Source organism: Leuresthes tenuis, unplaced genomic scaffold (genome assembly GCF_036924035.1).
Source record: "Leuresthes tenuis unplaced genomic scaffold, fLeuTen1.0.hap1 SCAF_2, whole genome shotgun sequence".
Taxonomy (NCBI): Eukaryota; Metazoa; Chordata; class Actinopteri; order Atheriniformes; family Atherinopsidae; genus Leuresthes; species Leuresthes tenuis.
Genome location: NW_027325356.1, coordinates 8,001,459 through 8,278,428, shown reverse-complemented (window position 1 = coordinate 8,278,428; position 276,970 = coordinate 8,001,459). Strand labels below are relative to the sequence as shown.

General features: G+C 37.6%; 8 protein-coding genes across 20 annotated transcripts; 3 read left to right on the top strand and 5 right to left on the bottom strand.

Annotated features, from left to right (window-relative positions):
- Positions 1-3,425: 3,425 nt before the first annotated feature.
- Positions 3,426-14,184, bottom strand: LOC140301552 (RNA-binding protein, mRNA-processing factor 2a). Of its 4 annotated transcripts, none has more exons than XM_072380060.1 (8): positions 13,702-14,184; positions 11,681-11,758; positions 10,231-10,269; positions 9,957-10,019; positions 8,816-8,966; positions 7,659-7,822; positions 5,931-6,017; positions 3,426-4,473 (listed from the first exon to the last, which is right to left on the bottom strand). In XM_072380060.1, exons 1-7 carry the CDS (start codon positions 13,957-13,959, stop codon positions 5,952-5,954), a joined length of 819 nt encoding a protein of 272 aa, XP_072236161.1. In that variant the 5' UTR covers positions 13,960-14,184; the 3' UTR covers positions 3,426-4,473; positions 5,931-5,951. The 4 variants fall into 4 exon arrangements, with proteins under 4 accessions (XP_072236161.1, XP_072236162.1, XP_072236163.1 ...); XM_072380061.1 differs by having other exon boundaries at positions 5,945-6,017; XM_072380062.1 differs by having other exon boundaries at positions 7,674-7,822; positions 13,702-14,183.
- Positions 14,185-43,554: 29,370 nt separating this feature from the next.
- On the bottom strand, positions 43,555-47,646 carry LOC140301550 (proteasome subunit alpha type-4). Its single transcript, XM_072380059.1, has 9 exons — positions 47,568-47,646; positions 47,097-47,122; positions 46,950-46,992; positions 45,748-45,910; positions 44,901-44,978; positions 44,629-44,717; positions 44,329-44,459; positions 43,947-44,070; positions 43,555-43,784 (listed from the first exon to the last, which is right to left on the bottom strand). The coding sequence occupies exons 2-9, from the start codon at positions 47,097-47,099 to the stop codon at positions 43,630-43,632; spliced, it is 786 nt and encodes a 261-aa protein (XP_072236160.1). The 5' UTR covers positions 47,100-47,122; positions 47,568-47,646; the 3' UTR covers positions 43,555-43,629.
- Positions 47,647-49,389: 1,743 nt separating this feature from the next.
- On the top strand, positions 49,390-53,923 carry slc25a44b (solute carrier family 25 member 44b). Of its 4 annotated transcripts, none has more exons than XM_072380056.1 (4): positions 49,390-49,568; positions 50,572-51,236; positions 51,496-51,623; positions 52,099-53,923. In XM_072380056.1, exons 2-4 carry the CDS (start codon positions 50,609-50,611, stop codon positions 52,288-52,290), a joined length of 948 nt encoding a protein of 315 aa, XP_072236157.1. In that variant the 5' UTR covers positions 49,390-49,568; positions 50,572-50,608; the 3' UTR covers positions 52,291-53,923. The 4 variants fall into 4 exon arrangements, with proteins under 4 accessions (XP_072236157.1, XP_072236156.1, XP_072236159.1 ...); XM_072380055.1 differs by having other exon boundaries at positions 50,568-51,236; XM_072380058.1 differs by lacking the exon at positions 49,390-49,568 and adding an exon at positions 49,772-49,830.
- Positions 53,924-57,177: 3,254 nt separating this feature from the next.
- On the top strand, positions 57,178-64,900 carry LOC140301548 (cellular retinoic acid-binding protein 1). Its single transcript, XM_072380054.1, has 4 exons — positions 57,178-57,344; positions 58,281-58,459; positions 59,868-59,981; positions 64,368-64,900. Exons 1-4 carry the CDS (start codon positions 57,275-57,277, stop codon positions 64,416-64,418), a joined length of 414 nt encoding a protein of 137 aa, XP_072236155.1. The 5' UTR covers positions 57,178-57,274; the 3' UTR covers positions 64,419-64,900.
- A 196-nt stretch (positions 64,901-65,096) lies between these two features.
- On the bottom strand, positions 65,097-81,337 carry LOC140301547 (paired amphipathic helix protein Sin3a-like). 2 transcript variants are annotated; one of them, XM_072380052.1, is made up of 21 exons: positions 81,144-81,337; positions 78,054-78,270; positions 77,637-77,819; positions 77,338-77,444; positions 76,863-77,178; positions 76,523-76,774; positions 76,213-76,365; positions 75,529-75,684; positions 74,910-74,996; positions 74,631-74,749; positions 74,112-74,337; positions 73,728-73,844; positions 73,366-73,604; positions 73,069-73,252; positions 72,185-72,770; positions 71,771-71,940; positions 71,373-71,546; positions 71,201-71,293; positions 70,834-70,928; positions 68,488-68,695; positions 65,097-66,860 (listed from the first exon to the last, which is right to left on the bottom strand). In XM_072380052.1, exons 2-21 carry the CDS (start codon positions 78,246-78,248, stop codon positions 66,642-66,644), a joined length of 3,879 nt encoding a protein of 1,292 aa, XP_072236153.1. In that variant the 5' UTR covers positions 78,249-78,270; positions 81,144-81,337; the 3' UTR covers positions 65,097-66,641. The 2 variants fall into 2 exon arrangements, with proteins under 2 accessions (XP_072236153.1, XP_072236154.1); XM_072380053.1 differs by having other exon boundaries at positions 74,910-74,993.
- A 3,469-nt stretch (positions 81,338-84,806) lies between these two features.
- On the bottom strand, positions 84,807-94,237 carry LOC140301545 (uncharacterized). 4 transcript variants are annotated; one of them, XM_072380051.1, is made up of 16 exons: positions 94,093-94,237; positions 93,072-93,262; positions 92,323-92,427; positions 91,859-91,997; positions 90,604-90,754; positions 90,225-90,357; positions 88,413-88,565; positions 88,162-88,199; positions 87,993-88,022; positions 87,717-87,883; positions 86,346-86,833; positions 86,092-86,191; positions 85,533-85,735; positions 85,391-85,442; positions 85,300-85,351; positions 84,807-85,028 (listed from the first exon to the last, which is right to left on the bottom strand). In XM_072380051.1, exons 1-16 carry the CDS (start codon positions 94,222-94,224, stop codon positions 84,946-84,948), a joined length of 2,217 nt encoding a protein of 738 aa, XP_072236152.1. In that variant the 5' UTR covers positions 94,225-94,237; the 3' UTR covers positions 84,807-84,945. The 4 variants fall into 4 exon arrangements, with proteins under 4 accessions (XP_072236152.1, XP_072236151.1, XP_072236150.1 ...); XM_072380050.1 differs by having other exon boundaries at positions 85,300-85,368; positions 85,408-85,442; XM_072380049.1 differs by lacking the exon at positions 85,391-85,442 and having other exon boundaries at positions 85,457-85,735.
- A 2,514-nt stretch (positions 94,238-96,751) lies between these two features.
- taldo1 (transaldolase 1) lies at positions 96,752-107,122 on the bottom strand. The gene is made up of 8 exons (XM_072380047.1): positions 106,923-107,122; positions 103,617-103,740; positions 103,208-103,315; positions 101,963-102,094; positions 99,742-99,917; positions 98,416-98,613; positions 97,321-97,466; positions 96,752-97,236 (listed from the first exon to the last, which is right to left on the bottom strand). Exons 1-8 carry the CDS (start codon positions 107,020-107,022, stop codon positions 97,204-97,206), a joined length of 1,017 nt encoding a protein of 338 aa, XP_072236148.1. The 5' UTR covers positions 107,023-107,122; the 3' UTR covers positions 96,752-97,203.
- A 4,640-nt stretch (positions 107,123-111,762) lies between these two features.
- tspan4a (tetraspanin 4a) lies at positions 111,763-258,081 on the top strand. Of its 3 annotated transcripts, none has more exons than XM_072380046.1 (8): positions 111,763-111,839; positions 149,069-149,148; positions 205,274-205,465; positions 218,369-218,443; positions 238,614-238,715; positions 240,443-240,574; positions 254,315-254,398; positions 257,576-258,081. In XM_072380046.1, the coding sequence occupies exons 2-8, from the start codon at positions 149,086-149,088 to the stop codon at positions 257,642-257,644; spliced, it is 717 nt and encodes a 238-aa protein (XP_072236147.1). In that variant the 5' UTR covers positions 111,763-111,839; positions 149,069-149,085; the 3' UTR covers positions 257,645-258,081. The 3 variants fall into 3 exon arrangements, with proteins under 3 accessions (XP_072236147.1, XP_072236146.1, XP_072236145.1); XM_072380045.1 differs by having other exon boundaries at positions 111,767-111,846; XM_072380044.1 differs by lacking the exon at positions 111,763-111,839 and having other exon boundaries at positions 147,478-149,148.
- The last annotated feature ends 18,889 nt before the right edge of the window (positions 258,082-276,970 follow it).

The following is a 276,970-nucleotide window of genomic DNA, read 5'->3' as shown; positions in this document are numbered from 1 at the left end:
CCTCTTTAACTTTCATAACGCATATACAGGAATCATAGTAGTCCTTTTGTCCTTTTACTATGTTAAATCACTTCAGTAAATATAGACATACGTGGCCTTGTGGGATCTTGTGTTTGCAGAAAAAGTTTTCAAAAGCTCATCATCATCAGAGATCATCTGAACTCGTCATGTGAAGAAATCCGAAAGGAAATTATGATTCTCAATGAAAATACAGTTTGTCTATCGTGCGTTCATTTTGAGATTTAATGTTGTTTTTTTAACTGAAAGCTACGTCCTTAAAAGAAAGTATAGTAATGATGAAAGCATAGATTTTTGAAAATATTGTGTAACAACTAGTAAAATTTTAGGCTGTCATTTGTTGTTTTGTCTTCTTTTGTTTAGACAAAACCAGAGACATATTTCTCCTTTATTCTGACACTTGTCTGTGTATAAAGGTTCTCCTATTTTATTTTGCTTCAAAATAGGGGTGGGATGTCTGGAAAGAAGTTAAATTAGGGTAAATAATCCCATATGTTGACAACTGGATTATACCAAGCAGTTATGACTTCAGTTGTGACAGTGATGGAGGCAAGCACAGGCAAGAAATCAAACACGTTGAACTCATCTAGAAGCAACATGGGTGCTTTCATACATGGTTAAGACTCACCTGGAGCTGAAAGATAGAACATTTCTGCTGCATTATGAAGTGAAGACAAGTGACCTGCCCTATGTTTAGGGTGAGCAAGTTAGAAAAAAAAACTCCATCTATGTTCCTTTGAGTCCACTGTGTGAGATTTGAGTGGGGTAACTCTTTGAAACTCTCCCCACTAGGTACACCTCCCTGGAGGATGCAGATTGAGTCACAGGAAGCCGAGCTGCTCAGTGAATGTGGATCTGGATCTTCCTCACAGGAACACTGCTGCTGCTTAAAACTATTAGATCAATAATACTTCACATTGGATCACAGATATAAAAAAATGAGATATGGTACATGTTTTAAAAATGATTTAAATACTAACAATTCCATTGTCGGTGACAGTGGGATTTTCTTTCACAGGAAAAGGATGTTTGGATTCAAAGTACCTGAAAATCCAAGCCTGATAGAGGATATGCTGAGATCACAGATCAAGGAAATGTGGCTTTTTTCAAAGTTAAAGAAAATTATACTGAGGGAGTACATATAGATATTCAGAATAGGTGAACAGCAGGGGGAAGAGGAACTGACCGTTTTGATCTTCAGCTTCAAGAATTGACTAAAAGCTGTGTGAGAATGTAATAAGAGGTTGCAGCAGTCACATATTTGAATTTAGAGACTGAATCAGATGGAAATTAACTGCTTTATGAGGGTAAATTAGGTCAGCTGAATTTGTTCACGTAGACAAGGAATAATAGAACAAGACCATTTGCATGAAATATATCAAATTACTGCAGCAATAAAAGTTTTGGTCCCATTGTATACAGACAATGCATATCATGATGGAAATTGATGGTAAACTAGAACGTTTACAATCGTGTGCAACAAAACTATGAAGGAGAACATTTTTTTTTGTATGTACAAGGCGGGGAAAATAAAATAGCTCATCTGAAATGGATTCGTGCTGTTTTTGAGAGCACAGCTGAATAAAAGACAACTTGTATTTGTAGAATACAAGCTTCTTCGTAAGTTATTGTCGTGTAGATGTTTGGCCAGTAGAGGGCAGCAAAGTCCTGCATTGATAAAAAAAATGATCACTTCTCCATGAACATTGCTGTTTTATTCCCAGCCGTTTTTCAACACTTCCATCAAAGTGGAATAATTAAAAGACTGTTGGTGAGGGGGACAAAAAAGAAAAAAATTACAGAAATAATTTTATGGTTTACAATCTCTCTACATTTGGTATGCTATGAACACTTGAAATATGAGAAATAGTGAAACAAATTTCACTATTTTTCTCTGAAATATATAGTAATCCAATGATAATTACAAACATATACAGGATGTTTCTGTTATTTATTTTCACATATTAAATCTTTCTCTGACTATTAGGATCACGAGCCCTTTTTTATTACATAAAAACAGCTGTCATGACATCAGACTTTGCTTTAATTTAGAAAAAAAGGTTGAATTTAAACTAAATTACCCGTACAATCGTGTTAAAATGTTGATCACTGCCATCTGGAGAGCGCTCTTTTCTGCTAAACCATTCTGAGGTTTATGTGGGAGGGGCAAAAAAAAAACACTTCATATATGGAGCAGTTTGTGTTCAGCTTTTATCAGATTGGCATGCTGCAAGTTTCTGCAGATGAAAAAAAGAAAAAAAAAAAAGAGGAAAGTCACTGCCTTCCAATCGGCAGCATCCTTATCTTAGTGCTTTGTATTGATTTCATGTCAATCCAAATATTCTGTGTGAGAGTGATGTTATATGACTTTTCCATGAAGGGCAAAGGGCTGATTCTTGAGAGACCATTTGCTTCTACAGAGCCATCAGCTTGGGTTCTCAGCTTGTTTTCATTGGATTTCTTTCTTACAAAAATATCCCTTTTTTTTTTTTTTTAAAGTTTCGCTGTCCAGTTTCTTTCCAGAGGGAAACCTGTGCTACCGATCAATTATAAGTTTGAGATGTTGAAGAATTTTTCTAGTTTACAATATCTATAAGTACCTGAATTCCAAAGAGCCTTTGAAATGAAGAGTACTGTGCTAAAGCTCTTGATCCACCCCTCATTTAATCACATTTTTGCTTCAGTGGAATCAGAATTTCCTGGAATCTTTTTAAAGTGATTTTGAGGAATAATTCTCCAGGTTTTCAATTGGACAGTCATTTTTTATTTTGATTTATCCAACAAAATATTTTTAACAAAAACACTTTAGAATAGCAAATCCTTCATTTTGAGAAACAGGACAAACAGGAGTTTGTCATGCAAATATTACCAGTGTCTTTTCCTCCCCAAATCTTTGTCCTCTGTGGTCAAAGAAGAAATTACAGATCTCAAACTAACATGATTTTTATGCTTCATCTTTATTGCAGATTACCTCTAAAGTCAGAGGCCAATTATGAAGAAGGGGGAAGAGGGAAAACTACCATCATGAATACTGCAGCAACTGATACAACACAATCCAGTTTATACCATAATCTAATTATTGTTTGCAGTCGACCACCAGTATTGTCACCACTTCAGTTAAGCAGCTGGTTACATTGAGAACAGTCTCTTACGAGCCCCTGGAGGATAAGTCATGGTTGGTTGAGCAGAGCCTCTTACCAGCTCAAGAGGGCAGAGTGTGGAGGTCAGCTGCACATGATGCAAACAGACACTAATGCAGTGGTGCATTACAAATGAAAAGTTGGTATGAATTATTGATGCCAACATCTGATGTTCAGACTTTAATTCTTTGAGTTAAAAGACAAACTGAGCATTCAAATTTGACTGGCTGCCGATTTGCTGGAGCAATAAATGACAGATGCCCAACAGAAGGATGCATTCACTTCTTTTATTCATAAGATGGGATTATTTTTTTAACATCTTATGCACAGCAGATACAAAGACAAACATGTTCTAAACCACAAACTAAATTCCTCCATCAGTCTAATCCTGCCTCCCATTTCAAAATGGCCCCCCAACAAAGCAACCCTTGACGTTTGTAGTCCAGTTTCACATTCTGAAAGATTGTTTTACAGCAATCTCATTTTAGCAGAATGGCACAAGCCACGTTCAGAATACTTCCACTTTTTTGACAGATACCCACTTCCCCTTTAAACAAATTGCACTTTTTCTTTAAAACTACTTCAACAGGATTATAGGATCAAAAATTAACACCAAAAACACAAGAGACGACTAAACATCCAACTTATAGAGGTTCATTATTTAGTTGCACAAAAATGCATAAATATACATTACGCAAAAAAGTACAAAAATTTGTACTTTCCTTTGCTCAAATAATGACAGACACTGATATGATCATGAGGCCTGGGATTGTCTGAACGTAGGGATGCATTCACAAGGTCCATGCAAGATAAGCCATTTACACAACAGCCTAGCTTTCACAGAGGTAAGACCAAGGTTCTACAGGAAAAAAAACAAAACATTTCGCTGTCTAGGCCAAGAGGCAACACAAACACTAAGAAAATTAGGATACACAGAAATCTGCGTTCTAAATTCATGCCAAAAAGACTTTAACATGCAATGACTTAACTCTTCTAAACCCCCCCCAGGAGCAGCGGTAACCCGTGGAAGGACTAGCTTAACAACAGTAACTTTGATGCGTCAATTTTCCTCAGCAGTTATGATCCATGGAATTTGAATAAGTTTTGCATTGTTTTTTGTTTAAGTGCTCATGGTACCGCGATTGTCGACAGCAAGATGGTTTCAACTCCGACTCCCCCCAGAGACAATCGGGAGGAGATATAAATACTGTTTGTTTATAATAAAGCACATTTGTCCATTAAATAAACCTGATTAAATTAATGAAGAGCTTGGCAAACCTCACTTCAGCTGGATAAAGGTGTGGTTTCCAGAGACCTGAAGAGAATGCGGAAAAACAAGAATTAATTTAAACATACCAGTAAATAATTCATCTTAAACTCCAGTATGAATTTAAGGATAAGGCAGGTGTCATTCTATTCATGTTAACATACAGTATGAGAGTCCAAGCCAAGAGATTAATTTCCTAAAACTGCTGGACATTTGGTTTTTAAACAAACATTACTCAAAGAGGTTAACAGTGCATTTGTTGGGGAACTATTTACTGCTGCTGAATAACACATTTGAAGCATAAGAATATTTACAGCAGTACAGGTCTGTTAAACTAAGCCGTTTCGCATAAATTATGGAAAAAATCTGGAGAATAAGCTGATTGTTTTTGTAATTTATAGACGTGTTCTCCAAACTGAAAACAAAGGAAAAAAAAGAAAGTACTAGAATGCACAGAATGAGGAATATTCATAATGTACACTAAAAATAAAGGGAGCAACTTTGTGTAGTTGATTGTGAAGGAGGCTGCTGAATTATCCATGATTATCACTTTCTGCATAGACATTAATATAACCTGCATTTTAAAACATCCCTCTAAAAAAAAATAAATAAAAAAAAATAAAAAAAAAAAAAGAGTGTAAAACAAGAAATTGACAAGTTGAAAGAAATGTGAAAACTCCTGATAATATCCAGAAATGTGATAAATGGCTTTACAGTGACCTTGTTCACGTGGCCTGGTGAAGTATTGTAGAATTATTTAATTGTTAGTCCAAAATTGGAGGTATAAGGCACAGTAGAAAGCACATCACTGCCTTGAAAGAGGAGTCTGGTGTTTTTCTGCTTCTTTCCCTTTATTCAGTAAACCCCAAGAAAATTCCAAAAACCCACAACTGAACTGACCACACTCTAAAGTTGGATAATTTTGTATGTCACATCCCTCCACTGCTGACCAAAAATGATAAAACTATTGGTATGAATCAACATGTCTATAGCATGGCTCTATATGAATGAATTAATTGGATTAGGATTACAATGAATTGAATTCCAATTGGCTTGAATTGGACTATATTACTTAAGTGCCTTGGGATGACAATTGTTGTAATCTGGCGCTATATAAATAAAATTGAATTGAATGCCCCCCCTGCTGCTGTAAATATAAATACTCTACTTTGTGCAACAAATGGGAATTCATTATGAAGAAAATGGTCAGCTGACAAATTAGTTTAAAAAATAAATAAATGTTCAGTTGTTTTAGTAAATCTTATAGTAAATATATATATTCATAGCCTTTTAAAATATTTACAGTAAGTGACAGATTATTCCCATAGACCAAATAGAATAGCCCTGTCCTAGCTTGGGCATTTCCACTCACATATTTGTCAGTTTTCAGTAAACATTGTCAAACATTTGTCACTACTGCTGCTTTCAAGTCGCATGACGTCAGGTTAGTAGAAGATTGACAAAAGTGATTTAGTAGATCTAAAAAACAAAAAATATTGTTTGACCAGAGATTACTCACTAAATATCTAACAAAACTGCCGTGACTTCCATCCTGGCTGGGAAGTCTCAGAGGGAGTAGGGTACCAGCGCATCTAAAGAAACACAAACATAGTCATATTCACCAGACCAAAACCAGGCTTTAGAACTTAAATTCTTAGTTCTGCAGATTTCAGCCAATAATACTCAGACATATGCTTTTACAGGCAGGTTTAGGAGGACTATCCTTTTAAGTTCTGGTTACTGAAGCCATGGGAATGTGGGTCACGTAGCTGCTCATTGAGGACAATTGTCTGAAAGTAATTAACAGTCATGGAAACATGGAGAGTTGAACCTCTGCGCGTTAAACATTTCCACAGAGTCATGGCTGGTTTCCTTGTACCTTTCCATACCTGGGACTCACTGACAAGCTGCAACTGCACAGTTAAACTGTTTCATATATCCATGCTGTTATCAGTTGTTTGAGATATTTGGAGCCCTTATATTTGCTGTGTCACAGAAGGCTGAGAGACAGTGGATGAGCAGTTAGGGAGCTTTCATCAGTATGCAATTAAACCCCCCCCCCCCCCCCCCCCCCCCCCCCCCCTCCTTATGTGGCTACCCACTCAGCTTATGTTCCAACAGGAAGGTGGACAGCAAGTTGGCACCTCGAGAAAAGGCCATCAGGTCTGACAATTTCGCCAAGCAAATACTTTACATTCCTTAGCCTCTTGTGTCGGGCAAAATGGCCAATGGAGTAACTGCCCACTTTGTAGTACAGCACTCCCCTGCACTCTTACATTGCAGGAGGAAGTTAGCCGACAATGAACTTTAAATGACCCAACAAGAGAAATATTTTCCATTGTTACTAAAAGTCCTGCCCACTGCCTTGCATTTAGCTGCACTATTGCTGCAGTATTTAAGCTGCAGTTAGCTCATAATGCAAACCATGAGCAACCATTTCTCCCACATATTTTTTAAATGATGAAATTATCAGCCATAATGACATTTAGCAAACTGGATATAAAAGTGGAAAGGTGCGTAACATCTCAGAAGAGTTCCACCACAATCTACAGCAAATTGAAATCTTGTATCTTAAGGCTCAAGTTTAAGTTTTGATTTAAAAAATAAATAAATAACTGTAGTTCATGTTTCAGATCAAATCACAGCCAATCAAACACCAAGTACATACTGGTTTTACCCTCCTGCACAACAGCAAGCTCCATTAGTGAAAACATTGCCTACCTCTCTGTGCCTGAACAGCCGGACAAAAACCACAGAAGAATTTAAGTGCATGGCATTTTTACTCCAATCTATATCCACAAACAAATCTCCCTGCTGATGGCAGAGAGCGAGTCAAGGCATTTTCCATTTCTAAATGACAGATTACTACAGCATAACTCATGGTTTTAACTTCCACTCTGCTATCTGGTTTAAATTAAGACTGGGCACAAGCTGAGCAGCGAACAACAACTCATGGACTTGATACCTGGGTTTAGTAACATCTTTAAACTGTTACTGTAATACCTCAGAGGACCACTGGGGTTGGTTTAAGAATCAGAACCTCTAGTTAACACTGCAGTGCTGCATGTTAATTGGTTAAGTTTCAGGGTCACACAGTCTTAAACTATTCTTAGCTGTGATGGACAAACTCAGTAAATTTGTTACTCATACCAAAGTGTAGGTTCATCTTTGTGTCTATAAAGGCTGCCTGTAGTGTCAGGATACATTAAAGAAAAAAAAAAAGTAACACACACCGGTTGGTCCCTCACCTGGGCGTGGAGGGCTGCAGCAGCGGCAGCGGCCGCCGGGTAGGTGAAGGCTGCGTGAGGGAGGCCTGGGGTCAGTTCTGTGGTATACAGAGGATAAGGAGTCCAGGCATCTGGTGATGCTGGAATCAGTGCTGCCCCTGTCAGATCATCTGTAGAAGTACAGGGTTGGGGATAAACGAAAAGCTGACCGTTCCTTCTTTGTCCATACTACACAGGCTTGCATCATGTAAACTATCAATGCAGAGGATAATTATTTTTTCTAAAGTGTGTACTAAAAAAATATACAGCAAAAAGGTTTGATGTCCTTTCATTTTTAAAAAACCAGATTGACTACAGATGTGCGAGTTTCATTGGAATTATAGATTGTACTGCAACTAAAAACAAAAAGGCACAGTCAGACCAGATTTGGCTTTGAATTAATCTGTGCGAGATGAGCCAAGACAGTCAACCATTACTGTAATTGACCCTCATCGCATTTCATGGATGTCAACTGACTGTACTGTCAAGGCTAAAATGTGAGGACCTCCTGTATGCAGTCCATTTGAAAGCTGGTGGAATTGACCTTTCAACCTGAAAAACTTCATTGTTCTTTTGCTATAAAATTAGAAGCAGCATGGAACATCTAAACAGCATCTTCAAAGTCCACAAACTGTAAGTAAGAGAAAAAAAAATATGAAATATGGCATCATTTCTAGTTTCTTCAACTGCACTTTCTAAGCCAGCTACAGTGGTTCCATCTTAAGGCTTTCTGCCACACCATGCTAGTAAATTAACCAGGCAAAAATCTGGTCTGAATGAAGCTCACCATTGCCATCAAACAACAACTATTTAAACCCAATAAATCAAACAGATGTTCAGGCAAAGAAAGCAGAGACCCCACCACTGACTAAATCTTGCAAAAGTGGAATTTCCCAGCTGGATAGAAGCAAAGTGGCTGCCTAAAGAATCAAGATGACACATGCATGTGGAGGTGAGTTAGTTCTTAATTTGTTAGAAACAGTTTCAAATCCTTGTCGGTTTGTCTTAAATACCACAATATCTTAAGATTTCAGAAACAGAAAGGGCAACAAGGGCCACTGAGCACTGGCATTGCCAAGGTGAGAGTGGATGAGAGCCTAGAGTGGTGCAGCCGTACAACTTACATGGGTCCCGTGCAATGAAGTGTGCTCCTAGAGCAGGGTGGATATTTGTGGGGTTCGGTGTGGCCATCAGCTTACTCTTTGCCATCTTCGTGTTGGCTTTAGCAAACTCTAAGCGCAGGGTCTGGGGACTTTCGGGGTCAAAACGGATACCCTGGGGGGAGAGATGGAGGGGGGGGACATAGTATTGTAAGGGAGGTGAGCTGAGTTTGAGGGGCTGTAGCTTAGTAGTCTCACATAGCCCCCTTTCCTAAAGCAGTGCCTTAATACTCAGGATGCATCCTTCAGGTTTTCCTTGGGCTTAACACCAGTGGGATGGTACAACACACCATCCCCACCTGACAGCCATCACTTAACTAGACATGGCAGACTGAAGGATACACTTCTGAAATATTTCAACATGCTTGCATCTCTTTTTCCTCATGACAAAAATCAAGAGCACAGGCGACTTTCTGGAGAACAAGTTCAGCCTTTGCATGAGCCAGGAGGAGAGGGAGACTAGGAAAAGGGCCGATGGCGAGGCTTAGTGTCATTTCTTTTAGGTGGTTTAACCCTGCTTGTGTTCTTGTGCCCTAAGCGTTGTGCCCACATGCAGGTGAGTAGTATTTTGGTGTATGTGTGTGTTTCTGTGTGTGACTGCTGGTGTGTCTAAGGTGATGCTCATAAGGAAGGCTAGGCTATGAGAGAGAAGTGTTAGATACTGCCAACGTGGGCTACTGGGTGACAAAAATAAGAGGTTATACTACTGAAGATGTGTCCAAATAACACTACAAATGTGGCTATAGAACAAGTATTACAGTAAAGCAGTGATATGCAAAATGAAGAAAGCTATATCAGACTAAGAAGGATGTGTATCAAGGTCAAAGTAAACTACCGTAAGGCTATGGGATTCTGGCCTCTTTCCAAAAATGGCCCTGCCATTGAATTGTAAGAGACAAAATGGGTTGGCTTTGAGAATTATAATGGGAAAGACTTTTTTTAAATAAAGACCCAATCATTTTTTGTGGGTTTAAACAAAGGTTAGAACAAATCTAACAATTAAATGATTTATTTATTAATAAAAAAAAAAGGGGGGGGGCAGGGAAATGGGGGATGTAAAGTGGTGGCAGAAGAATTAAATTCATAAAATTAAGTTAATGCTTACATTTAGTGCATTTTTTGCAGCTTCAGCTCCAGAGCGACTATCAAAGGTTACAAACCCGACAGGCTGGAAAACAAAAGGGAAGAAATGCATAGTGAAAAACAGATGAGGCTTCAACTTATCACAAAAAATAAAACTGCAGTTGTTAAATCCCGGGCTATAGAAAAATTAATAAATAAAAAAGTAGTTAAAAAAATAAGACAATTCAGCAACAAAAATAACCAACATTGCCTGGAGACTTAATATAGCTTTAAAGCACTGATGGAAGTCACCTCACCTGTTTTGATGTTAACTTAATCAGTGACCCTTCATAACCCTGCAGGGAAGAAAGATAGCCAATTATCCACCCTGGAGTCACATGCAGGAAGTCAGGCATGAACGCCTCACTATATAAAAGAGAAATCTGCTTGCATGCACCTTCACTTTGAGCTCAGTTGCAGGCCATCTTAGACCCGTCCGACAGTGTTGTGCTTAACATTCGTTACTGAAATACGCAGCATGCATGTTTCCAACAAATGCAACCTTCTCCAACTACAGATGAGACGGTCAAATCTATTCACAAAGCTAAATAATAAGATCATGTTTAGTTTAATGGGGCAAACGCACGTTATCAGGTGTGAAAGAGCTTTGCTAGTTCAAGTATAGATTAAGCATGACTTTCAGATAAAGTCACTAGGTTTAAATAAAGTTTAAAAGGGCACTAAGGATGGTTAAAGCATGAATCAACTCTTGAGAAATGGGGGGGGATTTTGCCCGACCAGGCAACTGAAAGAGGGGATCTCTCTTGATCCTGATTTACAGTCATGGAAAATTAAACAACTTTCACTGCCTATAATAAATCCTTGGCTACAATTCAAACCAGATTTAGCTTCAGTAATTTAGAGTAGGAAAACTAGAAAGAATAGAGTCAATATTGCAATATTTCTTTTTACAAGATTTGATAAAGGACAAAAGTCTTTATTTAGATGTGGATGAATAAAAATCCAGTGGATCAGATTAAAGTTATCTGGCAAACTAGGCTGTGTTTGTCTATTCTATAACCAGAAAGATAAGCATAAAAGATACTAACAATTCACTTTAAATACATCAGCCGTTTCACAATGTACAAATGTGAGGAGAGGAAATAAAATTTCCCTACATGGTGGGTTAGCTGGGTCATGGAGAGGATTGGTTGGCCAATTGCAAGAGCTACTCATTTACACATTCCACAAGACCATCCATGTGCGAGGGATACCACTTCCAATTTGGTTAGTTAGGACAAGGGTGGGAGGGGTGTTTATGGAACTTAAGTCCAGGAAAGAAAACAGCAATGGATGAACAATGATGTGGCCTCATTTCCTTATACGCAAATGTGTGGACTTCCATTAATAGTGGGCTTAAACTTTGTCAAAAAAGGAATACAGAGACCTTCTGGAAGCAAAGCATTAGATGTTATATGCATCATAAAAAATAAGAATCTAAGAATTACCAGAAAATTTGGTTGATAGCATCTTTTAGTACTTGAATAAAGTTTAAACTCTAAAAAGGTCTACATATATGCTCAGATAATCCTTTTAGAAGCAGTTTCCATGCCTCTTTTCCAGCACCTGGCACAGCAGCTACCCTTGATTTTCAAGAAGAGGGACAAATCAACTTTATTCCATTTACACACCCAAAAAAAGACTCACTGAGCTGTACCACCACACTACATTTCCAAAACGGCCTCAGAAAGACATGCCGTTACTTGCCTTGAAAGGTCTAAAGAGCAGGTAAAGTTCCCGTGGTTTGATATCAACTGGCAGGCCACTGACGAACAGTGTTCGTACCTGCAAATTAAGAAAAACTGCCTTTAGTCACGGTGTTGGTACCCATTGGTGCTCAAACACAGATGTGTACATGCAACATGATGCATTCAGTGTATCAACTTAAAAAAAATACATTTAAAAAAAGGAAAATAAATTGAAGACGTTTCTGAAAGTTTAAAGAAAAAAAGAGAACCAAAAAAAACAGCATGATATGCATCTGCTGGACGTATGAGTCGACCTTCAAACATCGTTGATTCCAAACATTATCAATGAAAAAAGGCTGGGAAAAAATAGAGGTAAAGCTGGTCAACATAACAGCAAGTGTTATTGAGGACTTCATCAGCCCTGACCTCCAAATTAGCCAGGAATTTTAAACAATTCCTTCATACCCCCCCCCAAAAAAAATTAATAAACAGATTTAAAAAAAGAACTCAAATGGTTTTCCTGTTATCTTTTGCAAACCCTCATACCCATCGAGTGACCTCATCTGGGTCCAGACTCCTAGATTGGAATCAAATGCTTGAAACAGACAAATTTAATAGAATAGAACAATTCAACATTTGCTCGATTGAGAGATCATAGATTTACCTGTGAAACCCGATTAAAAACATTAGGTTACATTTGTTTAATGCTGCCATTTCTTTAACATCGTATGTGCTAAACTGTAGACAGGAGACGGTCATCTTCAGGGAAATTCCTGAATCATCAAGGATCTGGGGACCAGTGTGGCAGAGGGAATAAACGATGTAGTGCGAGGCCCATTAGTTCCCAGCTGGTGGGGAGGCCCTCAGTACAATGGAACTGCTAGAGGAACAGCACTGGACAACAGTGCTCAGCGTGACACCATTTCCTTCCTCTGACCCATGGCCCCAACCCCGTCGGCTCTCCGGCATTTTTCAGGTGCTGCACAGCAGCAATTCAACCCTTTGCAAGTCAACATATACAGTAACCGAGAGCCAACCCAGCTGGATACGAACTAAGTGGAGATGCTCAAATGTATTGTTTGTTTTCTCGTCGACTGAGCCGTGTAGAATTTAAGAAAAAAATTAATTCGTCTGACATACACATCTAGGTTATTTTTTTGGAAACCATTTGAAATAAAATTACTGACATCCTGACATTTTAACAGATGCTAAGGGGAATTTCCTCTTAATTAGAGGAATGAGGGGGAAATATTTAAAGCAAATTAAGCAAAGAGAAGTCAAGTGGCCAGAGAAGGCTTTGTCATAAGACAATGGGAACAAAAGAGGACCAGCAAAAAGGCCCAGTGCCTCTCCATAAGGAGTCATTACAGAGGAAATGTAGCTGGCCACACAGGAGTGGCTACTCTAAAGGCTTTGTCATCAATTCAGGTGGATTTAAGGCCTTTGTTTAGTTTCATTAAAAACAACAAACATTCTAATATACAATTTAGAAAAAAAAAGAAGAAAAACAAATCATGTAACAAATGTTAACATTTTTAGGTTAAGCTTTAGGGTGAGAGATGCAACAATCTGCAGATTATTATTTCAGATTATTATTCATATTATTTCTAAACCTGCCGAATTTCTCCTAAAGCTGCTTAATTCAAATGCGATTTAAAAGTTGGCGTTTTAATTCAGCAATTGATCCTAAAATTAATAAACCGGTCAACAGGCTTCTTAAAAACTAGACACTTCTGCAAGGTTCAGGAATACAAAAAACAAAAACAAAAAACGTTGAAGTAAACCTTTAGGGGACATTCCTACAATAGCCTCCTGCCTGCGTAAAAACGTTGACTTTGCGCGACTCCACAGGAGGTGCCAGAATGTCCACGTTTCACCTTAAAGTTAACACTCCTGGCTCACGACCGCAGAAAGGAATGAAAGCAGACATTAAAAAACTTTTGTGTCTGAAAGTGCGGCCGGAAGCACAGTTTCTTGAACAAGAACAGGACCGGGTCAGAGTCCTGCGCAGCACGGAATTACAACTTTGGCCAAACTCACCTCTTCCTCGATAGAGACGTTGTTATTCGGCTCTGCGTCAGCTTTGAGACTCATGTTGACGGTCGCTTCGGCTGCTGCTGCGCAAAGTATTAGGTTTTTCCTCGTCGAGTGGTATTTCCCCCAAGTGCGTCTGAAGCTGCAGTGAAAGTCCTGGTGGCGTTTGAACTTGAGGAGAGAAGATGTGCCGAGGTGAGGTCGTGTAGGCGAGGTATCCGAGGATAGTTTCTTAGTCGAAGTATTACAACGAGAGAGAATCATTCATAAAAGGGAGGAAAATCAAAGAAAAGAAATACAGACACGCGCTAAACTAAAGGTGAGAAGGTGGATTTGTGCTCCGTGTGTGAGGGTGAGAGATGGGGGGAAAGAAGTGCGCGTAAAAAACAGAAAGCCTCTGCGCTCACATCAATGCCCTCAGCTGTGGGACTGTGCGGAGGAAGAACAAGTAAACTTTTTCTCATTGGAGCGCGTCTCTCCCTCTCCTCCAGTCCGTGAGTGCCCCCCCACCCGTTCTCATCCACCTCCTCCTCCTCCCGCTTTTCAATTAGGTCATCAATTATGTTGGAGTCTGCTGTGAGCCGTAATCAAGCAGCAGATCCGCCTCAGCTGTTGCAGGAGGACCCGGCCCCTCCGCCGCTACATCACCGTTTCTATGGAACCCGCACAGCCAATGGTGACTGACCACACAACCCTCAACTTTATATGACAATCTGATCGTTTTAAACATTGTTGTTGTAATTAAAATGTTTTGGGGTTTTTTGTACCTCGGCCTGTAACATGCACCACATCAAAACGACAGAAAGAAAATATACTCATTCAGGCTTACAGTGATTTTTTTTAGCAACAAGTTTGATTTTATGCTGGATTTTAGATAATTGCTGCTAAGTCAGCTCATGCTCCAACCCTTTTTTAAGCTTGTCCATTATTTCTTATCTTTTACGCCTGATTTAATCCCCGCGATCACGTATAATTCTGAGGTACTTGTACTTTATATCATAATTCCACTTTTTCTGCTTCTCCACATTTCAGAGGAAATGATCTGCAGTAACTACTCCTTTAATTTGCAAATACAGATTTTATAATCCATAATAAACATAAATTAGTACAGAAATTAAGCAAAATAGCTCTATGTCAGCCTTAATTCTTTAGGCTTATTTTATTAAATCCTTGGATATTTTTGCTAAAGGCTTTTTTCATTTAAACATGCCTCATTTTACTCAAGAAAACCTTTGCAAGACTAATTTGGCCATGACTCCTGATGACAGAATTATTGACAACATGAATTTAAATCTAACACATTGACATTAAGGTTGATTATTCTAGTATATATATATATATGAGAAAAATGATATAGGGAAAAGTTGAGAAATTGACAAATGCATTGTTTGGTAGCATAAAATGTTCTCATATAACATCATTGTGACACATCAAAAATGAAGGCATAACAGTGTACAATCTTAAAAACGTTTGTGCAAAAACAACAGCAGAAATGGGCAAAATTGATGTAGATATTTGGCATGTCATAAAAGGGCAGGCCTTGTTTATAAAGCCATGTTCACGTCACATATAATATATTACAATATTATATTTAATATATTATTTCAAATAGAGCCTGGGTTTTGTAATTATTAGGACTGAGGCTGATGTAAGGGGGTTGTGGGTGGAGAAACGGCCTGTGCTGCGTGCTGAGGCTCGGCCCTGGATGCGAGCCCAACATGCAGCGTGTTTCCTCACTGGAAGGCAGCTCTAAGAGGCCAGACAGCTTCCTGACTTTGTATAGGAACACAATCAGGCCCTCAGGGCGAGGAGGAGGAGAATGAGGAGGGGGCGAGTGGACGGACGTGTTCCCACTGTACTTCTTGAGCGATTTGATCTAAAAATAACGGCGCTGTTCTGTGTTTTCACATGTGTTTCTGAACACACTGAACCCAAATGATATACATAGTGAGAGACGACGAGAGGCACAGTAAGTTTATCAGATGAGATGTTTCTAAGCAAACATGAACAAACAGATTTTTGGGGGAAATGTGTTGGTGGCTGTTTAATTGACATAATGACAAACGTTCAGTGGTTTCACTTTCCTCTTGAGTGTACATGATTGCTATTTCTTTGTTTTATTTGACTGTGTGCTAGTGTACTGATTGAATATGTTTGGGTTTGAACTGCTGGTTGGACAAAATAAATGCATTTCTTTGCTTTTAAAGCGCATTCACCACAACATTCACATTTTATAGAATAAATAATAAATCAATATTCAGTAGCTCTATAAAAACAATCCTGAGTTGCAAAATCATGAACTGATATAACGCTAAATTTAGAAGCATACATAATCCGAATTGATTCTAAAACACCTGAAACAGCATGTTATTGGGTGTGAATTTAAAAATGTGTTTAGAAACATCTGATATGACCTCCTGCTGATCAGTAAAGATATCTCTGAATCAGGGTTGAATTAAGTTCTATGACATATTTCATCAGCTGACCTAAAGGTGAAGCCAGTGACGATGAGTATTCATGGCTGGATTTACACCTGTTTAGCGTTTCTTTATTTGAGTGTTTTGAGTTGGAAGTTTAAAGTAAGGAACAGATCAGCAGTAAGAATAAAACAGAGCACCTCTACCTTCAGTCAGCAGCTGTATTTTACCTTGAAGATGTGAAAGAACAGCATAAATTAGACTCCCGGTATGTTTGTCATTTTACTAACACTCGCTGTATATAAAATATTGACTGTGCTGCTGGCTGATCTTTTCATTTATTCAACTCATACAGCTTCAACATCATGTGCCAGGAGGTTTTAATGCATGGGAGGTCACTGTCTTTATGCACCTCACCAGTGGATTCCAGACTCATTACGTTATTATCAAGCCTCAACACTGTTTTATAGTTACTCGGTTATGCCAAATATATTCATATGATTATTAAAAAGCTACATAACACTCAGTTTGAGAGATGAGCAATATTAAAGTGTTGTCTTTACTGTCTTCAGATTATGAGACTTTTTTTTATCACACTTTCATAAAACTTGTTTTTTGTGCGGTAGAGAACCGTGTGACTCTTAAACTTTATTCCCTGCCTAAAATTCCTTAAAAGTTATCCTTGCTTGGAAAAACAAGAACCCTTCAGTTACAAGGGGTAAAAACCAAAAATGAGTCACTGAAGCTCTAAACCTCTAATGCTCAGAAATGTCACAGCCAAAAAGTTTGAGTAGATGCATGCAGCTAAATTTGCCTTATTTATACATCTCTTCAGTTGAATTTAAAATAAGATGAAGTTGTTTGGAGCTAAACTCACTGGCCTCTTTCTTCTAAGTGCTGGCAAAGAGGCTTCACATAATTGAGAGCAGAGATGTTCACGGCAGAAAAAACTAGGAGATGTTTATTTTTATTTTAGGATTACTTTAGTACATTAAAGACTGCTGTCCCTGTCTCTGATTATTTATTTATTTATTTAGACATATGTAATAAATCTGCTTGAAGGATGCGTCGGATGACAGTTCTCTGCTTTTAATGTCATTACCACACTTCAAAATTACTTGTCAACAAAATGATCAGTATTACATATAGTTGCAGAGTAGTATGTGTCAGACTAGTTACCTCTTAACACAAAGCCACTTACAAATCACTTTGACCTGTTGTCACTAACTGCAAATATGCATAATCCGAATCAATTGTGAGCACAAATTGGTTGATTTTATTCATTTAAGATTCACATGGTGAATAGACTGATTTTTCTTGATTCTGTACTTGCTTTACCCTTTAGATTCATGTACAACATTTCTGACATATCAGATAAAAATGTGATATACTTTTGACCACTTTTAATGGTCTATCGGAAGGCTTACTTTATATAGGAAGAAGTGTATAAAACTGCATGCCTATGTGATTCTGCTAATATTATTTAAACATACTACAGTCATAAAAAGTATAGACATAACCACCATGTTAGGAAGCAGTTTAAATGCCTAAGATAATAAAGCGTCTGTGGTTATCCCACAAGTAACCCGTGTGGTGATTGATATTAGCTTGTTGTCGTTTGCCGTTATTACCAGCTGAGTTTTTATTCTTGTTGGAAAGAAACTCAAAGTACAACACTATAATTAGTATGAAAAAGAAAGAGTTGGATAGTTTGAGAAGTCTTCTAATCCAAACGACCACATCAGTCATGCATCCCTTTGAATGATCTGAAACATTTGAGAACTTTTACAGTTTGAGAAAGAAAGACAAAGTCAATGTTTAGAGATTATATTGGAGAGGTAGATGAGGAATAACTCAGTTATTTCATCAAGCAGACTTGTTGGAGTCCTTTTCTCACATAGTTTTGTTTTCTATTTGGACAAAACTTTTTTTTTTTTTTTTAAATCAGGGTTTTGGTTTAAATATGCCTTTTCGAAACACTGACCACATGGAAGCTTAGGGGTTATTAGTCACCAGAGAGTTTTTGTTCTCTTATTAAGTGACTGTTAGCGGTTGCTTAGATGAAAATTTAAATATAACAGTTTGAAATTGACATTATTGCTTGTCATCACTTCCATAGAAATGGTTAGGAGGTACCCTCCTCCACCTCTTAGAGGGCTCAGTAGGCTGTTATCACCTACATGTACACTGTGACAAAATCTACTTTTGGAGCTGTAAGGAGTGAGGGTTGGCATGAGAAAACAACAGGACTCAGTAGTCTTGAATATAAATGTAGTATTATCCAGTTTTTCCGTGTTGAGTTAGTTGTTGTTTTAATGTTGTTTTGCACTTTTTGTTTAAAATGAGCTAATTTGTCTTTTATCCAGGAGACTACTTTTTGTTTTGGGAATTTTGTTCCACTATCATTTTACTTGAGCTTTGCTCTTTTCATTGTTAGTTGCATTCTGCTAAGTGAAGGCAACATAACAGTGTATTTTGACAGCTCTTCTTCTGCAAAAAATGCTGAAGACTGTAGTGGAGGAGTCTGTGGTGAGAAATAGAAAATAATAGGAATATTACACCACAATATTACTAAATGTTAAAAGTCTGCACACCAGTATCAATCAAAATCTGAACAGAATAATTATGCAGAACATGATTAAATCATGTAATGTGAAAGAACTACTAGAAGGCTTTTAAAGACACAATAAAGATAGAAAACTAAATGTTAAGCGATTAATGGGATATAAAAATATAAATACATTTTAGTGAATTACCCTTCATTGTATTCACTAGATAAACCAAACTCTTCAGCACCATTAAATCTGATTTCCTCTTTTATCTTTTCACCCAAAAACACCTGACAGAAGTCGAGACTGTATAGTTCAGAGGCTCTGGATAAGCCTCATGTTTTATTTGCGAAAAGCGGCCCCATTGTCCCATAAGTCACCTCACACAGCACTCTTCTGCTTCATGCCACACTGAGCCTGTCCTACTGCGTTAGCGTCACCCGCTGCTAAAGCACTTAGCTTGTGTTCTCCATGTCCTCTGTGGTACAGCCAAACATCCATTTGGAGGACCTAGGAAACTTTGAAGCCTTTTCACCCACTCACTGAGCCATAGAGTTGCAGGAAGCTTTTGTGACGTTTCGTGAATACTTTGTCCAATAAATAGCCCTCTACACGAATACATTAAAGGTAAACAAAGATGTGCATGGAGCTATGCCTTTTGCCTGGATCCCTGATAAATAGTATTTGTCTGAAGGATTAGAGATTTTACAGAAAGAATCTTGCACCAATTATATCTGTAGGGGACTATGACCCAGGGATAGCAACATTTACCCATTTGGTTGCCACATTTTATCTGATGCCCTCTGTGCTAACACTTGTCAGACATTGTCACACCTGCTGTGTGAGCCTGAAAGGACAGAAGGAGGGTGGAGAAGCAGAAGTCTTCTGCTAGAAATCAATCAGTCAACTGCATAGCTGACACATGCATCAAACATACTGTTGTTTGATTAGCTTTACTCATATAAAGTATAAATACATTTTAAAATGTTGTATCAGGAACTTTTCATAAAGGTGAAACATTTCTCTGAAGTAACTGATATTGTGGATGGTCATTGTTTCAGCAGACAACAACAGAAAATACCAGTTTATTGCTTTGTTTTCACTGATGTTGTCCTGACATGTGCTACTAGAAGTCTTCAGTTTGACCACAGTTCTGCAGCTGGAGTTAAAGAAAACAAACTAACTAAAAAAAACAGCGTCACCAACATATTCCCCTACATCTGGACCCACTGAAACAACCTCTGCCTCCTCATCCAACAGTCTGGTGAATAAGCAGCTTGAGAGAATTAACTGGACTGAACATCACACAGTCCTGGAGGCACTGCAATTTGCTTATCATCCTGGGGTTGGGGTTGAAGATTCCATCATCCACCTGCTTCAGTGAGTCCATTCTCATCTAGACAAGACGGGCAGTACTGTGAGGATCATGTTCTTTGACATCTCCAGTGATGTTAATACAATTCAGACTGCACTGTTATGTGAGAAATAAAGGTGGATGGCGCCACAATAACTAGTCACTGACTACCTGACAGACAGATCAAAGTTTGTGAGACTGCAGGGTTGTGTGTCTGAGAAGGTGAACCAGCTGCACAGGAGCACAAATACTCAGATTATTCTGCAGTTGTTTGGTAAATGAGTGGAGTTGAGCTATGGTCAAAGTTCAACTCGGCCATTTGATTTGATCACTGTCCTTGCCCCAGTATACATTGACGGGAAAATCGAGTTATTGACTATTGTCAGATGCAGGAATGCTGTGGCTTGTGTGAGAAAACATTAATTTAATTCTGTGAGATCAATTAGTAAATGTAAACTGTCAGGGTCCTCTAGGCCCTCAGAGAGAACCTAATGTCTTGTGAAAATGAAACTTTAAAAATCTTTAATGGTAACATCATCTAGCTAATTCCTGACTTTTTTTTTTCCCTTGTCCTGTTCAGCATTATGGCAGCAGAATTGTAGTCTGAATACCTTTGATGCCAAACAGATTTGCTTTGCCAAGGGAAGTTTTATAAATGTAAAGCAAATTCCTGACTTTAAATCAACCAAATATTGTTGAGGAAATAAACTGCAATTGTTCCAATTTATGCAGGAATTTAAGTTTTAAACTCAAGAACAACTCCAAAAAAACAGAAGACTACCCGGGAAGCATATTGCTCATGATAATAGCAGACAGTTAGGAGGACATTATTGCCAATTTGATAACACTTGTCACGTTTGTGCAGCTAAGTTTGAACAGACTTTAAGGCATTCTTAGAGCACAACAAAAATTGAAGTTTCGAAAAATAAAAGTTTATTTCTACAAAGACTGTTGTTCTTCATGTCTGAGAATCCAGGGGCAGGTCAGAGGATGGGGTTAGAGTCACTGGGAGAAAAGAAAGGTGAGTTAGTCTTTGCTCAGAAAACACACCCAAAAAACAACAACCAGTGCAGACTACGACAACCCTGCAACTCTCAAGCTGAACTTTCAATGAAAAGTTGGAGTTAACCCTGAAAAGAAAACCTACAACAAGTTAAATTTGATGCTGAAAATCAAGGCCTTTGTGAAGCATTTAGACTCCACCATCTCTGCATGGTACGCCTCTATGACTTTACTGCTTGGATTGTTTGTCTTTTGAAAATATGGGGTTTAAAAAGGTTATCCAAGTCAGCCAACTGCCATTATCAAATGGTTATTTAATGGTCATGAGACTGATATTGTGATTGCTGCATCCACTGTTTTTAGCCTGTGTTGAAGTTTGTATTGAATCGTGAGTCGTTATACTTAATCTGTAATTAGATTACCAAGTTCTTCATGCACTTACATCTTAAATCAACATATTAACTGTTTTTTTTTTTTAAATAAAACATGCCATATATTTAATAATCTGGTGTTCCAGTCTAATATCAGGTATCAGTTAAGATTAACTTGCTTGTGATCACTGGTCACTGGTGTTTGGAATGTGTCTGAGCTCTCATACTGCATGAACTCAGATGTAATTGAATTTGTTTTTTGTGCTCAGCTGTTACGTATTTTGTGCCCTGCATCATTGTTGCCATTCAGCACCTGAGTGTATGTTTTTTTTTTTTTTTACCCCAAATCAGAAACAAGGGTTAGAGAGCCATGGTCTGGGAGTCACAGACCTCGTCTTTATGTTACTTTAATAGAGCCATGACACTCTGGTTATAAACTCTGGAGTTTATCAGAACCAAGTGATGGTCTGGAAATGTTTTAAGTGACTACAAGTTGACCATTAATTTTGATGGGCTGCTCTTCAGTCACAATTTCTGATGCATTTAGTCATCTGACCAAAGAAACAGAAAGATATGTAAAGCTTTGGACATTGCTTATTATCCCATACATATTATTATTCCCCAGCCTGACACTGAGGACAAGCAACCTGATCCTCACTGCAAGATGAGATTGTGTATCTTATCAAGCAAATCATAGACATTTCATGTTGGACTGCTTTACCCAAAATCTTTGAGACATTTGTTGTTATCTTTTGATAACAACAGTTTTATTGTTTACAGTGTTGAGCATGATTGAGTGGTCTCATGAGTGCGGTTTGTGTTTTCTATGTAATTTGGGCTGAACAAGGCTATTTTTAACAGACGAACAAAAGGTGAGCACAGCTTTCTCCGGCAACGTTTTTGTCAACAGTAAACATACCATGTTGAATTGTGCCTCCACACACTCCATGGGTGCGTGCTCCAGCAGAAGCCACAGACCTTGCAAAGATTTCTGCATCATTGACAGATATAAACACCGTATATACAACTAATGCAACTGCATCAGGACAATTACAGATGTGTAGTTATATACATGTGTAGAACCACACAACAACATTCTCACAGCAGACAGTAAGAAAGAAACTGACAAAAGTGGCACACTAAACCAAAAGGAAGTTTCAGAGCTTAGCTAAAAAGGAGTGAAATGAAAGGTCTGTTTTTTAAGGTGTATGAAATGTCGCTGTTGCTGGTGGGCCTCTGCTGGCGAAAACTTTTTCCTCGCTGTGCACTAAAAACATTTTGTTTTTAAATTTTTTATCACAGTTTGATTTTGAGTACCTTAATAGTTTGCAATAAATAACACAAAAGCAGAAGAACATGTATCTGCTCAGATGGCCTTGGTGTCTATGCCGCAGTATGTCATAGCACTATGTACCATACAGACAGGATAATTCAGAGGTTATTTAAAAGTTAGGGATGAGTGTGAACTGATTCATTCAACTAATTCAGTTTTAATCCACGTCGTTACCTGAACTCTAAACTATTACTTGTGAAGTGTGAACTTGCACCACACTTTACAGAACAACATGATTTTGTTTACAGAAATGGTTCAACATTTTTAAAAGAGTTTGGCGAGTGATATTACTTCTCCAATCTATCACTCCCCCTGTATTTAAAGCTAGAGTCAGACAGTTATTAGTTTAGCTTAGCATAAACACTGGCAACTAGGGGAAACGTTATAACTACAGTTACAGCATATACCTTTACCTAAAACCATAAATTCTTACTCATAAGTTATATTTAGCAATAACTGAGACAGTACAATGGACAGAAATGCAAATACAAGTTAGCTCTTTGCCTTTCATTTTAATTACAGTTTTCCTTTTTTGGTACAGTTTACCGTAACATATAATTGTTATCTATTGTGTTTCCTCCGATGAAAAGGTAACCTGCCTGTAACAAATGGGGAAAAAAAGTCGGTGTTCTACAATTACAGTAAATACAGTTATGGAAGAATGTTTGTAAGAGGTTTGTAACTCTACTAAACATAAACTGTGGTTTGTGTGTAATGTTTAGCTTTAGATATAAAAGAAACCATATTGATCCAATTTTGAGAGCCCTAACCTTGGCACAGCAGCTTTCACTTCCTGGTCCAGATGTGCAGGACTTACTACAGTGGTGACATCTCTCAAGGCTCACTCTGAGAGAAGAAATCGCTCATAACTTTACTGCAAAAGGCCTATTGGTGAGGTTTTGCAGTGATATACTATTGGTGTAAACCACTGAATGTGTTAACATATTCATATATAAAAAGAAAAAAAAATCCTGTTATTCTTTAAACAGTAACTCCAGTTCATTGACTCCATTGTTCTTGGATCTCAGAACTGTTCTGTTTTCTACACTGACAACAAAGTCAGTGCCAACAATGACTGAGTTGTTTATTGTTTCAAACACAGCAGAAAACAAAACTATGAGCTAAAAAATGTTCCGAAGGGTTTGCCAGCTACTGTGACATTGTGTGTTGCATGATGTTTGCCGCTCTGAAAAATAAAAACAATCCTTTTTATTTTCTGGCAGTCTTGTCTTTCTCACATGCATTATTTTGGATCTCAGAGAAACACGAGGACACAGATCATCCTATTTCTGATGCCATAAAGAGTTAAAACAGACTTAGTATCAAAATATTTTTTATTATGCCGAAACAACCCCACTCTGAGCTTTCTAGCAAAAGGAAATGCTGAAAAAAAATGACCCACTGGGGCCATTTGAATAGTAATTTTCTCATGAAGTCAAACTAAGTCCACTGAGATTTTCCTCAGCATGGGAAGAATCTGCAAAAAAAAAAAAAAAGTCTGAATCACATCTCGGAACAGAATCATGTGAAATTTATGATAAAGAACATAAACATTCACAAGTTAAGAGAGGTACAGCATATCAGAGAAGGTATAGTCATGAAATGCAGTAACTTGGTGGAAAATAAACACTTTCACAACATCCTCCCCCAGAAATGAGGCCTTAACTTCCTGTTTGTGTATGGAATATGCGACACAGAGGGTTATGCTATTTAAACCAAAGGGCAGCAGATTCCCAGCAAGCAGAGACTGATGGGATCTGAAAAGCCTGCTGCCAGCTTCTCATGGGGATGAGAAGTGGGTGGGAAAAGGCAGAAAGCAGGAAAAGAAGAAAACTAAGATAATGATGCTGAAGAGAAAATAAGGATAATTAAGTTAGGGAGTAGATTGCTGCATAACTGTGAGGCAAAAATACATACAACATGAAAGAGATTTTTGACAGTTTTGACAAGTTAAAGAGGTTTATGCATAGGGCTCCATTATCAGTGTAGTTGGGTGAGATATTGTTATCATCAATACTATCAATCAATTTAGATTATTATTATTACTTGAAATATTAAAGACCAATCACTGTTTTAGCACAAGGAAACATGATGTTGCATTCTAATATATGCCTGTCAGACATTTCTGTCCATGATTTTCAGCTTTTGTAGAGATGTGTTGAGTTTGCAGCTACTTTGTTGTTTCCAGGAAAAAGAAATAATGAAAATAAAAATCATAAATGAGCAAATGCCTCTTTGATAAAAGCCTGCTTACTGAAGGACTCCAACATGTTTGCTTTCTTTCAAGAGTGAGATGAAAAGATCAATATCTGTCTTGTGTCTGGGGATTTTTTAACTGCTGGTAGTGTTATGGAGCTGTTTTTGTATGAGAGGCTCCCTGTTTAGCAGCACATCAAAATGTGCAACAGCTATCTAGGTCCATGTATTAGTTTGACATGAAAGGCTGTGATGCCTACATTTTTTGGGTTGCTGCTCCAAAGCAATCTAGTAAAATAGAAATTTGAGCTCTCTAACAAGTGGGTAACATTGAGAAAGGTGCCCCTCAAGGTCTACAACAACTAAAAATGAAACTAGGGCAATGGAAAAAAATGAGAGCTAGGTTAAAAACCAACTACCTAACTGAAAAACATAACAATGCCAGACGAGGTACAAACCTCAGTCTCCTGGGTGAAAGTTCTGTACTTAAATCATCATCAGAGAATTTAGCAATTTTTTGGTCCTTGGCTCCCTACATGGCTGTGGGATGTAATGCCACTCTCGCAAAAACAAATCTGTGTCTGAGCCCTGCACATGCATAGCTACAGATGGGATTTTTTTTGTCATTCTTCAGAAGTGGCCAAAAGACACTGCCAGAAGTCACCAAAAATGTCAAGAGACAAGGTAGTTACAAGGTAACTCTTAAGGTAACTAAGGCAATAAGACTGCATGTTTTTATACATATAAGGAATAAAACATGGTACAAGTGTGAAATCAACATGAATGCAGCGTCAAGTGCGTCATATTTTGAAAGACTACAAAGATTCCAAGGTTTTGGTGGGAATTTAACTAAAACAGACCAAACATTCTTACTTGAGTTACTTATTTGCAACGATAAAGCTAACTCTGCATCCATCTCACATCCTGTTGTGTATCTGCCGTAAAATCCAATCTGATGTTTACTCTTGTCCTGTGTTTTGCTTGTACACTTTGTCTCTTCTTCCTCACTTCCTCCCATAGTTTTGTCCTGGGTCTCTTTGCTGCAATTGCCATGGTGAATTTTTTATTCAAACTTTACTTGTAATGAGGACTTTTAAGACTTTATTTATCATGGCAAACATGTGTCATTTTCTAGCTGCTTGTCAGAGTTGTAGACTGTGTGTTTCAGGTGGGGCGGAGCAAGTAATGGGAAGTGTCAGGCGGAGTCTGAGGAGCTCCTGCTGCACACCTGTTGCTCATCTACCATCATCAGTCACTGGCTTTATAAGGATCGGCTGAAGCCACAGACGATGCCAGATTGTCTTACTACCTATGTGGTAAAGCTGGTTGACGGCAAAGCCTTGTGTCAAAGCCTTGTGTCAAAGCCTTGTGTCAAAGCCTTGTGTCAAAGCCTTGTGTCAAAGATATTTGTTGCGCCTTACCTTATGTCTGCCCCTTCAGTTTATTCCCTGTTGAGATCTTCCTTCCTGGAATCCTGTTGGATTAATACTCCATTGCTGATTCACTATTCGAGACCAGATCTGCTGCCTTCACATACCTGCTCGCCCTGCCTGCTCCTCAGAACAGCTTCACAGCCATCTACAACTCCTGGTACCCCTCCTGGAAATAAGTAAGCGTCTCTGTCTATTTCACATTATGGATTCTCCTTGGAGTCAACTGACAAACACTCTTAGTGAACCTCCGGGCCAGAATCTCCCAGAATCTTACCATCTAATCACTATAAAGAAACTATTCTCCGTCTTACCCTGTCTCAATCTGCTCTTGGGATTGGGGTCAATTATCATAAAGCACACACTCTGTGGGTTTTTTATCCTATACATCCCATCACTACTTCACCATCACCGATTGCACATAATTGAAAATTCTACTTTTAAAACTAAAATACTGTCAGTTTTGCAAAGGATAATACCAGAAAAGACAAAGAATGGGGGGAAATTAACTGGAGTTTTGGAAGTCCAAATAAGTGGGTTAAGAATTAATGCAGAGGTTTGTGATTTTTGCTGAGCTCAACTTGTACAATCAGACAAATGGTGCAACTTCAGAAACACTCCCAATGAGATATGGCACCATATAGAGGAAAACAAATCCATGCTACAAATGTACACTGCATAGCCCAGACTCGCGCGTGCACACACAAAAACCCTAAGCAAATGATCTGGAGTTGCTTCAGCTGGCCAGATCTAGGTTCAGCAACATTATGTAGTGAAAAATTAGGTCAGTTGACATACCCGATTTTGTCATTAATAGATTTATTTATTTTTTTTAATTTTTCCCCTGATGGCACAGTCAAATTCCAAGATGACAATTCCAGGATTCACCAGACTCAAATTGTGAAAGACTGGTTCAGGGCGCAAGAGACATGATTTTCACACATGGATTGTTCACCACAGAGTCCAGACTTTAACCCCGCTGAGAATCTTTGGGATGTGCTAGAGAAGACTTTATGCACTAGTCCAACTCTTTCATCATCAATACAAGACCTTTGTAAAATAATAATGCAACTCTGGATGGAAAACAATGTTGCACAAGCTTATCGAAATGATTCCACAACAAATGTGTGCTGTAATCCAGCCTAAAAGTGGTCCAACAAAATGTTGTAATATGTGACAACAAAGACATCGGTCATGATGACAAAGATGTGATTTAGAGCTCTAAAACTTTAATCTCCAATTGTTTCACAGAGGCCATTATCTAAGACGCAAATAAAGGCACCCGCAAATCCCATACAAATGTAGAACATGGACTAAATGATTTAATACAGCTGAAGTGGACTTCCTGGTTTTATTGTCTGGTTAAACTCAACATGGCAGCACCGGGACTTTGGCCAGTCCTGTCAAGATGGAGCAACACACTTCAGTGGACTTGATTTCCCTGATCTACCCTAAACCATAGACCTTTGTGAAAATGCAACAGAACTAGAATAATCTTTTAGCTCCAAGATTACTTCATCCTTAAATTCTGGGTGCTGTTGTATGAAATGCAGCTTATATGAGGTCTTCAGACGTGTACTGAAAAGTGAATTAACCAGACTGCCTAACTCTGAATGAGATAAACATGTTTAAGAGATATTACAGCACAGTTTTCTAAATAACAGGAAACTAGTTCACATTTCTGCAAACTATGTATATTTAGAATTTCAATGTGTCTTAAAACTATTCAACATTGGATAGCTGAAAAATAGGACCTTTGTCCTGGACATCTAGGCTTATGGTAATTCTTTATTTAGTTTTGTCTTGGACACTGCAGTTTGAGTCTTATCTGATGCCCTTGTGACTCTGTTGTTTCCACTACCAGTTGACTTTGGATTAGTCACCAAAACTAGTCTTTGTCTTATAGTACAGTCTTTCAGAATCATTCACATTCCTGCCAAAGCTTCACACTGAGAGTTACGACCAAGACTGGGGACTTTTTGTTCATAAAGATTAGGATCATACATGGTCATCTGCATTTTATTATAATTTAATTTAATAACAAATCAGCAAATAGAACAAAAACTAAGCCTTTCTGGTGGAGATCAAAGAAATGTGAATATTAAATATATAGTGCGGAGCTCTAAGATGGGGTTTCAGACTGAGGAAATGTACTGTATATGTAACAGAACTTCCCTAAACAGAGATTACTGATCTGTAAATAAAATGGATGCCTGTTAAACTGAAGTAGTTCAGTAGTTCAAATTAAGGAGACAGAATGAATATAAAGAGAAAAACCAGCTGATTCCAGACTTTTATCAGAGTGTTTTCTGTTTGCATGCAGGTGTTATATTTGAATCCACTATCAGGATAGTGTGTAGTACCCTGTCAATATTAACCCAGGGGATTTCAAAGACAGGAAGCCTTTAGATAACAATCAGAACCCGCCCGTGACATGCTTCACCTGCAGCCACTTTCTGTGCAATCCAAACAGTGCAAACCATCTTCTCTGGCAACTTTAAGTGTGTTTGGACACTCTTTCACATGATCACGATGTATTCTGGGGTGGCGTCATTGAAATGTAAACGACTCACTACCTACTCATAAACAGAAGATCTCGTAACAACTTTGTGATGGCCTAATGAAATGGGGCGGGATCTCAGATATAAAGCTCATTGAATTTTACATCACGAAACAATAATAATTCCTGCAGGATAACATCTCCTAAGTCCTTTAAGAAATTCTGTTAATTTCAGTGTTGGTTTAATCAACACACATGCTGTGTTATAATTTCTATTCTGTCTTAACAAATTTATACAGTACACATGTTTTGTCTTTTTTTTTTTTTTTTTAGCTACATCACACAAACAACAATTACTTTTACTTACAATTAACAACCTTTTTACATTTGAAGTTAAAAACAACTTCAATTATGAAGATAGGAAAACTCAAACTTATTGCAATAACTAAAATATCAACAACCCATTCAGCTGTGTTTTCATACACTCTCAGTGACAACAGCCTATTTGCTGCATGCTGTCCTTGTTAGGTGTGTGGTGTGAGAGATGAGACAACTGTGGAAATTATATTAAAGTTTCTGAAAATCACTGGTGTGTAACCTGTGGTGTGATGGTTTATAACCCATTTTCATTTACTTAATACTAATCTTTACCTTCATCTAATATCATAGTCTAATAGACAAAGTGAAGATTAACAGAGGATAATCTTTATTTAATATTTTTGCAGAAGATGGGACATTGTCACATTTCTAAATGTTTAGTTCAGATCCAAACTAATGCAACACTGTCCTTCACAAAAAAACAATAAGTTACAAATTGAAAAAACAAGCAAACTTAATCAGTCATGGCTTCAGTAGACCAGCGACTCCTGTGCTCCAGGAGATAAAATGATTGTTTTTGTCCACAGGAGTCTGGTGCTTTGAAGAGAGTATTATTGGGTAGTATCCATGAATAGCAAAATTCAGTAACCAAAATAGTCTAACAGGAACAGAACAAATCAGTGCAGACTTGCAAACAAGCAGACGTGTTGATAATCAGAAGCCTATACTCTACCAATGACATGGGAACAACTTGTTTCTTGTTACAACACAGGACCTATAAGCATGAACCTAATTCCATCCACCATTTTCTATACCTGCTTAATCCAGTTCAGGGTCATGGGGAGGCTGGAGCCTATCCCAGAGGCAGTGTGTACCCACTCCATCAGAGGACCAACCTGATTCCTGTTCAGTTAAAATATTCAAGATACACTCTTCACCTCTGATTTAAAAAAAAAAACAAAAAAAAAAAAAAAAAAAACACTTTATCAGGTTTGTTTTAATGAACTTCTCCAGTGGATTACAGTTGTAGGATTTCACTGTTAAATAATTTTTATGGTCCAGGACTGGACAGCACATAGAGTAAGTGTGGAAGGGCCATTGAAGCCTAACATGTAACCTCTCAACACAAGAAAGAAAAAAAAAATTGGACCTACCCAACAGCCAGCTATCCTAACTGTCCACTGTCCATCCCTAAGATTTCAGTAAACGGCTATTATTTAACAAAAAAAAGGCATGTAAATATAAATCTGCTGGTGTGTCACTGCACCCTTGCTATTTGGAGACATATTCCACTCACGGATATAACTGTAAATGAGGTCCCAGCTACAATTATTGAATTTATGGTGTCTATTAAAGCAAAACATGAAGAGCTGCAAAACATTTTGGTGATCCTTTCTTTTTAAGGATTTAAGGTTATCGTAGAGTTCTTTCCGTTAGTTAAGAACAACATTAAACATTGGCTTGGAAGTTGTTCTTCTGGATTTATCAAAATAACTTATACAAATAGAGAATCTCTTCCTTCACTGACTTTCACTCCTAACCAGAGCTAAACAACTTTTGTGCGTCTTCCATGCAACAACAATCAGAGACAGGTCAAGTGTAAACTTTAAGACTGTTTTTTGGCAATAAGTATTTCTACAACCAGCAGTGAATAATGTGCAAAGATTCTTAGTAAATCAGTCTGCACGATCCATTTAAATAATGTCTTCCTGAATGTTGCGTTGTGAAAGGAAAACTCCCATAATTTCATATGCAATAGGACTAGGCACAAATACCAGGGCTATTTCCTGTATTGACTTTTTTTGTCAGATGCAATGCTGTTGTAAATTATATGGATAATATCGGGTGTTTGTTTTTTTTTTTTGTTTTTTTTTTTGTTTTTTTTAAACAGTGATTTGCAGTACATTTGATCAGCTGTTAAATCCAACCTTGAAAACCATTGGGTGTTGCATTACAACAGCATCTCAGTCCAGACCAAATGGAGATAAAAACGGAAAGCAAAACCTAGTTTAGAGATGCTCAAACATCTCATAACTTTCTGTCTCAGAAAGATCTGAGCAAGGTTGACTCTGCTTTTATCTCTGTCTTCGTTTTGATTTCTGATGAAAATCTGATGCAGGTTTCTACATCAGGGACTCGTGCTAACATGCATACTTGGCTGGACTTGCTGCCAAAACACTAAATAGAGGGGCTCAGATGAAAGAAATGGAGTTGGGGAGTGACTGATCTCTCTTTTAGGAATGCTGTTACACCGCTTCAGTAGCAAGTGGTTCTTTGCTTCTGCATTAAGTTAAAATGCATATTTATTGTATACTCTATTAAACCTATCAGTCCACAAATCTACATCTCATAACTGGAGTATTGACAGCAGGTCCTATGATTAGTGACAGTGGATTAAAAGTGCTATGCAAAGTACAAAAGTTTTTGTTTTCTCTGAAGCGTGGCCTGCAGGATGCTCTCTTTGTTAATGATTCAACACCTCAAAAAACCAATGCTATTTGATGGCTCCTGAAGCATACACCACATATGCATGGTTATGCTCTGACACAGAAAATTAGTATATTTTCAGAGTAATACAGCCAATATAGCGGTCTCAGCACAGCTAGCCTGTTTACTTACACCTCAAACATAATGGTGGGCTTGTTGCTATCCTCATTTGCTCATATTTGTTTGTAGGAGACTAATTATATCGGGTTCACCTCTTTGGTTCAGACTGAAACATCTCAACAATCAATGAATAAATGACCATTCAATCTTTTCAGACATTCTCTGTCGCAGTCTGTTATTTTCTGTGTTTAAAAAAACTGGCCAACGGGCTCATCAATGGCTTTACTTTGACAGTCATACTGAATACTGTACATTAACAAATTTAACAGTGAAAGTTGAGCTTTAGCTGATACCAAAAAAAAATGTGTGAGGGTAAAATGTTTTGTGTGTTTTGAGCCAAAGCTGTTGTCTTCATGCAAATAGTAACAATGCCAATAAGCAGATGTTAATAGCAGGTATGATTAATTATCTTGGTTAATAGAGTTAGCATGTCGAAACTTTAACATTAATTAAAAAGACAAAGTACAACCAATCCATCTAACTGCTTTAGATCTGCATTAAAGTCTGGTTTATGTCAGTGGCATTCAGCAGAACAAATATCAGAAGACCATTGATCGTCTCATAAATTAAGATATTTTAAAGCTAATTCAAAAATAAAAAAAGCTTAGATCCTGTAAACTTTGATAAAATTACCTAGAAGTCAGTGCAAATGAGCCAAAATCCTAGAAGCAACATCTCTTTTTGTGCACATATTTACATTTTGTAACAGATTAACACTTACTATGTCCTGCAGTGCAGCCCTCACTGCAGCAAGTGATGCTGGGTAGATCTCACACAGCATCAATCACTGCACTCCAATCCAAACACATGTTAAACGCACATTCTCCTGTTTCCTCTCTGCTCCACAGATCCAAGGCATGGTTCTCATCTAATGGACAATAACAAGGAAGTTAAGAGCAGCAGGACCAAGTCCAGTCCTACTCAGAGACAGTAAATCAATCTGTACCAAATAAACATCAGGCTTTTGCACCACTTCTCATCCTGAAACCTGAGTTTAGAGAGTAAGATTTCTGATTTATTACAAGCGATGAACAGATTGAGCCTTTATTTGACCAGGTTGAACAGTGCCCACTCCAATTTTAGCTCAGCATCACACATGAAATCTAAATATTTCTTTTTGGTATCTTTTTTTTATTTTTATTTTAATTTTTTTATTTTAAGGAATTCCATTTATTTATATGAAAAAAGAGAGATGTATAATCCAGACTGTTTTATCTTATTTTGAACAACTTTTTTCCCTTTTTTAAAGTCAATTAAACATTCCAATGTTATGACAATACTTGGTTAAAGTAAGGAGAAAGCTGTTGTTTTTGTACTCACTACAAAATAAAATAAAATATAAAAAATGATGTGTTACTAAAACGATGTGAACCTAAACTATTCCCATTCAGTGCTGCTAACTGGTTTTCTATTGACATTGTGATGTCATTTTGTGATGATGATGATGTAATATGTCATGACACAAAACCTATGCAGTGTCACAGACTGTCGACATAAAATGTAACTCAATCTCTGGAACATTTTCACAAAATAAAATTATATATAATATGTTATATATCATATAGTTTGGATTTGTTTCTCACATTGCCTTTTTCTCTGTAAAAGTAACATAATATAGCGTTTTAGCTCTTTTCAAGCTGTTGATGTCACCTCATGATGTTCATTTGTATTTCTTTTTTAAATAATAACCAAACAATTATGTCATAAAATCAATGTATTTAAAAGAATAAATGCCCGCTGCCGCAGTTATAGCTGCTCTTGCCTGTGGGCCATCACCACCTCTGATGTCACACAGTGCATTTTGCAGACAAGCCATGTGTTGTGGCTGTATGATCCCTTTTGTGTAATTTGTAAAAAAAAAAAAAAAAATTTCAAAGCTGGGACAGGTGTAAGTAGATGTTTATCAGTAAATTCATTGGTAGCAGATTCTTTAGTATTTTAGATAGTACTAAAATACAAACTTTTCTTTTCGAGCCAAGAGTCATCTTAGTAACTTTATAAATGAAGATTTTTGCAAATAAGATATATGAAGAGCTTAAGTGAGAAATTATGAAATAAACTACTTAAATGTTTTAAAAAAAATAGACCTGAAACAATTGTCGGTTGATCATTTGGTCAGTTGACAAAAAGAAAATTGCCAAAGAATTTGAGGATCCCCACCAATCATTGTGTGAATGTTTACATTATTGGGACGTTTGATAGAAACGATGACAATTCTACTTCTTCATTGTGAAATAGATTTTAATTAATCTTTTCAAAGTGACACAAACCCAGTATGAGAGTCGTTTCATATATTTTCACCAGAGGCAGTGGACACAAACGGTTTGCTTTATAGTATTTGTGAAACCACAAAAGGCTTTAAGCATCACTAAAGATTCTATAATTGGTTGCAGATGGATAATATCCTTTGAACTAAGTCTTTAACATACTTTTGAAAATCAGGAGTTCTTCAGATTTTATCCCTGTTTCACCATTAAGAGTCTGCACACACATAATGGGAAAAAACCCACAAATTTACCTTTTAAGATTTCAGTACATACTATAGACACACATATATATATATATATATATATATATATATATATATATATATATATATATATATATATTACAAATATTTTTACAGGATCATACAGTCTCTTTTGAGAAAACTGACAAAGTGTCATAAAGTTGATGTTGAAAATCAATGTTTTCTAATATTTTCTAAACTGAGAATTGACTTTGCAAATAGCTGTAATCAGTTACTCAGGGGTGAAATGCAGCCGGCAATCTCTGAAAAGGAAAAAAAAACATGCAGTAATTTAAAGCTGGAGGTATTCAGCAGAAATAAAGAGTGCGAGAGCATTGAGCAGAAATAATTTCATCAAATATTAAACTTGGTTAGGAGACTCGTATGAGCAGCACAGAATTTCAGAGCTGAGGGATCATGGGACATTTCAAACAGGAAGTAGACCTGTTTGGTCATCTTTTTGAAAAGTACTATGAACAAATGACATTGCTGTGGTATATGTAGGAATTTAGAATGTCACTTTTGCACCTAAGAGTGTGTCTCTTGTAATGCACTGCTACTGCAAACAGGACTCGAATGGTTGTGTATACATCAGTTTTGTGTAGATTTATATTAATGATAACAGTTTGATATCCCATGCATAGGTCTTGCATAAGACTCACAAAGTTGCTATAAGTATGATTTCTGAATGTGTGTTGCTGACATAGTTCTCTGAGTGAATACACTAAGCTTGTTTCTTGTGTATGTCGTCTTTTTTGTGCTTCTACTTCAGCAGGTTAGTGAGGAAATTACAGTGAGCTTGCCATGGGGATAATAAAGGTAAATGAAGTCCCATCTCAGCAAAATTATTATAGCAAAACTATTATAAAAAAAATGAAATGAGTAGACACTTTTAATAAGTCTGTTGTCCTTAAGCCTGTCTTTTCCATTGGTTGGTCAATATCTTCATGTTAAGCGCATGTAAAAGTGATTCTTACGCTAACTTTTCCCTCTTTTGTTTAGAAAGGTTCACATCCCATAATGACATGTTCTCTCAAAGGTTTGAGATCAACCTGAAAAATCTGAACATGTTATTACAAAGTGGTCAAAGTTTAGAGGAACAATGGAGATGATTGGGTAGAAATCAAATAAAAAGTGCATGAGAAAAAGCTATGCTCAAATCGACTCTACCTAAAATGAACAAATAATTTGAATTTGTGGACAAAGGGGTAGATTTAATCTTTTGCAATTATTGTTGCTATTCTGCTTTTTAAGTTATACTTCTTGCACAGGCTAGTTCATTGAAATACTATGTGTTTGATGGGCTTTAAGAACGCATAAATATATATTGATATATTGAGCCTTTAAACAACTAAATCATACGTCAGATTTGCAAAGAAGAGAGTGAAAGTCTCATTTTTCCAAACTCCTCCACAGTCCCGTACACTGCTGTCTGTAATATATTCGTCATCTTCTGCTCTATTCTTGCCACAAAGTGACTGTATGAATTTTATTTGAGGAAAGTGGAGATTTTGTACTTTAGTTGGACATTTTAGAGCCATGGCAGGTGCTGCTGTTGAAGGGTGGGGGCTGTAATGGGGGAACTGAATCAGAGAGAATGTTTTGGGGGGCAAAATAAAGTGCATTACCCGCGGGCGACCAATAGGTTGGCACTAGCCCATCTCCCTCCATCGCCTCCACTCAGCTCCTCAAGCTGAGGCGTACTTAGCACCATTCATAATGCATGGTTACCACCCCCCACACGCAGGCCTGTCATGGCTTGTTCCCTTTGACAACTCAGCCCAACTCTACTTTTACCCCTAAGAGGATACGAACAGTTGCATAATTTAGATGCTGCCCGCTGTTTTCAGAGCTCATCTCTTATCAAAAATGAAACAGAGTGAGTTTCTGGGGGAGTTTTATCTAAAGGGGCCAATGGAAAACGCTCCAGTTGAGACAATGGATGTAGGCGTGAGCCAAAACTTCTCTAACTTTTTCTGTGCAACTTTTGTGAAACCAAGAGAAGTCAGTGACATTTATGGCTGTCGCTGTGTATGCACTTCCTAAAACCTCGCACTGGATGTGGAACGGAGACACATCTGTCACATGTTCAGTTAAGTGTGGTTGTTTGTCTCGGTTGTCTCTGTGTGGCCCTGTGATGGACTGGCGACCTGTCCAGGGTGTTCCCCGCCTCTCGCCCGATGACTGCTGGGATAGGCTCTAGCCCCCCCGCGACACGACTGATGGATTAAGCGGGTATAGAAAATGGATGGAAGATTTACATTTTTTCTACTTAATTGTTTTCAACTACTGACATAAAATTTTGATTCAAAATGTAACATTCTCCATAAGATGTGTTTGACAGTCTAAATATTGAATTATGAGTCACAGCAGATGTGTGTATTGGGGGAACAAGCTATAACATATTTGATAAATCAGAGGACTGTTTCAGGGAAACAAAAGGGCCCATTGAAGGTAGCTCACGCAGTGGGTTTGGCCACCTGCAGCCGGCAGGTCAAGGTGACTGAGGTCACAAGGAAAATAAAGGTATTTAAGAGAGGGAGCGAACACCTGCTGAAAATATCTCACTCCACTCCATTACAGAAAGGACAAGGGGCACGATGGATGTGCTGATGTTAAGGCTGCTGGCATTGGCCTTATTATCAGATACAACATGCATCAAACCTTAGTGGTTTTCAAATAACTAAGTTGTAAACAACTTCCCTTCAAACAGTCCATCTGAGTTTCATAGAACTGCCACTCACACAATATCTGAGGAAAAAAACAGTAATTAAAGAGTATAATGTGCAGTGTTACAGGCTCTGGAGTCAATATGCAATAACATGCTTTGGTACACATAAGCAGGTATTTTTTTCATTGTTCTCGCTTGAGTCTGTGAGGTAAAATCTTGATGGATGAGGATTAACATAACAAATAGCTTATCTTGGAAATGTAGACAAGTAAAGTGTTTTATTTAACTCCTATTTATTCAGCATATTTTTTCAAGTGTTATCCTATACCCTGCAGTGGTTCCAGTGTTATATATATGTCAGTGTAGGAAATAATCTCCATACTGTGTATTTTGAGTTGTTCTGAACCGGTGATGTGGAAGAACAAAGAGTACACGTGAGGAAAGATAGTGGGAGCAGTTATACATCAAGTGTTGCCTGCTTTCTGAAGGTAAGGAAAAGATTAAATGCTGATTTAGGTGCCACAGTTCTGCTCTTTGTTGGTCTTATTCACTTGTTCAGAACACATTGGTCAGCATTTTTGTTTCAAGCAGGTGCTTTTTACATATTCTAACAAGTTAGAGCAGTAGAAACGTGACGTGAGCTTCACTTGAGCAATGCAGCATCAATATTAATGTATTATACAGTGAATGTTGTATAAGTTACTCTGATATTAAAGGTTTGTTTTTCCAGATGGGCGTCATGTGTTTTGTTCACAAAGTCTGACAGAAGACCAAAAGCAAAGAGGATGAAGAGCCTGACAATGAGTTTTCCATGCATGCTTGATATAGCTTCTCTAAACAATAAGAGTTCCTCTTAAGCACCTTATTAGGTAAGCAGAGACACATGGGCTATTGTTGGAAGTTGAAACAAAACAGCACATCAGCATTATCTAATATTACAGATGTGCTGTGGTGAAGACATCAAGCTAAAATTATGACAAAAGCTTACTAAAACAGAGGACTGTGCCAAATGAACAGCCACTTACAACAGTAAATGATGCCCATGAAATGTTTTGATTTTACACACATGACTTGTCTTTACTATGGGATTAAAATTCTGTCCCTTTTCTTTTTTTATGTCGAAGCTTCCCGTTTACCGCTTGATTATCTTGAATACATATTTGTGTAAACAAGATGGCTTGCAGCCCTCACAATTATCCTAAAACCAGCATGGGCTGGTTTTGTCTATTAACACAAATGTTATTGAAGTTAAAGTATGAGTTTCAAGCTGTTTTTTCCTTTTAACTACAACCATGTAATAATGTTCAAGGCCACATCAGTATTTTGTCCAAAGAAATTCTGACAATACGAATACTGTTCCACAACACCTGCCATTATGTGCCATCAGCAACAATAGCTTCATTTACTTCTTAGGACATATCAGCAGCATGGCTTGTAATTACTGTTTATTGCAACTTGCCCCATTTATAGTGAGCCTTCTTGATCTGTTGGAGAGCAGCAAGTCTGTAATCTCAAGGATTTCAGCCTGCTCACAAAATTACTGTCATGGATGAGAAGTTTATTTAATTCCTGATTCCCTGTAAGGTCAGAATTTTATGCACCACTGAGTGGCCTCGGCTTTAAACAGGAGTTTGATGTTAAATAGTACAGGCAATGAGAAAAGAAATGTTGAATCAAGACTCTTGGTTGCTACTTAAGCATACCCTTCTTTTGAGAATTTGAGGAGTCGGTTAATATAATTTTACAAATATATTGGTGTTTTAGTAAAGTTGATTAAATTATTAAACAAGACTTGGTACAATAAGCTTTGTTTTGGGTTATATTCCAATTTATTCACAGAGGCTCATCGTGGAAACTGTGTAGCTAATGTTTCAGAGAGCTGGGGTTCTTATTTTCTACATCAGAGGTGATAAAATACTAATTACCACTGGTTTGAATTCCAAATGAAGTAATGGCCTGATAAGTGTTCAATCACAGTAAATACATTTCGCAGTACACAGTTTCAGTACTTTACTTCATCCTGGTGCCACACTTTGTAGAAATGCTGTACATTGCATGTATTATGGATTCAGAATAAACACACCATGTGTTGTCTTCTATTGGGAGTTTCTCAGTCAAAGCAACAAAGCTGTAGTTTGATGGTATTGTGTAGTGCTGAAGGATTGTGGGGGTTGTTGGAGATGTAATTTTATCAAATGTGACACAGGGAATAATCTTTTTCAGGGACCGGATAGTTTATTAAAGTTTAAAACACATGTTTTGTCACATAAATTCCAACTCATGTCAGTTGGAGTAGCACAACACTTATGGATATATAAAATGTTACTGCATGCTAAAGAATATCATTGTGAGCACAACATTGAGTTGCAAAATAGCGTGAATTTGAAAATGCTGTCATACTTTCATTGCGGTATCCACACATATGTAGTGCCTTAGATCCTTTGATTGGTCGTACTGTGCATGTAGTTCTCACCTAATAAAGAGGGTGCAGCGTTATGGGTGTGCAAAGTAGGCCGTCTACTGTACAGGACAATCTTTATTACTTCAAACACTCAGACCAAGTATATATTTGCTTTTTAACCTCATATTCATGTATTCAACCGTCTGAATCTGTAAATTCAGACCATATAGAAACTCAGATATGTCAGATCTCACAATTCTGGTTATTTGTGAGTTCAAGTACAGATGCCCTCCCTTTTTTGTATTCAACCTTTGACCTTTGCAGCAAATCCCTCATTTCCAGTTACCTCTTTACTGCCTGCTCTCTAAAGAAGAAATCAAAAGTCAGTCACATTTTCAGCATATGCAGTTAAGTTGCAGCAGGAAGGGAGTTTTTGAAATGAATTATATCCATCAATGTTGTAATTATAAGTTAAAAATGAAGTGTGGTCAGTAAAAACAGAGCCACAGGTATGAAGGAAACAGATCAACAGAGTACCATCAATATGTTATCCATCCACAATAAAACATAGAAAGCATATGTAATGTTGAAAGTAAGGCATTTTACTAACTAATAAGTATTAATTTATTTTGTATTTGATGGCAAAAATATTTCTCAAAAAAGCTGGGACATGTTTACCACTGTGTAGCATTCCCTCTCCTTTTAGCAACAGTGTAAGCATCTGGCAACTGAAGAGGCCAGTTACTGGATGTTTTGGAGAGAAATATTGTCCCATTATTTTCTAATATAGGATTCTAGCTGCTCAAGAGTCTTCTTTCTATTCGTCCTGCTGTGAATAAAAAGTTGAGTTATGAGATTTGTGAATCATTCTATTTTGTTGCTATTTACATTTTACACAGCATCCCAGCCTTTTTTGGAATCGGAGCTGTAGATCCAGCATAGTGGACTCCAGAAGTATGAATACGGCAATGAATAACAAAGTAAATAAACACATTGAGAGACAGTTTTTGTTGATGATGATAGGTTTACTGTCAGTGATAAGCAGCTCAAACTCTCAGGATCCGTTATGGGATTGAGATCAAGGGCTTTATAAAGGCAACAAGTCTCATGTTATGTTTTGCTTCCAGTGCTAACTGGTGTGTTTTCGCTGTGGGACTGGGGGAGAGTTAGTAAGATGACTGAACTGTAGGGACCCCTTCCCTTGTTCCTGTGTGCTTCAGCTTTTTGCACTCCCCCGTTTCTCTCTGTTCACTCTTCCTTTTCTCCTCTATCTCCTCCTCCTGCTTCTCCTCCTCCAGTACTAGCAGGATAACATACCGGCTGCCTCTTGTTTGGATAAGTTAATGCTGAGATGTCAGCCTTGATTCTGATGTATACCACCTGCCTTGGCCTACGGCTGACCTCGTAGTCCAGCTCCCACTGCAGAGACATTCCAGTGCTTTTCTGGTGCTGTGTTTACTCTGCAACAGACTGCCCTGCTCTCCCTATCTGCTTCATCACAGTGGACAGTGGTGAGCCTCTGTTTGTCAGTTCAAGCTCATCCGAATATGCTTGTGCTGTCCTGAAAGACGTGTGAGCTGGAAAATGGAGATCCATCAGAGTATGTGTTGCCTTCAAAGGTGTCAACTGAAAATTTGGACATGGGAATGAAATTCTTACATCTTTTTGTCTTTTTTAATTAAAACAGAAAAGAGAGGTCAGCGGACATTTGTGTTTCTCTGTTTTAGGCTCGGCCTCTAAAGGGGAGGCCCATGAGTGGCATTCACATGCCAAAATCCTCCCACTCAACACTGTGAGAGCTCATGTGAACACCATGACCTCACAAGGTCTGTCCTTTAAATGAATTAACCCTGTTGAGTTACATTTTAAGTCCATGTGTGATCCTAACCGAAAGACTGACATAAAATGAAAAAAAAGGTTTTATTCATGAGTGTTTCTCTTGGATGTGGCCAAAATATCTCAGTCCTTAATGGGGCAGATTTTGCAAATAGAGAGAATGCTGGGAATCATATTTTATGAAAGTGTCTTTTCCGTTGTCAGTTGGTTTATATAAAGGCAGACGTGTTATTCTGCCACCAGCAGCTGGCTTAAGTTGAGCCTGCTTTTATAGCAACCTCTGCTGGTAGTGTCATAACAGCTTAGTTGCTGTTTGATACCTGACACCATCTTTTAGGCATGAAAATACTGCAAAATGGTCTACTTTATACGGTTCTCTAAACAGAAACCTTGTCCTGTCCCTAAGCTGCAGGAAAGTTTTGGTTAGTTTTGACTCTGGACAGCATGAACTGTAAAGTGAGTTTTGTTTCATTTTCAGCTGAGGAATACTGCTGCACTCAAGTATATTTGTGTACGAGGCAGAGAGGAGCTTCATGGACATGAGCTTTGATGATTATTCTTATTCAGTAATTATTTTTCTGATTAAATTAATTTATTTAACACCACTTTCACTTTTTCTTTGTCAACATTTAAACTATCATTCATTTTGAGGTATGTTTATGGCTAATATGTTGTTATGTAATCTAAATAATGATTTACTGCTAGGCTAATGGTAAAGTGTTTGATTCATTGAAACATTGAATCATTCAACCAGTCAAGTACCCAATCTGTGTCTATGAAGCCATGATGTTGCAAGTTGTGCAGAATGTTGTCTGACATTGTCCTGTTCAAATAACTACTTATACGCTGGGAAAGATGTGGCGCATGATGGTGCCATGATGGTGTCTTTTCGCACCCTTATACACTGTAGCTGTTCAAATACTAAGGTTTATTGAAATAATAAGCCTTGGATTGATGCTCCTTTTATAATCAATCCTGACAACTTCACCCGTCACCGTTAATCTCCTGAATGCAGAATCTCCCAGAATGGTTTTACTTGCATCTTCTATCAACTTTCCTTCAATTTCTTATCTGTTGGCATCAAATTTCAAATTCTTTACATTTTCTCAACAGTGAAATCTGTCAGTGAAGACACTGAAAATCATTTAGATATTTCTTGCTTGTACTAAATAAAGGTTCAAACTACTTATTAAATTACCGTTTAGATTTTTGTCAAATTTTAAAAACCTTTTTAATATTTCTTTTTATTGTTGTCACATAGCTGATGACGGTGTCACACATCAGCCAATTGGCACTTTCTGTTGCATTGATGGACAATTTAGTGTTAACAGACACAGTGGCTGGTTAAAATTAGATGAAATTATCCCCATTTGAAACACAGGTTTCCTTTCATGTGGGAAATTTTGGTCATACATAAACAATAAAATAAAAAACATGCGCACATATATATATATATATATATATATATATATATATATGTGCGCTACCTGTAATGCTATTTTGTAATGCTATATATATATATATATATATATATATATATATAGCATTACAAAATAGCATTACAGGTAGCATTACAAAATAAATCATATATATATGATTTATTTTGTAATGCTACCTGTGCTTTGTTTTGAGATAAAACATCTTGATAATAGATTAAAGCGATTATCTTAAAACTTTTTAGAATTCTTCCTTTTACTGCCAATACAGGCAAGAAGCAGAAGAAGTCAAAATCAACACATTTAAAAAGTAAACACTATCGCCACCAAGTGGTCAATAGTGCACATAACAAAGGCAACCCCATCACTGACAGGAGATAGGACTCTACTTTTAGGGAAAATCTCAGCATTTGTTATTTATACCAAAGCTAAATGTATAATTTGCTGTTTGAATTCTTTAAATACTCTGTCATGACGTTTATCCAATGCAATTTTTAGCTTTAAAACTACAATTTAAACAAGTCAAAAATATTAAAACTACTCAACAGAAAATCAGAAAAACTATGAAAAGGGTTTCAGTCTTTGAGTACGCATCTTCTCTTTGTTCCATTAAAAGAAAAAAAACCTCTATTAAAAACAGTCATTTTAAGTACAGTTGTTTTAAAATTCATAATGAAGTAAGTGTTCTACACCAGAGCTTTTAAGGCTTGAATATCTGAATTATGTAAAACTATTCAGATACACAAATGTAACGATGAAACTTGTATGAGCTTTCTTTGCGGAGGTTGTAATGTACTCACTGTCAAATTTAAAAATATTCTTTTTCTAAGAAAAAGGTCCACATTTCTTGGACCTGCAAGTTTAAAAAAAGGGATTTTAATGTTAATATGAGCCAATGCTGCTAACCTACACAGACATCAACACATCCATAACTTTCTAAAGGTTTAATGTAAAAGACAAAACGATACAGGATTCAGTGACACAAGGGGGAAAAAATATTTGTCTTATTTGTCCTTCTCCTTCTGCTCCTTCTCCTTTTTGTCCTTTTCAGCCTTGGCCTCCTCAGCCTCATGCCTCTTGATGAGTTCCTCTACTTCTTTCTGTTTCAGCACCTTGATTTTCGTTTTTCCATCTTCCCGTGTCAAGGTGGCAATCTCCACTGAAAGAGTCAGCACGGTACAGTTTTGTGTTGGTTGAAGACTGATGTGTAAACTTCAACTAAAAAAATCAGTTTGTTGGAGCATAAAACTATTTTACAGATGCTTTTGTTTCAGATGAAACAATCAGTACATGCGAGAAAAACAGTTCTTTTGAACCTCACCTTTTTCTGCTGAGAGCTTGCTGACATCCATTGTTTTGTTGAGCACTTTTACGGCCAAAGCCAGAGCAGAGGACAGGGTCATCTCTCCCTCTTTGAAGTCCTGCTTCAACATGGACACGGCAGCCTGAAGCGAAGGAGTTGACATTATCAAATATCATGCAAGGGAAGAGTACAGTAAAGACGATATGATGCTTTTATTGCTTGGACTTTAAAATTCTGACTGAACACAACAATGAATTCTAGTATTTACTTGTAAAATATGTGCATCTATTAGATTAACAGTCCAGGATTCACAGTCAGTGCTATTACAACATCACTTTAGTTTCCCACTGCCTGGTTTATCTGTTGAGATGATCTTTCATTAGAGTTATTTCCAACTTACAGCGCTATTGTTGCCAATACAGGTCGCCTTCCAGCCTCCATAGTTGCCGCTGGGGTCGCTCTGGTACAGCTGGAAGCCATAGTGTTTGTCCCAGCCCATGTACAGCAGAGAAACACCAAACGGTCTCTTACCTGTCAAAACAAAAAGAAAAACAGGGGTTACAGAATACCAGAGTCTGTTTTTAACAAACACTAGTGGCTTTTTAAATTAACAACATCGCTGAACAACACCATAAATGGTAACAGTGACAGCCTGTTGACAACAAAAGGACATCTACCCACAGACTGTTGTATATCTTACCTCCAAACTGTGTGTAAGCTTGCTTTATGTCACAAAGAGCTGTGACCAGCTGCTCACATGGTATTGGCTCCTGGTACTGTAATAAATACCTGAGGAGAAGTAAATTGGTCAGTGGTCACAACAAACATTTTGGGAGGTTCTAATAAATCTCTAAATTCAGATAACCGTCCAACAGACAGGAAGCTGGGTTTAATTTCAGTACTGGCACATATATTTTAGGAATTTTATCTATAAAAGCTTTTCTGTAAAGCTGATTTTCCTCTGAGACTCACCTCTGTGCAATTAGCCGCAGCTCATTTGTCAGTACGTTAGCATCTGATGTGATCCCAGCAACACTGCAAGCCATGTCTCTGAGATGATGAACACAAACCAATTAACTTGAAAAATAAATTAAAACATCTTTATTCAAAGAAGTGGAACTCCCTTAAAACCCCTACAATGCATCTATAAAAAGGCTGTACTCCATGGATGAGTAAACATGCACAGAATATTCTTGAAAACTTACTGACACCCTTTTCAGAACAATCTGTCACTTTTACTCTCATAAAAGAAGGAATTACCACCCTAGATTTGAATACCTCTGGCCAGGGATGAGATGTCAAGATATTTCACTCTTTAGTTTTTATTGTTATAAGTTTGCTGAAGACTCCCATATGTACAGAGTACATGAGTACAGAGTCCTGGGAAAACAGGACTTAATTTCTTCCTGAAGCACAAACACAAGCCAAATTAATCAGTGTGGAATCAGTGCGGAGTACAATTGTGGCATACAGATGCAGATACAATGCCACAGCAAGGTTTCCTCTGAAGTGGAAATAGTTGTGGCTCATCGTTTGACATTTCTTCAACTCTCCATTCAAATTTGTGCATGTAGAGCCTTTTTGCACTGCATTATTTTTCATTCAGGACCCAGCATCCTGTTGGTCTTGTTGGTCTCATTGTTCGCTAGTTAATGCCACTTTTAAGTGAATTACTCAGTTTAGATTTTTTTCCCCAGGAACTTCATTAAAATGTTCAGGTACTCATACAAGCAACCACCAACACACCTCTGAGTGATACAGCAACGTTTGATACACTGCATGCAACTCCAGGTTGGGGATCACTTTCTAATCCACTCACTCGTTAAGCTTGTAGATCTTCTCAGAGAAGAAAACTTCATCCAGTAGTTTGTGGATGTTGCGTCTCTCTGCAGCTAACAGCACTCCATCATTTGCGAGAATCCCAAGACATGTTCCAGCGTGCCCGATTGCTTCCATTGCATACTCCACCTGATACAGGCGTCCTGTAAATTACAGACACAATGTTTAGATTCTTTGCAATCAATAAATACATAAAACTGAAAAATAGACTATTTGGAGAAGTAAAATTTAGTCAAAAATGTTTCACTGGTGAGACCTAGAGCAAGAAGTTGACTAACACCCAAACAAGGCAAGCAAAGGCTTAATTCAAACTCCTGTATTATGATCTTATGAAAGTGAATTACATTATAGTGTGGATCTGACCCTTTTTCGCTCGCCATTAGACTACAAAAAAGTTAGTTAGTCACACAGTTTCTATAAAAGTGTTTTGAGCTGCAGCACGTACTACTAATGTTTATTTCAGTGGGTAGAGTGAAGGTCAGCAGTTCGATCCTTGAAAATCATTTTAAGGAATTATACCTAACCCCACGCTGACACATATATGCTCTTTCAGGGTTTCCTTGAGCAGGCTGCCCACGTATGTCAATGGCCGCTTAAATATGTTTAATAACCCACTCATATATTTTTAATACTGATTAATAACAATATAAAGCTACATGCAGCTCTTTGATTCAGAGATTGTAGGAAAAAAGCACCACATAGTGTGAGTATGCATGTTTTCATATACAGTGTGTGTATATATACATGTATGTAAAATAACCAATATCTGAGTTTGAATGGGTGAATAAGAAGCACATTCCACGTTGCAGAACATTTACAATATTAAAAGGTGTTATACAAGAGTGGATCATTTACTATTTACTTGCAATAATGGTGAACTTGACATCTGTTGGAGGGCCATACAGGTGGTGATACATATTAAACATCAGCTAATTATACAAAAACGCAACACATAAGGGAGAGGATGGTGTGTACAACCATTAAATTTCTTGAGTCTATAAACAGAATGTAGCATTAAGGAGCAGGCAGGCAGGCAACATTATGGATAAGATGTGTGATATGGCAAAAGAGAAATAAGGATTCTTGTACAATGTAACAGTGCTGGCAAAATAAATACAGACATCTTGTATTTGATTATTTCACCCAATCTTTGGTTAATACATGACAGAAAAACACACTTACCCTCAGGAGAAAATATGGTTGTCCGGGAGTCATATCTGCGAGACTGGGCAACAGCAACAAACAGGGAACAGTTCATAAAACTTATCATAGACAAAACACAAATCTTAATAATTCTGGCGAATGGATAAATATAAAACAAATACCAACCATTTTCTCACGTCACTGGATAGATCCTGAAAATGTTTAAAAAGCAGCAGCTTAAACCAGGAGCGATCAGCACATACCAGGAACCAAACAATAAGAAGGAACACGCTTAATTATTTTCGTATTACTGACCGAAAACCACTGGTGTCATATTCAGACATCTCCTTTACTAAATGTTACACAAAAACTAACTGCAATGTGCATTCAAGGGCAAAGTGTTGGACAAAAGTTTGCCAATAAAAACTGACTTCGTTTTGATATTCAACTGATAGCTAGCTGTTGTGGCTAACTACTGCAGCAGAATGAATCTGCAATATCGCAGCGTGCTAGCTGACTAGCATGCTATAAAACTAGCTCTTGGCGAGTAAAGTCTTCATTCTGGAAAGTGACTAATTTAAATAAGGGTTAGGGTTGTAAAACTGTGTAAAAATAAAAGATACTTGAGAAAAAGGAGAAGTATTAATTTCTTATTACCTTAAGTTGAAGGGTCTAAGTTGGCGTACTTTGGCTCAGGCTGAGAGGTTCGCTTTCAGTTTGATGTTTCCTCACACACACCGGCGTCCAATAGAAGTTGCTCAGCAGCGCCACCTCTCAGCGGGAGGACTGATACTGTGTCCGTATGTAATATGGAGGTCTGCAGTACTACCAGAGGCTGTAGTTTCAGGGCCACAGTTTCAAGACCCTTACATGAAACATGATCTTGCCAGAATTGTTACGGATAGGGTAAAGTTACAGGGCAGGGAGTTATTACCTTACAGTACACTGTGTTAACTCTTTCTTACTTTTGTAATTCATACTCCTCCTAAGTACTGATCATGAAAAATGAGGGCCTTAAAAACTGTGGTCCTGAAAGTGCAGTGTCTGGTTCTGTAGAAACCCACTACTAGACAGGTTCATCTGTGAAATAGAGCGATTTTACATACAATACACGTGTTCTTAAGAGAACTACAATTACAAACCAACTAACATAAGCGCAAGATAAAATAAAACGTACCTTAGTGAGACAAGTCATAATTCTCAACAATGGTAAACAAGATTAAATTGAATGATTAACGGCCATTTTCAACAGATTTTTAAAAGTCAGTTCATTTTGTCAACACAGATTGGTCCTATTATAACCATCCTGATATGATCTACAATATTTTCATAATACACTCTTACCCAAAATAATAAGTGGTTCTTTTCTTACTTTATTCATTGGATAACATTTTCTATGTTTTCCCATTTATCTCATTCTATCCTTTTGGGGGCTAAGCAACTTGGCAAAGGGTGCGGAGACATTTAAATATCTACAAGCAGTGTACACCCTGTCTGGAAATGTGATCATCATGAACAAAATAACTGTTTGATTGATTCCAGCACTGACAGATTATAAGATAAAGAGAATTATCTTCAGGCATTGCATTGTTGTTTAGAAAAATAATTTCAAGCAATGTACATAGTAATTGTTTTACTATTACTATCAATTTTAATATTATTATTGCCTCTGCCATTGAACACTATAACAAGAGGTGTACAGAGACCGCCAAGATTTATTTTTTGATTTATTTTTTGTGATATTTATCACAAAAACGGTGGTATGGAGCACCGTTGCCTCACACCTATGTTTACTCCAGGTTCGAGCACCACCTGGGGCCCTTCTGTGTGGAGTTTGCATGTTCTCTCCGGGTACTCCGGCTTCCTCCCACCGACCAAAAACATGCATGTTAGGTTAATTGGCGGCTCTAAAATTGTCCTTAAGCATGAGCGTGATTTGTTTGTCTCGTGTGATGGACTGGCGACCTGTCCAGGGTGTACCCCGCCTCTCGCCCAATGACCGCAGGGATAAACTCCAGCACCCCCCGTGACCCGACGGATTCAGCGGTTATAGAAAATATATGGATGGTAATTTGGGGGATAAATACTGTAAATAAAGAGGAGCAATAAGTCTGCCTTTGTGAATCTTGTCTTGTTGTTCTTTTTTATGTTTTAAAGTCTTCTGTATTCTCCAATATACAGTGCAAAGTGTTCAGTAAAGAATATTATCATATAATCATATAACGCCTCAGCCATGATATTTGGCTCGGTAGTAGCCAGAAGAACGTATTCAAAACTGTACTAAAGTTTTTTTAAAAAAACCTTAACTTTCTTACCTCTTGAGAGGAAATTGTCATTTTCTATCTGGTACTGGGTAGATGTCGACAGCAGAAATATTCTTCCAGGCCTGGTAGGTCACGGTAAGGAGTAAACTAAAAAAATAATGTAAAAACAAACTGAAGAAGAAGAAGAAGGTTGAACGTGATTGGTTGATTGGGCAGCATGGCGTTTGAATGGGAACAGGAAGAGATTCGATAGTTAGCCGACCACCGAGGAGGTTATATCAGTGTAACGACGCTAGTTTCAATTACAGAGTTTTAAGAGCCTGTAAACGTAAAGTCTCCAGCTCCGAGTTACATTAAAGACATGCTTTTGAATTAAAAAAATCGTTCCGAAGAGGTGGGTGCTTGTTAATGTTTGTTTTAAATAATGCTAACGATGTTTATCTCAGGGCTAGCGCAGTGTCAGCAAACACACGCTAGCTTGCTACACGAATATATTCGGCTTGTGGCAATTGATTAATCTGACAAAACACGCGGCTTTGTAATTGTTTGACGTGCTTTTTTATATTGTTGTGTATATATTTGTTTTATTTTTTATAAAACACGATCGCTTCCCTTCACTGGCTAGGGAACACCGTGTCCTCTGAGTCCTTAGTCAGGTACAGTCTGAGCTATTTACTGTGGGCTGCTCAGGAAAGCGACATTTATAAGAGTACGGTCTTTAAAACGACACATTCATTTTCGCCAAAGCTACTTGTTTCTTTACTTCAACAAAGTTACCTTTAGCTCATAATAGCTTGCAGTACGACCTTTGAACTATTTTCCCCAGGTAACTGGAGATAAGTGAAACATTACTGTTTCACTTCTCTCTGTGTGTTTTAGGCATAAAGTCAGATTAAAGATGGAAACACATTAAATTTATTGTCACCATCACTTGTGTACATTACATCCCACTCAAAACATATATTTGGAAAGAGTACTAATTGCAAATAAGTCAATTTAGAGGATTCTGCATTTACTTTAAGTTCTTTCAGTTACTTTCTTCATTGCACAGTGAAGGAGAGAGCTTTCTGTATGCAGTATGATCACATTAGATAATCTAATAGTTCTGGACATATTACTGTATGACAAATTGTTGTGTACAATAAGACTGAAAATCGATCCTTTCTCAGAGAGATTTCAGTTTCCCGGAGGGAACCTACCAAAGGGATTAATAAAGTCATCTATCTTCTACACCTTTCAGCCTGTAGTAATTGCCAAAGTAATATCTACATTATTAGTTATTGCTAAGCAATATAAAAAGTGGAATGTTATTTGAGTGAAATGACTAATTTTCCACTGGAGAGAGATGCTTATCTGTTTTTATTGACCACACTGTTGTTGTTCATGCTGTCAGTCAGGTATCAGTCTAATGAGGGGGCATCTACGGCTGGCAGGATGCAGCAGAAAAGGAACATTCAGATCATCGAGTGGGAGGACCTCGATAAAAGGAAGTTTTACTCTTTCGGGCTGTTCATGACGATGACCATCCGAGCCACCGTCTACCCGGCCACACTGATCCGCACCCGGCTGCAGGTGCAAAGAGGAAAATCGCTCTACAGTGGCACCTTTGATGCCTTCTTCAAAATCCTGCGGACGGAGGGTGTGCGAGGCCTGTATCGTGGCTTCATGGTTAACACCTTCACACTCATCTCAGGCCAGGCATACATAACCACCTACGAGCTGGTGAGGAAATATGTTTCCCAGTATTCTGAGGACAATACAGTAAAGTCGCTCGTGGCGGGTGGCTCGGCTTCCCTGGTGGCTCAGAGCATCACCGTCCCCATAGATGTTGTGTCTCAGCAGCTGATGATGCAGGGACAAGGGCAGCACCTCACCCGCTTCCGGCTCAGTTCTAAAGCTGAGACTGGAAAGCAAAAAAAAGTAATCGGCCAGACCAGGAACATTATCGCTCAGATTTTTGCTGTAGATGGCTTCCGGGGCTTCTACAGGGGATACGTGGCCTCTTTACTCACTTATATACCAAACAGTGCAGTCTGGTGGCCTTTCTATCACTTCTATGCTGGTAAGCACCTGCAGCATGTTTTCAAATTAAATAAATCATTTTATTTAAATAATAAAAATCAAAGTCAACCCAGTGACTTGCCACTGCTTTTCTTACAGAAAAAAAACACACTACTGTGTGGACACATGGTGCTCTATTTCATCATATCTTATCAATGTCTTTCTGTATTCTCAGCGTTTTAACGCCTAATTAGTGTGAATAAATCCTTCCAGTCCTTGGAGTGTGGTTATAAACTATCTCTCTGTGTAATGGTCAACAGAGCAACTCTCCAACCTGGCTCCCAGTGACTGCCCTCACCTGATCCTTCAAGCCATGGCGGGACCTTTAGCTGCTGCTACTGCCTCTACTGTCACCAACCCAATGGATGTGGTCAGAGCCAGAGTACAGGTAGCAATCATTTATCATCCATCTGAAATTAAACTAAATGAATTACTTAGTGCACAGAACTTGCATGTAAGTCATAAAACCCAAAGCATAGAATAATGTGCATGAAAGAATCTGACAGGCAACTGCCCAGACCATCATGTTAAGCTGTATTTCTTTTAAATATGATACAAAATTATTAGAATTAATCAGGTTTATGTGTTCAAGGTTCTCTGAAGCAACAACTCTTATCTACCAGAAAAAAAGAAAAAGTAAAATATCTTTTCAGTCAAAGCAGCAATGTTTACGACTTTTTGATTGAGAATGACCAGTATTTGCATGTTGTAATGACAGAAGTTTGAATTTGTGTGGAAATTTACACATCATGCACAAGTAAAGATCTTTATAGTTCAACATATGATATATTACCCAGCCTTGAGCCAAGCTGTACTGCTATGTGTTTCCAAATGATAACACAACATCAACTGTGTGTTTTCAGGTGGAAGGAAGGACTTCAATCACTGAGACGTTCAGGCAGCTGATCAAAGAGGAGGGCTTCTGGGGATTGACCAAAGGACTGTCGGCACGCATCATTTCATCCACGCCTACTGCCATTGTCATGGTGGTTGGCTATGAAACACTGAAAAAAGTGAGTTTGCGCCCCGAGTTAGTGGATTCGAGGCACTGGTAAAAGAAACCTGGGCAGTCAGTTTGTGGAGTGTGTGCCATTTCTTTCGCCCTTATCCCTAACTTTGACCTGCTGTGAAAGCTCTGGACGGAAGACGGGTTTGTTTCAGTAATAAATCGTCGTGGGAACAACATGGAGTCAGCTACTTTTAAACACTAGAACTATGAGTTTAAGCCTATATTTCACCTTTCAGCTAATATGAACCAGTGATGAAAATCTACATTCGGGTGTAGTTTGTGTATGTTGCTGCTTAACGGGGTTGTAGTTGATTGGTGCAAAAACAAAGTGGTGAAGCAATGTTGTTTTAACAATAGCAGATGTAGACAAACTGCCGCACGCTAAGGTTTGTTTTATATATTTGTTCATCAGTCGGGCACCTTTGCACTGAGGAAAAGTGGAAGTGATTCTCTTGTTTGTGCGACTGCTCAGGTGGTCGGGCAGAGTTAAGAGATGTTTGATCAGGGTTTGGAGGAAAGCGGTTTTACTCTTATTGACACATTAATGTCGGCAGTAGACAAACCTGTTTTTTTTTCCGTTATGTTTTCCGCGCTGGCATTTTTATGGCCTTTTTTCCCTCTCAGTGTTGCCTTTATTGTGTGAAAACAAGACAAAAGAAATGAGCCAGAAGAAAGAATATTTAATGTTATCATTTTTACGATGATTTAAAGTAGCCCATTATGTTTTAAAAAACAATGTTTTGTTTTATCTTTCTGACTTATTAGTGTTGCAAAATATGTTGCAGTGATCATGCTGGCTAAAAATGGCTGATTTAGTGTGCTGGTAATGAACAAGAAGGTGGCTATGATTGAAATGTTTCCATTGAGAGGGGCTTCTTGTTTAAACCTGTACGGGGACTCCGACTGAAGAGCAACAAACGGAACTGTTTCCAGAAAATGTTTGAGTGCAATAATCTTTTATCCTTCTCAGTGATTGTGATTGAATACTTCTTGTCAGTTATGTGAATAACACGTGTTTAAAGAAGCTCGTGTATCCAATTTATTTTCGTCAGGTTTTTTGGATTATGACCACAAGTATTCAAACTTAAAAGTGTCGTGTAGCTCAGATTTTTCCTTTTATTTTGTGAAGATGAAAAAGTATTGTGACTCACTCAGTTTGTTGCTTTTGTATGAATGTTTTAAAGGCTTTATTGGGGAAGCTGATTGATTAAAGAAAACAAGACAAATTCTATTTTAAGTAGCCAGATGCTGAATTTGTAGACGTAATCGTATTTTTACATGACATTAGATGTTGTCACTTGTTTTAATACAGAAAAAGGGTGAAAGTAAAGGTCAGCTCTGGGTTGACTGGAGGCTAATTCCATTCAGATGAAGCCATAACTGCCCATGTTTTGATGTTAAATACAGGTTTTTCAGGCCTGGTGACCAGCGACATCTTGTGGGCTTCGGGGCAAGAGAAAACATTTTTCTGGGTTTTTTTTTTTACACGCACTCCAATCTTGAAATTTGAGTTTTCCTTGCACAACTGTCAGTATCACAAAAAGTGATTTTATTTTGTGAGTGACCAGTCCTATGTTGTAGTTCAGAACTGTTAGATGCAAAATACATGTGGTTTCATTAATGTTGTCTGTATGCATTTACCTATTTGGTCAATAAAACATCTGAGCTGCTAAACAAAATCAGTTTGTTTGTGTTTTTATCTCAATGTGGGGGACAAAACCTAATTGCACACCATCTTATGGGGATTTTCTGATAAAATTGCAGTCCTCACAGATAAGAAGGGATTTTGGGTGTTACGACTTGGTTTCAGGGTTAGATTTAGGGTTATTTAAGGCAGCTGACGCTAACAGACTCCATAAGCTTGCCAGGTAGGCTGGTTCTGTCCTGGGAGTAGAACTGGAGTCGTTAGTGGAGGTATCAGAGAGGAGGATGCTGAGGAAACTGCTTAGTATCAGGGATAACACCACATCCCCTGCAGCACCTTCAGATGTAGACTGAGAGCACCATAGAATGCCACAGGAGGTCTTTTCTACCTCTGGCCATCAAACTTTATAACTCCTCCTCTTTCTGCAGGATGGAAAACTGACATACCTGAATGAGAAGAGCAACACCAATATGATGTTCAGTATTACCTCTAACAATACTGGGTGACATAATGTTCATTCTCATGTGCACTTTAGGTCATGTCATTCCACGTATCGTGCAATAATACTCTCCATCATGTCCAATTGTACACTTTTTATTCTTAAACTGTGCAATATTTTAACTGTGTTTGCAATATTATTTCACTTTTCATTATTATTATTATTATTACTACCATGTACAATTGGTAGTACATTCATTATCTGGGGCAATACAACCTCTCAATAGCACTGCAGACATTACCGTCAGTGAAAATTGATATTATCTGCTTTACTTTGTATTCAAGGTATATATATTGCTTTTCTACTCATTACACATATTTTTATACATCATATATATGATGCTCTGCTGTATATTGTAATTGCAATTTTGGAGCTATCTGGCACAGGAATTTCTTTCGAGATTAAAATAGTTCTATCTTATCTTATCTTACGATGGTTAAGACAAGAGAATACACTGAATCAATGGAGAAGCTCTATGTACTTATAAAAACAAATATCTGTTTGTGTGCATGTAAAACTGCTGGGTTTTTCCAAAATTTGGGTGTGGTATTGAAACAGAATAGAAGAATCTGTAGTGGTGTATCAGAGGATATGCTTAGATTTATTTAGTTAATTATCAATAAATTGTACCATATATGATTACACATAGCAATGTAATATTGACAGATTCACCTTGTAAAATAAAATCGTTCTGTAAAACAGTTGAGGGACCTTTAAAAGTCTCTAATGTACAAACACAAAACAAGGCCAGACTTTATCAGCCCTAAAAAAGCATCCTATTTTAAATTGCACATGTAAAGTACAGTTAATATTTCTCTAATATTCCAAACTACAGAATCTTTACAAACTGCTTCGTCAGATTTAACAGCTTGTTTGTAGAGAAAGGGTTTCGTTTAATCTGGGATACACTGCAACGTTTAGAGAAACGTCAATGACATGCGTTCCAGTTTTGTCCTCAGGGAGTTCCTCTTGCAGATAAGGTTTGAGGGAAAATGTGATTCTTTTGCCGGAAAGCTAATGTGTTTCCTTGATGTTCTAATAACCGCAGGGTGTCTATTCATCTTATCGAATGCAACGTTCTGGCACCAAAGGTCGTATGTCATTATGTCGGTTGGATAACGAGATGAAAGCATTTAGTGCGGGAAGTCCACTTAGTTTAAACGCAGCATTTTCTTTGGATGGTTTTCTTTGGGTTTGCAGTGTTTTTGATAAAGGCAATTATGTCAATGTGAAATGTAACGATAAAAATTTTAGTTTTTAAAAAAATGGATTTATCTACAATTTATTATTGCACTTTAATAAGTTCTCGTTTCTTCATCATGAAGGTTTTCCTTCGCTGGAAACATTACTGCATTTTAAAGAAAGAAATTCTGCTTTTTCCAAGTTATTCAAGTTGGAATTAAAAAAACCAAGATGTCTCACTCAAGTTCTAAGAATTGAAATTTTCATGAAGTGGGCAACAGATGGCAGCAGACAGCACTGTTACAGCTCACGTTTCCCCTGTGGGCTTGTCTTCACATCATCAAACTGTTCCCTCCAAACACAAACTTTCCCTTTTGAAATAAAACCACTCGGAGACCAACGGACAAATCCAATGATGGATGAAACATGGATGGTGAGGATGGCAGAGGCTCTCTTTGAGCTGACAGTTCCTGTTGGGATGATAGAGTGCTCCTTGCTCTGCTCTATGCATTAATTATCAAGCTGTGACTGGAAGGCACTTTGTCAAAAAGATTGATGAGAGGCCGTCAGACAGAGAACAAATCTGACTTGGCCGGGGTTAGAGGAAGGGCCCCCTCATTCTCATGGGATGCATTGGTGGTAGTTGTGCGAGTAAGATTGGCACCGAAAGGATCAAAACAAGGATTGCATTGTAAAGGTTGTTTTGAGATTTGAAAAGCTGCAAAGGGCAAATGTGTTTTAGAATGCAGGCTCATCATTTATGTTGATGTCTCATCTTCAGTATGTACACTGAACCATTTTCTGACTGCCTTTATATCTATGTGATAATAAAAAGCTGGGGGACCAAATCAACAGTCCTGTATTCATGGAAAAATGTGTTCTAAAGTACAGCTGAGACCAACGTGAAGCTTTATTACACCAGGGAGGAGATGCAGAGTTCACAAAACACTTTTGTCTGACAGAGACCATAACTATGACTCGGGAGGCTGTATTCTTGATTTGTGCAGCTCACACTGCTGCAGTCCTTTAGCTGAACATTAGCATGCATCACAAAATAGATTTTTTTATCCCTCGTTTGTTCCAGTGGAAACACTAAGAAGGGATTTTGTTTTCCTATGAGAGAAGGAACTTGTAAACACACGATCAATGTGCGTAAGAACTTGAACGTTTTATCCATGTAGAAAATGTTTGATTTATTTGCCTGGAGTTGGCAAAATATCCATCAAGCAAGTAAAACAGATTTTGTCCCTCTTCTCTCCTCAGTGGAGGTGATAAAGCATCTTAAACAGAATTCAAAACTACTAAGAACTGATTTAGATAAAACTTTGTCAACACCACCATTCTGTTAATGCTGTGGAAAGTTTTAATCAGAACCAGGGTTTCATTCTTTCTTAATGTTCCTCTGTCACAGTTTTTGGAATTTAAAATTCAAAGCTGTCTGGATGTTGAGTTACAGTGATTTACAGTCCACAAAAAGATCTCTCTATGAGCAAGCTCTCAAGGAAGTGTGTGTGTGTGTGCTGAGAGGAAGCAGAGGTAGAGGAGGTTTGGTCTGCTGTATGGGATCATTACACACGAAGAGGAGAGAGGGAGGGAGGACCGAAGGGATGGACAGACGGAGAGAAAGAGCCTGAAGAAAGGCATCCAGGGAGACAGAGGACAGAAGGTGTTGGCCGACTCAGAATCAAAAACAACACAAGAAATATGGCGATTTTTACAGGCACCTGGAAAATGAAAAGCAGCGAGAATTTCGATGACTTGCTTAAAGCTTTGGGTGAGGACTTACTTTTTTTATTCTGTGAAGATTTGTTGTAGCAAGAGGAGTTTCCGGTGATGTTCTAGTGACTGAACACAAACTGAAAATGCCTGTCAGGTATGTGCTTTCTCTGCACTTGTTGTGACAATCATTCGAAGTATGCAGAATTTAGACCTAAATCAAGATTTCTTTTTTTAATCGCATGCATTAGATCTGCATTACATTTGAGCTACAAACTTGTACTTAAAGTGATAAAAATGCCCTTGAGATAATGTTCTGCATCTATCTTTAACTCAAAACTATAGGTTTGGTTACATTCAAATTGCTTCCTATTGGAGGGTATGTTGCAGGAGACAAATTAATCCCTGAAAGAATTTCAGGACGAGACAATGATCTCACCTTATTGTACTCTACAAGCACTAATGGAGCACATACTGCATAAAGGAGGGTTAATGTTTTTTCCACTCAGAATTAATCCCAATCAACAGGAGAGTCAAACAAAGCAAAAGCATCAACATTCCTCCCTCTCATCACTTTGTCACTGCTCCTTCCACAGCAACATCTGCTGATAACAATCTCCCGCAGCTGCTGTAGGATCCTTTTTTAAAATTTAAAAACAAACGTCTTTACACTGTACTTTCTTCGCCTGTCAACGTAAAGGTATCATCACAGTGGTATTAGTGTACCACTATGCTCTCCTCTGGTTAATGAGGCAAATTCCATGTTTGAAACAATAATTCTGATTATTCACCCCCTGGCGCCAGAGGCAGACAGAAAGAATGTAAGGTGACACCGTAAAATATGAAGAATGACACAAAGTGGTGACAGCTGGAACTGAAACTCCCTGTTTGAAACACGTGTGGTCTTGAGAATTCTATTTATCCTCCACACACTCATTGGCTCAAATCAATATATTAACTGTGGGCTCACAGGGAGCTTTGTGTGTACTTTCAGGTGTGAATGCCATGTTGAGGAAGATTGCAGTGGCAGCTGCATCCAAGCCTCATGTGGAGATAAAACAGAATGGCGAGCACTTCTACATCAAGACTTCCACCACAGTTCGCACAACCGAGATCAACTTCGTCATTGGTGAGGAGTTCAATGAGGAGACGGTGGATGGCAGAAAGTGTAAGGTAACTGAATTAACTGCTGATACTGGGATGTGCATAAATCTAAACTTTTATATATTGCTTCCCAGCAGCCAGACGTTCCTGCATTCTTTTAAAGTGGTCTTGAGCAATAGCTCTCTCGGCTTTCTGAAGGTCTTCCAAAGTTTTTCTTTGGACATTGGCTGCTTTTTGATGCATTTTCAGTCCACTCTTTATATCTGAACATTTTCAGAGGAATGTGAATGTTTTTCTGTTTAAGCCATTTAACCCTGACCTAAAAGCCTTTCAACCATTAAAAAGGCACCCGGCACAAGACATTGGGTTAGCATATTTGAAGAACACCAAAGATGATAGCAGAATTTTGCAGAAATAGAATAGCATTTTTTCCAAAGTGCTGTAAAAGTTGACATGGTTTGCAGCGTATCCTTAAAGATGTTAAAAGACTGGACAAGTGACGGGGTCAAGAGAAAAAGTGTCAGGCCTAAAAAACTATCTACAGCAGATAAACAGTATCTGAAAGTGATGTTGAGATATTGGAAAGAATCCATCAAAGAGCTCCCACAGGACACTGAGATGCATCTGGACCTTTGGACGGTCCATCTGCTGTTGACCAAAGCCTCATCAGAAATGGTCTCCATGGAAGGGTGGCTGTCAAAAAGCCATTCTTAAGGAAGGGAAACAGGGAGAAAAGGCTGAGCTATGCCAAATGATACAAGAACTGGACTGAAAATCAGTGTCAACAGGTTTTTATGGAGGGATGAATCCTCCCCAGAGCCTGGACCTCAACATTATTGAAGCAGTGTGGGATCATCTTAACAGAGAACAGAGCAAAAGGCAGCCAACATCCAAAGAAGAGCTTTGAAATATCCTTCAAGAAGCCTGGAGAACTATTCCTGAAGACTCCTTACAGAAATGATAGAAAGCGTGTCTAAGAGGGTTCAGACTGTGTTGAAGAAAAAAGGTGCTCACACCAAATATTGACATCAAAGCTCTTTTTTGTATTGTATTTTATGCATTTCAATAAACATCTGCTCCAATTTCCTGCAACATATAAAGAAATGAGGGGTGGCTCAATACTCACAGTACTGTATTAATCAGCACTTCTCACAGAATAGGAAGAATAGGAACATATGGACATGAATGAATAGGTAGCAGTTTAAATCAGCATCTGAATGAATCATCCTAAAATACAGTCCAAACTCTCAGATGCATAAAAACACTACACTGAAAAAAAAGACAAGAAATAAATATAAAAAAACTGCCCCATACTGGAATCAAAAACCCGATCACAGCTGGAAAAACCTTAAAACTATGTTGCTTTGAAAGTAGCTGTCAGTAAAAAAATTGGCTATAACTTTGTTTTAATGATGACATTCAGCTGAACCTATTATATAAATTTCTGAAACCTCATTAAAGTGTTGCTATTGTTTAGAGCTTGGCAGCATGGGAGACAGAAAACAAGATTTACTGCAAACAGACTCTGTTGAGTGGGAACGGCCCAAAGACCTTTTGGAGCAGAGAACTCAAAGAGGATGAACTCATATTGGTGAGTGCTTTATTCCTTTTTTCTTTTACGTTCACCGTAATTAGAAATATGGTGACAGATAAGAAACGGTGCTGCGTGCAGCTGTAGACTCCTAATCGCCAGTTGAGTGTTTGAAGCCAGATTCTCTTTGTTTGCTTTTATAAAACTGTGGTTCTCAAACACTCCGTTTGATGGATTTTCTACATAATGACCAAAGTCTCACATCAGATGTTTGGATGTTTTGCAAAGTGGGATGAAAAATGAGACTTGAAAAACACAGACTTATTCACACAGGCCATTAAGTGTTTCTACTTTTCTTTCCTGCCAATAAGCAAACAAAGGATTGGCTAGAGGGACAATTAACACAATGCGTCAAAAACAATTGCTGCTGAAGGGCAGCACCGAACATTGTGAAAGGGAAAGCTCAATATAATGAAAAATGCAATTCTGAGAATTTCCTGGCGACGGTTAGAAGAGAAAGCTTATTCTTCCCCCATATCTCTATCAGAGATACAGCTGTCAGCTGTTCAACAGTCTGAAAACAGACAACCCGAGTCTGGTTCTGTGGCAAAATCCACCTGCCAGCACTCCTAAACCTCGTAAATCACAAGATATGTCTTGTGAGTTTAGTCTGTATAAAAGTCAAAGGTTTGAACATTGCACACAAAGCTTTAATGAGGTGTTATGGGACAGACTTAGTCTTTTATGGGAATTGTGTCTTCCCTGAGTTTGTTGTTTGCCAAGACATAGCCTCACTAACTCCACAAAACTTTGATAATTAAAATAACTGCTGTGACTATCCAAGCAAGTATGAAAAAAAAGGGGGGGGGGGGGTGCACAAATGGGAATACTTTGAAATGTTCTCAGTGTGCTGTGACATATCTGTTTTTTTTTTAAGATCTTGGGAATAAACAGAAATGTTCTTTAACTTTTTGTGGAACGACAAACACACGTGTTGTATTGACTAAACAGAAATATGGTTGCAGAAGTGCTCCGAGTTCAGGTTAATTGATTCATTCTTGTTGGTTGTAAGTAAATCAAACAATTACAATAACTTGTTGAATGCACTTAAAAATAAAACATGACCACAGTTCTATGGTTTTCTGCTAGCATGAATCAATTCTGTTGCTTCAAATGAATATGTTTGGATTGGGTCAAGATATTCTTGCGTTAATTAAACTCATTAACTTGGGCTGACTCTTATATAATTGGGTTGGTTGAATTTATCCTACATTAGATGTTGAATGGGGTTTACCCATATCTGCCTTGACTGTCACAAGTGACAGGAACTACAAACTCATTCATGTCACAAGATTCTGTTTCAGTGAAGATTACGCTGACCCAACCCATTTATATTAAGTGGACACAACAGATGAATTTAAGCTGAAAGCAAGCCATATAACTGGGTGGAATTTTTCACCCGTTTTGTGTTCATTGAACAATCATTTTTTATTTTGAGTGCATTTTAAAGACCAACATGTTATCCAATGAGATACTTCATCCATTTATTATTTCCTTCTCTGGGTGAGAGTGAATATGTCTCTATTTATAAGATATTACAATCTGTGCATCATAAGATATTTCTATCTATATAACCACATATAGAGGTTTGCAGCAATACTTTTTTTTCTAAAGGGAAACCTATTAAATATATCAGTGGAATTCAATTTCACTGCCATATGTTTGTTGTATTCCACACAGCACCTTGAGGTCTTGCAGCCATCAGAAACACCTCTGCCTCCAGTTCCTGCCTTAAAATACAGTAAACATCTGGTCTGAGTTTACTGGCCAGATGGACAAAGTTTTGTCCAGTTTGGCTTTGATGGAGATCTCTCTTTACTGCGTGTGACTTGCCTCCGCAGAGCAGCAATCAGGAGAACATGTGGGAGGGGCTGTAATTTAAATTCATTGCAGGTTTTCAAATGGGAAATAAAGCTTTGAGTTTACCAAATCTGTTTTTGTTCAAGATGAGGGTGTGTGTGTGTCTGCTCATGTCGGGGTGATAGACTGTAATCTGAAAGGCATGTGGGAATGAATCATAGCAAAAAAACTTTACTTTCACAAGTTCCAATACAAGTGAGAAGGAAGAGGTCAAACTGATATCCTGCACCGCAGGTTGTTCAGATGTTCACATTTGGATGATCTGAGCTAATATGAATATAACACTTAATATTTTCTTCTTCAGCAGCTTATACTGCCTGAATGTTGAACAGTTTGCCAGTGTTATTCTGACCTAAAATAAAGGCGTGCAAACTGAATTTATACCAGTGCGTCAGCTTGCTCCATAAACAATCTACAGTAAAAGTTGAACATCAAATTAAAAAACCGAAAAGCTTCCACGACTCTTAATCTGTTTTCCAAGTAAACGTTCAGCTTCGTTCATAATTTCAGCTGTCATCTGAAAAACTAAAGAACTGACATAATGGATGCTGTGGTGTTCTTGTTAAAAGTTGATCAAATATCATGTTTAGTAAATTTACATTTTAAATATGTATTATGGCTCACAAAACAAGGATCAATGAAGGCCTCATTCAAACAAAACTAACCTGCAGTCACAGGCAGTTCCTTTGCACACAGATTTGTTAATGATCTCCTTATTTCTGCATGATGAACAGGAGTGGATAAGGACAAATGAAGAGAAACATAATGTTTGCAAGGCCCAGAAGCAAATGCACAATCATCAGGCAAAAAAAATTTGTTTTCAGCTGCATAAATTAAAACATTTTGCTTTTTTTTAGTGTTATAATCAAATCTCTTTAGATTTCAGACTGCTGGTCAGACTAAATGTGACATTTACAGAACAGTTGATCAGAGGCCTCATTTATGAAAATGAAATGGGAAGAACTAGGAAGACATTTTTAGATTGTATGCTTACAACTGATTAAAATATACAGACCCTCTCTTAGATTAAGGTTCACAGCAGTGGTCGTAGAAAATCGAAGGCAGACAGCATAAATATTTAGTGAAATTAATAGTTGTTTAACTATTAGAGAAAGAGATAGAGAAAGCTATCCATAACGCTTTGGTTCCATCATTAAGTTGTCTTTAATTGATAACTTTTGTCACGTTGTTCAATAAACTATTGAAAAAGTTTACCTAAAAACCAGCAGGAGCCAACAGTGACTTTAACAGACATTTAAACAGTTTGGCATTATCACTTTGAGACAAGACAACATTTCTGAATAGTTTACAACTGTGGCACAGCAAAATCTAGCCTTTCTACCTGTTGTAGTCTTCAGTATTGTTTAAATAATCTAAACTTAAACATCACAGGTTCAGTGGAGTAGTCCAACACTTTGTAACAATCTCCTGAGCCTCCATATTGCATTATATCACTCATGGTACACCTGCTTATATTACTAATACAGAAACTCTTGAGGCTGACAAGTAATGAGGAAATTAGTCTTAGACTGAAGAGCTGGATGGACAACAGCCAGCGTGTGTTGGTGATATATGATATGCTGTAAAACGGGTGGACTATAATGACCATTTGGGAGTCTGGGAATAAAAACAGCAAAATGATAATTACATGTCCTCCTGTGGGCTCTAATTGGCCTCATTGATCATGCTGTTGAGCAATGTCAATGGACCCTGGTGTTATGGAGTTGTCGCAGCTCAATTACTCACAGCTCCAGCCCGTTTCCCTCCTCCTGCCTGACATAACGATAATGTGTGGTGTTGCAGTAACCGTTCTTCCCCCATTATACCCCCTGGGACTCCCACAAATCTTCGGACTTGGTCACCCCCACCCCTTATTCAGTGTTCCACAATCTTTTTAATAGTAGCTACAAGAAATGTGGCCAAGACTGCGAACCTGGAAAGATTCAGACTTTCATCAAAAATAATAGAATAAATTCTCTTTTGCCACATAAAGCTAAATGTTTATATTGATTACGTCAGTTTCAGCATCTACCACCTTCATGAAGATGTGACCGGAGAAGGTTGAACAAATCATGGTGTGTAAAAGACGTAGAAAAATTCTTCATTTTTCTTTTTAATTTTTTTTCTTTTTTATGGAGTTCTGATGCTCTAAAGCAGTATTTCCCAACCTGAGGGTCACCAAACATTGCACAATCTCTGGAGAGGCTTTGACTTCACTGTAGTTGTCACGATAATATTTCTGGAGTGGGTAGCATTCGTTTGATTTAGTCATTTACAGTTCGGATGCTCACATCATTAGAACTGTTAGTCTGGATGGCTCTTAAGGGTGATGCATTTTGTTGTGATGATTAAGGGTAAAATAAGGGGTTACAGAATACCATCCAACTCTTTCTCTGCCCTTGCTTCCTGTTCATCTGTGCACTGCTATATCCAATAAAAGCAAAAACATATTCAGTACAAGACTGGGTCAATGAAGCATGGTAACGAGATACAACTGCTAATAAAGTTTTTTGTAATTCATTTCAGATCTTTGGTGCCGACGATGTGATCTGCACACGGATCTATGTACGGGAATAGCAGAGGTCCACATCCTAAATACAAACTTCCTGCAACAACCAACCTGCCGGTGTCTGCACTGTCAGCAACGGAAATCCAACTAACATCTCCATTTATCTATTCTGATAGCTACTGTATCGCATCTCTGTGCAACTCACAATTTCATTTAGAATTTTTTTGTAAATATCTTTTTTGTGGCATTTGAAGTAAACAAGTCATTTCTGTTTATAACAAAAACAAACAAAAAAAAAACAGCAGTAACACAATAAATGATGCAGGAATCAACGGACGGAGATCTTTCTGTTAAAATCTAAATAAAAATGTTGAAAGACTAAAAAACAAACGAACAGTAACAAGAAAAGAAAGTGGTCAGCTGAGTTTTCTGTCTACTCAAAGAAGATTTTAATGCCAAACACCATACTAACACTCATGTACAACATTGTAAAAGTCAAGAGAAGTAACACATTAAACAAGATACAAACAATGTCTGTATGTACAATCAACTCCCCCAGCGCTTCCTGTGTCATTCTATAATAAAACACAGTAAATATAAAAATAAAAACCCAACTATTGAACTGTTTGAAGATTGTCTGCAGCTGGTTATGTTACTGACCACTGCCTTCAGGAGAGCTCAGGAAAATGGACATTTTGTCAGGCAGCTTCTTTTTGTGTTGTTGAACATCTACACCTTTATCTAAAGTTTTTACTTCCATGCTGCCTGTGTAACAATGTGAAATTTATCAGTGAACTCACAGGTGAGTTCAGATTAGCGAAATCCTGTTGCTCATGTGTATACTTTTATTGACAGACTCACGGACTGTCCAGCATTTAGTGCGATGGTGATCCATCTTCCATCTAATCTTACGTACAAAATCAAGAGGTCCAATCTCAATTTTATTGAACTGCAGAAAGAAAAAGGCAACTAAAAGCAATTCTCAGTTTTCATACAACATTCACATTTGTATTCCAGGAGGAAATACAAACTGAAAGCCTTCATAAAATGCGACTGATGAAATTATTGCTCTCGTTCTTTTTTTTTTTATCCTTAAACTGTACACAAGTCTTTAAACTGTGTTTGTCAACAACACAGGCCATAGAAAATTAAAACAACTCGTGTAGAGTTCACAGGCGATACACTGAGATACCACCAAACCTGTCGTAAAGATTTAGCAAAGCTTAAATACAAGAAACAGTTGAAAGTACTCTTAAGACTTCAGTACTTTGAAAAGCAGACACAGTATACTGTACTTTCATAAGGAGAAATGGTTGCTCAGCTACATTCAATCATCTTCAAACCACGTGTGGTGCTGATGCCAGAAAGACCGAAGGTAGAAATATATAGAAAGGGATCCAATCACATACAAAAATTAGCAACTTTCCTACTAAACGAAGACGTGAGGGACAACACGTTGAATGGACCATAAATTAAAAAGAAGGTCTCTGAATAACTTCCTTTGGTAAAAAACTGTTAAAAGTTTGCCTTCACTTAATAAAATTCTCTGCAACCTCTGGCTAAAGATAGACATTATATGTGTTAACATACGCTACACATCAAGAACACCTGATAAGGAAAAAAAATCTAGATATAAACAACATATTTACACAAAGTGTTTGGGCAAATATAAATTATTGTACTCGATACACAAAGTTGGCATTGCACTAATAATGAGCATCTACCAAGCTGTTGCCAAAGATGTTGAATATATATTCATATATGTATAGTGCACTGTTGCACCTTTACCAACAACAGGGATAACATTCACAGGCTAAACAAGTTTACAGCTGGAAGCCACATTAAGCCCCGAGTCCACACATTTCAGTAGAGGTAACAGGTACCTTTTCTTGTTACCTAAAGAGAAAAGCTGAGGTTGTTTTGTTTTTACTTTCTGTAAAGTGATGAGGTGTTCCCTAAAAAACTCTTTTCCTCAATAACTTGCTGACTTTTGGTAACAACCAGAACCAGATTTTTTCTCAGTTTAACTGTGAATTGCACTAAAGAATGTGTGCAGTTTTTTCCCCACTATGGTGACAACAACACGTGCAAAACTTCAGTTTCACATTTGTTGCAGAATTTCCAGTGACATGTGGGAAAAGGGGAAAAAACAAACATTCCACCCTCTTTGAATCATGGGCGAACAATCCAAAATATTTTGGCAACTGAATCCTGTAACAGAACGTTGGAGAACTCATCCACTGGCAGCTGGTTGTGTAAAGATGCTTACTGCCACAGTTGAGAGACCTGTACTACAGTGTCCTATACTTCACCCGATACTTGTTAATGTTGAGATAATGGAGAAGCTCGGGGCAGCAAGTGGTGGTGCAGGACAACAGCCCCTCTTGTCCGTCTCCCATCAGCCACTTGTGGCTGTCAGCACCCATTTCACTTGTCACATGCTCCTTGGCCCAGGCGTCCAGCCAGGTCTGAAAACGTCTGTGCAGGCGTGTGTTCACTCGCTGGTGGGACTGAAAGACATCAGCAGAACAACGAATGAAAATGACACAAATATGACAGTAAATGGTCATCTTACTCACTCCACTACAAAGTAGATCTTTATTTCTACTGAGAAGTGAGTAAAACCTCAGAGTTTCACCTCTCAGGTGGTCGGGCACCTTGCAGAAAGCACAAAAAGCCGTTAATCCTTTTGAATGTAATGCTACTGCTTTAGATGACATCTTGGCTTCATGGATCATATCAAACAAATGTGATGAATTAAAGTAAAAAATAAATAGTAATGACAACAACAAATTGGCAGTTTTAAATTTGATATAACTGTCCAATTACCTCAACCAGCATTAACAGAACTCTATCGGCAGGCATCTCTGCCATAATCCAATAGAACTGTTACGTTTCTGACACTATTTAAAGGAATTTGAGCCAATGGTCTTTAGTGAAAAACAAAAAAATATTATTCTAAAAGTGTCACATCTTTCCCGTTTCTAATTAATTAGTGTAAGTCTTACATGTTCCAAGAGCACCTGTTTTTATCCACGTGACTGGTATCAAAAATACCAAATAAGCTCCTTTCAGAGTCTTTACACCATCAGCTGGTGGAAATTCCAAGGAAGCATGATGGTGTTTTTAAATCAGACGATGGTGTAGTTATCAAAAATAAATAAATCAGGATTTTATTGGAAAATGACTCGAAGCTACCATTAATATAATCGCAACGAGCCGCATTTGTCATCAAACAGTAATAAATTAGAAGAATTTCATAAGCAATTAGGCTGTATTTCATTACAATATCATTTAGTGGAAAACAAAAGCCATCAGAGTTTGGGTTTCAGCGGTGTGTAAAAGGCAACACAACAAATGCCTTGATTGCTTTGTTTTTTTGCATTAAATATGTGACTTTGGTGTTTTCACCAATGCACCAACTAATGTGTTACAAACACCAGTCACACAGTTACACACACACACAAAAACAAATGGAGGCAGTGACTGCTCATTAACTGCTGTGTTCAGGGAGGTAAAAGTACTGTAAATAATTAAATCACTATATTTTAGAGAGAAATATTGATACATTTTTTTTTGGAGCAGCAATAAAAGCACATTTCACAGAAAATATAAGATAAGTAATTTTCTCTGCCTTCTACAAATGGCTGATAAAGGCACGAAGAGTAAGGCGTGGGACCACTTTTTCAGGGACGGTAATGCGGCTGTTGAATGGAAAAATGTGCTCTCACTTCAAATGATTCAAAGGACTGTAACTGCACATACAGTGGACCTGTTTCAAGCTTTATTCAGCTTCATTTAGTCATCTATTCTAACTGCTGATTTCCAAAAGTGGTTGTTAATCCATAATAATGTTACATTTTCTTTAATAAAGCTGTTTGAAAAGGCAACCTCTTGAGTGCATCTGCATAGTCATTTTGGAGCGAAACCTATTTAGAAAAAGGTCTGTCTACTCCTCAGTCTCATATCAGTCAGGTTGTAGTATGTTTAAATATTACATTTCTGTAACTGATTCCTTGTCAGCACAGACACATTTTATTCTCTTTAGATTTTCAGCTCAATTACTGAACCTATTCAAATTTAATTAAGAGAAGACTAAATCTATGTAAGTAAACAACAACAGCATCATGCACTGACCTGATGAGCTCGTGTGAGCGCTGTGTGTCTGTACATATAGTCCTCTGACTTGCAGACATAAACCATCTTGTAGGAGTTCAGCTTGAACATGCACTCCATCTTCAGTTCACTGTTGCCATCGTGCGACTTGTCCGAGGAGCCCTTGGTAATTCTCTCCTGCTGCAGCTGCTCCCATCCTCTCTGGCACTTTCTTATCCGTCTCAAATTCCTGAAAGCCAGAAGAAATTTACAGCTATGAGTAACACTTAATGACCCCAGAAGAAAAAACAAAAACAAAGGCAAACAAACTGCACACAATTGCAAGGAAATTTAACTTAACTTTACCATTTTGATGGTATTTTGACACTATGCATTGTGCAACTTTAAAGCATAAGGCAGGTGGTCTGTCACAATACAAATGACAACAGGCAAACTTGAAAACTTTAAAGTCAAATTTGAGATAACTGTCCCTTTAAATGATTAATTTGAAACCCATGCATTCAAACTCACCAAGTAACAGGGATAATTGTTAGGGTGTCAAATCATTCATGGTATATGTAGATCTATAAGAGCAGCAGAGGCAGCAGTTGGAATATTTCTGCACTTCCGTTGCGCAACCACATTCTCCGGATCTAAATAACTGGCAAATCACTTTTTCGATTGATCCCGATTTTGTGCAGGTAACACAAATGCAATCATTCACCCCACCTGAATGAAAGTTTTAAATGTGTACTTACCACAGAGGGTATAGGTGAGCGAGGACTGAAGCCATGAAGCTTTTTTGTTTGTTTGTTTGTTTTTTTCATTCAGGGCTCCACTTAAAAGACATGGCAGTGAGGCCAATTTCAAGTAAAGGCTGTTGAAGAGAAAATTTCTACCTGACCAGATACCAATTTAAAAATGTGGATACTTGGATGTGTACATACTTTCACCAACAATGCACTGAAGGTTATGATCATGAAGATGAAGACCCAACACAACTGGAAAAGAAACTGCTGAAATTTCACTGCCACTGACGGTTTATGCAATGAGCAGCCAATTCTTTTGACCTCTTGTGCTGCTGATCTCTCATAGATTTGATGAAAAGGGGGAAAAAGAATAAATAAATAAGATGTGATAAGGCCCGCTGATAAATCCTACAGGTACCAGATTTATGCAGCAGGTTAGGTAAGATAAAACTATGAGGTACTATTTGTATTCTTTTAAAAGAAAAGACTTTTGAAATGTTTATGGTAATGGACAGCCATCTCAATGAAATAACTCAATACAAAGAACAACATTCACTGTAGTTTGAAGACAAAGTGGACAAAACCACGCCTCAGCTCTGAGGTGTCAGGAAAGAAGCACACCGACATGTGAATATACAATTTAGACAATCGTTTTATTTACAAAGCCTACTCCTCTGTACAAGTGTTGCAGATAATGTGCTTGACCAAAGTTTAAGAAAAAAAAAACAAAGGCAAAAAAAGCAACCTATGAGCACTGATCTCCATCAGTGCAAAAAAAACCAAAACATCACCAACAACAAAAAGTTGCTACGGGTGTGCACTGTTTCCACTGAAAATTATCACAAACATGACACAGAGTATAATAGACTATAATAGACTTAAACAAGTGGACATTTACACATTTAAAGTTGCAAACAGTGATTAAGTCACATACAGGACCTCTGATCTGAATACAATCACAAACAAAGGGCATGACAAGGTACAAAAGAGAAACCATGACTTCCCTCCCCTCTTCTTATAAAGTCTCTCAGGACCTGCACAAGATCTTCAGTCAGATCAAAAGGGATTTAAGAAAAATTAAATAACAAAAAGCTGGAACCCATTTGTTTTTTTTAAGTTTGTGCATTCACTGACCTTTGTTCCTATGTTACACAATGGAAATCGTTACTTAAATGCAATACAAAGTGAATAATTAAACCCATAATTTCTTTTCAGCTGTTTGCAAAGACGCAAATTCTAAACTCACAATCAAGCCAAAACCACCTTAAAAAAACCTCACTAATGATAAATAAAATTCCCATTTAAAAAGGAACTGAATCATTGAATAAATAAATTAGATTTTAAAAAGACAACCATGTAAAGTGCTATCTTCTATATGAGGCAGAGGTCAGAAACCCGAAAGGTGTGCCTGGGGTGGTCTAGACACTGCAAACACTTCACTGTGACCGTCTTGTACACTCCTACCTGCCTAAAGCCTTTTAAGTTGGTCTTTCCAAGTCGAGCTTTTGATAGAGAGCCTCTGTTTTTGTCTCTTAAAATTAGTTGTATTTGGCAGCTGGTTTGGCTTCTCAACAGTGGAGCGGCCTCAGAACACAGTTTAAAGTGTGCAGACAAGAGGGAGACATGACTGGAGTCTCACCTGGGAAGAAACACTGGCTTCTGGGCCAAATGCTCACGTAGCTCTGGGGATGCAGAGTCTGAGTTCAGGTACCTCCCCACGTAGTCTGACCACCTCTGTGGAGGACAGAAATAAGAAAAGCATGTATAAAGTTCTTTAAACACACCTTGGGACTATATTAGTAGACTGGGAGATGTCAGCTTCAAATCTGGAATATTTCCCCTTTGATCCCAGTGTCACATTACAGATTGTTATGGCTGTTAGAAATAAATACATCTTTAATCTGTCCATTCTGGGTGGACAAAATATATTATCCTATGAAGGTTGTAGCAGGTCTACTTGATAAACAGCTGACTTAGTGTATGAACTGGACTTGAATGATTATTACCTCTGCATCTGCTGGTTCATCAGAGTTCTCTTCTTCTGTGTCCAGCAGCTCCATGGCAACACTGACAGATCCTCGGTTCTTTATAAACATCACCTGGGCAAAACACAAGAAATCAGGACAATGCCCATGGACATGGTGCTCAGAGAAGTTATTCTTATCGGGCTTTTGGTACCTTGAAGCAGTTTTCATCGGACATAAGCTGCTCTGCTTTGCGCTGGTAGGCCCCCTCGGCAGTGGCCCTGGATGTTTGTGTGGATAGTGTGCCCCCTGTGGCTTTACTGGCACCTTCACTCAGGTATACGTCCATCACACGCGCACATACATCATCAGAAACAAGGTGTTGGAGCTGTAAAAGCAGGAGGTTTAGAATGAAGTGCACATCAGCACACAGACTAAGTGCCTGCAGCGTCTTGATGTATTGAAGATGAGTAAATTAAATTGGTTTTTCTTAGCAAATGAAAGTTTGTTTAAGAATCAAAGACAGATCTAAATAACTGAAGTACACATAAAACAGAAATCTGCTCTGCAGAGTTTCTGTGCAGCTCATGATGTAATCTTGAATATGCTGACCTGCCGGACAATGCTCTGGATTAATTTATCCATGGTGAAGGCAACGTAGGCATGGACAGTGAACATTTCCCTCAGGGAGTCCTCGTATTGAGCTGGCTCCATGTTCCCGTCCAAAAGATTTCGCATCATTTCCAGAAACACTGAATAATAGTCCTCTACATCAACATCCACTGGAGAAAGAAAACAGAACATGTGTTGAGTTATACAGGCAGGAAGCTCATGGCCATGTCTCAATCAAAGTCATTGAAGATTTGAGAAAACTTTCATCCTCTTTCTCACATCAACAAACACCAAAAAAGAAGAAGCTTCAAAGGAGTAGAATTCTTACAACAGCTGTTTATCTGATTGAACAAGTATGCCTAACAAAGTGACTTGTAAGACTTCAGTTAATATTCAACTACATTTCTCACTTACTTGGCTCCTTCATCTTCAGCTGGATTGCTGGATTTTCATTTTTCTCCCTTTTGAGCCCCAAAACTTCTCTTTCCCACTCTCGCTCACGAGTATCCTCCTCAATTTGCTTCTCAGCTTGCCCATAAATTCGCAGCAGACGAGAACAGAGGATGTGGTGAAGACGAAGGAAGACATACCAGTAGTTGTTCAGGAAGAACAAGTTATAGACATCATCTGTGCCCCGCAGCTTCTGAGCTGCCGAGTTATTAAACAGGAGCTTGGACTTTGAGGGGCTGCTGCCTGGTAGGCCATTGTGCTTCTTGAGGCCATCTTGATTCCCCTCCATGTCTTCTTCCTCCTCTTCTTCTTCCTCCTCCTCCAAGTCAGAGAGCTCACCACGTCGTGAAAAGAGGAGGTCAGGGATGAAGTGGTGGATTATCTGTTTGATCTTGAACTTATCTTCTTTCTGGATGCCCACTTGTCTTTTGACGTGATGGATGATGAGGGCAGCAGCATCCTCGAGGATTTGGCTGTCATCATAGGTCAGGGTCATGTGGGGGCCGCTTGGTGGCAGTGTAGCAGTTTCCTCCGAGGCTCGCTCCTGGCGCTACAGGACACAGACAAGAGCAGATAAGATTGAATTTTGAGTTATTCATCTAGTTAAAAGACCTGGTGATGCTCCAGGTGTTATTACCAGCTTAAAATATGAACTAAAATATGCTGTAGAAAGCTAAATCTTTTCAAAAAGAACAAGAACAAGAAAGTAGAGAAAATTAATGTTATCGTAACTATCTTCTATAAACACTGAACTTCCACATTGGGGCACCTCTAATCCCGACCCATGATCAAGCTTGCCTGCATTTAAAAATCAAGAAAATTATTGTCAAGAAAAGAAGCTCCCTTACGTCATCATACAGCATCTCAATCTCGTTGAGCAAAGTCTTGGAGCGCAACACTTTGGTGTCATTCTGCTTGAAGTTGATGCCTTGATGGTCAAGAGACTTCAGGTAATACTTTTCATTCTGTTCCCGCCAGATTTTGTTGAAGCCTCTCTGGGCTTCTCTCCACTCCTCCTCCTTCATTTTTAATCTGAAACAGTATTTAAAGTCTTTGAGTAAGCATAACTCGAATGTTACATTATAAGAAAAACTGCACTGAGCCGATTAGAAGCAGTCCAGAAACTAAAAAAATCACATGGTCACCTTTTTAGCACAATGGGGACGGACACGGCAGGGTTTCTCTTGAGCCCGTCAATGATGTCGTGGGCTTTGTCTCCGTATATCCTCTGGATGGCTTTGCGGTGAATGACCTCTGAGGAGCCACCTATTGTGTTGTCCAGCCTGAAGCGCACCTGTTCCTCAGCGGACATGCGAGACAGCCTTCTTTGCACAGTTTCCAGAACTCGTATCGTGGCAAGGTTGGTTTCCAACACAACATCCAGCTACATGGGGTGCAGTCGCAGTGAAATTATTGACTAATGGGTTCATCTATGTTTCATTACCAGTGTCAAGGTTTCATAAAACGCATCAAAATAACTGCTACATATGAACTGCATATTCCTCACCTCAAAGCGCTCATCCTCACATCTGTAAATGTGCTCCTCATATTGATTCTTCTTGGAGCTCACAAATGTTGAGTCCTCAGACCACGATGGAAAGGACACCCATGTGTCATTCAAAACCTGCAGCAGTAGGGCGTTCAGTTAAATCTAAATTACCTGCCAAGAACTCAAATCAAATTTTCCAAAATTGACAGCATCATAAAACAAAAGGCAAGAAATTAAGTAATGCAATAAAAAATGTTTATGTAAATACAGCATAACCTGCCAATGAGCACAATATGGCATTGTTTATTCAGAAAGTTGCCTTGTTGCCACGATTAATTTTTTTTTTATAATTAATTTATTACTGAGTCGTAAAAACAAACAACAATACCAAATAATGCTAACCTCTCTACACAGTGGTGTTCTCCCTGTGCACTTGGGCTGCTGGTAGCTCTTCGGAAGCGCTCTGTAGCTGGACCCCAGCCTCTTGCAGGAGGCGTAGTCAATCTCCATGGCAATACCCTCTGTAGAGCGCTCCTTGGGTAAACTCTCTGCGTGGCTCGACTCCCCATGACTGGACTCTCTGTACCCCAGGAAGTTTTTAAACCACGTAAAAAGCTCTGGGAATTTCCTGTTGATAGTTCCACAATATATGTGAAATGCAAAGTTAACAGTGTGGTTAGAGTGGACAATGTAGTTCACATTTTTCAGTGATCACAAATCAATCAAAATCTTCATGTTCTGCATAAAAAAACAATGAGATTTGTTAAAAGTTAAATATAAGTACATCGGAAGCATTTGAAGAGTTCTAAAAATACATTTAGAATATTGATCCTGACTTACTGTGATATAGCAAAATTACTTAGTACTAGTATTCACTTCTTCTGCGTGTGGAGTTATGCTTTCCAGCCAGTACAGACTTACCCAAGAAAAGGGATAACTAACTGGACCAGCTCAGTGCGAGAAATAACTTCCTGGTTGAAGATGTGAAGACACCGCAGGAAGTTGTCATACGCTTCAGAGCTCCGTAGAGCTTTTTTCACCTGTTTCAGTAATGAAACAAAGCAGACTTCATTAACTTTCCCATGAAACGATTTGGTCATATAATAAACATCTTATAATATACACAAATATCTAATAATCATCTTCATATCTTTCTGAAAGATTTAATTGCTAAACAATAGTGAATATAGTAAAACTGACCTTCTCAAAGAACATAGTTTCAGTGCTGGTGCTGAGTTTGCTGACTTCAGTCATGCCATGGTCCTTCCCCATGATTTTGGGTTTCTTCTGCACAGGTATTTAGAAATGACAAAGTTCTGATTGTTGCAGGTACTCAAAAGTCCCACTCTAGCAATTATTAATCCCTTTAAAAATTTCTCGGTGTTCCTAAATTTGTATATTTTTAGGTTTTTGTCAAATGAAGGGGAAAAAAAGGCTCTTAAGATCTCTGGTCTTATGATGGCTTGGTGCTGAACTCATTGGATGTAATGTACTATATGACAATAGTAATAGGCCCCGCCCACATTTATATATCTTTTTACTCATGATATGCTTTGTAATACATTAATAGCATCTCACATACATGTTAAAATGTATCTTTTAGCAGAGAGTGGTTTACATGGAGGTTAATGACCTCATATGCCATATTCAAATGTTCCAAAATTTCTGTTGAAACTATTAAAGAGAAGTATTGACTCAACTTTGCATAGTACAGCATAGACGCTTTGGAAGCACACATTTTAATATACTGAATACAAAAAAAGCAACAAGAACAGCAGAATATATTCAGAATCAGCATGTGGAGAGGTGTGTAGCATACCCTGATAGGCGGTGTGGAGCCCACCCCAGAGGGTCTTCTGATTGGCAGGCCATTCTGACTCGGCCTCTGTTTGTTGTTCATTAAGGGTCTCTTTACTGTGACACGATGATCATTACTGACTGACTCTGCTCGGTCTGGTGTCGTCTTACCAAGGAGCTAAAAGAAAAAAGGCAGAACACATCGCAATCACATAAAAAGGAAGGAACTGAACTAGCAAGAGGACTGGTAGAAAATGTGTGTAAACAACATCACAACAGCCCGAACAAGCAAAATCAGAGGCAGCGAAGGCATTTGTATAGGAATATAGGAAACATGTGACTGGGTAGATACAACTGTCTCAAATATGTTGCTTTACATTCAATCCCAAAAACCTGACAAAAATCACTCATATTTTATTTGCTAGTGTCACCAAACCAATCAACATGAACATATCCATGATAACAACAAATCTGGAGGGGACAATTTTAAATTTCAAGCAACATGATGTGTGATTCTGACCACAACTGGAGTTATTCAGGGGAAAGAGTGATTGTTTTAACACAGCTACATAAAGCCCAACCCATACGTCTGTGTTCTTGCAGTGAAACTCGCCACTAATGAAAATAAATGTTACAAATTAAGACTTCTTTTGCCGTGAATAAAACGTGTAACCAAGCCCAACTGAATGTGCATTCAGAGACTCACCACTGAGCTGTTTGCATCAGGCAGAAACTGTCCAAACTCTGAGAGCAGGTCCTCTTGGTTCTTGAAAAGTCTTGCCACTTGAGTGTAGACTTCCTGCTCAGTCAATGCTGGGGTGTAATTACCACCGGCCTCTTTAGCATTTCGTTGTTCCTTCTGGAATATTTGAATTCACATAGAGCAGTAGACTTTAACAGTGGGTGTTTTCTATTTTCTTTTTGATATCAGGTAATACAGTTGTATTCTGAGAATAAAAGGTGCCATTTAGTCTGGAATGCCAAAATATATTTTGCACTTGTGTGCATTTTCTTACCTGGTATGTGTGCAAAATTTCCAGGAACGCTTTATAGATGTCTGGCTGACCCTGAAAGCGGTTCTTGATCTTGTTGACATAATTAATAGCATGGTTGAACTCCACTGGTTGGTTGTTCTGGGGGGGTGGCCCACTGGATGGCGTGCTGCTGACTGGAGTGTGGGACTGAACGGAAGGTGAGCGGGGTGACGCATAAGAAGGGATGGATGGATTGGGCTGGCTGGTGGGTGTATGGGCCGGAGATTGAACAGGCTGTTGGGAGAAACAACAGTGCACAAGCGTGTTATAACACTTTCCTCTCCTGCTCACTTTCTTCAGTTAAGTGGTAAATATACTCTACCTTGCTGGTTTTGTTTTGATTAGGTTGAGCGGCGACGGATGGGGTTGTGTTGGTGTGCGGGCCAGGCTGAGGCAGGCTCTGGTGCTGGTGGTGGCTGGAGGTTTGGCTGGAAGCCCCATTTGCTGGTATGTTCTGTACAGAAATACCATGTGGGGTGATGTAGTGGATCTGGCCTGGCGTGGTAACGTTGACGAGATCATTGGTTTGAACCTCAATCTTATATCCTGGTGGCAGGAAGGTGTTAAAACCCATAATGAGGTCTGGGTGGCCCTTAAAGAGCTGGGACACACGGTTGATGACCCCAGGAGTGTCTATGCTGTAGAAACAAAAAATAATGATGGTACTTCAGTATCTGAGGAACTGGCAACGGGGTCCATACAATATGTTGTTGTGCATGTTGAAATGTGATACATGGAAATACAAGTGAAGGACTTTCTTTAAATGTTGAGAAAACAAGGAATAAACCAGAACTCACCTTTGTGATTTGAACTCCTTCATAATATCAAGGAAATCATTATAAACTTGGGGCTGATTCCCAAACTGCAATTTCACTTGATCCAGATAGGACAAGGCATCTTCTACCTAGAAGGTAAAGAGCAAAACTTTATTGGAAGGCCCCACTCAAACAACATGTTCTGTAACCCTTAAAAGCAAAGTAACACATATAGATCACTTGGTGCTGCTGCTCTGCCAACCATTCTGCTCAAGCTGTGTGAAATAAATCACTATCCTTGTGTCTTTATCACATGTCGACACATTCAAAAACAATCATACCTTCAGCCGCTGAAACTGCTGCTGCTGTCCTTGAGTTGAAGTCATGGGAGCAGGTGGGTGAACATGACCTTGGAGAACAGCAGGGCCCTGTGACTGAACTGCTAGATTGTGTGCATGGGGACCAACGTGAGGTGCAGCATTATTGTGTCCATGTCCACTGGAGCTCTGTGGCATTGTAGGCACCTTTAAGGAGGAAATACAGGAGAAGTTTAAGATCTCAGCAGAGGGTACACACAAAGATGACCATTTCTTCAGCAGGGTTACAGAACTCTGGAATATTACAAATATAATGATTCATTATAAATTAATAAATATTAGCTTTTTTGCAATCTGACTTTTCCATGATCGAGATTGATGTAGGACCCTGCTAAATATACTAACAACTCCTGCAGCCAACAGCACTGATACCATCATTACCTGGTAGCCCTGTGGGAGAGAATACTGGATGCCAGTTGATGGCTGCATGTTCTCTGCGGCTGCCTCTATCACAGTAGGGGCCGGGGCAAGGGCCCGGTGCTGCAAGTTTTCTGCAATACCCTGAACTGGGGGACGACGTGATTGCTGCTGCTGGGGCGCAAATATTGGTTCCTGGTCTTCTATATGTTTCTTCATTGTATACACATACTCAAAGGGGCTGAAGAGAAACACATAATGACAATTATAACAGATGTTGACAGCTATACAGTTTTGATTAACAGAACTCTTCAGGAAAGTGTAGGCTATGCACATTATTATGTGGGAAAAAGGGATGAGAGGAATGTCAGGGTTAGACCGTTGGATTGTTACAGATCACCATGCAATGCAAAGACAACTTTTTACACAAGTCAAACAGCAACTTAACTGCAGAAATCATCAGGACAATTCTTTAATGATGTCAAGAGACAAGACTCTTGATAACACAATTTTTGCATCCCGAGGTCTGAACATTACTCAGAGGTGATCTCAGTGTAACCGGACAGAGACGATGCGTCTTAAAATGTGGCCGTTTAGTGATGTTAAAGAAATGTTCTTACAATGACAGATCCAGTCTGTGAACATGGTTGAATTGTCTTGATGGACGGTCTAATAGGATTAGAAAAAAAAAACCATTGTTTTTTCCAGAGCACTTTTCTTCAACAAAGTTAAGAACTGGTAGGAAGAGAAAGCTTTTAGGGGTAAGACAACTGCGCTGCAATGAGAACCAATCCACATCTACGAGAAGCACATAAAGTATTTTGGCTAATGCGACTTATCATGTTGGAGGCTATACGATATATATCATAAACTTTAGAAAAATGTTGTTCTTTCTCGAGTTTAATAATTAAAAAAAGAAAAAAGAAAACAAAAAGTCCCAAAAGTGAACATATATTTGGTCAAGGCTGCTCAGGCAACCACTCACCCTCACATCTATTTTCATGAATCAGTTTAGATTGTATAAAAGTATTCGAGCATCACTTTGAATGTTGCCCCCACTCAGATTTGTAGATCAGAATCCTAACCTTTTATTCCATAAAAGGATGGCCAATGTTTCCTATGCTAAAGAAGATAATCAAAGAAGCATTAAAGCTCCTTTCTTTAGCATTTACCACCTCTTGTCATAGATTCCACTTAGATATTTCCAGCTTTTTGTACATAATTAGGAAAATGGCAAAGAATACAAAGAATAATGATAAATAAATACATTTTTAACAAAACCTTGATAAACTGCTGCCGCCATGAGAGTCATGCTATTTAAAACACAGACTCTTTAACAAATGGAATGACGTATAGATGAAAGCAAATTTTTACAGTTTAATTAAATTACACAACTGAAACAAAGTAAAGACAAGTTGTTTTCTTATGACTTGCTGCTCAACATAGATGTTGAGCAGACTTGGTAGTCACTGATGGTTAGGGGTCATCATTCAATAGCCAACAAGGTTTAATGAGGTTACAGTAGTTATAATTTATGTAACTCAGTAAGACAAGTGATAACACAATGTTCATTTTAGATGTAATTCACCTGATGTAAAAAAAAAAATGTCTTTGCTCTTTGTGTGAAAATCAGATACTAAAACTTTAATGCATTTCTGCCATCAGTTTCCATAAATATGTCGTATCTTATAATTTGTTGCCAATGAGAACTTTGTGTCAGGACATCATAGCCTCCTTAACTTGTCCGTCATAATATTATGTTTAATTTTCTTTTTTATTTTGTTTATTTATATTATGGTTTAAGATAATGTCATCCACAATGAAAACGTAAAAATCCAGTTTGACGTTTGTCCTGTAGCTGCCACCAGTCCCTTAATATTTACATAGAAAAGTAATTTATTGACAGTCCCTAAGCATACGTCACTGCATTTTGGTCATGGGAGGGGGTGTCATTGTGCTTCCCTGCCCTACACCACCGTCTTCGGAGAACATGGTGGCTGAGCATACGGTCTTCTCTCGCCGAGATCGTGTCAGTCGCACATCTAGCTTCGATAATTCTTTGGTGAAACGCGAAGCAAAATGACAGATAGCAAAAGACTACCAAATCAACGCAGTGGCGTTAAAAAAACCGAGCAGTTCTCTGCAATCCAACATTTTTTTTCAGGCACGTAGGCGCTGTCGCTCGCTGTAGCCCTGCCTTCTCCCCTCCCCCTCTGTGCTAAACACCGAGCTATCCGTTTACGGCGAGCTGACCGCTTTCGCTTGTCGGATGGCTGACGTTGACTTTAGTCCTTGCGCTGAGTTATGTGGCAAACAAGTTATCACGTTATACGTAGTCTACATGTTAGGTAGCAGAGAGAGACAGTGAGTATCCGCTTATAACTGGAAAGTTATCGCTGAAAGGCCACAGTAAACGGGACTCTCAACTAAAACATCCGATGAGCTTAACTGACATTACCCTTGCAAATGGGTACAAGACATGGAAGAGAAAACAGCCCAGCCTGATCGCAATATACAACGCGACAATGCTAATCTGTTACTAAGATTAACATATGTGACTACCGAAACATCGCGGTGGCTAAAATAAATGAGGTAGTCTGTTATGAATTTTGGCCACGTTAGGTAGTTAGCTCAGGAAGAAAACTAGCAAGCTAACATGCTAACACATTACGCTAATAAACGTCAAATTAAGCGACAAGTTTGACAAAAGGATTTTTGACAAACAAATTGGTTCTCTTCTAGTAACAATAGTTAATATCAAGTCCGAGACATGCAGTGAAATCTGATGGAGCAAGAACCAACTAACAGTAAAATACATGTCAGGTCAGCTCGCTTATCATGATCCTGTCAGCTAATTCACGGTTGCTAGCCACATTGGCGACTAGCTTGACTAACTTGTCGACGCTGCATGCTAACGTAGCCGCCACCGAAATCTTAATTTTTCCTTGAAGATGAAAATGCAGCGAGAAGTTTCGGTCTTAACAGAAGAGCAACTAGTGTTCGTTTTTATGTCTGCTCGGCAAGGTTATGTAGCAGCTTGCTACATTAGCACAACAACCACCCCCCATTACTTCAGGGTCTCTCGGCTAGCTTGCTAACACTAGTTTAACTTACCTCGAGCGGCTGCCAGCAGCAACAACTTGACACACAAGTGTAACGGATCCAGCGGCAAACCGCTACTCATGCATTCGCCCGGCAGGGACAAACAAATGAAGTTTTGAGAAGTGGTCGCAGATGGAAATGACAGGAATGAAATTGGCTGTAGTGGCTACGTCGCTAACAACAGTGTATGTATGAAGCGGTGTTCCTTGAACATAGAGGCGTGTCTATCGTGAAGGCGGGCAAGTCTCCTCCCAGTCTGAACTGGGATTGGTCGGATCTCTAGAATGAAAACAAATACAGAAGAGGCAGTGAGCCAGTATCTTTAGTTTGGATATGCTTTATGGTCACACTTAGCGCAAGGTTATCTGCACACTGTCTGCACCACTGACATGGATGGATCATGACACAACGGGGGCCTGGGCACAGGTGTGTAAGTGCCCCCCATTCATACAAAGGAGATCTAACAGACTTAAACTAAAAAAACTCCTGTAGATGGGTTTCTTGTATACAAACATTACAGGGCACCTGTGTGCAGTCACGGGGAAAAAACACAGTTGGCATTCATTAAATTGCAAAAGACTACTCTAATAAACTGGATTTTCATTGTTTGTAATTTATATTGTTCTGTAAGGAAATAATAAAACAATTCTATAAGGTTTGATATAAACTTCTGGAAAATGTAAACTGACAAAGCTGAATTCTAGGATGAATAATGTTCAGAAAGTCTTTTCAACTGGCCACTTTGACAGAAATCACTTCCTGTAAACATAAACATGAGTGATGGAGAGCTGGGACAGTAGCTGAAACTGATAACAATATTAGCACACATTAGACGGTCATTTTCAAATATGCTGAGAAATGACCAGATCCTGATACTATTCTTAGACATGAAGAAGTTACTGAAAGTAACTGCAGCAGCTGCGTTGACAGCTATACAAATGTAATAAAGAAGTGATTGTGCAAAGGAAAATCTGCATGCTTACACTTCTTTAGATGTATATTATCATGTTTATATGTTTTTACAAGAGTTAAAGTCTTAAGATACAGGACCAGAGATTTGCATTTTATGACACAAAGTGGGCACTGCAAAGACTCTCTGGCCCCTAGTCAGTCTGTGCTTGTTCTGGCCTGGATCCACAATCCTCTTCAGGCCTTAACAAAGAGATGTGATGCCATTGGAGTATTGCACAATTCCAACCTAAATATTTTGGTGATTGGAGTAGTTCGCTGCCTTCTCCTCTCTGTGAAGGAGTTTGTCTCTGGCAAACAAACTGGAATAAACACTGCTTTTTGTCCTCATGTTGCGCTCGCACGTCCGTAAATACATTGCACAAAAACATGTGTTTTATCCTTTCCCAAGAACCTTCCCTTGACCTCACTGGAAAGCACAAGGTTAAGGAAAGTTGGTCGGAGGAATTAGTAAAGCCAACTGCACCTCAATGACAACAGGGTTGAAAGTTCCACAAAATGACAGATATTGTCACAAGCCACTGACACTCACCCTCCTGTCCTCATTTTTATTTCTATGAAGCACAACTAGATGCTTCCGCTACATAGCTTTAAAAGTTGCAGCCACAAGGAAATGTGGGACAGGATGATTTCCTTTCCTCTCCAGTGTTTTTGATGCTGTAGAAGATAATAAAGGAAGCATTAAAACTCTTAGATGTAACATTTAGGAGAATGCAGCTGACTACTGTCATGACTGCCTCTGAGATACTTCCTGTTTTTTTACTCTGTTAAAAACTTGAGTTGGTCACTTCTGAAGAAAAAATAAATAAATTTGACTGAAACAAATCATAAATTATACAAATAAAATGTGTGTCAATGCATAAACACCTTTGCATAAATTTGAGGTTATTTGTCACCATTTTGCATCTATGATTATAATTTGCTCCACTACATATTTTTAACCATTTTATGTATAGATTTAGTTACAGTATATAAGATCTTTTTTTATTTTTACATCTTGCAGCAGTTCATCATTGTTTTTAAATGAATGTTTTAGTCTGAAATTGTTTTGTTTTTTTTCATCCAAAATTGGTGTCTCATAGACGTAATTTAGCATCTTTGCTAAACTTTCTCATTTCAGAAGCTTCCCCACATGACACCTGGTGTCCTTCAGTACCTCGGAGATTTTTTACAGGATGAAACTGCTTTGGGTTTCTAATTTTTATATTTTTTTCTGCCTTTTTTTTGTCAAAACTTAAAGTTGACTAGTAACTGAATAGAAAACTGCTGTCTTCACTATTCTCAATTCATAGTTGTTTAAAATGCTCAGGATAGTAGTGATCAGAACCATTTACATCGGTATGACAGCCAAAGCGTTTTCCGAAATATGTTTAACTTTTAGGACATGGCATTTTTTGTTAAAAAAAAAAGGTGTTAACATTAACCAATACCATTGATAACATATTTCACTGTTTGTTCTCAATGTTTATTTCACTCCCAGGCACAAACAGAAATGTAGTGTTTATTGGGTTTAACAGTAGGTGGACAAAAAAGTAGTAGCCACTTCAAGATAGGATATGTTTTATAAAGTAAAATATTACAGGTCTTAAAGACCACAGAGTTGTGAACAACTGCTGCAGTCTCCTGTGCAACTAAACTGATTGATACATTTCTTAGTGTGTTTTTTTTGTGGCAATGAATGCTCACATGACAGTTTTTCAACAACTTTCAATTGCATCGCCTTCCCTTCAGTGAATAAATTACTTCTAACTAACATTGAATGATTTATAGAGACAAGGTGGAAATCCTCTGAAATTTAATGGGAACTTTGATCTCATTATTTTGTTTAACTGTTCTCTAAGGCAAGGGTAAATACATGGTCAAAATAACTTAGCTGTAAATGCCTCTCACAAATCTGTTGGTGCTTCCCCTCTTCTGCTTTGTTGCTAAAACCATTTGTCTTTTCTTGTACTGCTGATGCTATTCTCAAATTAACAGATTTATGTACAAAACACACCAACACACCACATTCTGCTTACATCACTTTTTAATAATATTTACATATCATATCAACAATGTATAATTGTAAAGTTATAGAAATATATATATATATATTGCATATGAAGCAATGATTAATGCACATTTTACAACCATCAGTTTTCCTCTTTTTTCCCTCTTTTAGTCCTAAATTAAATGTTAGACATCTTTAAATGTATGTAGATTCTTATAGATTTTATCCATAATCTTCCTGATGTGCAAAATTTGTTGAATACATTAGGCAGAAGTAACCAATCAAAGCAGTTGATAAGAATGTCTTTAAAGGTTATTTGCTCAGTAGCTATGAACTTAATAATACACAGTTTGGTTGTTTTTAATTGGATTTATTTTTTTCTCTTAATTTTTCTCCAGCAATGTGTGCTGCTCATCAAATAAGTTCAAAGAATTTACTGTTTTTAGTACAGTATAAATACAACATTTTAACATTATGTTATATTGCTTTATATGGAGATCATTAAAATATCATTAATCATTAATGTGTTATAAAACAAAAATGCCTAATTAAGAAGTACAGGGAAAGATAAGAAGAATTACATGCAACAAAGTCCGCAGACTTGGCCAGTGTTTCAACTATCAAGCTTTACTGGAGCAAATTTAAAAAAAAATTAAAATAAAGGGTTTTCTACTGACTTTCTTACACTACTCTAAAGATAGCACACTAAATAATCAGTGAGCAGAGCAGTAGTCTTTTTTTGTGCACATTTGTGTCATTTGAATATCTATAAAACAGCTTAAATATACAGTGGAAGTCCCAAACAAAGAGAAAGCTGCGCTCCACAGTGTGACAGATCATTGGCTGACAGCATGTTTAGTAAAAGGTGATATTTTGAAGAAATATGCTGATAGTCATCAGAATCATTCCTGTTGCCATGGATGTGGTCATTGCTGGAGCTGTAAAAAAATTTCACGAACAGTTAACTGTGTGTATAATTTACAGCAAGGAAAAGTAGATAGATGAATTTGAAACTCCATATAAACAATGAAGAAATGACATCTCTCACAATCATTTTCTAATAGATTTATCAAGTGGAAATTAGTCAAATCAGACGCTAAGTATCTTCCTCTGTTAAATAAACCGAACTGCAGTTCACAGAATAACAGGCTGATATTTGATTTAAAGGCTAAAAAAACTTTAAAAAATACAAAGATACTGGCGTCTTACCATGTGAAGTGGTGGTGCTCTGAGTGGCCGTGGCAACTGCAGTAGTTGTTGTTGTTGTGGTAGTAGTTGGTGTAGTGGTAGTAGTTGTTGTGGTAGTGGTTGGTGTAGTGGTAGTAGTTGTTGTGGTAGTGGTTGGTGTAGTGGTAGTAGTTGTTGTGGTAGTAGTTGGTGTAGTGGTTGGTGTAGTGGTAGTAGTTGGTGTAGTGGTTGGTGTAGTAGCTGCTGTTGAAGCATTGTTTGGACTTGTCAGGACTGCTGTTGTGGTTGGAGGAGGGGGGGTGACCACGAGGCTCACAGGTCCTGAACGCGCGGTGTACGTGTTGGAAAACACACTGCCAACCAGAGTCCTCTGACTGGTGGAGCGGGCACACAGATCTGGGCACTTATCAGAGGGCATGGTGGTGATGCACAAATTAACTGTGCACTGGACATACATCTACAAGTGAACAAATGCAGGTAACAGTGAAAAACAGTGTCGAGTATCACCACATCAAAAGCAATAAAAAGACTGAAAACTGATTCAAATTAGAGGCAGAAACATCCCATGGAAATCTATCTAAATATTTTTGCTTGGCCCAAAGTGATGGATCAACAATAGATCATTATCAGGTTTGGAGATAAAAAAGGGACTTAACCCAAAGTGTTATCATATACGTCTGTTGTGGTTGTTGCACATGGTTTAAATAAAGCTAAATCTGAGTTCCTCTGCACTGCATTGTCTTGAGACTTTCAGATATAATACACAGAAAAAATAAAACATTTATTTTATGCGTCTTGCATAAGACCCCTCACCGTTGTTCCAGAGCTTCCGAGTGAGTTCAAATCAAGACGGTAAACCTTGGAATTTAATTTTGATGTTACAATCTCTAGTGAGTTGTTGGACGTCATACACCTGAAAGAGAAAGAGGGAGTCAATTATCTGAATTTGTGACATTCTTCAAAATCAGAGGTAACTTCTGTTGTTAAAAGAGTATTTTTTTTAGTCCACTTCATACAGTATGTGTACCCTTCATAATTATGAATTATTTCAGGAAGAAATCACTGACCCTTTGTCCAAAATGAGTTTGCTCACTGCAAAGTCCTCTGTCTCAGATTCAATACACTGGCGCACAATCATCTCAGCTCGAACAACGGTGCAGTTGGACATCACATGAAGGTCCAGCTGCTTGATCTTGGATCCAATTTCACCCCTTCCAGAGTCATCATTACTAGAGTTGCTGATGTTTGACAATGCGATTTCAAAGTCTTTTTCCCGTCGAACTCTTTCTCGTTGTATGTTATCGGTGCGAAATCTGGGAATCGATGTGAATTTTGCAAGGGGCCCCTGTCCTGGGAAGTAAAATTCTATCCTCACGCCAATCTCGCCAAAGGTCTCCTTCTCTGTAGGCATGTTGACAGCAAATTGTGGTCCCTTTACTTGGGCTCCTGGGATCCGGCAGGCCAAAGGGAGGACAAGGGAGGGCTTGCGGCTGACCATAGTGTAGGGACGCATACTTTGGAGAGTGTTGGTGTAAACCAGTTCTGAACCAGAGTGCTTGGAGGAGGAAGAAAATGAGAGAAAAAAACGGAATTTATATTGAGAATATTCTGTCGGTGCCAATTAATTTGGAACTTTAGAAGAAAGATTTAAGAAAAGAGTCCTTTGTATCTTAGCTTGGGTGAAATTTGCTTTGTTATAAGTCAGTGTCTTTGTCTTTTTTTTATAACTCGAAAACATGGCAATGATTAGTCACTTAAAGGGCCATGATGACATTTACCATCAGGCTATCAGATCCCCTCTGTAAACAGTCATTGAAAAATAAAAACAGTTCGAGCATTTTTTTTTTGATGATCTACTGTATTTGCTTGGAATATTTGACTATAAACTTAATATTTTCACACTTTAAACTGTTAGACAAAACAAGAAAACTGAAAGAATATTCATGGCCTCAGAGAAAACGTTTTTCTACATAAGAAAAAATGAATCATATTCATAGGCTTGAATGAATTGAGAGAAATTTTGACTTATCAAACAGCAATGAAAAACACTGTTAGTTGCAATTACATCTGACGGCACTTTTTACATAACAGTTAAACCCACACATATTCCCACTGCATGTCGCACTTTTACTTTGAAAAAAAACAAAAGGTAAGTTCATGAGATCTTGCAAAATCCTCTCTCTAAAGCCCTTCTCCAAATACTTACAATCTGATTCATTTAGGAAAGTTGAAACAAAATCCAAAGAATGATTTGATTGTAAATATTTCATGCAAATTGTTGCAAACACAATTGTTTCTTCAGCTTTAATCTTAAAGTTGACATAAACTGCGAGGCTCAAAGTTCAAGTTTTTTTAGCTTTTCAAAGAATTATGACTTCACATAATGGGTTGAAAATGTTTCAGGTCCCCAGACAGAAAGAAAATGTATCGCGTGTTACCACAGTCTTTGTGCCGCAGCCATTCAGGGAGATGCGTGCAGTCAAGTGTGTGCTGTTGTAGGTGACGGGGCAGGTGGGGCTGTTGAGCTGAAGTTCAGCTAGGTTGATGTTACTGAGAGAGGTGACAGGGAGCACTAGAGTCATCTCCGTCTTCTCACACTTCAGCTCTGAAGGCAGAAAGCAGCAGCAGATTATTTTTCAGCAAAGTTAAAATATTAACAATCTTCATCTCACAAATAACACTTGAATTCAGTAAAATGTATTGTTTTTCTAAACCTGTTCCGGCAGGTAGAGTCTTCATTACCCCTGGAAAGATAAAGAGAAGCATATTTTAGAGGTCAGTCTTTGAGAAACCCTGCCGTGAGGACAGGAGTGCTTTATTATGAAGTACACTTACTCATAACTATCATTCTTAAGGTGTTTGTAAGCTCAAGGTGTTACTTACTTTGGTACAACCACACACATCGCAGCTCTGACTGCAAACTGGAAAGACAAGAAGTGCAGATCACATTACCTAATGCACCAACTATGCGGTTTTATGTATGAAAACCTTATGAATGTAAGGTATATATTGAAATAATAATAACATGTTTTGTAACAGTACTGCGAGCCATTTATGTATATAAAACAAAAGTCGATTGATTGATTGATTGAGAACTCAAGTGCACCAATTAATAAAGGTTCTGAAGAACAAACCTGTTAGTATTTGCAACAAAGCAGATGGGCAAAAGCTGGGTCAGGCTGTTTTCGGAGCGGATCCAGGCCATAGTCATTGTAGCCAGGGGTCCGATTGATGCAAAGCCAGTCCTGAAAAGGTCAGGGGGGCCGACCACCGCTACCTCCAAAACACTACGAAACAGAGTAACAGTTTTCTGTAAACTTTTCCTTGTAACCCCCAAACAGGTGACTTTAGGACCAGTCTGGTTATTTGAGAATTAAACAAATGCTCCCATGAAAATGTCTGTCATGTATAAGTGAACTCGGTGACTTGTCGTTATGGTCTCATCATGACATGCTGTTACACAATGGCAGTGCGTTAGAAGCACTCCCTAGTTTATTATGTGGTGACTCCATACATAACACTCAACAATTTGCCCTAAAGCGAGCAGGAAAGTGAGATTTCTGAATCTTTTTGCTCATATGTGTCCTCACAGTTAACAGGTGCAGAGTTCTATCGTTAAAGTTGTAAAATCTACACATTGCAGGAATTGCATTGTGTATGTGTCATATGCCTTACTTTTGTGGGTGAGGATGGAAGACCTTTCAAGCCTGCAGTGATACATGTATGCGTTTTAAAGATAAGTTAAAAGATAAGTTTTTAAAAAATGACTGATGAACATGAGGGCAAAATCTGTACTCTACAATCAAAGATGAAAGTTTAGACTCTCAACTGATTTTTTTCTATTCAATTCTAGTTTAACCAGAGGCTGATAAGTAAAAGGTTTTAGTGAACATTTTTAAGTTTTCCAGGACTCTCTCAGGTTTTAGAAGCCTTAGGTCTGAATGGGTGGGTCACTGGAGGTATGTGCTGCTCTCCGTGGTTTAACTCACTGCAGTTTGTCATAACAGGTTTTGGTTTTTGTGGCAAGTTCAGTCAGAATCGGAGACCTTGATGCTCCGCATCTGTGAAACAGAGCTACTGATACATCACAGAGTTAGTTCTAATTTCATTATATATTCTCCAAGGGTCATTGTTTTCTGTGGTGTCTGGTCATACTGAATAAACTAATTAAAATGTGTTTGTAGTTTTGATAAACAAAGTATGTCTAAACAGATTGTGACAATTATTTTTCAAACTGGGTGGGTGGGTAAAGCTTTTGCAACCCATAAGACTCTCCTCGGGATTGTCCATTCATGTGTATTAAAATGACAACTTCCTGATTGTCTTACCATTTTTGTCGCATTTGTGTCCTTGCGGATAACTAGATAGAGCTTTGGTTTAATGTATGGCTATGAAATCAGGTGTGAAAATGAGAACCCGGACAGCAGAAGATTAAGATCTTCTGAGAGGGAAATCGAGAAGAAATCAGAAATCAAGAATTTGTTACACCTGGAATGTGCAGTCAGCAAAAGTGTCGACTATCTTCTTCAACTGATGGTTATTACACATAACTAACATTCAGCTCAATCAGCTAATCTCAAAGGAGTCATACATTAATTCCTGTTAGAAAATCACTTTGTTTCTTAAAGTAAAAAGGAGCTCAGTCTTTAAGAAAGTAGGAAACTATCTTTATGCCACATATGCTATCATTACCAAGAATGTTGCTGATTTCTTAAACTATTTAAATAGTTTCAAATATGAGGATTTGTTAAATAAAAAAAATGTGATTATAAAAATTAGATGCAGAATGAATCAGTGCCATTCACAGTTTAAGTTAAGACATCTAGTAAGTTCAGTGAAATCCTAAAAGTTTAATTTCACTTTCATTATTCTGTCCCTGCCGTTGAAAAACCTGTGTCAGTGTCCTCAGTGAATGAGATGACAATAAAAGGACCTTCATGACGCACCTCTCCAGCTCTGAATTGAAGTTAACGTTGAATTTCTCTTCCTGGAATGGCAGGACGAACAGTACAGAGTCATGTTCAGGGGTCCCGTCTGCTGCCACCGGTTCACTGCTGCAGCTGGAAGTTGACTCTTCCACTGAAAGGACAATACAGATATTTCTTCAACTTCAAATAAATCAACAGCATAAAAAGGAGACAAAAAAAATATTTTACAACAAAGGAAACACAACCTGAAGTGAAAATGTTCTTAATTTAGTAAATACTTTTATCCAAAGCTACCTGCAAACTGTTAACCATGTTCAAGCTTCAGTAACCCTGTCATAAGCTTCAAGTGCTTTTCTATAACTGTATCTCTAAACTGGAATGTGGTAAACAGACTCACCACTAAGAGAGAGGTGCACAGGAACAGAGCTGAGGGGTTTGTTGTCTATGACTTGGCTTGTTTTGGGAACAGGAATCAGGTCCTCTGCCATCAGGTAGATGAAATACTGCCCTGCGTCTGCCTTGCCAGTGAATGTCAACATGCATTTCTCCTGGTAATCAAAAATGTTACTATGTCAAGTTTCCACTGAGCAGAAACTGTTCCAATGAATGAAAACACTTCGAATTTCTGTAAACGGATAATAAATGAATGATATAAAAGATGAAAAACTAAGTAGCTGCACAAGTTTTAGTGCAGGTCGCAAACGCTTTCTATTGTGGAAATTAGGTGAGCATCTGAAACCTGTTGTAGATTTTTTTTTCGATCAATAGATCAAGACACCCGATTAACGGATTGACGGTATAGAAAATGGATGGATGGATAGATCAAGACATTAAGTTATTTACATTAAATGGACTAATACTACTCCAAAGGCAAACTGCTGGTGATTGAACATTGCGTAATGTTTTCCTTCCTTTAATCAATACACTGTTCAGTGCTGGGCTGCAAATTATTGTATAGATGTCTCTGTTAAAACCTTTAAAAAGACAGTAAAAATGCTGTATTCTGCTTTGTCATAAAGGCTGATAGACTGGGTGCTTTGAACTGACATCTATGATGTAGGTGTTGTTTTTTTCCAGAGAAAATTTGTGCTTTAAAACAGCTTCACAGCCTCAGCTGAGGAGCCTGAAGCTCCCTAATCTGATGTTATTCCTCAACAGGAATCACACGTCCGCTTGTCAGCTCTCAACAGTCTCACTTCTCATGCACTTTGAATCGGGTGGCATCTTGCATGAATGGACTGAATTCTGGGTCTGTTGCTGCTTTGATTACACATTATTCTTACACCGTGAGTTCCTGTGAGTCCTGCCTTCCATAAAAGTTACATGTTTCCACCCAAGGAGCAGATTATGTATTTGTGTCCCGAGGCAGAAAGTGAATTTGTAGCTTGAATACATATGAGGTGTTTTCCCTCTTAAATCCCTTTACATTTCCACTTCACTCTATCGGTTTTAGTTTTCAGCCCCTTACAGTCCTCGTTTCATCCATCTGTCTGCCTCTCCCAGCAGTCACCTGACACCAACATAGAGCGAGGCTAGATTCCCCTTCACAATAGTTAAACTAACATTCTTCTTTTAAACATTAAAACCACTTTTTTTTTTTTATTGAAAAGAAAAATCTACTTTAGCTCCTGAGATCCTAAAATGAAACTCACCTCATTCAGTTCTATAAAAGAGTGCCGGCTACAGTTGACACACTCTCCTTTGTCAGCGCTGGCGAAGCGACATCGAACCTTGTCGCCATCCAGGTCTTTCACTGACAGATCGAAGTGGTGAGGACAGTTTACACGGGCCCTGATCAAACGACGCAGCAAGAGTCAGCATCATGTGGAAAATTGAGCCGAAGATAACATTTCTTTGAAATTTTTTTTTTAGATTTAAAGACAACAGAAACAAGTTTTAACAAGGGCGTTAGCAACTTTTAAAATCTATTACAGTAGCAGTTTTCAGTACCCTTGACTTCTTCATGCCTGTAATGCGTTTATGTTCCTCTTTGAAGGAATATTTCAGTTTGTTATCGTGACAGGAGACGCTAATGTCTGACTAAGATAGTTTTTTACAGAAAAAAGAAACTTTTTTAGAGACTGGTTGCAGGGATGTGTGTGCGTGTTTGTTTTACCTCAGTGGAGGAGGAAGAGCTACAAAAGCAGGTCGGTTGAGCCGCCCAGTGTTCGCCCGGATTTTCGGTTCTGCATTTATGGACACATAAAACTTTGTGTTGGCCCTAAAAGCATGAGAAAAAAGTGTGCATTAGAAATCAAAATCCCTTTTTCTTGAGTGTGCCTGTTTCAAATCATCTCAACAAATTTAAAACAAATCCCATCAGACATCAAAGAAAAAAGAGCAGTGTCAAAGCAGAAGCCCAGAGGACACATGTGCAGCTCTTTTTTTATTAGATTCCACACAAATCACACAAGTATGATTTCCTCAGGACGGGTGAACTAAGAGTGCTGAGTCATGATTGCAGTCACTGATGACAATGAGTAGCTAGAGATGGAGTATAATTATCCAACTTTAGCAGTAATTTGAATAATTTCAGATGTGCAAAGGATTAGCTGTACAGTAAGCTGTCAGAATGCATTCAAGTTGTATTATGTGTCTTTTAACCTCAGGGGCAAAATAAAATGACCCTCCTACGTCAAGCAAAACTATAAATAGCAGGAGCTACGTGAGTGAAGAACAATATTAGAGTTAATGTGCTCCTTTGAGTTGCTGTACATACATGCACACGAGTTAAAAAACAAAAAACTGCTTTATAAATACCGTTGCCATGGATTTATTTGAAAGTTAGCCTCCAGAAGACCAACAAGAACAGGCCCTGAAGATTTAGAAATTAAAATGTTCACACATTATTTGTAGGTCTCATACCCTAAATTGAGGATGCCACTATAATTACTGGGGACAGTTTTCTGCCACTGGCGGACACACCAGCCAGGGCCGGGTTTGTTGCCGGTGAAAGGCAACGAGGTGCGTTGGGCCAGACAGTCTTCTCCTGCCGCACAGACTGTTGATAAATCAGGACAAGGAGAAGGAGCGATGACATTAAAATGTGCCCGCACCTGCAAGAACACAGAAAAAAAGGTCTTACAAAAACAAATCATGCAGTTTTGCATCATTATTATGAAGTTGATAACTGCTACAACTTCTACTTTAAATCTAAATATTTAAACTATATCATAAGTTTAAAAGAATACATTATCGAGTAACTAAGAAAACACTAAGAAACAAAACACATTAGTCTGAATCTATCCATGACATTATTAGATAAGACTGCTTTATATAAAAAATTATTGATTAATATTCGGGTATGACAAGGGATTAAACTAGACTAATGGAGGCTCTTAAAATGTAATGATTGGTTTGAATAATAAATCAATAGATTACCAGAGCTATTACACAATACCACCATAAATTGTAGTCAGTCTGGTCTTTTCATTAGACTTTTTTCATTAAAACTCGGAAACACAATACAAGTTTCCTCATGCTAAAATCAAAAAGTGATTGGATATTTAATATTTGCATACATGATTAAAATCCTTTTAATATTCTGTTAAATTAATACTTTACCCTGAGTAACCTAAACATGTTTTAATTTTTTTTAATTGGGGGAAATCAGGCTAAATAAAGGAATTTAAGACTTTTAAACAATGGGATCACTGTTTTACCTAAAACGGCATATAATCCTTAATACATGACAGTAGTGTAAGAACAGAAATGTGAAGAAAATTATCTTTGTTAGTATACAGCCTAAAGATTGGACTTGAATTCAATTTTATTCATATAGCACCAAATTATAACAATGATTATCTCAAGGCACTTCAAAGAAACAATCCAATTAATTGTAATACAATCATAATCCAATCAAATCCAGTTTATTAAACATGCCCACCGTTTTCCCTCCATTGCTAGTAAGAGGCACAACATGGACCGTGAGCCCCAGAGAAGAGGCCTCAGAGGCCGGGCCTAACATGAATAGAATCAGGCCACGCAACAGAATACTAAGCTGGAAACTCTTCAACATCTCAACTCTGCAGTAAGACCTTTGGAGAAAAACAAAGATGGAAACACAGTGATTAGGACTCAGAACAGGTTATCTAATGTTTAAGCACGAGACACCACGCACAGTTTCAACAATTACTGAAACGTCAATGTAGTCTAGACCTACCCAGCAAGATGGGACCCTTTGAAACAAGTACGCTGTTTGATGTCTTTGAGTGAATAGCGTGTGATGAGGTTGTAATGGAATTTCTTGAAATAAAACGACAGAGATAATAAAAGAGCTTTAATTGGTATGACGATTAAAGAAGACAGGAATTATGACTTCTTTAGATGCTGAAGTGTGTAATCCAAAGTGAATGATGCTTGTTTTGTAAAAGTTTGAAAGATTGTATGTACAGAGACAACAGTTAGTGAAAAGAGATGATTTATAATGTAAAATAGCATCACAAGATATCGTAAACCAGCGTACATTTCTACCACTTTTGAGAGCACTGAGTGTTGTCAAATATGTGCCACAGCCTGAGCAACAATGCCCAGAATGGTTCATAATTAGTTAGAAAAGAACCTGTTCCTTTTTGTTCCTTTTTAGTAGAAAAGGGGAATTCAAAAAACAATCTTCAGGATGTTCCTGTGACAACTACGCCTCAATGTTTGTGCGACCCTTTTCCTGAGGAGCAAATAATTAAAGAAAATTCCCAAATAATTTAACAGAGGTTGGAGGTCTAATGATAGATAACAAAAAAAAAGGTCAACTGCACAACAAAACTGAGCAAAGCGTAAACATGTAAACAGTAAAAATGTTCATGCAGCATACAACAGCTTGTTAAGTGACGCTTGTCGTGGACATTTCTGACTGTACGATACAGGGTACACTTGACTACAAAACAACTCCCGTGCATACCAATATAGTATGATAACCCCCAACATCGCACTGTTATAAATTTGGTTTTAAAAGTTTTATAAATGAAGCCAGATGAAACTGAAATGATAAACATACAGCAGAACAAGCAATCACTGAAACACTCGACTGCTATAATATAGTTATGGTTTCATGGCTAAAGTTGCACCATACTAAGTAACATTAAGAACATGATTTCTCTTCTTGGGATTGATAATTTTTATTACTTGTTTTTTTTAATCGCACAAACCATATTTATCCAGTTTATAGGGAAAAAAAACAACTAATGGTTACTTAACATTTTAATGGAATTCTCAGCTCACTACTGTCTCCATTACAAGCTATGCATTGACGGTAGTGCAGCATTAGTTTCTTCTGTAATTTCCCTTTTTCTTATAGGAGTTAAGCTGTTGATCATCTGGATAAAATGCACTCTTGTGCATCCCCTTTCTTAATGTTTTAATCACAGACAAGTCTTTCTTTTAATAGCTTGTTAAAACATATGGACTGACTCCTTTAAGGAGCACTGTAACTGACATTGTAGGCTAGAATTTCACATAGAGATTGATGCAACTTCATCATTTGGGGGGTTTAGTTTCAACTTTGAACGTTGAAAATTATACTATTGACAGTTTTCCCATTTACTTTGAAGTCTATACTGCTTGCTTAAACTCTAGTGATCTATTTCCTCACTTTTTTCCTCAGATTAAATAAGGATCCGTTTGAACTTTTCCTGAAATAATTCAATATTTTTCAAGGTAATTTGTCACAGCTGTCCTGTCAACTTTTAGGTTCTGGATTGGTATGAACTGTGATGAGTGAAATATGCAGGTGAAAGTAAAACCCAGATTCAGCTCCAGAAACACAGCTGTGTTACAAAATTAACTTTGAAAAAGATTGGATTATTCAGTATTTAAATCCATTTCTGTCAGATGAGATTGCAATGACGCAGACTTTATATTTATAACAAGAGGTTATTAAACATTAACAAATGACTCAACTTAGTTCGACAAAATATGGCTGTCGCACCAGTTAATTGTAGGAAACTCCAGTGTTTTAAGAAGAACTGGGTCGAGTATTTTTGCTCTTCAAAATGCTAAACATTTCTGGGAAAGTTTGTACACATTTTCCAAATCAGTGCCGTAAACAACTTTTGGTTTCCTGCTTAAACTGTTCTATTAAATTACAATGCAACTTAATCCTTTCTTACTCAGGGTTGGTGACTGGGTAACTGGGTCACTTACAAGCAAATCCAACGCTGTACTTACACGTATCAGGTATCAAAATTCAAATTTTTCCACTCAACTGAAAATCAGGATTTTGCCATCAAACTGTTCATACCTCAACACACCGAGAATCAAACAGAAATAAAACAGAACTACTAATGTATTTACCTTAAGACACTTGCCTCTTACGATCCAAAATCGTACTTGTGAGTTTGCTTAATGTGCTCCTCCTTAAAAGCCCTGCAATTTAAGTTGCTCAGCCAACTTTGTGCAGCTACAGAATGGAGTTTAACTGGCTTAACCAGAGGTTGTCAAAGGGGTAAGACAATAGCTGCATAGCTTCAGTATTTATAGCTGGTGTGCTCAACAAATCACAGCCCACTGCTGTATTAAGGACAGGAAGTGTTAAACAAAAACAACACAGATGACTTAAATGCTTTTTTATTGAGTAAAAGTTAACTTTTGGAGGAATGATGATACACGTCTTTGTTAAAACATGGTTGAGAGCAAAACTGTGATCCTGTCAAAAAGCATTCATGGTTCTTTACGCAACATTACTCGCAGGAACTGAGCAACGCCGACGACATTTATTCTTTCACAATGTTTACCTTTTCCTTTCTGAACAAGTTCCTATTAAATATTAAACCATTTCAACACAAAGAAACACAGAAGCATTTATCACCATTTATGTTTGGTCAGAAAACGACTCAAGCCTCAGAAAGAAACTGTGTCCATTTCGGCGAGAGTTCCCTTCAGATTGGTCCATTTAGGAGAGGATGGCCCCCAGGTGCTTTGGACCTTATTTTAGGCAGCTGAAACGGAGAGGGCAGCCTCTTTACGCCTCCTTCATTGCAGCTGCCGACACCACATCTGTTCATTATTGGCCGTTCTTCACATTGAGCATCTTTTCCTGTGATGAAAGATTAAAATGTCATTTTTTTTATGCGTTTTTTTGATCAGGATTAAAATAATAAATATTTGTAGTGTTTCCTACTTTAATCATAGTCTCCAGCTTGATGGCGTCAGCCGCAAACTTGCGGATGCCATCGGACAGTTTCTCCACAGCCATGCGGTCCTCGTTGTGCTGCCAACGGAAGTCCTTCTCATCCAGGTGGATCTTCTCCAGATCACAAGCCTTGGCTGCAAATTTAAACCATCAAATTTAGTGTGGCAACACAAAGCAGAATGCTTGTAGATTTCTCCCGAAGCATTTCCTGATGTGTCCAAAGTTACGTTCTCCGTTGCAGATTAAAACAGTCGACCACAATTTACAGTACAATGCGTTTTTGAGCATCCTCTGATGTTAATAACTGAACCAAGGGATAATCAGATTTTCCTATTTCAATTCAGTTTTATTTGTATAGTGCCGAATTACAACAAATGTCATCTCAAGGCACTTCAGATGACATTTCTCAGAGCAAGTTCAGGCAAATAGTTTCAGGGTTTGTTTTTTTGGGAACTTTCTGTGCTCCGTTTCTTGCCATTATGTCATCCTGTTTCATAGATACCTTTAAGATTGCAGGCTGTTCAAGATAGTCTCATCTGATGTGAGAATACATCATGAGAATTTTAGCAGCATGTGCGTGATCGTTTAAGCTACACGCTTTACTCACTACAGATGATGAAATTAGAACCAGTTGTAACAGCATGGGTGATATAATTTGCCTGTCTGTGTGCCAACTTGACACTCGGCTGGCTGACTGTAGAGACTGTTGCCATGCAAGTACATACAAGCTTCATAATCTGCGGTCATGTCATGTGATATTAATAAGACCGCAGATTATGAAGGAGTCTGACACACGAATAGTAAGTAAAGGGGCCTCTGATTCACTATCCAAGATGATCACAACTGTGGAAGATGTGGTCACAACACCTTATAAGTGTGATGCAATGACAGAAGGGCAGTGTTTGAAGAGAAGCTTGGAAAGAGGGGTCACAGGTGTCATTTTCCTTAATTCACAAAAAAAAAAAAAAGGGCTGTATTTGCACGTTGACACACCCAAGATTAATACTATCAGTTTGATCTAATAATGCACAGTTACAACTAACATAACAGTATATAAATCAGACTGAACACTGAGATCGGTACCTTTCTCCAAGGTCAGCATTTCAGAGACTGTGCTGTGATCCTGGCTGAGCTCTGCCAGCAGACCAGGGGAGATAGTAAGCAGGTCACAGCCGGCCAAGGCCTTCACTTCTCCTGTGTTTCTGAAGGAGGCTCCCATCACTACAGTGCTGTAACCAAACTTCTTGTAGTAGTTGTAAATCTTCGTTACACTGATCACACCTTTGAAAGGAGACAGAAAAAAACCCAACTTAAATGCTTCCAACTGCATCATTCCTGGATCAGAAAAACCACCAACACTCAAATGGAAAACACAATTAAGAAAGGCTGTCCTACAATTTCTGCGATCACAGTTTCAGTGGGTTGTTTTTCCATTGATGACCCAATACGTTTTTAAGTTCTTAGATCATTGTTCAAAGTAAACTTTGCAGCTGTGCAACTTTTTAAATAAGGCAATTAAGTTTAAAAAAAAATTCCCCTCAAAAAAAGGAAACGGATCACTACAGTTTAAGCAAGCACTACAGACTTCAAAGTAAATGGGAAAACTAACTGTCAATAGTATCATTTTCAACGTTCAAAGTTTAAACTAAACCCTCCAAATACACAATACAAACACGGGGCACCATTTTTTAATGAGTGAAAAGAGACTGAACATGGCTGTCAGTCATTTCATTAATCAAAACACTCGAGGTGTTTGAACAGTTAATATCACATATCCCTGTACAAATAATATATCAAAAACAAAAGGAGGGCACCGTGAGACTGCAGGCCTAACTTTAACGTGATAGCTGCAGACTGTAAATCATAATCACATCTCCACTTTGGCTGAAGCATAACTGCAGTTTTTTGAGGAGTTACGAAGCCCAAATCCAACATATAGCAGGTTGTAGAAGCGGAACGGAGTCCCACATGGCTGTTTTACTGAGATATTAGATATCTGTAGCAGAGATAAGCTGGCATCTTAGCAGCAGCCAAGATAAAGAAGGATTAGGCCCCAGAGACAGAGATACTGAAACAATGAGTTTATCATCTCGTGTGTAAGCAATGGCCTGATCACCATCTTATCCACTTATTCGTGACAACCGCTTTAAAAGGTTAACATTTAAGAGTTCCCTGCACTACATCAAGATGCAATGCTTACAAAAGTTGATAATTATCTGAGCTACTGGAACTAAACAAACAATCACCAAACCAACCCATTTCTCACGCCAATTATTTTCCTGGAATAAAAATCATCTTCTGGGTGGGACTACCTCCAGGACACCGGTACTGGTTTTGTTCATGTGTAACTAAAATACTTCAATCACTAAAGTCCATACTGTGCCAACAATTTAGGATGGCTGTTGTTACCTGGGTCTTCGTGTGGCTCGTAGCTTTTGCGGTCTGTATTCTCCTTGTACCAGTCAAAGATGCGGCCCACGAAGGGTGATATCAGTGTGACCTTTGCTTCTGCACAGGCCACAGCCTGAGCAAAAGAGAACAGCAGCGTCATGTTGCAGTGAACGCCGTGCTTCTCCTCTAGCTCCCTATACAAAAAGGAAAAACAGCTTTAAAAAAAGGAAACGCATACACAAGCAGCATATATATGCATGTAAAGAAGCATTCCTTTAAAAAAAAACAAAAAAAACAATTAAAGGCAGGCGTTAGTTGTGAATATTAGTTTAATTTGGGTCTGATTCAAGCTGGTAATCAAATTGTGTAGTTATAGTTTGATTCTCTGCTGTCCCCCCCCCCCAACATTATTCAGTGGGGAGTGACTGTGGCAGCTTCAATGCTCAATGACATCTGTATACTGCATATTAACAACTGGTGCCATAAATATCTTTTTCAAACTCCCTGCAGCAATGCGCTTTGTACGTCATGAGGCAGATCTCATTTCCAAAGTCTAAAGCTAAAAAAGCCAATCATGAAGGAATTCCACTAACAGATCACAATTCTTTATGCATCTGTGACGTCAGTCTTTTTTTAAATTTAGGAAGGACGCCTTTTCATGCTCTGAATTCCTTCCACAGCATTAAACCTGAGGCCAGAGGCGATATGTTGGGCCTTGTTTGGACAAATGTCTAGTTTTAGATGGATACAAGTCTGCCCTGCTTGTAGGATAACCTCCAGCACTGTTGGCATTTCGAAGTGTCAAATGTAAGATGAGTTTTCAAAAAAGTGCTTATGTAAGATATTCAAATCTCCCAAAAAGCTGAGCAGCAAGAGGTAAACAGCCATAAGACGTCTACCACGTCAACTAGTTTTGCGACTGTCTAATGCAGTTTGAATGATGTGATTTGATAAAGGTTGCAACATCAGATAATCTTGAAGCAAAAAATATATATAAAAAAAATAAACTAAAATTTACAATCAATGTTTTGAATTCAATAATTTGGTGAAAAGATAATCATGACTGTCTAAAGAAAGCAATGTCTGTTTAGTAAAAAACTAAACAGACACAGAAACACACGTTTGAAAACACAAAGTCCTCCGAAGCGCTTAAACTGAGAATATTTGTTTCTTTAGGATACAGATTTTTTTGTGTCATAAATCGTTCAAACATTATAAATGCGAAGAGGATTGAACTGAAGACTAATCTCCATTTCTTTTTTTGATAAAACAAAGATTACAAGTGAAATCAAAATTGTCCTTGAAGATCAGTTTGAAAACTGGGATTTAATTAAAAGCTGGGCCCTGAATGAACATTTAAAAAAAAAAAAAAAAAATAGGCACTGTGCATCAGTCTGGGGAGCAGCACTATTTATCTTTGTTTTTCAAATAAAAGTCACTACAAACAGGAGGTTTTTATCCAATAAAATGCAGATAAGAGTTTAATTTAATCCAGTGTTAAGTGTGTAGACGTTCTCACGCTAGTAGTTGGCCAGCCTATTTGTTACTTTGTTGATCCAACTTTCTGACTCACAACGAGGTCCTTCACTGTAACCCATAGAAAAAGTTCAACTTTTTCAATGTTCGAGGCGAATTCCAGAGGAAAAGGCATTCCCAGGATGCTCCTCTGATTGGATTTTAAGCATAGAAATGACTAGACTTCCAGTTGATTTGCATATGAACACAGGGATGTGGATAAGGCTTTGTAGAGAAACACGAAAAGCCTTTAATTACAACGAGAATAAGAGATAGAAGGCCACCTTATATAATATGAGCCCTGTACCCTAAACAGCATCAGCCACCAACATGGTACTCCCTCTGTATTCTGTTGTGAAATAAATTGTGATAAGTGCGGCGAGTCAATATAGAGAGATCGTTCAGCTTCTCACTGCTGACCAATCAATTTACCCCAATTTATTGTAGATCAAGTGATAGAAAAGGTTTAAAAGAAGAAAGAGCAAAGGACAAGTTTAAAATACAAAGATACCATCATCACAGCCAGCAGTTTCACAGTCTCTCTAATAGTTATACTGCACGAGTTCCCCATGTTGCTTTACAAGGATGAAACCTGCACTCTCAGTTGGTTTCCAACACACACACACAAACACAGTGACTCACCAGCTGACAAGCCGTTAAATGAACATAAAATTAACTTAAAATATGTAGCTGTGCATAGAGAACATATTTATGAAATACTAACTTGCCAGCCTGGATTCCCTCCCATGTTGAAGACAGTTTGATGAGCACACGCTCTTTGCCGATGCCTGCCTCTTCATACAGAGCGATGAGTTTCAGAGCTTTTGTCACCATTTCATCTTTATCAAAGGACAACCTGTGTGATGACAAGGAACAAAACAAGAAATGAGCTTGGACATGTTTAACCATAACTTTATAGCTATACCAATTTGAGAAAAATTTCAAGTTCATGTCAGATAAATATGCAGAATTTGTTGGGACATCTGTGGATTACAGAATTGAATGGACTCCTGGCTCTCTGCATCACCAAGAAAGACACCAAATCATAGATACAGGCTAGCAGTGTTGGTCATCTTACTTAAAAGCAGCAACAAGTGTCACGATTGCATGTGTTGATGTGAGGTGCTTCATAAGATTCAAGTTGCTTGAGGCAGATGTGGATAAAGTCTTTATTCCTGGGCATAGCGTGCATGTTACAGAAACATTAATGCCTTTACTTAAAATGAGTGAGAGGTAGTGCCGATACTTCAGTTTGAGGACACTACTTTTGAATTGCCCTGGCTGGTCGCCATTGTCGTTGTCTTGTTATGTTTGGCAGTCAGAGCGTGCAGTTAGACAGCGAGAGCAGGGCGTGATCCGCCCGCTCAGCCAATCATCATCACATTTGCAGCGGTGTCATCATGCCCACCCCTGCAGCTGATGTGTGTCCAAAACCTGACACTCTGTGCTTCATTCAACCAAATTGTAGTAACGCGCCACTTCACATTCTCAGTAACGATGAATGGGATAACGATGAATAACGATGGGAAAAATTAATTAGATTACTCGTTACTGAAAAAAATTAAGCCGTTATTACCAACACTGCAGGCTAGTATCAGACACTGTAGCTTTGTCTGAGTCATGAATTCATAAGCAAGCGTGAAGATGTAGAAAAGAAAAAAAAAAGTAAAAATAAAAGAAATGCTGTAATTGCAGCCTTATTTCACAAGTAAAAAGCACATATTTTGGGTATTAGCAATTTTAACTGAATTATCAATTACTAAATTGATTAACAGTAATGGAGCAGCCAAGCGATGAAGGAAACCATTAATATTTCTGTCTTCAACTTCCAATCTCAGGGCATAAAACAACGCACATGTTGGAGCTACGTCCAAACACCAGTCATTTACTTCTCAAAGTCTAACATTCAAGACCACTTGCAAGTTTCCTGTCATAAGTAACACCTTGTTACGTGCCGTTTTGCACCTACCTGGCATCCACCTCTGTGGAGACTCTGCCTGGGACCTTCTTGAGAATCTCCAGTCCGAAGCTCACAAACAGCTTGTCCATCGTGTTGGCGACCTGCTCCTCTTCGGTTCTGAACCAAATAAAAAAAAAAGTTGCTTATGTGCTTAAGGTCTTAGTTATTTTGGAAATGGACACAGCAGAGGTGATCTTCTACTGCAAATTTGACCGGTCATCAAAGTCATGCATTTGATCAGATTAATACAATCAGTTACGTGTAAAGTCACAAATTCAAAACAACACACAAAATATCACTAATGTACTCCTTGTTTCTTTAGCAAAGGACAGACAAAATCAGGTATGCCTTAAAATGTAATCCAAAAGGTATGCAACCTGTACTTGTTGTTCATGAGTAATTATAGTGTCTGGCTTACCCGCCTTTCGCAATGCCGTATTTAATGGCTTGGTCTAACAGGTGCTGGTAAGCAGGCATCTTAGCGGCAGCCAGGATAAGAGATGGGTTTGTGGTTGCATCTTGAGGCTTGTACTCATCAATGGCTGCAGGGAGAGACAGAGGATAGTTACATTAACAACCCCACAACCTGGTTCTCAAACAGCAAAAGGACCAACATTTATGAACCAGGAGGGGAACTGAGATAAACTTTTTTTTTTTCTTAAGAAAAAAAAAAAAAAAAACTATCACTTTCCCCTCATGTGTGGATGCAACTGAATAAGATAAGATAGAACTTTAATTGCTCAAATGCCTCATTTTCTACATTGAATTTAAGGACAATGATATTTCCATTTGGAAAATGCATTTAAGACAAATTTAAAGTCGTAGTGTATAACCACAAATCTGACATTACGTTCAAGAAGTAATTTTGCCCTTAGAAAATGTAAGTGCAAATATTATTCCTGTCTGTCAGCTTTCAAAGAAAAAGCAGACCGAAGGAACTGTCGAGACAAATCTACAACATAGTGCTGATTCCGAAAGGAAACTGTGCCATCTAGTGTACAGATACAGTACTGCAACATTCTCTGAATACCTTAAATTAGTGAATACCATCTTAAATTGATACAGATAGGGTATTGATTCAGTAACCTTGTTTATTCCTAAAAAGTTGATTAGTTCCTAAAGGGAGTTTTCCAGAACCATCTTCAGTAAACAAGCCTTAACTGCTAAGACAAGTGTTTAAAGAAAGGAATTTAATGAGCAAACGGTAAAGTTATCATCCACCGAGTGCTGATTTGATATTGGTGCTAGTTAGAGAGAATAATCAATGGAATCTTTAGGGGTTAAAATGCAACAAGGATTTTTTTTGATGCACACAAAAGCAAGACAAATCTGGTATTAGTGTACACTACAATGCGCACTCACAGAAAACTCATTAAAGTTTCAACTGGGGGACTGTAGCTTCTAATTTGATGTGAACAACCAAAAGGCCTCTTCACGGGCTGCATTAGTTTGTATCAATGTACGATAGTAGCAGCAAAGTGCTGCCAGTTCCCCAGGCTCAGAACAAAGCCAGTATCTGTTCTATGGCCTGATTCTCGGTCACTCTTCCAAAAAAAAAAAAAAAAAAAAAAAATCTTTGTAGGTCACTGGTTTGGTTTGCACCATTAACTGACATTTACACCACATTTAAAGAAGCGCAAGGGTATTGTATGTTTACCACCTGAGGTTTAAAATATTTTATTAAAACTCAACTTATAATACAGCGGTCGAGTGTGCAAATATGACACCGCTCAAATCCATGATCGATGTTTAAAAACTTGCACTACTGGTTACACATTTGATCAGAATTACCACAAATGACTGCATGCGTGGGTTCTCTCTGGCTTCCTCCCGTCGTCCAAAAGGATGTTAATTGGGGATTCTACATTGACCTTAGGAGTGAGTGTGAGCAAGCATTGTTGTGCACCGTTTGTCTCTGAGCTGGCCCTGTGATGGCCTGGTGACCTGACCAGGGTGTAAAACCGCCTCTCGCAACCCTGAATAGAATTGAGCGGGTATAGCAGCGAGGTGAATCGACTGACGAACCAGACTGTGGTCAAATATTTACAGTCATATGATATGGTACTTGGTTGAGGGGCGTGTAAAAGCACGTGGGGAATCATCCAGTTAACAACAAATCAAGAAAAGAAATTAAGTCCTGAATGTGCTTTTGTGCGACTGACTAAAGAAAAAAAAGAAGCTTCCTTTAAACTGTCAATTTGTGTGGACTGTGCAGGCTCATTAGTTACCAAGTAACAAAATTTCACAAGTGTGTTCAGCAACCTCCACCTTTTAGACTAAACGCAAGAATTCATCTTGCCCCACTTAAATGAAGCAAGCATGTGGTGTTGTTGAAATGTCAGTTTCTCGTGTGGAAGACATGCCACCGCTTGATTTGAACATGTTTAAGTTTGTCAAAAGGTGAAAACCCAGATTACATAAACCCAACCCATGATTGCATTTTTTTTTATTGCATAAAGCAAGAGAACAATGGATGTGTAAATCCTGACAAACTGCTTTTCTAATCACCATCCAAAAATCTATTCCTTTTTGCACCTCACCACGTTGACACTTGTCACTGCAACTGAAAAGTCATTGTATGACAGATTCTATCGATGTGTGGGATACTGATGCAAATGAGCATTTTTTGGACTATTTAGCTTGAATTTTTTGTTTTTAATAATTGAAAAAAAAAAACAAAAAAAAAAACAAAACAAGGTGCTCAACTGTGTTTTACTTTGAACTGTTGTTCTTAGTTTATGGTCATAAATGAGGAACTTAACTGCACTAGTCTATTTGAAGAACAAACAAAACAATCCCCAAAATGTTTATTCTTACCGATAGTTATATGACTGGCACATAATCTCATTTCAACAGGTAGGATAATATATAGTCTTACTTTAAAGTCACGTAGAAATTAATTACAGTTCAATACTGTCACATGTTTTTACTGAATGCCCATTAATTACTTTCAGTTTTATTGTGTTCATCCCAAATTAAACTTAATTACCATATGCTCTTTTAAGGGTAAGAATCTAAGCACACCCGCTGTGTAAAATGAGCAGCTTACTCGGCTTTCTATAGTTTAGAACCAGTTCTGTCATGTCATCCTGAGTTTGCAGGTTGTGCACGAGGAACTTGCTGGTTTGCATCACAGCGTATTAGCATTATTGCCCATAGTTCCTCATTCCGGCCCATTGAGAAACATGAACTTTTCCTCTGTGATATGACAAGGACAAATGAGGAAGAGGGAAAGAAAATTCACATTACCTCCTGTTGCATGTTAATATAAAGTTCGCAGCGGCCTGAGACGTTGTTTTGCAAACACAAGGTTTACATTTTCACAACTTACACCTACAATAATTGGGAAGCCCAACAGAACGACACAGAAAATAACCAATTTCACTTTAAATGGGATAAGCAAACAAGTCACTTTAGCTAGCGTAGTTAGCTTGAGCAGCTAAAAGAAACGATTAGGCAACGTTAATGACAAGTAATGGGATTATGAGACTGTGTACGTTAGCTATTGACCACTAAATTGGCGAAAATCCCCATATGAGTTAGTTAGGTTGACAGTCATAAAGCTAACATTATTCGGCCTGAGTAGTCATTGCTATATTCATGCTCATACCCACTGCGTGATATCGACCTGTCGGTCAGTGACATGAAAAGCTGGATTCTTCCTGGTCAGTTTGTTAGCATGCTAACCAGCTAACTTTAGCATGTGGTAGATGCGGGTTTTTACCGTTAAAATCTCCCGTGTCTGCCACCACCACAGTGAGCTTCTTCAGCTGGTTCAGCGCTGACTCCATCTTTCTCCGTTTGTCTGGTGACACGTTAGACATGATGAGTGCAGACTGGAACCCTTTTATACACAGAAAACACGTGAGAGCAGCCGGTGTCGTGTCAAGGTAGCTATCCCTTCCAGAAATGGTTTCCTCTACACGCGGGAGCGCGCACTCACTCAGTGGAGGTGGATCCACAGTAGGTGTAGTGCCAAGATAGTTATCCCTACCAGAAAGTGTATCCCTCATACGCGAGAGCGCGGACTCACTCAGTGGAGGTGGATCGACAATATTACGCTGCTTTCCCCACGTAAACCGAAGAAATACCAAATGTCTGCCTATTAATTGATTGTTTAAGGTTTGTTGTTCTGTCTTTGAGGTTTTATGATAATATTTGATGATCGTATCAAAATTTATACTGAACGGTATTCATTTAGATCTCTGTAAACTACTTTCCTTCTTGCAGAACAGTTCTCATGTTCTTTGAATAGTATTAACTGAACTTGGTTCATCGTGGCAATAGATGTGTAGATGAGTTCAGTTTAGATAATATGACAACAGCTAAGATAATATTTTATAACAAAGTAAATGTCCCCCCTTTGAACATGAAAGTTTCACATAAGAAAATGAAGTGGAAAAATAAGGAGCGTCTGATCTGAATAAAGTATGTATAAAATAAAACATCAGGTGACAGGACATAATGCAGGCTTTATAGACAGGGGGAACTAATTCTGGCAGACTGGTGAATCCAGCTTGCCAGAATCTGTATCCCCCTCCAACTTTAAAAAAAGGCTAGATGAAACTTCCCCATAGTTACTGGTGTTATTCAGAACATCCAAAGTATTTATTGAATAAACCATCAGATGGAATGACATAATGTAGGCTTTATGGACAGGGGACTCTGACAGAAACAACAAAGAAAGATGAAACATCCCCATATTTACTGGAGTATTGAAAGAATGCCCAACACCTGTAAAAGGAAATACATTATGGTTTATTGTTAACTGCACAGCCAGAAAAGCCTGCCATAATTGATATTCCTGGTTAACCTTTGTGAGGAAAGACCACAGCTCTCCATATTCACAAGACCGATGAAGCATGATCTGACATATCTGTAAAATAAAACTCTGCACTGCCTTATAGAAAGGGGATACTTTTTTTCTGACAAAGGAAAAATATAACCAGAAAGTCTACTGCAGTAATATGAGTGCTGTGCAAGATGAAAAATGTGAAGTTGGATGTGGAGTGTGTTATCAGGACTAGTATTAAAAAGTATGTCATTGTTTTCAATGGAAAGTGGACTAAAGGTATGATATACCTTTAGTGTGCAGTTCTGTCTTGGTGGATATTTGATATCAAGTGACCTCGCTGAGCCAACCAAAGTGTCATTGACAGGACAGCAACATGTTTCTGGACTTCTTACAGCTGATTTTGGACCCTGCTTCTTAATTGCTTCATCAAAGGCCAACAATGTAATGCTGTTAAATAATCATGAGAACTGTTGTGCAGGAGGAAAAGTAGCTTACAGAGCGATTGTTTAAGTGTTTCAAAATACGTTCTCAATTATTTCATGTGGGTACTGTTCAACCACACATTCAGAAAATACAAGTATGCTCAACAAACCTTAAACAACCAATTGAAAGGTCGACATTAGCTATTTGTTTAGTTCACGTGGAGAAAAAGAAGAGTAATATTGTGGATCCACCTCCACTGAGTGAGTGTGTGCTACCGTGTGCAAGGAATACGGTTTCTACCTTGGCATGACACCCATTTGTCAGAGAGCCAGGGGAACGCAGCAAAGGAGGAAGGAGACACCAAGATCGCGCAGATAGCAGTTTGAGGAAGCGTGTTAAAACACGAGGAAATGAATGAACTATTCTCAAAATCATCTAAATGAGTTTGTGAATAACTGAATGTTGCATGAAACAGGTAATGTGTCAAAAATCTAATTATACAAAAAGAACATCATCTGCTAAGCTTTACGTGCTACAGCGTGCTATTACCTAATGTGATTTTTATTGCTCAATAATGTGTTTAACTGCTGAGGCACTTGTTGGCAAATCCTCCAGCCCTTCAGCACCTATCAACTACCTGAACGTCAGTCTTATTTGAAAAAATATGGGCATAATTTTATTTTAGAAACCATTATAGTCTGTGTTATCTCCTTCCTTACCATTCAGCGAATGTGCCTAAATTTGAAGGCAATACATCACCCCCTAGGGTTTATCAACACGCGAGGATCATCATGTACATTTACAGTCCAGTAGGACTCCTTTATAGGCATACTAATGTTTCATAGAATCTCCAGTTAACTGGAGAAACACCGATAAATGGCAGAACAGGCCCAAAACATTGGTAGTAAATGAAAGGCAAGGATTGTTACTGAAAGAGCTTCCACCTCAAGGTATAAATGAACAAAAACCTACATCAAAGCAGTTAGGGATCAATAATCTCGTTTGAAAAGAGCATATTTACAGTTCTGGTTTATTTTTGTCACGATCTCCTGTTTGTTATGTTAAATTTGAAAGCTTTATTCACTGGGTTTTGTGTGTTATCTTTACAAAATGAAATAGTACATAAGATGATTTAAGGAGTACACAAATCAAACATATTCCTCCTCTTTTCCAGCAATTTGTGTGATCTGTTTTCTTATTTTCTTACACACAACATCTCACTCTTGAACAGTAAAATCAGCCATGTGAGGTCTCAGAACAATTCCTGTGCTGCAAAAATAACTCATATAGAATTACATTTAACCTACAGCAGAACATAAACATTATGCAATAACATAAGCATCATATGTACCAAGTGTTACATTTAAGTCTAAAGAAACTGAAAATACTGTACATAAACACTCCATATGTCCACATGCTGAATGCCTCAGTCTTATAGCTCTATATACTTAGATATACCGATTCTTCAGAAAAGCGGAAACGTAATTACTCATAAACTGTATTATCATATTGCTAATAGGAATACATCCACATGTGGGCAGTATTTTACAGATGCATCAGCTCAGATTGAAGTTAGTTTGAATTAATTTCATACAATTTGGTAGTTTAATACAACGTCCGTGGTATAAAAAAAAGGGAAAGAAAGAAAATTCCACAAAACAGTATTGATGTTTTTGGACTTTTATATCAAACGTACTGTTTTTTTTCTCTATTCACTGGATATCTTATTCTCAAGTCATGAATTCACTGAAAACATATAGAAAGTACAGAAGATAAAACACTAATCAATGAAACTGCTAATCACAGATTGATAACTCAAAGTCATTAGAAGTCCCACAGACACAGTGCTGTTTTTTTAAGTGTCAAAATGTTCAAAAAAGGTTGAAAGCCACAGACCTTTTCATATGCAATATTAATTTAAGCAGGAACTTGAAGCTAAAACTAAAACAATATTTACCTCTGAAATGGAATATGAAGCGAAGAACTGATTTCCTGAAATTGTAAGGACAATATATTCCACCATTGCTTATTCCAAATAACATTAACTGATCTAACTCGGTGTTCTTATGACTTTACTCTGGAGCTTTCATGTGTAACACAACAGTAGCATATCATTATTTCAGTTGCTGCTGTAGTGGATTTCCCAGCCAAGTCACAACTTTTAAATAAAACAGGTGTAATCTTCAAATAACAATGATCCTCCAAAATGATGAAAATCAGTATGGAATGGTTGTGATTTTAAGGCCTTCGGGTAGCACATTAAAAACGGACATCAATCAGAAGTAAGTAGATAGTTAGTTGATATATCTGCCTTTAACTTAAGTTTATTTTCCTTGAACTTAAGTTTCTGTAGTTGAACACTGCTAGAAACTGTGAATTTTCTTCTGGGATGAATAACTATCATGAATTCTTCTGAAGTGAACACAGTTTGCCACTTTATCCACTCATGTAAGCTAAAGCTCAACCCTGCAAGAAAAAAAGAGACACTGCTGCATTCTCTGTGCCCGACTGCAAGATGGACTTGAAAACTGTTTTGTGGTGTGACAAAGCAAAATTAGTTTTTGAAATTATGGACACAGCTTTCTATGAGCTAAAGAGGAGAGGGACCATCTATTATATTATCAGACCGCAGCTCAAAAGCTAGCATCTAATATATTAGAAGAGCGCATGGGTAGCTCGCACATCTATAAAGGCATCATTTATACCAAATGATATATACAGGTTTTTGAGTAACAAATGTGGCCAACCAGAAGCCTTTTTTTTATGAAAGGCCTTGCTTATTTTAGTAAGATAAAGCTAAACCACATTCTGTATTACAGTATTGCGCCATAGTAGAGGAGTCTGGATCCTGAACTGCCTGCCTGCAGTACAGACCTGTTACCCATTGAACAAAATTGGAATTATGTACCAAAAAAAAAAAAGAAAAAGAAAAAAAAGAGGCACCAAACTATTAATATTCTCAATGGAGGCAGCACACTGGCAAAGATGCCCCTGTCCCAATTATTATTTTCAATTAAATCTAAAGTTTGAATGACTTCCAAATCACTGCATTATGTTTTCATTGTTCACAGAGTCCCAGCCCATTTGGAAATGGGTTTGTATGAAGCTATTTGTATTCATCAGATGCTGCTCTCAACCCACCTTCAGAATGAGAGCTAATTAGTAAAGAAATTACTTGCCTAAGAAAATAGTCAGGAGGCTGACATCTCCACAGAGGTTTTCTTTTTCAGTGCTGTAGCTTTTCTGTCCCACTAGATGTCACCATTTTGTTGTTCAGTCAGTCTGTGACAGTCACATGTGCATCCGTGTTGAGAGAGAGCAGAGAGGGAGGGAGTCGGTGGAAAGGACCAACTTGAGAAGTTTTTTGTCATACACTGAGTGAAGAAGACAGACAGGCAGGAGAGAGTGCAGAGTATCTGATAAGTGAGTGGTAAGTCGTTTTCACTTTTTAACCACTGTCAGGTTCCTGTTTCTGGTTTCTTCTCTGCTCTGTTTCCTACATTTCCTCAGATGTCAGTGACCTTGTTTTGGAGATTTAATTTTGAGAAGTAGAGAGCTTTTGCAAGCTATCTTTGACTTATTAGGATAACCTACATTCTGATTTCCTTAATCTTGTGTGAATTGGTTAATGAATGTTGAACTCTGTTTATTTAAGGGTTGGATTGCATTAATCATAACTATGCTCAATGTTCATATTCACACATGAATATCCCTTTTCAATACTCACCAATGTGTTTTTCTTGTTTCTAAGTTGTCTGCACAATCTCCTGTTTTACCAGTTTGTTTTGATTGTAGAAATGCGTGAGAATAGAGCTCTCTGATTGGCTGAGGAATGTTTTCCTTGACCTCACTGAAAGAGAAGAAATAATCTTGTGGAGAATAACAACATTTTAGAATACCAACCATTCCTTAAGATATCCCCTCCCATTGGTTTTCCTTCCTTTCTTTTTCCTTTAGGGGTTGCAGGAACTTAAGGCCTTACTGACTCAAAGCCATGGCTGGCTGGCAGAGTGCACAGGAATTTGCTGCTATACAATGTGCCCTTATGTTAGGTTAGCAGAGGTTACATGAAGTTGTTCCATATTACATGTGGTACGTTATAGATTCATGGCCGATTTAATGAAAGCTGTTTTAAAAGGAAACATGTCTGAAAGGAGTTAACTCAAGAGATACTGTGCCTTGTATTCCCAAGCCTAGTTGTTGCCTTGTGATGAACTATATTTTTGTTGTTGCATTTATTTTGACATTTTTCTGCTGTTCAAAACCATCACCGCTAAAGAAAATGTGCTTGCTTCCATCTCTCTGCATCAAACAGAAAAAATGTACTTTTTGTGCTGATTCTCAATAATCACACATGGAGAAACATATTAAGAAATACCTTTTTTATGTTTGTTGACAGAAACCACAATAGACCAGAATGCATGACATTTAAATAAGAGACAGAAAAGCTGATTAACACCAAAAGCACAGAGGCTTCTTTTAGCTGTATTATCCCAGCCCCAGACCTTAAATGTCCTGCCCAAATTGACTTCATATGAAATTCAAACATTAGAATATACTCACAGTTTTTCAGTTTATAACAGTTTGTACTCATATTTAAACTGCTTAAAGAGGCGTTGATGCATCTGAATGCTCACTGAAGCTGCAGTTAATGGTGTTGTTTAATGGTTTTATGTTATACTTACTGGTGTTCTTATATTAGTTCTAATTGACATAAGTATTTAAAGCTGTTTGTGACTAATCATACAAAAGATTGAAGTTTAAAATAACCAAACAGTGAAATTATTCTTGTGACTTTTGAAATAGATTACATTTTTAATAGCTAAACATTTCCAGTAACTGTTGATCAGTCTGCATATGAGCTTGAAGGAAATTTAACAGATTTCTCTGTATAAAACAGTGTCAGCTCCTCGATGTTGATATGTTTTCACATATTAACTATCTCTTCAGGCTCTTTCACAACATTCTTATTCCAAAACACATAAATTCGGTGCTTGGGGCTGTTGTCTTGGCACATGACCCACTTTCCCTCAGGATTCAGTTCACAGACAGATGTTCTGACATTTTTTCTCAGAATTCACAGGTAATATTTAAAATTCATTGTTTTATCGAAGATGTTAAAAAAAAAGTATTACCACCACCTTTTTTGCCTCTGGGATAAGATTCCCATGCTATAATGCTGTGTTTTACTTACTGTAATAAATACTGTTTCATAATCTATGCAAAGAATAAAAAATCACAGAAATGAAACATCTAAAATGATCCTTGATAAATATGAAAACTAGTGCTGATACTGTCAAAATGACACCACTTTCTTTTTATCAAATTCAAAACATCTACCTAACAGAAGCTAACGCACCAGCAGCCTCCCACCATGATTGACTGGACGTAGCCTAAAGCTAAATCAGTGAATATTATTTCAACATTGATCACATAACTCTGTCTAAGATGGATCTGTTTTATATGGCTTATATTTGATCGACTGTGTTGTCTACGGTTGTTGTTGACCTGGAGAAATTGGTTGCATCACTTTTACTTTTGGTAGAAATTTAGTAAAAGGTTTTTATATCTTAAAATTTGGATCGAACAACAGATGGATCCTTAATATAAATAACAGCTTGGAAAATGTAGTAAACCAAAGCAGAAACACCTTTAGGATAAACACACTTCAAAGAAGTTACTTAACCCAGAACTGCACTGAAAATCACAGACCAATGAATCAAACATCTTAAACAAGGAGCACATTTTTTCCTTTGGAAATAAACTCATGGCCTTGTTCTATATATAACCTAATAAGTACAGCTCATGAAATCTCTCAAGCTCACAGTAACAGTCAAACTGCCTTGACACATTCCAGGATGTGCACATAGTGAAGAGAAAGCGGCAGCTTCCCTCCCCTCATGTCCTCCCACATGTCATCAGCTCCAGCATGGCTGAACTGATGATGAACTGATTGCTCTGGACAGTTGGCAGCTGCTTTCTGTTTACATGTAGCTTGCAAATACTGACCAAAGTTGCAGTTAAGTTACACTTTCAAATCCGATATGTCTTTCTCTTCTTTGGGATTTGTAGCACGCATGGTATACATATATTCTGTATTGAAGCAATGAAAACATCTTTGGGAGAAGATGTGTTGTCTGCTTTCTTCAGTCATCACAGCTGGTGTTGTTTGCACTAAGTATAGATCTGTGGTCAAATGCTGGGCTTCTCTAGGTGTGGCTACTCCCTGGATGATTTCCCTGAACACTAGCTCTACTGAAGGGGGTTATAACAAGGCTGCATTGTGCTGGTGCATGCAGGTTTGTGTATGTGAGGACTACTGTGCTAAACTAACTCAACCCAATTTTCTCTCAGTTACAGGGATGTTCCTTCAGTGTTTTCTTTTTCTTTTTTGCCAGATTTCAGCTGGTCCTGAAGTATATTTTCTGCCTGTAATTTTCAGCCTTGTGTTCTTCAGACCTTCCACAAGAAGACAGGAATGAGAATGATGGTGCTGAGTATTTAATGTTAGATATTTTCAATATAACACACAAGGTATTTACTTGTTTCTGGTTGTGATTTCTTCTTTCAACATCCTGCATGAAAACAAGAGTGGAAAATGCAGATGTATATCTTTGGAAAATCAATGTGCAGGGAAATCAGGTTGAGTATAAACAGAAAGAAAAATCTTTGTATTATCTCAGGGTATAATAATTCTTAACAGGATGCAACTCTGCATACCATTAGATTATGCCACAGTAGATACAAGATACTACAAAGCTTAATAAGGTCTCTATGAATTAATTATTGGGCCAAACAGAGTATTCAATGAGAGAAAGGGGGATTAAACTTTAATGATGCTGATGAGTAAAATTAGGAAACAGCAGTAGATAATACAAGTTTAATAAAATGTTATAAGAGAAGGGTTTTGTCAGCTATGGGAAAAATAATATTCTATTTATAGTATATATGTCAAGTGTATAAGAACATCCAATATGCTCACAGGAGATTTAGGTTCTTAAAACGATGCTTTTTATTTGAATTCTATCAATTCGTGCTGTAGTCTGAGGTCTAAACATACTGAGTTGGTGACTCTTAAATGCAGGCCTTTGGCATAATTTGTTTTATTGACCAACCAGATACATATCTTGTTTTTTTTCAGAGGTCAAAAGGAAATGAATGAATGCAAATAGAGTTGGCATCTTGAAATCAAGTTTAACATTATCATTGGTGGAACAAATACTTGGATCATTTGTTTCAAGTAGAATTGTTTGTATGAAAGTAGAAATTTACTCTGTTATAATTAAAATTCTGTTTGATCTGTATGATCAAAATGTACTAATGTGCTATGTTACATAATTAAGCATGAATGAAGATTTATAAAAGTTGAAGATCCCCCCGGCATCCTGAATTGGATTGAATGGTAATGAAAATGGATGTATGGATGGATTGCATGCTGATCAGGACAATACCCTGGCCTTTACTCTGACCCTTGCAGTTTGGTGTGCCATTTCGTTAGTCTGAAATCAAATGTCAAAAGCTTAAGATAAGAAAATAAAATGTATGTAAACAATAGCAGAAGTGGCATGCTGTTTAGAAGCATTGTCGTCATGTTGTTAAGGAAGTTAAGTCTAGATATAGCGACAAGGTTTGCAAGTAAACTCTCAACCTACAAAAAAAAGGTAGAATTGACATTATTAACTTCGGTTCTGGCTCTTTAAAAATGACAAAACTATGACCTCTTCAAGGGAAGTAGACTTACTTGCTCTCAAAATTAAACATTAAAGACCCAAGATTTAGTTAAATCATTGTGCAGCCCAAGATTCTGTAAGAAAATAAAAGATGTTCTGTTGTCCCTATTCCCAAAAAACAAAAACTGCACATTTTTTAAGTACATAATCAAGTCACTAAATTGAAACTATTGTCATGGAGGAGTGTGGATGAAGGCAGCTGAGCGAACAGGTTAATTTATTTATTAGGTACACATTTGCCTTCAGAACTGCCTTAGTTCTTTGTGGCATACTTTCAACAATAGCATCATGCAATTGCTACAGATTTGTCGGGCTACACATCTATAATGCAAATCTCCTGTTCCAACACATCTCAAAGGTGCTTTATTGGATTGAGATCTGATGACTGTGGAGGCCATTGGAGTACAGTGATATATATAAATATATGTTGTTAGCTGACAGGAGTGGCACCTGGTGTGGTCTTCTGCTGCTGTAGCCCATCTTCTTCAAGGTTCGATGCGTTGTGCGTTCAGAGATGGTATTCTGCATTCCTTGGTTGTAACGAGTGGTTATTTGAGTTACTGTTGCCTTTCTATCATCTCGAACCAGTCTGCCCATTCTCCTCTGACCTCTCACATCAACGAGGCATTTTTGTCCACACAACTGCCGCTCATTGGATATTTTCTCTTTTTCGGACCATTCTCTGTAAACCCTAGAGATGGTTGTGCATGAAAATCCCAGTAGATCAGCAGTTTCTGAAAGTTTCAGACCAGCCCGTCTGGCACCAACAACCATGCCGCGTTCAAAGTCACTTAAATCCCCTTTCTTCCCCATTCTAATGCTCGGTTTGAACTTCAGCAAGTTGTCTTGACAACCTACATGCTTAAATGCATTGAGTTGTGGCCATGCAATTGGCTGATTAGCTATTTAGTTAACAAGAAACTGAACAGGTGTACCTAATAAAGTGGCCGGTGAGTGTATTTTGGTTGTCAGTCAGATGAGGGAAGTCTTTTAATTATAAAGCTTAAGCAAATGGCGAACGTTGCATTAAAAAAAACAAAAACAGAAACGGTTTTGTTCTGTTCCAAAACATCCACACACCGATACCTTTAAAATCAAAGCCTGATGATGTAGCCATATGACATATTGTTTACTCAATCTGTAGAACAGTAGAAGTGCAAAAAGAAAGTTTGTGAGCGCATCTGAAACTACATGTGAATTTTAAGTAAGATCACCCACAGTGATGAGAGAAAGAATTAACTCAGAGTGCAGCCTGAATCACGCTGAGAATAAATCGTACTTAACAGCACACATTTGATGCAATGAAGTTGTTTATTTTTCAGCTTGTGCTCTGAGGCTACAAGCAACCAGCATGCCCTCTTGAATTCTGAAGGGTCTGCTTTTCTGTGTTCCTCCTTTTTGAGAGCTCTGCTTAGATGTTAGAACCAAGTAAAAACCACAAGCCATAACCACGGACTTTCAGAGATCCTGACTCCCAGTCTCACGCCCAGTTTAACACAGAAAAAATACAAGCCAGGATGCCCCCCCACCCCCTCCCACACACACACACACACACACAATACATTTCTTCATGTTGCCTCACTTCCTCACACTATTTCACCCTGTTAATGATCATTTACACCATAAAAGGTGCTTTAAGTACGTTGTTGTTTACAGCTTTTCGTCTTTTTAAGATTTTCTCCATAGATGTTAAGAATAGCACAGAGCATTTACATTCTCTATATAGCAGATATTTTTGCACACTCATCATTATGTAACATATAATCTTGTACTGCTTGGTAAATTCTTTAAACATGTAGGAATTCCACATATTTCCTGTTTGATCCTCACAAGCTTTTTTTCTGTCATATATTTTTCTATTTATGATTTTTTTTTCTTTTAGTGAGCAGCCTGTATTGAAAAAAGGAAAGATCTCAGTGAGGGGTTGACTCTAAAATTCACATTAATTTCTGGCAGCCACTTATGGCCAGTCTTTGTTGATCTGAATAGATTTAGTATAACTTTGTAAAGGCTGGATCCCCAGACACGGATCATGGGATAGCCTTTGAGAGAAAATCAATTTTCAAGACTTCAAAATGGAAAGCATCTGCCTTTTAGTTGTAGAAGTATAATCCCATTCAGAAAGTGTCCAAGCCCCATGACATCCTGAAATGTGCCACACTGAATACAAAGTAAAGTGGGATTTGTTGTTGACACTGAATCCCTTATACTGAAAAACTGAACAAAGATTGAACTTTTCATTGTTTTGCATAAGCCCTATTTAATTTGATTCTTTAGTATTTAAAGGATAGCATTAGCTCTTTTAAAATTTTTCTTTTGTTCTTTGCAACTTTTAAATGTTTATTAACTGTTATCTGATGTGTACGTTTTCTCTATCTCAACAGGAAGCATATTTAGAGCGCTTTCTTCAAGCCCATGTAGAGACTGATTTGGCTTCACAGCATATTCTTTTTAATTCTTTATCTATTAATTTATTTTTTCGCTTCAACAACTCAAGCACTGATCACAATGAAACTACTCTATTTTATGTAATTATGCTCTTCTTAAATAGGAATTACACAATCAGCTGCAGCTTCTATTAATTATTGTCACTACCCACGAAGCTGAACAATACTATATGAAGACGAGATATTTTAAGGTAGATGCTTTTTTTTGTAATGTAATTAAGAAATGACAAGTAAAAGGAAAGATGGGGATGAAGCAAATATTTTTTAAAATTATTCGTGTTATCATAAGAAAAGCAAGGCAGGAACACTTTTTTGAGTACAAATACCTTCAGTAAGAGTTGGCAGGCTGTTGGTTGGAGGCGTACTCCTCTGTTGTGTTGTCACATCTGTGTGAAATTACTGTCATGAAAGAGTTTTCTGAAAAAAAAAAACCTAATTTAAGTCCCTACCATATACATAATTCAGCATAAAAAGTCTCCAAATGGGCAGCAAATGTTGCTCCTCCTAACCAGGTTTTACATCTCAAAATAAGCAGTAGCAGACTTCTTGCTGGGGGTGATGATGTTATGGCTCTTTGGTGTATATGTGTGGAGAAAAAAAGGGTGCAGAATTTTGTGAAAAAGTTTGTGGTTAATCTATAACCAGAAGGGTGGTACAATCTCCACCTGCTTTATGTGTCTAATTGTCTTTTGGCAAGGCACTTCACAATAGAGGCACTTGGTTAAAAGCTACTTGAGTGAAAGGCAGGGTGCATCCTGGACAGGTCACCAGTCCATCACAGGGCTATGCAGAGACTAACAAGACAAATAACCATCCACACTTGCACTAACCCCCAGGGTCAATGTTTTTGAGCGGTGGGAGGAAGCCAGACTTGCCGCAGAGAACCTACAGATACATGTGGAGAAGATGCAAAGACACAGAAAGAACCCAGCTGGGATCTGAACCAGGGACCCTTGTGCTGTTAGGTGATGGTGCTAATGACCACACCACCGTGCAGCCCAGTGAAAGTCAATGGAGGGCAAATAATGGACTTGATCAATTGAAGCTGATAAATGTTGTTTTTTATGTGCATGATGAAAAAAGGTATAACAGTTAAACATGTATGACAATGTTCTGTTCATAAGTAACCATAAACTGTAAAGAAATGTTTGCAGTTTTTTATACTTGACAATTTTTTTCTTAAATTTAAACTTCCAGTAGTTTTACTACAGTAGTTGACATAAATAATTATTATCTCCTTGGTAGATGTTGCCCTCAGTGGCAACTTATGCAAGTGGCTTTGAATTGGCCCCCAGGATTGTCTTCGACATCTGTATACAGTATCTTTATATAGATGAATAGATATATAAAGTTTCAAGAGATGTGAGTGGTATGACGTTGCATGTAGCAGCTGAGTAAATTGTTTATTAGGGTTGGGCAATGTATTTACATTTTCCAACTTATCATCAGCCCAAGTAACCAGCTATTTCTGATATGCTCAGAAAGATGTGTGCAGTGAACATGGGAGATGTTGCATAGTCCCCAATCCTCACATCTCCATCAGTTCTAACAAAAACAATCATGGAAGAACTTGTTGTCTGAAAATAAACAAAATCATGTTTTTGAGTTCATATAAAGTTGAAACCAGATGAAAATGAGCAAAAGATCGACTCCAACCAGTTTGCTGTCTTTGTAGTATGTACAGACTAAAGATCCTAACACAATTAGCTTACACACACATTTGCAAGTGCACCATCCTACTGAGATTTTTATGTTGTCACTGTGGACAGCAGCCCAATTAAGTACCACAGGAAAAAACCTGCTTCACTAGCCATTAGCCCTAAGCCTTGGTGCTTAGTTGTAATGAATATGAGGTGGATAGTCTCAGATGGCCATATGCCTGTTAGATCTTGTGTCTTTTCACTCGGTTGAAAATGTAAACATTTAAAAAACAAACAGCCATGATGAATTCAGCTCATATATACATCCAATCACCACACCACACACTATTGTTCATTAAGTTAATTAAAAGAATTTTGCCTCAAGCTGTCAGACCTTCTGGTCTGTTATATTTTTCAGAGTCAATGCTAAGGTCACGTGTCTCGTTTCCAGTTGCATTTTAAATGCGGTTTCTTTCCCTTTTGTGAATATTTCCTAACACTTCAAAGCAGCTCTGATCTTCTTCTGTTCCTGATCTGTCACATGGCCCACACATAACCTTCTTTCTTGGTGGCTCAGTTTGTTAAGATGGTCAACCCTGTGTAGCTGCAGTTTTATTTTTCTTTATGAAGCCACATGCTGAGTGCTTCTGATCCTTAGTTTTTAATGTAGTGTTTTGCTATCATTTGTGCATGTTTAGTTTTATTCCAAACAATTTTCAGCTATTTGCATCCAAGCTGACAAATTGACTCAGGTTGCAGAGAGTCTTGGAGGTACTGAAGGGAAATGACTAAATTCATTTTCACAGTAAACAACTAGTATAAAATAAAAAAAGAATCATGTTTTCCAGTTCATGTGTATGTTTGAGGATCTCAAACAAAACAGACCATCTAAGTTGTTGGTGAAGAAGGGAGTCTTAGCTGAAATTTTCCTTGCGTGAACATTTCATTGTTACTTGATTAGTAAGAAAATCCAGATTGTGACCAACCCCCAAAACCAGAGTTTGGCATTTCAATATATTTGACTATTCTTTTTTTATATTTCAACGGCTGTGAGAAGTCCCATTTCTTTTTCTCTTGTATGCTGCTCATTATTGGATTTTTCTTGATTTGCCCTGTTTCTTTGAAAGCAGTGAAACATTAAGAAGGCTGGCTAATAAAAGACTTGTTTTCTTGCCATTTTTGGATGATTCATCTAATTATATCCCCAATCAGCTCCCAGCTGCTAATGTCACATGTCATTAGCCCCTTTCAGGAATAATTTTCCCAGCACTGTAATTAACCCCCATGCAGATGCCTTTTTTGCCTTGATTACTGTGCCCTTTGTGATGCCTTCAATATCGTGGTCCAATCTTTTCACAAATGTTTGGTTCATCCATGTTTTTTTCATAATCCTACAGATATTAATAAATTGCTAAATGATCCTATTGTGCACCGGTAGAGATGCAAAATGCAAGAACAAAGACAAAAAAATAAGAACAAAATACGAAGTGACCAATAAAGCACATCATGTAGCTGACAAAATCAGCTACAGACATGCTACGTGTCTGCCCAGATTATATGCAAAGGCAACAGACATTTAGTACAAACACAAAGAGTCACAATATGAATACAAAACTCAGGGACTGGACTGGATGGTGTAGTTGTATACTGTTGTAGTGGTATGATTGCCACCTTTTGTGTAAGTCGCTTTGGATGAAAGTGTCTGCCAAATACATAAACTGCAAAGTAATCACAAGAAAGTGAAGAATGATTTAAAAGAGACTCTAAATAAGACATATAGAGACAACAAAAAGTGCAAATCAATGCAAAGAAATTACTAAAAAATACAAAGTGATCAAAACTGACAAATAATGACTATAAATACATGGGGATGAGTGGTTCTAAAAGTTTAAATCCAAGTTTTACATTCCTGATTCCCAAAAATTTTAGACAGTGGGCAAAACGTAAATCCAAACATAACACAATAATTTGCAATTCTCATGATATTCTACTCACAACAGAGCATAGAATTAACATAATATTAACTCATCTTTAATTTGGTGGCAACAACACATCTAACAAAAATTGGGACAGGGCAATGCTTAACATTCCTTGGTCTTCTTTGTCATAGTTTGTGTTTCATGACGCACCAAATGTTTTAAATTGGGGAAAGGTCTGGAAACTGGTGAATGGTCCAGCACCCAGACTCCTCTTCTACAAAGCCACGCTGTTGGAGTAGACATAAGACACAGTCAAGCATAGTCTTGCTGAAAAGGCAAGGCCTTCCCTGAAAAAGATGTTATCAGGATCGAAGCAAACCTGTATATATCTTTCAGCATTATGGAGCCTTTCTAGATGTCCAAACTGAAAGTCCCATGGACACTAATACACACCCATACCATCTGAATGCAGACTTTGAACTGAGTGCCTATAACAAACCGGCTGGTTCCTCTCTTCTTTAGTCCAAAGGACTTAACGTCCATTATTGCCATAAAGATTTTAAATTTTTGATCCATCTGACCACAAAACAGTTTTCCTCTTTGCCCCACTTGGCCCAAAGGACACGACAGCTTGTGGATCATGTTCACTTTTGGCTTTGTCTTTTCATGATAGAGCTTTAACATTTGTGGAAGCCACTGTAAACTGTGTTCATAGACAATGATCTCTGGAAGCGTTCGTGATTCCATGCAGTGATATCCATGATAGAATCATGTCTGTTCTAAAAATATTTTGATATTCATTTTGATATATTCTTTGAATCTTTTAAAGATATTATATACTGTAAATTACATTTTCACATTAAGAAATGTCATTCTGAAATTGCTACACAATTTGTCCTAAATAAACCTAAATAAATGTAAAGTGACATTAAAATTTGCAAAGTGAGCACATTTTTTGGGTAACATTTTCATGGAAAAGGACCAGTGTCATTGCTCTCTGTTGTTTTAATGAGATAAGTGGTATTTAAAAATGCTCTGAAGAGAGACACAGAAGCACTTTGGAGGAGATGACCGAGGACAAAATGCTTAATTTTCCTCTTATTTGTTGTGTTCCTATCTAGGTCTGCGATATAATTAACATTCACGGTCTGCCACTCCTTAGTCCACAGCGACTTGCTCTCATTGAGAAGTTCACAAGGTACTTCTTTACTGCCACGGCCTGTGGATTAGTTGCCATGGAAACAAAGCTGTCAGAAATCAGGGGGAATATCTTACCCGAAAGCTGTGTTTTCCTCTTTGAGGACATGTTATAGAAAACTTTGAAAAGTGCTGCTGACAGTGGCTCTGTAGCTCTCAGGGAATCAGTGATATACAACTGAACTTTGCTGAAAATACCTCAATAGATATATTTTCTCCTTTTCCTGCTACATCCTTTTCAGCTCTTGTGCTCTGAAATTTAATTAAATTTTTATAATTACAAATAGAAGACAATCGCAGAGTAACCAGATCATTTTATTATGGATTATTCACTAAGGCTACATTTACACTGCAGGCAAATGTGGCCCAAATTTGACTTTTTTTTACACGTTTGTGACCCATATCTGATTATTTTTATGACTGCCTGAACAACAAATTTTTTTTTCAGACCCAGGCCTCTTTTATATGTGGTCCTAAAGCGGGTACATATGTGAGTTGCATTTCATCCGACTTTGCATCATTTAACTGAGACAAACTCCTTGATGGAGCTAGTCAGCAACTTCAGAATTGATCCAAACACGCTAACATGTGTAGAATCCATATTTACTTCCATAAATGCAGCGTGATGCGTATGACGTCACGTCTTCTTTTGTGCATGTGGGTCACTTCAGGGCCATAAACTGTTCACACTGGAGTCTGATGGTGGTCGCTATTAAATTATAATGCCAACACCCGCTGTGTGAACGTAGTTTAAGAGGAGTTGCAGCATCTTTGCCTTATCTGCTGTATTATAGAATAGAATAGAAAGCCTTTATTAGTCCCACCTATGAATTTTATTATTTGCCCATTAATTGCCAGATTGGTTTTCACTATTGACTTTAACTTTTATTATTGAAAAGGATTAGCTGGTAGTTCTGCAAAGCGTCTGATATTTAGAACAGATGCTGTAAAGCATATCCTGTTATATTTTGTTGGGAAAATAAAACCCATGTGTTAACCCCAGTTTCTGTTAGGATCTCTTTATCAACAAGAGGACAGTTGGGAGTTTGTAATGTCATGGTTAATCTTAATTCTTATGATTAAGGGCATAAGAAAAGAGCCTCAGTCCATTTAGACAATCTGGACTGACTAGACTGCCAACGTGCAGTTATGAAATAAACTATTAGGGGATGAATGAGCCATTTGTTGTTTGTCAAGAAAGGACAGAGCTCGATGACAAGTCTTTTATCAACCAGACTGTCAGGTTGCAAATCTATCATCCAGAGAGAGGACTGCTGTATTCTTTATTTTCTTCTTTAAAAATGATACATACTTTGGTCAAAGATGAAGTAATCAAAATCCAACTATTAATTATGTGGACACAGACAGACATAACTTGCTTCTTTGTGCCCCAGATCAATGTTCTGAATTGCAGTTTAGGAGGGAGAGAGGAGTCACAAAGTAATTTTAAGGGGTCATGAAATTATTTACAGAGGGAAAGAAGAAAAATTGCCAGCTACCCTTAATTTAGGCTATTTTTCAAAGCCATCTTACAGTTTTTACGTTTTTTTATGCTGTAGAGAGTATAAAAAGCTTTTTTAAAAAAAAAATAATTTCAAATGTATAAGGTATGACAAGACATATGATTATCAAGCCATGCTAGGCATTCATTACGATTAACACAAACAGTTCAGATAACTTAAAGGCTGTCTCAAAATGACTTACATAGAAAAAGTAAAGTAATATTACCTTTAAACATATTTTTGTGACCTGCTTTTCATATTTCTGTTTTATAAGAAACAAAAACACTTGAAGCTGAGTGCCATAAGCACTCTTGTGGCCAGCACACTAAGTGAGCGTACACTTGTATCAACCTGCAACTCAAAAGGAAGTAAAAACACACTGGACACACAAGACTATGAGGAGAAGAAGTAGAACACTATGGATGCTTGTGTTGAGGAGACAAAGTGTGAAGTGATTGATCATTATCTACCTACTGGACTGGATTGTAGAAGTGGGGCTGATTAACATGGATGCGCTGATTGCTTGGGGGCAGCTTACTCAGATGTCAGTATGATTGGAACCCTGTGCATGTCAAGAAGGACTCAATTCATTTGCACACATGGATGTGGAAACCATGACGTTGGTTTTAGGATTGCCATTTGTATGCCTAAGGAAAATACAGAGCATTAATGTGCAGATATCACAGATACACACTTACAATGTACATTTCTTCATGCTAAATGCAGGGATGCCAAATATAGAGGATAATAAATTATGTAAGTTGCTGTTTGATGTGAGACATGCATGGTCAACCACTGTGGTGCAACTTTGATTTATTATATTTAGATGTTGGTAAGTTATTGATATTAGATTTGGGTACTAACGCATTTGCTGTCACCTCAGAGCCAAAACGTAAGGCTGCCTTTACATTGTTAACGTGGTGTGTGTGTTACGCTTACTTTGCTGAATTGCTGTGTCGCAGCTGAAAGTGTGCATCCACACCACTGATCATTCTGTTGAAGCGCTGCTGCTGTGCAGTAACTGCCTTCATAACTTTTTTAAACACAGGGATGCCTCTGCTTATGGTCATAAATACAGTTTTGTGTAATACATTGTTGATATGACTTGAAAAGGAAAGACATGAAAGTTGCCCAGCTTTAGCTACAAAATAGTTTCATTCTATTGCCAGAATGACCTATCTTCATTCTTAATTATCACCACATGCCACACACACACACACACACACACACACACACACACACACACACACACACACACACACACACAAACACTGCCAATGGGAACCTGGAGTAACTTTCTTTGAATTGGATCTGTCCAGACTAACTGAATTTTGTTCAAAATAGTAACCACCATTTGTCATGTTTATAATAAGCAACATTTCATGAAAACCAGCGAAGAATTGAGCGAGTAACAGTCAAGTTTGGAGATACAGATGCATGACAGAAATGTAAATCAGCACCTAAGGTCTTTCTGGAAACAGTTATGAATGTCTCACATCTTTTGTCCTTCTTGTCAGTGATTTGAAATACATTTTCAAGCTACTCACAGCCTATGTTCTTGATTCAATTTCTCTTTACAATATGTTCTGATGATCTTATTGGCATAATTCTGTTAGGGTTTATAGATTTGTAGACTTTGTTCTTGGGCTTTCTGGGTTTAGTTTCTTTTCTGTTTTCTTGTTCGTGTCGAGTCACTGGTTTTAATCAGGTTTTGTTCTGTTAATATTAGTCTAGTCTTTATGTGTCTTGTAGTAACTCTCATGGTTTGTCTTTGTTATGATTGCTTTTGTCTTTTAGACTTGTCTTGCCTCTGTTCAGTTAAGTTTCTAGTTTCACATTTACTTGGCCACGTTTGAGTTTAGCTAATAAATCAGTTAAAACGCTGAATTTGCATTTGGGTCCTCATATACCTCTCCACCACTAAACTGTAACAAATTCATCATCAACACAAACTCTGATACTCGACAATCTGTCAAACAGATTTTCTCTTTAAAGCACAACACCAATCTCCACAGAGTTCACATTCACTATATAACATTTCTATATCACAAATAACAAATGCTTTGCTAACAGTTGTGGGTAATTGGCAAGGGAGGGGTCCAGAGCACTTGAAAGAAAGCCTCAGAATGTCTGCTGCATGCAGATTTTAAGAAGTGCCAGATAACAACAGCTATTATAATGCCTTCTGATTACTAGTTATCAAAGCAAGTGTTTTACAAAAGAATGTACACACAAAAGCCAGTTTAATGGATTATTTTCATCATCTCCTTTTATAGTATGAAGATCACATACACAGAAAAGCACACTAATAAAATATTTTAGAGAAAATGATCCTGTTCAGTGAAATGTGATTGCATTAAAAAAAACAAAAAACATTTGCACACATTTGATGTTAAATCCCTTTGTACCCTGTGAGAAAATAATTTTTTTCTGCTGTTAATCAGGTGACACTACTGAATCAGGGTAGATCAGGTGCTCCTCTAAGGATCCAGCATCCCTCTGAAAGCCTGTAGTGTGGATCCATGAGTTATGGATTGCAAAGATTGCTTCTGCAGCTCACTTGAATAAATATTGCCCACCAACCTCACAAGCTGAAAAAGTTTAAAGCTTAAAAGTTTACGAGCTACCAACCTACATTAGTACTTTACTTCACTCGCCTTGCTTGTAGGCTCTATCATTAAAGAAGAGCTGCATTTTTTTATACAGTGGAAGGTTTTATAGAATTGAAAACTTCCATTGATTAAAGTTTCATACTGAAGAGAGTAAAACACAGCTTTGTTTGCTGTCTTATGCATCATAACAACAGTTTAATAGTTGATAATGAAAAAAGAATGCTGTTTGGGCCTGGAGAACTTTTTAAAGGGATTCTGGTTGTGAACACTGGGAAAAACTGCAAGTTAACTGTAATAGGGTCAAAGCATAATATCCCAGATCCATCTGCTCAGGCTCATCTCATGCAGGTATTATTGCCTCCTGCTGGTTGGAGGATGTCAGGATGTATTGAATGTTCTTCAAGAAAGCAATTTTCTGAACTGGGACCACAGGAGGGGAGGGATGCAGCCATCCATCCACTTTCTATACCAGCTTAATTCAGTTCACGGTCATGGAGGGGCTAGAGCCTATCCCAGCTGCCATATGGTGAGAGACAGCGTACACCCTAGACAGGTCGCCAGTCCATCACAGGGCCACACAGAGACAACTGAGACAAAAATAAAATCATGCATACTCACACTCCTTCTCAGGAACAATTTAGAATAGTCGATAAACCAACCACGCACGTTTTTGGAGGAAGCTGGAGAATCTGGGAAGAAACCTCACATGCACAGGGAGAACAAGCAGACTCCACAATGAAAGGCCCCACCTGAGGTTTGAGCCAGGAACTCCCCTGCTATGAGACGACAATGTACATGACACAGCCCATTTCTGTTTAACAGCAATTTTACCTGACAAAAGGTGGGATGGAGTTGCTGTTCTGCCTTGGTGTTTAAAAGGTATTAAAACATCAAGGAAAAATCAAAGTCAGACAATTCTATTCACAATACAGCAATATGTGACATAAGCCCAACTTGTTTTAAGAAAACATTACATGGTGGTAACACACTGTGGCATAAATAAAGTGAATTTAGTTTAATTCGAATCAATTTAATTGAATAATACTTTATTAATACAAAAATGGGAAAATATTCATCATGGAAACATTACCAGTCTTAAATCAATTTGCTGATATTTCAAAAGAAACAAGTAGAAGAAGAACTTCTACTTCAGAATAAGAACTTTTCAATAAGACTTTGTAGATTTATCTTGAGTGAAGATCCCACAACTTGGGTTTTTATCTTTGACATCAAATATGTTCAGAAATAGAGTTTAGTGAACTGTTTGAAGTGTAAAGATATTGCTGGCCTATGATCAAAAGAAGGAGAAATTCAAAAAGGGTCAGAGTGCAGCAAGTGAAGAAATGTAAAACAAGCTGCACCATGTATAGTTATGCTATGATGTAATAATAATAATGATAATGATAATAATAATACATTTTATTTATAGCCACCTTTCAGTACACTCAAAGTCACCGTACAAAAGACAAGATAAATAGAATCAATAAAGTCTAAAACATAACAGTCAAAAATAGTAAAAAAAAAATACATAAGCAACTGCAGTTTTGCAACAGTGAGGTCACATGATATACATGTGCATAATTGATCATGTTTGATGTTGGTTAGCAGGAGAGATAACATCTACCCCAGCCTAAACTTATGTTTTGTGATTTTTGTGGGTTTTTTCTCGAATGTTCGCTGATACATTACAATAAAGTAACATTTTTTTTTACAAATTAGGTGATGTCACTCAATTTGGTTTTCTCTTTTTTTGTAAAACATTACTTATTTAACTTACTTTTGTTAGTTAAATAAATTCCAACTGTAAGATTTGTGTATATTTAGAAATAGCTTATCTCTTTATTACTTTGTTTTGGTTCAGCGATGCATGAACCTCTAACTAGTAAACACGTTAGATTATTATTTAGTTTATTTAAACCTCAAAACACTTTGTCTACCCAGTTTAGAGATAGAACATTGCAAATATTGCTAAGGTGTTGTGTAACTCTTGTATTTATATTAGTAAAAAGAGTAAGACATTACATTTGGTGTCTTATGCAGCCCTCCCCTTGCAGGAATACACATTTAGTTGGCACAAACAATACCTTTGATGGATTACACCGGTTAGTGAAGCACAAAGGCTCATCAAACTATTATCTTCTGTGAATTAAAATGCTAAAATTCAGAAGAGAAAAAACAAGCTCGCCATAAGCTGTAACAAAAGGACAAGCTGTAAAACTGTAACACATCATTTATTTTTTTGCAGATTCTTTGGAGAGGTATTTTTGCCTCATTGTAAACACACAACAGAGAGAGTAAGAAGAGTGTCATACGCATTAAATCTCCCCTGCTAAAATCAAACTGGGGAACTTGCAGTTTAATATTCTTGCATAATGACTGTCAACAACTATCAGTACATATCCATTTAGTCCTTTTAAATGACAAGATACATTTTCAATAACTGTGACAATGATGCTTATCTTATAGCTGCTGGTGGTTAGCTCCAAAGACAGCAATTCTGCTGTTTAATATATTTTTTCATGTTCTCTTCACTGTGTTATCATTTTTCAGAACCATTGTAGGAGTAATTTTTAAGGTCATCATAGAAACACAGAGAAAGAATTATCATACAAATAAAGATCAGGGAAAGGGACTTCATACTGCTGTTACTGTGAGCTCATGTGTATGTATTCAGGCTGGCAGATTTGGATATTAATTCCCAGATCCCTACAAAACATTCAAACTAAATGGTTCATTAAAATGTTATTTGTGTCATTTTTTGTAGCCAAATAATTGTTGCCCTCCTGGCAGAATTAAATGCATTTCAGTCTTGCCAGTTTTATAAAATGAAGGTAGTTGTACTCAGAAAAAGATACTACAGTCAGTGCTCTGCTTGAATGCCCTTCTGGAACAACTGCAGGAGTAATTTCAAACAAAAATTCAGGATGTTACCTGATTCGAACATGAATAGACATCACCCACTTGGCTCCTCGCAGCCTGTCAGGTTGGGTGAAGTCACATCTGGATGCCCCTTGAGACTCAGACCTCAGCAATTTTTGTTGTATTGTTGTCTCTATCAAAGGCCTCAGGAGAACAAAACATACAGAGATTCTTGAGAAAAGGTGTTAGCTCACACACACGGTCAAGGCAACACAAATACACTATCGTGCAAAGGTGGAAGTGCATCCATTGATGTAGCTTTGGCTTGGTTGGAGTTGTTTCATGCCTGCTCCAGGGACTTTATCATTCTCTCTGTTGTTCACTGTCTCCTGGATCAAGCAGGCCTGCCTACACACAACCACCTGTTGAACACAACGCTGATGACACTACTCACAATGGGATTTCAGCTGCCATTGTGTGAATGTGCTTTTATGTGATTCTCTTGTAATTCTGGGAATGAGGGTGGACAGATATTTTAATGGAATGGATAATGGTTGATGGTTAATGGAATTTAAATGTGGATTTACACTGTATACTTGGTGAATTCGACAAAATGACTGGACAGCATGCGATTTGATTCACTGCATTATACCCACATTTGTCTAAATTCATGCATTCTGTCCCCACACTACACCTCATTAAGCCTTAACATATTTTTTAAATAGTCAGTCATTCATATAGATATAACCATGAAAGGGAGTCTATTAATCTTTGTCCTTATATTGTAATTTTAACAATATACTATATTAGTTTCCTATTATGTTAATCTACATTCATCTTCATGCATTGTGGATTTCAGCACTTAAGGGTCCATTAAGAAAGCACTTTTATTCAATTTCACTTTTATTCAATATTTATATATTGAATGATTAAAGCTAGTATGACAATCAAAACCCTAATTCACATGCACTTCTTTCCATTAATCTGACAGCAACTGAGAATGTTGGTTTAATAAAGCTGGAATTTGCACATCTTCCAGCATTATGTAGCTGAATCCGGTAAAGGACAACAAATTTCCAAAGAATGAAGGACGGCTGATGCTCACTGATTCTATTTGGAGTTTTTAATGTAGCAAACAGACCCATTTTTCAACACAATTGCATCGTTTTGAGAGTCTGAACCACTGTGGTGTTTTGCTGTAACAGTTTGAGACAGCCATTTAAAGCACCTTTCAGACTTCCAATATTACAGTACAGTACATACTCAAATTTATGTAAATCTGGTCTCACATTTTAAGAAGCGTCCTGGTGCTTTTCTGTAACATGTTATGACAACACTGACTAGGTTGGATGTAGTAAAATATATATATCACTTTCAATATGACAAAAAACTTAACTGTTATAACAGATATGATAACAGACATAGTAAATTTCATTGGTTATTCAAAAAACTGACAGATTGCATTATCAGATATATAATTAACAGCTGGGGTGGAGTTGTTTTTTCACACTGCCTGAGTCAAGCAAACAAGTGAAAAATGCTTAAGAGTGTTTGAGCTGCAGCAGAAGCAAGACTGAGTAGCAATGTTTCAAGCTGCTCCCATCCAATGTCAATTTAACACAAAGCAGCGAGCTTGCGCGGATTCATATAAAACAACGTGTAGTTTTAGGAAACATATAGCCTATTCTCATTGGACTTGCAAAAGTTTCACATAAAGAGGGGACAGTGTTGTCTTCCGGTGCAGTAAAATATCACATTTTTCTCAAGCTGATAACAACTAAGGCTTATACAGTTAACCCTCAGGAGTGTAACACTGACTGATTAGTAAGCCTGAACATGGAGAGTTATTTCCAGCTTCTTCCATCCACTGCTGCTGTGTTTTACACAATACGTGCTTGATATGCTAATTTGAATTGTTATAATGAGATGATATGTTGTGAAACAAGTTTGACTCCATCAGGATTTCTGCATTATGTCTCATTTAAAGCACATCCCATTCTCACTCAAATGACAGACATTACACGGGCACTGTGGCTTTTAATGTTTCATTCATAGGCACATTTGAATGAATGAGGAGCATAAAGAGAAATGTGACCAGGTTATCAATGAAAACTGGCAATTTTACAGAGCAATCAAACCAAAACTGTTACATATTTCATGTCTTTCATTTAGACAGTCAGCATGTTCATCAACAAAATATTTCTCTGAAAATGCCAGAGCCCTGAAATTATGAGAAAAACCCTTTTCAGGTTTCAGGTTGTGCTACAGCTTCTCCTCTAACACACAGTGGATAGCACAGACATGATACTGACTGAAAGTGGAACATAATGTTTATGTTTTTCAAATTAATTACAAGCATTCTTATTCTGCTAAGAACAATATAACCCTCAAGAGAGGCAAGCCAATAAGAGATCTTTACAGCACCATCTGTCAAAGCTTAAATAAATATTTTCACTTCAACCAGTGGTGCATGTTTCTAAACCTCAGTGAACTCCTGTTTGTATGAATGGTATTGCACATTGACATTCTGGTAAGGAAAGTGCAATTCTTTAAAGATATGGTGTTATACTTCACTCGATTTACTGTCCGATTCCATATGAATAATAAATATTGCATGAGCATATTTCTCCATCACTGTGTAAGGTATGTCTGAATAAATATTAACTTGCCTGACTGAACGCTGTTTCTTTAACAGGACTGATAAAGTCTTACATGTTAGGTATCTCACGCCTGAAAAGGGCTTTTGGCTTTTTTTGGCAGCGCAAATAATATCCCAGATATTTCATGCTTTTTAGCGAGAAAAGGTTTTTTAAAAAATCTGATTTATGTAACTGATTTGATATTCAGCTTGGAGCATGTGCAATGTCTGAAAGACATGATCAAATTTGACAATAATAAGCACTTGAAGACAAACACTTTAAAACCTTAAAAGCATCACTATTTAGTCAGTTTTACTTGCAAAGAAGTATCAGTCAGACCATTTCAGTTCAAAGATTTAGCTAAATCCAGTTCAATAGATTTTTTAGGAGGCACAATCTGGGAGTAGGAGTCATGCACTGTATGTATGATACAATCAACTCTCTGTCTCTGTGTTATGGCATTGGTGATTGTCATTATACATACTGGCATACCACAATGACTTTTAAAAGTGTCAGAAAATAATTTGTATCTGAAATTAATGCAACCCATTACTGGTCCTTTCCACCCCCATTTTTCTTTCCTTTGCTTCCAAAATGATATGTCCAAGTGAAAGCATATTTGTCTCCTCTTGGGCAGAATTTGACTGCCAAGCAAGATAATAACCTTTCTGCTGGGGGGGATTACTGTAGCAGCAGAATGCAAATGGCATGACACATATGCATACATCATGTTTGCAGGTGCACAGGTTTTCCAGTGGCTGTTCAGAGGGATTAGAGTCGGTCATGACAGGAATGTTTGATGCGTTAATGGAGATGAATAGATGGAGATATTCATAGCATTAAAATTACCTTTCATGCCAGTTTTGAAAGATTTTCAGACAGGTTGCCATTGTCTGTCACAGATTGATTAATGCTGCATCTGGAAGTTATTTCCTTGTCTTTGTAAAGTGAGAAAAAAAAATGAAATCAGAGATGCTGTTTGTTTACTTTTGCATGAACATTATCCAGGGGTAATTATATCAAATGAACTGGACTAATATGAGGTGTAAATAATTGAGCAGTCATCCAGAGTTTATCTTTTTAACAGCTTGGACGTGTTAATCACCATGCCTCTACCATTATTTACACAGAGTGACATGTATTAACTGTTAACTTGGGCTGCTCTGTGCACTGAAGTGATTGTCACAGCTCCTATTTCACTATATTAATTTGTTGCTCATCGCTACTGCTTACCACTGTCAGTAACTTCCTCAAATTTTGTTGTGAGTGTGAGATTATGTTTTTGCTTATCTCAAGTTTTTGTTTCGATATTGATTAAAGCACACTAATTACTATAGTTTGAGGGGCTAATATGTAGCGTTTTAAACTTTGGGCAAAGTTCCTCTGTTTTTCAATTCTTTATACATTTATCATAAAAGTATAGTGTTTTCAACCCTTTCATATATTTCTGGGTAAAAATAATTAACACATTCTGAAACTATTAACTTTTACAGTAATATATGACAGAGTAAAACATAACAGAACATTTCTATCCATCCGTTAAACATCAGAGGAAAAGAAACAAATATTAGGGGCAAATATCATGTGACAGTGTAATTATAGAGTAATATTTGTAGAGACCAGGAATATATGTTATGTAATCATTATTCAGCCATGGATTCATAGAATATAATTTGAATGTCTTTTAGCCAAAAGAGATCCATATCACTCTCCCATGGTCGCACAATAACTCTTTATGAGAGGTTTAAAAGGCTTTTTACAATAAAACCAAGTTTTCCTCATCCTATCAAAAGTGATCTTGACTAAACCTAAGTTACCAAACAGTGATCAAGAGCATAAGTAAACAAAACAAACCTTAAAAAAACTCTGGACTTATAAGAGATTTGAGTCTGCATGCGGCAGGTACCTTGAATTATAGCCCCACCCCCCATCATCTCTCTCATGTGTGGTTGTCTACTGCCAAACAAGGTTTGCAGAGGTGTGCATTAAAGAAGTAACTTTGAGAAACTCTGATAAACTCTGTTTATATGATTTCCAGTCACATAAAATCACAACATTTTGTCTCTGGCAGCTGAGTTGGTTTCTATAGTTGCAGAAGCACAATACTTTCAGAACATTTAATAAACATGCATACGATGAATACGAAAAATACGATGACAACAATGTCATTCCCAAATTATAAGGGCACAAAAAGCTAGGCAGTCACTTTATATTAACTATGTCTGTAAGAGGAAGAACTATGAAGACAGTTCAGCACAGCCATGTTTTCTTTGTGTTAGTTGGCTCAACTAAACAAAAACTTTCATTCAGTAACTAGTACTATGATAGCAGTTATGATTTTTCTTTATTGATTCAGGCTTTCCTTGTCAAGCTCTGTGGGCACACTAGTAAATTAAAATGTGCCTGCTGTTTAAGTTATGGCAGCTGCACATTAACTTTTAATTTGATAAAAAAGTTAAGTTTAGCTCTGACTCTGTCCTATAATCATGTGGAAATCACACAAGTCACTGACCAAATCAAAGACATGAGATATACTCTGCTTTAGTATACAGATCAAGACAAATTAACTTTCTAGTGTATGTTAGATCTGTTATCAGCAGTGGCCCCATAGAGCGGACACTGATAGACTTTTAAAATCAAAGATTAACGATTTTTCTGTCATTTAGGTTATTCGGCAGTCCACCGTTTGTTAAACCTCAATTGATTTTTTTTCTAATGTCAGACATCAACTAAAGTCTGATGACATTTAAATGTTGTATCAGTTGGATTTTGATGTCTTTGATATCATCAGAACAAATAATTAAATGATGGGGCTTTTCTTTTAGAAGATTTAATCAGAAGCTTTTAACATAAACCGATCCAGAGCAGATTCAGCTTAAGTTCAGTCCGTTAACACGGTAATCCAGCAGGTTAAACCTTCATGACACTAAAAACTCAGTTGACCATATGTCGCTAAGCCATAAAACTTGATTCATTGTACATGCTTTAGGTCTTTTGTTACGTTGCCTTTTTTCTCTTTGTTGATGCAGTTTTTATTTTCCAGATATCTCCACTTGACATGTCATGTAATTTATTTAGATTTTTTAGTTATTATGGCCCCCGATTGTGGAACAGCCTGCCGCAGAACCTCAGGGCCGCAGAGACTGTTGATGTTTTTAATAAAAGGCTCAAGACTCACCTTTTTAATCAGGCTTTTATTTGATTTTATTGATTTTCTTTATTTATTTTAATCAAACTTTTTATCATATTCAATTTTTGTTCTATATGATTTAGATATTTAGTTAGTTAGACATTTTAACTATATGAGCTGAAAAGCTATTTATTGTATTTTGTACATTTGACACCTTTTTATCTTATTTTACTGTTTTAGACTTTCAGTTTTTAGCTCCAGTGTTTCCTCATGGGGGCCTACCACACTGGGAGCTGCCTTTTTTCTATCATTGTTGTTTTTAGTCTCTGTGAGGCACTTTGTGTTGCTTTTAAAGTATGAAAGGTGCCATATAAATAAAATTTGATTTGATAATAGACTGATACATGAGCTGTTTGGTCACTTTAATTTAGCCTCTTCGTTGCTACTTACTTTTTTGATAGAGGTAATGTGGTTGGTACTGTTTATTTGTTTCTTAACAGGATTATTCAAATGTTATCAACTTATTTGCATGAATGTTTGATCAGAGATGGGGGCATGGCCCAACTTAGAAGTGATTAACTTTTGAGGACTCTTGTTGGTAAATGAAAATGTAACTGACAAGCACATCTTCCCTTTCTGTTTAGCAACTGTGAGGCAGTAATTTTCTGAAGTCAAAAGCCTTGCTTCCTGTAGCTTTGTGACTTTCATAAGAATGCTGCTTGATCCTTGAAGGGAAAGTGTTTTGTTCGTTGTATTCATGTCAGTCAGTGTTTGAGTCAGAGACTGTTGTGTAATCACAATTTGAGTGGCCCGATTTTAAAATGCATCGGATTTTTACTCGTGTTTTATAAGGTAATCAATTAAAGCCAGAGCTAGATCTGCGTTGCTTCTTGTGTTATTTCATTTGAGAGCATGAGGAGTAATATACCTGCTCATACCAACTTTAAACCTAATTAGTTTTTTCTGTGACGGTGGTGGAGAAAACACCCTGTGCCATACAAGTGGTATAAATAATTAAAGTTCAATTTCCCCACTACGCCATCCCTGATGGTAGGTAATTTACCTGTTGGCTGTCTGAACAGCCACTAAAACTAATCGGTTTTTACATAGACTTGTGTTTGGATGCTCAGATCATATTACAGCTAATTGTGTAGAGCTATGATATGGATTACATGAGGCAAGTAAACTTGTGAAGTGATAGCAGCAACATGCTGTGAAACATAGAGCCATGCAGGCAGTTTCATTTGGAGGCACACACCAGCTAAATGAGAGACCTATTTCATATTCTGTATGTCAGCAGGGCAGTGAACTACACTGGCAATAAGAATTCAGTTGATTCATGGTCATAAAATACCATCATGAAACTTAACTAGTACTTCTTGTCCAACATCCTCATTTATATGCTTTCTCAGTACATCTCATAACTGCAGTGGAGTGATTGTGTGAGCGAGATAAGCAGATGGAGGAAGAAAGAGCGACAGATGGAGCAGAGGGAAAAAAACAGAGCAGCAACTTTGTAACGAATGGGCTTAAAACAAAATACTCAAAGACCTGCACTGTTCCACGTGTTAAAAATATGTAGCATCTCTTCGTCATTGTCCACTCGATCCAAATGGTTAATCTAATACAAGTAAATTCAAACCAATCATCTTAACCTGCAACTCTAAGAGAATGATCATGGAATCTCATGGAATATTTCACAGCGTCTGAGATGCACGGTGATGACACACAGATGAAACTCTGTAAACTGCAGCGACAAAAACGATCCAATGTTATGAGATGTCCAGCAAATACACTGACATGGCTTTAATATCAGTCAAAAAATTCAACAAGTCTTTCAGTGGATATGATCATATGAAAAGTTTGTTCATACCTTGTTGCCTCGATAGCGTTTCCAAATGACTTTAGTAAAACAAGACTTTAGTAAAACACTTTCTGGTTGGCTTTAGGCAGCAACTTGTTTAGGGTTTAAGAACCATCATTGTTAAGGCTAAAATACATTATTATTGCAATGCGGCCATCAGTTTTATGGACTCTTTATGGATTTTGCTAGATCCCAAAGTTAGATGAAAACATTACAACAAAATGTGGTCACTTCTTGTTTGTTTTGGGTAGTCACATGACTTGGCTAGAAATCATTACTACTTGCTAAGGGTTAGAAAACAATCATGATTAAGCCTAAAATACATTGTTTTTAAACCTCTACCATTACACTCATGAACAGAATTTTTACACTTTACATATGGTTGTTCTCATGACCACTACAGGTCATATGATATTTTTTTAAAGTATTTATAGGCCATATCTGACTGCATTAACAAATGACCCATGTGTTTTGGGTCTGCTACTGTACATTGTGGTGCACCTCTCATTCAATATCACAAACGTGGATTTCTTTAACCTGGAGAGATGACCATTGTAACCTATGCTGCACACATTACCTTATTCTGAAGAGGTTACTTTCAGAGTGTCAGATCTGAATTGGCTTTGATGCTAGTGTTTTACCTTTTCTTTCCTGGTAATATATTCTCAGTAAAGGGAATATCTTATTTCTATGTAAGTGACACAAAGAAAGCCATGCTATGGCCAATTCACTTTGCAGTACAAAGCTTTGGCATTAGGTCATTTCAGTCTTTAAATGAAAGCTGTGAACACTGTTACAGTGCCAATCTAATTTTGTCAGCTATCCACACAAATCTGACTGAAGATGTAAAAGACAGTGTAACTGAATAGAAATACTGGAGGCTCATGAATATGAAAATAAAAAGGAAGCACTGACATGCTGCTGTACCATCACTGTACTTTAAGGAGCACCAAATTGTCAGATATTAAGCTCATCCTGACTATTTCTCACTGACAAATAGGAGTGGTAAAGGTATAAATTAATCACTCTAAAGCTTGTAATGATGAGTAAAGTAAGTTTTAGTCTTTATAGGGATTGTGTACATTAGAAACTAATGTCAACTGCGAATGAATACACAGGAAGATTAGTGGGAGTGTTCTTTGTGTCAATGGAATCTAATGTGTAGATATGACTCAATGATGTGTCTAATTGTTTTTAAAGAGAAATATGAAATAGCCCAGAGCAAAAATGATGGATTACTACTCCTGGTGGAGTTAATGAAGCTCTTTTATTGTGTAGAAAATGAATAGTTAGATGAATAAATAAATAAACAAGCTAACAAACAAATAAATACATAACTGTATGATTTTTAATGTGCATATGTGTGCATTTAAAAGCGAGTGTTTGCAGAGCTTAAGGAGTTTTTACACCTGGCAAGAGTCAAAGTTCAAACTCGAGAAGGGTCACAAACGCTGTTGGTTGCTCACAGTCAGCTGTGCTTAAAGTTAGATCAAGTACAAACAAAATGGGAAGGTTGTAAAAGGGAAACGATTAGGAAAGATGTCAATGTGTCAGGGTAGAAAACCCAAAGCAATATGACTGAAAATGGGAAATGCCTTATCAAAAGAAATTAAAAGTAAATGGACAGAAACAGGAGTCAATGTTTGTGTAAGAAATCGACTCAAGGAAATAAGATTTCCATTCAAGAAAGCTAAACGTAAAGCATCACTAAAACCTAACTGGGAGAAAACAAAGTTACAGTGGGCTAAAGAGAAGCAGTCATAGACTCTGAATGTTTGAATGAAAGTGATATTCAGAGATGAATCACACATCTGCATTGGACAAGAGATAACCTTGAAACTTTGTTTGGTACAGGTCCAATGAAACATATCAGATGACTTTCCACAATCATTGATTATATGACTTTGAAAGGATCCGGGGAGATGGCAGTCATTATCTCTACAGAAAAAGCACAGGTGGACACTGAAATTTTGGACATGTATCTCATTCTATCAATCAAAAGGAGGCTTGGTGATGCTGAGGTCATTTTTCAGGATGATAATGCATCTTGCCACAGAGTTTAAACTTCTCATCTTTATGCGTGTATATTGTGTGTGTGTGTGTGCGTGAGTGTGCATATCAGTTCCTTCAGCAGACAGAGAGCAACAACAGCATTAATTTCCAGATATGATCCCGACTACCTAGGTCTAATATTCAGTGTCATCCTCATAGTAACTGAGCATATCTTTATAAAAAGTTAAAGCTTTAACGACTGAAATGTCTTCTACTACTACTGCTACTATCAAGGTGAGCGGTGAATGCTTGTTTTTAAGAAAATATATCAGCATCAGTTTTATCTCTGAAACCATGCGCAACCTTTCTTGCACTTTCACAGTGTATTAGATCTGAGAGCAGCTGAGGCCACTGGGAATAATTTCTTTCTTAAGCCATAAAAACACGGCTTCCAATCTACCAGCAGACCAGCAGCAAAAGACCAAGTGACTTATTTCACACTCGCTTACTTTGATGCACAGAATACAGAACACCTGTACTACCTATTTTCTTCAATGCAGCTGGTCTGAACAATTCTACTCTGAAGCGTTTCTCATATAGTCCATTTGTCTGTCTTAAAGCCTGATAGATTGCGTAATTACATTTTGCCATGTTGAGTTTTACGCCTACAGGCATATGTAGGCTAACTCACAAACATGAGTCTGCATTTCATAATGACTTAATTGTTACTTAATAATTACTTAACCCCCCCCCCCATTAACTCTGTTATTAACAAGTGTGATTATTGCTAAATCACAATAATATTATGAGAGTAGCTATAACTATTTAAGGAAAAATCACAGTCCTAAATCTGTGTCACCACTCTGCCCACAAATTCAACAGAACTCAGGTAGTCACAGATGAGTCGTGCATACTGTTGCCTAGATACACAGCCTGTCACTTCAAGTCAAGGCTAGAGATGGGATTCACAAATTATTGAGTCCCGATTTGGCTCTTAATCTATTCAGAAAGTTGTGATTGGAGATTGTGATATATACCTTGACTGCTTTGACTCCTCTTCCAGTATGTTGGTCCACTCTCCATCATTCTTAATCCACCACTCTGTTTTCCATTGACAGATTAAGTCCAAAATGTAGTATGTGTCAAAAAAATCAACCTAAAAAGCTAATAGTGCATATTAAGATAAAAGCTGTCAGTTTTATTGTTGAATAAAGTAGAGAATTTATACAATTTACACTTAATTTATTGGCAGATTTTAAGGCTTTGTGTATTGATTAAATATTATCTAAATTTCACAGTTAGAATTAACCCAAAAATGTATTTAATTCTACCTCAACTTAGCATTTTGTAAAATAAATTTAATGAAATTCCTCCTAACCTTTCTCATTATATTGCATTTGATTTTTTTTACAATAAGTAAATAACTTTAATTCTAGATTGCAAAGGCATCAAATCTAGAAATGTTTGGAATACATTCCAACTTCCCCATTGTTCCTTGTTGTAACTAATGGCGAAATAAACATCCTAAGAGCTTAGATAAGGGTGACTGGACTTATTTTTCTTGATGTCCAGTTGCCCTCATTCAGGCTCTTAGGATTACCATGACCCGGATGACACAATGAGCATATTATGGGGAACATAGCATCATGTTAAACAGATGGAAGTTGCTGAAGTTGCTCTTTATAGCTTCTCTGTATAATAACAACATACATTATTTTATATAGAATTATAATTTAACTTTATTATTATTATTACCACTGGTGCTAGTATGTTTTTTTTTAAATGACATGTCTGTGTTTTATTCTATTCAATGAAACATTTATTACTTTGAATGTTTATTTTGACTAGATCTTCATCTTCATTATTACTTCAAATTTAATCTATTTCTATGTTATGTCTGTGCAACTTTCTTTTGGTAAAAGTAATCAGCATAGTATTTTAGACACCAAATAATCTGACCAATTAGATTTCTGACTGTTGTCAAACAGGCATGACCTTAGTTTCATTAGGATTGTAATTAGTTTTTTTGTCCAGACCCCAAAAATCCATTTTGTTGTTTCAATGTATCAAAATCACATCTGGACAGTGTTATTTACCACACTAAGAGATAAACAATGGTTGCGATAATAATCTGTTCTTTTCCAAAAAATAACATATTGATTTAATCACACAACTACAAAGCTTGTAAATAATTTATTTCTTTTTTCTGATTCTGCAGTGTTGTTTTCAGTTTTTATCAAACACTGCATCTCAATGCTCCCATTATTGTTTTCCATTACTATCTGTTTTGTTAGCAGAGCAAGTCTTTAATACCATGTGACTTTGCTCAGTTGGATGAAACTTGTTTATTTCCCACAAGAGCCGTTGTGATTAATCTTCCTGCTGCTGATTCCTCAGTGATCCTTGGTGTCATGCCGCTGTAAAATTGTGCTTTCAGTCAGCTCATCTGACTCACACACAGCTGCGTTTTTGGAAAGTGATATCCTGACAGCACCTGAGCCTGGCAAATTCTCAAGTCTGGATGAATTAAAACTGGTTTTAATCATCTGATATTTTGGTCTACATATTAACCACAGAATGGAAAGAACTACATTAAAAAAGTTAAGTTTTATTAAAAACAGTAAAATAAACATAAACAACCTCTTAAGGAGTGACTTTAAGCTGTCGATTTACATAAAATTGAGCAATTTAGTGGCTAGAGAGAAAAGGAATAGATACAGCAATAATAAAACTTTTCTTTACTGGATTGATTAAGGCAATTTGTATTCTATTGATAAAGCCAAGTACATGTAACATTATGTGACAGACGTTTGAAGAGCAACAATAGATAGACCAATAGATAGACCGATAGATAGACCGATAGATAGACCGATAGATAGAATGATAGATAGAACGATAGATAGATAGAACGATAGATAGATAGATAATTTAGTTACTTGTGAGCTAAAAGCAGGGGGTACTATATACTTTGTACTATACCATTATAGCTACCATCATAAATGTACATAATAGACTCCTATAACTTTAATTTATAACCTCCCCATGTAATGTGTGAAATAAAGATGCACATGAAGTTTGAAAATTTCCCTTTCCCAGGGTAGCATCATGTTAAAAACATGAACTGGAACAATTTTTGTGGTTGCATAAGTAAAAAAATTCTAGCAGGCAAACAGTTCTAAATAATTTGACAGTCTTGAGGAAAGCTACTCTCATTTCATGGGCTCATATTGCTGCTCTGAGCACACTGAAGTTATCCTTTTACCCTGCTCTGTCATTCAGTGAAGATGTTCATCGGAGATTTGTATTTCCGCTTTAAACAGAGAAAAGGAAGCCCATTTTTCCCTTATGGGTGTATTGATTCCAACATTTCACATTGCATCCTAAACTTTCAGTCTGAAGAGAGATTAATTTCATCATGGCTTGTATCAGGTTTCTGCAGCCACAAGCCAAAGTATTTTTTTCCATCTGTCTATTAGTACATGCTGTGGTCTTCAAAGCTGCTGCCAACCCCCACAGTGTTGCTGCACATTTACTTTGAGTGTGTGTTGATGTGCATGTGTAAAAATATTTGTTTCTGGGGTAGAGTTGTGTTAATATTGGGTCACAAATGACAGAAAGGTGTTTTACTTTGTGGTGTCGCAGCATGTTAGTGACAATCAACTTAATGAGTTCCTGCTGCATAATTATTCTCGGTTACTCATAAGAGTAACAGCAGATTGTGCCAATTAGAGGCTTAACTGACATATAAGTGATATGGCTATCATTCTGCAGACTGTGAATATGACATTTTCTTCTTTTCTATATTGTGAATGGTTGTGTACTGCATATTTGATATAAAGTGAACACACACATCATGGGGGGCAGATGTCTTTGTTTACGATATAGAGACGAAGCAGTTTCTTGGAAAACATTACTGTTTAAACATCAGCTACAGGCACGCTGCTGAATCAGAGATTAGCTGTAATGTGTGGCAGTAGGCACTTTCATACTGAAATGTTCTGGGAACCCCCTGGGGGAGCTCCCAAGGGAACTACGTACCTTCAAGGGCTGTTTTCTGTTTGCATTAGGAATTCTAAAGTAATGTAGCATCGAGCCAGCGGTAAGTCAGCAATTTCAAGTATTATATGTTTATGACAAATTGATATTTTGAAAAACTTACAGCTCTGTTGTCTAGTGCATGTGTGAATGGTAAAGTCTGCAAAAGTCTGGATTTGATTATCTTGATATTCTCTGGTGTTCATATGTGAAAACAGCTTAAGACAGAGTGCAAGAGCAGAGAGGTTAAGTTAATGTAAGGGTAAGTGTTTGGGGTAGTCTTTACGCAATGAATGGAAATCAATACCATGCCCCAATAAGATGAGCTGTGCAAGCTAGAGTTAAGATAATGGGGCAAGTGAATGAATAATGTCAATCCCCACAAAGAAAGGTGCTGACTCCTACTGTTGCAGGAACATGAGTACCAGCAGATGCTGGTGAAAGTCAAGATGTTTTCCGAATTGTTAAGTAACAGTTTGTAATGCAATCAGATGAAGCAATGACTGAAACAAAAAAGGTGTTTTGAAGTAAACACCTTTTTTGAAGTAAAGAAATCACTGCGAGGGAGGGGACTTGTGACCCATGGTTGAAGAGATGCAGGTAGATCCAAATATGGACTGGCTAGATGCAAAGTAACAATTAACTAAAACAATCTTTATTAATCAAACCAAGGATGCTATCAACCAGGAAAACTTAATTAATAAAAAAAACCTTCACAAAAAACTAGCACAAAAAAGCAGCAGGATGGGAAAACCATGAGAGAAGAGACAACACAGACCTATCAAATGACTGCGGATCGGATACTGAGAGGGTTGATGAGTAGAGTGACTACAAGTGATCAACAGGAGACAGCTGTGAGTTAACAAGACCAAGACAACTAAGGACATCAGTGGGTAATGACAAGAACAGAGTAACTTAAACAAAATACTGAATCAAGGACTGAACGTAGCGAAAAAGAACACACATGGAATTAAAACTCAAGAGAAACATGAACATGAATATAAAACAGAGTAAAACACATAATGACATTAAACTAAGGACTTGGGAAACAAAAGCTAGAACTCTAACAGGACACAAACAGAATATAAACAAACACAAGAATATAACAGAATATAACACAGAAGGCTGGAGACTAGAGTAAAAAACTCAAAGAATATAGCTCAAACAAAACACCATAATTCAAATGGGAGCTACACCAAAACACAGAACAGAGACTGAACTAAAGGCACCAAGAAAAACAAAACCAGAGCGTAGAACATCAACCAAATAAATGATGATAGTCAGATAACTAAAATAAACAAGACATGGTAAAAACAGAGACTAAACGGTAAAGAATGAAGTAGAATACAAAACAATGAACTAAAACCCCATGAACATGGGTCTGCAGTTTGAAAACCATGTGTTTAGCACCACCACCATACTGCTCTGACCTCCAAATGCAGACTGCGTTGCCTGTTAAATACGATAAAATGTTCTTTTGTGACAGTTTCCCAAATTGTCTTGAGACTTTAGTCCTCTATGCTGTTAGTTTCATGTTCAATAGCATTAAAAAAAATTGACACAACAATGTCTCCAAACAGCGATAATACGATGTTGTGCTGATTTCACAAATGGTGGGTCTACGTTGGGAAGAAGGGTTCATTTTTCTTCCAAACAAGTGTTTTAATGTTGTAATATAATCAATCAATTAATCAATTGTCAGTAGTTTTGCAAAACTTTTCTAAGAGCTTAGTTCCATATATAAATACTGGTGCAAATGGGACTTTATAAGCTATACTTCTTGGGTGATTTGTAAACTCCAGCTGGTGATATTAAAAAACTGAACAATATAAATAAACAAAGTTGCAAATGACTGTAATGAATACCAGTCTTAGCAGCGCGTAGGGTAGCAATCTTAATCAGTGCCTGCCGTTTTTTTACAAGATTAATTAGCAGGGAAACTGAAAGGGATCTTGTGGGCTTAAATCACTGCCATGACTTCACATCCACAGTGAAGCTGTGTTTTTAGGAGTTTCTTCACGTATTAAAGCAGAATTGATTCTAGTTTTGATTCTAGAAGTTTTGGTCTGGTTTGCCATCCTGTCCCAAGCCTCTAATGCAAGTGGCCTTATAGTCTCTAGCAACAAAAACACCAGTTCTCCTGGCTGGGAGCTATGGATGTCAAAATGTAGAGAACTGGTTTCAAGTTAGGCACTGGCTCCAAACCAGCATCAGAACTGCCTCAGTTGAAATGCCAGGTTTGTATTTGTCTGTGAGCAGGCCCTGTGTGTAATTACAATAATAATGCAACTGTGCAATACAGAAATACTTACAGGTTTGTAGTTGTGATCAAAATTAAGCTTGAGTTTGATAATGGGTATGGTAAAGAGTAAAATGTGCCAGATGAAGAAGCAGATGGTCCTTTCGCACCACTGTCCCATGTTGTTTCTCATTTTCTTTGACAAATAACCACTGAGTTCTCAAAATAATTGTTCAGCATCTAATTTTTAACATCTCCATTGTTAAAAAACTCCCACAAGATTCAAATTGCAAGTCTGTAAGATACTTTATGAAAACAGTGCTGCTATTGTCTGTGGTTTAATCAGTGAAATACAATCTCTTTCTTCAATTTGATTGTATCTCATGACCAGTAATTTTCTGGAACAAAATCACAGCAGAGCAGGGTCTTTCTTTCGTGTTTCCAGCAATGTCAGTGAGACAAGTCACACTCTCAGACTGCTGCTGGCTGCCTTTACAGTAACCCCCCCCCCCCCCCCCCCCAAAAAAACCCAGAGATCCATTAAATACTCAACACAACCATCATTACAGTCTGTACCCTCTGCAGCTTTCAACTGTGCCTGTGGACTCATAAAAATCAGTGACCCAGATGGCAACAGGGTTGTGGAACACATGCAGTAATTTTGTGTGAATGTCAGCAGCAATGTGCGTTTCTTGTACGTCTATACAGAAACATACTTCATGTGAGCTGCTTGTAGAGTGAGAATATGTGCTGTGTGCCGATACAGAGATATTATGTGACCCCAGTTCAGGTCTAGAGGGAAGGAGGGAAAGAGAGAAACATGCCTGAAGCCAAGCCTGCAGAGCAGCTGAGGTTATGCGCAGAAACAACCTCTGCATGTGGAATGAGTTACAAGCAGGAGGCTGAGAGGAGAGGAGGAAGAAGCACTGGCGTAAGAGCAGCACTGGTATGTTAACAGCAGGTTTTGTGTGCGCCTGTGCGTGCATGTACACTGTGTATGTATGTTCATGTCGAAGTGTTATGCGTTGGATGGTGGCGGATAGATGAGGAAAGATGGAGCTGAGACACACTGATTGGTTGTGAGCCTTTGTGGGGTGTGGCCTGAATATGAATGCCCGCCTGCCTTTCGCGCTAGCAGGTTTTGGGGACAGTGACCGGGGAGGGATGGGGTGTTTGAGAGTGTGTGTGTGGCAGGGAGAGCATCAGAGCTTGTGAGAGAGGAGAGGAAAGAAAAGGGGAGGGTGAACAGCGAGAGAGAGAGAGGCTGTGAAGAGAAAGAAGGAGGGAGCTTCAGGCAGCGAGGCTGGACTACCGTTCAAACACTGCAGTCTCTCTTTTGCTTCTCTGAGGAAACTATCTTTCCCTTTTTCCTGCCTCTCTCCTTCTTGCTCATTCTTTTTTCGCTGCGTTGCCTTGACCCCAATGGACACTTTGATCACCTTGAGGAGAGAAACGCTGTAGCGGAGGAGGAAAACACCAGAGGAAGCGCCACTGCTCACTTTGCCTCACTGATGAGAGTCTGGAAATTAATTAACCACCGTCAGCATAGAAGGGGGGGGGAGCAGAGAGGAGCACAGTTAAAGAATAAGAGAGTTGAAGAAGGTGACTTGGTAGATGTGTGAAGAAAAGGGTGTAAGGAGACACATAGACACTTTTTGGAGGTAAAGGGACAAGTTAGGGAGGAGGCATGAAACAAGAGGAAATTAGGCGAGACAGGAGTACTACTTCAGGAATACAAAGATTTGTCCAATCAGAATCCTAATTCATCATCGTTTCATTTGTCTTTCTAATCCTCCTCTCACATCCATAACACAGCCTCCATCTCTCCCCTCCTTGTCTCTTTTAGTTCTTTCTTTTTGCATGTCAGCAAAAGCACACCAACAGCCACAACCACATGCTGAACACTATTTGTTATGACTATGAGTAATGTATTATCATCTAATACTGAGTAAAATAAGTTGATTTAGCCAGAACAGGGGTGCTGTTACTTGCTGGCCAGGGGCTCCTGATCAGGAACTTCTTATGAGACCAGGTAGGACGCTTCTGGATAATTTTGCCAACGCTGAGCAACTGGAGAGGTTAAGCTCACCAGTCGTTTACCTGATTGAACAGTGAACCTCATAACATTAAACTGTTATGAGATGAAACTACAAACCAGCTTATCTCACAGAGCATGGCACCTGTTTTTGAGGGATTACTCAATGGTAAACAGGGATGTGCAAATGCATATGTGTATTGTGGGACTATGTCCTAAATACACAGAATTATACAGGTGTTGTCCCAGGATTATGCAAAATCTCCTGCTGAATTAAAAGACACTGTAAGATTAAAGACAGGAATTTAAATCAAGTGAATAGCAGCACATTATCTCCAATAGATTAACTCAAATCAAGTGTGGCCACACTTAGAGTATAATTGAATTAGCAGTTCCAGAGTTTGTTAGGGGTCATAATTATTTTAGGCTCAACAAGAGTTAGAAACATTATTGAAATCAATCTCTCAGCCTCTGGTGGAGTAAATCCTGGTGCCTCATTGTGGACTTTGCTCAGAACTGAAGTACACTGAATAACTATTAAAGACTTTTGAAAGCTCATTGAGCTTCCATAATGAGACGCTCAAGCACAGACGAGACTCCGTACCGACGTAGTCCATCTCTGGACAGCAAACCCGACACACCACCGTTCACCTCTGGGTTTCACCGGTTTAGTGGAGAGTTTGAGTATAAGCGACCACCTTTTGCGTTCGGTTTCCATACGACAAAGGGGCCACAGACCTCCAAGGGGCGGTACGCCCAGGGGAAAAAGTATGTGGTGTTTTACCTGGACCTCTCCTTCATATTCCTTCTAGAACTGCGGCGCTGCAGGATGGCCGAAGGATGCATGATGGCCCTGCGTTATGGAATGGTCTTCTTCAACCTCCTTTTCTGGGTGAGTACTTTGTCATCTTTTTTTAAATAAATAGAGTGTGGGTGAGCTTTGGGAAGGGTTTGCAGAAAGTGATGTTTCACCTTCTTGACTTCAACATATCTATTTCTATGTTACTCTGATGTCTCCTATCTTATTTAGAGTGAGTTCTGTTTTGTGTGTCCATGCAATCATAGTGATGTTAGATAGAGGAGGGGCAGTGTGAGATAGATCGTGCATTTAGATCATGTGTACAAAGCCTATTGTGTGGGTGAGTGAAGCTTTTTTGTTCCCAATACAGTATTTTCAGTGTGGGTGTACTCTGCATTGTTTTCTGTGTTAAGCTGTGGCATATTGGGGAGCTTGCATTGTGCACAGACTCTAATCACAGTGTTGCCATTGTGCTGCAGTTACTCACCTACCTCTGCTATACCCTCCCTTCAGCCCTTCACAGTCCGTCAAAGATTCTGCTGTCAGTCTTCTCTATCTGGCTGATCGTGTCTGTTTGCTGTGGGGATGTCTGAGCTACAGTGTGTCTGACTCTGTCAGTCTCACACTGATAGCCCCACAACAGATCACTTTCAATTGCACTGTGACGCCTGTCATGTTCCCTTGCTGTGCTTTAGATTGAAAGATCTTTAGCCAATGCTTGATTTTTTTATTTTCGCCACCGACTCTCTCTGTTCAACCAAGTGCAATTTGTCACAACGTTTTAAAGGGTTTCAAGCCACTGTGGTTACTTCAGTGAGATTACTTGATTTGTCGAATGTCTGTTCTTATTGGAAACAGAATGAAATGAGGCCTCGATCGTTGAAATGTAACCCAGCTGCCAAAAATGCTATCCCCTTCGAGGAATGACTAACCTCTTCACCTGCATATCCTCTGTAAGCTATAAACTGCTGTCAAAGTGGGATGGTGGTGTTTGTTATTAGTGCACAGTGTGTCTGTGTGTTGCCGCGGGGGATATATAATGACCACAAAGCACTACAGCCCTCTCTTCTTCTTGAGAAGTCAGTTTGATATGATCCTTAGGGTTAGAAGAGAGCAGTTTTAATATCAAACGTGCAACTGAAAATGATAAATATGACACAGTGTGACCACAAATAAATGTTGATTGAGTCATCTTATCCAAGATTTGAAAGGTTTATTGTAATTCCTAATTTTTAAATTGGAAATTGGTTAGTCCTTAATCCAAGCATTCTTTACATGATATAGTGTGGGGTAGATAGACGGAAGTTCACCACTACAGCCTATTGATTCAATTGTATAGCACTGATCTGGTTAAAATATGCTTTACTTCACCTTTATTTTCACTTTCAAATCATATGAGGGTGGTCTCATCATCAGCTCTCAAATAATTTTCTTTATCTGTGAGATTTTTTGCACCTCCACTAAAACTGTCACATTATTTCAGAAGAATTAATTTATTAAAGATAGCACTAACTAGAGTAGAGGTGCTACAATATGCTTGTGAAAGAAATTAAAATATATTTGATTGATATATGTGTGAACAGAGTTATAGCTGCTACTTACAGTGAGAAAAATAGGTATGATTAGAACTGCTATGAACAATGTTTGATGCAACCTGCTTTTAAACAGCCCTCCAACCTAGGATTTCAGGCTTCAGAAGAGTGCCTGAAAAATTGAACAGTGAAATAATTACTTCTTAATGTAGCTTCACTGATGACTCCGTATATAACAACATTTTTAGTATGGTGAGTCAAGTACAGACTCAAACAAAGGTTGCAGGGAAGTAGAACTAATGTAGACTTTCCGAAGAAAGGAGCAAACAGAAATAGCTATTAGGCATGAAGTCCAATAGTCTTGAATATGATTCCAAAATGATATCCAAAAGAAGAGGGATGCCTAGAATAGACATAGGACATAAGGAATAACAATAGACATAGGCAGGTGGTGGTGATGTTCTAAATGAATCCAGTGGCAAAACATGGATAGGAAATAAGTTTAACAGTGAACACAAGTGGCCAACATCTATAAAACAAACCAGGAGGCAGGACAAACTACAGTGTTAAGTAAACCAGAACATGAGATTTTGAAAAGATACAAACGAAGACACAAGTAAGAACTCAAAACAAGTTATAAGAGAGGCATGTTTACTGTTGTGTCACATCACCCTTCCTTTTAATTACACTTTTTAATAATTTGGAAGCCGAAGATAACAATTGTTGAAATTTTGCTGATCTGCTAATCTGTGTCCATTCTGTCGGAAACAAAGATTCCAGCTGCTCAACAGTTTGTGGTTGTTGTCTGATTCTTTTGTTCATCCTAATGACATTTCAATAAAAATCAGATATGGAAGCACACACACTCTGTGTCTACAAAGCCAAGCAGTTGTGCAGAACAAGGTCCATCATTGTACAAAATAATATCCTCCTGGGAAAATACATTCTGATATAGATCTCTGCATCAATGCTACCCTCATACATATGCAAGCCACCTGTCCCATGGTCACAGTTTCACCCCCATACCAACACACACACACGTTTTTTCTCCTATTTTTGGAGACAACATTATGGATAATCTTTCTCATCACTATAACATAAAACATGATGTCAGTTTTTTTTTCTAAAAGTGGATGTTTATGTGGCATATCAATGCATTTAAAGGTTTTGCATATTCAAAGCTGTTTTCTCTTCACCATTAAGGATATAGGGTCAAATATCAACACTAAAAACATGAGAAGAACACTTAGTTTTGCTTGTTGTAAAACAAAGATTTAAAAAAAGAACATTATTACATGAAATATAGGCAGCTTATTTGAAAGAAACAGAACAAGGTGTGACCCCTCATCCACCTTGACCCTGTCATTACAGGACTTTGTTGTTATTACAAAACCGTAGGCAGTTCTTCTTTCTGTCCTCTCTTAATAATGACCACTTGTCACAAGAAAACGAGGGCACCATAGGCATCTTGTAACTAGTTTTTTTCTTTTCAATATAAAAACAGTCTTGACAGGGTACACACCAGCTACTAAGAACAAAACTATATATATTCCATGAATACTGCTGCATCAAGCAGTACAGATGTGCATTTTCACGTGCTGGCTCTCCAGAGAACCCCTCCCCCCCCATACACACACACACACACACACACAATTTTAAAACAAAGCTATACAAAGAAAGATGGGAGTCTTTGGCTTATTTTGTAATGACTAGAATTCACTTTCCTTTGTCATTATTGATTCTACATTTAAGTAGCAGTTATAAAATTTCCATTTATTTATGCCGCTTTAAACTGAAAAATGTCTCTGTGAGGGAGATAGAAACACATGCCAGAGAGGGAAAATGAGACATGGAGTCAGAAAAAAAAAAACAATATTTGCAGGATGGATATTTTAGCAAAACACTATTTAAATGAAGGCAGAACTTCTCAGAGTCAGTTCATCAGCCTCTTAAGACCCCAGCTTAAATTACATAGGCTTGTTTATTTCTCCTGGCTTTTTCAGGTGAATAGAATCTAATAAATATGAAACCTTGGCTTTGGCTTTGAATGAAAAGTACTTTTGGAGAAAAATATATGTCCTTGTATGGGGATAAAAGTCGTTGGGTCTCAGGTGGCTAAACCTGAGACTGATAGCATTTGGCATTAATTGGCACATTGTCGCTTTTTTAAAATGAACTATCTTTCCAGAGGCAGAATATATAAAGAACTGGAAAGTTACAGAGTGTGCTACCATAAAACAAAATAAATAAAAACAGCTCATTACTTGCCTGTTTATGAGTCACTGAAAAAAAAAGCAGACGTCATAGCAACAACTGCTTAGCAGCGATGATAAGAAAGACTATGTAGAAATTAGTTATATGTACCACTTATCACAAAAATACTGAAGCAGAAACAACAACAAAATAAGGAAAAAAACACCTATACAATTCAATCGTTGTACGTGAGTGGCATCAGCAACAAAAATAATCGGTCTGTCTGCCAAGTGTCTTTACATGCTTTATGCTGCAGATACACATCAACAACCAGATTAGAAAGTGACAAACACGCAGAGAAAAACATCAATCTGAAATGTCCCCATTGATAGTTAAATTCATACAGTTAAAGTTAAACAACTCTGTTGGGCAGATAGAAGAACTGCATGAATCCACATGCTGCGTGAGAGGATAGAAGAAGTCTTCACATATCATTCAGCAAATATATAATAAAGATAAAGGAATGCTGCCAACTATGCTTTCAGCATCAAATATTCAGCACGTCTGAGCTCCAGTCTTTGTACTGTATACAGTATTAATAACATCCACTTCCTGTCCTTCCTGTTTCTTTTCTTTTTGAATAAAGAGCAGTTTTATTATTGTATTGATTTGCTTTCTATCCATTTTATTTAGAAAATCTCTTTATGATGACCCTGATGAAGGCCATAAAATGAAATGGTGTGACAGTACTGCTATTCTTTGCTGTACTTGTGATCCAATTTATCTTTGTCCTCCACCCTGCACTCTGGAAGTAGATGAAATTGTGTTCAGGAGGCCTCCCGTGTAACGTCTTTTTCCCTGCTGAGGTATTACTTATCAGATTCCCTCAACTCAATCAAGTTTGTGTGTGTCAAGGGCTACTTTGAGAAAATGTATGACTTTAAGGCACACAAAACTGACTTGTCTTGACCTGCAAAGATGAAACTGAAGTTTGTTTCACACACAAGGACAGCTGCTGACATTTTCGATGAACAACAGTTCAAGCACAGACACTTCTCTCATGGTTTAAAGTTAAACTGCTTCTGAATAGTTTATTCAAACTCTTAATATGTTTGAAATATCAGTGGGTGGAGAGTTAAAAAAACAACTCTCAAAGCAAGCCTTGTGAAGTTTCACCCAACACTGTCAAGTGAGTACCAAGTTGTTTCAGAACAATGTGAAAGCTCCTTCCTGTGTTTTCTTCCATTTGCTACTCTCCAACGGTTAACGCACACAGTAGTATCATTATTTTTTACATGACAATGAGGATAAACATTTATTTCCATTAAAAAATAAGACTAGAATCATGTCCGAAATAGCCAGCACTCTTATACTGTCAAAGTGATGCCATTAGGTCTCTTTATTATTTGTAGCTTGTTTTCTTGGCTCTGCAGCTGAGGACACAGTTCTCGTTTGAACATGCCATGTTTCTTAACAGCTGAAACTGTTCTTTCAGTCAGCAACAGTCATTACAAAACAATCAGACGTGTCAGAATTTTTTGGTGCAAACTGTCTTCTCATGTTGGTGTCACTGGCAAATTTGTTCTTGAGGCAATTGCAAGATGTCAAGAAGTCAAACTGTGATGGGTTTTCTGAAAATGGCAGTTTGGATTGAGGTCAGAACTGCTGGTTTGTTGTTACTCAGTGAGTATGATGGGTGAAATAAGATGTCATGCTGCAAAGATTTTAAATGAATTTTACTCACTGATTGGCCAGATGAAGGCCAGGTTTGAATTCAGTTTCTCTCTGATTTTACTTCCAAGAAACTCATATATCCCCTGCTGTGTATTCTTCCCACATCTGTTTGCATGAAAAAGGTACTCTGGCAGCTCTGACAATGATTCAGGTGACAGAGAAATAGTAATCCATATTATGCACCAGAGTTCATAAAAAAAAAAAGAAGTTGTATATGCTACAAACTGATTTTTTACCAAGACTTAATGGGTAAAATAAACCTAATTATTATCTGATTTTCTCCAATATTTAAAGAAAACCTGGAGTCTTAAAATTCCACTTATTTGGTAAAATATAGGCGACATAATAGATATTTGCAGACGTTCAACTGGATGTGTCATTACATTGCATATTATACATGTTTTTGAAAATTTGCACCCAACAAAAATAGAGCAAAGCCACTAATCTGACTATGATTTTGAGCTTCCATGCCAATAAAAGGTGCATCAACATGCAGATTGTCATGGAAACTAGCCTTTTTCTTCCCACTGCATAAAAAAAAGACCAGGTTTGAGTAGGCGTGGATGTGTGTGTGTTCCCACATATATGTCACACACTTTGGTGCAAATTAAGTTGAGAGAAATTAAAAGGTATCATTTAAATTGGAGGTCAATAGGTCTTCAGTTAATTTAACTTCTGTGTTAATTCTTGCTACTGTAAGTGCTGGAAAATAGGCTCAGTACTCTGACCTCATACTTTAACGCCTGTGTGGGTGAGAGCTGCCTGATTATCTCTTCTTTCATGACAAAGTGTCAAAAATTACACACAAAAAGTGAGAAATGCATTTCTGTTCTCCTTAACAAATACTTATTTATTACCTAAATCGAGGAGCAATGACTCCCAGAAAATTGGGCAACTCAAAAATATTCATATTACTAATTCATATGTACAGAAGAAACAACACAGCTATAACTTACAGAAAAAGACCCTCACTTATAGCCAGTTAATCTTCTAAACATAAACGTGTCTTTTCCACACAACAAGGGAAGGAGGGGGTGAAATCCTACAGCTGTAGGTGAGACTGGGACTTAGAAGGGACAGGAAGAGGCAGGCAGAAGTAAGAGATGAAAGATATGTCCTCTGAAGTTGTGTTTACTTGTCATCCTAATGTAGGTCAGAGCCCTGCGGAGGATCTGTAGATTGCCAGAGTTGTGAATGGGTTGAATCTGTCTCCACTGATTTAGCCAGATCAATAGAAATTGTCTTACTACTGACTTGAGATCTGTCAGCTCCACCCTGGCCATCCCCTGCTGCCGCACACACCATCGATTTGCAGCTGCGCCGATGGGGAACGTGCACAGCATGAGCGGTCCAGATAATAGGCCTGCAGTTTGCATTTGCTGAGTTTGGCATGTTTGTGGAGAGAGCTCACAGGCAGCAATGTCATTTGAATGAGGGGAAATGTCTGGGAATGGGAAACACCAGGGATGTTTTATTCCTTTATTATCTAGATCATACATTATCGAGTGTTCTACCAGGTATGAAAAAGTCTCTCATGTTAGTGCAGCAGATTGTTGGGATACTGTACGTAGTTAATGTTGAGTGAATGAGCATATTCTCAGTTGGATACCTACCTACACCAGTATTTTTTTTGTGATAGATTTAGTTGAAAATGTCCTCTGAGGTGTTAATGGCTTCATAAAGCGGCTTTAGATGGTGCCTCAGTGCTGCAGCTTGGCCTTTATCGACGCTGCCAGCTTAAGACCGGAAACCCTTTTATTCCAGTTTCAGCATTACTGAAACCCGATTTAGACATTGCCACAACGCTGACCTCCTTGACACATTCATTTAGAATTTTAGAATCCAATTTTCTTCATGTTTCCATAGTTATAAAAAACAACAGCCACACATTTTTTCATGTCATGACTTCCTGCTAACCACTGACATTTTAAGCTGTTATTTGATCAAATTATTGGTTAATTCTATTACTTTTAGAAAGGACATGTTTTTACTGAATATTTGAATTTGTTCTTTGATCTTCTCAGGTTGTGACATTAGCAGAATAGGATATTCTTCCACTGAATTACTTCAGTGTGCAACAACAAAGGCCTCCTTCTGTAAACATGTTCCTCGATATTACTTCTGTTTCTATCCAGATTCAGCATGGCACTGCATTAGTTTTCATTATTATATATACACAAAGCTTGTGTCAAGACATTCAGGGAGGTCCTTTGATAGAAAATAAACTACATCCGTTAGCTGGTTCTATTGAGTTACTGAGTTCACTTGCCTGTTCACTTTGACAGTCCAGTCTTACTTTAATTCTGTATTTGTTTGAATCGCTTTTCAAGAGAGGAACATGTTGCGTTTTGAGCAAAACGTTCTTTTAATTCAAACAGTTGTTTTGTCATACCCTTAAATACAATCCATAAGAGCGTCTTCCAAACTACTGCTCCTGCAGTTGGCAGGAGGGAAAAACTGTACATCAGAGGAAATGTAATTCTCAAGCCACAAAGCCTTCTAAAGGAGGAGGGAGAGGGGTTTGAAGGCACAACTACAAGAAGCGTTTTCAACCATGGGATGCAAGTTAGACCTCCAAGTATGAGGCTGAAACCATCCATCCATCCATCCATCCATCCATCCATCCATCCATCCATCCATCCATCCATCCATCCATCCATCCATCCATCCATCCATCCATTTTCGGTCGCTTATCCACGGTTGGGTCGCAGAGGGAACAGGTCCAGAAGAGAAGCCAAGACATACGAAATATATTAAAGACAATTTACATCAGAATGAGGATGTTGTTACATGTTGGTCTGATTGGAAGCATCACCTGCTTTCCTTGAGATCCAGCCAACCTACCAGAAACCTGCAGGCTGTCCAAAATATTAACGACAAAGAAACACTTTACCAAAATGCTTCTGTGTCTTCCTAGTTGAGTTTAGGCAATAACATTACTTGATTAGTGTTAGAAAGCCACCATAGGTAGGGCTAAAATATATATATTTTAAAAGGCAGCTATCATTATATGGGCCCATTTTGTTGGTTTAAACTTTTTTGATTTGTATCTCATACTAGGTATCCTTGTGTTTTTGTGTTTGTTTATAACTCGTCTTTTCACCCTCCAACAGGTGAAGACAAACAGTGGCCCTTTGTGAGACTGGTTCTGCTGGAGATCTTTGTCTGTTAAAAGGGAGTTCTCCTCTCAACTGTCTTATCCTTGCCTGCCAGGAGATAGAATCAAGTGAAGATTCAATGTGATGTGTTGATTTCCTTAGCCAGGTTGTTTTAAATCAATTGGCTTTAAATGGATACTACTTGAATGAATTTGGTTTGGACTGAACTGGATGATACGAATTGGATTGTAATTGAATTACAACAAATTGACTATAATTGGACTGAATTGGACTTTGACACGTGAACTGGCAGTATATGAAAGCTGAATTGGTTGTCTAGGTGACACATGAAAACAATCACGACAACACTTTGTCACTACCTGGTTGGGTTTAGGCAATGGATACAAAAAAATAAGAAGAAAAACATGGTCATTATTAAATTAATATATAAAACTGCATAAATAATTACTTATTTGTACCATGCCATGTCACCATTTTCATGCCTATTTGACCCTTCACATGTGGTTTTATCATGACTGCTAGAAATCACATATTCTTTTAACTTTATTACAAGTCGTTAATGCCTAAGTGAACAAATGACGAATAAATTTACTGTTAGTAGGTGGACAGTTTCCTTTGAGGGCCATGAACTTGGTTCATATCACCCATTATTTTTACCTTTCTCAAATAAATACAAATTTAGATATATTTCTATGTCTATTGTTCATTGTGGCATGGACAGCCCCCGGTGCTTCTGCCATCAGAGCTTTGCTTTCATATTGCTCCTGTCTCCTGCCCTGAGAAATGGATGCATGCAAACTACCAATATATTCTGCATTCTGCTCTCAGATAATTTTAGCTGCTACTTTCTCATCGCATGTGCTTTTGTGCTCACTCAATAGTGTTTCCTCTGGTGAATGTCAAAATCAACCACTTAGAGTTCAGCAAGAATGGCAGAAAAATGTCAAAAGGTCTTGATGAAGGAGCTGTATGAGTGCAGTTTGTTGTAAATCTACACGCAGAAGTAGCTCTTAAATCTTTTATCAGTTTAAAAACATTCAGTGTCAGTTGGAAATGACATGGCTGGAATCGTCACATCAGAATTTAGCTCAAAAGTGAAAAGTAAAAATGCTTATAACAAGAAATTGACAAACAAACACATAATCAGGCACTGAAGAGAAACTATAAATTTTGAATGTAATCAGAGAGCTTTAAATGTGCTGGTAGCTACATGTTGTTAGTGTTGAACAGAGAGTTGTTGCAGGCAGTTGCTTCATATTTACCATCCATACATGAAATGAGTATAAATTGCACAATTTAACTCTTGATAAGAGACCAAATGAGCTTATTGTGAAACCACTGAACTTCCCCTTTAAATGTAAACAGCCACTTTACCATCATTAATAGTATAATGTGAATGTTTATGTACTAAATAACCCATTTAAAAAAGGATTCATTATCAGCTACACTTAACTCAGAAGAGGATATCTCACTTCTCTGCATAATATTTCCATATTAGCCTCAGGACTGAGTGGAAGCACTTAGTGAGAGATGTGCTCACTGTTTTGTCAGTATTCTGACAGTGAATTATTTCCACTGCATCAGTCTGGCATGACTGCAGTGAAACTGCTGTCTGTGCAAAGATGCAGCAATATAGGACAAGGAACATCTTTTAAAACAGAGTCATACCTTTTTTTTAAAACTACAAAGGTAGTTGCAGAACACTTCCTTTACCAAAGTTATTGGAAGAAATACATTTGGATGGGCACCATGGTATTATGAACGTTTTCATCATTTTTTCTGTGTTGGGGTCTTTATGCACTGAGCTAAGAATCAGCCTTTGTGCATGTCTTCTCTGCAGAGTTGGACCCCACTGATGTCTTTTTTCAGAATCTGCTGTTGGTGAGAGGGCTCACTCTGATTGGTTGTTCAGCGTAGCAAATAAGTGTGCAAGAAGGGAGGCGACAGTGACGAAATAAATCAAACGACTAATTTCATGTCACATATAATCTACTCTCATTTGTCGCCTTCCTTTCTCCAAACCAAGCAACAGTTTCACAACATGTGGAGTGAAGAAACTGAAGAGCAACTGATTATCAATATTGAAAATGACAAAGTATGTTTGTTTGTGTTTTAAAAAAAAACATACACAGTCTTCCAGTTTCCTGCATTGTACAACGGCGGTGCAAAGAAAACCAGCTGGGGGCTTCTGAATGAAGCTGGTTCTTCACACTGGTTTGGTGTATAAGCCCCCTTAGATGGTGCTTACCACCATCATCAAATCACAAAATGATAAATGATCTTTTAGAACAATATCGTTGCATCCCTTCAGTAAAGATCCAGGCAATGAAACTGTTCAACACTGTAATAGGACTTTGATGTTGGCTTTTCCTTTAATGTGTCACCCATTAGTATGTGCTCTCTGTAATTCAGTTTCTGCAAATGTGCTAAAAGGAATAGGTATTGAGTAATTGCGGTTCACAGATCTGAATCATGAAGTCTTAAATATTCAGAGAGAACAATTTAAGACTGGATGTGTTAATGTGAAGTGCAATACCATGTAAAAATAGCCTGCTATCTTATCATTGGGTCATATCTAAAATTTTAGGTCAGTGGGAAATAATTAAGATGTGACACAATGGACTTAAACCTAAGTCCACCTGGAAGTTGAGAAATACAATGATATGATTTTTTATTTATTTAGTTAATATTTAGGTCCATTCAAGAAGCTCAGGAGGAAGAGCAGTCGCCCACCAATCGGAAGGTCGGTGGTTCGACTCTGGCTTCCCCGGGCTACATGTCGAAGCGTCCTTGGGCAAGACACTGAACCCCACGTTGCCTCCCAGTGTATCACTGGGGTATGAATGTGTGTATGAATGATTAGAATCTTAAGACGTGCTGTATGAATGTGTGTGAGTGGGGTGAATGTGGCATGTAGTGAAGCGCTTTGAGTGGTCAGTTAGACTAGAAAAGCGCTATACAAGTACAAGTCCATTTACCATTTAAAGCCCACCAGTTCATGGGTTGATTTACTCAGCTGACCATGTGTGATCACTTGAGGCAGTAATGGAAGTAAGAGGGAGTATATCTTCAAAGATGGCTTGCAGTTTAAGACAGTGTCGTAAAAAAATCATCTTTCCAAGATATGAAGCATATGGAGAGATTTTCTGTGTTAGTATACAGAAGTGGGCTGTTAACCTTCACACGAGAAATGGGACCCCTCTCAATGTGGCTCATTACAGATGGAGACCAGATGGAGGCAGTGAGCTAAAACACCCCAGCAACTCTGCTGATGTAAAGGAGTAAAAGCACCTAATTGACAGTGTGGTGTCATGAAGGAGCTTTAGTTTAGGGTGCAGTGAAGTCTCAAGTGGAATGAATAAACAGTCGAGGGACACGAAACAGAGACAAGCGGATCTCGCTGAAGTTGAGGAAGGAGATGCTAAAGGGACCTGACAGGGGGAAAAAAACTTCTTGATCTGTGATGTAAATGAAGGCAAAGTCAATGTTGATTATCACAGTGGAAAATGATACTTTGGGATCTCTTTTGTTTGAAGAACAATGAAAAAATAAGTTTATTTTCCGTTTTTGCTCCATTTGATTATTTCAGCGAATAAGCTGTATTCTGAATGAGATACATTCAAGAAAAACAAAAAAATAAATCATGAGGGCACAAAGTGAGTGGGTAAAAATCCTTATTTGAAAAAGATTTATTCCCAGAAACATCAATAGTGCTTAAATAATGTTAATTTGAATAGAAGCAGAATTTCTTTCTGATATGTGTTCCAACACATTTCTTCTCCCTTTTGTCAACGGTCTCTGTCCCGTGTTTGCTTTCAATACTGTCAGATAATAGTTCTGGTTGTACGGCTAATTCAGTGTAAGATGGGACTTGGCAAGTCAGGCTTTTATATTGTACATTTCATGCATGAGTAAAACACAATGTGTCTGACACAGGAACATTTAAAATGCATTAGAATTGAGAGAGATATGTTTAATGATAATGAAAAAAGAGAAAAAGGCCCAAATAGGCTTCAGAATAAAAAGAGAATCCGATTATTTTCCTCTTCAATTTCTTGGTAAATTTCTTTAAAATCCACACTTGTTTGTATCACTGTTACTCTGCATCTACCTAATAACGTCAGTCAGTGAAGTTTTACAGTTTAAAGCACATACTGAATTTTCCGTATCCTCACTATTTTATAGATATTTGAACTCCTGTTATTTCTCAACTCAACCCATTGTCACCACAGAATGTATATTAGCTGCAATATATTTATCTGTTGTACTATGGCCTTCATATTGTTCATTGACATCCATGTTCAGTAGAGTAGATTTTTTATTTTTTTTTTTGGGGGGGGGGGGGGGGGGGCTGGGGGGGGGGGGGGGGGTGTTGGCATTATTCTGCTCACTTAAAACGTAAGATAAGTTTAAAACCAATCCCACCCAATGGTCCTTTCACAGTTTCTACACTTGATTTGTGACACTACTATATTTTGGAGATGTGTACAAACAAAATACCTATTTCTTGTTATCTGGTGAAGTTAAGCTGTTGAACAAAACGTTAGCTTCACACCAATACTTGATTCCCTCGAAGAGGGAAACTGGTTTTCAACAGTGACAGTAATTTTATTTCTCAGAAGCACTTCAGGTGAAAGGGAAAAAAAATCAACTCATAGTAATTCACATAGACTCAAAAAGCCAATTCTTTTCCCCTACCTCTGTCTGTCTGTCTGTCCGTCCGTCCATCCATCCATCTATCTACCAGGAGTTGGGGGTGACAAATGGAGGGACCAAGAGGATGAAGTGGGATTGGGTCTGAGTCATGTCCATAGACAAAGGCTCTTACAAGTTGTTCTAGACTGTGAAACTGGCATGTCTATTGTACTAAATATATTGCAAATGTTTAGATAATGTGAAGCACCATAAGAGCTATTTTACTTACAGAAAGCTGTCTTTAAGCAAAGTCATTTCTTAGTGTTAGTAAGATTATAAGGTATTATGAAAGGCTTTGTGAGGCAGACATTCGCTGAACACATACTTTTTGTCTCAGCCTACTTTATATGATTAGGATGTCATGGTCTCTGGTTTTGGTTGTTTTTTTCATTGTGTTAAATTTGTCTTTTGAAATGTTTTGTACTGTATCTACAAGCCCGATTCTTCATTTTCTTTGGAAATAGTTTTAGTTGGCTCATTCCATTTAGTTTTAGTCATTACTGTCCTCTGAACAGCGCCTGTTTTTGTGAACATTGTGTTGTGGACTGTCTTTCCCTGGTATTCTTGTTCTTCTATGCTTTTAGTTTCTGTATTCTATTCTCATGTTGGACCCCTTGTAAAAACAACAAATAATGACATAACATTTTTTTCTGGTGTTCACTCAGACAACCTTATCTGTTTGTTTTAGTGTGAGGGCTGGCAGAGCCCCTGTACAGGTGTGCTTGGTAACCACTTTAGTGTATAAGTTAGCTGTCTTTAAGAAGAGGTTTAAATCATACAGATCTAGTTTTTTTTCTTTATCCATTATACAACAACTGGTGAAGTCACATCTTTCACATTTTTTACCATAGAAATAACCTTTAAGTATGAAATAGAATAAGATAACAAAGTGTCATAAAGTGTCATTTACAAAGAGGTGGGCTGAAAAATGAGTTGATGTTCTCAGTAAACAGAATAAACCAACTCCCTCCTCACACAAATTTTGTCAGCAGCACAGCATACACCCCCACTTAAACTTCAACACTACTGAAAACCCTTTTACAATTTAGATTAATGCTTTTCTGAATATATCCTTTAATGAAACCATCCAAGCACTTTTTTAATCTGTTGTGTTACAGTTAATTACACATAAAAAACCTACTTGGCAGTAGAGCGTTTGAAGCAATTTCACCTCTATCAACAGCAGTGTAATTAGATAAAGCTAACTATGTTCGCTTTTTATATTTGTGTCCGACATGCTTTTTGCAGTTACACTCTATTAAAATCACAGCAAGAGTGCTAAAATAGGTGATACACTATATTTGCATGCTTTTATAACTTTGTTGCACAGCATAATACACAGTTGACACGGCTGGGGATAAAGTGCTTTTAATTCTGTGAATTTTATTTAGAAGAATAATGTCCTTAAAAAACTTGAAAGAAGGATTTGATACTGCCTTGACATGTGAGCTTTCTCCCAGCTAAGTTCTTGCATATTCCAGTGTCTTGTTGTTTCTCCAGCTTATGCCTGAAGAGCTTTTTAACCAAACAGTACTATAAATTTGATGTGAGAGTAACTGTTTTTTCCCCTTTCTTCATAAAATCTGCCTAACTTTGATCTTCCTGTGAGAGCTTGTGTAACCCAAGAATGCAAAGCTATGTTAACAATCTGTCAAAGAAAAAGTTACAAAACAAAACAGAAGATACTTAAGAGGCACTTGTAACGTCCATCTACTCCGATGAGCAGCATCTTTCCCTTGCTTGCCCTTTGAGACTCCACTCGCACACATTTGCACTTGCTCATCACCCCTCGCTACAACATGCAAAAAGACATGTTTTTTTTACACTTTCACACATTAACTATGGTGAGAAGATGCAAATATGTGAGTCCACTCAGTAGCTGGCTATAAAAATAGAGGCTTTTATTGACGCTTATCAACAGGGGAAACAGAAGGATGGGAAAATTTGCTGCTTAGAATAAGGATGGTGTTTGGCAAAGGACGAGCAAGAGACATGCAGAGAGGGAAACAGGATGATTGGGATGCAGTAGAGGAAAGATGGGAGAGACTACCTGCACAAAAGGGAAACTAAACAGAGGCCAAACGGGTCCAGACAACAAGAGGACCAGCTGGGGTTGTAGAGGGAAAAGAAACAATAGGAGATGGAACATGGGGAAAAACACTTACGACTACAGAGAATTAGAGAAGAAGAGACAGATGGAGAGAGTGAGAAAGGCAAGAGGGGGAGGCCGGGTTTCTCTTGACTGTCCTTGCTTGAGTATTCATGGTTTGGCTTTTACAGAATCGAAAAAAAAAAGAGAGAGAAAGACTGCAGTGTGGTGCAGCAGTGAGTCCGAACAGTAGAGATATACAAACTGGAGGATGCCTATACACCTGGGGACCTGTGCTGAATGCAGGTGGAGTGGTGCAGAGCCCGAGGAGCTGATGGACAAGGAGGGGAAAAGCAGTTGGGTTTGGCAGGGGATATTTGACAGAAGAAACAGGGAGCAGAGGAGACATGCATGTTTCAGGAACAGGTGGGAAAACTGCAGGGGGTGGGGGGTGGTAAGGCAGAAATATTATGCTAACAGCCCAGACAGATTGCATTATTAAGCACCTTGATGCTGATTTAAAACCCAGTCATGTTTTGTTTTGTAGAAAATTAGCTTATTTATGTAATTAAAAATTAATGCAATAATTAACACAATTTACTGAGCATTAAACAACCGTGGCGGGGTTAGGGTTAGGTTTCTATATTTCAGGCTCCGTCATTGTATTTTATTTTCCTATTTCATAACATTCCAAATGTATTCAGTGAGAGAAGAAGAAATGCCTGGATATCACCTGGATTGTTTTTTTTTAACTATAGTAATGCTGTAGTTAAATGTGCAGAATTTAGTTTGTCTTTAAATTGCTGAAATAAGCAAAGTCCTCCTGAAAGACATAGTTGTGATGGAAGCATTTGTTGCACCCAAAGCTGTTCAGCGGTTAATGATGCCATCATAGAACACTTCCCCATGCTATTTACACTAATGATTCTCATAGTCATCACTGGCATATCTTTTCAATAAACAGTAAGATTTATCCGCTCCAACATTGAAATGTTGTCTCCACTCATCACATACCGACACTTGGTCAGGAGCACTACAGGTTGGTCTTCAACTTGTAAAATGACCTCCCCATTGTGTTAATGTTTTTGGCATGCATGGTAATGTAGTAGTGTCATGGGAATGTAAAAAGGGGTTCTGTGGGGGTACCAAGCATACAATATACTTATTCCTTATGAAGTAGTACAAGTGAAAATTAATGTAAAGAATGAAATGAAAATGATAAAAGAGGAACAAAAAACAGCAGTTCAAAGGATGGTCTCAAACTAGAGAGTCAAACTGACCTCGTAAAGAGCTCCATACTGTTTGTCAAAATTGTGAACTGTTCAGTACACGTTTCAGTGTATACAGTCAGTGTTTTCTACATGAGGCAGGACACATGGCAAAATGTGGCCAGGGCCAGAGAGGAAGGATTTTATGCCCTGGACTTCTTTGTCACACTTCTTTCTGTTCTTTAGCTGAGCTGATAAAATTTGATCAATACAGCAATTCAATATGTTCTGTAATTTTGTTTTTATCAATAGTTACAATTTATTTTTTTTCAAAAAAAGGTTTACTTTTTCACTGCAGTCTAAACATTGTGCTGGTTTCTGCAAGTTTGCAGATTACAGTCTCATTGTCGGTGGACATGAGGATTTTCTTTTCACTGCAGCTTAGCATAGAGGCCTTTAATGCCTTGTTCACGCAATAAGTCATTTTATTCCTATGAGAGTTGCCATAATCTCCGATAGATGTGTGAAACTCCACCTTCTGTTGTTTTTCTCCTCTAGAATTTGACACAAGTCGGTTGAAATGTGTTGCTTTTTTCATTTCTAATATTTTGGAGAGGGATGACATGATGTGGCAGGAAAGTTTGCTATATAAAGTAGCAATCAGGCTAACAAAATACAACCTTTACAGCCAAACTGATCAGAACTGAAAACATCTGAGTGAAGACTTCACAGTTGTATCGAGCCAACACCGGTATTGATATAATAGAAAACTGGATAAAAACTGGTTCATACATCTTTTAACAATATCTTTCACAAAAAAATACTAGGTAGACCATCCTGATTTCACTTACCTCTGGTTTTGTATTGTAAGTGTTGTTCTTTCAGGTTAATTCCATGCATGTATTTCACAAACCTATTCTTCATTTACCTTCATTTACCTCAATGAAAGATGGCATCTCCTTCACCATATAACCAGCAACATGCTCTATATTTCCTCCGTAGTGGTAGCTTTAGCTGAGCTGAAAGCTGGCTGTTGTCATTGTGAGACTGTAGCTTTAGCAAAATCACAAGTTACAGTATGTGGAGCTGTGTTTAGCCTGAGGATGTCTGAAGGAGAGATCCTTATTTCCAAGCACATTTCCAAAATACATTCCGCCATGATTGCACTTGTTTATTTTTTGGAAACAAAACACACAAGCTGATTAAAAAAAGTCAACAGTGATGGTCTACTGGTTTGACAAAGTAACTAATAAAGGATTACTTGAATTGCAAAACTAACACAAAGTGTTTTTAGTTTCCACCAAAAAAGTATGTGAGTACTTACATAGTAAGTACATTTTCATTTGTTTTTCATTCGTCATTAAACACCTTGTTTTTTTTCTCCTGCCATCTGTTTTTCCTTGCCAGATAGTCTTTGTTCCTTGGTGGCCAGCTTGTGTTGTTTTGCCAAGTTTATGATCTCTGCTTGTTTCTCATTTCCACCTTTTGCTTTGCCCTTGCTAGTGTTGATTACTCCTGGATTATTGACCATTGCTTTGTTTACTGGAATCTGCCCTCTGTCTTCTCCCCTGTCTGGATTGCTTGTTTACCTGATATTATGTACATGACCTAAGCCTTTTGTCATGAACTCTTCCCTCTTGGATTTTACCCTGTGTCTGGGCCCTCTATCCCATCATTCATCACAAGGTCTGCAAAGTTATCGAGCCAAGTCCAACCCAAATATATTCATTGTTTCTGACAGACAACCTTCGCCTACCTACATGGTAAGGCAGACAGGTGAAGGACAATACCTGCTGACTTGTGTTGAAAGCTTCAAGCAAATAATGAACAGCTGCTTTCTTATGCAACGAAAAGCTTCTCAAGAACTATTTCCTAGTTCAGTTCACATAATAAAAACTTAACAACTTCATGTTCGTAGTTAACCCTTTGAAATTCTGAACTGAAGTCACAGACCCAAAATGAACATTCATCTCTTTTATACTTTTTATATGACCTCTGAATACTCCTCATATAGAACATAGGGTTGTGGATTGGTATGAAGTATTGGAACATGGGCCATCTGTGCAGATATATGCACATCTCTGGATTTATCTGTTGTATTGCTGACTATCAAGATACTCGGAATCAAACTGTGATAAAAAAATCTTTTTTTTTGTACTCAGTTCGCACACCAATAATAGCTAACAGAGGCCATGAAGCAACAAGCTTAAAAATGAAAAAAATTGAAGGTCCATAAAGACCCGGATGACCTGGGTGACTCATCACAAAGTCCTGACCTCAACCCGATAGAAAACCTTTGGGATGAATTAGAGCGGAGACTGTGAGCCAGGCATTCTCGTCCAACATCAGTGTCTGACCCCACAAATGAGTTTCTGGAATAATGGAAAAAAATTCCCATAAACACACTCCTAAACCTGGTGGAAAGCTTTCCCAGAAGAGTTGAAGCTGTTATAGCTGCAAAGGGTGGGCCGATGTCATATTAAACCCTATGTATTAAAAATGGGATGTCACTTAAGTTCATATGCGTGTAAAGGCAGATGAGCGAATACTTTTGGCAATATAGTGTATGTCTGAATGCAGTTGTTGATTATATAGGACTGATTCCAGTGAATGCTGCAGATATGACTTATTAAGGTTTGTGGCTTCTGTGTGCAGCTTTGGGATGTGTGCATGCACAGTTCAGCCTGACACATTCACTGTCAACAAGAACACTATTTAATGCCACGAGACAGCTGTATTCACCTCACGTTTTTTGGTTAAAAACTACCTCATTTTGTTGAATCTGCCACTCACCAATGTGCTCATTTTAATGCATTAATGCCCAACACTGAGCAGCTGCTTTAATTTATGCTTAAAGTTTTGGAGTATGTAGATATTTTTACGTTTTTTTTAAAAAAGCAAAATTTGCAAGTTGCATATTGGGGTGAAATTATTGTTTTCCTTTTCTCTCTGTTTCTAAATATAGAATCTAAATGAAAGTCACGAGACATTCATTTTCTACTCCAGTTTGTCATTGTGATGCCAGTTAAAGTGATACGTCACCATTAACTGTTAACAGTATTTAGTGGTTACACTTTGATGCAGCCTATGTTTTACAGTTTCATTTTGTTTTTCTTTGATATTCTGTCCATATGATCTTTCCCAAAGCCCCCTTAATGCTTAAGATAAGCCCTGCAATGTGTTGGGGATGTTGCCCTCTTCCTGTGGTGAAAAGCTTTCTTAAATTAATCTCACACGAGAGGATGGAATATAAACTCTCAGCCACCCACTCCTGTTTTTATGACATCCTCTCTTTCGTGTAGTACATTCCCTAACATTTTGATCCATCAGGTGCTGCTCAGTGTTTTCATCAGATTCATCAGCTTTATGCCATCTGTCTATACACACCATAATGGAATTGGATCAAAAGGTTCAGCCAGATATTGCAGAAACTGACATGAAGTCATCACTTTAAATTAAAGTGTCGTCTGAAGGTATCAGTGTTGTCATTTACATCATCGCTCTCACACACGCTTGTCTGGCCTGGAAAAAAGCAACTCACCATTGGACACAATGATAAGCTCATATCCTATTGATAAATTGCTCCTTTAAACAGAGAAAAGCTCATCCAATCAATCTCATGACAAAGCAGGGTTACGCCTGAATATTTCCTAGCGGTACCTCTGCCCTGCCCTCCTTTGTAGCTGCCACAATGAAATCCTCAGGGTCTTGTACTGATCAAAGACAAATTTCTCCATCTTTTAAATAAGAATGAAGTACATCTATTCCTATTACATCCTCTGGTGTCTTTTATTGAGACAAGCCTGAGTGTTTTGGGGAAGCATCATGTGGGCACACAGCGGGATATGAAGAAAGACTGTGGGGCAGAGCAGCCTCTGAGAAGGCTTTGTTAACTGTCGTCAAGATAAACATGAAGACCAAGCCCAAAAACACTCATGAAATATGCATCTTTCCAAAGGGATGTGGGGCATGTTTATCTTAAAAGCTGTGTGCTGCTAGTGACAAAATATGAGAATCCACTAGTGGCTTTATTTCTGAATAAATCTGAGCTGTTATCATGATGACGAGGTTCTTGCAAAACAAATGTTTAGGTCAGCAGTTTCATCTGATGCTGCCCTCACCATCGCCTATTGTTTCACAAATGTCTGTACATTTCCTGATGATTGTTTGTGTAATGGGCAACTCTGAGTCAAACAATCAACTGTCTTGCTTCCATTAAGTTATAACTAAACAAGGGCCTTTACATGTCATATTGTCATGATTTGATTACTGTTTCCTACTTTCTATATTGATTGTAAACCGCTGGTGGCAATAAATATTATTATTTTCCACTTATGTCAGGATGATATCGATATCAAAAATGTTTTTGGCTGCAATAATTAAATAGTAATAAATCTGATATTGTGATAGCTCTAATGTCAGTAACAACTATTCCAACCATAAATTTCTTATTTTGTTGTTTATTGTTGAAGAAGACATAGGAAATCTAAAATATCAGGACAGTGGGAGAATTTTTTTTACATAAACTCACAGCCACTTGTTTCTTCTTTTTTGAGGCATGGGTCATGTTTACAATGTTCTCTCAAATTGGACTTTCCCTTGAGGTTCAAGACACCCCTGGCTACCCTTTAATTAACAGCTTAATTGTCATTTCCACATTTGTGTAAGTTTGTGGTAATCACTTGCACACTGTTTGACATTCCAAACAATGAGAAGGTCATTTTCAGCAACACATCAGCCTTGATTTAAAACGGAGAGAGGGAGAAAAGTCTAATTTTGACTTATTAAACCAGTCTCTCTGCCTTGGAATCAATATGTGAACAAGGATAAAATATACAGGAAGCTCTCTCTTTTCCCCAGTTAGTTATGCCAGTGAAAGTATGAAAGATCTTTTAAAAAAGGTTGTTTTAATCAATCTCCTCTAAACCATACTTATAGTAAGGATTCGGTCAAATAAAATACTGCACTTGTATCCCATCTATCATGTTGCCAAGGTTCCCATGTGGCTTGCTGATAAAGCATCTGTTATAGTTGACTAGTTTTAATAATAGGTCTGTTTGTTTTTTTAATTTTTTAAATGTCTGGGAAAACAATTAAAAGCATGTGGAACACTCTCCTCCCACTGGTGCAGATTCTATCTGCAGTCTCTGCCTATCCAGTAAGAAGCCTTATTCATAACAACATATATAATTTGATTCACAGCGGATGGATTTGAGTTATAAATTCTTCAGAATTCTGCATGTAGCAACTGCGTGGTTTAATTATAGATGCCAAATTTTGATAAGAGATTGTAGCCTGCTTTGTGAATATATAGCTGGAGGTCAGAAGCATCAATACATTAAAGTAAATGCTCCAAACAACATACAGCCATGGCTGTAAGGGAACAACAATTGATCTTTTTTTTTTTGGCTCTTCAGCATTATCTATCTGAATGACTCTGAATTGCCTTTTTAGAGCTTTGAGAGGGCTTGTATCAGCACTGAAGAACTATTCTGCGGAGAAAGTTAGAAATGACTAAATATTTTTGAATAATCGTCTCACACAGTCAAAGTCAGTTAAAAAGTAATTTGATAAATACACAAGGAAACCATCACATTTGATATTTCTGTGAAAATCATTTGATTTTGATGACTTTGCTGGTGATGCCCACCAACCTTTCCTTGTAGTGGGGTTTCTCTGCACATGCGGTTCAGCTGAACTGAGATCAGTGTAATTTAATCAAAGATATTCCTCCACTTCAACCTGAAAATTGAATTGACAGCTCTAGTTACACATTTATCCTTGTTGTTCACCTGGACTGAAGTAGCTGATTGTGCCAGTTATATGAGCAGCTATGCCCTAAGCAAAATACCCTGTTTGGCACATGAAAGGCACTGCTTTAGGTTATTAGCTGTTTCTTTACTCCCCACTTTTTCCTCTCTTCATTTCCAGAGCTCTTCAAGGGTTAGCGCTGACTAAAATAGCCAAACCCTGCTCTTGGATCCGTAGTCCTTGACCTAAGATTTGCAAACCGTGTCCACAGATCTGATTTGCAAAGAACTAAAAAGCACCATATATACAACATTACACAATAAAAGCTGTGAATGTGATGCAAAACCCTTAAATTTTTACAAGTTGGACTTACTTGATGTATTTACCGGATGCATCATTCTTTATCCTTTATAGAAAGTGTTGTTTACAGATCCGTGTGTCACGGGGCGCAGGACGGGGGTGGTCGTCCCTTGGAATTATCCGCGGCCACCTACTAACCACCCCTCTCCACCCGATTGTGGTTCTTTCTTGTGACTACGAGTGTGAGCGGTACTGACGAGCCCCAGCTTAGATGCACAATTAAAAACTACATTTATTAAAAACAACAATGTCCTCAAAAAAACAGCAGGGATCCCTCTTTTCTTAAAACATAAAAACACAATTAAAACCTTTACTCAAAATAGAGTCTGTGCGTCACGCCCACTGTCCCGGCCACGCCAGCCAATCCCGGCTCCTGGAACGCAAATCATAATCAACACAATTGCAACAAAAACACAAAATATAATTAAACATGCAACTTAAACATAACCAAAACATAACAAGTAAGTGGATCACACTCCTGACACGTGCATCTGTGGATTGCGCATCTGTGGGCATGGATTCTTGACTTTAAGGGTGCCATAATTAATTTTCTTCATGATGCAAATGTTTTCTGCTTCTTTATCTCAACTTTCAACTCCTTTAACATTTGAGTTCTCTTGTGCATGAGCTAACACTGAAATAAGACATAGTTCCCCAAGACATTTGTAGTAGTTATATATCCAATTACTTTTCCAGTTAGTCAGAATGAACCAAAAGAGCATATCTCCCACATGGCTCCCCCTATGCTGATGTAGACCTATTCAAATTAAAGTTGACATTCAGCACTTTAATGTTGCATCAATGGTTTTGTTTAAAGATTCAATCTGCTGTAACACAGAACACAAACAGCAAAAAAAGCGCTACTCTCAAAATACTTTGTTAAGCTGCAACTATGCTTGCTTTGTTCATCATTGCATATGTGAATTTTGACATCAACATGATGCCATAACTGTTTATACCGAAGCTTAAGGCGTGCTGGCACCGCATCATCACAGTTCTAGAAGTCATACATGAAGTACAACATGCAAACACTCAGTTTCAAACTCTTATTCCACTTTTAAATGGTTAGTAATGTTTTTGTAACACTTGGATTTCTATGGGTTGTATAGATGCCTGTAGAGATGGATCTTTTCATGCACTCTTCCCTGCTATTCTTCCAGTTTTTCAAATGCACCACCTGTGCCAAGTTAGAAAAATCTGGTGGTACATGACCAGCTGAATTAATGCTCAGTGCATCAACTATTGTGACATTAATTTCAACACATACTACCTTTCAAGGGCGAGGATTGTGACCAAAACCAAGCATAAGGCTTTAAAACTATGTGACTTGGTTTCACTATATCCACCTGTTGTGAAAGCTTCTTCTGGGTTTTATGTTTAACACCAACAAATCTTAACAAAATGGCAGTAAATTGTGTTATTGTACTGAGAGCATGCTTGTTTGTTTAGTTTCAAGAACTGCATGGATGATGACAACTTATTTGTTATTTTCTCTGTTTAAACCAGCCCAAACACTCCAGAAATAATACAGCTAAAGTTACTTACATTCATATTCAGATTATCAGTACCCGTCACATAGGAAGTTACAGCCAGCTGATTAGCGTATTATAGCATATAAAATTAGAAAACAATGGGGGAAAGATTTATCAAATCTATTTTCCAACAATCTATCTATCCACTAAAGATCACAAAGACATGTTAAGTCATACAAAAACCAAAGACAAAAAAGTAATTTAGGTTGTTATGGTAGGTAATGGTCTGCAGGCCTAGCTACTGTCAAGCAGTTGAGTCTCCAGGATATAACTGTGCCCAGCCAGGAAAAGTCTTGCACATATCCCCACAGTAAGACAAATTGTCATTTTCACAGTTTGGTTTTCAAGCGGATTAAGCAAACAAGATATAACATGTTAATCATGGAGCTTTTGAGTTGCTGGTAGGCACATTTTGTTTCCAGTCCTCATGTAGAACAGATGGCTGGTTGCTGAAGCCTCCTAACATGAGATTTCAAGCAAAAAAGAGAGTATATGTCAAACCATTCCTTTAAATGCAGTAGTGTCAACAATCTAATTTTTTGTTATTTTTAATAGTAATGCACAAATCAATACAACCATTGTGCAAATAGGAACAACCAATAAAAACATTTGTAGTGTTGTCCTAGGGGACAAGCAGAAATATTTAGTGTTGTTTAAATTTGAACAACTTGGTCGTAGCTTACGTTGTCAATAATATGAGTGCTTTAAAATAAATGAATAACAACATAAAGAAATAGCGTAATTCAATAACGTGAGATCAGTCTTTGCATTGCTCTTCACATCTATAAATTAAATACCACATGTTTCACAGGAAAAGCTCTATTGTCTTCTGTGGGACTGACAGGGACTGTGATAAAAACTGAGACGGGCAGCAGCTAAATCTGGCAAACAAATTAGGAAAAAAATCTAAATCTTAAAGTGCAGAAACAAATTTCAGTAACATAGCAGTGATTTCATTTTTTTGTATCTGTCGGCCATACCTGCAGGTGCCACATCACAAACGTGTTTTTTTTTTCCATTGGAATCACTGCATGCTGCTTTCTGAAATGCTTTCATTTCTTGTAAGATCTTTGTGGTTTTCTTCTCTGACATCTCTATTGTCACTGAGGTTTTTTTTCCACCTGTGGTGTTCAATTCTCTCAGCTCTCCCTGTTTACGAAAGTGAAAATATAGGAGGCTGAAAACTGAGGTATTGGAAGTTTGAAAAAATAACTTCTGGGCATTGACCAGCAGCTCTGGTGTCTCTTCCCTCACCCTCAGAGTTCTGAAAAGCATTGGGGGAAAAAAGAATTTTCATTTTCATACCTTGAATGGGTAGAAATAGAACAGCATCCAGTGGACGCTTAAAGGTTGTAATTTCAACTCCTAAACTCACTTGAGACTAAATAGATTTCCTAATCTGTTTAATTGCTGAAGAAGACAGAGTAATTTAGCTGTCAGGAGGGGCTTCTTAATTAGGAAAGAGGACCATTTTTTTCTTTGGAGGCTGATGGGCCCCTTGACATTCATGCACCTGCACCGATAACACTGAGGATACTTCAACTAAAGATGTTGGTATTATGTTTAAGCCTGAATTTTTAATTAATCCAGGCTAATTGCCTTTTTTCCCCCAGCATGATGTCTTTCATTTTATCAAACTATTTCACTCCTGTTTCATAAGCTACATGTATTTCAGTCTTTTCAGTAGAAACATCTACTCCTGCTCTCTGATTCCCTGATTAATTCATGAAGCAGTTAAACCAAATAATATATTTGGTATATTACACTCCTCATGTAAATTAACGTAGATCTGCCTGCTGCCCGTGGCCTTTTTTCCAAGAGACTCATCTCTTGAGTGAAGGGGTTGCAAATTAATGCAGAACATGGATGTTGGAACAGCGTCAGACTTTAAAAGTAGTTTAGTACCAACACTCAACTGTTTTTGGGTCAAATTTGCAAAGTCTGAAAAATAAATAGCAATATAGCTTACAAAAACCTTATTTTGTGCTATCCCAGCCATAAACTTAATATATTAGGCAGTAAAATAGTTCATTCTAAGATCATAAAAATGTAACGCTTCATTCATAAAATGATTATGTGCTAATTCAAACATATTTCACATAGATATTGTTTCCATGACAGTGCTCCCTCTTGTCTCATTACAAGCTGAGTTGAGTTTGGTTACTCCTCTCCCTTCCTGTGCACCAGTTTCACATCTCTTGTGAATTCAAAGCTGTTTGATTCTGCAAAGTGCCCACCCCACACCATGCATCAGTTTTTTTAAAACCCCTGTGATTTTCTTGTTCGCCTTGTTCTACTCGATGCACATACCTTTCGAAATATTCAGCGCTTCTGTCTTATTACCTGTGTTTCCAAGTGGATATACGGCAGCAGAGGTTTCTGTGCTATGCAACTGCTCTTTAAGTGTAAATGTGAAAAGTGTAAGCTTAAAACCCACTTTTATTTGATTAATCCTCTTCTTAACACCGCCTACTGTGTCTCCTCATCTGAGCAGCATTGGGTTGGTTGAGCCTGCTCAGCTGTAAGCCCCTTAAACCTAGTCTAACCCAGCTACTTGGTCTGGCAACAACTTCAACCAGCGACTGTTGGAGGATGACAGTGAGGAAAAAGGAGGTGAGGAGAAGATAAAAGCGGGTGTGGGAAGAGGGAGGGCAGATGGCAAAAAAACGACTAGGCAATGATGGCAAAGAAAACAAAGAAACAGGGATAGATAAGGGTTGGTAGAGACATGTGAGTTGGAGGAGAAAAAGGGTGCTAATGATGGGAAGAGAAGATGAGGAGGGGAAGAGGCTGAGGCCAAACAGAACAAGTATTAGAGTCTTGAAGCAGTGAGGTGTTAATGATCTGAGTGGGTGAAAAGGAGAGGAGAGATAAGTGTGTGAAAAAAAGAGAGTACTGCAATTAAGAAACAAGGAATTAAAATTTAATTGAATCTGTCTAAAAGACTGAGTGAAGGGTAGATGACCCAGCTCAGCTGAAGCGTGAACACACACAAACACATCTGGAGGAGGGGGCTGTGAAAACATATGACAAAAGCATGACTGAGAAAAAGCATCTGCTTACAGCCAGCTGCTGTGTAAGAATCAAGACTGGGATGTCAGAATGGATATTTCATTATTTTTCTCATCAACTTAATCTAATTTGTTAATATACATTCATTTTACATCTTACCACACATTAACAAATAGTTGGTGTGGGGACAAATGCTGGTAAGGAGATACAGGCGTCAACAGCTGATTGCAATCATGACTTGGTACGAAAGCATTATCCATGACAGTAAGGTGTAAGGCACAACTGAAATGCTTCAAAACAATGTTCCTCAAAGACAAATTCGAAGAGAATAGCATATTTCCCCTTTACTGTGAAGAATTTTGAGGACTTGAAGGGCGTAAGGGCAGAAGAGCGAGCTTACGTTGGACACCCTCACCCAGCACAGCATCAGGATCATCATTCATCAATAGCTGCTATAACCACATGGGCAAAAGAATACAATGAGAAACCTTTGTCAAGCACTACAATATTGAATCATTTTCTCAATGGCTATCTAAAGCTCTACTGTGCAAGATAAAAAACTTCATATTAACCTTGGTTAGAGTCAGTGGCAAGTCCTCCTGGCTCACAGGTGTTTGGGATGGACCATCACAAAATAGAAAAGTGTATTGTGGTCAGAACAACAAACACTCCTGCTGAAACAGTATATATCATTTGTCCACGCCCTTGAATACAACTGATAATGATGTCTTGTAAAGTCCTGTGATAGTGAGGGGAAATACAGTGCCTATGAGCTTTTACAAATCATTCTCAAACCTGTTGTTTAAGAAGCCACAAACTCAACACAACTCTTCATAAGGAGGAAGGAGGGGGGTGGATGGAGCAGCTAAGTGGAGTGTTTTCAACCATGGGCCTTTGTGGAGCATGAGACTGAAACAGCAACACTCTACTAAAACTCTTTTGTCATTTCCTGGTTGGGTTTATACCAAATTACTTTAATGGGGTGAGAAAATGATCCTGATTAGAGCCAAAACACTTCTTTTAGAATGTGACCATTTCAGGTAGGCATGGTCACACGTAAACCAGCATGTTATAACAAAACTTTTACACTTCCTGGTTGGCTTGCGGTATTAACATCACTTGGTTGGAGTTCTAAATCAAAACTACTTGGGTAGGACTATATTTTTACCCCTCATATGCAGCTGCTCTCACGACCACTAGATGTAGAATGTTCTCTGAACATATTTATTAGCCATATATGCCAGCACGAACAAGCAACACATGGGTACATTCTGTGAAGGAGAACAGTCTCAGTCAAACCAATCAGTTTTGGAAGAAACAGCTGCTTTATGCTCTGGGCATGTTAAAAAAATTCTAATTCTGCACATATTACAAAGACAAAGTAAGAAGAGGTTATAGGTATTGGTTGACATGACCTGTCCCCAAAAGAGAATGTGTGCCGAACTTTTAATGTAAAAGATGCAGTGACAATGACCCAGTCCAGTTGCATGCCTTAAGACGTGTTTGCAGGAAGAAATCTTTGTTTCTTAAAATGCTCAGTGCAGGAACAGCGTTTAAGAGTTTTGAAAACAAAGGCAACAGGACAAAAAAGGCCTCACATGTAAAAATTAAAGCATATTAACAATGAAAATTAGGATAATGCGTAGAATCATGAAATATCATGGATTCATGCTGTCTGCAACCAAACAGAAGTAAATCACCACTGCATTATTTGCCGTTTATTTTCAATGGGATCCAAACACTTCCTGTTTTGGGGTTGTTTAATAAATTATTATTTGTTTAAAATAAAAAGTATTTAGGGTCCCACGGCTCAATGTAAATATCCAAAACTTTGAATCTCATGTTGTAAAGCTTTGTAATAAAGCCCCCAAAAATACTTTAACTATTTGAATTTGATCATCATTTCTACCAGTTGTGATAAAGGGAACAAAGTACCTTCACTACCAGAAAATCTAATGACCCAAGAAACACACATTTTTACAACAGGTTGTTCAGTTTTCCCTATCAAAAAAGGTGAGTCGTTTTTGCAGTTGTCGTCTGTCTGTTTTGTTGTCTGGACAATGACTTCAAGATATCACTGGTTATTATGGTGCACACTGTCACTATTGGAGTTCAGAAGTTATATTCAAAGTCAGTTTAGAATTATTTACACTGAACAGCCTTAGCATTAAAAATGCATGTGTCCCGTCTGAAATCAGCCCCTTACCTGTTGATGTATGGCTGTGGGACTTCTGTGTGGTGTCTGGAACCAGGACGTTAGCTTCAGATCTTTTGGGTCCTGTCGTTTGTGGGTACCCAAAGGATCTGTAGATTGGGCTTGTTATGACAGACCCACTGATGCTCAACTAAATGGGGATCTGGAGGCTTTAAAGGCCTGTGCAACACTGTGGGCCATGGTTGAGTATTTAATGGTGTGGCAAAGGCACTCTGGTCTGTTGGAGGAGGTAGCATTCTTGTCTGCAACAATATTTTGATGGGTTTCAAACAGGTTAATCCATTTAAGCAGATGAGGTAGTGCTTATTAGGAAAAATCACAAGAAAAAAATGCACATCTCAAACTTTTTGGCTCCTGTAGCATCTCTGTGTGGAGATCGCATGTTCTCCCTGTGCACACATGTTCTATCAAACATGATCTTTGTAAACTGTCTTATTTGGGTTCCCGATTTTATGATTCATAATCTGCTTTAAACGCCATCTGCACCCGGAGCCATTTGTAGAATCTATACACAGAAAATGTATACACGGTGGTGAGAATGTCTGCACCTCACACATTCTTCAGATCAGCTTACACATGTTTTTACAGCACAGTAAGCCTGACATGAGGTGGAAAAGAGGCCACATCATTTACTATAAAATAAAATGATTTCATGGAGATTCCTCAGAATGATAGGGATTTTTTTTTATCATCTTCTTTCTCGTTTTCATTTTTCACAATATACCCCTATTTAAAGTAATTGTGGGTTCTATAATCAACTGCAGCTGTGCATCAGGGTAACTGCTGTGGAAGACCTTTCGTAGGAGACTTTAAAAGGAAAACAAATATTTCGAGATTGTTCTGATTTTTTGGCACTGGATTGTCTCACAAGCTTCTACGGGGCTGTTTAAGAAAACAACAAACACATTGATCCATCGGTACACCTGCTTCCCACTGATCATCTCCACATAGACTGTATACTGTTCAGGTTGTGTGTTCCTCTCTTGCAGCTAAAACAGGAGTTGTCAGTCCTCCAAAATAGCCCTGATCTGATGTGCAACAGAAGCGTGTTTTGACTGCTGGTTTACAATCTGACCTTCACAGAGTCTTTAGCTCTGAACTTACAGAGGTGATCATTTGTTATTTTTTTAATTCAGAGGTTTTTGTTCTGTTCTTGATTACAGAATTGAGAACCCCAAATAAAACCGATTTCCTTTATCTCTGCTTCACTGCAGGGTGACTCAGTTTCATACTCAGTAAAACTGTCTTTACTGCTGTTTTCATTATCATGCCTATTTAGTGGTGGTGCAAATGATGTCTTGTTATGCAAATGTCAAATTAGGGCAGTGTTTTCATCCATTCATGGCTAAAAATGGGAGTGGGACTCAGGTTTGTGCTTGAACATATAGTTTCTCGAATATTGAAATTCATAAAACAAGCATATGCACACACAGCTTTATAAATCTGACTAAAAGAATGCTTATTCATGTCTGCCTTTCTGCGTACACAGATTTAGACACGAATCTATGTATAGTTTTTGCAAGATGTTTATGATGTACCTGATTGGTTTATTTAAACTCTATAACTCCAGCAGAAGGTGAAGGCTTGGGAATGATCATGACAAACATTCATTGCACTCAGTAAACAATCACATAAAGGTTGTCTTCTGTCTCCCTATCTATTATGCGCTGTAATCACACTAGCCCTTCCTTTTCATCATGATGTGAGTGATTCCCTCGTATGAACATAATTCTTGAAACACTAGGAGTGAGTTTCAACACAAGTCAGAGTAGATTTGTGTTGGAGGACTGTGGAAAGTAGAACATCTGTAACTGTAAATGCAGTCTCATAGGGTCTGCCTGCTCCTCAACAACTCTCCAACTGAGACAGCCAGTCGGATTATTTGTCACCTCCTTTTGTCTTGTTGATGGTCTCTGATTATTTTTGTGTCACTGCCATTCTTCCTTATTCTATCTCTTTCCATCTTACCTGTCTTTCAATTTTGTTGCACTTGCACTGTATTTTGTCATGCATTTCTCACAGGACAATCTTTGTTACCCTTTCTACTCACTGACTTTTAAACATCCTCCCTGGTGTCATTTCTACCCACCGTTTTCTTCTCAGTCAATATGCCTCTCCTGCTCTACGTAACAGTTTTCTAGTGTCTCTTGTTTTCTTTCTTGTCCACTTCTGATTTGTTACACCACTGCCATTTGCTTGTACACATCTCATTGGTCACTGTCTGCTGAGCTTTCCATTACCCTATTCTTCATTGCTCCTTTTTACCCCCTCCCTGTGTTGTTTGATCTCATACTTTCGCTGTCAGAGATTGTTTCTCCCCACAGCATGCTGCTGAGGTGTTTTTCATCTGCGATGCCTTTATCAGCAGAGAGCACAAAGGGTGAGCTGCACTGGGAAGCTGCTTGTGAGGCCAGCAGCTTCAGATTTCTCCATATCTCAGTTTAGGGGAATTATGTAGTGTGTGCTACACACACAGGCGCAAACACACACAAACACAGAGTAGGTATTTCCATTTCAATCTGTCATTAGTAACAACTGAATGCTCCGAAAGGCATTTAGGAGGCTGAATGGAGATATGGTCTCATTATTGGAAAACATAAAGCATATATACTTTTTAATACATTGCACTCCTTTTTCCTGTTAGATATGATTACATAAGTGTGCATCTCTGTTTGTGTGTTTGTAAGGGCAAATTTATGGAAATACCACATCTTGGCAGAGATTTTAACTCTGGAGTCACTGAATCACTAACATGCAGACCTGTACAGCAAATTTGCAAGTTTTAGATGAACTAGTCTTTTCATACACCATCAGACCCATGTAGAGCAAGAATGGTAGTACCAGCAACTGCCTTAATATTACATAAGAGATTACCATAATAAAAAACAGAAAAAGGAAAAGTGATTGTCTTTGCAACTGACAGGATTAGATTGTCATTACACGTCTCTGACTCCATTACAGAAAGGAATCAAACAGATATATTTGTTTTGGTTTCACTTCCAATAGTCTCACTTGCATCAGCCCTTTGCTCCTGTATTATTCAGTGCTCGTTTTATTTGCACAGGAGGAGATGTTGTGTGATGTTTACTAAAGAAGTCACATCGACTCTAATGAGAACACTTTTTAGCGATCATAGCCTCAGATACAAGCTTGAATAGATAGCTCTTGGAACAGCATCTTTCTTCAGCAAAGGTGCTTTTTTAAAGTATCTAATCTTCTACTTGACCAATACTCAGTGTCATTGGATCATTTGTGCAGTGCACACTACACAACATGCTTGTCCTGTTATCAAGAGTTTTGAAGTTGTAGTCGGTTTACACTATAACTGATCGTCAGGGGTGACACACAAGATTTTCACAAGATTAATCTCCTCCCTGTCTGGTCTGCAAACATGAAATTAAAGGAGAAATGATGTGAGTCCATGGCCTGTGGTCCATGCGTAAAGAAGAACATTTTCATGATATAGCACATGCTGGAAACATAAGACGCTTGGGTGTTCTTGCTAAATTTGACTAGTTCTGCTCATTTTTCTAAATCCAAGGAGAATATGCTTTCTTTGCCATGCATGCCATGTTTGCTGCATATTTTTGCTGCCTTGTCAGCCCAAAGACTTCACTTTAGATCCTTTTCATACCGGTTTAATGAAAAGTCAACCATATAAGGACTAATTGTTGTGGAATGGTGATAAAACACTCAGGTAGAGTATGATAGTGTCCTCTGTTTCCATGAAGGTCATCACTACCAAGACAATTTTTTGTCAAAAAGATGCAAATTCATCCAAACGGAATGCTGCATAAGGTAATGTTTCTCCTTTTTTTGCAGAAACACCAACTGCTGTGATTCCATTCAAATAATTGCACTTCATAAATGTTTCTGACATGTTGTATGAACGTATGCAAATTTAAGAACGTATAATATGCTGCAAGTTCACTAAGCTCCAATGTGTGAGTGGGTGGCCATTCAGAGTAAATTGCATCCAAGGTAAACACACAAAGTTGATATGGAGATAAAGTATAAAGTTGGAGCACAGGACACAGTTATGTCTGATTTTTTTTTAACATGTATTTATTAATTTATTTCCTACATTCACGCTGGTTTATGTTAGCTCAAAACTGCTCAAACTCCTCCACTGCTGTCATTGTTGAACATGGGAGGGAGGAATCAGTGCTGGCATAAATGTCTATCATGTGGGAGTCATCATGTCTCATGATTGCTCTGCACAGTCACATAAAGGCCAGGTTATATGAGGGCATTTTATAGCAACAGATGTGCCCTAAAGTGCAAATACTGCTCTCATGTTATATTATCATATTCTATTGTCACTAACTCCCACCGCTTTAATTATTAATCCATTAGATTAATGGACGATTTCTTGGACATTTATTGCCTTTCATGGCTTGCGTAATCAAAACCCAAACACCAGTAACGATTATTTTGTCCCTGCATTAGATGCTTTTGTGAACATTAGAATGTGAAAGCAGAAATGCAGAATGTATGTGTTCAGGAAAGCCTCTTTTCTCAAAACACTTCACGATACAGGCATTCACCTTCTTAATCCATCCAACTCCTCAAATAAAAAAAGGTCTAGTCCCTCAGTGCAGCAGTCCAAGGTCAGCTGAAATGTTAACTGTGAAATTTCCCCTTCACATTTCTCACAGCCTAGCAGTAACACATATATTTATATTCTATCAACTTACCCCGATACTATAGCTGCAGAGGAGCTTTAATGGTTATACTGAAGCATACGCCTTGTTCATCCACTCAGCATGATGTGCTTTCCTGGGATCTCAGTGTAAATTCTCCGGCTCTAAATAATGTTAGGTTGCACAATGTGCATTTATAACAGAATCTGCTAGTATTAGGTCATGTTTTTGTGATTTAGCAGCTCATTAACTTTACCTTTTTATTTAATTTAGTCAGCGTTTACCACGTCACTGTATGCTTGTGTTGATGGATTTTAGAACTTTAAGAAGTGGTTTCTCCAGTTTTAATATATATCCATTAAATCCGTATTTCCTACTTGTTACTGCTGTATTGATCATCTAATTGTGTTTGGTATTGATTTCTGTGACAGTGGTTCTGGGGGAAAAGTGTGAACATGCGTGAAGGGATAAAGCCTGAAAAACTTTGAAGACAACTGTGTTAACGAGTGAAGTTATCGGATTTTTCATCTTTATTTGGATCTACTGATATGGTCAAATTACATCAATACTGTAAATACATGCAGTAACTATTCAACCCAATGTCATGGGTTACAGTCATTACATATCAGGTTGCCTAAAAGTGAAATGTTATATCCAATCTGATGTCATACATTTTTTTTTTCTTTTAAGTTTGATTAGATTTTAGCTTGACAAGACTTTGAATTCCATTTGTTCTTTATTTAGATCTAAAAATGATTTGGTTAGCTTCAGAAAAACATCATGATTCAAGTTAAAATGCCCCCTTTCAGAGATCACCAGCATAACTTATTTTCAAAGTGCCAGAACAATTTAGCTCTGCTGTCCTTTCTCTGGGGAGGTTGAGCCAAAATGTGACAATGACAAATCATTCAGCCCATAACATTGGCAGGTCTATTATATCCTTTGTCATGACACTGACCTAAAATAGAAAACTGCATGTTATGTTTAGTTCCTTTATGACATGCTAGTTTTGGTTGTGTAAACCCCATATTATAGAAAATACAGTACGAACAGTGTATTAATTCAAGGATTTTTTATCAAATGATTGATTAATAACTATGACTAAGGCAGCTTACATAAATTTAACCTAGTATATTTATTATCTAATTAATTAATAATATTCTGTTTTGCAAATGATGAATTTATGATTAATAGTGTTGTAGTAAACAGGTTTTACTGTGAGAAAGCCAGTCAGTCACAATTATGGACCGCAGGAAGGCGATAGACTTTAAAAAAGGGTTAGGGTTAACACTAAAGATGATGACTTGCAGATTCTGAGGAGATTATTTTACTGATTGAATTATTGATAAGAAACCAGATCTTATGGCAGAGCCCATTAAAACTACTTGGGTAGCTATAAAAGTTGCAACATGCTGTTTGACAATATAGGCTCAAAAATGTAACCATGATTAAGTTCCCATTGTCTACGTGAGATGCAGCTCAAGTGATTATCATCAACTGCCATGTGTGCTGCATGAGGATGTGTGGCAACCGTGACATCTTGCTACATGGCAACAGACATACATTACAGTCGAAGTAGAGGATCTAGTGACTCACAAGAGACCACGCTACTGCCACCCGTCCAAGACTCATGTTTTCTGTTTCGCACTCACTTTTGATTTAACATTTATTCATCATCACGCTAAGATTACATGAACATGCCTCTACACCAAAGTTCCCATTTCTCAATTTTTAACCCTGAATTGTTTCACTCCTGTTTTGGACAAATAAAACCATCACACTTTTTTCTTGTGAAACTGAGCAACGATAACTCACTGGGCATTGCTCTGTATTAAAACATGACTGCAGTCTTTCCCATTCAGTTAATATAAACAGGTGACATGTTGCCATTTTATTTTATTGACATAGCAATGAAAAATAAGCACCATATCCTCAGTTTGTTTCTAAAAGACAGGGTTGCACAGAATTAATGTATTCAAGATAAAATATTGGACGTGATGACCCTTTAATAGTAAATATTAATATGCTTCCATTCCGTCTCTTTTAGTGACTCTTACCTTTGTCATTATCCAATAGTTCCTTGTACTTGGGGAGTTCTATGTACTTGTGTGCATTTGGCTAAGTGACTTGTGCACAGAGTGCCTGTTAGATCTTAGATGAGGGTATATTAACATCAAACAAGACATGAGGCGGCTGGAGATTGAGGGTAATTTACTTCAACATGAGTCCTTCATAATGAATTCTAAAATGACTTTTCCGAAATTGGAAAAATTTCTGAAATAAGGGCCATGGTGATTTCTAAAGGCTTTTATGGCACGTTCCCGGTGAAGGGGGCATGGAAAAGCAATCTATCCAGGTCAAATGACACTTCTCTCTCTCACTCAGAGGAGAGGCACAAACTTGTTCACTTACAGAATGCACACAAACACTTTTGAATAAGATAAACGTGTTTCCACATAGCTACTGGTTTTAACTGAACTATTGCCAAGCTGGATGCATTTATAAATGTGTATATATTTAAAGTTTTGCTCATGAACAGACTTTGCACCTTGCATTAGGGGAATAGTCTAAAGCATATTAGCCATGTGTAAGCTGGTTTCTCCCCTCTGACTTTGCCCTGGGACTGGACGACTGCTGCCACCATGTATGACAAACGGTGTGCCGCTGCAACAAATCAGTCTTCACCTAACTGCAGTCAATATAATAAGGCCAGACCTGCAGGCAGCTGTAGGTGTGTGCACGAGTATACATGTGTGTTTCTGACTGCTCAGTGAGAAGAGGGAGGAGAGAATACTCAAGAGATTAGAGATTTATTGATTACCCTTTCCTCCTCCTCTTACTCCTTCCTTCTTCCTCTCTATCTTCTCTGAGTCTTCCATTCTCCGCCGGTTTATTTATAGAGGGTTGTAGAAGGGCTGCATTTTTGACTCTGCAGTGTGTTACAGACTTCTCATGACTCTCCTTCTCTTAAAACATTATTCTCGCTTCAGTGTAATGTCAGGATAACATGAAGGAAATAATCTCTTTTATCATGAAGGCTGCCTCTTTGAGTGTTTAGAAATGCTCCGTGCTGTCTCAGACAGTTGCACTTTGAACAACATTAAAATGTTAATGCAGCTTCTTGGTGCAAAAGGATACACCCTGTCACAGCAGCTCTGATCGGCATGAAAAACCAGCAAATTGTTGACATGTAAATGATTACACTGCGCTTGTGTCTGTGCTATTTGATAATGACTCTGTTTGGAATATGAATGAACAGGAATGCAGGGGGGTGGCGGGGGCAGGTATTGGTTTAGACTTGGCAGTTTATATGAAGATTTGCTGGAGGCTGTGAGCTTGTTACACCAGGATGTGTTGGCTCTGGAGGTCTGCTATACAGGCGCATTATTACAGTATAATGTAGACTAAGGCTATTGAATCTTATCCTCCATTCCAATATGAGCTGAAAATATGAGACTGTTCTCTATAACAAAACAACAGCATCATGTCTTAGCAAATGCTCAAAAGTGACATATGTTCACATTTAGGCCCTTAGGCCTTTAATTATGACTCAATTCTGTTGGGAGAGCGCAAGGACTTAAAGTATCATTATGTCAGACATGCACAGGGAGTATGTACATGGAGTAGGTTGAGGTGTGTTGACACTGCACCCTAACAAAATATGAGACCGTAACACAGTTGATATTTCTGACTATGAGCATTGGTTTCTTTTCACCATGACCGTTTTCTGTTCTTAACCATGTTCCATTGCTTTCTGAACCATTTTAAACCAGAGTCATTGAAAAGAGAAAATGCCTTAGCTTTAAGGTAGATTAGTATGTTTAAGATTAAAGTAGCATTTTTTTTTGTGCTACTTTTCAGTTGCACCTAATGTGGTACAGTTGCAGGTGGTATTTCTATAGCCAGGTCCATGACATCAGTATAACTGACTTATTGGCTCTTATTCACTCTGTTATTTACAGTTCTAATTTGGCAGAGGTAAAAATCTTCTTAAAAGATTCTTCTCAGATCTTTCAGCGTGATGGATACATAAGCCATTTTCACATATTTTGTGTCAGAAAGTTAGCGTTATTCCAGCAAGATTCAGTGTTGATAGCACGAATTACATATGGAAGAAAATTTTGTTTGACAATATAGTGCTTCTCAAAGTCATTCTTTGTGTGTCTCCTCGATGTTCTCAAAGCACGTATTATCCTTTGGGGATGCTGAACGTGCAAACAGCACAGTTTGAAGTGGGCGCTATATCTATTTAAATTTTTTTGCTTGTTCAGTTTTACTGTATTTGTTTTCATGCTAAAGTTGTTTGCATTTTAATGTATTCCATTAAAGAACAGCAAAGTATAAATTGATGGTATGAATAACTGTTAGTTAGCCAGCTTACAGCTTGTAACTCTTAATTAGCTATTTTAGTTTTTTCAGCCGTTGGGTGTAATCAACACTGGGGCCATTGCCGTGGTCTATGCCTACTTAAAGAGACTGTTCCGAATGTAAGGAAAAAGTCCTTCCAAGCCTAAGAAGGATGTGGCTTGGAAATATTAATCCTACTTAAGAAGTGTCCTTGAGATATTGAAATGAACAATAAAAAGTTGTCAATCAAAATACAGAGGAGACTCTGTCTGTATGGACAGACAAGAAAGATGAGCAGGTCCAAGGATGGTTTTCACACTGTTTGTCTTATTATCATCATTCATGTTCTCTGTATAAGTAAAGGCTAAATTGCATTGTCTGTAAATACCCATTTCTGAATACATCTTTAGTGTGAGTTAATCAATAGTATAGGAAACAGTTGACCTATAAAATTGGCCATGGCTTTTAAAACATTCGATTACCATAATATTAGGCTAAAAATTACAAATTTAAAAGTAGCAACAAACCTGTGACACGCTGCCAAGAGGTCTTTGGTGCTCATGGGTTCTTGTTCTTGACTGATGTCCTGTGTGGTGATGGCTGAATATCATCAAACTGATGCCAACTCATGCAGAAGTAACAATAGTTATAGGGACATTATGGTTTTTGGTGTGGATCGCCCTTTAGTCACCATCTTCTGCACTAAAGGACTTCAGTCAGTGTTGTAGATTATATAGCAGTTGCAAGTTGTTGCATGAAATTGTAAATTGAGGCTTTGAGTGAATTTCAGCAGAGCCAGCCCATTAATTTAGTACAATAAAAAAAAAAAGTTTCCTTGGATCTATTTAGTGGTTTCTTTATCAGGAATTAATGGAAACCCTGCAGCCAGTCAGAATGAAATATTCAAAGACAACTTTATTTTCATTTCTACTATATTTTCAGGACATGCAGAGGATTGAAACCGTGCTTCACTCTCACCGTGGTATAATTGCAAGTAATAATTTGCACTGGTATTTGAATGTGTCAATATGGCCTTTGCATTTGGCAGACAACATCTAACAGAGTGAAAGAGCTTCTTCCCAGTGCTTTAATTAAAGGGTTTCCACTTAGTGTTTACAGAGGTTGACTACAGAGCTGACAACAAGCTTGAAACACAGTCACAGATAAAAGCAACACACTGACCAGCAATATCCAGTGTTCAACTAATCGGCTCCCGCAAATAGGCTTTTCTGTCTTTGTGTAATTACTTGTCATATCATATTAGTACATCGAGGACAGAAACAGAAAGAACTTAATTTTCCTGGCAACTACAGTAACCAAGTTCTGCACATACGTTTGTTTGTATGAAAAGAAGTGACAGTGATGACATCAGCACTTTTCTGAAAAATTCTGAGATTTAAAATGAGAAGTGCTTGCCGTTGCTGCACAATAAAAGTGGAGTGCTCTGAAAAGAAAAGAGGAGTGCTATGCAGTGCTATGTCTCCAGGAGGCTGCATTTAACCTTGTTGTTAGCAAAGAATAAAAGACCTTCGTGGTCAGAGAAAAAACTGTAATAACTGCCTTATGAGGGACTCACACACACAAAAAAACAAAACAATGAAAGTGGTGAAAAATGTCAAAGTCCTAATGCATGTCTTAAGAGGGCAATTTATTTAGCTCAACTAGGGACTTCATTTAAAGCCTTTGTTTTTTTTAAACTTTTGTTATGAACTGATTTTTTTTCATATGAGATTTAGATTAATCAAGAGAAACTTCATCATGATATTTTTAATACACACGTTCATAAAAACAGGGAAGAATAGCTATTTTTTTGAGCAGAATGATTAGACACGTGTGGTCACTCCAGCTTTCTTTAAGTCCTCTATTTGGCACAAAACAAAGAAAAGAATACACTTAGAAGAAAGAACATCATATTCATTGTACTAAGGGGAGATTTTTGAGCTATGTACTCGACAACAGAGACAGCAAGTATCCATACAAACACCCTTCAGGATTTGGGATAGCCTATTCTCCATCTTGCCAGCAAATGCCAGGCTTAGACAATACCGTCAGCCTAAATGAGTGTGTCAGTGTGTCCCAGACTTTCAGAATGGAAGTGTGAAGAAAATAGCAAGAGGCTACAGCACACAGTTTGTGTGAGAGCTGCTCCAGTATCACTTTATCACAGAACATCAAATGCCTGAGGGGAAATATATTTCTTTTATCTCACTACACCCTTCTAATAGATAGAAGATATTAACTATCTGAGTATGAGTGTCTTATAGCAATTCTGAATAGAGGTTTAGGAGGCAATGCTGTGAGTCCCAACAGAGCAGCAAAGGTTGAAAATCCATGTACTTAACTAAACAGAAAATGACAGTATGAATAAATTTCACTCTCAGAAGCAGAAACTGTATATTCCCTTTATGCATGACAAATGTGTTAGTAGGAATTTTGGAAAAAAAACAATAATCTGCGATGTTCTTGCAGTTCGAGTTTCACTCCTATGTGTTTTAAAGTGATGGGTGAATTTATGTAGCTTGAGAGCTCCGATTTTATTGGATGATAAACAGAATGCAATTTTATTGTAGACTTAGCGTACATACAGACATACACGTTAGAAACAAACTGCCAGCACTTTGACTTAAGACGTTAAATGCACTTTGAGACTTAAACGCTGGGAGAAACTAAGGTGGAACAAGACCAGCTGGATTTTCTAAACTGAAAAAGGCTTATAAATTAAAAGCCCAGTAACAGTCGTAGCTGCTTGTGAATTCTGATGTAATAGAAGCTTTTACCTTGTCACACTAAGTTGAGATAAGAGCGTCTTCTAAGTGCCTGAAACTAAAATATAAAAATGTTCGAAATTGAAAGAGACTATGGGGGTTGGGAAAGAGGCATCAGGGATTAGAGTGACTTTAAATCTGATTTCTGTGAATAAAGACACTAAGACTGCTTGCTGTACAAATTCCTTGCATTGACACATCCTGCTCTTTTTATCCACCATCCTTCAACCCTGTTATTGATCATGGACATGTTCTTACCTGGAAAGTACAGGAGTTAATGCACGCTGGAAATATAAAGGACATACTGAGATCTAATGGCTCAGACCACATCTGAGGTAATCTGGGCTGTTTATAGGCCAATTCTTTTATAGGTTGCAAATGCTTATTGTTTGAAAGACCTCTTCTTTCTCACTGACTAAAGGCCTATCAGAAAGCATGTTTACATAAAAGTAGAAAAAAATTTGTGTTAGTCCCATCAAAACTTTAAAATAGCTGTGAACATGTCGGTCCAGTTTTCAGAGGCTCAGTTTTTTACGATTTCAAATGGACCAACACACCTAGATAACACAGTTGGGGATCAAATCACAGCTGTATACGCTCAACTAATCTCAAATCAGTATAGCTCCTCCACACGTGCTTTGTGTAGATGTTTATTAATATAGCCAAATTACCAATAAAGACGTTCTTGTTCACATATTTTTCAGTTTCTCATGTTGGACAGCTAAACGTGTCAGAAACTGTGATTGAAGTCACTCTACTCTAATAAATCCTGAATACATAACCACAGCGTCATCCGACTCACTGATCATTCAAGTAACTTAAAGAACAACTGTGCTGTGAGTTTGACTTCTTCTACATCTCTCTCAGAGAAAGACAGAAGTGACAGAATGTCTCAAATGTTTTCTTACACAGTCCACAGCATTGCAGTGCTGGACATACTTAGGCTGATTCCAATATTCCACTTCTGTGCATGTGTACTGGAACAGGGACGGTGGTCCAATTAAATGGCCAGGATGAACTCCAATTGTGTCTCAACGGTGGGTGCAACTGTGCTTACTGAGTATTTATTTACATTAGGCAATTTGCCAAATTGTTTAAAGTATAAAATAACAATACCACTTAGAATTAATGACTATATAGGCTGTAGCCTTTACACAGTGGCCAAAAACCCCACAATATTGAACGTTTGAGTGCAATTGGAGAGTGTTTAAATCAGCATAGTCCCATATCAAATGACTCTGTTTTAGTTGTTGGTATTTTTAAACTTCTAACTCCTCTGGGAGTTAGTGGCAGTTTCTGGAGAGGCTCTGAATCCTCCGTAGCCACCTGAGAACTAAGGGTAAATGTGCCACTGCTTCTAGAGGGAAATTATTAAATCAGCAGCCAGGACGCATGTTAATAGCAGGGATGAACACAGCCTGTCTGGCTTTTACAAATCATAATTCTTCAAGGTGGAGACCAGCTGATTCCAAGTGGAGGCTGTTAAGCATTTATGTAGGAAAGCAAGTCATTATTTTACCATAAAATGTGCCCTTTTCCTGCAGATATGTTGGGGCAAAGACAAAAAGAGGTCATTCTATCGACTGACTGGGAGCTCACCAGACATAATGAATGGCTCAAATCTCAGACTGACTAAGCAATGTTAGAAGCAGGCCTCAGTGAAATCAAGCCCTCCAACAGTACATTCGTGAGCTTCAGCTCAAAACCACTGTATCAAAGACACATTTGCTTTGTGAATAAATTTTGTCTGATCTGTCCAACTTCAAAGTTGTCTTTGAAGGTCAAGGCCAGTTTCAGGGTTATGGTTCAGGCAAGGGTTGCGGATGGAAAGATGTCTTTAAGACACAGATAAACATGCAGTTTTGTGTGATAGTAGAAATCCCTCTTTAGAAGAGAATAACTTCAAGCCTGCAATTGTCATACATAACAATTGTATGACAATTATGTGTGGTACAAAAAAAGTGAATTACCCAGTGTATTTTCCACATTGTTTTATAATAGTTTGCAAGCACTGGTACATACAGAATCTAATATTGGAGTTTTTACTCAGTTATTTATATAAATCTCCTTAGCTCAAGTTTTTATGTTAAACTAATAATAATAAGCTCATAAAATTTTGTGACACTGGGTTTTGTGATACTGATAAATATATATTCTACCTGCCATTTCCAACAGACTGGATCTAAAATGATATATTGATACAGTTTTCTTCACACATGCATGCTTCCTTTATGAGTATGTAGTTTGTATATGAAATCATTTCTTAAGTTACTTTACTTACATTGCTTGAGTTTATGCTGCTAATAGTGGTTTAACGAAACTATTGGATTATGGGATGCACATTTTCTTCACAAACTGCTTCTGAATTTTGCCTCAGTTTTTGTTCAATAACTAATGACATGACGTAACATGTCAGGTGATGTTGTTCAGAGGTTTACGGCCCGGTAAGAACTAAATCTTTTTTATTTATTCATTCATCTATGTATTTATTCAATAATTTATTCACTTATTTAAGCCTTGATATGTAAAACCTTATGATTGAACATGGTTGTATTTTTCTTTTCACATAGCTGTTACGAGGACTAGATAAGCTTGTATTTATTTTAAAATTTTTGCCAAAGCACAGATTTGAATGCTGCACATTTTGTTCTAATGAGGTACTTTACATTAATTCTAATCATAGTTTTATTTAAGAACAAGTATCAGAATACTGAGCTGTAACAGGCAGTATCTTAAGACAAGAGCTTGTGAAATGAATGTCGATATGGTTTAGTCGACTTTACTCGGCACTGCTGACGTGAATCACTCCAGGTGTTGTTTTTTTCTACAGTAAGAAGGAAACAGTCACACTCACACTCACTCTGTTATTTGGAAGATTTCATTTAATAAAGCCCCAAAGGATACAGAAATGGCTCTCTAAGCCTCAAATGTGCCTTTCTTTCTAGCAGTCAGATGAGACTTACAAGTTTCTATTGAAGCTATATGACAAGAAGCGTAATTAAGGAATGACTGATGCCGTTCATAATGGAAGGGTGTTATGGTGGAACCTTGATGCCTCAAAGCCAGTAGGACTTCATTTGGCATAAAGCATTCTCTACTGTGAGATGGAGTAAGATCAGTCAAGTTTTATTACAGTGTGTGGGTTTTTTGTTCAGGTTCCAGTTGAAGTGGCCGTTTTCACACCCTGCAGATTGTTGTCCTGTTTAATTTTTAACAAGCTCTGACTTTCTTGCAACATGCATTGTGAACAGAGGCACAGCATCATACATGTTTAATCAAAACATCAGCACATCACCTTGAAATGTACCAAGAAACTGAATTAAATTATAAATATAATCCACTTAGATATAATTAGTTTTTCTGTATGTGGAATATTCCCTTTTAGTTCAGATACTAGTGATAGATTTTAACTCATCAACCTCATTAGTATCTCTAAAAGTAAGTGTGTCTCAATAAAATACATGCACAAGCAATGAGCAAGATTTGAGCAAAAGCAGTTGTCTTGATTTAATTTAATTTTTTTTTGCTGTATCAAGCAAGTTTCTTAAGTTCCTGAAATTTTTGGGTTCTAATCATTACAATTTCTTGTTTAAACAATAAATTACAGGTTCCACCAAAAATCCCACAATTTAAGCAAGAAATTCACACAGCTAAGAGTCCCTTAAACTGATTGAGTGAATGTGTTTTCAGGTCCAACCCAGTCACCTTGCATTAAATTAGATGCAACAACAACAACAAAAAGACTACAGAGACCTGTGAGGTAAAGCAGTAAAGTGTGTTTACTCTTTGAAAGATCAAGGCTTCAAACAGGAAAAGAAAGATCACACAGATTTGGAGGAGCTCTGGGCAAATATTCACACTTGATACTTGTTTGTTTAATTGATAAAGCACAGAAGAAAAGCAGAAAACTAAATGCCTGTTATGCTAATAGAAATTGAACAAGCTTGTAATTTTGTGCTGCACTTTGTTGGTGTTGCCTTTTTTCATATCTGTTCCCATCTTTCTTAAATTCCATTAGACACACGATGGGAAAGTAGCAGGGCCCACAAAACATTTTTTTTCACAAAGTTGCAAATTGATTGCTGTAGAGACTTTGTTGTAATTTAACAGATTAAGCATTTTATGATTTAAGTTCTTTCCAATAGATTTGTCATTTATGGAGTCATTGAAAAAAATAATTTAATGACTTTCCTGATCTCTGTTGGCTTTTCTTCATCGTAGCTTGCACTGAATTTCAATGTTATGGGACTTTTATTGTATCAGTATGAAATTACTGTTGGGACTATTTGATTGTATAACACTATATCCTCCTGGCTTATCATATTTCATCAATCCAGCTCAGTTAGGAGTGGAAATGGATCAACTAAATTTGCACACTGTCAGAGGAATATTCAGAACAACCCTGTGGTTATTTTGCAGCACTGAGGCATTTGCAGGTTTCCGTATCTTCTGGTAAAATAACCATCACTGCGTGGCAAACAAACACCTACATACCTGCAACAAAGGCTGGAAAACTGTGAGGCTACCATTTTCTGTAATATTGTTAGGACTGGCCTTATCATCTGAAAATTGAAAATGGAGCTTTGTAAGTTCTGAAATGTTCTAAATAAGATAACATTAAACCAGTAAAAGTGCATGTTCAAAGGCTGGAAGAGATGAAGAGTTGCATATTAGCCACTTTAATGGCATTATTATTCAGTTTTCTTTTTATCCAATTGTCATTTTTAGGCTACAATTTTGCTTTCATTTTCAGTTGCTGTTCGGTTACAGTTAGGCAGCCAAATTACTAACAGACACAAGATGAGAAGCACAGGATGCGAGTGGGTGAAATCCCTGTCCACAGCTGTGCTCTGATTGAAAGTGAGGTCAAGTTAGTCGTGTCTGGAATCATGATTTTGGTACCCCAACCTCATCAGAAACAGGTCAGAATAACTTTCGCAGAAATTTTGGGTGAATGTAAAATCTCCAAACTTTCCTCAGAGGCTGTGATGTCATTGCCTCAAGCTGAACTCAAAGATGTTACTGAGACAGTTGAAAAGGTTGCTACTTTTCATGATGCCAACATATAACTTTGGAGGGTTTTTTTGTTGCAAAAAGGTTTAATTGAACCATATCTATGAGCTATTCCTTAATCTCTTAATATATCTAATACCAAAATCCAAATCAACAAAAAAAACTTTGACAAAAAACAAAATGACAGAATTTTGCAGACCACTCATCCTTCAATCAAGAACTGGGTTGTGAGGGAGACAGTCAGTAATAACTCTCTGTTCCCTCATGAGTACAATTCTGATAACTACAATGAAAACAGGTGTCATTTGGCTGAAACAGTTAACAGGGCCAACACTGAACACCTGAGAAATGACTAAGTCCTACAGGTAGAAAGGTAGTGGCACAATGACAAAACAAACCTCCTAAAAAAATGTATTTGTAACAAAGTAATGTAACAAAGAGATAAAAAAAACACCCAAGCTCTTATCTTGGTGCCATGAACTGTGATAATCTGGTTAAACAAGTCAAAGCAGATCAAATAAGAGATCAGATTTGTAGGATGACATTTTTTCCCCCTTAATTGCCTGACAAATCTTTGTATTTATTGCATTTTTATACCCCAAAAAACTCTGACATAGAAGTCACAGTTTAGTACTGTGGCAACAGAGTTATTTCACACCACACATACCATCTCCCTTATAAATAGCATACACTGAAGATGAATAAATGTTGCTTGTATTTTCAATATTTTAGGTCTGTAAACGTTTTTAAGTGTAAAATTTAGTATGAATTCTTAGAGTTTGTCAGTTGTGAAAATCTGACATTAATGGGAAAGTTAGAGTTGATTTGCCTGTGCTTTTTGCACTCATGAAGGGAGCATAATTGTCTACCTGCTGCTGAAATTCAGATCAATGTGATAAGAACACATCCCAATGCCTCAGTATTGAGTCTGATTTAGACTTCAGTCGCGTGGAACTGTGCTCTTCTCAGTCATGCAGAAAATGCAATTGCATGCCTGCAAGTTCTGCTTGTAAAGATGTTTGTCAACATGAGCAGATAAGGAAGGGAGATTGGTGCTATTATTCAAATGAAAAATGTAATGTGTGAATTAGATTTGTTCAACTGAATTAATTTGCCCTCATCAAATAGCTTGTAGTGTAAAAGAGAAGCAAGCATCAAAATATTCAATTTTTCAAATAACCAATTTATTTTTGCAAAAATGTCTTCAACCAAATTTGCTTAAAGACGTTTGTATGTCATAATTTAATCATCAGCTCTCATTAGCACTACATTCTGGTAGATACAGTTTTTCTAATGAGGTGCTTGCTGCATGGGTTCGACCCTGTGCTGAAGAGTCTTTCTGCACTGTGAAATCTAGTGGAGAAGGGGCTAGAAGGAAGCTTGGTGTTTTTACTCTTCTTAGCAATAAGGGACAGGATGTTTTATATCTTTAAATATTCAATCTTAACAGTCTATGGTGAGAAACAACACAAATATACTGCAAGTTTAGTAAAATGTGCATGATTTCTATTTATTAAGTATGATTTTATTTCTGTTAAACTGTACTGAAAATATGTAACTATACTGTGAATAAAATGTGTCAAACACTTCACATATTATATCTATACACAAATACATACACATATACACACAGTGAAAGATGCGTACAGTGTTAGACACTTTTTTTGATGCTTAAAGAACTTTACTGGGGCCTCTCGCTCAAGACATTTTAAACTCATCCACTTCTGAATGAGCACAACTAACAGGAAGTCTACACTGCTACTCATTAATTAAAAAAGTTTTTTTCAAGGGCTTAAACTGGATAAGTTTCGGTGATTATTCCAGATGGCAGTAGAATTATACTTTATTACTTTACATACTCCTTTTCTGGGGTGCTCAGTGGTCGAATGGTCAGACCATATTGGCAATGGCAGCTGCAGTGATCGGCAGTTTGTATCCTGACTGTGTTGATCTTTCCTGCATGTCATTACCCCTGTCTTTCTAGTCCCATTCTTGTCTCTCTTTACTGTCCTGTCCATTGAAGGCAAAAATGCCCCCCAAAATATGTTGTTTTTTAATTTATAGCAATTTGCATCGTCTTTAAATGTTACAGAAGGCACCAAGATTTTAGCAGCGGTTTTGAGGTATAGATTATAATGTTTTATGCATGGAGGCTAATGAAAATTGTCAAAGCAAAATCGATAGTCATTTCCTTACTTTTAGTTTCACAGACAAGCTTTTCACTCCACAGCTCAAGTTAAAAACTGCAGCCATCTTCAGCATACAAAAGAAGAGGAAAGATATCTGAATGATCAGCAAACTAGATAACAGCACGGATTTTGATATAAAACTTGAAAGGAGATTCACAGCCCATAGGGAAGCTAATAGAAGTGCAGTTTACTGTTAAAAAACTACATCTACATCTACTTTGTCAGAAAATGTGCTTTTCAGCCAGATATGTTCATACATAAAAATGTTTCAGCTCAAAGATGCATTTGAATGGTGTCACTGGCTTATAAACTAATCTGCATAGTAGGCTTTAAACCATCCATACAGCTGGAATAGACAGAAAAAAAAGTCAGACCCTCCTTATGTACACGATAAAAAAAGATCCTGCGCTGTCACTGTGTTGTCCTACATAGTCGTTTTTAAATGGCGCTATGACCAAATTTAAATTAGAATCAAATCTAATTGAAATAAAAACTAATGTTCTGAAAATCATCTGGGGACACAGTAACTAACAAACTAATTTACCAACAATAATCTACTGTACTCATCGTGGTCTTTTGAGGTGTAATACACTAGTTATGCTTCAGGTATACAGTGGAAAACCAATTGTCCACTGGGAGATTTGGCTTCACTGACTTTGGTTGGTGGCAGAAGTCAGTAGAGGAGAAGAGGAGATATCAAAATCTCTTAAAATACAACCCAAACTGCATGGCTGGATACCACTAATAAATAGTTAACTCCTCATTGGTGGCATCATTTTTTTTTTATTATTTGCTTACACAAGAAAACTGTAGGGTCATCAGAGCCAAGTTCAACTTCTCTCAATGTAGTGCAAAAACACAGGCAAAAAAATATATATAGATGAGTAATCCTCAGGCTAACAGTGGAATCACCACTGAAAATATTCAGTTGTTTTCAGCTATACACAACTTCAAATCCTCAACTCTAGTCAGACAATGGGAGGCACACCAGAAATGTGCTTTTATCTGACTGACTGGAAACTAGCTTCTACATAACTGCACTGGCTGATTTTTGTGCAATATCTTATTTATGGCTTCTATTTTTCACACTGTAGTGCTGGATTTTTAAAGTACATAAGGGATATCATTAAGCAGTTTGTTTCACCCACAATCTGCAACCTCATGGCAGCGAGTTATGGCAGCACTGTCTTGTTCAAAAAAGTTGCTTTTATATTGAGAAATCTGAGAAGTTGTTAAAATGTAATCTTTAACCATGTCAACAATCAGATATAATACAAGCAAGCTTCAGGCCAATCCAGTCAGGTCTCAGAAATTCTTTCCAGGTTCCATGAAGTGATATCACAAATCTCCCTGATTAAAGAGAAACTAAAGGCTGCTATTATGATGCTGAACCCACTGATAATCATAACTCAACCCATTTTGGTACTCCAATCTATGGCTGACTCCCCCTGGCTTGCACAAACCCTGACATGTACAATCTCAAGCTTTTTGTATAGTTTCTGCTGAGCACCAAAAAAAAGATAGTCACAACATATTATCGGCTAGTGGAGAAAGTCAGAGTAGAGAAGTCACACAACACCGCTTTCTTTCAACTTACATAGTTAAAGTTGTGAAATAGTGTTTTTGTTCAAACAGCAAGCACAGACAACATCGGGTCCGACAAAAATCACAGTATTCGATGCTCTGGGAATAAAAACAGAGTCGCTGGAGAGGACCAAGCAAAAAGAATGAAAATCCTTTCAGGAACAATGTCAGCATGAGTCATTTCAGCACACTCAAGTGTCAAACCCTACACCATCAGCAGCAACTATGACTCTTATTAACTCGGAGCAAAGGAGGAAGTCAGTTTTTGAACCTGGAAGAAAAATAGCTTCTTATTACCTACATACCGGTTGGGATAGCCTTTTTTTAACCATGTTATTCTCCCAACGCATCACTGAAATGTCACTGATGGTGACAATGATGACGTGCTGATTCTTCCTGCTCAATTTGTTCAGTCAAACGCAGCTGATGGTAACTACTGAATTCTTTCCAGACATGAGTGACTGAAATTAAAGTTGGATAGAGCAGTTTATTGAGTTTTATTCATCAAATAGTGTTGCAATTCAGTCTGATGAGGAATTTTACAATATTTTCATAAACCTTATACAATACATTTATTTAGCAAAATTACACCAAGACTTCCACTAACACAAGAACTATCCATCTTTATGTATTCTTTTTTTAAATTGGAAAAAAGATCAGTCAAAAAACATATGGAAACACTTAAAAGGTCCCAACCTACAGCTTGAAATGATTATCTAATACCCAAATGACTATATGTAAAATGTCCACTACATCTGTAGATTGTCTCATTTTTCTACAAAAAAAGATGACACTATCAGAGTTATTAACCTCTTCATTTCTGTTCCTTACATAGATTAAATTTCACCCTTAACATCACCACCAGGCTGTAACCATGAGAGCAGATTAAAGAACAAGAAATCAGCCTCGGAGGTCAAACTGTGCACATGATTCCCACTTCAAAGTGTCACAAAGGAAGTAACACATGAATTTCATGAATTCAAACTGCGAGTCTTTGCTGTTGTTTCTATGAAAACTCTCTAGCAGTAATCCTCCACATTCCACTTTTCACTGATGCATGTATAAGAATTCAAGTTTTGACCTTCATAACTAATTTGATAAGCATTCCTGACCTATGATTTGTATAGTGTTCATGAGTGCTAAATGATCAGGGTGCTCATTTTCATGAATAATGAATGGATTTATTTTAAAAATTCCACCTCAATTATGCTGAACATAAGAATCAAGGAGTCAGGTGCACTGACTGTACGTGTTATTGGGGAAATTAAATGGAGAGACATGCTTTCATCACCATATGATCGAAGTGATATCTCTGTAGATATTTCTGCTGCACTGTGTACAGTTTTTTTATGTAGTGCAGGTAGTTTGATTAAAAGATATTTGGGGAAGAAAACTATATGTCTTCACACAGAACAGTCACAGTCATGGGTCCAATCAGCAGCTGGATCCAAAAGCTCTTCTTTAAATACACAGACCTGCTGTGAGAGGGGGTGGCAGTCCAGATGGTTGCGTCAATCTAAATATTGTGAAGCTGTGTGACTATAAAGATTTAGGCAGCTGTTTCTGTGGATGGATGCTAATCAACAACTGTTGTGATCAGATTAAAAGTAAGTTAATGTAAAAGCCGTTAGATGAATGGAGGTTTTGAGATTTTTCAAAGCTATTTTCTCAAACAGAGCCAGCTATTGAAGGATTGATTCAATGTGTCAAGACCTCAGTCTCACATTCAAATATTTGATATGTAATTTAGAATTGGTTTCACTAACAGAGGCTAAAATCAGTTATAAAGTAAAAATGGTAACCACTTGCTAGTTCAAGTTGCTCAGATGTGAGAATTTCTTGTTTTTGTCTGTATTAGAATCATTAAGTGGAATCATTTTTGACTGCAAGTGAGAAAATGTTACCAAGCTCTGACATTCAAATTTTTCTAAAATATTATTCAATCTTCTGTTTCCTTTGTGATTATACACCAAATAATTGATAGACACATTGGAAGTTACAAATATTCTGTTATAATTATTATTATCAACAGCAAAGACAGACATTACTGTCCTGTCATGTCTGAGTAAATTAATGATGAAATAAGTAAGTCTAATTTGAGAAAAGTGAATTACTTTCACAGTTAATGTCCCGGTTCGGAGAGGTAGGACCCAGATGCAGTTCTTTTCCAAAATCAAAAGGTTTATTTACAAAATGGAGAGCAGGAACAAAAGGCGCGGCAGAGCCGGATTATCAAAAATACTTAACATGAAGAAAAAACACTAAACAAAACAAGGCTATAAAAAAACACTGACTATGGCTATATTAAACAGGCTATGAGGCAGGCAATCAAACTTATCTTTTTTCCGTGGAAGCATGAAGGGATAGTGAGGTAAGGATTCTGCAGTGACTGAAAGGAAACCAGAAGACTAAATACTGTGGAGGGAGTGATCAGTGAATGAGGTGCAGCTGTGAACAATGAGCCAGGTGACTTGAATGAACCGAGGTGGCAGGGGAAAAACAGGACTAGAACATAACTGAAACCATGATTAAACAAACTGTGACCGATAAAACATAGACTGTGAAAGAGCAGACTGTGACAGTTAAGTCCTCCTCAAGTGAGTGAAGGAATCTTCTCTTACAACATTCACCACCAACGTCATCTACACCCAACTTTACTTTTTCTTCCCTCATCGTTCTCAGCGCTGCTGATCTGCATAAGAGAATACACATAATCCTCATCATCATTATCATCTTTGCTTGTGGTTTCTATTAGGGCCTGGGCCATGAACAACATCTCTCCAGGCACCTCCTCATAGGGAATACTCTCTGGGGCCTTGTAAAGGTCCATTGTGAACAAGAGTGACCAGGAAACCCTTAATTTACAAGCTATTGATATCTCCCTGTCGTGATAGATTGGAAAGAGAAGCCAGCTCCATTGAATTGGCCTTTTTTTTTTTTTTTACTTCACTTTGCCCTACTTCTTGCTCAAGAGCTCATTAGATAGGATCTTGTGCTGGGGCTGGAAATAGAAAGCAAAAAGGGGGGGAAACAATGATCACATATTTAGTTATGTAACTCTTATTGCCTTTGGGAGTTCTGGCAAATGGCTGTATACTGTAGAGTGTGAATGATGGATACATCTCATAGATATATGTGAAAGCCTCGACTTTATTCAGTGTCTTTCTGTGCTGCTGAAGGCAAGCAGTCTGGATTTTAAATGCCAGAAAAAGAAAGAAGAAAAGCTAAGCACCCATATTGGCTTTGGACTCCAAGCAGTGCAGATTTACTCTCACAGCATTTGAAATCTTTAAACAATAACCTCAAATAACAATACTTGGTGTATGACGTAATCCTAACCATTTGAGCAAAAAGTATTGTCATGTCACAGTTCAGCCTCTATAATGGGCAATTCCCACTTCTTATTCCTTAACGTGTAAAAAGAAAAAACGACCACTTGGGTGAAAATGATCTATTAATGAAATTAAATAACCTTAGGAATCAACTGAGTCAGTACCCACCATAAAAGCTTGATAGCGATGTTTATTTTATAGGGGGTAAAGATATTGATCTTCTATCTCCATATTTTCTGTCACTTTACACAGTTAGAATGTCTGTGATGCACCACTTTTCCTCCAAAAGGGCTGTGCAAATTGAGCCAATTAAAAAAAAAACTTTTTTTTATTTCTAACTGCCAGTTGATGAGACTACCTTTCAATTTCTTTCATTTATTTTCTTAACGGGTCGCATTCTGTATTACAAGTATGTCTTAAATTGGTGTGTTAGAATAACAAAAGCCAATGTCACAGCTGTTACCATGCTACCCTTTTCTCAGATTTACTTGAAATATATGGAATTCATCACTGAAGGAACAAAGAATAAGTTCTCATTACCTTCATTATACCGGAGTAAGAATTTGTGTATCCACTCAGGTGTTCACCACTTAACATATGCAAACACACAAGGCCAATGCTTTACATCTGAATCTCAGAACATTCATTAATTTTCTATACCCACTTATTCCAATTCAGGGTTGCAGGGGGGCTAGAGCCTATCCAAGCTGTTATTGGGTGAGAGGCAGAGTACACCCTGGACAAATTGCCAGTCCATCACAGGGCCACACAGAAACAAACGAGACACAAACGTGCACCATTATTTAGAATCACTATTTAACCTAACATGGTGGAAGAGAACCCACACATAGATGGGGAGAACATGCAAACTCCACACAGAACATATAAGTTAGGAATTGAACATGGATTGGAGATCGAGTTGCATTGGTCATCTAGCCATCCAAATGGCCACCATCACCTGAATTCAATTATGGCAAGGGCCAAGGGCTTTCATTTATTCAAAAGAACTGAGGGAATTTTCACTAACTTTTAAATGCTTTGAAGCTCCAAAACTATACCATGTAGGATAAAGATTCTCAAAGCTAAAACAAATTTGAATAATTACCAACTCTTCAATCAAGTGAAAATTACACTGCATTGCAAGCCCGAATACAAAAACTAGTTCTGCTTGTACCCTCCCAAAAGAAAGCCCTAACATCTGTTTTTTTTGTCTTTAATGGGAATGAATAAGAGCGAGCACTGCTCCAAATAGAACAGTTATCAACCCTGGTACCTCACATGTGGTCCTTTTCTTCTACGTATTTAATGGCTTTTTTACAACTATCTCAGCTGATATTGCAAGTGGTTAAAACCAGAACTAAACATGAAAACAAGGCAGAAAACTTGTCAGAGAATCTTCAGCATTTGTTGTTAAAAGACAGTTAATGGTGCAGAACTGATCTCCTGCACATATCACATATTGCTTACTTGTTTTCTGAATTGAGAAGTCGGTTGAAAATCGTACCCATATGCAAAAGTTACAATTCCCAGAGCACATTCTTAAATTGACAGTACAGATTTATACAAGGGGGATTTATATATATATATATATTTTTCACAGTTGTTAAACTCACATTGAAAACAGTCTGCAATGTCCATTCCATAAACACACAGGGATGTTCTGTGTACTGTCTGTGTCAGTACACCTTCCCGATGCAGCAATGATAAGCAGATAATGATAATAATCCTGCCCACACTGAGAGTATACTGAAACTAAACAGACTAGAGCTGACTCTAGCAGCGTTGAGCTGTATCGTTGCGATAGCAAAATAGCATTGAAGGCTTTGAATCTGACAGAAGCGTAAACCAGATAAAGAAGATAAAACAGATCCCTTTTACCAGTCTGCACAGTGGCTGGCAGCCCACTCCCAGGCTTATCTACTGTCGAACAGCCAAAAATGAATGACTATTTTTCTCAGAAAGTCGTGTTTGGAAATAACTGTGGTCTACCATAGCCTGCAGGGTAGTCAAATATAACCCTTTGCTACTATAGTAGTAGTCTGCAAGGTTGTCATTTTGAGTAATTTATGGTACCGGTCATAGAGGGTAACTACTCTGTAGCTGGAAATGGGAAAGGAGTAGATTGCTTCTTTTTTTTGGCATATTCAAAAAAAAAAAAAGCTGTATATAGTTTCTAATTTCTGATATGAAGAACATAATAGATTTTTAGATGGTGTCAGAGCCATTACACTGCAGCACTCTGCCACAGTAGATGTGAGATTTAGCATTCATTCAAAAGCTACTTCAAGTGTGTACTGTGTAAACGGTTGAGAAAACAAGGGCTTTTTAGTGTCACATCAGATGGTAAAAAGAGCAGATGTTAAACTTACACTAATCTATTGCTGACTCAACAAGAGGCTCCTTGTTTAGGCAAACAAGAGTTGACATTTTAATTAGGTGCCGGATGTTGAACTATTGTTACTGTTGCACACAAGAAAACAAGTTGTCTCCCTTTTTGGAGTCTTTATGCAAAGCTTAGCTGCAGTCTGCAGCCTTATGTTAACTGGTCAGATGTAAATTTGGCATTGGTCTTCTAAAACTTTTCAACAAAAAAGCAAATCATCATATTTCCCTGAATGCATAGCTTTTTATTTAAACTTTGTTGCTTGGAAAGGGGGCTGCTTTGTTCTGCAAACTATTTTGATCTTTCATACAAACTTTTGCTTCTGTTCTTGAGTTTTTTTGAGAAGACAATTTTTTTGTTTGTTTTGTTTTCTCTCTGCACATCCTTCACATCAAGGAGAGTAAAAAAAAAACATAAAGCCACAACAAGTCCGAGTACTTTTATGTAATGTCATGGTTGACGGTGTTGGACTGTGCTGTTAGCACACTGACAGTTTCATGTCTCTTTGTGCTTCTCCTGCAGTTGGGAGGATGTGGCATTCTGGGGGTGGGGGTCTGGCTCTCGGTGACCCAGGGAAACTTTGCCACCCTATCATCATCCCTTCCCTCGCTGTCGGCAGCCAACCTACTCATCGCAGTGGGGACAATCATCATGGTTATTGGCTGTCTGGGGTGTGTGGGAGCTGTCAAAGAAAGCCGTCCTCTTCTGCTGACGGTAAGTTATTTGCAAGGATGGGGATGGTGCTGCTGAATTGAGACAGAAGCTTGTGTTGCCGTCATGATGATATTTTCATGTTACGTTTTGTTGATATGGACATGACGAATACTACCACTAACTTCTCATGACATTTCACGCACCGACATTCTCAACTAGCATAATTGTGACATTTCCAATTGACTGGTATGACATGCTGGTGATTCAACTGGTATGTTTTTAAATAAAAAAACATCTTTAATTTAGTCCTGTCATCTGTTGTTTGAGTGTGTTTCTGTCTTCAAATAAAAAAAATCATTCATTTTACATTTGAATTTTATTTGAAAGTTTGCACAGTTGAGTTCCACTAATCACCATTGCATTAAATACACAAATTTATCACTCCTAACAGAACACTTGTTTGCAAATTTAAGGACAAAGCCCTTTATTTCCTAAATTTTTTGGGTTATCAGAAATCTTGTGATACGTAATATTTAACCATGGGCCCTCAAGCTAAGATTAGCTTCACAGATTAAGAGAACAGATCTATTCCATTTAAGGGAAACATGTGTTGTAGTAATAAATATTTAAAAATGACTGCAATGAAGTCAATACATCAATTAATTAAAATCTAAATAATTTGTTATATTGCATACATTGCTGCCCCCTTTCTTGACACAGAAAGTCATTGTATATTAGGCATGAATAGCACTCTGTAAAGATACAGCATAGCAGAATGAATTTCTTACTGTGGACATTTTTTATGTTAACCAGTGTGCTGTAAATTGGACCAATGTCATAGTCCCTGTATACATGCAGGGAGCAAAATAGAGCTATTAAACAAGTACTGTATGTCTGATGCCACAATGCTGTTCACTTTGTGAGAAAAGAATCAAAACATTATGCCATTTTTAACTTTCTTTATGGGAGATCTTTGTACATGTACATGTAGCCAAATTCACTGCATCATTTGAGGCACATTTACGACCAGTTGAGCGTAAACATGCAGAGTGATACGATCCCCAACTAATGTATCTAAGTGTATTAGTCTGTCTTTTAAGATTTTAGTCAAACATGTTTACATGTATTTTAAAAGTTTGGTTTTAGTCCAACTGACACAATTATTTTTGTTGTCTTTTCCTAGTGGCATGTAGAAGTGCTTACTTATTTGATATATTTTATAGTTAACTCACAAATGCAAACTATTCGACATTAACCAGCAGTTACAATGCCCCGCTACAGAATTACTGTCTAATACAAAGTTATTTATCTTAGAGGACTCGCCACATCAAAATACCAGTTTCAAACAACAAACCTTTGTCCAACCTTAAATTACTCAGTCATAAATGCCTAAACCGTTCACAGCAATATTTTCTAATTGGTAAATGCCTTGCCAACCACTTTTTATTCAAGGCCCAGTCTCTGGTCTCTGGTCCATTGCCTTTGGTGTTGGCTCACCATGGGACAGTTTCATTACTACATACCTATTATTCTATCTATTGTTAATGTTGGCTGCCAGTGAGCTGTATGCATTAGCATCATCAACTTAATATAAACAACAGCTCATATATATATATATAAATATACGCACTAACAATGAGGCACTGTAGAGAACCACAATTCAATTGTGGTAGTAGAGAGGTATTGATAAATTCTTATTTTGCAATGCCAATTCTTTTTCCCACAAAAAAATAGATGTAGTTCTTAGTGGTAAACTTATTTTAAAGCAAATATGGTCTTCTTTTTTTAGGACACTTGAATATCTACAATTGAATATCTACTACAATGCTAGAAGCTAAATGTTACAGTGGGAATATCTGACTTTTCTATACATAATAAAACAAGCAAACCTTCCAATAGGTCCCACATGTTGTATTCCTAGGGTACATTATTTCATTCAGGCTGGGAAACCAGAGGAATTTTCCATTTAGAATTATGTGTATACCAAAAAAAAACCCCATCAACTTACACTTCAGAAACTCCACTGACATCACTCCCTTTTTCAAAAGTCTGGAAATATTTTTCCAATTGTCCCTTTTTGGAGGGTGTATACCAGGCATTGTGAATAATGGTGACGCACTGGGAAGCACAAAGCAACAAGACCTGCGTTCTATGATTCATTTTGAGAGTGTGAAGTTACAGTTTTTGCATCTCTTTACTGACTTGAATTTTTAAGGGGAAAAGATGTTTACACACACTAACGTACAGATATTATGAATGAAAAACTGACTGAAGTGCTTTGACATATACATTATGTCAAATGATGAAGTGCTTACACTGTGTGGTCGTAATTAGAAAAAATCTATTGTGTGTGAGGAAAAAAATTAAATTAATTAGAAAAATTGCCCAGTAGGAGTAAGCAGTTATGAGCTCTGTGGGAATAGGTCTATAGATAGATAGATCATTAGCTTTATGCATGACATTTTCCCCACAGTGACCAGACCAATTCCAGCACTCTGTCAAAATGATTAGAGTGTGCAAATTACAAGTGTGCTTTAATGAGTGACAGAACAGCCTGTTCTTCATGGAAATTAGAAAGGAGTTCTCCTTTCGTATTTCAGGGCTAATTAGCATGTTGTTCACTGATGAGGGACATTGAGCATTGCATCACTGCTGTACGATATTTGAGGAATTACTCATTGCTGTAAAACACATTTCTTTTAGCATGCTTTTTGATATGTAGCATCCAAACATCAGTTACTAATCTACAGTTTGAATTTTTTGGCAGTTCCATGATCTTGAAGACTTCAAAGACATTTTTTGTCTATAACAATGTAAAATTTCCCTCATATTTTCAAACACACATATCCAGTCAGTTGTGTTTGTGAGATCCATATTCATGTTCAGCAGGAGTACTTCAGAAACCTTTGAACAAAGTTACTAAGAAGCAATGAGGGTCCCAAGTCAGCGTGGAAACTGATAACTCAAACATTAGCTTATAAAGGGCACTGATGACCCATTTTCTTTAGCATCATACAAAGAAGGGAACATTTTTTAAAATATAATGAAAATGTCCTGCCAGTTGAATCTGTTCAGTTTAAAGTACTGTAGACACTTTTGTGGATGTTGACAGTATTGTGGCGTTGGTGCACTGGCTCCCTCTTCATAGTAACAGAAGTTTCCTGGAGATTTGCCTCAGAGTGAGGTTGCCAGGCAACCGGCAAAACCCAAAGCAGTTGCTACACTCCAACAAAAAATAAATAAACAAATATATACATGGACAAAGAAAGAAAATAAATGGATAAATAAGAATAAAAGAAAAAAACTATTTTCACTTTTATTTTATTATTTAATTTTTTATTTAATTATTTATTTTTGTGAAAATGTGTCCTCAATCAAAAAATTAGATTTTTGTTTCTAACAACCACACAGCTTTTCTTTTAAACATCTGTCCAAGCAATGCCCCACATTTAATACATGCAAGTATGAGCAATGTGAATCTCAATAATTGTGTTTCTTTCAAGCTCTTTTGATGTATAAAACCATATCTACAGAAAATTAGAGCATACATCGTTCATCTGTACTTGCTTTTTTAGCATTAAAACAGTTATATTTATATCTGAAATATTTATATCTGAAAAAAAAGGGAGAAACTTAAAAAAATATAATCAATAAAAGCTGAATGTGTGGCTAAGGTTTTGCAAATAAGTGACAGGAATCATGAGACATAAACCTTAAACACAGAGCTCTTACCAGTATCTTACCTAGTATTTGTTTTCAGTCAGCAATGGTACAGCCACAGTTGAGTTGTACTTAAGTTACAGGTCAACCTAGCTATTTAATTAACATCCTTGTTCCGGTACACTTCTACAGAAAGGGAACTAGAGTCATTTGCTGATGTATGTCTGACACCAAAGCGCTGTGGATTGTGTGTTCATTCTGACTTTTCTGTAAAGTCCTAATATGTCAAGTCTACCTGAAATCACTGCACAGATGTTGCGTTTCAGTTAGTTTAAAGATAATTTTGTCAGATTACATTGTGGTTATAAAAATCTGCTTTTTATCAGAGCAGTGACAGTCTGGAAACGGGTTAGGGTTAGATCATCTTGATGGGTTGGTTTGCAGTCACTATTTCTGACAGTCAAAAAATATGAGTGAGAGCGGCTTTATTAGGCTTTTGACTGTATTATTAAACTTTTACTCTTTACTGTTTTTTACAAAAAGATGCAAAACAATGGAATTTTTTGAGCATGCACAGAGTGCCTAGACCCATTTAAGTTTAGTTGATTGTATTCATGCAGCATTGATTCGATCCCCACCTGCTTTATCTGGGTGAGTTTGTCCAGTTTTGTACGATTTCAGTTGGATTTACATGTTTACATGCACTTTAAAATTCTGGTATGAGTCGAACTAACAAGAATTTGATCTCTGTCACCAACCTTTAGTTTTTTTTGTTTGATTGACTGTTGCCCTTTTCTAATGTTAACTTGCCGCAGACTCTTCAGCAGCTCTGGTTGTAGAATTGACACCACCTGCAGATTATCTAGAAGCAACTCAATAATTTAGGAAGCTCCTCTGGAGACATTGGATTGAAAATGATTGCATGGCTCTATATTATTAAGTTATGGCCCCGGATTACCAATGCACGGGAATGAGATAATAAAGTCATAACCATTATTGTATGAGGATTTGATAGCTAAACTGTTGCCACAAAATGGGAATATCGTGATTTGTTGCACTCATGATATTGGGTGAGCTCTTGTATGGCTATAGCACACGTGAGGCCTTGATAAATTAGATTTAATTTAATTTAATTTTTATCTTTGGATAAATTGTAATTATATCCAGCAATCTCTTGTGGTTGAGTCCAGTGTCATAAGATCAAAGAGACTTAATTCACCAGCTCAAACTCACAGTTTGAATTGTGGACAATATCAAGCATTGGAGAAGTTGTTAAACTCATCAAGCAAGGGCTGGAAGAACCTAGGAGATGGATGGGTTAAAAATGCCTGAAGAGTGAGATCAATTTACAAAAGGATGATGTTTATTTCATCTATCTCTGAAACCAAAGTAATCCACATTGCATCAAGCTTAGAGGCTAAACCAGAGGCAGATTTTGAGGTTCTAAAGGTTTGTAATCCTAAACCCAGCTCAGAAAAATTCAAGTCACTGATGTTAGTCTACAAAGCGCTTAATGGAACGGCTCCCATCTACTTGAATGCTATCGCAAAGGCTTACGTCACGGCTTACGTCACTCCGGTCAACAAAGGATTGTCATCTAGTGGTGTCTACACAACGCTTAAGACAATCCAGGCTCTTTTCATCGTTCCACAATGGTGGAATGACCTACCAAGTGCTACAAGAACAGGGGCTTCCCTGTCTATCTTCAAGAAACTCTTGAAGACCCAGCTCCTCAGAGAGCATCTCCTATCCTAGCACTGACCCTGTACTTCCTTACCCCCTCTAGTCCACTTTATCTCTACACTGCCAACCCTGCCACCTCTGACAGAGCCTGACGAGTGGTTCCCTTCTACATTGCTTATTGTTAGCTTTGCTGTTAGCTGTAATGTTATATCCTCATTTGTAAGTCGCTTTGGATAAAAAAGTCTGCTAAATGCATAAACAGAAACATGTTCATATGCATGCGGGTCAATTATATGATTACCTTCGTTTGCTTAAACAGCTGAATGAAAAACTATGTCAACTGCATGCTGATTTATCACAGATTGAATGTGTAGCCACACAAGAATTAAGTTTTTGCCGCAACATGATTACTCATTCTGTTGTCGTAGTATCTTGTGACTACATCTCATGTGGTTCGATCTGTCAGAATTTTGCTGTTTTTAGAGACATTTTCCATGTTCAATGCCTCATAAACAATAATAAAGGAATATATGTTTCTTATCTGTTTCTTTAATTATTGTGTTTAATTCACAAATACCCGTTATAGACAAATCATTTTTGATAGGAAAGCAGTCTTTATCTGTGGAGAATTGACCTTTCATAACATACCAAACACAATCTAATACCCTGTCTTTTCAAGTTGGAAAATATGAGTCATTTAGGGATTCTAAATTACTCCAGAAATGCCACTTTCAGCAGTGTGATGGGCAATTAACTTCATGTTTCACATCATTAAGTTGAGACAGTCAATACCAGAGTGAGTCAAAGGGCACTGAGGAGGTTTGGTGGGTCTGTGACTGAATCTGCCCACAAATTAGACCAAGCAGTGAGATTGCTCCAGTGAAAATGGGAGCAGATTGGTTACACTGAAAAGCTTTGCATCAGTCTGAGAATTAGAAGCTGTAAAAATAATTAGGTCCACTACATAAAAAGCACACCGCTGTCACCTCAAAGGCTTCCCACCATCTAAGCTTAGGGCAGTGAGAGCCAAAAAAGTATTGATTTTTTTAGGTGCTCCTGGACTGTGTGTCTGACATGACTGCTTCACTGATCTTTCTAGATTATTAGATTCCCACAAAGATCCACAGTTACTTTCACGTGGAAATCACAGCATAGACGAACATGAAGAAATCAATCGCTGTGCCTCTACTTTGATTATAGTTTACCCTGAAGCTCTGCTAAAGATCCAATCTCTCCTGAAGAGGGTTATTAACACCGTTGGCATAGTAACTCAAAACAAAAATAACATGAATGCATGCACAAAGGTCTCTGGTGTTTGTTATATTCATTTTCATAATGTATGAAATCTGCACTTGGTCATTTCAGGCTAATAAAAGCTACTGCGCCTCAGTTGTACAGCTTTCCTAAATGTAAATATTGCAACAAACTGTAAATCCAAAGTCTGAGACTAATTACAACACTGTTTTTTTGCTGTGTACTACTCTTTGGCAATAAAACACATGAAAATACTTATGGGAAAAAGGAAGTAAGAAAAGATCTGTATTCTGGTTTTCCAGAGTCGATGCCTGCAGCTTTATGTTCCTCCCAGAAGGCATCTGTTAGAAATAGACCAGCTGTGGCTCATTAACTCTTATCGAAAAAAACTGAAACTGTAATGGAACAAAAACCTGCAGGACACCATAACTGGAACTGAGAACTCTTAAAAGACTACTTCCCTGTGTGTTATAACTGTTCTGCTGCATTGATACGATTATATACCTCATTACATGTGTCAGTGCTATCTGTATGGTAAAGAATATCACAAACAGTACAGAACTGCTTTCCTGGTATTAGTGTTATCTGTTGATGACAATAATAAAATGTCTCTGGGTTAAAAAGGAATCTTTCATCCATTTTGTCAGCCTTATCTGCCTACATGATCAAGGATAAGGATTTCAGGCGTTAAAGCGGCATTCCTTTGAGATTAAAACAGCATTGGCATGTGTGATGGTCTACAGGGCACAGAAGGAGGAAAGACTACTCAAGTACTAAACTTATGTGCAATACTTGAGTAAATCTACAGTTAGTCTAGTTTTTTTAAGTGGGGTCATGTGACTTACTTATGAATAGAAGAGAGAGCCAAGCTAAGAGCTACTTAGAACAGAGCCATGTAAGTTTTAAAATAGGATTTCCTTTTATAACTTTGTATTTTCACTGAAGTCAGATCTTCTTAAACTTTTTTAGTTTCATAGTATGCTGTTCTTTGTTTTTTTTTACTTTTTCTTTAGTAAATCATATGTGCCCTTGGCCACGAGTATAAAAAAGAATTGATGAGTACAAGAATGCTTTTTGACAACTGCTTTGTAAGCTCTGATGTTTTTTGCTATAAAAAATTTGTTTACAACCTTATTTTTTTCTCCTTTATTCTGATCTCTTATAAATCCTTTGCATCCATGGCTTCCAGCTGCGAACGGAATAAGGTATTTCGATTTGAATAATGGCAATTCAGAAAAACAATACCATTGCTGCTTTTGTCCTCCTGTAATGGGATAGTCTTATTTTACAATAATTTATCATTGCAGGACTCTGAGAGCAAACCAACCACACTTCTGTAATAGGTTTTAGCTGGAATAAGTGTCCATGTCCCGTCCCACAACCCTTACTTTGATATTTAAGCACCTCAATTAAAACAAGAGCAGATGCATATGTTTATTTGCTGCTTCCTGTGTAATTAAAGTCTTATTAGACAACAGCTTGCAAAGCAATTTGTTACAAAATGTGTTTCTCATCAGAAAAGGTATTCACTGTTTGGATATATTTAATAAAAAGGGTTATAGGCTAAAATTAGTGACTGGGAATTTGCATCTTTACTTTTAAATTAATATTTTTTCCATCAAAGTAAGCAGCTTTCTTGATTGTTCTGCCACTGATTTAATTGGCATTCTGTAATTGCTTTTATTATTATTTGCATTCCAACACATGCACACTCACAAAGAGATTTTAATTGTTTGCTATTTATTTCTGAAGCCTGTTTGATAAATGATAAATAAATGATCTTATTGTGTGTAGCTCTTTGCCTGTGATCTAAGGAAAAAGAAAGAGTTAAATGTCCTATTAAGAGCAGAATAATGGGAAATATTCAGTATGCCACAGGGAATTGGTCTGTTTGTTTTTCAAGCACTGCTGAGTATCAGCTCTCATTCTTAACAATGTCCTCTTGATCTGTGGTATAATTTCATGGCCTGCAGTACACACTGACAACAAATTGAAAATGATTTAAATCCTGTCATTTTTTCTTCTTTGGTCAAATAAGGGAATGTCTCAACCTTCGTTAGAAGAGACAGAATGATTTCTTAATAAGTCACCAGAGACTTACATAACGTTTTAGAACAAAACTTAAAGAAGAAAAAAAATGTTTGTGTCTAGCGCCAGCGGAGTTGGTTGTGTAGTTTTCAGTTTAAAAAAAAGAAAGAAAAGATTTTGCATTAAATGTGCTGTATCCTCAGTTACAAAGAGCAGACAGACAAAGTTAGCAAATAGCTGGTGTAGAAAGATAAGTACTTAGAAGCTTTAGAGCCACATGTTTTATTCATTGGCTATTTGAGAACCAGAGCCAAGAGAAAAATGAATACTAGTGGCCAACATCCAAGATAATACAAAATGATTCTCTATTTCTGCTAATATCATGGCTCTGAATCGCTGTGTGCATCCTTGACTACATTCAGTGACTTAAACTGGTTCAGTGTTGTGCGTAATAGTAAATTGCTGCTATTAGAAGCATAATATCACAAAAATGGCGAGACATTTGCATACAATTGACAAAGCTGCATGCTTTTATACATTTACTTGTAACTTATCTATCGACAGTTTGAACATTCATTAACTGCTCCTGTAGAAGCCATTCATGTCCTTGGCAGTATCTGCTGGGAAGGTAGAAATACCTGTGGCAGCACAATTATTCTGGTCTAATTTCTTACCTTTGCATTGAATGTAACATTTACTTAGTGTCACAAAAATGTGTTAGACGTGACTGTTTTAGGTTTTGCCATCGAGTTACTGTGAGTTTAATTTAGTTTTTAAAACTGTCTTTATATTCTTTAATAAATTGGGTTAATAGGGTTCAACAAATGGACGAATGGATGATGGAAAGTCAAACTATTAGTGCCTGAAGTAAAATAACCAATACTTGGAGTTGGTTAAACTGTGTTTTTCACTCAGCTACTGAAATTATTACCATAGTCCAAAAGGTTGCCTTCCCAAAATCCACACAATAGCATTTTTCCTCAGTTAAAAGGAGCACTTAGAAATCTACTCCAATGTGGATGGAGGTTATTTGAAAGTGCATTCTGAAAAGATCACACGTGAGTCAAACACACATGCTCTTTATTCGGCTGTTTCTTTGTTACCCAGTCATTCTCTGGCCTTCCAGTATTGCCACTGAGACTTTTATCCTTTCAACATGAAGTGATTCATTCATGCAGGTGCTGCCAAAAAGACCTCAGGGACCACTGACAGTCCTGCTCGATGCCAGTCCTGTGAACTAGCAATACCCATATCCACTGTCAAGGAAACAGCTAGAAAACACAAAGGACATGACGCCATGTTATATTGAAGAAAAAAACAGATCTGAGCTCAAATCTACTTTGACCTTCTGTGACATCCTTCTCTCTATGCCTCACTCTGACAACATAAGACTAACACTTCCTCATGGTGCACCGTGCCCTTTTCATACACCTGTGTAGTTTGTGAATTTTAACAGCGTAGTGTTGTCTCAAACTAAACACAGCAAGTTGTGCACTCAAAAAAGGAATGTTGCAGCATTTGCTTGACCACTGAAATTCTTCAATTAGCTAAATCTTATAACCAAGAAGCAAAACATCTGCCCTGATTTGATAAGCACATTTTCAGGCTCTAACATATTGGAAAACACCACACACAGTAATTAGCAAAATACTAAACGTGCTTGTAAACATAAGACATAATACATTGATTGGCACATCTTGCCATATCAAAGCACTAGCATTCATAACCTCGTCTATGTATCAAGTGGCAAACACAAGCACCAATTGTGCAGACACATATTTATAGACACAACAGTTATGTTTTAAGCTCAATGGAAAAGGCAGCATGTCAGTAAATTTTCATTCAACAAAAATCAACGGACTTATGTAATTATCAGTATACCAGGGAAACATGGTGGTAACATTACACTTTATGCTGCCGTCAAACAGATTGGGGTACTCCCCTGCCATGCCAACGGCCATCCTTAGAATATCACCCTCATTCTCCCATTTTTAGATATATCACACAATTTCAGCACAGCAGCAAACCCAGCGAACCAGATACGTTGTTATCATTCTACCAATCTCCACTGGTCCACTGGTTTCATCTACATCCATAATTCAAGTCCAATACCTTCCACCATGCTCAAGTGGGCGTTGGCAGAGGTCATTTTTTAATCACTGGGCCTTGTTCAGTCACATGTGACTGGCTGGAATCAGTCTTTGTCTGCGATTCTCTACACAGGAACTGGTTCCGACAAGAAAAGAAGATTATGCACGTATAGAGTCTGAAAAATTATTTGGAGATTAAATTTATGAACAGTTATTTTGTCCCAAATTTTCTAAATGAAAAAACTGTAACACAGATCTATGCTACAAAGCTGTCTTGCTCTATAGGGACTGATTCAGATGGAATGATAAAACTGAGACTCAACAGCCACCCATAAAGACGAGGTATTCAACCTAATCCCCTTGAATATATTGTGCGACCTTGCTCCGCTCTGATAATCCTGATTTTTAATCTGACAAAACTACCACTCACTTAAAATAAAGACAACGTCTGTGCTGTGATTTTGGCTGTATTTACATATAGGACATTCCCTCAGAGAAGGTTGGAAGTGACAAAATATCTCTGCTGCTCTACTTCCTCCTCTGGGCAAGCAAACATGTTGCTAGAACTTGATGCAAGACAATATGTCCTTGGCCACTCTCTTATGCTATAAAGTATTTAAGGCTTGTCCTAAAAGTCACAAGATTTATTGCTAGATTTTAAAAAGAGCAAAAAAAGTTGCTGAAGGCATTTCAGCGACTAGAGACAGTCACGTCAGCAGCTCATTCGAGCTTCAAATCATATTTTGCAATTAAAAAACACCCACTTACCAACTGTAAATACCCATATCTATTGCTTTCCAAATTATAGCATTCAGAGACATCTACTTGCCATACTTCCTAAACCCATCAAGGATTTTTTTCACAGCATGGCATAAATGAAAAGACGGATTTGTCAATGAAGAAAATTCTTCTCATGTTGTCTTGCCAACGAAAATATAGCCTGAAAAAATAGTCTTATGGCAAGATCCTACTTTGCTGGTGTTTTTTTGTGATTATAATGGAAACTCCTTAATGCTGCTGTCGCTCCAGATGTGTTTGCTGAGGTGATGATTTGAATGCTATTTTTGAGGGTCAGTATTAGCTGTCCTAAGTTTAGTGAGAAAAATACAGTAAAGTAGAAATGCTAAATTGTTTTAGGTTTAGCAGAGAAACTTTTAAATAATTCAAACATGTATTAATCAACTCATTACTCATGTAATATGACAATGAAAATGCATTCTTATAAAATATTGTAGTTTTGACTACTGTAATTCTACAGAATATCTGAGGTGCTTTGCTACTTGGGTGTATGGTTATGCAAATTGTGTCAAAACACACTCCCTTTTTCCCAAAACTGTGCTAAGGCAATTTTGGAAAAAAGACGTTTATTACATGGACAAAATCCATTAATTTAAGCTCTTCTACTATTTGAATGCTGTGAATCCCCTACATCATGGCTCATGGATTATTATATAGTGAGATCTAAACTAGTACAAAATTTGTACCAAATTAGGATCAACCGATGTTTCATTCTTCAATGATGGCTTTGCAGAGTGATCAACATCTGCTCTCTCTGAGCCGGCACATTAGCATGATAGTCTGGTTCTATAAAAATGGAGCTCAATGCACGCATGTGAATGAGAGTTCATCTACAGACTTCAACTGATAATCTTGTGCATTCACTGAGTTCATTTTGTGACCGCCTGGACAACTGCACCATTGTCATAATATTTCTCTCTTCCAATCTTCAGACAGTCTGCTCTGTGTGTGAGACCGAGAGCCAAGTCCTAGCACTGTAGCTGATGGATGAGCTCGTAACTGTTTTAAGCACTCAAATGGGCCCACAGGAAGATGTATTACCCATCAACCAGCTCACTCTCATCTCCAGAGAGAGGAGAGGGGTGGGGGGAACTGGGGACTGGTGAAGAATAAAATTCAAAAGTGGAAAAAGGAAAACTGTGTACCATCTCTCCCAGTATGTCCTGTTTGCTTTGATAGTCGCACCTCTTCCCCTTTCTGTCCTTTTGACCTGTCTGGAACAGCAAGGCTGAACAATTTATGATTATATATTTTATTTGTCATCTTTCACCCTGACACTTTCTGCCATTCATCCGCTATCCTTTTTTACATTCACTCCCAACAGAGTCTGTTTTTCTCTTTAATGTCAGCGTGACATCATCATATGACACTGACAAATCCTTGTTATCTTTTGTTACTGCATTGATGAATTATGTGTTGAATAACTCTGTCTTCTCTCTTCACTTTACAGTTCTTCATCCTCCTCCTGCTCATCTTCTTTCTGGAAATCCTGTCCATCATGCTTTTCTTCATTTACCAAGACGAGGTAAGACACCTTGATGACTCTTGTGTTACATTCTATGATTTTCTCTGCCTGCAGATGAGAAAGAAATTCCTGTGGATGAGTCTAGTTTATGACCTTCATAAGTCAGGCAGATTGCTAATGTCTCAGATTGAATGTGACATGTAAAATTATGAAACTCACTAAGAAGGATGTTTTGAAGACCATATGAGCAGTGCTGAGTATGTCAGCTGGCACAAAGGCTTGATGGACGTGCTTGCAAATCTTTTTTAATGACATTTGGGTTTGGTCAGATACATTTCCCCAATTTCTATTCCTTGTTATTAAATCTCAGCTGGATCATTTTTCCTGTAAATAAACAAGTCAGGCAAGAGAAAAGTAGATGAGCTATCCTCTCCTAATACACATTTATAATCCCTTAATAGTTTCAGCTTAGGCTTTAATAATGCGCTGAAAGGCTATGTCTAATTACATCTGTCTTAATTTCAATTAAGGGTTTGAGGGATGGATATTGGATTAGTTAAAACAAAGAACAAGTATCCTCTTTATAGAGTACATCACAGCAGGAACTGTAGAAATGAAATAATACAACTTACTGTAATGGTCGATCCTTTCATATTTCATGTATAATGTAACACCACAGTAATTATTTGAATTGTGGATAAAGCCAGTTTGTAAGTTTATATTATATAACAAACATTATTAGTAAGGATTATTTCCTTTTTGTGGTAAAAAACAGCCTAATGTAGGATACTGTAATAAAACTTATTTTTTGCTTTAAGCAAAATAACTTTTCAGTAACCTCTTCACATTTTATAGTTTTAGAATACCAGGTTTATTACAAAGCAGTAGTCTTCATTCTAAGTACTTAGTAATGCCCATTTTTTGAAAGAATCACAGCATGTTGCTTGTTTTGTACCCAGCTGAGAGTCTTTCAGTTCTTCTTTGGAAGATTTTCACCCACCCACTTTTGAAAAGGTTTCTCTGTCTTTGGCCGCTCTACCAGCACTGCACTTTTGATGTTCTTTTACAGATTTGAATTGGTTGGGATGGAGTACTGAAAGGACCACAGCTGAAACTCTAATTGTGCCTCCATCATTATCCAAACCATGCAAACCATCTCCTTTTTATCTTCAGCTTTTGTCCAGATAATGTCGAGTTTGACTCCAAAGATGCTGATATTTAATTGCACTCATTCTTCCTTCTACCAGCAAGTATTCCACCAGTAAATAAATCCCACTGCAATTGGCTCTAAGAAAAGTCCAAAACATGATTTATTAAAACATAACAGCTTGAGAGGTTTGCTTTTCATGACTTTTTTTCCTCCAAACCTTTCATCATTGCAATGAAAAGTTCTACTTTGCATCAGATTTGTTTACACGTCAATTTGCAAACATTTAATGCTTAATTTTGTGGTGAGAATGCAGGAAAGAATTTCCTCTGGCAACTCTACCATGAATATCATATTTATACAGGTATATCTGCATGGAAATGTTTACTACCACTCTAGTATGTGGCAAAGTTAAGTAAAGGTCTTTAGCAGTCAAACAGGAATTTGAATATGTCTCCCTTACACTTTTGAACCATTTGACTGGAAAGTATTGTTATACTTCCAGACCTCAACTTGACTTTTTCTTGATTACATTACAAACTGAAAAAACAACTATCTGAATACGCAATCTTCTATAAGCTTTCTTCTGCCTTGTGGGCATCAGTTATTTTAATTTCAAGAGAGGTAAGGAGTTGTTTCAAGGATCCAATAGCTGTAAAATTTGCATTACCTGGCCTTTTTTAATTAGTACTGCGAACAATCCATGGCATTAAAAAGGTAATACAGGTCTCACACATCATTAAGGGGATTTAAGAGATCATATCCCTTGGATTGCCTAAACCTTTGTATGTTGTTCCCTTGAATTTTCCTCTCTAAAGCTTGCTTATAGATTTTAAAGAAATGTTCAATTTCAGTTCAGTTTCTTTTCTACTCATTTAATCATTTGTTGTAACCCCTTTTTAACAAAGGATGCCAAAAGCTTGTCATATAAACATGGAATCTGTCGGTGCTGGATAGTACTGGATATAGTGTGTGGAATATAGGGAAACCAATTCAAACACTTAATATAACCATAGTCAAGCAAAGTGGGCGCAAAAAATGTTTGCATCATAAATCACTGGAAATTTCACAGCTACCTCTATTATATAATTCATGTGCTGAGACAAAGACCGTTATCCCCAAAGACTTGGGCTAATGCCAACCTTGATTCCTTTATATGTTGTGGTAAATAATGGCCTACTTTGATATTTTCACTTCGTTATTCTTTAATTATGTTTACAGGAATAAACCTTGGACCTACATGTGCTTTGTCCTGGCTTTTTTCTCTTTGCTATTCTTTCACGATTATATAAATTGCCTTTTATGTTTTATCTCCATTGTAGCTTTTCTTTGGTGGTGTAACCCACTTAGTATTTATCTAGTTGCAAGCTTTGTAGGCCTTTCATCCAATCAACATTGCTCTGTTTTTAATTAATGTTATCTTTTGTAACACCTAACCTTTCTCTTAGTATCTATTCCTTGATGTTCAATGAACCCCATTTTTCACCTACTGAATAATTCTATTTTCTCTACCCGGGAGGAGATCAGTGACAGAACATAGTAAAAAGTAAAGGATGATCTAGAAGTTATGCAGAGCAGGGACACTGTGGGAAATCACTCACAGTAAAAAATGGGTGGCCATTACCAACCATTGAACAGCAGGGGACTCACAAGTTCTGAGTTTATTCTGTTTTGAGGACTGCTGAAAATAACAGAACATATAATTGATACAATACCAACGTCTATCAATACCCTAGTTAACTTAATCCTTCCTTTTCTTGCACATAAAGAAAACTCAAAATTTGTTGTGGCATTCACTCAATTTCATTTGATAGACTTTTCCCTTTACCAGATTAGAGCTGTAAAGCATGTAATATGAATTATGCTGACAGAGATTAGCAGTTTTATTCACTAAATTGATCAAGCTCTTTGCATTATGAGCCAGTATTCACAAGAAAGTAATCACTTACTCATTTACAAATAAAGTTGGTCTTCAAAGGACAAAAGCGGCCATATGTCGGTGGAAAATCCAACAGTTGAAACTTGTTCTTGATTAATATATTCATTTAAGGTGAAAATTAAATGGTTGAAACCAAAGTTTGGAGTCAAATGTATAACATTTCTTCCAAACCGAGAAAATTCATTAAATTCAACAATTCAGCTAACAGGGCAACCATGAAAATGAGTTATTGATAGCCACTAGGGTGTTACAAACCAAGTTGACTATCATTCACTCGCTACCAAACTGAAACTTGTAGTCGCTCTGAATCCATATGCAATTTGATTTGATTACTCAATGCGCAGTAAGTGATTGGTAAAGAAAAAATATTCTAAGCTAATAAACCAGAATTCAACCAGTAGCCGCCCGCCACCTGACTCAAAATAAACCTGTGGCAGCTAGCGTTTGCTCACCTAATACTTTCTGTCATCAGATGGCTTAAATCTCAATATTAGATTGAAATTTTTGGTCAAAAGAGCAGGATCCTCCAAGTGTACATTGAAAATAAAGCTAAAATCTGGGTAAAATAGATCTATAATGGAGACTTGTGACTCAGATGCAGAAAGTGCCGAAGCTTGTGCATCACAGGGCTGCTAAGGCCCCCTTATGTTGCATATATATTGCTTTCACTTATACGCCACATTCAAGTGCTTAAAAATTGTAAATCAGAAAGCAAACCAAACTGCTAATACACTTGAACATTTTATTTTTTGTTTAGATATTAAAGAATAGAAAAAGATGCAGTCTTACTCATGTTATGTTCTCAATCATCACACTATTTTGGTTTTAATTATTAGACATATCAGACACTTTACTGAATAGACTTAAGTCAGAAAGAAATAAAAGACAATCACTCAAATACTTCTGTAAATAAGAGATAGCTTTCAGGATTACTTTGATTTCTTCTGCGGCTTTGAAGGCCAAAGTATTGTTTAGCCTTCAAAGCCTCACTTTATTTTGTGATCATAGGACGTGCAACTTTTCACCTCTCCCATCTCCATGGTAACATTCTAAAAGCAGTTCTGCAGAGCACAAGCAAATGCCATTCCTCTATCTAGATGCCATGATTAAAACAGAGTGTAGCAGTAGGTGCATGTTGATGAACTCTATTCCATGCTTCAGGGATGGTCATGCTCAGTGGTCTAGTTTATTACACCTGCTTTAGACCTGATAAACAGTCGAGTATCACAGCTGGAAGGTACTTCAAACACCTCACAGATCATCCACATGCCTAAAACGGTCACAGTTTGTTTCGTTGCTAAGGATGATGAAAAGGTCCCATGAGGTTAAGTTTAGTGGAACCAGTGAGCTTTAAAGTGTCACAGGGAATAGAAATAAGGGATTCTGAACATATATATACTGTGCTGTATCCCATTTCCAGGTGGGTTTATAGTTTTATGCTTTGAAAAACCACTTGACTGGACGTAATCAGAAACACTCAGAACAACAAAAAACTGACTACTAGTAATACATATATGTATATATAGATATATTTTATGTTAAAAAGGCTAATTTATTTAGTGCTTGGCTCAACAATATGCCAGTATGTAGACTGATGTAGTTATGTAGACTTATGTCTTTAGTGGATTGTACATAGGTTCCTATCTAAATTAAGTTGGGCACATATGCCCTCAGAGGAAAAATTGCTTTGTAACCAGTCAACGGTTTGGTAGGGTTGATTTGTTTGCAGTTTTTACATGTAATTATTTGTCAGCAATGAGGAATTGCACACTTATGTTCCCATATAAACCCATCTTAAGAAGATTCAGAGTTTATTCAGTTTTTAACTGAATTTAATTGCGCACTTTATGGTCATTAAGTGTCAAATTACAGAAAGAGATTTTGGCATTTTGATCGCAAACACATAATCATATAAAGCCAAAGACAATCTAAAAAGAGATAAGGCTAAATTTATGGTTTGCAACAGTGTAAAGCAATTAAAAAGACAATGGTTGGGATTTCCTAATGAGGGGCAGTAAAAAGCTGGTGTTGTGAAGACTGTTATTTTCATTCCCAACTGTCCCATTTACTTAAAAAAAATAAAAAATTCTGTCCATTTTGAGCTTCAGCTCCATTTTGGCCACTTCGACTTGAGCTGATTTATTTTGAATACCAGAGCAAAACAAATATCAATTGCCAAGGCTCTATCCTTTAAGTTGATGAACTTTCTTAGTTTTTGAGAGTTTTCTAAGGCTACATAAAGTTTTCTAATCAGAACCAAGAAGCCCTGGACAACTTTTTCAAACAACCATCATCCAACCTGAAAAGTGATTACATTTGGAAGGAAGTTTCCTTTTTCTCTTCAACTTTTATAGTTTTAAAAGACCAGGTTTATTATAAAGCAGTAGTCTTCATTCGCAGTACTTAGTAATGCCCATTTTTGAAAGAATCACAGCTTGTTGCTTGTTTTGTACTCAGCTGAGAGTCTTTCAGTTCTTCTTTGGAAGATTTTCACCCACCCACTTTCGAAAAGGTTTCTCTGTCTTTGGCCGCTCTACCAGCACTGCACTTTTGATGTTCTTCTACAGATATGAATTGGTTGGGATGGAGTACTGAAAGGACCACAGCTGAAACTCTAATTGTGCCTCATGCAGGGATATATTGTTTATTTGTGTGTTTAGGATCTGAACAGTAAATATTTTCAGAATGGGTTTCATCGACACGTGATGTCTAAGAAGTGTTCTATGAAAAATTATATCTCGGTAAATTCACACCCATTTACAAAATTGTTTATGGAATTAAATCCATCCATCCATCCATCCATCCTTTTTCTATACCTGCTTAATCTGACGGTAAGGTCGCGGATGGGCTGGAACCTATCCCAGTGGTCATCGGGCGAGAGGCAATAAGTCACCAGCCCATTACAGGGCCACACAGAGACAAACGAGACACACAACCCTAGGGACAATTTAGAGTCGCCAATTAACCTAACATGCAAGCCGGAGTACCCAGAGAGAACAGATGGATACATGGGGAGAACATGCAAATTCCACACAGAATGGCCCCAGCAGGGATTTGAACGTGGAACCCTCTTGCTGTGAGGGGATGGTGCTAACCACCACACCATCGTGCAGCAAAAGAACTGTAAAATGTTAATTTAAAACTACCCCCTATCTTATGTGAGATTGCTTGCATACACAGACTTCCCACTGCACATTGCAATATCAGTTCAACAGTTCTCTGGGCTCTCAAGATAATACTGTCTGTCAAAAAGTAGTTCCATTTGGATCCATCAACACAGATGCAGACTCAAGCACAGCATAAGGGACAAATATGAGCCACTAAGCCTCTGATGCCTTCGTGTGACCCATTTCTAGGGACTTGTTTTCAGTTGATCTAAAACCGGAGTGCAAAGCCAGCTACAACAAAATGAAACGACAATCGCACAGTTGACAGACTGAAACATCAACAGGATGTGACAAAAGAGGAGGAAAAGTGCACAACATGGAACGTTAGACTATAAACAGAGTGGGACATAAAACTGGAAGTAGCTTTCATAGGACTGTTAAATCCAGAGACTCCTCGGCTAAAAGGATTGTTTTGCAGCTCATACGCATGTATGAGTACAGAGGTCACACTGTTTCAGCCGTCAAGTAGACAAATCTAAAGATATGGCAAGTTAATGTTAAGAAACACAAATTAAGAAGAAACTTTGATCCAAAAGTAGTTAGTCATGAAAAACCACAATCAAAATAAAAGGAAAAACTGCGACACTAGGGTCACATGCAATACTCTGCTCTTTCTCCTGATGCATTACTATCCTGTGGTTGCAGGTATGCTCAAGATTAAGTGTCCACACAAGTACCAGAAGGTACCCAGAGACATCAGAATCTGATGCATCCTTTTGACCTCATACAAACAATAGTCTGCAGCCTGTCAGCCCACTTGTTAAACAGGCACAACAGTATAGAAGTCCTTTATTGGTGTTTCAGCACTTTTTTTTCACAACCGAACTCCTTACAGAACGGTATTTAGGGACCTTTAAGAAACTTAATTTCCTAACTATCTTATGTGTTCTATGGCTAAAGCATAATTGTATCAGACTGTATATAAACAGTAATTATGAGCTGTCGGGTGTGATGAACTGTATGAGTCAACCTTTGACTAGTTGTTGCCGAGTTGGTCATATTAGAAACTTATGACTGATACCGCTCGCTGACAGCAACAGAATTTACTTCATATAATACAATCCATTTGGCTCATTTTAAAGTAGATTTACACTCCCAGACCTCTGCCATAGCCTTAGGCATTATGCGTTTGGTCTCCGAATGTTCAATCTCTAATGCGTCAGTGACTTAAAATCAACTTGAAATTAGCCATGAAATTATTAGATTTTGGCAGGCAATGGTCAGAATGAACTCAAATTATGTTTTTAGACATTTTTACCTGAAAGGTAAAATGTCAGCTTCACTTATACATTGTTTTTTTTTTTGCTAAACAAATTTGTCGGCCCTTTATTCAACACAATAGATTCTGAGTTGAAAGAACTCTACAATATAGACGGTATTGGTAGAGTCTTACCACCTTTGAAACTTCTCAAACTAATTGGTCAGCCTTCACCTTCTGTTGGAGTGGTAAAGAAGCAGATCATTTACAGGTTGCAGGTGTTGCTGCAACCATACCAGATGTTATGGCTTAACAGATGATGGCAGTGGAAAGCTTTTCTGCTAACCATGGATCGTCATTTATTTTGTCGCACAAAAGTCAGGTTATGCTTTACTAAGTAAAGTATGTATGTCCATCAGTCAGAGCCATTTTGTCTTGCAGGGAAAGCTAGTGAAATGTTCTCAGAGTACTTCATTATGTTCCAAAGCTACTGGATCAACAAAACCAAAAACAACTGTTTTAGTGATTAATTACATGATCAACATGGCAATATCAGTGTACACCCTTGCAGTATATGTTCAGCTTCAATGCAGTGCAACATGATATCCACATGTAATTACTAAAACCTAACATTTTAACAGATTACAGCAATAGTAAAAAGGAGTGAATGGGACTTTAGGTTGTTCATTTTGGATGAAAACCTAAGTTGCAATGGGTTGTGTTGGATCGACGAAGCGGTTTCACAAAGAGCTTTCAATTGCTCGTACAATTGTGTAGCAAGTTTTGTCTCAGTATAACCACAGACACACATTTTTTTTCTCACATGGTAAAGAAAAAAAAAGTTCATAACTGAACACTGTGGCACAAAATGAGATTAGCTGCATACTTTACAGGCAGGAAACAGCAGCACAGCACAGTGAGAAATATCCACAAACAAAACAAAAATTTATTTTCCATACTTGCTGCTCAGAGTAATCTATCCTGTCTTCTTTTGCCTTTTGCTGTGTACCTTGTGTTTGTATTTTAAACTTACTATATCAATTTTAAGCTTAGTTTTATGCATTGAACATATTCCTGATTACAGTATAACAGGACAAATAGCATCCATCCCATATCTGGTTACTTTTTTAGATTTTTTTTTGCAGTTGACATCTTCATCTTCATCTTGTGGGCTGCATATTCTTATCAAACTACCAGTGTTTGCATTGCTCATACACATCTAACAGTAGTTTTTATTTTGCTATATTTCTTATATTTTGCAAAGCCAGCTACAACAAAATGAAATGACAATCGCACAGCTGACAGACTGAAACATCAACAGGATGTGACAAAAGAGGAGGAAAAGTGCACAACATGGAACGTTAGACTATAAACAGATTTTTTTTGCAGTTGACATCTTCATCTTTATCTTGTGGGCTGCATGTTCTTATCAAACTACCACAGTGTTTGCATTGCTCATACACATCTAACAGTAGTTTTTATTTTGCTATATTTCTTATATTTTGGCTGTTCAAAAACTGTATATATCCAATGATATACATCATGATATTTGTCACAATAATACTACTTATTAGACTGTTTAATTTACCCTTGAGAAACCCTGAAGCAGTGTTGAGAAGCGTCTACAAAACACTATACAGAAACCAAGCAATCGAAAGTGCAAATGAAAATCAATGCAAGTGATAGAAATTATTTGCTATCCATCATTTGGTTCCTTGAGAACTTACCCCTGAGCCACATACAAAGCTGTTGTGCAACTTTATTGATATAACTTCTTGCCTGTTATATAAATGACCCAAAACTAGATCAATACCTGAAAAGCTGTGTGTTTGTGCATAGTGTTTTAAAAGGGTTTATTGCATTTCTCTACTATAGACTATAGAATAGGTGTATCAGGGGGATTCTCATGTACTTTATTTATTTCACTTCTATACCCATCCACTGCAGGTTGAAGCCAATTATAAGTACTTGGATGTGTGTGCCAGCAGTTGTCTGTTGATATATTGGCCTTTGGACTATGAACATTTTTTTATTTGATATCCAACACTGGATTTAGTATTTGACTTGACTCTTTAAACTCAAATACATTGCATCAAAGTTAAAAATAAAATAAAAGGAAAACATCTGCCCTTAGATGCTCTTTATAGCTCACTGTGTTTTTGAAAGGACATCACCCCATCTTTCTTCTTATTCTTCTGCTAAAGTTAGAGCTCTTACATTCACAGGAATCTCCTTTGACGTTCGACAGAACAGACAAAACAGATACATAAGAGAAAGTTTGTTAGAGCTAGAGCTTTTTCTGGAGGAACCAATAAAGGCAACTTGGGCTTGTATTTTATTGATATCTTTTCAAGGTACATTGAGTGGAAAATCTTTCACTTCTGTCTTTGGAATAAACTTTTCTCTTGTTTATTTATTGATCCTATAGAAAAAAGTGTGCCAGGAAAAAGTCATCTTTGACTCTGAGGCATTGCAGCTAAACTGTTCAATGGAAAACAGAGTATCTCATTCAGATGTAAATCTTTTAAACTTTACATTGTGCTAACGGTTAAATGTGAAAACTGCTGATCAAATCCATACCACAGCCTTCCTTCAATTAGCTGAAAACAAAATGTTGCTCTGTGATTCATAAGTTAAGCTCACATTTTAGGATCCATGTCCTCCATTTAGCAGTCTATATCCACAGCCCCTGATGGGGAATTCCTGGTGCATGGAGGTGCACCTGGTCAACTTACTTATCTATTTACTCAAATAATAGGCTAATGAGGGTTGTTAGCACATGAGCGCAGTGTGCTCAGTACAGGTTGATTGGACACACAACGAAGGTCTGCTTAGCTCCAAACGACCAAGCCCACTTTGTTAGTTTACCATGTGAATGTGTATGTATGATCAAGTCTTGGCCTCCTCTTATGGGCTGAAAGCACAGACTGATAATAAATGATTTATAAACTAAGATAACTAACTTGCATTTGGCATAGTAATATGATACAGTATGATGATCATTTCAGGAGCAAATACCACTAACCACTGCAGTCATGGTTCTGTTGAAATTAGCTGTTAAACTCAAATATAAATCTATGTTTTAAATAATAAAGATTCGTCAAGTCTCCCCAAAAATGATAGAGTTTGACATGAATTGATGAACATTTGGATAATCATCACAATCCAGCATATGAGAAAATTGTACTGCTGAACAACAACTACCAGTTTCTTCTGTACTCCCAAATTTATGTGGTGCGAGTGAATTTTACATGAACAGTTAGCATTAGAAGTAGTTTCTCCTTTTCGTCATGGGATAAAAAAAGCTAGAATATATGATATGATGTCCTTTTGGATATTCACCAAGGACTGATATCACATAAAAAGAAAATTGCATTGCCAAAAAAAGAACTGGGTCCCAGACAGTGCATGCAGTTCAAATATTTTTCTTTCTATATTTTTCAAATGATTGACTGCATATATTTAGATAAAATAGAGTTTATATAATTTAGGTCACATATTGTATTCTGAAATTGCATTTTTTTTCCAATCTGGCAACACAGGTATTACCTATTTAGATCTCTGACAGGGCTCATAGTTCATGTTGTTTCGAGTGTTTGAACCCATGTTGGGTCATGCTTGGTGACTCCACTCATTCTCTTCTGTGCCTCGCAGGTGTCTCATAAAAGCAAACCAACCAACAAAGGACCATAAAAAAGCTAGTCATGTGGACTTTGGCCTGCTGCAGCTCCATCATAATGTGAACCTTTAGTGTGCTGCTCATCCTGTCAGGTCCATTTGTGTTCTCACCTCTGCACGCTGTTAGCTATTAGGTCAGTGCACCATGAGGTATTTCCTTTGCAGCTTTGTGGTTCATGGCATGGGCTGCTGCAGAGGTGATTTCCTCTTTACTTGTGTGCTTGGGGACAGGTCAAGGTGAGGTAATGCAGCTGTAAAAACACTGAAGGGCTGTAGTTGGATCTCTCGCAAACCTCTTCCACTAACCCCAAGGGTAGTAGAGCTGTTAAAATGAATTATGGCCACTGTTACAGCAACAGCAGCAGATAGGATGCCCATGTTTCTCATTCTCATGGTGCAATTTCTAAACCATTAAAATATGTGTTGTTGAGAATTAGTCACTCTTTATTGAAATTGCATTCTTGTAATTGATAAGCAGTAGCATTAGTCAGTAACTAAATCTATTTGTAAATATTTGACAATTTGTAAAAATGTATGCATGTACCTAAACTCTAAAATATTTCTTACTTAATTATCTCATATGTATTGTAGTGAAATCTTTCTTTCATGTTGTACAGATGATAAATAATTGAAGCAAACTGATATAGACAATTAGGTTGCTTTTTAGTTGCTTTTAGTGCCACCATCACTGTTTTATTTTTCAAATACTCGTTACATGCTAATAATATTCCCAGAAACAATCTGAGTTAATTAGCATGTTGAGACACCCAAGTACAACATATTTGTGTAACCACATCAGCCCAGTCTCACTGGAAAACATTTAACAGGTAATTATCCACGTTCAAAACCTGCTCAGTTATTTTCATGGCATTTTGACATGATTGGAAACACAGGCATGTCAGGCATGATTTTTTTAAAGGCTTATGTAGGCAGTGAGCAATTCAGAGCCTTAAAATTATAATAATTTCAAAATCTTTTTTTGTGAAACTGCTACATTTCGCATTGTGGTCCAATTTATCTCTCAGTGTGGCATCAACATGTTGCATTGTTGTCATTGATATTATTAACATGTGGCTCAAGGTTTAATGTAGGTTTCATTTATAGTAAATTCTTGAATTACTCCTAAAAACGTTTTATCTTTACCAGTATTATTAAATGTGCTTCCGACTACAATATTATGTTTTAACAGTGTATAAAGTGTTTATCGTTCAGGTTAAAGTAAAATACTTTTGGTGCTAACTTTAATTCTGAACTTATCGATTCTTCTACAAAGCAGCGTCTGCTTCTGCTGTCAGTCATACTATCTACTCACTGTCTTACCCTGTTGGCCATCTTCCATTTTCTATAAACCTTGCATGGAAAATTGAGAAATATTTCAATAAGAAGATGAAAGTGGATCATGTTTTTTACTTGTGAAAGATGTACTTCAAATCCAGGTAGAGTTCACCCACTCATGCATTGATGGAAACAACAGGCTTTGTGTGCAGCCAATTGAAAACCCTGCTTCAGGTGTGATTACTCCTCTCTTTCTGCATCATATCTGTTCCAGCATCAGTAATCAAAACATTTTAGCTTGTCAAGATATCAAAATACAGCTTCCCCATGTCAAAATATTTCAAGCCTGGGACATTTTTGTTTCCAACTGACTGCAGAAATGCAATTAGATAAACACCCCTTGCTAATCACATCACTAAAATATACCCACATCAGGGTGATGGTAATAACAGTGACAAATTGAGATGATCAGCAAACAGACAAGACATTTGTTCGTGGAGTCTTGTAATAAATATGACAATGGGATGTGCAGTTTGAGTGCTGAAGATAATGTGAGGGAATTGCAAAGATGTTAATTATAAGTCATTTAAATTGCAATCAGGCCAACATCCTAATAATGAAGGAAGACACCAGAGTGAGCTTCGCAAGAGGAAGCAAAGTGGCAAATGTGAACACTTTTACAAATTAATTGAATAAACATGAGAATGTAACATGAGCCAGATGCAGATGTAGAAGCCAAACTGACAGCACGGAAGTAAGTGATTATTTGGGCTTAATATTTAATTATAACATAGTGGGTCTTATTTAAATAAAAATAATTTTAAGTCTGTAATGTGATGTACAAAGAAAAAAATACCAATGTTTAAGGGGGAAAGACAATTAGAAAAAAACACTAAATTGTAGCTACATTTGAATGAAACTGGATACTATGTAAGAAATAATGCTGCATTGATATTTTTCATGCAAAAACACAGTTTTGTTTCTTTATCTTTGATGTTTTATTCAAACAGATCTTAAAGAGAATATTAACTGAATAGAGACTTTCTAATTCACTCTGCAGCATGTAGAGAAGATTCTATACTTTTCAGTCCTACATACTTCTACATTCTTTTGGGTTGCATAAGAAAAGTGGGACCTGTCTTATGTAGCTTGAAATATAAAACCTGGGTCCTAAAATTACACATCTGATGTGTTTTGATCCATTTGAAACAGTACAGTTTAGAGCATCAGATTTATTGTACTTTAAATCAGTTCATCAATTAGTTTGCTAAACATCAAAACAAAGCAAATCAGGATAATTACACCTGTCAAGAAAATATTTCAAAATACATTTTTCATGATGTACAGTGAATTAGTTTCTGCATAACTGTCTCTACATCAAGACAACTTCAGTTCCAGAAGTCACACAAAACATTTATCTTTATTTATTTAGCAGACGCTTTTATCCAAAGCGACTTACACTGGTAGGCAGTCAGGGTAAGGAGGTCTTGCCTGAGGACCTCTACTGGAGGTGGTACCTTTCATGTAGGGGTTTTGAATTCATGTCACCCATATGAAAGGTGACATTCTTACCACTGCACTATCCAGTCCCTGTTGGTATTTAGAGACTTTTAATTATGTATGAAAAGGGAAATTCGTGGTTGAGCACGTTCCGTTCAGTTTTATAGATAAACAGAACTTTTCAGCAAATGAGACGAGATGAGACAGATTAAATACGGTAGTTTGTTGTTCTCCACCATCTACTCAAGTCAGAAAATTATTTCAGTTGTTCAATAACTAGAAAGATACAACACAGTTTTTCACTGGCTCATCCAGATTTCTCTATGAGGATAATAAGAATTGTGGCACAGCCAGTTAATTTATTTTTCATCCTGGCAGCAGTTTATCTGCTCCTTTCTTTTAAAAAGGCTTGAACTACATTTAGCTTTTTGTTGGCATGTCAAGGTTTAGCTTTTGTCAGTCACAACTCAGTTAAGCCAGCCAACAAGCCAAAAGAAGTGTCATTGTAACTTGATAAGTGTGGTATTCCACAGTTACTTATAATACTGCTGCCTTTTTCATACCTTCACATATTATGTTAATCTTCTACTGCATGATAACATGAATCTAAGAATTAACTGATTAAAGCCTGCATGACTGTAAGCTCAGGGTGCAACTCCAATCTTCAGCTGCACTCAGAGGGCACAAAAGCTTCTCACTACAACAGACAGCAAATGCATTGTGTTCTTCTCTGTCTTTGGCTGCAGGGGATCTGAAAGCTTTCTGTTGTTGTTGCTGCTGTCGTTCATATAGATTTGAGAATAAAACTGTACCCCCACCACAGTATCCACCAATAGGCTTCCAGTCTGTGTTCCCTGGGGAGGGAACTTATTTAGTTTTTTTCATGACTCACCTCTTGTTTGATTGTGAGGGGAGGAAGCGTCAAAGACAAAAAAGAAAAAAAGCAGCTGCTAAAAGGTGATAAAACAGCAAAGGATCAAAATAGTTCTACTTTGATATAGAAGAGTTGACTGACTAAAGGCATAAGACGACAGTTTTTCAGCTTTAAAGAAATGCACCTGTGGATATAAATAGCTGCAGGCAAAAGACTTTAAGAGATATTCGGCTGCATATCAAAATCCTTTCATACTTCACATACATTTATAGAGTCTCAACAAGAAAACACAGCAATCTCTGTTGAATTTCAGATTTTGATAAGCGAGTGAAATCCTGAACCCAAAAGTTTCTGTTTCAGAGATTATGAGGCTTGACCTTTTGTCCAACAAGTTGTCTCCACTCATCCTGCCTTGATTAAGGCTGTTCAGGTATCATCCTTTAAAACCGTGATTCTGCTGCTTCACTGCTTTCCCACTGTTAGTTGCATTGATTGTCTAGTCGCATTTGCCACATTTGCCAAGTGTTAATCAGGAACTGATTAGAAGCAAAGGATGGAAAAAGAGCTGGGACTGTAATTGATTTGCTCCGGCTAAGGACTGAGATTAGTTCCTTAAAGGGGAATGTCAAGTGCTTTAATAATTAATGTGTGTTATTGCTGTTCCTTAGGATAGAACTAAAAGTCAGAGACAGAGGCCTTAGAGCCTCAAAAGTTGTTTGCCCCATTCATTATCTACAAAATTCAAAAGTGACTTCTTGAGTTTCTGGCTTTAGTGAAAAGTTATTGAGCATGTGGATTCATCAGATGGATGACAGCTATATAACTCCTGTTCAAACGCAATGTACTTCTGCAGGGTCAGGCCAAGGAAGGCAAGTCAGACAAAAAGAATGTCTACAGTCAAAAAGAATTCCCTTGAAAAGCATTTACATAAAATTGGGGTAATGTCCAGAGAATTTAACCCCGCCTCCCTCTGCAGAAGGGTACATTTGAAGAATTTGCAGGAAATCAACTCTTAGCCAGTAAGTGTGAGTTAGATGAAAAAGATGAAAAAAGAAGAAGTTGTAGGTGCAGAAAATGAGTGAGTGAGCAAATCACACATATTTGATGCAAATGAACCTTGACTTTTTAAGTCCGACGCTTAATACAGCTTTATTTGGGGTGATTCAGTGACATGAGGATACTAACGTCAGTAAGTTCCAAATTTGAAGTGAGAAAACTAAGAACCAGAAAAGCTAAAACCCATCTTTTTCTTCTACTTCTTTCATCGTGGGAGATGAAGTAGGGGTATGTTTCATGCTGTCTGGCATCTCAGTCTGAAATAATGTCACCACAGGAAATCCATAGTGACTGTTATCATAGATCTTTCTTCTTTTTTTTAAATCCTTTTATCAATTTTTCTGCACCTCTGATTCTGTCTTCCACCCAAATTTATATGTTTGCAGGGGAACCATTTTTTCTCATTATTTCCTCTCCTCTGAAGTCAGTATCTTGTTTCTTGCAATCATAGGTACTTTCTCCTAGACCATCACATATGAAAACATTATTATCTATGCTTGCTATACTTGCTATAACATACATTCATCATCTTATTACTTCTGCCCCTCTGTGTATTTGTTTTTGCATATTCTAACCTTCATTCCTTACTTGGCTTTTTCCATCCCTCACTTTTCTGTTTAGTTTTTTCCTGCACTCACTATCTTCCCCCCTTCCATCTCTCTGTCTCGTCTTGTCTCTCCTCTGTTCTCCTCCCCTTATACATCTCTTATCTCTCCTTGTATCCCTGCCATATGAATTATTGATGGCCCATCTTCAACTTGCCTTGTGTAGTTAAAGGGCGACTGAAGTCCTGAGGACAACATCAATACTAAGCTAAGAGTGCAGCCGTTGCTTGTGCATATTCTGTTTCCCACAGTTTCACAGGAGTAACTCTAAACTAATGACCTACTTAGATTTGAATAAAAAAAAGTATTTTTCTTTTCTCTCTTTTCAAATTTGTACAACTTCAGAAGACTTGTAGCTTTATCCAGTTCATTCAAATGGAACTGAAAGACCCCGAACTAAGCTGGATTCTTACATCAGTGCAGAGATAGTTTGCATGTCGCCTTTTATTTGTATTGCGATGTTATGCTGTATACTGTTTATACACTAACACCAGTCTGATTTGATTTACAGATCTGATCTTTATTGTTGCAAGAAATTACATTGTGTGTCATTTGTCTTTTCATTCAGAATTCTCTTTTATCCTCATCTCTTTGACGCATCTAACTTATGTTTATTTCATACTTACAGATCCTAATGCAGCATATTATTTCTATTGAGTTATCAAACTTCCTGAGAAGATTCCTACTTATGTTCAAAAGGTATATACTGATATCAGTAATTGGCAAAGACATGGCCGTGTGCAAAATTAAAGCTCGATTTATCAATACTTTAACTGTAGAAATTACTTTGAAAAATATGAAGGGATGAGTCACACTGACAGGCAGAGCTGTCACTAAATGCTACTCCTTTTTCACCTATTTCAACTCATCACTATCGTTTATCTGCGCATTTACCCTGTGATTTAGACTCATCATTGAAGAATAAGCTCTAAAAATCCGAATTAAGAGTGTTCTACATACTCACCACCAAACAGAAAGATGAACATTTGCAAACAATCCCATTTTACATGGAAATGGAAAAAGACCAAAGAAGGGCTAGAAAATGAGAGATAATCCATCACTGATATCAATCAAATTAAAAAGAATATTTATTGTTCTTTTTCTGTCTCTTTCAAATAAATTAAAGAAATTGAGCAGCATGAAAGAGAAAAAAATCATTTTCTCTGATAAGGAAGCAATTGATGTTTATTAATTCAATCCTGAAAGGAAAATTAAATGCAGCCAGACAACTTTCAGCCAAGATGTTCTTCCAACATTATTGTTGGAGGAAGAAGAAGAAAAAGAAGAAAAAAAACTACTCAGAAAAGTGCATTTTGTCAGCTAAAGCATAGTTGCTTTTATCAGATGTCCCCATCTCAAGTTGAACATATAATATGTCAGCAAGTATTCAAAAGTTCATGTAAGTGTGTTTTTATTTATCAAAGAAAACATAAAGGACAAAAGTGCACTGAAACTGTGGGCAACATTTCTGTGTCAATAGACCTAAAATTAAAAAAAAAAAAATCGTGTCTGTCTACTTTATTCACTCTTCAGAAAATAAATAGATAAATTTAAAAAAACGGGATAGAATGTTTGCTTTCTGGGATTTGGTTAACAGTTAACACCCCCCCACAACACTGTACCTGGCAAATTTATTGAGCGAAATTTCACAGTGCTGTTGTTCTGAAGGATTATAGCAAACTGTCATCATAAACGTACTTTATTCTAACACAGTTTCTTTAACTATATCCAGCATGATGGTACAGTGCCTCTGCAAATGTAGAGCAGAATCTCAGTAACCATGAACAGACGATAGGCTAAACCTATGGTTCATCTTTCCCCGAGACTGGTGGCCCTTCTTTTCCACAGACACTAGTTTGAACTACTTAGACCTTAAGGTATGTTAATGACCTTTAATGAATATATAGTAAAGCCATAAACAAATCTACTTGCATGTGGAAACTACAGTTTATAACAAATTAATGAAATCACCTGGCATCACAAAAAAAAAAATAAGACCAGATATAGTAGCAAATACATGTCCTCGTTCAACTGTCTTTTCTTGCAAGAATAAATATTTAAATAATTTTAATTATACATTATTTACATCCATATTTGTTGACTTTGTGTCTTATTTCCTTTGCATCAGGACCATTGCCTTATTCTCCAGATTTATTCAGTCATTATATTTTCTAGGTAGTGATGGACAAGAACAATTGGAGGTCAAAATGTTTTTTTAATCAAATTGAATGTAAGTAGGATGCAGCCACGTTTAAAAGAGAAGAGTTTCATCAGCCATCAGTTGTATAATAAACTTTAATTTTCTACTAAATCAAAGGTCACCACAAAATGTGTGCAGCAACATGGGGTTCACATAAATGTTGTTTTGGACAATCAAGGCCATATTCATTTGCTGGGTATTTGAGGAGAGCTTTAACTAGGTGTTTGGTATCTGCAGCACATTACAGGCTAAAAGCCTTCAGAGCAGGGGAGAGCAAAGACAGTGGGGATCAATGCTATTGATGTCTGATGAAACTTACCATCTAAATGTGTAAACAAGGCTAAGCATCTTATGTGTGTTGGAGCTTTTGTTTCTCATTTGTATATAACAGCCATGCTATCAGATTATATTGTTCCATTTGAATATTTGTATTTTAGATTTTTGCTGCGAGTGTTGTGTGTATTTCATCATGTTTACCTCTGTGACTGTGTTTATGCCACAGTTAGTTTCCTTTTGATTCAAAGCTCACTGGAAAAGCTGATTTTGTCAATTGTTTTCATCTTGTTTGCTTAGGTTCACACGGCTGAACCAGATGTTTTAAACTGAACTCACAATGAGCTGCATGTCACCTGTTTATTGGATAGCAGTTCAGTAATTTGCTGCCCAAATCCAATTCAGTTCCTTTTCCGCTTGCCAGGCTTCATTAGTCTTAATACTAACCAGATACCAAAGACTTGAGGAGGTGTGAAATATGAGCACGGAATGAGTATCAGAGTTCTGCCTCAATCCATTTAAGTTTGTAAGCCCAAGAAACTGCGGCTGCTTTGTTCTACCTTTAAAACTGCACCACGTTAATGCTTAGCTGCCATGTGACATCAACCAGTGCATCACCAGTGCTCCATTTAAGCCAGCATTCGATTTAAATGAACTGGAGATTTGTGGTGAAAGCAATTGTTTACACATGCAACCACCACAAACTACCAATAATAGTTATCTATGTTTTCTGAGGGAAGGAAAATGTGTGATAGTCTATGCAGAGATAAACAGAAGTATGTAGACATATATCAGAAGATTTCAATTAACTGCATTAACTTTTGCACAGAATTGTATTGCTTTATTGTGTTTGTTATTTATTGTCTATGTTGGGGAGACCAAAACCCATTTCCTGTCAGTTCTTTTCTTATTATTTTCTGTTCTCCGCTAGGTCTGTTTACTATCTGTTGCTTGGTACTCTACCTTAGGAAAAACAGATTTTCACCACATAAACACAATAATTTCACAGCTTGGTGTATCTCTAGATAAATGAAAAAATGCAACAAAGTGGTTTAATAAAGGAAAATTTTGTTGCTGATAGTTTACTTCTGACAGAGGGTACTGCAGGTTTGTTTTAAAGAATTGCTTATTTGTTGCCACTTGGGTTCAAATCAATTTGTCGCACAGGAGGAAAATGGAAAAAAGCTGCTTTGAACCTCTAATACAGGACCAAAATGCATCTCCCATCACATCTAAGGCAAACTCACACAAATGCTAAAGTGATGTTTGTTTATCTTATTTTCTATAACAGCCTTTTTCTCTCATCCGGTTTTGTCAGATTGATCACTACGCCCAGAGGGATCTTAAGAAGGGCCTTCAGCTCTTTGGCACTGAGGGCAATGTGGGTTTGACCAACGCCTGGATGATAGTACAAACTGATGTAAGTTGTGAAAGCATTGGCCTGGGTGGGTGGTGTCTGAAGTGATCTCAAACACCTCGGACATACTCCCTTAAAACAAAGAACAAAAACGTATGTGACCCCATGAATATTAACCTCAAAGTTCAGCAGTTTCATGTCAAAGTGTTTTTATTTTACATTTCTGCATTTAGAGTAAAATTTGGATAAAACACAGAAGCCCTGTTTGTCAAAAGTGGTCTAAAAAAAAAGAACGGAAAAACAATAATCTGAAAAATGGCATCAGACTAAATGACTCCTGACTGAAGCATCTCCGGTCCAAATACTGCTGTCAGAGAAACTCTCAGAGGTAATCTTTATTTCCAGCTCCCACTTTGATGTGCCTTTTCCTTTGTATGATGCATTATTTAGGTTTATTTTTTAAATTCCTCAGCAAAAAAAAAACACAATGTGGGAATCAGAGATTGGGAATTAAGGATTGCAAAGGACTGATGCTGGTGCTGATGAAAAATGCCTCTGGGAGACATCAAATGATAAATCGGAGACTTCAGGGCTTCTTAGAAACCGTGTTATGGCTTGTGGTTTGGTTCCATTTGATGAAGTACGACTCAGCTTTGTGTGCATGCATGCATCTTGTACCTGGAAGGCATGAGATGTGAGGTTGTTACCGTGGCGACTGATAAGACATAAATGATGACAGAGAAATCTATTGCTATGCAAATAAATGCAGGTATGCATATGAATTTGTGAGTGTTAAGGTTCAGATTTGTGATTGTGATTTGTGATTTTTAATGTGCTTGCAAGCATGAATGTGCACTTTTAACCTTTACTGTCAGTAGTGTTGTCTGTATAAAGCTTCGAAAAGTCTGGCAGAGGCAAAGCACATTAAAAGGCAGCTCTCATTCTGCCAAAACGTCCCTTCCAAGCCTCTTTTATACATGCTGAGTCACTGAATGGATATTAAGGCAGATGACCCTGAGCAAAACCTTGACTAATAACTAGCCCCTTGCTGCATGGAATCGTGTATGTATATATGTAGAAGAGGATCCAAATACATAAAAGGAAGCAGTAAAATGTGCACTTTGCACCAAATTACTGCAGGGACAATAAATCTGTAAAAGGCACATACCACAGGGGTGGTTCACTTTTCAAGGTGGTTACATATGAATAAATTGCATGCAGTCTCCAGACTTTCATTTGATTTTAAACATCATAGCTTTGCCTCAATGCTTTTTAGGAATTTAAATTCCGCTGAACTCCTTGACAAATTGCAGACTTGATCTATTGTTTAAGCGAGTAAGCAAGTTTTAGATTAACACACAGTTCCCTATTCTCTGCACGTTGTGGCACAGAAAGCAGTTAGGACAGCATTACCACTGTCTGGAAATATAGTCCAGAGATGACCAAAACATCAGGCTCCCTTTATCATACACTAATGAAGTGAATTTGGTCAAAGTCATGATCCCTTATCAGAAATCTAAAGCAACCATACAGCAGATAGATGTAGATTAAAAGACATAAGTGAGTAAGAAACCTATATAATAGCGTTGACACAAATTGCACAGAGACAGCAGCAGTATACTGTGATATAAGTTACAAATGAATTACCCCAGACATTACATCTTATTTTTGGCAGGTGAATAGTTTTACATTCTGTTGGTCAAAGATGCCTGTTTGTTCTGATGAAAGAAGATTTCAGTTGATAATAAAAAGCCACACTTTCTTGACATATGCCTCTTTTTCTGGTGCAGTTTCGTTGCTGTGGAGTCACCAACCACACAGACTGGTTTGAGGTTTACAATGCCACACGTGTGCCGGACTCCTGCTGCCTGGAGTACAGCGACAACTGTGGACTGGACAACCCGGGAACATGGTGGACGGCAGTAAGTCTTGGCATGAAAAATCATGTATATCCAAAAAACTGCAAATCATTCCTGTCTTTTTGAACTGTGTTGGTTTTTTGTTATTTTTTATAGTTTTAGTTTGTAAATTATTTTATATTCAGTTTGTTAAACATCAGAAGCAATTGTCCAATCACATTTTATAGCTACCGAAACTGGACACATAAGGGTCGTAAATGGCTGTTACTTGATGCAGTAGTAAGGGTGTTTTAAGTCTTTTTCAAAATTAAAAAGTGAGAGAGTAAGGGATTATTCAAAATATGTGCTTATTTGCTCCAGTGTAAATAACTGATGCTATCATGCGTACTTAAATAAACAATGACCCATTCACAGCTCATTTGCTCTGTGGAAACTTGTTCAGCAGGCACACACTGCTTTGTCCTGCTCCTTTTGGATTTGCAGAAGTTTACATATTGCACTCAAACATACTTGTGACGGTGGTATGTTTGCCAAGCATCCAAATCCTCCAGTAAAACCCATTTCCTCTCATAATATCAACAATAAGATATTTGTCTTGCTTGTCCAAGCTAATACCAAACTAATAGGAATGTATTTTGTTTTTTAATCACATTATTAGAACTTGTATAGAACGAGTATACAGTAATCAATTTTAATCTGTTCATTTATTTGTGCTACTTTAGGGACATTCAGCTGATGAGGATGCTTTGCATGAGATCTCTCAGCCTCAGGCTTTGTGCTGTTAAGCCCAAAATCCTTCTTATAATGCCAGATTGTTGATTTATTATGAAATTTTCTTTCACTGAGAGATTCCTTCTGACTGAGAACGACATTAACAAGTGACAAAGGGCAGTAAGATATTGTGTTGGAGACATTTATGATGAATTTGAATAATTTCAAGGCTAGAGTCACCAGAAAACAGGCAATAGATACACTCTAAAAAAGTATTTACATCAATTACATTTATCTACATCTAAATTATCATTTTTATAACTTATATGTATTTATTTGTTTTGAAGTTGGATATATTTTTTGTTTGTCAAATAAATGTATCAATTAAACCAGATTATATCAATTTAAATATTGTAAGGTATGAAACAAGCCAGAATTAAATACTTGTACATGCGTTTTGTACAAATATTTAATACATATTAGATAAACCAGTCAAATATTCATTTGAATCGAATGTTAAATGGCTCTTGAGCTTAGCATTCAGCAGACTAACTTAACCAAATTGTGGCCAAATCAATAGTTTCAAGCATCTCTGTTGCCATGTAGCAAGATGCTGAATGTTTAATTTGTAAAGACGATGTATGAAGACTTTCAGCATCCTCGTCATCACATATTTTGACATGAACAGCAACTTTGAAAGAAAATAAGTGAAGAAAACACTATTGTCTGATTTTCAAACTGTGAAAATGAATAATTTTGTACTGTGGACCAACATTACTGCTAATCACTATGAGATCAGGTTACTATTTTCTTAATTCAGTCTTCTTCTCCAAGAATTGTTTGAAATCGGAGCAACCCTGGTGAATCTGAGCAGATTCTGGCACAAACACATGAAGGCACACAGTCTGGGAAAGTTCCAGCCCCGTGGAAGCTGACCAAAGAAGGTTCACTGCTGCCGGTCTTGTGGTTTGATTGTGCAAAAGTTAGTTGAGTTGTTTGAATATATGGGCATGTTTTTTTAGTAAAAAAAAACAGAAGTATCCATCAATCATCTTGTTGTTGGGAAGGCAAGACTTCATATAATATATATATTATTTATATATTTTATATTTATGCATTTGGCAGACGCTTTTATCCAAAGCGACTTACACTGGTAGGCAGGTAGGGTAAGGCGGTCTTCCCTGAGGACCCCTACTGGAGGTAGTACCTTTCATGCATACCTTTCATATGTAGTCAATATAAAACATAAATGGCAATGTAAATTTATAAGAGAGCTACGTTAAGATCCTATGAGAATACAGCTGGCTGCCGACATGACTGAAAAACTTTGCTTTAGGCAGAACTTGGCTCTACAACAAGACACTAAACAAAACACACAGAGTGGCCAAGACAATAAAAACTAAACAATATCAGTATTCTTGAGTGGCCAATGTTCAGTCCAACATCCAATCCAGAATTTATGGAGGGAATTTTAGACCACAGTGATAGAAAAGGAGCCTTCCAACCTCATCTCAAAAAAGTCTTGCAAAATCCCACTAGGGACTTGGAAAGAGCTTGTTAGCGATAATAAGAACTGTTTGATATATAAAGGCTTCACCACCGATTGCTTAGAAGTGTCAGAATAACTGTTGACATAGTATCATTGACTTGGAAAAAAAGAAAAAACTAACTTAATAATTAACTTCTATCTAGACAATATCTAAATATCATTTGTCACTAAACGTGTTGGTCATGGAAATATTCTCTATAAATCAAAATAATTTTGGACTAAACTATGATCATTTGGGAGAAAGGGCAGTAGAAATAGTCATGTATTACATAATATGCATAATGCTAAGCATTGGAGAGGCACAGATTCAAAGAAAAAAAAACTGAAGAAATTATACAACTTGAATAGTGTCTGAAAATGTAGCTCTTATTTTATTTGTATGTAAAGTGTAACAGCAACTCCTATTTTGATGCCAAGTGATTTAAATACAATTAAGACTCAAGCCATCTAGTCTTCCCCTTGTGAGGTGCTATCCATTTAGAAACAGCTTGACTCACAAATATTGAAATTCAGCTATATCTTACCTCAGGGAAAAGGGTTTGTTTAACATTTGATATGCAGTCTCAGACCTCAACAAGCATACAACAGCACCTGAACACTTGTATTCATGATTACTGATACTAAATTAATCACGTTTCTCCAGAACGACGTGACTTCTGCTGCTTGTGTTTTTCTAATGCATAATTAGTGTCATGTTTTAAATTTCTTAGCAGCTGGGTTGCACAGAGATTTGTTTTGCTTTTAGATTCCAGTACAATAGGAGAAAGAAACCAAAACACATGATGTCAGATGCACACAGATTTATAATTCTTTGGTCTGTGCATCCCTTTAAGTCTGCGCCTCTCAGAGACCATTACAGGGCCACACAGAGTTATGATCAGGTTAAACCCAACAATATAAGCTTAAGATCTGCTTAAAGAGGCTGTATGTTAGTGAGTGAAAGCATGTCTTTACTGCTGGAAAAGCTAAACACAGTCTGCCAAACAGACCAGAGAGCATTACAAGCTCCATAGTTTTTGCAAGTCTATCCTAATGAATGTATAACACTGTATGATTTTATTATTTTTGCTCAAACAGGGTGAAAATTAATGAATCTGTTATGATTTAGCAAGCCTGGAAGTTGTTGTTGGTGATGTAACTGAGCATGTTGAGATAATATGTAGTGACAGCTGGTATTAATTGTGCATTAACTCAGAACTCAAATTACTCCAGCTCCATGTGACCTGTTTGTCACACATTCAAACTGCTGAACTGAGTGTGTTGATAACATTTTGTAACTCTCTCTTAAATTAAGGGTTGTGAGAGTCACCACCTGTTTCCTCGATTTTCTATAAACTTGTCAGTAACATAAAAAGTCCCAGTGCTCCAGCACGCCATTAAATGAGGCTACAGATAAGAACAGGAACTGGCATATGGTATTTTGTGCTTATTTATGATATTCCTGTACATGAGAAAAGAAAATTTCAGCCTCAAGCAATTATAGATTCACCTTCAAAAATTCCCCTACTCCCCAATGTATTGACTCAGGATTTACTGAAGATATTTCTTTCTTTCTTCAGAGTCTCATCTGGTTTGGTTTTAGAAGTTTAATCCATTGGACACAATCGGTCTTTAACAATGATCTACTCTTGGCAGCTGATGCATCAAATTTGGCCTTTGTCGAGCTTTCACGTCAGCCTTTGACATAGTAAACCAGGGGCTTCCAACTGTTTTGGGAACCTTTAAAAGAATGAATTCACACACTGGTGGAATGAGAGTCGCAGTGAGTCAGTTTTTATTTCTAAATTCTTTTTATAAGGTCCCAGCAGCCATTATAAACATTCATTTATAAGATTATGTTTCAAGATTCAAGACCTGCTCCTGAACCTGCTCCTGAACACCTAACGTCAATAGAACTTGTGCAATAGTTACAATAGTGTGACTGTCTATCAGTGTAACAGCTTAAGGTACGCAGGGTGTTTTGTCCAGCTTGTGTTTTTATGAGACATCCCAAATCACTCTGCCATTGCTTTTAGGAGTGTTTGTATAATAACTGAGATAGATATGAAATCTGAATCTGTTAGATGTGGGTCATACAAGAAAGCCTTCCAAAATGATTTTAAGTATGTACCTTTTTTAAGGATATTATGTTTTATTTGTTAATACATATATATTTTTTCCCCTTGTCCTGTCCAGCATTATGGCAGCAGAATTGTAATCTGAATACCGTTTATGCCCAACAGATTTGCTTTGCCAAGGGAAGCTTTATGAATGTAAAGCTCACCTTGATGCCCATCAACTGCTTATTTATTTATTTATTTTTGCTACAATACTTAACACGTAATAGTGCTGAACCGGACATGGAAAGAGGAAGAGAAAAGAAACGGAACAGAAATAGAAAGATACAAACAATGAAAAACCAGAAAACCAGCTGCTACACCTGTAAAAACAAAACAGAAGATAATCCACGGCCTCTGTGGGGAATCCAGCCTTAGAGTCTTCAGGAGCACCTGAAAGCAGACAAGCAGAGAAAAAACAAACAAACACACAAACAAACAAAAAAACACAAGTAGCAGCAATCCCACACAACATAGCTGTGGATATAAATGACCTCAAACCACAGGACAACACATCAAGGACTTAGCGAGCATGCTACTGGAATAATGAATGTGTGTGTGTGCATGAACCTGTAAAAATTTGTAAATATTTTGACGTATGGTATGAGCTTTCAGGCTGCTTACTGTTTGCTTTCTCATAACCAATGTTGATTTTTGTTTATTTGTAGGGAAATTAATATATTGCACCACTTTGTGATTTTGACAGGTTCTGTAATGTCTAATAAGAAAAAAGTGTCTGAAATGAATTAACTGGCACTGGCACAGTGCCTGAAAAGCCAGATAAGTAGAGAGTAAAGAAAGCAGCAGGCCTACGCAACAGCTGCGCCAAGCGCAAGGACTGAATACAGTGAAATTAGACAAAGAAGTCTTCATAAAAGATTAATAAGATGTGATAGCAGCAGCAATAAGATTGAAATAAAATTTTGAAGTCGATCATCATCATTGAAGACAAAAAAAAAGTGACACAAATGAGACTTTTAAAGTCCAGCAGTGCAAATTCTTTCACACGACGACCGTAATGAGGAAAGATGATAATCTATAATGGAAGTGATTTCTGTGAAGCTTCTGATGATGATCTTACAAACAAAATGGTAAATGGGACATTTTAGAAAGCATCAAGTGTGCCAGATGTTGCCTGTTGACATGTCCCTGTTTGGAAAGCTATGGATGAAGGATGTTGTACATCTCTGTCTTGTTGGAGGATTTCTATTTTATATTTCAAACAGTATCAACATTTTGAATGTACATTTTTATCTCAGAGTTTAACCTGTTGAGTCTGGAAAGTCCACAGATTTTCAATTCGTCTCATTGAAAAAAAAGACGGATTGTACTAACATGTATTATGATGTATTTGTATATATTTCTGATTATTTTTAAACTGAAACTATAAAATACTTTGACTGTACACGATTCCACAACAACTAGTCAAACTCGTTTGTGACTTGTTTTCCAAAACACGCTGAAGTTTTATCAGCCAATGTTACGATCCTATGAGAATGAATATACTTTAAATTGCTCTTTTCTTATTATTACTAAAATACCAACTAGTCCTTGTAGTTACAAAGGTTTTTCAAAGATCAGGTGAATATCTAGGCTCAGAAGACCTGGTTAGCCTGTTTTATAAGTATTATATCGATTCTCTTGAGTTTAATTAAAAACGTGAATATTACCTTTAACTAATTATTGAATAGGATGCATTCATGGTCTCAGGTGTAGACTTGGCAGCAGACACCTGTTCATCTCAACACAAATCTCTCTACTCTCTTTGGTTTGCTGCTCAGCAATGAAAAGGCCTCACTGTGTTTAAACTGCAGCCATTTTCCATTTCAGAAATGCAGTGTACAACCTTTTGAAATGCTTTTCCATTACTTCTCCTGAAACCACATCCCACACAAACCACTGAAAGGGATTTCAGAATATCCGTGTGTACCTCCTGCAGGTGACAGCTTGTTGGCTGTCATGTACATGTCTGAATTCCACTGATGATAAAAGACATTTTGACAACAAATTAAACTGGTATTTTGATTGAATGCGTTCCAAGAATTAAATCACTGCAGTTCATAATCAAACGTTACCTCTTGCATCACATTCCTTATGTCAATTAAATTCATATTCGTATGCTGTGCCAATAACATCTGATTTAATTCAGCTTCTCGATCTTCATGGTTGAAATTAAATTCATCTTCACTCCAGTGCTTTCTCTATTGAGTATCAAGTGACAAAAAGAAGTAGCGAAGCCATTCAAGTCTACAGTGTTAATGCTATTGAAGTGTCTCCAGACTGATTGTTTCTTTTTCCTCATTTAGATTATCAATACCTCATATGCCCTTTCAGATTAGTCATGAATACAACAGAAACAAAGGCTGATCTCTGGGGTTGCTGCTTGGGATCTCATGTACAGTGTAACAATATTTTCATCAGTCTCTTTGGAAGAGAAATGAAAGGTTGATGATGTATACACACACACACAATAAATGTATCTTTTTTCTTTTTGCAGCAAAAAAATTCAACAACAATGAGTGAGCTATTATAATTAAAGCTGATGCAACAAACAGAAGTCAAAGACAACAAAGAAAAACATGGGTGCCAAATATGGGGTTGATACAATGTACAATAAAAAAAAAGGTTTTTAAAAACTAAACAAACAGGTTAATTTCTGGGTGCAAACGAACTTTTGACAAGGTGAACAACTTGGATAAGTTACAATGCTGATGTGGTCAGTTTTAAATTTTATGTTTTCTGTGCTACTGATCAAAGTTAGTTAGATATCCTCTCTGACTGTTGGGTGGGTGTGTGTGGATCATGTGAAAAGGTCATCGTCCCGGATGTTCTGTTTCACTATGGCACTTGGTCAAGGGCGTTGGAATGAGTTTAACATTTGGGGGGGGGGTCGGACACCTGAGAGATAAAAAAATCTTTTTTGGGTGGGACAAATGTGCCTGTCTCCAATAATAACAAGATTTATTAACAAAAAGGGGAGCAAGAACAAAAGGCACGGCAGTGCCGGATCTCAAAAATACCCAAACTGTGAATTAACAAGACTATGGAAAAACAATGCTGGGGAAGAAAAGACAAAACTATGAAGCAAAACCAGCCTTAACTTTTGTGAACAAGACATGAAGGGTTGGTGAGGATTCTGCAATGAATGAGAGGAGACCAGGAGACTAAATGCTGTGGAGGGAGTGATTACTGAGTACGTGCAGCTGATGACAAGGAAGCAGGTGACATGAGTGAAGCTGATGGCAGGGGAGAAACATGACAAGAACATAAAGAACCTGAACATAACAATGATCAAAACATAAACTGTGACAAATACAAGCCAGTGTTGAGCAACCTAAATATTCCTAAATTAATTATAAAACTAGAATCCTGCCAAATATATATTACATTTTATTCTTAAATCTTACTCATTTAGTTGTTACCTGACAGGACAAAATATATGAGGATCAAACAGATAATTCATATTTATTAATGGACTTCTCATTTTCATGTCCAACTTAGCAATATCTTTGATAATTTGCATCTCAAATGGTGTCAAGTTTCAAACTAACATTAAATTTGTAGATCTTATTTAACATTTCAAAATCTCGCTTATCACTATTTGATGACTACACTTCAGTGTGTGCAAATATTCCAGCATGAAATACAGCCTACATTTAAAAACTCACTTTTAAACTAATGCAGTGGAGTTTTAGAAACTAAAGGTTGTTTCAGCTGCTCATTCTCAGTAATATTCCCATGATATGTTGACTATTATATGTATGTTACATCATGTGGACAAACATAATGTGACCAAGGAAGTCTTACGTTTAAAGCATCATACATATCTTTTTAAAACAGCAATTAGTAAAGAGATGTGCGGTAAATCTTTCGTCGAGGGAAACTTGCTGAAAAATTGACTGCAGCTTGATGTATACAGAGTCACAGTGTTAAAAGAAACGTGACTTCATTGCTTCAAAACAATGTTATGTTCTTATTTCTGTGAAAACTGTAGGGGGTTTGTTTCCTGTTAGTTTACAGAGATTGCTTTTTTTATTACATGTAACCTTCTGAAATTCAGAAAATTAATTCATACCAACACACTCAGACTTCATCTCCATTGTGTCCATTATATTATTTTGATAAATACAACAGACTGGAATCAAGAATAGCTGATAGTATCATAAGTGGCTGTATGCAGAACTCCTCCAAAAGGTTGATTTACTGTTAACCCTTTATTTTCCTGCTTCATCGCTTGGTAGAGCACTTTTTCAGTGACTACGGTATATTGTGTCTTATCCAACATTTGATGAATTCAATCAGTCTGAGCCTCTCCACCACTTGATTTAGATATGAATGCTGAAAGAAGTTCTGTTAGGTCATCCCTTTTTGAAAAAAATTATACTTTTACCTTTAAGCATCAACATTTGTGGGAAATTTTTTTTTTAATTACGGTAGTTATTCCTGAAAATGAATGAAAAAATGCAAAATTGATCAAACATGCTTGTTTTTTTTTTGTAAGGATATAAAATAGTTAAAAGACACAATCTCATTTTCCTTTGTTAATATGGAAACCAGGGGCCAGGAGCACAAAACAAGCCTATCCCAGCCATCACTGGGCAAGAGGCACCCTGGACAGGTCGCCAGTCCATCACTTAGAGACAAACAAGGCACACAACCATGCATGCTCACTGCTAGGGAAAATTTTGAATCACCAATTAACCTAAATTGGACAGTGAGAGGAAGCCAGAGTACCCAGAGAGAACCCATACATACATGGTGAGAGCATGCAAACTGCACACAGAAAGGCCCCAGCTGGGAATTGAACCTGGAACCCTCCTGCTGTGAGGCCAAACACCACACCACTGTGCAGCCCTTCAGTGAAGAATATACACAGAATATACACAAAATGGAGCCATCAATATTAAATAAAAAATATCTCAGTTTTTTTTTAGAATCTCTTGAAATGTTTTACCTTCAGTGAAAAAGCTATGCATGTGCAGAGATGGAAATATCTTTTGTTAATAAGTTAACAACTGATCTCAAGAATGCTTTTTTTGCCTTTACAGAACAAACTTGACATGAACAATTCTCTTTAATACAAACTAAAAACCACGTGTCCCAAAGAAACAGGCTCCTGTGGATCTCTCTGTTTTCCTCTTGTTTACAGCCAAGGCTGTAGTTTTGTTTGTGTCCTTTTTTTTCTCTCAAGGTTATGTTTCCTGTTGGAGGTAGCTACCCTGCTAATTACAGCTAAGCTCAACAACTTAAACCGCTGCTTTCTGGCCACACAACGCAACCCAAATTTATTTCCTTCTAACCATCTGATGTGTGTTTTTTGTAGAGATACCTTAAAAGTTGACCCTAAATGCACTTCAGAGTTGGATGGAAGCACAGAGTTAGATTCTGTAAGGGCAGTTGAGGTGAAAAAGAGGCTGAGACTCTTAAAAACAGGACATGTGCTGCTAAATCAGCACAGACCACCTGTAGCAGCCCAGTCTGACTCTGGAGCGAGTCGCAAAAATTCAACACATAAATCATTCATACAACTTAAAACTTAAGGAAGGATTTGAACACAGTATCGTTCCCGATGATTCTGTCTGTCAACATGGGGCCGATTCCCATCACAGTGGTGACTTGATTTAGAAGGGATTAAAGTGATAAAGAAGAAGTTAGGGGAGAGCTTGAGGAAGAAGAGTCCAAAAACCATCTCTGAACCTCAACAAGGATTTCATAAAACTACTTATAAGGCCACACAAGCTAACTTGACTCATTTGACTTCTTTCATCTTCAGTCAGGCTTTCTCCAACTGTTAACATTGTGGGGGACCTCAGCTACCACCTCTTGTCCTTCACAACATTCAGCAAGGGGCAATAAAGCAGCAGGACATCCTAAGCCAGGCTCTGTAACAGCTTATTTCCACAAAATGTGAGAATCTGACACACCAGGGCTAACACTAACAACCTCTTCGAATGAACTGTATCATTCAGGCCAACACAAGCTGCTGATGCACATTTGTCCTTTTAAAATCCTGATACACTTACTCACAACAGGACAGGCTTGTATTTGACCATCCTTGTGTTGGACCACAATCATGACTTCCTGAGGAGTTACAGCAGCTCCCGGACCTACTCAAAAAGACTGAGAGTATGCAGCTTGCTGCTGGAAGACTTGCAAGATAAGCTGTGGCACTCTTTTTATCTGTGGATTGGTGCTCCTGTCAGTTTTTGAGCCTCCTTCTGAGGTGCATCAGTTGGTAAGTCTGTGGTTTTAAAAGTTATTTTAGGGCTGGACTCACTATTCCTGAGTGGTATTGCAGTACCTCGCACACTCACCAAAAACCTCATATTTATTGAGATATCATGCTTTCATCGGTGCAGATCAGATCTAGATCTGATAAATGCCAGTGATTATAGTGGGCATCAGTTCCATACCATTTGCAAGTGAAGGCAAAAGCCAGATGGCAGTTGGTTTTCTGTCCAGCTGGAATGAGCAAACTATTCTATCCTTATGACAGCTATGAGCCATAAACTATTTGTTTTTGTTGTTTGTTTGTTTTTCTTTTTCATTTTTGTCTTTTGAATCTCATGGTGAACCATAAGGAGCGTTGTTTCCTTATCCTTTATGCCCCGATCCCAATTCCTATCCCTTTGTTTTTCAAATACAAGTGTCTCACTTATAGATACTATTCAGTCAACACTATTCAGTCAACAGTTTTGTTGTTTTCCGTCATTCATTGTCTTTTTTCCAGGCTGTACGGTGGAGTGTTCGTTAGCACTATTCCCTCACAGCAACAAGGTTCCTAGTCTAAATCTCAGCCAGGGCATTTCTTTTCTATGTTCGTCCATGCATGCATGGGTTCTCTCTGGGAAGCCCGGGTACATCCAGCCATCAAAAAAAAAACATGCATGTCAAGTCAAGATTTATTCAAAAGAACTAAAGTTGACCAAAGTGCTGTACAAGCTGAACAAATATAAATGCAATAATCAATCTCTAAAACACCAGTAAAAGAATTTAACAAAAAACAAAACATAACAATAAGATATCACTTAAACGAGTAAAATAAAAAAAAATAAAAACAGTGCCAAGCTCTGCCACTCAACAAGGTCTAAAAGCCAGTAAGATGACAGAGGTTTTCTAGGAAATGTATTCTAGGTTAACTGGTGATTCTAAATTGACCATAGGAACACGTGTGTGTATAGTTGTTTGTCTCTGTGTGGGCCTGTGATGAACTGGCGACCTGTCTCCCACCTCCTGTCCAGTGGCATCTGGAAATTTGATGTATCATATCCCTGAAAAATTCAAACACGGTGTCATTACAGTTGTAATAAGTGTTTGAAGTGTCACAGTTTGCAAATTTTACTTATACCTTAAAAGTCAAGAACCAACTACTGGGTAGGGGCACCTCAGAGGCCATTCAGGGACAGGGCCCTTGATTCTCAGGCATGCATGAGAATGCATCCTTCCTTTCCATTTTCTATGTATCAGAAACGGTACACATAGTTTTTATTCTTTACAGATCATTGTACACACCTTGTATAGTCCTTGGAATTCAAATACTTAATGTTTTTTACACTTGAGTTGTATAGAAAAAGAAACATTCTCATATCAGCCTCTATACACTGAAACAACATAAACCTTTTAATCATTTTGAATGTTGTCACTGACTCAATACCAAAATCATGCATTTAATTTTAGACCAAGAGACTGGAGAAGCTGCATTAAACTTGATATCACTCAGTGCAGCAAAATAGCCTGAATTTAAGGCGTGATAAGGTTATATTCACGCTCATTATTTGCACTGCAGAGTTTGAACAGTAAATGTGTGCATTGATATATTGTATTATCACAATTTGTGCTAAACTTGATACCACACAACAGCTCACAGATATGTAGTGGTAACAAAGTAACATCATTACTCATTTGGAGTCCAATATTCACTCTTTTAGTGCTGCTTTTAGTCTCTACCACATCCTGAGGGAAATATTTGGTTCTTTGTCTGCTTAATGATCCACCATCAGCAAGTCACTAACAGTACGATGTAATATTGTTTTGGAGCTTTTTCTCTAATAAAATAGATAAATAACTGCCTGCTGTGGCCAGCTCCTGCATGAGAGCATTTAGAGAGACCCAAAACAGTAAAGTGGTGAGTACTTACATTTTCATTTGACATTGTCATTGAAGGAATATATTGATTACTACTGCTTTAAATGTAAATGACGTTTTTACAAAAAAAAATTCTAGAGGAGGACTTGATCTGTAACATTGTAAATGTACCGTCTCTTTGCTGAGGCTGGCATAGCAGGTGTGCTTTTATATTACACCTAGGATTTATGGGAGTCTGCTCTGGACGTCAAACAATAAAAATATGAATTTATATCATTTCAAATGCAGCTCTGTGGTCAAGGAGGTTTGCAGTTGGGCAGCAGTTTAATAAATAACCCTGAAGCTGTCTTAAATTTTGGCGTGCTCCATGATTTTCCATATTGATCCAGGAAAATATATTTTCTAGTTCCCTGACGTTTCAAGCAGCAGTGAATGGATTGTTTTTGGTCCCTGGCTCTGACTCAGCCTCTTGATGGAAGGAGATTTGTAAAAAAAAAAAAGCACAATCATAAGGGCATGGCTGCAGAAATTAATAATTTAATTAAAACAGCACTATAGCCTGTTGTGATAGCACTTTCTTTTTTCCTGCAGTACGCCAGGCAGACTTTTCTCCAGTGTATCCATCATAATCTGACACACTGTTTGGCACACATGTCTTAAAAGGTCTAAGGAGCCATATGCCACATAGCTTTCATAACAAAATGTCACCGGCATTACTTCTGATGTCAGCTCTCAGCTACTTTTGCTTTCTTTGCTTTGATAATTCATGTGCTTTTTATAATTTGCTTACATCACTGAACTAGCAGACACTGCTCTAATCCTTCTATTAGTAATAATTACCTTTCTTTTCTTTCTGCCTGTGAGGCTTAGAAGCATGTTACATTTTCAAAAGAGATTTTGAAATGTACTCTTGGTGGTGAAAATGTCTTATGAGGATGCAGTGAAAGGCTAGGTAATTATATTTTGTTGAGGTGCCTTCAGAATGTTTTAAAAAAAAATGTCAAAAATGAAAAATGAGGCCATTATCATGTCTAAGTGATACCTCCAATGTATGTTCTGCTCCTAAATTCAGAAAACTCCTTTTTGTATCACTGAAAGGAGACTGGGACAGTAAAAACTTTATAAAGTTTTATCTGAACTTTATACAGTTTTCCTAAAGAATATTAGGCCAGATTGGGAGGAGTGGGCGGTAAGGATGTTGCTACGATGAAAATTTTAATTAAATGTTTTTTTATCACTGTTTCTTTACACGGGAGAAGAGTACTTGCTGTAAATGCCTCTCAAGCAGTGTAGCATGTAGAGTTCACTTTCGTGTGGTTATGTTTGCTTACGTTCTGTACATGTGTGTTTTTGTCTCCACAGCCGTGCTATGAGCGGGTAAAAGACTGGCTTAATGAGAACCTGGTGGCACTTTGGATCTTTGCTCTATGCACAGCACTTACTCAGGTAAGTACACTGTGGAGATGTGTGAACATTTGTTTCTGTATGCAGTCATAAACTCAGTTCTTGATATTTACAGCCTGGGAAAGAGGTTCTGTCTTTGACATAAATAAGTCTCATACTATCACAGTATTAGGCGCTGAATGCTGAGGTTTTGTGGACAGCCTTCTGTGTTACCACTGCGGACCACATAGGGGGGTTTGACTCTCCATGAAATTCTTTTATCTCCCCTCCAGCCGAGTCATACGTGATGTGCTTCCATAATCTGAGAAAAGGAATTCACTGTGAGCCTGAAACATCATGTGCACAAGACTCCTGTGATGCTCCAGGCTGATTTTTTAGTTTGGTGCCCTTTTTGAAAATCCCACACAGATGAAAATAAAAACGGCAAAGAACTTGTAATCACTGCCAGATTTATCTCAAACATCTTTCATGTTTGCCGGCTGAGTTACAGCCCTATATCAACTCTTTCTCATTCTCAGGACATTAGATTCTGCTATGACACCAACACTAGTTGGGTCTCTAAGATGAGATCTGATGTCAGGACAAAACCCAACCTTATTAACTTACCAATAAATGTTTAGAAACCAACTGGACTTCAGCAGGTATGTGGTATATTTCCACCATTCATTGTGCTTTCACTCGCTATTTGGTCCTTGTTGAACATATTACAAACTATTCTGTTAAGGTTTGGCATTGAAAAAAAGAGGTGGTTAAGGTTAGGAAAACATTGTTATAGCGCTGGACATGTGACCTGTCCATGGTGTACCCTGCCTCTCGTCTGATGGCAACTAAAATAGGCTACGTGTCCCCTCGACCTTGAATTGGATTAAGTGAGTATCGAAAATGGGTGAATGGACTGTTATAGCGCACCACATCTTAACATACTCGCTTCCATACTCGTCTTCCTGAAATACAATACATTAAAAGCGGTGCTGGGTGGCACAAAAAAAGATACCGAATTATACAGAACTATTCGTCAGCAAGAAGCCATAAGGTTTAGCCAAAAGACTTAACATATTCCACGCATGTGCATTAGGAAGAATAATGATGACCTCATGATAGCATGAAGAGGAGTTCTTGTTCCTGTTGAACAACAAAAAGCAAATAAAAAAAGTGTGTATCTGAGGTATTTTTAATTATGAATGACAAAAGTGTGGCCAATAGGAAAGCTTGCATGCAATGTGTTCACTACAGAAGGAGGGTTTCCACGTATGCACACAGAAAACTATCCAATCCTTATGAAAGTAAGAAACTGGATGGTCTCAGATGTCTGCTAAGAGCTTTATATAAACAATTCTATTATCACATTTAGGTAACTTGGACCCCACTGGACTCTTAACAAAGGGATAGCAGGAGACACACTGGAAGCGATAACAGACCAATTATACAGTGGAAGAAATTGTGAAATTTTCAAGCGCAGGTGGAAGATGTGTAAATTCTCATTTTTAAAAATGTATGTTATGATACCTTGGGAATCTTAAAGTATTAGTTCACAGTCATGCAGGGAGCAGAAATGAAAACAAGATATATTTCAGATACAACATTGTAAAAAATCTGCACACCAAAATCATTAGAGAAATCTTTGGTGTGGCAATCAGAGAGGATTTTTCCATCTACCAAGTGTTTCATCATGGTTTCCCAGAAAGTCAACTGTAGGACGATTGGGAATATCAAAGGACGCGCTACAGGAAAATGTTCAAATGTATTAGACACACAGGTGAAGCAGCCATGCCATTTAACACAGTCAGCTGGTTAAAACATGACATAGTTATTGTGTTATTCAGTCAGGTATTGACTCATAACTACAATCAGATTGAAGCTACATTGAGCGGTTTAAATCTTAAAGTTTTCATGTCCATGTTAGTCCTTTTTCTTCATACCACATGTAAAAGCCCTGTTTGCCCCACACGCAGTGAAATACCAGCGGAAGTTCGTTTGGTTCTGCAAGAGAAAAATGCTGTCTTAAACTGTAAGTCTGTATGAGATAAGTTACCAATTTTTATGATTATTTAGGTACACTGAACAGCCACAGTATTCAAGCTACAGACGGGTGAAGTGAATAACTCAGACCATCTCATTACCATTCAAGGCAAAGCTGGGAAATCTTGGCTCCTGGCATTCGTATGGCTTTTACTTCTACAAGTACCATCCGCCTAAAACATTGTTGTGGAATAAAAACCAACAGCCAAATAGAAACAGACCTCACTGACAGCTTTAGCTTCCCCCTGCAGGACAATGCTCCCCACCACACTGCTAAAACTGTTCAGAAACAGCTTGAGGAACAAAACAAAGGGCTTAAAGTATTGACCCAGCCTCCAAACTCCCCAAATCCCAATCCGATCTAGCATCCTGGTGCTGGAAAAAAATAAAACAAATCTGCTCTCACACTTCACAGCTCACAGGAGACAAAGCATCCACTGACAACACCCTGCTGCTAGACACTGAAGGATAGGACCCAGTGGTCTGTCCGTAGCCCAACAGGTTAGAGCTGCTTTGGCAGCACATGGGGCTAACTGGAAACATTTAGTTAAGTTTATATGTACATATTTGAATTACTTTAGTTTTTATTCAACTCTTTCAAAACAAAATGTGTCCTCCATCAATGCATGTGGAGACCCACACAATATTAGGCAGGTAATATTAATGTTATGCCTGATCAGTGTATGTTTAGAATGTATTGTGTCTTATGTGCATTAATCAACTAAAAAGTCTGAGGTGTCAGTATAGTATAAAAACAAAACAGTCATATTTTATTTGTTTAAAACTACAACTGAAATGATGCAGCTGAATGTAATTTACCTCAGAACAGGAAACTGATCACAGAATAGCTTTTAAATCTTGCTCAAAAGCTACAGGGTAACTTTTTGATTCAAAGAAATATAAAATTAAGGCTTGTCTGGAGGTGCTGGAGCTAAGATACAAAGCAAGGTAAAAAGAAATCTCTGCAATACTCAGTGAAGGTTGCAGAGATTTGAGTTGGTGGATTCTCCTCTGCTTTAATCTTAGAAATGGATAGAAAGAGTGTGATAAACTTAATCTTTCTGGCATTTATGGTCAAAAGGGTACATTATGATGCAGAAAATGAGCTAAGGAGTTCTTTTAGTTCTATTCCTTTAATTCCACTGCAAATTTCCACATCTGACACCATTAATGTGTGATTTGTTTCTTGTGTTTGTGCAGATCCTGGGTCTGGTCTTTTCAATGACAATGTTCTGCCAGGCAGTGAAAGTTGAGACTTTCTACGCCTAGCCATCGACCCCTCTGCCCTTCAGTGGACTCAGAGGGACATATATATTGACCCATCCTCCTCCTCTTTCTCCCTCTCCTCCTCCATTGACTCTTCTATCCACTGCTTGTCCTCTCTGTGGCATTCGCTTTGGGATGTCACCAGTTCACATTTTTTCTGCTAACTATCAACCAGAACAGTGTCGGTGTTATTCCTCAGTCATATGGTTTGCTCTGTGTTGAAAGCTAATTCTGCGATACATTTTATGAAACAGTATTATGAACATGTATAAAAAACATACAGTGTAACCCGTTTTTTAATATGTGTTTTGGTTTAAATTATTCTATGATTTGTATGTGTTCTCACAATGGGAGCTACAGTTGAGAAAAGTGGACTGTGTGAAGTGCTGCAAATGCATGTCTCCTGCGATGATGTGTATTAAATGTTTTGGCTCGACGAATCAGCTCACTTCATGTCGTCATTCCTCAACATGAAACGCAAAAGGTGCTTAATGTGTAATCCTTCTGTATTCATGCCTCACATCCTGAAAAGCCAGCTGGTATTCAAGAACAAAAACAGGAATTTGCCACAAACAAGCATGTGAAATTGTTCATTTAGCCCCACTGCTGAGACTCACCAGAGTCATTAGAATATTTTGTGGCACCAAACTAATGACGCATTAATTAGATATATCCAATGCAGGTGAGCGCTAAATCTAAAACATGTGGTTTATTTATTGACTACATTTACATGGGGCATTAGAACTGCGTCAGGATTCTGTCAAAGGAATTCAAATGAACAGCACAGTGGCAAGAACCTTGAGGACTGGCCAGGGGCGATTTCTCCCCCAGCACAAATTAGAGCTCCAATAACAAAGATTCATCTTACAGTCTTTGAAGTCTCCTCAAGCTATTTTCACTTCGAAAGTTCCTTTTTTATTTTTATTTCCTCTCTCAGGCCATCAAGTAAAATACAGAAAGTTAGTACACCAGAGACACACTTTGATTAAATTGCCCCACAGGAGAGAAATGCATTAGCGTTTTCAGCTGCGGTTTGAAGTCCAAGTACTGCAAGTGGCGGAGCTCTTTCTGCATTTGTTCAAATTTCCTCCAATTGCTTCAACTTTTTATGCCCTTAAACTATCTGGACCTCAAAGAGCACAAGTCCCAGAGCAATCAAATTGGTGGAAACGTTTCAAATCTCCCCCTGTAAGGCAGAGAACTTATACCCAGTTGGCACAACTATAACAGGCAACAATTCTTTGTCGAATGTTTCTTGGCTTTCACCATTTTGGGGCGCATTTACATTTTTTTCTTAATTAAAAAAGAGTGAGGCTATACCTTTATTTATTCATTTATTTTGCTATGCCCCATGCGAGGCCTTTAGAGATTCTGGACACAGCAGGATATGTTGTTAAACAAGCTTCCCTGTAGAGATTTAAAGGCGCAAACAGTTGCGATGGAATCTTATGACCAGCAACAGATGAAACTGTGGAGATGAAGGTAGTCAGAAGGAGCACTGAAAAATAATTGAGGAAACAGAAACTTATGAAAAAAATATTTAAGTGTCACAATATGAAAGGATTTCCACATCAAGCTCCAGAAAAATCATCACAAAATGTAAGCATGAGCAACATGCAAGCAAGACACATGTTAAGAGGATGAGGTCTCTCACATGTCCAGAAGCCCCATTCATCTTAACATAAGTTATTCACCAAGACACATTTTTCCTCGGCTTTTCTCTGCCATTCATGCTTTTAAACCCATCGTGCACAAAGATTAGATTCTTTTAACCACAGACTTCTTCTGAACTAGTATGCAGACTTCCTGCTGGTTTCCAGTTTCCAAGCATGGCATGAAAATACGACTTTAGCTTAAGAGCTTATTTTCTTATTTCAGCCAATGATCAAGTTGGTATTATTATGCCCCCGAGATTTTTTTTTTTTTTTTCCTATTTGGCTCAAATAGATCAAGTTTGTTACATTTTTTTCTATAAAACATTAAAAAGGTCAATTTTTTAAAAACAGAAATCAGAATCTTTATTTCGTCACACCATCCGTTTGTTGCCCAAACCTAAACAAACTACGAACAGAAACAGAAAGCATTAATAAAACCAAAACTGAAATAGTAAGCAAGCTCAAGCTTAACTGAGGCTTGTATGGCACAGCACAGCCACAACTGTGTACCCTGCCTCATAAACAAAACCCATCTCATTACAAAAGGTGAAATCGATACATTAGGTTACTACATTTTTTCCCCCTGTTCTCCACACAGCAGCAACATTAGCTTTGATTCCGTAGCATTTTGATGTCTACATACATGTTCTTACAAGATGATGTCCTCCTAGTATACATTTGGCCACAAATGCTTATTGGGAAGAAACAGTGTATGGTGGAAAGTCCTACAGCAGTCCCGTCATCTATTTCAAAAGTACATGGAGAGAAAAAAGTCTGTAGAGGTCAGAACTCCAACAACATGATAGGGTTTGTGGACTTTGTGGGCTTTGGATTAGTTTTGTCTTGGCATTTTCTGAGTTTTGTTTCTATCATGGTTTCTTCATTGCAGTTTATATTTGTCAAGTCTTGATTTGTCTTTTGATTTTCAGTTAGACTCATGGTTTCTTGTGTTCCAATTTTCCAGTCTTTTGAGTATTTTGTCTGTACTCCTAGTTATCATCAGTTCCCCTGTTTTTGGGCCTCAGTTCCTCTGCATACCTATCTCCACTCTATCTGTCACAGCTACAGTCAGTCACTAATCAGTTCCCCACTGCATTTAAGCTCTCTGTTTTCTCATAGTCACAGTCAGATCCTCACTGTTGTCAACTCATGGTTTTCCATGTCGGTTCTTGTTATTTTCTTGTTACAGCTTGTGCCGCACTTTTTATTATATTTTTCTTTATAAACGAAGTTTAGTTTATCTTTGCTTCCTACCTGTCCATGTCTGCATCTGGGTCCTTCTCCTCTCACCCTGACACAACTCCTGTAGTATATATTGAACAACTTTTGTCTGACCAACTTGTTTTGGTTAACCCCAGTTTAAAAAAAGGTTGAATGCTGTATGATATGTAAATAAAAACATAATACAATGGTTAACAAATCTCATAAACCTATCATTTTTCACACTCGAGCATGATAAACATATCAAATATTAAAACTGAGACATTTAACTATTTCATGAAAAATATTTTCATCTCTAATTTGATGGCAGCAACACATCTCAAAAAAGTTGGAACGGGGCAACACAAGCCAGGAAAAGTGAGTGGTACTTTAAAGAAACAACTAGAGGAACATGTGGGCAACAAATTAGATTCATTTGCAAACACAGCAAAATGATTTGGTATAAAAAGACTCTCAGGGGTGACAATAGGGGTTTAGAATACTATTCCCCACCGTGACACTGTGAAAACTGAATATTCCATCATCTGCAGTACATATTTTCATCAAAGGATTACAAAAATCAGGAGACATCTGTGTGTGCAAGGAACATGGCTGAAAATCTATGTGGATGCCCAATGATCCTCAGAGAGAACTGAATTAAAAACAGACATTATTCTGTCATGGCAATTACAGCATGGGTTCTGGAACACTTCCAGAACTGTGAACAAAGTTCACTGTGCCATCTAAAAATACAGGTCAAAGCTCTGTCAGGCAAAGAAGAAGCCATGTATAAACATGATACAGAGTTGCTGCTGTGTTGTCTGGGCCAAAGCTCATTTAGAAAGTAAAGTTGAAAAGTGTCCTGATAAATCAAAAAATCTAAAATCTACTTGGAAATCATCTATGCCAAGTCTACGAGACTAAAGAGGAGAAGAATCTGAAGTTCAAAGGCCTGTGTCTCTGATAGTAAAAAATATTTGTGCCTATTTGCACATCTGGAAAGGCACCATCAATCCTGAAAGATATATAGCCTACAGGTTTTAGAGTTGCATGTACTCCCACAAAGGTAATGTCAGCAAGACAATACTAAACCACACGCTGCATCTGTTACAACAGCATGGCTCCACAGTAGAGTTCAGGTGCTGGACTGGCCTGCCATCCAGACCTTTCGACAGTTGAAAACTTTGGTGCATCACGAAATGCTAAATATGACTCTTAAACAGCTACAATCCTATATCAGCCATGGCCATCCCAGCATAGCAGCATGCCACACACAATATATCAAGCATACCAGCAGCAGTTCTTATGGTTTGCATAATGTATGTGGGCTCTGTGTCGATCTGCTCTGTTTAAGCTTTAATTAAGTTAAAGCCCGATGACTCTTTTGAAACAACTGTCACACCTCACATGCACACATCCATCATTGATGCATAATATTTGCAATAAATTGAACCACATAATCTAACACTATATCTCAACAACTGCCTTAAATTTTCTTCAACCAGGCAGCAAAGACACCAGCATCCCTGACAGAACTTTAAAGGCATGCAAATTTTACACATCAATAAAAAATTCAACACATACGAAACTACAGAGAGACTGTAATTTTGTCAGATCACAGTTGGATGTATTTTGAGTAACATGAGGATAAATCTGGAAATGTATCAGTTTTGGAAACAAAGAAATCTCAAATGCTGATGGGTTTTGACCCTCAGACTATCTACAGTATCACTAGAAAGCTTGTATTTTTCTTCTCTTCCTTTACTTAACAGACTCATACAACATACTAAATCCCCCTGCTGAGATGTAGTTTGAAAATACCAAGACAGTTTGTGACACCAAGCATTATACCACCAGCTTTACGCATATAGATTTTAAGAGTTGGGTTAGATGTAACCCATGGGTCTTTGCTTCCATGCAGGATCTAGTTTTCATATTAGGAAATAAATCAAGTTTATGTGTGTAACTGTCCAATGCAGAGTCTCCAAAGGTTCCACAGCCCCAGCAATATGGAGCAATAAATGAAAATTACTGTCTGTGGGATTTGAGTGAACACAAAAAGATCTTACAAAAGCTTGATTACACAAAATGCTCCTGCCACTAATACCTCAGTTATTGTGATCTTAAAGCAACATGAAAGTAAACTCTCTCAGTAGTGAAAATTATACTTGAACATCTGAGAAATTATTTACTGAGCAAATGAAAAAGCTGAAAAGTAAAAGAACATACTGGCCTAAATTAAGTCTTCAAGACAATAAAACCTGGCTCTGACTGGATTACTGAACAGCTCAAAAGGACACATGCTTTTTTTTTTCTTTTTATGTTTTATTCTGTGCCAGCAGAACTCATTTAGAAGACACAATATAAACACAAAGAGGTGTGAAATGACTGTAGAGACAGAAAATGTATTCAAAGTGATGGGAAAAACACCTTGAAAATAGCAAAACGACTACAAAGTATTGTCAGATGACCACAAAAATTAAAAAAATGTTGGCAAGAAATTTAAATCAGCCACAGTGAGATGCAAAAGAATCAAATAGAAACACTAAATTCATACAACAATGCCTGCAAAGAGTAACACGGATAATAACCACAACGAGGTACATAACTTCCAATGGTGTCAAAAGCCATCGATGTTGAGAGAGGAGCCAGTGTAAATGTCACATTTCAATTCACCTGAAAAACCCACAAAGAGTGCAAAGCTTTCCCACGTGTGTGCACCTATTCCAAAACAAGCATAAAATCTCTCATTGACTCCATCATCTGGGAACCGTGGCTGTTATATCACAACAAACCCTCTCAAAAGCCTAGTGTCTGCTCTCATCCCTCTGTTCCTTCTCAAATTCACCTCGCTGCTTTGGCAGATCTCTGTTTCCTCTCCCCTCATTTCATGCATTATTCACTGTCATGTTCACAGGCTTTCTCCCATCTTGTGCTTGATCAATAAAACATACCTGCACACTTGCTCCCTCACCTCTCCATCCTAGTCTTGCTCCTGAAGCCAAACCAGGAGCCCCTGCTGAGCTGATAAAATGACATAGATGGATGGCCTTTTCAAACTGCGGAGAAAATTACTATAATACAGGTCATCACTTGTCAGCGTGAGCTGTGTTGCTAATTTGGGCAGTGACAGGGAGTCCCTGTTTTTGGCACTTGCTTTCAGGTTTTCACTATAAATCCAGAAAGTGTTGAAAACTTTTTTTGTGTGTGTGCAAAATTACCACACCAAAGAGGAAACCCTGTTCAGAATATTTAATTGGCACAGTATAACACAAAGGTGGTCACGCTTTGTCAGTGGTCAGAGAAAATATTGAACAAATTGAGCTTAACACCATCAGTTAATAGATTCTCTGCACATCTAAAAACCAATTTCAATGAATAACTAATGTTACACAAAGTAAAACCACATTTTCTGCTGCATTCAAATTTGAGTCCACATAGTTCATACTCCAGATTAATTTTATGTGTTAATGAAAGAAAGTTTTTATATAAACCTGATGAAGCTTTTCATGTTTGAACTTTCTAAAATGTCGGATGAACTAGAAAATAAAAAACCCACAGGCTATTTTGGCACTAAATGAAAATGGTCACTTGTCAGCCAGCACGAATACTGGCATTCAAAATAGCTTAAATGGCAAAAATTAGGAACTAAAAAAACTCCTGTGACAGCTGATTTGATATGGTGCATCAGCAGACACCAGAATGGCATTTGGACAATGAAATATCACACCAATGTGTTATTGCTGAACATCTCATCGCAAACTCAGGGAAAATTAACCTGATGCTGTATCAGCCTGCATCCTGGCACCTGATCCTCCAGTTCATCCACAATTCTTTCAGGAAGCATATATTGTACCATGACGCCAAAGTAATAGTAGATTAATTTTTAACCACTCGCTTGACTTGAGTGGACACAAAAAGTGATGTTAAGCAGTTGGAAATGAATGAGTCATTAGTGCCTTTGTGCCAGTTCTGACTGTGTCCACTCAGTCATAAGTAGCTACTCACACTCTGCGCACTCTATTGAAAACTGTAACATTTTAATTCTAATGTGCTGTCAGAGAGGTTCACTGCCTCACAGTTGAAGAGCGCTTCCCAGATGCTTTCATTTCACTATGAGAGCATTCCCTGTCGACCTGAGCAGACAGACCTTATTCAGAGCAAATCTTTTGACAGGTGCAGCATAGGTGGAGCTGATAACATTAAAATTACTGCTTTCCATTTAGATAACACAACTCCAGTGTTAGTATTATACAAACTGTCTCTCTCTCATGGCTCACCGGGACTCTTGATAAAACTGCAGCCTCAATGTAACTTCTTTCACCTGTGCTATGACTGGTCCAGGTCCAGCAAATCTAACTGATTCCCTGGAAAGACGGCTGTTTATAAGTGTCATGAGTAAAGTTATTGACTCGTTCTGCTTCAAATATTTGTCAGTTTTCAGCAGAAATTATCACTTGTCACAATCGGAACAGTATAGAGTCAATAGATAATGTTAAAAACCTAATTCTGTTTATGTTAGCTGGTAGTCAGAGTCACAGCTTCATGGGCCAAAATAATGGAACAAAGGCATCTTTACAATGGTAGTAAAAAGTAATAATATCTGTATTTATGGAAGGCAATGGAGAAAGTGCAGCTATACAGTCATCTTGATTTTATACTCCAGTTGGCTGCTGGACTAAAAACTTTGTTACCAAATATATCTTGACAGAGGTGAGAAAAGACTGTAGAGGCTGTGTAATGCTAAATAAAATAAAAGATGATAAGGTCAACTGACAATGGGCTAGTAACATGATTTGGTATATAAAGAGCAGAGAGAGAGAGTTTTTCAGATGTAGAGATAAGAAGGGGTTTACGGTTCTGCAAAAACAGTGTGGATAGATAATTCAACATAAAATTCCAATGAAATGGTTGATTTAATCATTTGCAGGATATATCATTACAAGATTCAGAGACGTCCCTGTACTAAAAGAGACCATGCAGAAATGGAATATTATGTAGATGTAGTCATTGAGCTTCAGACTGAATTGTATTTTAAAAAGATATAATCAACTAATGGAAATCACTGCATGGGCTCAATGCTGAAAACCGCTGTCAGTAAGTACAGTTCACTGAACCACAAGTGAATATTCCTACAAAGATGATATGTATGGACACGATTCAAAAACGCTCTGGACCTCATTTAAGATGGCCTGAGGTGATGTGGATAGCTGTCCTGTGGTTTGATAAATGAAAAGTTCAGATTTCTTTCTTTCTTTTTTTGGAAATCATGGATCCAGACTGAATAGTAGAGGGACCTTTCGACTTGTTAATAGCGCACTTTTCAAGAGACAACATTCACAATGAGGTGTATTCTATTGCCCTGCACTACTGGCAGACTGTTGCAGCAGCTTAGGTCATACTGTGCCTTTCTTTATATCTTCTTGAGATTTTCGACTGAGATTTCTTCTGTCAATACATTGATTCCTACTACATGTTTTTATGCTGGTTTGGATGCTGTGCTGCTTCTGCTGGTACTTTTGGTATTTTTTTAACATCTCTTATGATGAGTTACAGATACAGAAGGGAAGTTGTTTACATGGGGGAGGAGTTGATTGAGCTTTTTAAAAAGCCCACACAATGCATGGAATAAGACCCCAAGTCCAGATGAGTTAAAGAGATGTTAAATATGTGAGGCAGGAGGAGATTTAGGAAATTTAAAGTGGACGTGGTGTGATCATTTCCAGTTATTCTTAATCATGGGCACCTCTGATTAGCTTTGCACACTTCACAACTTCAGGATCTGAGTGAAGTTTCTTCTGATTGGTCAAATTCCTAAGGGTTTGCCAATTGAGTGGGGAAGGGGATGATGGTGACTCATGAAGCACTCCATTATATTGTTGCCTGTTTGGAAGCTTCCAAAACACATAAACAAGAAAAACTTTCAGAAACATACTACATTTTCAAGCACAACAACACATGAGATGCAGCTGTATTGGTTGAGCCTGAAATATATGAATATCAAAGTGAGCAACATGACGGACCTTCACCCCGAACATTACAGCAGGACGTCTCTGTCTGGTAAATATGTTCAGTGCATGCAAATGTGCATTTACTTGTGTGAGAAACTCCATGTTTCTGTGCGGCTGTAGAAGGTTTAGTCTCCCTGCAAAGACAGCATCGTACTAGTTCTTGATAATAAGATATAATAAAACAAGTCCAAACCTTTCCCAACTGCCCTGCTGCCGAGAAAAGCAAACCACATCCACCTATCCGAGATGACTGGGTCTTTGGGGAAGCTGTAAAAGATCAACTCCCCTTCACAACCAAAAACAAGTTGGAAGAAAAAGTAAAGTACCGTTCTTCGAATAGTAATGCTGGATCACTTGTTCCTTATGGAACGATAACCTTTTAAAAATCCTAAACTATTGGCGCAATGATGAGGACCCAGCAGGAATATCTGTAATGAGGTATTAGGTGGTTCATTGAGACACGTAGAAACATATTTTGGACTCTAACCCCTCTCAGTATGGCTGTCAAACTATATGGGCAGACAAAGACTGCAGACAGAGCATCTGGAAAAAGGAATCACAGAGCTTATCGACAAAATATGTAATTCTGGACATCATACCGGAGAGGAGCACATATGTATTCCTGATATTGAATTTTTGGTCATCCAGATAGAGTCAAGTAATACTGAATCTTCTTCCGCAATTATCGACAACTTGCAACAAAATCATGTGGAAAAACTGGCCTTCAGTCAAGTGTTGTTAACCTAACACATCAGATGATTTGCTTCTTATAACCATGAGTGAAGTCTTCCTCAGAATCCTGAAACCAGAAAGGCACTTTAACAAAAAAAACCTCACCCAGTTAATTAACATGAGCCATTATTCTTGATTGTAAGTCTAACTGTAGCCACCTTGTGTGTTCAAATCACAAATTGATGCAAATTTTCTCCTCACTGTGAGGACAATGGACAAATCACAACAGAACTTTGCACCCACTGAACATGTCTGCTGCATTATAAAACATAAAAAGAGTCAAACCTTTTCCTTTCAAAGCATCAGCAGTTGTTCCCCTCAGTTTTGCTCCCTGACATTTTATAAAACAAAAGAGGTGAATTTAAACAGTGGTGAACATATAGCAGGGAATTCAAAATGGGAAATATTGATCAAGTTCAATATTTAATAAGTTGCATTTGAAACATTTCAGGTAAGTATGCAGTTTGACATGCGAGTCACTGCATTATGTTTATTGTCAAATTTTTTTCTTCATATTTGACATGTGTTCAAAGCGTTTTTCGGAGTGCTTGTTTTGTGTGACTCTGTGAAAAGTCAGACTTGGCAGGTTCTGCTGCATGTGGCCATCCATCAAGCTCTGACTGTTTTCGTTTAATTCTCAACCAATCAACTGGCACAACAAATTACAGTACAATTTGTAAGCACCAGAAAATAACTTCTACTTGAGTTATTGTTCAAATTTTTCAAGGTAAGATGTAAAACACTTAAATGACAGACTGCTGACCATGTTGATAGTCCTCTAATTGCTTTTCTTTTTTCTCTTTTTTAAATGTGGTCTTTGTTTAACCTTTGGTCCACGATCCAGATCCTTTAACTCCCTTTTTATGCTAAGGTGTGATGTCAATATTAATAATACTGTCCTGATGCTGCGCTCAACAGGGCATCACAGCAGCCTGATAAAAGGGGAAGAGCGTTTCTCCATTTGAAATCCCCCTAATGTGTCTTAATTGGTTTTCCATAGGGCAAAATGATTGCACTGTTTAACAGTCATAAGTGCTGAAGTCATTATGTGGAGCACAGCAGGATTGTTGTGATGTTGCTTCTTTTTCTCCAGTGAAACTGTGAAATGTGGTGCTTTAGAAAAAATGTAATTAGAAATTCAAACTTTAAACCAACTCTGCCTTGTTTAGAATGAATTTATAGATCTGCACGGAATCGACAAAAGCTTCTTCTATACACTTACATTTAATGTGAAAATAGCCAGGAAGCAATTTTGTACAAATGTCATTTGAGTTTATTTTGCCAAAAATGGATGTAAACTTTCCTGCAGGAGACATTGTGAGCTTGAATATTTCCATACGATTTGCATTCAAGAACCACAAATTTACATCTATGAGTACATCTTACAAAATGTGCTTTCTGAGCTCCTCTGCAGTAAAAAGGCTGTAGAGGTAAAAATGGATGACTGATGACTAAATCATTACAATTTATCCTTCCACTACTACTCTGAATTGTTTTGAGACTGAGTCAGTTACTCAATACAAATACCAGGGATGCTCATGACTCTTTTATGCCTCACAACCAGCAGCTGATAAGAAAATCACATCACATCTTTTTTAAGGCCAAAAACTGCCTTGTCAGTAACACTTTTATGTCTGCATCATGACAGTAGCAAGCCTTGTGTTTTATATCTAGATCTTCAGTGCTACCCTCCTGATTGATTAAGATGACCAGGAATAACTTAACTATGACACTTGAGCTATATGCTGTTGTTATTTGATGCAACCATTTATCAAAGAGAATTGGGTTATTTAGCTGAACGCTCAACACCTGCTTGACTTACAGTACTGAAGAGATATTGTAGAGACATACATGCATACATGACTGTAAGCTTTAAGGAATATACCTGCATTACGCTGTTAAAATGTTGCATTACAAACAGCTCACATCCAATATAATATCATGTCATATAATGTCATTACTAATAAGATGAGAACAATTCACAGCAACCATTGGATTCACTCACACACAAAGGCAGCAAAGTCAGACATAAGTCTCTGGCATATCAAAGAATATCCCCCATATGACTTAAAGCTGCTTAGTTAGAAATATATATATTTAAAAGTATAATCTTAAATTTGGAGGGCTTCAGCGTAGTTTTCTTTTCTTTTTTTTCTGGAGACAGTATAGGTAAAAAAATCTGTTCAGACAAAGGCTCCAATTTATTTTGCTGCTCTAGAGTGGAACTATTGGGAGAGCACCAAGAAAGGGACTGATTGGAACATAATATACAAATGTTATAATGAAAATAGGTCTACTTTGTATTAATTTCATTGGCTGATTATGAGCATCTCTCGGCCAGCAGAAAATGTATTGATCGCCCTCAGGGCAGGCCTCTGGTGCTATGTGATAGCGATGCCAATCATGCAGTCTGCCATGGAACTCTGAGGCTCATCACAAACTCTTATTCATATGCTTATTAGTATGCTCAGGTTGAATCTCCAGTAGAGTCAACATTAGCATGTTTTCATTTTCTAACCTTGTCTTTGTCTTCTTCCTTTCTATTTACAGCAGCGTTTTGTCGCCAGTTCCAAGGTTTGTTCCTTTCAACTGTACATGAATCCTGTACTGAGTTGGAGAAAATGTTGCTGAAAGCTATATTTTGAATCAATAACAAGATTAACTTGATTTTAGGAAACTCGTCTTCCTAGATTAATCTAAGCACATTTTAAGCAAATTAGATAAAGTAACATCTGGTTGGGAATGTTATGACAGATCATTGCTACCCCTTATTCTGATAACAAAATGTAGATGACTAGACAAATAAATAATCAAATGCCTTTTCTTCAGAAGTCAACATGTATATATTTTGTTACATGTTGTGTTAGATGACTTTGCAGTCCTCTAACTCCTGCTTAGCTGTGGCTGCTGTCCATCTTGTCTTGAAAAGAAAATGTCTCAGCTTGAGGTAAAATGAAGCTGAAAATAAGACCTTTTGTTCACAGGCGGTAAACCGTCTGTCATGTTGCTCTGTGAGTGAAAACGTTCCTTTTATAGCACACTTGTTTTCTGTCATTCGTGTTGGTCTTACAACCCACTACCTGTGGGAGTTGTACAGTTCAGGCATGCTCAACAAATGACCTCAACAATGCCACCACTGATTAATTTAAACTTCCTGTAGTCAGGCAGCAGGATAGACACTAGCAGGACAGAAAATGACCTGCCGGTTCATGTCAGGTAGGAGATGACCTCTTATGTAATATTGATGTACACAGTTGAGTGCCTGGGGGCCATATGACATATTCAAATGCAAAATTTAAAACCATTTTTAAATTTTTATTCATTCTTAAGTGAGAAGAGGCCATGGCTTTTGTCACAACAAATCCATCACACAGGTTCAGACTGTTTTTAGCCACACTGGTGGCCGGAATGGCAGTGTAAAACAGGTATACCTCTGTCCATACTGAAATATCAAATGTAACAGCAAGCTAACAGGCTGACCTAAAACTCTGCACCAACGGAAAATGGTTTCTCCCCCAGATCCACCATTATGATGACAGTTATTATATCATCCAGACAGACAGGTCTAAACAAAAATACCACATGAAAATGAAATATAGACAGACATGTATGCCTTGGAATTGCAGTAAATTAATCAACTTTCATCTTTATAACCCCTTTATGGGTGAGAGCAATTCAAACTCACTAACTGACTGACAAACTTACAACAATTATCCAGAAGTACAGTGACAGATTTATGCTCATAAAATTTTATACAGTTGTATAAGAGCAAAGAACTACTGGTGTGTAAAGATAAAATGGAGTGTTCTTACCCAGCAGCAACCTCAGAGAGAACAAATTAAAGTCAGTGGAGGTGTGTGTAATCTGCAACTCCTTTAATTTAACTCAAGACTGTCCAAAAGCGAGATCACCAGTAGACCTTAATGTTGAAATACAAAACTTTATAACAAAAATAAACATGTTCGCTGTGTGGTGCAAAAATGGTTTTGGTCTATAGGCCTTCAACTCATCCATGGCAAATGGACACTGAATGAGCTTTCGGTGACCTTCCAGATTTTCCTCTACTGAAGAAACTGTGTTGTTCAGTGAAAAATGTGTCCCACAAAGAAACAGATTAGACCAGAGTCAACAAACATCCTGACTTCCAAAGAAGAGGAGCGTGAGAAGTTTGATTTGGATGTGATGTCTAAAGGTTTTAGACCAGGGATGTCCAAGGTTGGTCCTCGAGGGCCGCTGTCCTGCAGGTTTTAGATGTTTCCCTGCATCAGCACACCTGATTCAGATCAAGGCGTCATCAGCAGGCTTGTGCAGAACAATCTTTTGAAGAAATCCATTTCATCTAACCAGATGAGTAAAAATGTGTTTAATTCATTCTCTTCTTCTTCTCTCTCTCTCTTTTTTTTTTTTTTTTTAATAAACACAGTAGTTAAACTAATGATGCCCTCTGAATGTCAAAGGTGCTGTGTTAAGGGACCAAAACTCGGCTAAAATACTGTAAACAGTGTCCATAAACATCATGGTGTTAGCACTGCTAACATGCTCTTAGTTTATTGGAAATCTCTTTATTTATATAAATCAGATAATTGTCATTGATTTCTGATTGTTGCTGACGCCCATGCAGTCTTTTTTTCACCTTGCTAGTGAAAGCAATTCGATTGCGTAGTAAACAGTGTCAGATTAGCATCTCACCCTGGTTATTAGAGAATAACTGCGTTATCACACACTTGCCTCCAGTGTGCAAAAAAATTATTAAAAATTAAGATTCACTGCCTAATGTAGGGCACCTCAATTTGAATATTTCATGCAGTATCCCTGAGCATCAAAACCGATCCCATCTAAGTTAACATGATTAGAGGCAGTACATTATTAACACAACTGGGTGGAGATGATGGTGCAAAATGCGCATTAGTGATCTCAAGATCAGTTTTCCATCAAATCTGATCTTCACAATGAAGTGTGATTTCCGAAAGTGAGAGGCATTCATCTCTGTCTTCAATCTAAAAGGGAGCTGGCTGCTACTCCTATCACTAGTGCACAGAGTGAAACTCAGCTTTTATTTTTAGTCAGACTATTATGCAATCCATGCATTTAAGTCAAGCTTGAAATTGCACCATTACTGTGTCAACGCTCACACACGTCTTCATCTTTCTCTCTTATTATAGATAATTGTTGGATTGGGAAGTCAAGAGAGAAGAGCAACACTCCAATCTTCTAGTAATCCAATTTCATAATAGTTCTGTAGGGTGTTAAAAGCCTAAATACATTACTGCAGATATCTAAATTGTTCCATTTGCTTGGATGATAAATTATTTTCATATATCTGCACACAGAATTTAAATGGAAAGGAATTCACTTCAACATCATTTCAAAACCAAAGAGAATTTTGTTTCCTCACAGTGTCAATGTAAAAACATTTCAATAAACTGAAAACAATGGACCATCAGCCCGAATAAGGTTTACTGTAAGATTGTAGAATGATAATGTGAAAGGGGCAAGACACCCCCACGGCTGCTGCAGAGTGGAAATAGCAGTTACAAATGATGTGCCAGAAAGTAGAGGCTTCCTAGTAAAGCCAAAAGCATTAGCCATGCTGTTTAGACTCCATAAAATAGTGGAGAGTTCATCCACAGAAAATGTGGAGTTCTCCTTGTTTGAGTTTGTGACAAAGAGCAGGAGTTTTCTTAGGAGAGATTAAAAAAAAAAGTCCAATAAAACAATCAAACACACCTTCACACAGTGAGTGAAGAATCAAGGGCAGACCTCAGCAAAAAGCATGGTAAGTTCAAACACACACAAATAAAAGGTTTGCGGTTTGGTCCCGCGGTTCCCAGCATCAGGGTGAAAAACCTGCCTAACAAACTAATTAAAATAAGCAACTGAGTGTGGGGCCTGCTGGGTCTACTTCATGAGCAAGGACTTAAAGAAATTCTCAACCTGTGCTGTATCAAATATTACCATTAAAAAAAATCCCTGGTCAGTCCTCAAATATTAAATTTAACTGAACGGTTGAATTATGGATGTGAACTGCATGTCAGATAGTCAGGTGGTGTTTCTGATGTTGGAGAAAGCAGGAGTCAGCTATTTGTTCTGTAATCTAAACAGATAATCCATATACATACATCAACATATACATCTAATTTTCTAGGGGCAAATCAATCCAGGGATCTGACTTCTCTGTCAAGGTCTTTTTTTAATTATAATGACACATTTTCACCTGCAAATGTAGAGGTTTATGCCTCATTTTCACATACATGTGTGTTTGCTTCATCATTCCATGAGATATACAGGGACCTTTCTTTGTGGAGTTTACATGTTCTCCCCGTGCATGAGTAGGTTCTCTCTGAGTATTCCAGGTTCGTCCAAAAAAACATGCATGTTAAGTAATTTGGTGATTCTAAATTGACTGTAGGAGAGAGTGTGAGCATGAGTGGATGAAATGTTTTTAGTTTCATTGAATGTAATGTAGACTGCTGTGGTAGGTTAGTACTAATGAATGTGTCTTAATATAATGCATCAGTTATACTATAATACACACTAAACAGCAATGTCTATCAGTAACGTTTGGTAACATTTGATAAAAACTACAACACCCATCATTTCAGAAAATTAAAAAGTGTGTTGAATGCTTTGTTGACTCTAAAGACTCTAGAGTCAACTCTAAAGAGATGAAAAAATCTGCACTTTGGTGGTAAGTAATGTACATAAAACTAACTCAATGCGTACCTCTTCCATGATTTCAGTCTTCAGTAAGGAAAAAAAATGGATTTGAGCCTATGGGCAACAGGTAAGATGGAAAGCAGTGCTGTGACATCGACTATAAAGGTAGTTTGTTTTCTTGGGATTTTTTTGACAGCAAAATGTGGTGTCAAAACTTTATCTTTTAATCTCTTGGAATAGCTGGAAACCCTTGGCAGGTGTCAAGCTTGCCTACACCAAGCAGTGTTTGTTTATCTGAAAAAGCATCTATACTATCTGCTTACCCAGCATCCACAGAGTTTCACCGACTGCCTCACACAATCAGACACTGATACAAATGCTTATATTTATGTATAATACATCAAAACATACTGTACAGTCCCCTCTCAACTCTAAACATACACAGGAAAACTACCAGAACCTAACCAGACAGGATCACACAAACAATATAGCTCCAACCATTAATGAGGGCTACAAGCAGTTCAGCAGGACACAGTTACCATGGTAACTCTATCTAACTGTGTTAAAAACTGATAGGAAAAATGTGTTTCTGATTTTGGAGCATCCCCAGTGGGGAAGGTGTGTTGAGTTCATCCACCAGTTTGGTGTCACTGCGTGACAGATGTTGACGTGCAATCTCACTTCCCTACTCATTCTAATGGCTCTAACAGAAAATAAAATATCTTAAACATAATAAAATTATAACTTTTCTTAAGTTTGACCTTATGATTACCTGTGACAGTTTGTGGCCTGTGAATCTTTTTTTCAAATTATTCCATAAAATCTGGTAAGCTGGTGGTATGTAGGTCTTTAGACACAGCTCTAATGTGTTTAAGGCAGACAGCTCTCAACAGGCAGTGACACGCCTCAATGGCCAAATGTAAAAATATTTGCTTCTTCAAATTGGCTTTATGTTCAGAATCTAATTTTAAGGCAGAAGAATAACACCTCCTTATCACAGAGGATGTAAAAGTGACATTGGTTCACAGCCAAAAATGTTGCAGTTTCAAAAAGCCTCAGAAATTGTACCATTGATACATTTTCCGTATTCTGTTTTCTGTACAGTGTCCTTCAGAGATGCAGCACGCTTTTCAGTTTTCAGCACATCAGTGTTTAACGTCTTCATACATATTTCTACTTCATAAAATCTATTGTTCCACAAAGGATTCTAAGTATGAATGCAAGACACCCCTGGTTCAATGCTCATCCTGCACACTTTCCACTCTCCTTTTCTACCTTCCTCTCACTTGCAAATGAGTAGGATTAGAATTCATGTACATTGTAAAGTGTGCATCTTACAAACTACACGTTAAGAGAGAAATCTCCAGAGAAGAAAATCTAAAGACAGAAGGTTGCAGAACTCTACATGAATACATCTTACATATTTAAAGAGACAAGAGTCAAATTCCTTTAATGCCACAAGACAGTCTAAAGATATGTTGTCATTTCACAGTTTACAGCCATGAATTCTGGCAATACTACATTTTTGACCTGTGAACAGACTTGATAATTATAACTTTTCTCATGAGACTGGACAGAGAATGACCTCGTATCCTTTCTGGTGGCATCACAACAGGTGGATTTTGCTGTGACAGACGAATGCTTTTTAAAGTCCTTTTGAAAAGTTTTGGTGAAGTTTGGTGTGAAAGTGCTTATTTAAATGATTTTTATACATTTCAACATGGTAGAAACTCCAATGAAGCTGAAACGGAAGTCATAGGGTGCTTTGAACTTTGCTTGATCTAAAGAATTCAACATAACCTATTTTTCAATGGTGGGCAAATAGTTCAACAGGAGAAAAATGCATTAATGCACCTCAAACGTCAACCCAACAGTGGCAGTAGAGAGTTTTAGACATTTTAAAACTTTTTCCCACAGAACTCCAAGGGGAGAGACTCCAAAGGCAGAAAAATAAGCATAACAAAAGACAGAAACAGCGTGGGTGCCTGTACAGCTGCAACTCCACATTGTCAGCACATGGAAATGAGATTCACACTGTAAAAACGTGGTAAATGAATTTAATCAGAGCAAGACATTGAGCATGGCTGCTGATGTTCTCTGGATGGGGTGAAAGCTTGAGGTGGTGAGATCAAAGACATGTCATTTTTGTTGCCAGGAAGAGCCAAGAGGGCCATCTGGTTCTGGATCAGTCTGATTAAAAGATGTTAGATGGAACTGAAGGCCAGAGCAGGCTGAGGTGCAAAGATCTTGACTCGACTTCATCCTCTGACACCCGTTTAGACTCAGAAGATGAAAGTGTGTCAAACAATCTGAGGTGAGATTATTTGCTTCTGCCTCCCAGCTGCTCCAGCAAAGCCTCTCAGTTTAATCATTACGAGACATTTCCCAGAGGTGGACGAACGAGGCTGACTTTCCTCTCTTTAAACGAGAGTCTTTAACACAATATCAAGATATCGTGTTATGGGAAGATGTATTATTAGATATATTATTATATTGTTATTTTTAAATTTAGGAGGTTGTTTTCTCTCTTTTATCATGCTGTGTAGTTAGTGGTGTGTAGCTCAAGTAGACTCCTATATATACTTACCAATAGGTGGACATCACTATTGAATAGCATGCGTGCTATTTTTTCTACTGTGAATAATGTTTTTGTATTATGAGATCTCACACAAGCACACCACTTTCTGAGATGCAACTCGACTCTTTCTTTTTGTTATCACGTAAAATGTACGTTTGACATTTGTGGGAAGTAAAACGCAGCAGTATCAGCGGTATCACCTCATAAAACGTTTCAGCGACAGACTGTAACTATGTGAACACGATCTTTTTAAAGCAGATGCAGAGCAACACTGCTTTGACTCAGTGCTGAACAAATGTTTAGTAACATGTGCTCTGTTTTGCTCTCCACTTTCACTTGAACATAATATCTACCATTGAAACTGCATAAACTATGTTAAAAAAGTCTGGAATTGAGAACAGTCCCAGAGTTGAGTTTATAATTACGTAGTTTTATGAGCACGAGCAATTCCAAATTTTTTTCCTTCTACTGACATGAAAAGATTCATAGTTTCAGC

Coding starts and splice junctions, on each gene's coding strand:
- LOC140301552 (XM_072380060.1), bottom strand. CDS start 13,959: ATGATTCTCTCTCGTTGTAATACTTCGACTAAGAAACTATCCTCGGAT. Junction 10,020..10,230: donor TTAAGTTAACATCAAAACAG/GTGAGGTGACTT, acceptor TTTGTTTTCCAG/CCTGTCGGGTTTGTAACCTT. Junction 8,967..9,956: donor CTGCAAAAAATGCACTAAAT/GTAAGCATTAAC, acceptor CTCTCCCCCCAG/GGTATCCGTTTTGACCCCGA.
- LOC140301550 (XM_072380059.1), bottom strand. Junction 45,911..46,949: donor AACCATATTTTCTCCTGAGG/GTAAGTGTGTTT, acceptor TGTAATTTACAG/GACGCCTGTATCAGGTGGAG. Junction 44,718..44,900: donor CTGCGGCTAATTGCACAGAG/GTGAGTCTCAGA, acceptor ACTTCTCCTCAG/GTATTTATTACAGTACCAGG.
- slc25a44b (XM_072380056.1), top strand. CDS start 50,609: ATGCAGCAGAAAAGGAACATTCAGATCATCGAGTGGGAGGACCTCGAT. Junction 51,237..51,495: donor TTTCTATCACTTCTATGCTG/GTAAGCACCTGC, acceptor AATGGTCAACAG/AGCAACTCTCCAACCTGGCT. Junction 51,624..52,098: donor TGGTCAGAGCCAGAGTACAG/GTAGCAATCATT, acceptor GTGTGTTTTCAG/GTGGAAGGAAGGACTTCAAT.
- LOC140301548 (XM_072380054.1), top strand. CDS start 57,275: ATGGCGATTTTTACAGGCACCTGGAAAATGAAAAGCAGCGAGAATTTC. Junction 57,345..58,280: donor TGACTTGCTTAAAGCTTTGG/GTGAGGACTTAC, acceptor GTGTACTTTCAG/GTGTGAATGCCATGTTGAGG. Junction 58,460..59,867: donor TGGATGGCAGAAAGTGTAAG/GTAACTGAATTA, acceptor GCTATTGTTTAG/AGCTTGGCAGCATGGGAGAC.
- LOC140301547 (XM_072380052.1), bottom strand. CDS start 78,248: ATGAAGAAACATATAGAAGACCAGGAACCAATATTTGCGCCCCAGCAG. Junction 74,997..75,528: donor GCTCCACACCGCCTATCAGG/GTATGCTACACA, acceptor ATACCTGTGCAG/AAGAAACCCAAAATCATGGG. Junction 74,338..74,630: donor TTAGTTATCCCTTTTCTTGG/GTAAGTCTGTAC, acceptor AACTATCAACAG/GAAATTCCCAGAGCTTTTTA.
- LOC140301545 (XM_072380048.1), bottom strand. CDS start 94,224: ATGTTGAAGAGTTTCCAGCTTAGTATTCTGTTGCGTGGCCTGATTCTA. Junction 91,998..92,322: donor GCTCTTCCTCCTCCACTGAG/GTAAAACAAACA, acceptor TCGTTTGATCAG/GGCCCGTGTAAACTGTCCTC. Junction 88,566..90,224: donor TTCAATTCAGAGCTGGAGAG/GTGCGTCATGAA, acceptor TCTGTTTCGTAG/TGTTTTGGAGGTAGCGGTGG.
- taldo1 (XM_072380047.1), bottom strand. CDS start 107,022: ATGTCTAACGTGTCACCAGACAAACGGAGAAAGATGGAGTCAGCGCTG. Junction 103,316..103,616: donor TACGGCATTGCGAAAGGCGG/GTAAGCCAGACA, acceptor TATTTGGTTCAG/AACCGAAGAGGAGCAGGTCG. Junction 97,237..97,320: donor AGCTGGAGACTATGATTAAA/GTAGGAAACACT, acceptor CTTTCATCACAG/GAAAAGATGCTCAATGTGAA.
- tspan4a (XM_072380044.1), top strand. CDS start 148,828: ATGAGACGCTCAAGCACAGACGAGACTCCGTACCGACGTAGTCCATCT. Junction 205,466..218,368: donor GCCGTCCTCTTCTGCTGACG/GTAAGTTATTTG, acceptor TTCACTTTACAG/TTCTTCATCCTCCTCCTGCT. Junction 218,444..238,613: donor TCTTCATTTACCAAGACGAG/GTAAGACACCTT, acceptor CGGTTTTGTCAG/ATTGATCACTACGCCCAGAG.